The sequence below is a fragment of the Lytechinus variegatus genome, chromosome 4 (genome assembly GCF_018143015.1).
Source record: "Lytechinus variegatus isolate NC3 chromosome 4, Lvar_3.0, whole genome shotgun sequence".
NCBI classification, from domain to species: domain Eukaryota; kingdom Metazoa; phylum Echinodermata; class Echinoidea; order Temnopleuroida; family Toxopneustidae; genus Lytechinus; species Lytechinus variegatus.
Genome location: NC_054743.1, coordinates 38,092,634 through 38,377,708, shown reverse-complemented (window position 1 = coordinate 38,377,708; position 285,075 = coordinate 38,092,634). Strand labels below are relative to the sequence as shown.

At 36.3% G+C, this 285,075-nt stretch overlaps 4 protein-coding genes across 5 annotated transcripts; 1 reads left to right on the top strand and 3 right to left on the bottom strand.

Annotated features, from left to right (window-relative positions):
- The first annotated feature begins 124,475 nt into the window (after nt 1–124,475).
- LOC121414002 (transcription initiation protein SPT3 homolog) lies at nt 124,476–132,291 on the top strand. Its single transcript, XM_041607037.1, has 7 exons — nt 124,476–124,560; nt 125,603–125,789; nt 126,310–126,516; nt 126,983–127,095; nt 127,694–128,068; nt 130,984–131,097; nt 132,032–132,291. Exons 1-7 carry the CDS (start codon nt 124,549–124,551, stop codon nt 132,071–132,073), a joined length of 1,050 nt encoding a protein of 349 aa, XP_041462971.1. The 5' UTR covers nt 124,476–124,548; the 3' UTR covers nt 132,074–132,291.
- Nucleotides 132,292–136,057: 3,766 nt separating this feature from the next.
- Nucleotides 136,058–196,331, bottom strand: LOC121414001 (cilia- and flagella-associated protein 47-like). 2 transcript variants are annotated; one of them, XM_041607035.1, is made up of 52 exons: nt 196,063–196,331; nt 193,299–193,453; nt 192,470–192,677; nt 191,998–192,044; nt 188,842–189,070; nt 188,034–188,343; nt 187,231–187,511; nt 186,328–186,487; nt 184,890–185,112; nt 184,254–184,406; nt 183,150–183,253; nt 182,576–182,758; nt 181,558–181,661; nt 180,861–180,973; nt 179,947–180,080; nt 179,274–179,384; nt 178,311–178,441; nt 177,401–177,523; nt 176,282–176,491; nt 175,637–175,787; nt 174,834–175,175; nt 174,295–174,528; nt 173,430–173,628; nt 172,653–172,874; nt 170,684–170,958; nt 169,865–170,114; nt 168,035–168,265; nt 167,438–167,663; nt 165,913–166,105; nt 165,083–165,112; nt 162,430–162,527; nt 161,539–161,655; nt 160,564–160,698; nt 159,689–159,952; nt 159,168–159,441; nt 158,323–158,580; nt 157,342–157,806; nt 156,677–156,882; nt 154,102–154,245; nt 151,452–151,570; nt 149,535–149,741; nt 147,939–148,111; nt 144,679–144,904; nt 143,911–144,130; nt 143,074–143,178; nt 142,368–142,524; nt 141,709–141,967; nt 140,865–141,133; nt 140,225–140,396; nt 138,935–139,096; nt 136,837–137,005; nt 136,058–136,378 (listed from the first exon to the last, which is right to left on the bottom strand). In XM_041607035.1, exons 1-52 carry the CDS (start codon nt 196,210–196,212, stop codon nt 136,157–136,159), a joined length of 9,903 nt encoding a protein of 3,300 aa, XP_041462969.1. In that variant the 5' UTR covers nt 196,213–196,331; the 3' UTR covers nt 136,058–136,156. The 2 variants fall into 2 exon arrangements, with proteins under 2 accessions (XP_041462969.1, XP_041462970.1); XM_041607036.1 differs by lacking the exon at nt 165,083–165,112.
- A 4,857-nt stretch (nt 196,332–201,188) lies between these two features.
- LOC121414000 (translocation protein SEC63 homolog) lies at nt 201,189–240,912 on the bottom strand. Its single transcript, XM_041607034.1, has 21 exons — nt 240,752–240,912; nt 227,423–227,528; nt 225,556–225,670; nt 224,867–224,982; nt 221,828–221,889; nt 221,197–221,255; nt 220,671–220,721; nt 219,308–219,416; nt 216,837–216,931; nt 216,067–216,205; nt 213,414–213,512; nt 211,643–211,785; nt 211,121–211,173; nt 208,462–208,556; nt 207,758–207,840; nt 206,800–206,883; nt 205,862–206,074; nt 204,614–204,681; nt 203,319–203,556; nt 202,968–203,069; nt 201,189–202,520 (listed from the first exon to the last, which is right to left on the bottom strand). The coding sequence occupies exons 1-21, from the start codon at nt 240,867–240,869 to the stop codon at nt 202,383–202,385; spliced, it is 2,286 nt and encodes a 761-aa protein (XP_041462968.1). The 5' UTR covers nt 240,870–240,912; the 3' UTR covers nt 201,189–202,382.
- Nucleotides 240,913–247,129: 6,217 nt separating this feature from the next.
- On the bottom strand, nt 247,130–252,684 carry LOC121412684 (monocarboxylate transporter 13-like). The gene is made up of 4 exons (XM_041605462.1): nt 252,147–252,684; nt 249,727–249,867; nt 247,923–248,825; nt 247,130–247,567 (listed from the first exon to the last, which is right to left on the bottom strand). Exons 1-4 carry the CDS (start codon nt 252,316–252,318, stop codon nt 247,428–247,430), a joined length of 1,356 nt encoding a protein of 451 aa, XP_041461396.1. The 5' UTR covers nt 252,319–252,684; the 3' UTR covers nt 247,130–247,427.
- Between the last annotated feature and the right edge of the window lie 32,391 nt (nt 252,685–285,075).

The window sequence follows — 285,075 nt, the reverse complement described above, 5'->3', positions numbered from 1 at the left end:
AATACACGCATTTTAAATTCATATACCAACGATATTGATATTTTCCATCACGTTTATTGCAACAATATAAATCGGTATACTATATTGGGGAAGCAGAGAAGAATTTTAGGCTAATTTGCACTTGTATGAGATTTTTCCCCCATTCTCATGATGACTTTTCTACACATGGGAGTCCAATTACATTTAGAAAAATAATTTCTTCATAAAATAATGAAAGTATTAAACATCGACCGAATCCGCTCTGACATCAACGCCTCAAATTTTGTTGAATATTGGAATATAGAAACCAATACTGTCCTATATTTTTAAATTGATTTTCATATTCATGTTGTTTTACATGCTAGCATTATAAAGAATATAGTACAAAATACTTCTAAAAGATTCAAGAAAAATTATATTGATTACTTCATTTAAAGCGAATATATGTCACAGTCATTTTAAACATCACTGGACATGCTGGATAAACTAGAGTGCCTTATCGAATCCTTTCCCATGATGCAACATTCTCATCATGTAGTCTTATAAAACATACCCATATATCATTAAAATGATAAATCACATTCGTTATAGTATCGGTACCACAAACTTCGTTTTTATTTAGGTTTTATGTCAACAAATTCGTCACGTTTCAAAACTTTCATTATACATGTTATTATATAATGATGCTGAATAACCTTTGTTACATACGTATTATAAAATATGATATAATTATCATCCTACATTAATTAAGTACATAAAACGGAAATGTTAATGAAACCTTAGAAGCAGAATGATTGTAGATAAGATTCCCTGTTTATACATAACTTAAAAAAATGAACGCACGTATTCGCCACGAATATAAAAAAATTGAAGTGTGGTTCCAATTATTCATGCTAATAAGATCGAATGGGGGTTGTATTTTTTTTGTATCAAAATGCGCTTTGATTTCCATCTAAAGTGATATTTGTTTACAAATGAAATCGAATAAATTATTATATATATATATATATATATATATATATATATATAAGCTACGCCTACCATTGTTCTCTTCATCCATTTCTTTACAATATTTAAATAAAAAAGAGTTGCCAAAAAGCTGTTGTACATGTAAAGCTTTACACACACACACACACGTATATATATATTCATTTGAGCATTTCATATGAGAAAAGCTTATTTTGATTAAAGATTATATTCATTGAAACTTCCGGCGATAAGGCGCAAAGAATTGATTTTACAAAAAAAGTGATTTATTGTAAAAGAATTTCTCCGGTGACTATTTTGCTATCCATGATTTAGACGAACGGACACCATTATTTTTGAGGTGTAAGTTCCGCATTACCTAGAAAATGATGGAGATATATTTCCTCTCTACCTGATCTCACTTCCAGTATTTAAACAAAAATATCAATAGTGATTAATAGTGAGTAACGAATCGGACCAATTGTAAATTACATATAGGGTGCATACGATGCCCCTCTTTTTGAAGAGTTTTGGTCCGTTTGTTGGAAACAAAATCTTCCTAACATCCGTATCCTGGTACACATGGTGAAGTGGTGAACCACCAAAACTTCGTCCTTGGGTTCGAATCTAAAGTAATTTACCAGTGAAACAACGTTTAGGTATATGGTATCACACTTTACAAGGTTTTTATGGAAACGGATTTGGTTATATATATTATTATAGATCACATTTCCCATTTGTCATACAAGATTCATTCATTGGTTCATTAATGAACCAATAGCATGAATCGTTAATGAATACTTTTCAAAGGTCTTCATGTTACTTCGAAATCAGAAACTGTATCTGATTGGACAAATTCAAATAAGACAACGAATCGAAACCAAAGTCAGGTATACGTGCCATACAGTATTTCACTCCAACCAATATTGTTCAGTCGGAAATTTTGTATGTAGCTTATGTCAACGCTTTGTTTCAGTGCAGAGATGGCCCAAGGATTTTTTTAAAGAGGGCCAGAGGGGGGGGGGGCTTAATGTAACGAAAATATTCTTTAAATCAAATACTATCGAGTTATTATGGAGTGGCACGATCCAGACATATGTCTTCTTTTCTTTCATTTTTTCTCCCAATGTTACTTAGTTGTCATGATTCAAGTCACTGTTGAAAAGGTGGTAAATGATGTGAGATCTGTCGTGGCGTTCGTAAAAGATTGCAGGACGGTGGAAACGACTTATGTGCTTACCATTGGCTTCATTTTTTTAAAAATAAATATTCTTCATTTAAAAAAATTTGCATTCGTCGTTAGAAAATAAAAATATCATAAAATAAAAAACGTGTCGTGTGAAAGATGCCGTATGAAATCAAATATTGATGGGTGAAAAGTGCAGAAAATGCCTGGATTTAAAAAGTAGGGTCCCAAACCACACCCTCCCCGTGCGTATCCAGCATCAGATCCTACAAAGCATTTCAGGGGGCCCCAATTATTGCCTGGGGGCAATAGAGACTCTGTTACGCTTGTGCATGGACCCATACCCTTCTTTGTCATTATAAATGCTGGATACGCTAGTGCTCCCCCCCCCCCAAAAAAAAGAGGTTGTGACTATTTTTTTTGTCGTTATACAAACCACTTTTCAAGCGTGGAATGGTGCGAAAATTTAAGGATACAATCTCCGCATAAGATATCTTCCAAGGGCGACAACGGGGTATTTTGACCGGGGGGGGGGGCAAGCATGTAGTAACATGACCCTTTGACAAACTGGTCTATGCTATGTGGGGGCGTCTCATGAGTTGGGCATCAAAATAGCATGCGGAAAGAGGGACAGAAACGGACCCGGAAAAAAAGTATAGTGGTGTATCCCCTTCTGATCTTGCTTTCCATTGCATCTCCGTCTTTTCAAATTCTTGATCAGCCAATATCTAATTTATTCTACAATGGCTTCCGTTATTCATTTTGGTATTTGGAAAAAGGTGCGAAAAAATATTGTTTCAAACTACTGGATTGTATACATTATTTGATGATGATGATGTATGGACTGGCACGATATAGATTGGTTTGTAATCAAATTATTTCGTCTCTTATCAAAATCCCTTCAACCCTTCTCCATTGAAAAGTATTTTTTTCTGAAAATAACATTATTATTAAAAACGGGCATACTGAAGCTTTTCAACATGCTCTCCAAAGTTATTTTTGTGACTTATACTTTCTTAATTCCTTAGATTGAAATAGATTGCGTTCAGGGACTAATTCAAATTTAAATTGATTTTTTTTCAATCCAATAGATTAAGTATTATCATCATCATCACGGGTACACAGCAACAGAACGAAAGTTCCATGACGCTGTGGAAAGTATTAAATCTTATTCGATTGAATCTTTCAATCCATTCAATCCAATTTTGGATCGGTCCCTGATGACCACAATCTATTAGATTGACTTTCAATCAACAACATTGAGAAAGTATTCATCTCACTCTATCAAATTATTTACTGTTGATTAGGATTTTTAATCGCAGTCTTTATACCGAAGTCTTATATTTCTTACTCTGTCGCTACATTTTCTTTGTTTGAATATTCAAATAATTTCATCTTATTACCCCTTCCTTTTACTTCGGCTTCTCGATACTGCAGTAAATGTACTCTGGTCCACCGATATTGTAGCTTTGTTGCTATTTTCTTTTCCGCGATCTTGATGCTGGTGTATTCTCAGCTGCTTCTTTCCATATTCAACGATCATCAGAGAAGAAGAAAAAAAAGAGGAAAGAAAATACTAACTCCTTCATCTTACTTCACACTTTTTCTTTAACGCCTCGCAAGATTCGTCTTTTGCAATTCATGCGTGAAATTCTATTCGCGCGTTTTTTTCTTGATGCGATTATCAACGATTTGCTGTCGCGTTGCTCGCTCGTCCAGCTTTGATCGACATCTCGCCAGAGGGCATGTCAATCACGATGACGTCATCTCCCATGAGCCCCGCCCACATGTTGTATTTGGCGATGAAAACTTCCTGACTTTTTGTCGGGATCATTTACTTGATATGACAAAGACAACCTTGAAATTATATTATTCAAGTTCTGTTTCACGCTCTATATTTTTGAAACACAGTTCGAATTGAGGCATATGTTTTTTTATATTTCAATTCGATAGAACGTTCAAGATAATAATTTGAAATAGGGATTAAACTTATAAGGGGAAATCAGGTGAAAGTAATATTCGTTGATGATGATAACAATGACGCCAGCGTGAGGTAATTGAACAGCGTTTATTACACCACCAATCAACCATAATGGAACATGTACGGAACAGCCAGTGATTTCATATTATTAATACTCAAAGAAATTTCAAAGTCAATGCACTATTTAGAAGGAGAGAAAAAAAAAGGCAAAGTGAGATTACATATTCTAAGTTATATGCGATCATGTATGAATACAGAAACACTATAAAAGAAATTCAAAAGGGTGGATAGAAGTGAATTAAAGTGTTGCATCAAATGAGATGTATAGAAGAAGAAGAGAGGGAGAGAGACCGGGAGGAATGAATGAAAACAGGGAAGGGAGTCAGAAAATAGAGAGTAGGGAGATGGCGAGACAAACTAAGTGAAAGGAGAGGGAGAAAGGGAGAGGAAAGGATATGAGGGAGGGAGGGAGAGAAGGAGAAAGAGAAGAGGATGATGAAGGGGAAATAAATGGAGAGAGAGGGATAGAGAATATAGGGAGATGCACATGTTTATGGATATAAAGGGGGAAAGGGAGATGGACAAGACAATTCAGGTTAAGATTTTTTTTTACTTTTCTTCCACATCAGGAATATTAAGATTTATTGAAAGAGTAATTTGCTTTACCCCGATGCGTATAAAAAAAGAGGGCGGAAACGCTTCGCGCATCTCATATGAAATGTCTGAAGCAGGAACAACGTGCCGTGCACGTGATACTATATAGTATTCATTATTGTTTAAAATGTCAAAATGAATCCCTTAAAATTTCCTCTTTTATTTTAGATAAACTCTAATCTTCAGGCCACGAAAATAATACTTTGTATTATGACATACAACAAGCACCAAATGGTGCTTCGTATATTTGTTGGAGCGTTGTGGCCCAGTGGATTAGTCTTCGGACTTTGAAACAGAGGGTCGTGGGTTCGAATCCCAGCCATGGCGTAATTTCCTTCAGCAAGAAACTGATCCACAATGTGCTGCACTCAACCCAGGTGAGGTAAATGGGTACCGGTAGGAAGTAATTCCTTAAGAAGCTGTGTGCGCTGTGAACGCCAAGCTTAGCCGGGTAAAGGTGGATATGTGCGCAATATAAATATCCTATATTATTATTATATAGGATGTAATATGAATAATGTACAATGTGGAAGGGTCAAATAATTAAAAACGTGGAAACTGTACCATAATGACCAACCATTCACATGAACATGATGAAGATGTGTATTGATACAGGAGGACGAATTAAATCATGTAGTTTTCATAAATTTAATGCACCAATGTCTGTTAAATAATGGCTTATAATATGGCTTATAATCAACTTTGTCATCATGACATTCACCATGAAAAGATTGATTCTGATTGACTGTTAGTTTTAGTTTCTATAATAATTGTCCCTTACAAAAATTCTATATGAGGAACGGGATCGAAAGTTCCAAACCAAGTTTTGTCCGGAACAACGGTTTAATTGCCATACGATCGGCAATATACATTACATTTCTTTAAAAAAAAGTCAAATGTTTCCCTTTAAAAAGATTTTTTTTTAAGATTGGCAATTTGAAAAGGTTAATCATTTTCCCTTAAAATTACTGAATGTTCAAATGTTAACTTAGTTCAATTTTACGGGTGGGGGGCACATTTTAGTTTAAACTGCGTGCAAAAGAATCAGGACAGCAGAACAATGATATGTTTTGATTTCCATTAATAGACATTCTAATGGTGAATAGGGTTAATGGAATCTCAAGAAGCCCCAAATCGAATACCATTTATTACTGATTCGAATCAGCAAACTGAGCTTACCGACATCATGACATGTATTTTTTAAAGGTCAAGTCCACCCCAGAGAATTGTTGATTTGAATAAATATAGAAAAATCAAACTAGCAAAATGCTAAAAATGTCATCAAAATCGGATGTAAAATAAGAAAGTTATGACACTTTAAAGTTTTGCTTATTTTTCACAAAACAGTGATATGCACAATTCAAATGAGAAATTCGATGATGTCCATCACTCACTATTTCATTTGTTTTTCATGTTGTGAATTATACAATATTTTATTTTTAATGAATTTGACAAAAAGGATCAACTTGAATGAATCCTATAGTATTAAACAATGCTCATTCCACATGTTCAAGGAGGAATTAATGGTTGTTTCACTTGACAATGAGGAAAAAATAGAATATTCCCTATTTCATATATTGAAATAATCATGACGTCATCAGTCTTCTCATTTGCATGCCCACCAAGATGTACATATAACTGTTTTGTGAAATTAAGCAAAACTTTAAAATGTCATAACTTTCTTATTTTACATCAAATTTTGATGAAATTTTCAGTGTTGTGCTTGTTGGATTTTTCTCTCTTTTTTTCAAATCAACTTTTTCTTGGGGTGGACTTGTCCTTTAAATTCGTTTTCATTTTCATTCAAACTTTGCTCGCAGCAACCTCCATAGTTTGAATGATGATATGAACACACACAAACCAACTTGCAAAGCATCAAGAATACATTTTCAGTCATTAATATAATTCAAAGTAAATCCCCCAGTCAGTCTAGCCGTCTAAAACAAAGAAGAGACACACGTGATTATGATGACGTCATTCGAGAAATCATTGAATAATGACGTCATGTTACATTTTGCTCAAACTTTACATCTCCGGAGGGGCATGCACGCTATTTACTTCAGCACGTGGCCAAGGCCCTATACTAAAAATAATCACTTTGAAGGGTGAAATACGAATTTATGCATTAAATGTTTAATTTTATGTTTGTAGCTGTTGCTATTATCTGTATCACTGCAATTTTCTTTTTTTTAACTGTATCATGTGAATTATGTCCTTGAACCGAATGTCGTTAAAATTTGCTGATAAGAACGATGACGAAACTGATATTTTTTTCAGGACATAATGTAATTAAGACTTTAACGTAGGAAGTCTTTCAAAAATGGGCAAATAAAAACACGGTCTCGTGATCGATAGCTGATTCAAAGTTGCCCACTGTACAAGTATAAAGATTACCAAGCATTTATTAAGCTTGTTGCTCTTCATGGAGAATTTTGAAATAATCATCTGCCCCTACTTTTCATGCGTACAGGAATACAATAAGTACTTTGGCCTCGTTACGTGCAAGTCGAAGGGTTTGTCTCCTGTCTCTGTTTCACTATCATCATGAGAATTGAAACAAAATTGAAATAGGCCTTCTATACTATTGTTCCAGAAGAAAACGAAAATGTATCAATTGAGGGATATTATCCTTAAAGGGAAAGTCCAAAAAAATTTTTTTGCAAGAACTGCGATGATAATTCTTTTTTCAAATTATATCGTCATTCGGAATCTAGGGGAAGGTACTATTATGGGCCGTGATTCAATTTTGTTCCACTAAAAGTATATAATATTTCACCAAGTATACTCATGAATGAGAACAAACTGTTAATTTATTGTAGGATAACTATTGTAATTTTTAACAAATTGTGAAAAAGATCTTTTATCAGATATTCTGAGTGTATATATTTCACAGCTCTGAAAAAAACAATCAGCTGTGTGTTGTAAAACAAATAATGCATATCTCCTTCAAACTTAAAGAGCAAAGATTTTGATGCTGCTTACAAATTCTGTGCATTATCTGCTAAATGTACATGTTTGTTTATTTTCTCTCGGTAATGAAAGAGACGCTTTGTTGTTTTAATTATATGTTTACAACTACATGTATAATTAAAATATGTAACGAGGAGATGGATGCAAGGGTAATGTTATTTCCATGCAAGGTGGGTTGCTGACGTCAATAAACGAAAAGTCAAACGGAACTTGTGTAATATTACGCCACCAAAAAACATCGCGAACTTGACATAGCTTAAAGTCGGTGGGATCCACCGATCTGATCAATGGTGGAATTCCGGAATTACGTCACGTGACGAGTCATGTGACCTTGAACAAAATGTCACATTGTTTACATACCATAAACTTATAAGCTAATCACCAAAGGATATTGATGAACTCTTCATATTTGTCTGTAGTCGTATTTCATTTATTCATACTGAATTTTTATGATTTAAGTTATCGTGTATTTCTTTTTTAAATTAATTTCTCAGAATTTCATGGGACGTGAAAAATTACCTTAAAAGCGGGGGAACTTCGTGTATCTCTTAAAAAACAGTTTTTAGCAATGAATACATGAAATAGTCAACAGCAAAGTAAAATATAATTTGTATTAATCGTTTGTTTTGTGTCGATGCTAAAGGCCTATGTATTCATGGCAAAATCTGAAATGAATATCAAATTTTACATAATTTTTAAAAGAGAAACATCTCCATGAATATTTAATTGATGCGTATGATGTCGCCACAATGGGGATGCCATGGGGACGGATATGGGGCAGCGGTACCTTACCCCCCCCCATCTATTACCCCCTTCCATCACTTCCAATCTGTAAACGAAGCAAGGTGTCACAATTGTTTTAATGATGCATTCGTACTTCTGAACAATCGTAACTCGGTAGAAAATAAGGATACAGTTTTATTTTTACCACAATAATTTGAATTTTTAGTAGCAGCAGATTCTTGGCTGTCTATGGAATGTTACAGGTTGGTATAACTTTCCAAAAGAAATTTCAATAAAATGTGGATAAGTATTTTTGCCAGGTCACAGAACGATCCCAATATCGATTCTAAACAAAAACCTGTCCACCCAAGCTGTAAAGGTGTTGAACGTTTTCTTTTTAGGTATCTGAAACCGATCAGAATTACTCACACTGCGATAATTGACATGGGGACTTAAAAGAAGATCCCATCTAAGTCTAGGTTCTACCTGTTGTAAGTCTATCACCTGTTTAGGCGTGGTTCAACGTTTGGTCCATCTGACGTGGAACGATCCAGGACCTCACCGCATGGTGATAGTCACGCTTAGAGTATGAGCGTTCCAGCGTGAAGTATTTAGTTTGGCTTCTTTGGGGTTTCAAAAATAGTACAGGTTATTGAGTGAGTCAGAGGTTTCAGAGAATTCCTGAAGATACCCCTTTTCAAGCTTAGAATAGAGCGCAAATAAAGACAGACTGCATGCATATAGGAAAATGACCCGCGGTTTAGATAGATTCTGTCTCGTCTGAAAAATCCACATGTTTGAAATAATCTGTTTTAGAGTCTTTCTCTTTGTGAGAATGTTTATTTACTTACCTACTTACTCACTCATTCACTTACTTACTTACCTACTTAAAATTTATTGATTAACTATGCCTTGTTTTTACTTACCTTTTAATTCTCATCTTTATATCGGTGTGTCTATCATTCCATCATAATGCATTAATAATCTTTTAATCTTCCAAGAGCTTTTCCTTCAGTATTAGGTGACGACTCATTCCTTTTATCTTTACATTAACCCTTATTTCTCACTTTCTTTTTGTACTTACTTGTACTTATTTAGCTTATATTTAATTGCAATTACACAAATTCTTGTATAAATTTATTCTTGATTGTTATCTTGTATGTTTATACTTATTAAAAAATAAAATTGGTATTGTCAACACCTTGTAATTGCGTCATATTGTTTTCCTTAGGTTAATTTCATTTATATCCTTAACAAACTGTTTCACAATAAACACTTCATTACTCCCGATAAATTTCTTGTGAAACAAAGACTTCACTGACGATGATCTCAGTTGAAAGGAATGACGATCACAAGACAGAGATCGTAGAGGGAATTAGCTTTCATTCAGTGTTTGCGTCACGACATAAAATTATGCTACGCTAAAATTAATTCTTATCTCTCTCTTCAATCAATCTCCTTATACCGAAATAACAAGTATCCTCATTATATAATTACCCACTTCTCTTCGACTTCGACTCTGATGATGATGTGTGTGTATTTGTCTCTTTGTTCTGTGCTTGTTTTGTGCAGTGTCATCGTCATCATCATCTTCCACCTGTTCCAAGGTCTCAGAGAATTCAATTATTGAGATGTCTGTCATCGTGAAACGACTTCGTCTTTTAACTTGTCATTCGGTATATTTCTGTACTAATAAAGAAAATGTCTTAGGTATTTTTAATCGTTACCTTGAACAAACTAGACATACACCATTTTCTGTGTTAGAATGTCACGTGTTCGTCATGCAAAAATTGCTCCGTTAAGATATGTATCATGTTACTAAAATTATGACCGAGATGCCATAAAATCAGACAGCAGCATGAGAACAAAACAACACCAACGAACAACCTGTATTGATGTGGACGAAATCTTGAAACATAAATCATACTTCCACTGGGGGAACTTACTTTTCATTTTGATATTTTGTGTTATATCATTCGGTGGATAGTATAATTTGCACTTTTCCTTTCTCCACTTTGTTTCCCATGATCATATTCACAATTCAGCCAAGCAATTACTATACTCGGCCCTACATGTTAACACTTATCAATTAATTCATTGAAATTGAAAACTACTTCAATTAAAGTGAATTAATTAATTAAGAAAAGAATGGATATACCTGTGAGCAACAAAAAATCACAATAAAAACAATACACAAATGATTTTTAATGCTGATGCATACAAATTAATGAGATTATCGTTTCATAACTTTATATTACATACACTACTGAAACTTTCATACAAACACCCAACAAAATGAATTATAACAATTTCAAATTGATAAAATTGATAATTTTCTAAAATATAAATATGCTCTGAACATATAAAAAAAGAGTAACATGTAAAGCTGTAGCTGGAGTCATCAACTCACTGTATGAATAATTGTTTATTTATGGTAATCTGTGATTTGCTGAGACAAAAACGGAGAAAAAACAATCAACAAGAAGACCTCTCTGTTTTACTTGGTCATATTTGTTGCCAGAGTTTCCATGAAAAATATTTAGTAACTCAATATTTATTCAATTCTTACGAGGTGTGAAGCGGATCCCATTTCAAAATAATCTCTGTGTGTTCATTTCCTTATCCTTGAAGCCTTAACCAAAACGGCTAGGCGTCTATGAGACCTTATTTAAAGAAAGAAATTTCAAAGAGCTCAGATAATACCGGGTTTTGTCGGGCACAACTACACGAAATGCCACATCCATGTTGGGCGAAATAATCAGCCATGATACCAAAATGTATTAATTCTTTGGAAATTGTGCGATATTTCCAATTTCCTATACTTGCTATTTAAAACGCCCACCATACAGACTTGCTTACACCAAACAAAGACACTGTGTCGATTGGCATGATTGGCGAGAGGGCTACTGACTCGGGGGAAGGGAGGGGGGAAGTGGGGGCTTCAAACTTGCCAGATTTATGGTGGTCTAGATGACGTCATGAACTATTAAGTCTTCCTTTATATCTCAAAGGATGCATATGTCATTCATTGACATTCTGCTCTTCTCGCTCTCTTTGTGCAAGTTAATTTTATCATTTTTTCCTAAAATTTGATTGAAAATGGAATCCCTAGAGCGATTTTTGTTGGCATTTTGGATTATTTGCAGATCCCTCTGCCATCTGCAATTTCATGATAACAACTATTTTGGAGATTGGTTCTGTGACAAGTTTTTTTTTTCTTTTAAATCGTAATAAATAGGGTGTGCCCATCATGGAAAAAAGGTGTATTTTAGGCTTACTCATATGATTTCTATAAATATTAAAAGCCACCCTTCCAACTTAAAGGTATTTTCAAATAACAATGATTTCGTATACATCTCTTTAAAAATATGAATGTACCCGTAGAATATTTTAAACCTTGTTTGAGTTTATTGAAATGTATGAATAAAACATCTTTGACAAGGGCCGCAAAACCTGGCACTCCAGGAGGGGGGGGGGCTTTAGATCCCACACTTTCAAATAAATGTGTACAAAAACGTAGAAAGAAACATCTGATTGTGATTTGTTTTCTGCATGGTCAGCCCCCCCCCCCTCACCTTCGGCTCAGCCCCCTTTCAAAACCGTTCAGCGGCCTCTAATCGAAATATTAAAAAAATTGATCTTTTCATTTTGAAGATACTCAATCTTCCACTACAAGATTTTTTTTTTCAAATGGGTATATAAAATAAGGCACATTATGTTTGATGATGATATATATATATATACATAGGTGGCGGAAGCGGGGGGGGGCAGGTCCCCCCTAAATTTTTAGCTGATAACCTTTTTTTCTTTTTTTTTTTGCTTGTCAATTTTGTTTCCTGCGTCCCCCCTAAATTCTGGTGGATCCTTCTTAAAATGTTTTTTGTTCCCCCCTAAAATTTAGGTTGATGACCTTTTTTTATTTTTATTTTTTTGCTTGTCAAATTTTTTTACATGTGTCCATCACAAAATTTCAGGAAGACTCCCCCCCCCCCTATTTTTTTTGGCTTCCGCCGCCAATGTATATATATATATATATATATATATATATATATATATATTGTAGTCTCTTTTTTCACACTAATTGCTTGCATGCATACAAAGCAACATATTTGATAAGGAGATCCCAATTTCTTAATCTGTCAATACAATCAAGCAACACATGGACCTAATATGATTGTTTCGCATTATTACCATGGTTACTTCCTCGAAATCCTTCCAAATATTCCAAGAGCCACCTGCGACAGAGGAGAAAGAGGCGGAAAGGAACCGGAAATAAATAGAGACTGCAAAAGGTTTTCTTTCAAGAAATAAATATACAACAAAAAATGAGATAACCATACAGCCAAAAAAAGACAAAGGAAGCCCTATTTCCTCAAGTTTACAGTTTTATATCCAATTTAAGTCATAGATTTTCGAGATTGCGGAGAAATAGCGATTTCAATGAATCGCGCGACAAGCTATGGTGCGTACCTTTCAGAAGCCCTTTCAGAGTTTGGGAGTGTGTCTCGAATCTCCCTTAACCCCCCCCCCGCCCCTCAAAAAGATAAAAAAAATGAAATAAAATAATAATGATAATAGTAAAATTAATAAGCGAATGGTCCATAAACGTTATATACACTGTTAGACAATTTCCACTTAAAAAACAACAAAATTTCCCGCAGCAGAGTCTCGAGAACACCTTACTGCACTGTGTAATCTTACTTGCATTTGTGTAAAATTACAGAAAATTTGTATTTGGTGTATGTAACCTTACAAATTTATTGTAATACCCCCCCCCCCGTTCTTTTAAAGAGACCTATTCTGTAAAATTGTGGAAATATTGTAAAAAAAATCTCTCCTGTTATAACAATTTACAGAATATGCTTATTTCTTTCTGTAAAATCTGTTTTTGTAGCATATCAAGAAAGAAAGGAATTCAAATGAATTACCAAACATATAGGTTTAAGTAATATTTAATCGATTGCAACTCGCATCCTTTTTTCTCTCTCTCTCTCTCTCTCTCTCATCATTTCATACATCTTGTTAATATTTCATTTTGTAATTGCTGAAACGCATTAGTATTAATTTCTAGTATCTTTGAAGTTTGGTGTATAATTTGTATAATTATATTTGTTATGGATTTATTGTATAGTTTATAATCATGTTTCAAATAGTTTGTACAACTTGCTTATGGAATGTGAATGTGTATTTTGATTTGAAAGTATACAATAAAATATCCTTAAAAAAAATCTTAACCCAAGGGTGACGCTACGTGGGGAATGGGCAGAGGTTATAGGGGCAAAAACTCCCCTGTAAATTTTCAATTAGTGAAAACTGAAATCTGAAGAAAACAAAAACAAGGAGAATAACAAGAAAAAGGGGAGAAAGAACACTCCTGACCTACGTCATCCAAGAACCTTCTGAAATTACCATGGGGCAGTCCTTGTATTGACATATTTTCAGACTTGCATAATTGTTTGGGGGTTTTTAAGTGAGATTATGTACGAATTTACTCAGTTTGTATTCATTTATCAATGTATTATTTATTTATCTATTTTTTTCATTTACTTATCTAATTAATCTTTGTCCCTTCCGTCCTTTCTTTCTTTCTTTCTTTCTATAATGGCTCATTGATTACTTGATAAATGGGTGGATTGATTGATTGAGGGATCGCTGGATGGATTGACAGATCGATTGATTGAAGGATGGATGAATAATTGATTGAAAGATCAGGTGATTGATTTGTTCATTTTTTTTTAATCTATGAGGTTCACCCTTTTGTACGATGCCAAATAAACGGTTAAAACAAATATGACGTATAAGTTCAAACCTTCTTTCTGTAGTTTGTATATATTCAAAAAAAATTTCCACGCACAGAGGAACTTTCATCGTCCTTTTCCAAAGTCAATATCGACGCTTTTCCCTTTGAACGATTACGTCACAAATGAAAGTGATTAGGGGACCTCACCCGCTGTGTGTGTTTTCCGATTACTTCCGGTAAAGGCGCCGAATCTCTGGTGATATTCCACACCTCTGCTTTTGTCGTGTTATGATCTCAGTTAAAAGACGGAAGAGAGGCGGATGCTGCGTGATGAAAGGGCGTAGGATGGGGGTGGAAATGGGTGCAAAGTCTCTGGACAAAATTATAGAGTCTATTACTCACATTTCCAGTATGTTCGATGTAGGCCCTTTTTCGAGAAAAAAAAACACTTGTGAAAAAATGACTTCAGATGTTAAAGGAGGCATATAATATAGGGCACTGTGGTTCCGGTAAAATGGTAAGAAAACTAGGCTTGTTTCGAATAAATTTGAGGCTGCCATTGTGCCACCTATACATCATGCATGGTAACACAATAAGGAGAGGTGCGGTTTTTTTTAATTCAATGATTTGCATGTTATATCATAATCATTTCATGGCGGAGGGGGGGGGGGGTCCGTTGCCTTGCAAGTCGGTATGTGTTGCATGAAATAAAAATCGTCAAACAGAAACACACAAAAATAAACATTTTTGTGACCCCATCCCTCCCCCATTAATTAAATCCTAGACCAGCCTTGATTCAATGCACATGTCAACTTTTAATTAGAAGCCCCTTTTTTGTAATAAAAACATAAAAATAACAGGGACTCACTCAATAACAAAACTTTTCCAAATAAATATCTGTCCATTTTTTGTACTACTGAATATAGGTGCAAATAAGAATGTTTGAAAGAAAATACAGGGCACAGTAAAAAAAAAATGCACGTTGTTTAAGCCCGACACTCTAACAACAAGTTGTTTAAACTTTTTGTTGTAATTGTTTAACTTTTTAAACAACTTGTTTAAAAATATAATATATTGTTCACACCTCAATTTATATCGTTTGAATAAGTTTCATTTGCATGTATCATTGCAATTATTTTCGACCACTTTACATTATTCTGTTGAAAATGAAAACAGAACAAATTGAAAATTTTCAGCCCGGGCTGCGCGCTCGCATTATTTGATTTCTCAAGTACCTTCACTCTTTGTGTGTTCCATAAAGTTCTCAAAATATCCCTTTTCATGTCTGATTGTCAAAACCAATCAGCTAGCGGTGCGCTCTTGCATTTTAATTGGTGAGTAGTGTATACGTCTATACAAATAACTTAAAATCCCATTTTCCTGACGTTTTATAAAACATTTCGGCTGGCGATTTTTGCTTAAATGTTAAAAATATATTACCCAATGCATCCTATTCAAAATTACAAATGTGCTTAAAATCGGGCACTCATTTAGGTTTATTAGAATAATGAATGATATAACAATATTTTCATGAATTTTAAATAATCAAATTATCATTTTTTTTCAGAAAGGAATATCGGCAAGTTTTATCTCGCGCTTAGGAAGAGGAATGGGAAGATATATAAAGAACAAATATCGTAAGATTGTCCCGTTTCTCGGTCAAATTGATGATTATATATGAAAATATCAGCTCGCGCTTCGCGCTCGCATCATTTATTAAGTGCATTCCATATCCACTTCAGATTTTTTTACTACAGTGCTTGAAATTGTGCTTAAATGGATCTTTTTCAAATCGGATTATCAAATATTTTCAGCTTGCGCTTCGCGCTCACATGGTTGATTTTCATGATAAAATATGTATTTAGAATACACAGATTTTTAAGTCTAAATCTAAAACACGCGCACGCACGCATGTTTACTGAGATATGCTACTGGTTCTTTATTTAAGACATGCTTAAATTATCCAGTTTCGGATCAGAATATCAAAAATTTTCTGATCGCGGTACTCGCTCGCATTATAAATGTAGGAAGATACCCAATTACCCTGCTTTTTTATGCTTTACAAAGCATGAATAGTGTGTCCCGTTAAATCTCAAATTTTCCGCTCGCGCTTTGCGCTCGCATTATTTAGTTATGTACCTATCCTGTTCATGATTACAAAACGTGCTTCGAACGTCAATTTTTAGGTCGGAATGTCAAATCTTTTCAGTTCGAGATTCGCGCTCGCATTATTTGATTGGTCGTCGAATACGTCTTTTCGATCAGGCCAGAACCTATATGTTAAAGATTTCTGCTCACGCTTCGCTCTCGCAGTAATTATAGCCCTATAATTACATACGCATCTTGTTCAGGATCAAAAACATTACTCAGAATGTTCAATATTAAGAACAAAAAACATGAAATATATCAGCTCGCGCTTCTTTGCTCACACTTTTTAAAATAGGTCTTATGAAATTATGATATATTTCTGATGTTTTATAAGAATATAGGTAAAAAGTGACTGCTATAGGACTACCCCTTCAAAGAAAATAACAAAAACCATCTTTGAGCGGCCGATCGGGAATATTATGGTTGAATCTTTTTTCGCCCCCCCCCCCCCTATTGATGAAAGCTGGATCCGCTCATGTTTATCTATATTAAAAGAGGAAGGTAATTTGTAAATTTAGGTGAATTTGCATTCAGGCAAATTCCATGCATAAGCATTGTTGTTTCATTAATTGAGAAAGTTCAATTTTAATGTAATTGCTAGGTCCTGTAAATGCTGGAAACTTGGAGATTGAAACTTTCATTAACAAAAATTATATTCTATCAATTTCAAAATTATTATAACTTGAAAAAGCTGATACGTTAAAATTCCATCAGGACAATTATTGAATAAAATTATTTAATGCAAGTATCAAAGCAAGAAAATGATTGATACAGTGAGTAAAAACAATGTGTGAAATAACACAGAAGGTCAATTACTTTCACGATAGAGGATGTGAAGTGTCATGGCAAGTTCAGTTCTTGGAAAGTAGGTCATAGGTGATACATGTAAAATGTATTTGTTTTCTACATGTAAGCAAAGGTTATTTGTGTTGAAAACTCAAAATAATGCAAGGAAATATTGAAGTCCTTTGATATCGCTTTCCATGAATTTCAGATGTTCAATATATAGACAATAATAATCGAGAAATTTGAGAGGATACATAACAGTATCAAAAGGACACAAAACATTAGATAATCATATTGAGTGATTTTATTTTGAAAATTACTTGTGTATGTTGCATTGTCTATCTTTTATCTCTCTCTCTATTTTTCTTTGTCCTCAGATCTCTCATCACTCTTTATTTAATAATTCGCCTAGTTTCAGTTTTCTTCTAGAGACGCAAGAGACGTCTTCTTTTGATTTGAATTTGAGGAGATATCAAAAACTTCTCGGGAGGGGGTGGGGGAATCTCCCCTCCCTGCACCCTCCCCTATAGGGAGCGCGCATAACTTTGGCGCATAATCAGCCGCCCGTAAAATTCCAACTCTGGATCCGCGCCAGAGCATATCAATGGATTATACATTAAGAAGTAAGGAAAATGGATGTAACGTATAAAACTCGAATCCCTGCATTTATAAAATATACAGAAAGTTTATCCTTTCTTTTAGATGATTATTGTTAATTCATTTATTTTGTCATTGATGTTCATTTTCACACTCGTCATTCCAAGTGATTCACCGACACATTGTCAGTGAAACGACAAAATTCTGCATTACTCAGGATTTCATTACAAACCGCCATGTACTATGGCCCAGATATTAGCAATTTTTTATTGAACAATAATTGAAATGATATCATTGATCTCTTCAAGAATATATCGGCCTACGTATTTATAAGAAATTCTTTTTATTTTAGACTTGATAATGACGGGGAACATGCTTTGACTAGCACTTCTGCTCTCTAGAAGCAATCTATCAAAATATGAATAGATACATTTTGATATATGAAGAGTTATGTTAATGCAGGGAGTTGGGAGTTCCTGGTAAATGTATAACTGTTATCATTAGTGTTACTATTATTATTATAATCATTGTTATATTTGTTATTATCATAATTATTATTATAATTGTTATTCTTCTTCTTATTATTATTATCATTATTATTCATTATAATTATTACTCCTCTGATCAGATCCTGTACGCAGAGTATCCTTGAGTCACTTTGCTCTAACAAAAAGCACCAAGTATTTTAAAATACAACTAAGAACTATATATAACCAATGTCCGAAAGTTTTTCTTATCAGTCTGGTTGTGCTCAAGATAGCTGTCTTCTTCTTATTATTTTTTTCTACTTCTTCTTCTTCTGATTATTCTTATATTTATCATTATATTATTATTATTACTTTAAATTTATCATGCTCAATATACAGATATTTTAATGAGTAATCTCTCCCCCTATCTCTCTTTCTTTTTTAAGACAAGAAACTAAGTCCCATGTGCAACTGTAATTACATTGATGTTGTATTATAAACTTGAATTTTGCAACAAAATATTGCGATTTTTTTAAAAACAAATTTTGCCCGATGCGCCACATCTCGCCCCCTCATTTTTTTTGGTGCTCATTACGCTACTGCAAAATAAACATTTGTCCTATGTATCGTTATTCAACCAACAACGATTTTTTTAATGAATCCAAAATGGCATACAATATACAATTTCGTATATATTTACACTGTAAAAAATATTGCGTAAAGTTTTAACCACCACGAGGGTAATTATGTGTCCAACCAATTTTGGGCAGTATTTTACCCAATGCGGGAGGCATATTGCCCTTTAAGGATAAAAATAAGCAGAAATTACTTTAGAATTTTCATCACACTGGATAAATGAAAATGCCCAAAAGAAATGTCCAATGTTGGTTGGACACATAATTACCCTCATGGGGCACTTTTACCAAATATTTTTTTTAGAGTGAAGTTTATTTTTATTTTTTACATTATGATCTACTTCATGTAAGACTTTGAGACAGAAGTTTTCTAAAAAACTAGAAGACATAAATCAACTGTATACTGTAAGAAAATACTCAAATTTTCGACATCCTACACTTCGTCATTAATTTTCAGCATTATCTTGTTATCAACAAGCCAACATACACTCTTAAACTGTTGGGCAGCATCCTGTCCACAAAACAATTGGTTAAATCTTTTATCCAACTCTAGGTAGTTTTCAGCCAATACTGTTTAGTTTTCACCCGAAGCATGAATTATTTATTTATTTATTTAAAACTACCCATAATATGATAAAGTTTTAACCAATTGTCGTGTGGACATGTATGTTTCCCAACATTTTTAAGAGTGTATACATATATCTGTGAGACTTCAGATTTCAGGAGAGGAAATTGAATTTCTGATGATTTTTTACTTTGGGTAACGTTTTTATACTGTATTTTTTGGGTCACGTTTATGTGGAGTTAGTCTGCATGCAGCAACAGACAATATATATACTTCAACTCCTTCATCTAAATAGCCCGAGCCCGTTAAATAAGATCTTCAAGATCATGTTCGCGGTGAATCTAGAATACGAGTCCCCAAATGAGAGTCGAACCATCAACCACTTCATCTGGAGATATTTTTTTTTGTATGCCTCGATATTTTCGAGATTATGTGGGCGGGATCTCGTACTATCTGATGATGCGGATATATTGATATTTTCAAGTATAAATGAAACGGAAAGCTTATTTATGGGTATAAAAGCGTTTACTTAGAAAAATCTAATCAACCCTGCGTGAAGTTCAAGGGTCCCTTTTTACTATCCGGGTTTATGAATATTTTTTCTTTATTCCATTAACGCTTCACTTGCTTGGCGTGTAATGAGAGAGGCGGCAGTAAGGTATTTTGATGAGGGGGGGGGGGGGGCGCGGAGCTATAGATGATATCTATTTTCGTTAATAAAATAACAGGGGCAATATAGAGTTGCATAAACAAGATAGGATCTTCTATTATTTATATTTTCATCTTGCTTTCTCCCTATTTGAAAATAAAGACGTAGGAGGCATCACCTACCCCATGTGTAGTGATAAACTATGTGTAACTATAATTATAATGACAATATTATGTGAATTTAAGCAATCTGAAATTACGATCATATTACAATGGCAATGGAAGAATAAGAAAAACTTCGAGAAAACTTAGAAAATGGATAACTATATAGTCCTACGTGATATATGGTCGACTTGAATCATTGGTTGATGAAGATACTTTATTGGCGTAAAAATTAGCACTTGAATAAAGCATGTAAAGTATAACCATTATATACAATTATAAAAAAAGAGAATAGAGGGAAGTAGGACTGTGAAAGAAAGAGATATGGATCGACGGGTAGATCGACGGGTATATATATATATATATATATATATATATATATATATATATATATATATATACATGTACATAAATAGAAAGAAAGAGAGAAAGAAAGAAAAAAGGAAAGATAGTTAGTTAGTTAGATAGACAGATAGATATATGGTAGAGATAGATACCATATATAGATAGATACCATTGATAGATAGATGATAGATAGATAGATAGATAGAAAGATACCATAGGTAGATAAATAGATAAATAGATAGCTAGAAAGATACCATAGATAGATAGATGGATTGATAAATAGATAGATAGATAGGTAGATAGATACCATAGATAGATAGATAGATAGAGAGAAAGATTGATAAATAGATAGATAGATAGGTAGATAGATAGATACCATAGATAGATAGATAGGTAGATAGATAGGTAGATAGATAGATAGGTAGGTAGATAGATAGATAGATACCATAGATAGATAGATGATAGATAGATAGATAAAAAGATACCATAGGTAGATAATATAGATAAATAGATAGCTAGATAGATACCATAGATATATAGATAGATGGATAGATAAATAGATAGATAGAAAGATAGATAGGTAGATAGATAGATACCATAGATAGATAGATGATATATAGATAGATAGAAATATATCATAGGTAGATAAATAGATAAATAGATAGCTAGATAGATATCATAGATAGATAGATAGATACCATAGATAGATAGATCAGATATGTAGATAGATAGATAGATAGACAGACAGACAGACAGACAAACAGACAGATATATAGATAGATAGATAGATAATGGACCTAGATATGACAGAGATGGTATATGGGAAGTGTATTTGATTTAAGAAAGGGACTGGAAGTAGGCCTAATACCGAAATCTGGGAACAGGAATGATGATAATTATGAACGAGTTTCGAGATAAACTCCAGGATGTGATCCATCCAGGATAGCAAATCCTTTCCAACCTCTTCAATCGTTCCAAGAATAAAAATGGGACTTTTCATTCCAAAACTCACTCAAATTGAATAATGTTATGCTACATACGTCATGAGTGATATTCAAATATAATTAGGATGCGATTGCTGTAATAGATAGTTTCATCCATGGTCCTGGGAAGAGCGGATCTTTTTTTCTGGGGGTGTAACACTTATTGTTGAAGTTGTACATAATTATATACCATTGCTTTCCTGTTTTATGTAATTATTTTCTGTTGTATAATACGCTTGTTCTGGGCCCCTGCTGATAAGCAATTCCTAATTTTAGTATACACATTAAATAATTGTAAATATGTTTTTTTTACTCATGAAGGTGAAATAAATGAAAATGAAATGAAATATATGTGATAAACCATATAAGCAGCGCCCCCTGGAAATCAGATCGTATGCTAAACTATAGAATTTTGAACAAAAATCACCTTCATTTTTGAGCGAAAACCTTTCATTTTTGGGGGCTAAATCTTATTATATTATTTTATCATTATTATAATATATATATTTATATATATATATATATATATATATATACATACATATATAAATACAAACCAGACCAGCACTCCCTCTTCAAAAATCGATCACAGGCCCTGATTTCATTAAGAATAATAAGGTTTTGCCATTTTGATAGCAGTAGCGTAGTGAACTCAAAATTTTGAGGGGCCGAAATATGGCGCATCGGGCAAAGTTTATTAAAAGGTTGCGAGCTAATGAAGTGAGCGAGGAAAATTTCTGACATATTTATTTTAAAAATGCCATTTTGTGATAGAGTTTGATATCATATTCAGAAAATAAGATCATATTTCACCCTTCTCTCTTTCCTTTTCTTTCCCTTTCTCTTTTTTTTTCTTGGTGGTGATTTTTTTTTTGGGGGGGGAGGGGGTCAAGCGCCCCAACCCGATCCCCCATCTGTACGCCACTGTTTGATAGTAGACGTCTTAATATAATTTTGTGGAAATTTTAATGATCTTGATTAAATTCAAATATCCTTGAAATCATTGAATCAAGATAATAAATTCATGATTATTGTAGGTTATGAAACCTTCTAATCTCTTGTTAGAAAGGCCATAATAATCATAAAATAATGTTGGAAAAGAAAGAAGAGCGATCGTCTGAGAACTTTTGCGTTTTTAGATCGCCTAATAGCAGTGAATCAATAATTTAAAGGTTTTAAAGGACAAGTCTACCCCAACAAAAAGTTGATTTGAATGAAAAGAGAAAAATCCAACAAGCATGACACTGAAAATGTCATCAAAATCGGAGGTAAAATAAGAGAGTTATGACATTTTAAAGTTACGCTTAATTTGATAAAAAACAGTTATATGCACATCCTGGCTTGTATGCAAATGAGGAGACTATGAAGTCATCCACTAACTATTTATTTTGTATTTTATTATATGAAATGTGAAATATTCTAATTTTCTCCTCATTGTCAAGTGATACAACATTTAATTCCTCCCTGAACATGTGGTATTAGCATTGTTTAAAACTATATGTTTCAGTCAAGTTGGTCCTTACTGTCAACTATATAAAAAATGAAATATTGTATAATAAAAATAGTAAGTGATGGACATCATCGATTGATTCACCTAGTTGTGCATATCACTGTTTTGTGAAAATAAGCGAAACTTTAAAATGTCATAACTTTCTTATTTCACATTGGATTTTGATGAAATTTTCAGCACTATGCTATTTTGATTTTTCTCTATTGATTAAAGCCAGAATTTTCCTGGGGAGGACTTGACCTTTAAATGGGATTCAAAAGGGAATCCATGCTACTCTGCCATTTGGTGAAGACCCTGTCATAATTATTTATGAAGGCCCTATCATATCATACAAAAATAAATTTAGTGATATGAGATAGCGCTTAATAATTACTATCATGAAAAACGAGGGACTGATTGTTCAGGCCACCCCTCCCCAAAAGTGGGAATTCCGCCGGTGCTTTGTAAAGTAATAACACAAAAAGCAACCGTGACAACACAAGGCACGTGAACATAAGCAAGATCTGTGGCGTCAGAACCTACGTGGAAACCAACGCATGGATGCACTGATGAAAACAAGCTTCACGCTACCATGGAGATGATTTCCATTTCCCTCATTCTTCATTACACACGTGACCCCAACATGATCTTTATCATGTGATATGTACACAAATCACGTGATTTATACCTTTTATTGAATTGCAAGAATCTTTAGAAGTGAAAGAGGCAGATTTGTAGGGTTTATCGATGAAGAAAGCAGATTCGTAACTTCTATCAATAGGCCTTCTCTAATAATAATAATAATAATAATCATCATCATCATATTTGAAATTTATATAGCGCATAATAGCCAAAAGACTGTCTATGCGCTTTACAAAATATATTTAATAACTAATACATTAAATCTTATCTAAATAATAAAGTTTACATCTTAAAACAAAATGAAAACGAAGTGATTGTCAGTTTCACCTTTCTGGATGAAACATTGAATATCTTTTGCATACGAGGAGAAAGTTTATTTTCAATTGTTCTATAACCAATTAGTCTAATTACCAACTCATCTACTTCCATTTGGTCTACCATCAGTTCATCCACTATCCACACTGTCTCACTGCCATTTCTTACACTCACCATTTAGTCTAATAACCAGTTGGTCCAATAGCCATCTAGTCCATATACCATTTGGTCTAATTGGCGAAATGAATAGACCAACTGGTTATGAGACAAAATGGACAAAGACGAACTGGTGATTAGACGAAGTGATAATTGGACCAAATGTTGTTAGACGAAATGTTGATGGACAAAATGGCAATAAACTAAATGACGGTAGAGCATGTGATGAGTTGACGAGCTGCCAATAGACAAATTGACAATTTAACTTTGGAGAGGTGGCTGTTTTAGGCCAAGTCCATCCGAAGAGAAAGAGAATTTAAATATTCAAATGGAGAAAAATCAAACAAGCATAGGCCCAATACTTAAAAAAATAAAAATTTAAAATTACATTAAGAAATTCATAAAAATTCGAAAATCTCAAAATATCGCAAAACAATGAGGCTTATGTGATATTTTTTTAAGGATGTTTTATTATATTCTCTCAAATCAAAATACACAATCACATTCTATAAACAATTTGTACAAACTATTTGAAACATAATTATAAATTATACAATAAATCCATTACAATATAATTATACAAATTATACATATTTGATATGCAAATGAGAATCGATGATGCCACACAATATTCATTTTGTCTCAATGGCGTACCCAAGGGGGGGGGGGTCATAAGTGTTCAACACCCTTAAGTTTTTGTGATACCCAAACCCCCTCAAAAATGTTGAAGACCCCTTTTTTTGCTTGTCAAATTTGTGCTGGGTACGTAACGACCTAAAATTTATGGTGAAGACTGACCCCTTTTTTTTATTATTAACATTCATTTCAGCTTAACCCCCTTAAAAAATCCCTTGTGAGCCACTGTTATGTCTATTCATTCTTATCAAATATAAGATATTAATTTTTTGCAGTTTTGACAATTGGCCCACACCGTCAGTGGATGACGTCATCGATTCTCGTTTGCATTTTGCATTGAAGTGGAGGTGGCGTGGCCGAGTGGTCTAAGGCACCTGGCTTTACATTGAAAGTCCGGAGTTCGATCCCCGGCCGTGGCACCTATGCCCGTGAGCAAGGCGTTTAATCTACAATGCTCTTTTATCCTTATTTTTCTCATTCTGATCCACTATTCTGTAAGCTCAAAACATTGAAGGTTTCTGATTTGAATGTCATGCAAGTTGCAGTTTTTATGTTCAAATACAAAAACCACCAACTTCCCTCCTCATTTCAAAATTTATTTAATCTAAACAGTACAATTCACACATACCCTACCCGTATTTCTGGAAATTTTCACCTAACAAACCCAAAGTTATTAATAACTCATAAATCAATTAGACACCATGGCCCCGACTTATGGAACAATTTACCCGAAACTACAAAAATGTGTTCCTCACTTTATTCCTTTAAAGCCACTATGAAGCGCAACCTAATATCATTGTATTCAAATCCGCCACATTGACTATACTTGTATTTTTTTTTAATGATGAATTTTGACCCCTCCTCTTCTAATGTAATTGCACTACACTTGCACTTGCACTACACCCTCATGACCTCTTGTTAAAAAATGTGTAAGTTTTACATGTCGCTTTTTTTACCTTGAGGCCGTCGTCAACATCAAGCAGGTCGCTCATGACGACGGTCTCCTGCGTTCTAAAATTGAGTTAAATAATATTTTTCATATGCTTTTTTATATTCAGAAAGAGATTGTAATGATACGTGTGTCTAAAATGTATATATATGTAAAATCTATGTAATAATTGATTGTTGTATTATGTTGAACATGTTGAACGCAGAAATAAATTTCAAGCAAAGCAAGCAAAATCCTGCTTTCAAATAAATGGAAATGCTATATGCATTATTGGTAACTAGGTGTGCACATGTTTAAAAAGAAAAAAAATTATCATTTTTTCTCTCTTGTCATTTATTACATCTTGTTAATATTTCGTTTTGTAATTGTTTGAACACACCAGTATTAATATCCAATATCTTTGAATCTTCCCTATTTACATGTAGAATAATGATATATGGACTTTTCGAAAAATAGTAACATATTTCAAGATGTACTAACTGAATTTTGGTGAGTGAAAAAAGCTGCTAAACATCTAATAAAAAACCAGTAGTGTACATTACACAAGAGAATGAATCTTATATAGAATTGATAATTGGTTATGAAGACTTTGTTATGATTCTGAAAATCATTGTCAAATACACTATGTGATCCCACTTAACTGAGCTTTATATGGTTTATCCACGGATATCACTTTGATTTATACGAGGAAGATGCAAACTCCGAGTGCCCCCTTTTAAAATCTAATTGATTCTCATGCCACGTTGTTGTTACCATTGTTCCGAAGTTTTCAATGATAATGATGCAATGAAGGCCCATCTATATTTTACAAGAGCTTTCCAATATAAATATTTTATTTTGGTCGCGTCGTCTGCTCACATTTTATCTTTTTGAGCCGGCTGCGCATGCGCCATTTATTTGTGTGACTGACTTGAAAAGCGAGAAAGACGGGTCAAAATTATTGTACTTTGCTGTGGAAATCAAGCCAGAAAGGGAAATGACAAAGCAAAAGGTGAAATCGAAGAAATCTGATAAATCTAAAGATTCATCGACTGGAAGTAGTAGCCATGACAGTAAGGTAAGTTTCTAGGTTGCATATTTTATGAGAGGTTATTTTGGTTCATGCTTTAGTTGTAGTCCCGTGTATTCGATTGTGTGTACCGTTGACAAAAATGACTAACAAGTTACCTACTAACCTAGTGGTTTTAAAATTTACGGCTATTCGTGGCATTGAATGCATTAGTACACGAAAATGCATCAAAATTCTCGGTACATAAATTCAAGTCGTATAGGAGTTATTTTTTATTCCTTATTTTTATTTTTTTGGAGGGGCATGGCAAGTGAATATGTGTGTGTGAGTGACACATGGATATGGTATTGTTAAGGGGATATCACGATCTTGTGTTAGAGTAATTTGGATTGCTAATTCCCTGATAATATTTTCTGAAGTTTTAATTTCTTCGTCATATATAAAGGCCAAGTCCTCACAGAAAATTGTTGATTTGAATCTATAAAGAAATATCAAACAAGGTTAATGCTGAGAATTTCATCAAAATCAGATGTAAAATAAGAAAGTTGTGATATTGTAAAGCACTCATTCAATGAACAAGGTTATGATATAACCTTGTTCTCAGTTACATCCCCATGTGTGGCAAAATAAATGGTGGCAGTGTTTGGCTTAATTTCTCTTTTATATGGGACAAATGCTTGATTTTACACTGTCAGTTTTCACTACAGCTATTCATTATATAACTTGGCACTTATGTACATTCAATGCTTTAAATTATGTTTTTCTTAATTAAAAATAGAGATTGAAAAATGAAAATTTTCTTTCCATATACTTTCCACCAATAGAGGGCGTACACAAAAACATGCCCCAAATTCAAGTTTTTGAGGGATCTGAATACAAAAATTATTCCCAAGTTACTAATGAAAACTAAATTGCAACTGTATGGAAAATAGTAATTTTGGTCACAAAAGTGATATTTTAATGATTTTTCAAAGTGTGTGCTCTGTAAAGCATTGGCATACCATAGTCCTACCCACTCACACATTGTACGAGGTTAGTATGTACTAACCTCGTACAATAGACCGTGTTTGACCCTGGATTTCGAAGTAGTCGGCAAACATCGCTTCATTACTGAAGTAATATTTGCCGAAACTCCTCGCTACGCACCGGGGCTCTTGCCGGTAAGTAGCAATAGATTAAAAAAATATGAAAATAATAATAATCATTAAAAAAGAGCAAATTTCGCTTACCTCGGCCTCGAAAATGACTTCGCTTGTCTCTTCCACGGAAATACAAGGAAGCCCGTTGGTGGCGCTAATAAATTCAAAACCTTGATTCAGCTCTTCGGTAATTTTATAAATTCTTTGAATGCGCAATTCTTATGATTAATTTACTAATTATGGGCACCAATGAATGAAATACCTTCAAAAACATAATTAAAGATTATTATTGGTGATGATAACACTTATTTGCAATGAATTTAAAAAGATGACTAATAAAAAAAAATGAAAATAATATACGTGCCTGGAAAGAAACCAGCAGTACAAGCTTTAACGAACGTCAATAATAGGTATACGGTATCCCAAAGTCTATACAATGAAAAGATTGGACACTTCACGGACTTCGCGTAATGCCTTGCGTCGATTTGCGTGTAGAAGTAGTGTAGGTGCCTAGTCTTTCCCTTGTCGTGTCTTTGATATGAATATAAATCGCGCCCTCTTTAGGCGAAAATTGATATCCGCGCTGAGCAGTTTTCATCTCCGTAAAATCTTCACTAAAGATCAAGAAAATATACATGTTTTTTAAAAGAAACTTCAAGGAGAAGTCACGGAAGGATCTAAATGATTCGGTAAGTGTCATAGCAGAATGTGATATATAAAATTTTAAGTAATAATTTTATGTGGGCAAAAGCCCAGCAAAGTTTAACTGTGTCGTGTGTGTCGCGTGCATACGACTGATATTCCTTCGCACGCGAGATGCTTTGAACCCATGGGTGAGTCCTACCTGTAGATTCCCCACAGGCAGGATGGTTGCAGTGAACAAGTGTTTTAAAGTTGGGCAATTCCAAGCAAAAGTGGACATTTTCAAAAAATTTGCATGGCTCTATTTCAAATCTTAATCAAATTTTTCTCATAAAACTCATGAAATTTCATAAATACAAAAGGGGAACATAATTAGCCACATTTTTTTGTCTTACGCATCTCCTTATAGGTGAATCCAAACCATACAAGAAACTCTATACATGGGAATACATGTATTGTTTTTTTCTTAATTTTAAATTAACAGAAAACTATTGCTTGTTTCGTAATTTTTTTCTTTTGGATAATCTGAAGGTCATCATTTTGCATCATATCAAACAAAAATTTTGAAATATAAGTTTATTTTACTTTGCCAGGGAGTGGATATTTCAGATGTCACTCCGTAAATGGGTATGGGTTTATGTTTTAAGTCGAAATTAATGAAATAATACACCAATTTTTTAATGCAGCATAATAAAGCTAGAACAACATAGAATCTGATCAATAAATCAAAATTATTAGAGCAATTCAAAATTCGCAGAGATTGAGCAATATGTTTTCTCCTCAAATATGTATGTCCATTTTTGCGTCACTCCGTTACCTTAGAAAACAGGTTACAATTATCAATGGAAATAGGTCGAAAGAATCTTTTGTAACATGCGGTGTGGCTCAAGGGAGCATTCTTGGCCCATTGATGTTTATTGCCTACATGAATGACATTCCTCGTGTCATCAAGTACAGCACAATGTCGCTTTATGCTGATGACACGTGTTTGTATTTAGCATCCAAAGACCCTATTCAGTTACAAACAATGCTAAATTCTGACTTGCAGTCTATTCACAATTGGTTGTTGCATAACGAACTCTTGCTAAATGTTAAAAAGTGTAAGGTCATGTTATTAGGTACAAGACACAGACTAAAATCGTTTAGAGATGTTTTCTTTCATATAAATGGTCAACCATTGGTGGTTGTCGATGAATGCAAGTATTTAGGCATTGTGATAGATAAACATTTGTCCTGGAAAGGCCAAATAGACAATGTCAAGTCTAAATTGCTTCGAAGTTTTTTTATGCTCAGAAGAGCAAGACCGTACATTGATGAACAAACTGCCAAGATCCTTTATCAAACAATGATACACCCGCATTTCGATTACTGCAACATCATATGGATGCATCCAAGCTCCCAACTGTTAAAAAGAATATAAAAAATAATCCAGAACAGAGCCTTGCGTACTGTGTAACAAGTAGATTTCCAATATAATAGAGTTGAACTATTCAAGAGGATTAAGGTTGACTGTCTAAATGTTAAAATAAAAAAGGACTTAGTAACTCTAATTTTCAAACTTTTAAATAATCTAGCACCAGTTCTTATTTGTTCCAGACTATGTACCAAAACGAGCTCATATTCACTAAGAAATATTGAAAGAACCCTAGTTTTAGATAAACCCAACACAAATATTTTGAAATTGAGTACACTGTATAATGCATCGCATATTTTCAATGAACTTCCTCAACTGGTCCGGAATGAAGTAACTCTTTCTTGTTTTACCCGAAGCATGTCAAATTTATTTTTCCCATGACATTTTAGCTTTATCATTAAACGACACGTGTGTATATTTTTGGTGGTTGGGGGGGGGGGGGGTTGCGTGTGTGTAATTAAGTTGCGAAATATGTTATTCTAATGTCACTTTGCTTTTATTATTCACTCATGTATAAATTTGTTTTTGTTGTTTTTATATTATTGTACGTATGTTCTACGGACTTGCTGAAAAACAGCCTGACGGCTGATAGCAAGTTTTTTTTACCGTATGTAAATAAATAAACAAACAAAAAACCTCACTTGTTCACTGCTACCACCCTGCCTGTGGTGAATCTACAGGTAGGACTCACTCATTCTTTGAACAATGTTATGATATAACCTTGTTCTCTGTTACTCCTCAGTCCTCCCTGTGTGGTGAAATAAGGTTGGCAATGTTTGGCTTATTTTCTCTTTTTCTTTGGGACAAATGCTTAATTGTTTGACACTGTTAGGTTCCATTACAGCTATACATCATATAACTTGGCTCTTATTAGTAAATTTGATTCTTTGAATTAATTTTTCTTAATTAAAAATAGAGATTGAAAAACTACAATTGTAGTGCCATATTACTTTCCACCAATAGAGGGCATACACAAAAATGTGCCGAAAATTCAAGTTTTCGAGCGCTCTGGTGAATACAAAAATTACCCCCAAGTTACTAATGAAAAATAAATTAGTTTTTGTCTCACCTACATACATGTAACAGAGTGAGACTTTAGGCGCCGCGTTTCTGGTGGCGGCGGCATCAACATCAAATTTTAACCTAAGGTTAAGTTTTTGAAATGACATCATAACTTAAAAATTATATAAATAAATAATATAATAATGAGACTTGTACAGTGCCAAATCCACTCTGTAGAGTGCTCAAGGTGCATAAAGAGCTCAGAGTTAAATAGCAAAGATTTAAGAAGACTTTTGAAAGTTTCGACAGAGGTACATTTTTTATGTCTTCAGGAAGGCTATTCCACAAAGTGGGGCATGCAAAAGCAAATGATCTTTCCCCCCAAGTTTTTGAAACTTTCGGAATGACAAGTAAGCCAGAGGTGGATGAGAGCAAAGATCTGCCTGGTCTGTAGTGGACCTAGTTCATGAAACTTGGCCATAGGGTTAATCAAGTATTACTGAACATCCTGTTAGAGTTTCATGTCACATGACCAAGGTCAAAGGTCATTTAGGGTCAATGAACTTAGACCATGTTGAAATCAACATCAAAATCTTAACCTGAGGTTAAGTTTTTGAAATGTCATCATAACTTAGAAAATATATGGACCTAGTTCATTAAACTTGGACATAAGGTTAATCAAGTATCACCAAACATTCTGCATGAGTTTCACGTCACATGACCAAGGTCAAAGGTCATTTAGGGTCAATGAACTTTGGCCGATTTGGGGGTATCTGTTGAATTACAATCAAAATTTTAAAAGTTTTTGGATCTGATTCATGAAACTTGGACATAATAGTAATCAAGTATCACTGAACATCCTGTGCAAGTTTCAGGTCACATGATCAAGGTCAAAGGTCATTTAGGGTCAATGAACTTTGGCCGAATTGGGGGTATTTGTTGAATTACCATCATAACTTTAAAAGTATGTTGGTCTAGTTCATAAAACTTGGACATAAGAGTAATCAAGTATCACTGAACATCTTGTGCGAGTTATAGTAGTTTTCAAAGTCAGCACTGCTGCTATGTTGAATCGCGTGATGCAGGTGAGACGGCCAGAGGCATTCCACTTGTTTGGTTCACAAAAGCGATATTTTAATGATTTTTTAAATTGTGTGCTGTGTACATCATTGGCATACCATAGTCCTACCTGTAGATTCCCCACAGGCAGAATAGAAATGAACCCTTGAGTGGGTAGGACTATGTCTATGGTATGCCAATGCTGTAGATATCACACACTTTAACCCAAATTACTAATTTCCATACGGTTGAAATTTATTTTTCATTAGTAACTTTGGAATAATTTTTGTATACACCAGAGCGCTCAAAACTTGAATTTCGGGCACATATTTGTGTATGCTTTCTATTGGTGGAAAGTAATATGGCAAGAAAATTTTCATTATTCAATCTCTATTTTCAATTGAGAAAAAATAATTTAAAGAATCAAATTTACATAAGAGCCAAGTTATATGATGAATAGCTGTAATGAAAACTGAAAGTGTAAGAAAATCTAGCATTTGTCACATAGAAAAAGAGAAAATAAGCCAAACATTGCCAACCTTATTTCACCACACAGGGAGGACTGAGGAGTAACAGAGAGCAAGGTTGCGTTGGAAAAGGGTGACCTTGTGACCGCACCTTGGCAATTATCCGCATTACTTTCGAAATGCGTTCATAAAGTCAAAATCTGGTCCTGATGCTGCTTTTATGTGGATAATTTCTGCATCAAAATAATGCGGATAACTCTGGTCCTGCTCCGATTTTACGACCAAATTATGCGGATAATATCCGCATAATTGGGTTTATGAAAGGGGTATATTACTTTGTACATAGCTCTCCTGTGAAGAAAAATGTCTCTTTGTTCTTTACAGAGTACTTCATCGCAGGTGATGAGCCCTGCTGATTCCAACACCATGTCTCCCCCAGCTCATCCAGCTAAAGCAGCCAATAGAGTCAGCTTCATTCCAGAAATACAGAGCATGATGTAAGTTATGAAGTTTATAGTACAAGTTTCACTTTCTTAAGTTTTTTTTTTCAGCTGGTGTTTTTTTTGTGTATGTGTGTGTGTGTGTGTAATATTAAGACAATTTACAATTACATTGTGCAGAAAAAGCAAACAGACAAACTGTCCTTTATTCTGCAGTCATATTGAATACAGCCGTTTTATTTCATTCTTATAAAACCACCCATATGTAGCTGGTACAAAAAGAAAAAATGTTAAAAAGGTCGTTTACAACTCATAAGGAAAGAGAAATACCAAACTTACATGTCCTGTAAGGATGGAAGTGAGATAGTAATAATGATAATAATAATAGCGGCATATTTACCTAGGGTAGCCACTTCAGTTCCGAAAACTGTTCTCCCAGCGGGCCCTGCTATTATTACCCAGGCTTTAGCACGGCTACCTTGATTTGGCGCTCGAGCATTCGAGGAATTTCTTCCTACCGGGTACCCATTCTACTCACCTGGGTTTAGTGCAGCACAATGTGGATAAATTTCTTGCTGAAGGAAATTGCGCCATGGCTGGGATTCGAACCCACGACCCTCTGTTTCAAAGTTCGAAGACTAATCCACTGGGTCACAACGCTTCTTAGATGGTAGAAGATAGAGAGAGAAAGAGAGGGGAAAGGATGAGAAGGGGAGGGGAAAAAGAGGGGATGGGGGAGTAGGGGGATGAGGAGGAGGAGGAGGGGGAGATATACAGTATAGAGGAGAAGATGAAAATGAAATTAAATGGGAATAGAAATAGAGGACATAAGATTTAGAAGGTTTGTAGCAGTTTCATGAAGATTGCTATTAAGCTACATTATGTAGCTTCTTTTGTACAGTAACCTTTAATATGTTAAAGCAATTGTTATTTTTGATAAAAGAATCTATTTAAATGCACATCATTTTAGAAGTTAGACTCACCAGAGCAGTTCTTTTAAAGTATAAAATTTACAAATTTAGCTCTGTCAGACAGCGTGTTTTATCCCGTCTTGAAGTTGAAGTGTGATGACTGATGATCAACTATACCAGACGGTTCTTTTTCTTCTTCGTTTGTCCAGAAGGTATCCACAAAGAGCAAATCTCTTTAGTATTCATGAGTGGACTTGTGGTATGTGTGGCAAGTGGAATGTTGTCATAGTCGTGGTCAGCAAGATAGGGGTATTATGTGTCTGATCTGAGATTGTGGTGGTATGGTGTTGTAGTGTGGTTTACCTGGTATTGTATCTAATATCTTTGATATTGGTTTGTCGCTGCCTGGATCTAAATTTGTCATTTCAAGTTCAAGGGTGTTTGAGGCTTTTCTCATGTTTTCCTGCAGGTCTGTAATCTTATCTGTAAAAATAAGGAGTCCAGAGTTATCTTTAAGCTAATCATAACTTGTAGGATGTAAATTGTAGTCATTTAAAAAAAAAAAATCTTTTGCACCTCTCTCTCTTTCATTTGTACCATAACATTTACAGGTTCTCTGTAAATCATTTCTTTTTGATAAGTCACATTGTCTGTATGGCTAGCTTGAAACAGTAACACCTTTCTTAAATTGTGAGATAAGACATCATCGTCAAAAGTTAAGTCTGAATGCAGTCATTTTGTATTGTTACCACAAAGTACAAGTATCTGTACATATTTTCAATTTCTATCTGTCTGTTCCTTCTTTCTTAATGATTCTATGCCCCTTTTCTATATTATCATTGCCATTTACTCTTATACAAATTTATTGTCACTTTATTTTCTTCTGACTTTTCATGGCTTCTTGTTGAGAGGTGAATGCAGAATTTTTATTGAATGTGAAGTAGAAAACCATTAATACCTGTAGCTATGATGAGATGCTGGAGTTGTGTGAAGTACATGTATGGCGAACCAAGTCATAGTCTACTAGTAACTAGCAGAAACAAGTTGTTAAACAAGTTAGTTGTTCATGTTAATATTGATTCCAAAGGGTAGAGGCTGCACATTAGAAATACATGTAGTTTCACGATGAACTCTTTCAAGCAATTCACTCTCAGAGCTAGTGCTAGCTAGCAGTATAACCATATTTTGTACACTAGGTGGTTTCAGACCGCCTCGAAGTTCGCCAGTTCCAGGTATTCTCTGATCGGGAAATTTACCCCGATCAGAAAATACCAGGTATTTTGGTAATGTGAAAGCAAACTACGCGTAATCTCCCCGAAAGAAAATACCCGCTAAATAGTAGGTACTTGGCGAAATTACGAGAACTTTCGTGGGGATTTTTCCAAGGTCGCAGGTATTTTGGCGATGTGAAAGCAAATTACGGGAACTTTTATCCCAGCGTGTCGTTGGGCGCGGCGGCGTGGGTGGCTGCTGGGCTAGAGATTTTGAATCTCCCGCCTTGCCTGCTTATCAGACCACACTGCGCATGCTCGTATTTTCGGGAACTTATCCCGAAGGATGTGTTTCGGGGCGGTGTGAATGCAGGAATGATTAACGGGTATTTTTTAGCCTTAAAAAGTTCTCGTAATTTAGCGGGGATTCTTGTGATCGAGGTGGTTTGAAACCGCCTACTGTAATGTCCATGTTCATATATTGAGGCCTACATGTTTATGTTTTTTCGTGGGAGGGGGGGTTGTTGTTGAAAGGGATAGTGGCTAACACAGCCTTTCTGCAGTCAATTATCCCTCATCCCTTCAACTGGAGCTACCATCCATGATTGTTTCTTTTTCATTCTTCATTTTTCTTTCAATTTTTTATTAATTTTTTTGAGGGGGGGGTAAGGTTTTTATTGGAGGGAGCAGTTTGCTTTTAATAGCCCTGCTGTAATCAATTCTCCATCCTTTTAACTGAAATATCCATGATCCCTTCCTTTTTTTCATTTTCTTCTGGTCGGGGGTTGAGTAGTGCTTTTCAGGGATAGGGTAGTTCATTGATAGCCTTACTGCAGTCAACCATCCTACAATGTACATGTAGGCTACATCTCTTCAACTTCCACGATGATGATCCCTTTTATATTTCATATATTTGATTCTTTAAGGGGGCACTGGGGCTTTTGAAGGAGGGAGCACTGGAGTGGCTTACTTTATCCCCGCTCGGTCAGCCCTTCTTTTTTTTTGGGGGGGAGGGATTCGGAGCCACCATTGGCTCCTCCGGGTCCTAAAGCTCTCTCCATCCCGTAACCTTTACCCAGGCTGATCTGATCCCAAAGCTCCTTGCGGTCAGACAACAATTTACTACCTTTGCGTCTCACAAATATGCAATTCATTTTCAATAACATAGGTGCTCTGTTTGTGCGAAAGCAAACGAATGGAGATAAAGAAGAAAATACAGAACAATTCTAAGAAATCTACACTGGAGTTCGTGACATAGTCAGACCCTTGAGTCACCCTGTGTGTCGCTCGATGACAAATGGGAGGAAATATTTGTGTGCTGAGAAGTTTTCACCTTTCATTCAGAAGTGAACTTTCTATGACTTGGTAATATTTTGTGTTTTTGTTTGCTTTCAAAGTTTGTTCGCCTCTGAGGTATCTTTAATGGAGTCCTCTGATACCTTCCTCAGCAAACACTTGGCCCCATTTCATAAAGAATTTCATAGTAACAAATACCAAATTTCGATGACGAATTTATCATCAGCCGATCAAATGACATAGTTTCAGTCGCTTTCTGTGATTGTAATTTTGTTATGATAACAAGTTTTCTAAAAACAGGACCAACTGTTGCAGTTTGTAGCTATTGTTTTTTTAGACATCGCACTGCAGATTCACTGCACAACATTTACACAAAGTATGTTTGATGAGTTACTATTACAGTTTAGGGAGACTTTAGACACACTCATTTCACATGTGTTACATCTTCCTCAGAAAGCTGTAATCTTGTCTGCCAGTGATGTGATGTATCATGTGTGTGCAACAAACTTGTTTGGTTGTCATGGCAACTGTTCCATTGGTATATGAATGGAGAAACATTGAATCTAGTTGATACGTGTGCTGCTATGCTTGGGAATTAGCTTCCTGTCGATAAAGAAATCTAATAAAATCAGACCCAAATTGTAGGTGGATGATACCGAGGTTGATAGTTACACGTATTAGTAACATTAAAGTGACTTCTAAATGAGCGGTACTTTTTGCTTCAATATGAAGTCATGATAGAATAAATTCAAAATAATTTCAAATTCTAATGATTTACAATATGTTGGTCAATAAAACAATACGAATTCAAAATTTTAATATTTTTCTTATCTTAATTGAGGATGGAAAACAAAGCTTCAATTAGTTTGGTTTTCAAACCAATTTCTGTAATCATGTTTTAAATTTTTCTTTCTTTTTTATCCCTTATAGGCAACAGGCACACTTTTTTCTTAAAATTAATATGAAGCATTTATTAAACATAATATACACCTGTATACAATTTCAGGATATAACTACTTGGAAAAGACTCATCCTTTTCCCTTATCTTAGTAGTACCAGTAAAAGTCATGGCTCTTTTAGAATCTGGCTCAAAATACATTGATATTATTATTATCATTAACACATTTATGGTCAATAAAACATTTTCTAAGAATTTCACAAGTGCCATACTCAAGTCTACTTTATATTGTCTGCATAATTAACTTTTAGGATTTAGGTACAATGTATGTTTTGTATATAACCTCAAGTTTATTATCCAAATTTATATACAAAAGCATTGATGTAACTGGTCATGTGATGGGGGGGGGGTAATATTTTCTTAAAGATATATACCAGTTGTGGTAATGATCTCAAAATGAGTTCAAACAGAATCCATGAATGAAATTAGAACCAAAGTGTTCCAATGTACATGAATAGATAAAAAAACATGTGTCACTGTCAAATGGCTTTGGAAGAATTTTCCCAAAGAATGTTGATACATTGTCTCACGCTTTTCTGCGTGTAATAGTGATCATCAGATTTATCGGTTTTGAGCCAAGATTTCATGATTTCACAAAGATAAAGTTAACATTTATGTACATACCAGGTGTAGGTTTATGGTGATAATTAACCTTTATTTAAAAGACTTTCCCCATGAAATAATTGTTTGCTGCACTACTTTCTGAATAACCAGTTCCCTTTATTTGTGCCAATGGACATTCTGTATCACTTGATCTAGGGGCAATTTATAAGACTATTGTCCGTCCGTGCTATGGAAACAAATAGCTTTACGATCCCTGTTCGTAAAGGTATTTGTGACCATAGCATTTATACATGACTGTTTCAGACATTCTTTTCAGAAATCGCCCTTTGCCTGAGTGAATGTTTTAGCTTGTATATTTATGAGGGTTGAAGATTCCTACTAGTAGTTTCATGCTGACGTTCTTTTGCTCCAGTATTCAAACCAAGCAGGTTTTTATGTCTCTTCATACATATATTCAAACCATAAATGTTCTTCAGATGCCATTATGAGCTGCTTTTAAAGGGAAATGAAACCTTTGGAATAAGTAGGCTTGTGTCAAAACATAAAAATCAAAGAATAAGAATAAAGAAAGTTTGAGAAAAATCAGAAAAATAATGAGAGAGTTATGAGCATTTGAATATTGCAATCACTATTATGGAGATCCTCCCTCAAAGACCACTTTGCATCATCCCCTTGAATGATCTTTAAAGACAGGTTCATTGTAACCGTTTTCAGAACCTTCATGTATCTGTCTGTCAGACTAGAGTCTCCAAGTCAGAGACATCATTCTCACTGCATTCCTAAAACTAGTTTACTTGAAAAATAATGCGTAGTGAGAACAGTCGAAGCGGTCTTGGAAGTGATCATCCAAACCATTTCGGAAAACAACCTTCCGATGTAATTTTCAAGATCGGTTCGCCTCGGTAAACTGGTTTTAGCGCAAGTGAGGACACAACCCTTCTTCGTGAAGTGATCTTCGCACATGTTGAGCACGCTACTCCACACGACAGGTGTAGAATGCCTATGCTGTGGTTATAAATTTCGTGCGAAATGTGTCACCCTACTGAGAGCATTTCCATAGCAACAAGATCGCTTTACGTGAAGTGATTTTGAAAATCACTTTCGTGTGATCAAGTGGGAATGCTAGCAAATCGATCTTCCAAACTGGTTTCCTGAATTGGTTTCCAGTAAACTAGTTTTAGAAAGCTTTAATGAGAACGGCCTCAGAATGTACATTTTTATAACCTGATATGAAACCGCCGATGTGTATGAATGATGCAACCAGCTCAAATACCCCTTTCCCCATCCCCTAGTACCAGTTTTTAGAGCCTGACTGTCTTTCAGACCTGCTCTCTGCCGGAATGCCTACCGGTATATTATATGAAACCTGAAGAATGATGTCATCAGCTCAAAGATCACTTTCCTCATGACCTTGAATGTCCTTTGAGGACAGGTTCATTGTACATGTACCCATTTTCAGAACCTTTCTGTCTCTCAGACTCTATCCCAGTTAGAATGTACATTTCTTCAACCAGACCAACACAACACCTTCATTATATATGAGGCCACTAGCTCAAAGACCACTCATCCCCTTGATTGGTCTTTAAAGACAGGTTCATCATGCTAGTTTTTAGAACCTGACTATCTGTCAGACTCATCCCCAATCAGAATAGATGACATGACCCACATGAAATATTCATTATGAATGAGGTCACCAACTTAAAGACCACTTTCCTCATCTCCTTGAGTGGTCTTTAAACACAGGTTCATTGTACCAGTTTGTAGAACCTGGGCATCTCTCTGACTTGTTCCCAGTCAGGATGTACAACCCGACCCACACATGAAACCTTCATTATGAATTTGGTATTACGTTTTGGTTGGATGACAATCATAGTTGCCTGGAGAATAGGTAGATGGGAGGATGAGAACGTCTCAAGTGGACAGTTTCACAAAATGTCATTGTCAGTGATCTTTCACAGACAATCCCATCTCAGGCAATCGGATGCAAGTATTTCAGTAGCTTCTTAACAGTTTCCAGTGAAAACCACTGATAAGATGCTTCATGAAATGTGTATCAGTCTCAAAGGATAGTGATCAGAGAAACCCCTCCATCTTGTCTAGACTGATTTATACTAATGATTACGAGTATGAACTTGGGTCTGCATTCAATAATGTCTTCACTACACAGTGTCCCAATACGAAAGTATTATTTTTTTTTAGTACCGGTATAGTAAAACAGAAACAGCCATTGGTCTGGTCTGTTACATTTAGAAAGAAATTTATGAACCATTGGTAGAATTACACTCTTTAAATATAGGCCTAGATTTTCGTTGAAGGAATCTATATCACAATGCGAAATTACACTTGATAATCAGTTTTTTTTTCATTAGAACCAGATGATGAATGAAGCACTTCATAGCAGCACATCAAGGTCACTATCAAGGTCATGATGTAGAAACACAAGAAAAAATGAATTTCAAGTATTCTACTCTTACCTGTACAGATATGAAGGTGACAGCAATTGTCAGGTTTTTATATTGAAATACATGTATTAGAAGAATATTTTTGTCAATGTCTTTTGAACAAGCCATCTGACAAGGGATGGTTTTCTGTATTAAAGGATGCTTTAGAAGAAATCAAGATTTAGACATTTTGATTATGCCATTTTGTTTGTTGTAATGACAGTGCCAAATTGGTTGAACATGTTGAATTGCATAGTTTTTTTTATGGAAAACCTTGTACGAGTCTTTATGTGCAGTTTATACAAATGTACAAGTATGTGTTTTGTTTATTTGAGAGAGAGATGATGTCATTATTGTTGACGTCATTTTCTTCACAGGGTACTTCCCTAAACTAAAGTCTTATCGGTCAAAACAAGTTTCAATTATTAATACGTGCAGTTTTTATGTTATTTGCTCAGAAGTCATACTATGACTTCTGAGCAAATAACATAAAAAATATGTCAATTGATAAATCTATCTGCTTGTTTATACAGTCATGGCCAAAATGACTAAAAATTATTTATAATTGCTTTAACAATAAAAAATCATTAATAGGGAGATTTAGGAATTTTTAGGAATAATTTCCCATACGTGGATATGTACTTTTTTTATTATAAGAGTGATCCTTGAGGTATTCATACAGTACATGTACAGCTGTAGGATATCCCTATATATTCATTAGGCTTTGTACATGAAGGCCAACTATGCAATGCACCTGCATACAACATCATTAATATTGACAAAGTAATAAGGAATGATTTGATTAAAGTCATTTACATTCATTACTTTTTGCTAAAATTTATGGATGCCCCAGAGAGGGTTTCATAAAAAAAAAATTTGTGAAAAGTTTTCAGATCATACTCTCCTTGATTTTAATTGGATGAAAATAAATCTGTATGACTATTGACTATTACTACATGTACATATGGTTAAAGTTGGTCTGTAGGATAAAATCAAGTTTTTTTGGTAGTGTTAAAGCAAATTACTCATAATCTCCCCGAAAGAAAAATACCCGCTAAATGGAGGTAGTTGTCAAAATTATGAGAACTTTCGCGAGATGTTTTTTCCAAGGTCGCAGGTATTTTGGCAGTGTGAAAGCAAATTTTCGGGGCGATGTGAATGCAGAAAAAATAATTAACAGGTATTTCTTAGCCTGAAAAAGTTCTTGCTATTTAACAGGGATTCTTACGATCGAGGCGGTTTGAAACCACCTTTGTCATCCGGTTTTATATGAAACGCTCCCCTGTGCACACAAGTGAAAGTTGTGTTTTAGTGGTCAAGCACAACTTTTTTTGAGGCACCTTGTAGTTACCCCCTGAGCTGGTCATTCATAAGGGATGAGAAGATAGCTTATCATCTCTTAGAAGAATCATGTAATACAGCCGCCTTCTTTCATTAATCATGCATCACAGTCAGAGTCAAGCTACTCAAGAAATGAGGTGAATGACCTAATGGGCATTGACATTCACTTTCATTCAAATAGTCTAGCTTCTCAGACACTTTTGCACTGCATGTTAGAATTTGCTCATAAATGTTGCCTTTTCATTATTTTTTTTTCTATATGATAGCTTACCTGAATGGTGGAGAGTCTCCAGATTCACCCCTCTAGTAAACTGGTTTATCTGATACCAGTGTTGTCTCGGTAAATTTATTGGCTAAATCGACAGAGTGCGCAACATTCAGTGCCTGTCTGACAAGAAGCTCTCTGGGCCTTACTACTTGGTTCAATGAATCAGAGATTATACACTCCTAAAAAGAAAAGAAATAAAGAAAAGTAAAACTGGCAATAAATAATTTCTTTGTAAAGATTAAGAATCACAGTAATTGAAATATGTTACTGCATAAATAACTAATATGTGAAACAAGAACAACAAATCTTATGTTTGATGTCATTAAAGATGACTTGATATTGCCATTTAAGAAATGAAGATTTTATTGTAAGATTGGTTTGAATATACAGGTATGTACAAGTCATTATTTAGATGTGTTGTGTGTGCGGTTTCATATAATTACTATTTAAAGTAATACAAATATTGGCTTGAATGAGGCTAACGTCATGCTACGAGTAGACAGTGGCTATGCAGTATGCAGCAGTCAACGTACTACGGGATTAAATTTCATGTTCATCTTTTTATAGTTATACCCGATCAATTGTGTTAAAATGTAGATGATCACAATGTGATTGTGGTTTGTGCTCGTTTTCAGAAATCCGCCAGTGTTTGTTTTACTCATTTTGTTTTCAGCTGTTGTCCATGTGCAATTTCCCTGTCGGAAATGAGAATATTTGGAGTACATTTCTAAGGTTTCTTACCGAATTACAAATAATTGATGAAACAATATAGTCTGTTCACTCTTTTGGACTTCTCAGAATAATACCAGTACATCATTGTTTGTACAGTATTTATGTACATTGTATTATTGTAGTGTTGTTAATTGAAGAAGTAGAGTGCTGTCTCTTTTATACCCATCTATGGTGTATTTGGAATTATTAAATATGTAATTAGGTTTATGATATAATTGACGTCTATATGATATTATTGAAGAAATTTTGTTTAATCAGGGCCTATTTTATCTCTTTTAATGCAGACAATTGATGACAAATTGTTTTGTGGTGATTTTAAAGAAATACCAGAAAATCAAATCAATGATCATAATTGAGTTATTTGTCATTTTTAGGTCAAATAAATGGAATGAAAAATAGATCTATGCCCAAGTTCGAGTATAAGACGACAAATCAATACCTTGATCTAGTTTTCCATTTGTTTCTCTTAAAAATATGAGTTTCCCCCAGTGATCAGTGATTGTAGAATTCTGATGCTTCTTTTTTATCACCACAGAATGATTTTTAATCAATTATTTGTATTCTACTGTATATGATATCAGTGTTGCACTACATGCAGCCAGGTTCTTGAATGGACTGTGCTTGTACATTGTCATTTTCTCTGCCCTTTTCTATGCCATTTTGTAAGTAATGTTTTCCTTTATTTTACATTAGGGCATATTTATCTTCTTGTTTTGTTTTAATTACTAATAACTGATGACAAATTGTTTTGTGGTGATTTAAATGAAATACCAGAAAATCAAATCAGTGATCATAATTGAGTGATTTGTTATTTTTAGGTCAAATAAATGGAATTAAAAATAGATCTATGCCCAAGTTCGAGTAAAAGAAGGCAAATTGATGCCTCGATCTAGTATTCCATTTGTTTCTCTTAAAAATATGAGTTGATCCCAGTGATCAGTGATTGTAGAATTCTGATGATTCTTTTTTTATCACCACAAATTGATTTTTAATCAGTTATCTGTATTTTATTTTGCATACATGATATCAAACTTAGGTAGTTAGGTAGCCCTACTGGGCTACCAAGTGTGGGCTTTTACAGAATATTGGTGGCCTGACTTCCATTTTTTGTTGCCCTGGGCCACCGGCCTCTGCGAATGTCGAGCCCTGGCTATAGTCTAGGTTGAGGCTCCAGCTTTATCTATGCTGAGCAGTGATCTGTCTGATAGAGCAGAACTACAGTGAGTGCTAAACAACCACCGCCTACCCTCTTGCTGTGCTTTATAGTACATGTAGTTGTTCTCTCCACAACGACCATTTGTAGTGTTGCCGCATCAGACCTATCGCTTACTGTATGTTTGGTAAAACAGCATCAGATTCTTGAAAGCAAATACACATAAATTGCAGCTCTTTAGAAATGTAAAAAAGACCTGGCAAAGGTACGTACGTACACCGACCAGTTGGTGGTGTATCTGATGAAAAAAAGGAACATTGCGTGGTTAGGATACGACAAGAGCGGATGCTGTTCCATCCGAGACGAAGGCTGCATGAGGATATTCTTCTGCAGGGGAACATTTCTTGATGGACTTGTCAGATATGAGGAACTATTCTCAGCAAAGCAACATCTCAACATCAAGGAAAATCGTCAGGTTTGACAACATGGTGGACAATGAAATGCTAATGTAACACTCTCCTAGATTAACTGTTTAACGAATTGGACTGCAGGTATAGCTCCAATGATTCAGCAGCTGTAACAGTATATTCTTTGCCGAGAAGCCTACTCCAATTGAGGATTGAGACAGACCGTGGCCCATTAACAGACGAGCATTGGATATCTCTGCCCTTGATGTTAGTGATCAAAGTAGATACATGTATGTGCATTCTAGAATTTACATTGTATAAATGCATTGTTAAAGCCTGTGTATAGCTTTGGTGAAGGGTCAATAATGTGATTGATAATCGAATATCATCTAATATGACAGTCTTACTGAAGCGTAGAGACCGTTAGATATTTTTCCAACTGCACTTCTCTGAGAAAATTTCAAATATTCAAATCTTGGATATATAGCACCCTCTCTCGGCGATGCTTGTTTTAAATTTAAAAAATGGGCATTCAAGCACTTATCTTATAAATTTAGTGATTAGATATCCAAAAGTTACAGACAAAGAACATATCTTGAAAGTTTCAGCCCATTCCATGATTTGGAATAGGATTTAATTGAAAGACAAAAACACACAGATATTTTGCTTTGATCGGGTGACCCGATCAAGTTAAATTTCCATGTAAAATCGCAAAATTTATCCTGTAAAACACATTTTCATTTCATATCCTCCACATCATAACTGTTATAGGGCATATTCATTCATATTAGCTAGCAATGAATTGGAATAGTGATAGGTGCATTTTGGTGGATTTACCAAAACTATACACAAGCTTTAAAATGGAAGATCAATGATAAACAATGGGTTAAAAAAAGAAGATGAAAGAGAAACAATTGATATGAGAAAAAAAATATAAAGAAAAAAGGAAAGGAGAAAAAAAAGAAGAAAAGACAAAAAATGAAAAAAAAGTGAGAGGAAAAAAACAAAGAAATTGAAGAAAAGAGAAAAGAAAGAGGAGAAAAAATAAAGAAAAGAAAAGAGAAAAAACAAAAAAAAAAAGGAAAAAAAGAAAAAAGGAGAAAAAAAGAAAAAAAAAGAAGAGAAGAGAAGAAAAATCCCATTGAGTTACTTAAATGTCTTCAGTATCTGAATTATATCATGTACTCTATTGAGACACCTGTGAAATGTACATGTATATTAAACCTGTATCAATGTTAATTTGTGAAAATATATCTTTGTTTAATCACTAGGCTGATACTGTACATTATTTTGCTTTACAAGTTTTATGTGACTTGTATGCATTTGTCATACTGAAGGTACTGTATGAACTATCCATTTTTGCTTTTTATCTGTTAATTTTATTGTACATTTTACAGTGTGTACACATGGCAAGTATCTAATATGGACCATATATTGCTCCATCATGTGTCTTACTTTGATTCACATTGGACCATTTGAAAATATTCCATATAACTGACTCTTTACGCTTTCTTTGTACATGTGCTCAATTACAAAGTTCAACCAAAAAGGGCCCTCTGGTAGAGCAGTTTCCTAACTGAAGTGGCTACCCTGGGTAAATAAAACGTTATTATTATTATTATTATTATAAACCATGTGTATGTTCTATGAATTTGTATAATTATTTTTCTGTTGGAAAGTGATGAATATGAAAGTTTGAAGTAAAAGTACATTGTCCTGTACAAGACTACAAGTTACACATATCAGGTGGAATTCAAATTCTGAATATGGATGCTACGTACAGTATTATATTTAGCAGGGAATTTAAGTTGGTCTGTCTTTCCCCAAGATAATGAAAATGTTACAAGTCCCACAACAAGTTGTCTAAGTCTTGTTGGCTAGGCTGTAGGAATATATTTGACTTTGCCATTATCAGTTCCAATATAATTGATATTTACCTATTTTATTGTATTTATGAATGTACTTTTAAATTACTTGTACTCCCTTCTGGAACACGTCTGGACTGTATATGTAATTATATCAAGAGTGAAATATGAAGTTATGAGAGATTTGTTTTCATTTTCATATTGTAACTAATTCAGTACAATGAATAAACAACTTCCTTTGTAAGTCCTTGTGGGGGGTAATATCAATGACATATTTGGCACCATAGTTAAGATGAATAGATGTTCCGTGAGAAGTATATGCCTTGAAGGGAAACAATCATAATTCAATTGTTGTTTGGGGAGAAAGAGAGTCCATTCTTACCAAATTAGCACCACTCTCCTTGTCTCTATTTCTCTGTACATTCAACAATGTAATGACAGTTTCTAAGAAGTGAATATTAGTGGCATTGGAATGCTACTAATGCAATTGTTGATTTTCATGTCAAAAGCCCCTTATTTCCTTTTACTCTAAATATCCTTTGGGAACGTGCCGCCGCCCGATCAAAATGATCTTTTGCCGAAGATTACTGATTGAATTGGTGTAGACAGGTCCTTCCTCCCAGTAAACTTCCTCACAATCGAATGTGAAGATAATCGCACAGATTCTCAGAACGTTGGACTGTGGTTTAGAAGAATCAATACTTGAATAGGGGTAGGATTTACACCGGGGTGGTATAAAGAGTCCCCTAAATAGCAACTTATTGACACAATGTGTGTAAAGCCGGGGTTAGGGAGGTTAATGGTTCGGAACTTAAGGTCAAGAACCTGTAGATGATGAGTTACCTCATCTGTAAATCTTTAGGGAAGATCAAGAGTGTTTTTTCACTACTTCTTGAGAATAACAGTTATATGCTCTAGTGCTTCACTTTCTCGAGCACCCATGTGTAAAAATGGCATTTGTGTGTTTTTACCTGTCACTAACAGGTGTGTGCAAATTTTATACCAATATTGGTTGCTAGGTCAGGCAAACTAAATTGTGTACAAAGTGATGATCAGCTCCATGGTGATGATAGTGTAGATTGTCATACGTGTAGTTATGCTTAATTTAATTTTCAACTTCAGTGTGATGTCCAAGTTTTCATGTTGCTCAATGCACTTTATTGTAGATATATAGTTACAATATGCAGGCTTGTATGTACCTATGTAATGATTAATTTCTTTGTTCCACCCCCACGAAAAAACTAAATGCATTTTGTGAAATTACATGAATATATTGATAGTGGGTTTTTTAAAAAGATTTTCCCTGACATGACTTTCACAACCTGTCGATTGTACCATGTAGACTCACTGTTGGGTGAGCATGTGTCGTCAAGCGTCCTTGTCCGACATATTGTACATTTTATCCAATGATAATGTTTTATGCTAGGTAACATGGTAATGGGGACTGTGTAGGCTGTGCTCTACTTCTTTAATCCTTGAAATGATTCAGATTCAGAACTAACTATTCATGCAATGAAAAGAAATGAGGAAGAATGGTATGGAATGCCATGGTCAAGGACACTTGCTATGGAATGCCATTTACTTTTCACAGTTTAATGGATCATAAATCTTGACATTCTTTTGTATTGATCTGTCCAAAAGGGGGTTAATGAATTAGCCCATTTAAACACACAAGGAGAAAAAAGAAAATTGATTGAAATTCTTTAAATGCAGAGCATAGCATTCGTTGTCCTTGATTCATGTATGGAATGTTGCCCAAACCTTGGTTGTTCAGAGAATTCTCTTATCTTTTTATTGTGAAGCATTCCACCATCGAGTGAGATTTTTGAAAATCAGAATAAATAGACAGTGTGAAAACTTTACAGTTTCAATCCCATTAAACATTAATTTTCTTGTCCAGGCCCAATAAGATTTGTGCATTTTAAAGAAAAAAATGTATTTTAAAATTTGATGAATCATGAAAGCAATATTGCATGACATTGTACTGTATTCGTAAATTGCCAATTGGTCTATTGCCAACTCGTCAACTCACCACGTGGTCTACCTTCATTTAGTCTAATGCCATTATGTCCATCAACATTTTGTCTAACAACCATTTGGTCCAATAAACTATTTGGTCCAACCGTCACTTTGATTAATCACCAGTTGGTCTATGACCGTTTCGTCTCATTACCAGTTGGTGTATTATCCTTTCCATTTTATTAATTTCGCCCAATTAACACTTAGACCAATTATACCAATTGGTATATATGGACTATTAAATGGCTATTGGACCAACTGGTTATTAGATGAAATGGTGAGTGGACGAAATTGCAATTAGACCATTTGGATAGTGGACAAACCGATGGTAGACCAAATGATAGTAGACTGACGTGTTGGTAATTGGACAAATTGACATTAGACCAACTGAAAAAACCTCTTTATTTAATAGTGTTCTAGTACCTAGGAATCATTGAGGCTTATTTTCAATAGTCACAGCAAAATTTGCTTTCGGCTAGAAAGAAAAAGTTATCCGGTTGGCTCATACCCCTTTCATAAACCCCATTAAAATGAATTAGGCGGCTAATAGCAGCATAATTTGGTCGTAAAATTGGAGGAGGACAAGAGTTATCCGCATTACTCTGATGCTGCTATTATCCGCATAATAGCAGCATCGGGACAAGATTTTGAGTTTATGAACGCATTTCCAAATTATGCGGATAATTGCCATGGTGCGGTCACAAGGTCACCCTTTTCCAACACAACTGCATCGGAGGGGGTGTGTCCAGTTGTCATGGCGATTATCCCCCTTTTTCAGGACGGGCGCTCGTAAAAATAATGCGGCTTATTTTCGGAGTTTATGAACGCAATTTTTATTGAATTATCCGCATTACTCTTAGGCGGCTAATTGGAGGATAGGTTTATGAAAAGGGTATCAGCAACCTTTGCTGGTCAAACTTCTGCTTTTAAGTTAATTTTGAATGATTTTTTTGTATGGTTGATATTTTGTTCATTTTTTGCTTTGCTAAAAGTAATGCAGCAAACTTCTTTTTTCTTGTTCTATAGAGACTTACGAACACATAATTCTGAACTTTGAAATGACTCTGTCTCTAAAGTTCATTTTGTGGATGCAAAAAAATAAACTAGTAGTATTTTGAAATAATATGTGAGTAATGACTGCTAAGTGGTTGCTTGCTTTACATCCTTGCGATCACCATTCCCCTTGCTAAAACACCAACCCTTGAAGAGCTACAAACAACCACTCCCAATTGGATTAACAGAAGTGATTATCAGTGGAACAAGGGGATTAAAACGGTCACCCAAAGGACAGACTGGATGTAGGATTAACAAATGTGATTAGCAGCATAACTGTGAAGTATAACTGTCCCCCAGAGTTCGGTTCTTCCAGGCACAATGGGTCATCTGTCCTACATTAGTAGGTGCATGAAGACACATGTAGAGAGCTCAGGTGAGTCATCAAGCTATTTTGGAGCTACTTTGATGTCTCAAATAAAAGGAATTTCTTTGTGTTAATAGGACAGGTGACAGGGTAATAGATCCATGTGTCACCTTTGATGTTGTACTTTCTGGCCTTTTTTTGTTTTCTCTTAAGTTTTAAATAATCAGAATTTTTTCTATTTCTACATGTATGATCATGCAGATGTGCCTCTGCATTGCATCCACCTGAATACAGCTTCCTGGTGTATTTGACTTTTGAATAACCTTTTCCAACGTATATGTTTGCCTGGTGTTTCTTCTTGATCTTCTGTATGGTTTTTTTTATGCCAGAGGGTCCTTGTGGTATACAAGTTGATAAAATTGTTGAAATTAATAATTTTCCCTGTCCTTGTGTACAGGTAGTTACAAGATCCACCGAACAAGTTGCTTGCACCACTCCAGTACTATCTCTGCATATTCTCAGGTACTAATAATAAATCAAGGTGGGCATTTAAGTGGTCACAGCATTCAACATAGAATATCTTCCTGAAAGTACCCATGTACACTTTGGATTGAAAGTGGCAATTGTCGATTCATGTCTTGCCAAATGACATTAGCGCAATGGGAGATTGAACCCCAGACCTGATTGTTCATTGTCTGGGAACCAATCCACAGGACCTCTATATTTGTTTGTCTCTGAGCGTGACTTTAGCCCTTGGCCTAAACGCTTATACCTGATGAAGATGCATGCAGGATGACCTATTTAATGTTCCTTCACACCTCCCAATTAATTCTATTGTTTAAACAAATCTTCGTCAAGGTCAAGAACCTGTAGATGATAAGTTACCTCATCTTTTAAAACCTGTATCGTCCAATGTCTTATTTTGATTTATGTCACCCTTTTTATTTTTTTTCCACTTATTTTTTTATTTCATCTTTGTTTTGTGATTTTACTGCTTTTGAACTGTTTCAAATCATTTCCAATTACCTGTAAATATTGTGATTATGTGTGATTTTGAATACCAATAAAAAAAAAAACTCTTTCGAGATGATCAAGAGTGTTTTTTCACAAGTTCTTAAAAATAATAGTTAAATGCTGGAGTGCTTCACTTTCTCGAGCACCCGTTTGCAAAAATGGCATTTGTGTGCTTTTACCTGTCACAAGCAGGTGTGTACAAATTTTACACGAATATTGGTTGCTTGGTCACCAAATTAGTATAGTGTGTGTGTATTAATATGTACACAGTGAAGATTGTCATTCATGTTGTCATGCCTACTTGAATTTTTCAACTTGAGTGTCATGTCCAAGTTATCATGTTGCTCAATGCACTTTATGGTACATATATAATTATACTTGCTTTTATAGCGCTTAATACTTTGTTAGAAGTCTCTAAGCGCTCTGCAGTACAGTATATGCAGCATAATTACCCTGGCTTTAGCAGTGCGGCTGTTCTGCGCGCTGCGTTTCAAGGAATAAATTCCTGCCAGGTACCCATTTACCTCACCTGGGTTGATTGCAGCACATATATATGTATATAGTTACAATATGTAGGCTTGTATGTACCTAGAAATACTAAGTTATGTGTAGATGCATGCAGGATGACCTATTTAATGTCACATCACACCTCCCAATTAATTCTATTGTTTAAACAAATCTTGATCAAGAAAAAAAGTCCTCTGTAGATGAGTCACAATTGTCTTTTGAAGCAAGAAAGGCCTCCAAGGTAATAGAAAAATCACACTTTTATCAGGAAAACAAATATTTTCTCTTTATCGTCATTCCTAAACATAGTTTTGTCCCCTTTTGTGCATTCTGCAATTTTTTCTTTTTTTTAGAGGTTTGCTGTCCCAGCGGTTAAGTTCAACAAACTTTTCCACAGAACTGCAAAAAGTATGTGACTTCTGTTTGTTGCAATGGAGAACTGACCAATCAAAAGTCTGTATGGTGTTAATGGGTGAATTATTAGTCTTTCTTATTCAGGTGTTGATTCATCTGCAAATCTGTAAAGCCAGGGCCCCGTCTTACAAAGAGTTACGATTGATCCAATCAGTTAACTCTATGGAAATCCACCAGTGTCAGATTTTTTTCTACAGGAAGTTTGCAAAATGTCCTTTGTAAACAAAGGAGATCACACCAAATTGTCAAGAAATCACTGAATATATGGATATACATACATATCTAGATTAAAAAAAAATTAGCATGCATTTTATATGATGACTTTGCTGGCTTTCCATAGTTGTGATTGATTGGATCAATCGCAACTCTTTGTTAGACGGGCCCAGGAATGTCTTTATGTGAATAAGAAATTATGAAACCATGGAAGTATGATATATGTAGTAGCATAAAACACAGAATGGAGGGAGCCCAGAACTAAGTCTAAAACGTTTGAATATCATCAAAAGGAGTGCCTGTAGTTCTGTCATTGTGAGATGACGTGAAATGGTCTCAAAATAATATGAAACAAAGCAGATATTCTACAGGCATTACCTACCCCATACAATGAAATGAACCAGTCTTGGAAATATTGGTAATTACTTTACATGGTTATGTCTTTCAGTAGCTATATGAGTTTTCCAATATCTGCTGAAGGAAAACTTTTTTTTTAGTATTCTTCTTCATGGTCATAAACTTTACCAGAATTTAAGTAGCTCCATGATTTAATCTTGCTTCAATGCTTCTTTAGCTTGTAAATTATCAAAATGTCTGTTTTCCCAGACTACAACTACATTGTCTGAATAATCCAACGTCAAAGTAAGCAAATAGTTCTGGAAGTGAATTTCCTGTGGATGGGTTCCATATTAGGTGGTTTCAGACCGCCTCGAAGTTCGCCAGTTCCAGGTATTCTCTGATCGGGAAATTTACCCCGATCAGAAAATACCAGGTATTTTGGTAATGTGAAAGCAAACTACGCGTAATATCCCCGAAAGAAAATACCCGCTAAATAGTAGGTACTTGGCGAAATTACGAGAACTTTCGTGGGGATTTTTCCAAGGTCGCAGGTATTTTGGCGATGTGAAAGCAAATTACGGGAACTTTTTGCCCAGCGTGTCGTTGGGCGCGGCGGCGTGGGTGGCTGCTGGGCTAGTGATTTTGAATCTCGCGCCTTATCTGCTTATCAGACCATACTGCGCATGCTCGTAACTTCGGGAACTTATCCCGAAGGATGTGTTTCGGGGCGGTGTGAATGCAGGAATAATTAACGGGTATTTTGTACCCTTAAAAAGTTCTCGTAATTTAACGGGGATTCTTGTGATCGAGGCGGTTTGAAACCGCCTATTCACAAGAATTCTGAGAATTTCTTGTCAGAGGAGACCCCTCAGTGGTTATAAAGATATATTATAGTCATGTTCACATGACAACCATGTCAGATTAAGTTTAAGTTGTGGTTTGAACTCCAAACAAAAGTGGGTTTGTAACAGAATTGATTTTACTGACTTTTAAGCACATATCATTCTAGGGGGGGGGGGGGGGGATGGTTTGAGTAAAAGTTTATGTAATGTGTGATCCCAATGCATATATCTTTGAATGTGTAATCATTGATAAAATGGGGGTCTTCTCAATTTTACTTGTGTGTTTATCACTGATAATTAGTAGACAATTTTTTTTTCAAAATAGCTTTTTATTCTCTTGGAAACTGACATAATGATGTAGAGTATTTATATTGCGCACATATCCACCTTGTTAAGGTGCTCAAGGCGCTCCTATATTACCCGGCTAAGCTAGGCGTTCATAGCGCACACAGCTTTTTAAGGAATTACTTCCTACCGGTACCCATTTACCTCACCTGGGTTGAGTGCAGCACAGTGTGGATCAGTTTCTTGCTGAAGGAAATTATGCCATGGCTGGGATTCGAACCCACGACTCTCTGTTTCAAAGTCCGAAGACTAATCCACTGGGCCACAACGCTCCACTTGGACATGTTGCACAATCCTGTGTGAACTTCACTTATGTTCATTGAGTAATATCTTGGCACCAGAGTTGCGACAGGAGTGGGTAGATGATAAAAATTTAATCGCTTATTTATTGTGTTGGTGTGGTGACAATAAAAGTGTGAAGTGCCCTATATGAGCTAATCATATGATGTTTATGTGAAGAATTGATCCTTTTATGAAAACCACAAAGTGCATTGTCAAAATATTGTTCATGATGGGAAGGGGTTTGGAAAAAAGCTTGCAAAAGTTTAATGAACAAGTTTGCTTTCTAGAGATGCAAGAAATACAAAAATCAAGTGGAGATTTGAGTAGTCTTTATCACGAGTGTGCGGGCTTAATGCAGGCGGAGGGGGGGGGGGGGTTGGAATTGTTAACATGGAACCAGAAATCTATCTGACTGTTCAGGCTTAGGGGGTGTTGGAAGAAAATTGTGCAAAAATTGCCCATTTCTGATGCCAATTTACATTTGTCAATTCAAACAATAACCAATAGATATTTGTGGTAGGAAGCAGATCAGCCATATAACGCAAATTTTAAATTAATTGAAAGACTTATAATTGATGTTTTTTCCCCCAAATTGATTTGTGATTGCAAGTTTCTTTGAACACTTCATTCGTCAAAGGTCAAGATTAAATTCTTTTAGAGACGAACAAAAGTGCCATTCATGTAGCTTCACATTAAAACCTAATGGAGTTTGATCTATTCCAGACAAGTTCATGTGGTTATATACACTCTGTGACCCCCCACATGATGCAAAGGACACATGTGAACACATTGAAAATATATCAGCACGTGACAGTTGGATGGAATGATGTATTAATGTTAAGCAAACATTCATTATGACCTTGATGAAGAGAGCAGACATTAATGTTCAGGATGGATGGTGAAAGATGGACAGTGCCACACTGACATGCAGGGAGGCAGAGCTACCAAGTCTCACGCATTGTGCGTGAGACTCACGCATTCAGGGTCCGTCTCACGATCTCACGCATGGCACCCATTTTTCTCACGCATCGGGACCCGACAGAAAAAAAAGAGAAAAAGTAGCATTATTCGCCAGATTATACGACTGGCCGACCGCCTTTGCGTCTAGCCCGGCATGCGAGACGAATCGAGAGTGCAGTCAGCGCACAGCTAGTACGTGATACGATGAATCGCGTGCGTGCATTGCATGGTTTTGAAGCCCATATCTCATGCGTGCGCGCAATGTGCGCTCGCTTTTTCGCAACGTACGAGTGTAAGTACTGGCCGCGCGCGCACAGAGACGTCGAGTCGTGAAAATCTCACGCATAACATTTTTTTAAACTTGGCATCTCTGGGGAGGGGTGGGGGGCAAGATGAAAAACTGTAGATGGGGGGGGGAAAGCAAACTGAATGACAGGTGTGTATACTTGAATGTATTTTATTACTTTGGCTGTTGCACAGTGTTTGGACAGTTGAATGATTTTCTAAGAACCATGCTTTGTTAACTGCAATAGCAACATTTATCTTGTTGCTGGTTCTGAGATGTTTTAATGGTCTTAAAGAGGTAATATTTCAAAGGCACATTTGTAGAAGAAGCACAGCTCAGACAGAGCAGAGTAGGTCCATGGACAGAGTAACTCTTCAGTTGCCCAATCCCCCCTTGCACTGTAGAGTCTGTCATTTGAGGATTGGTTGATTCAGTCATCTGGATCAAATTTTCCGGAGATGGACCTACTTGGCGCTTCATTTGGAAATAATTTTACATTTTGTTTTGTGGGAGCTAATCTAGTACGTTCTTTACACTACGCCTTGACTATCCTTAATCCAAGACTATCTATATCGCTTTATTTAAACTTCTAACTAGCTGGATTCTTTTGGGCTGAGCATGAGAATATTGAGGATCTATAGCCCTGCTATTTTGCAGGGCCAGCTCATATAACTATTGGCAGGGCTAGACTTGCAAAAATAAGTCGAGGGCCGTCAGGATTTACAGGAAGTTTGTGGAGGACTGTCCATGCAGTTCTATCAGTTGTTGGGCTAATGAGACGTCTGTGAGCTCTTTAAATAGTACAGGACTGGTTGAAAATACCAATATGAATGAAGTCCCTAGTTCGCACTTTATGCTGTTTTTATATAACCAAGGCAAAATAGGATGATGAGCGGTAAAGTAAACTGATAACCGGAATTGGTTAACCATCGGATAAGAGTTACAAGCCTAACCAATCACGCTGGCTGATGTTAAATGCTACATTGACTGCTACTTCAGCCAGGCAAACAAGAATATCAGTATCAATCACTAACACATGAGTTGCACTTGCGGCTTTCAAGCAAGTGAATTGGGATAAAAATAGAGAAGTGGCTGGCCCGCTGGGGTACCTGGGACCTGGACTGAATGTTGCACATGGTGGGTGCATTGGATGTGAAGAACCTCGAAATGTTATTAACCTGGTATGTCGATCCCCCCTTTCATGATTTTATTTCTCATCGTCATCCAGGGTAAACTTGAACCTCTGAAGACTGTTCATGGTTCTCAGAGAAATTATTTTAACATAGGGCTGATTAGGGGGGGGAGGGGATTGAATGGGGGAGGGGCTTCAATGGGTGAAGGGGAGGGGAGGTGGGAAGGTGTTGCCCACTGCTTTCTGTGATTTTTCAAGAAGGAAAAAGGGGAAATAAGGAAGAAAAAAAAGAATAGAAAACACGAAGAAGAGAGGTCTATGCTGTTTCATTCTTAATTACTCCTGTCTTTTGTTGTTATTCATGTCTACTGAAATTGTCTGTTACATCTACATAAATGTAACTAATTACCATTCCCAATTCCATGCAGAAGCTTAGAATTCAATCCATATCTAAGAAGCCTGTTCACAGAATATACTTTTGGCATGAATCTTGATTATATGATTTTCTTATTATATATACGGTCATTTTTCTGTTAAACCTGCATACTATTACAATTCCCCTTCACACTTTCAAAATTCAACTGACTTTCCACTCTTTTTCAAATTTGATAAAGAAATTGCTGGTTTTATTCAATTTGCATACTATCTTGTTTTCAATTTGAAACCCATTGTTTGTCTTGTGTTACAATGAAGGTTTGTAATCTAAGTTTGACTTATTATTTCATGTTTACGTTGCTGTTTATTTCTCTTTAGACACCAGCCAATGTGGAGAACTTCTGGACAGAATTTTCAATTTGTTTATGTGACCCCCAGGCATTGTCTGGTTCTCAATTCTATGCTATTTTCTGATTTTCTTCTATTGTCTTTGTCATGTTTTTTTAATCATCTTCATTGGAGGTGAGATAGATAAATAATAAATGCATTTTAAAGTGAAATATTAAACCGAACAATGAAACAACATTGCTCTTTGTTCAAGTAAATATTCAAAAGAAACCTGATTCTCAGAAAGACTCAAATAGAGGTTGAAAAAAACATGTTTGAATGTGACATCACATGAATAAGTCTGTTTGGGAGTATTTATCACAATAATTTCTTGAGTCTCTAAGAAAACAAGGTGGAATTGCAAACCCTCTCCTCCATAAAAAGCAGAGGGATATCGTTCTTTTTTATTATTGTTCTTACTCTGTGAGTTTTTAATTGAAGTAAAAAATTAGCTGCCTTTCAGTATACTATTGAACTATGACTCGTGTATAAGAGAGAGCAGGAGAGAGAAAAAAATGAGGCACGCTTTATGTAAATATGTATATTTATAAAACAAATTATTATTGAATGAATGTGGGTAGCCCAATAGTCAATTCATGCAACCTTGTTAGTTTCTGTCATCATGTATCATATCTTTATGAGTAGAACAATAAACAAAAACAAACATTTTTAGTTTATTTTTATGGTTTTCGTACACCTCTCTGTCTCCAGTGAGTCAGATATGGAGTCCCCCAAATTCCAACACCAGAACTCATATTCCAAATACGGCCCTGTTTGCACCCAAGATACTGTAGCATGCACTACTACATTGTGACTCACTCCCAAAACCCTTCAGTGTAAACAGGTCTGAAGGTCGTTGAACCTCAGAGGCATCTATTTGTCTGGTGTTATTGTTGTACATGTAACTGTAATCTACTATTGAAGCAACTGTGTGGTCACGCCCCTTTCTCAGTACATTGTCCCATTCAAATCCTGTTTTGACGAACATTGCACTGGTTGTTTGATACACTATCTTGTTTTGGTACAAGCAATCGCACGCACGCTATCTCTTCAATGAATAGGGCGGGAGGCAGTGGCTTAGCCGAGGATGGATGAGACATTTGCCCCCCCTCCATTCCCCATCCACACCCCCTGAGAATGTTGGAAGTTAAGGACTGGAGCTGACCTGTTCTTTAAATGCCAACACCATCCCAATACAAGTTGATTTAAAAAAAAAAGAAGAGCAAATTCAGACAATCCCAGCGCTGAAAATTTCATCAAAATGGGATTTAAAAGAAAACAAAAGTTGAGGCATTTCCAATTTTTTTTAATTTCCATGGTTATACAAACATCCAGGTCAGTATGCGGATGAGGGAATGTATGATGTCATGGACTCACTGTTTCTGAGTTCTAGATTTTATTATATAGAATATTTACATTTTAAATGTTATTAATTTGAAGATCCCGATCAAATCATGATTGCAGTCAAAATTTGATTAAATGATCTACATTTTCCATGAGAAATTAAATAATTCGTACAATGAATTACAAAAGAAACAATGGTTTTGGATAGTGAACATGTTCACTCTTCATTGGCAATCTCATTTGCATAAATTGCCTTTACCATGCAATAACTTTGCTATTTATCAAATTCCAATGCAATTTACCATGTTTGGCTTGTTTGAGTTTTCTTTGTTCAATAAACTTTTTGTGCACATAGTTTGACTTGACCTTCGAAAAAAGGTTATAGTACTCTGCCTTTTTCATTCCCTGTATTATGAAATCCTGGCTATTTCATTGGATATACAGTATGTTCTGAACATAGAGGCCATCTTTAGCAGGGAAAATACATATTTGTGCAAAAAAAGTTCAATACCATGGTATCAGAAAGCTGAAGATCATAATTATGGCTTGTTTCTCAGACATATGAAACTTTCAGAACAAATAACTGAAACATTTATCATTTTGAAGCTGAGTCATGATTATGTTAGAATACCTTTGTCTTGTTTTCATAGTGACTAGATAAATGATTGTGATAAATACATCCAAACAGACTTATTTATGTGATGTCACATTCAAACATGTTTTTTTCAACCTCTATTTGAGTCTTTCTAAGAATCGGGTTTCCTTTGAATATTTAGTTATTGATTAAGAGAATCTGAATGTTTCATGATTAGTTGGGAATTCGGTAGTCTGCTATGCAGACTCTGAATGGTTTGAGGTGCACAGCAAAAACTGTGGTGTTAACCAGTGTACATAGAGGACCACACCAGTTATTTTACACCAGTGTTAAATTGGTGGTGTTAGTTTTACACCTATAGGTGTTATTACAACACCTTTTGTTGTTACATTTACACTCTTTGGTCATTGGTGTTATGTTTAATCTCTAGGGTGTAATTTTAACACCTCAGGGTGTGGTCCTCTATTAACACCAATCGGTGTCAGTTTTAACACCGTAGTTTTTACGATGTGGGATCACGTGCTGCTAGTTAGAGAAGTGAGCCATTTCAGAATCTGCAGCCACAATACACCTAGTCTGCAATGCAGACTCCTCGAATCGGCTGTGACGCACCTACTGCAGATGTGGGTCTACACTTGTAGACTAGTTGGGGATTCCGAATCAGCTGTTACTGATTGTTAGTTCTTGGATGACATTGTAGAAGAACTATACATGTACAATGGTCTTGAACGATACCAAATCATCTAATTTTACTGAATCCAATTTTACTTAAGTATATAAATATTAAGGTAGGGATAAAATCTTGATGACTGGTGAGTCTGGACAATAATGAAATACGAGAGAGAAAGAAACAAGAGATTGAAAGAGAGAGATAGAGAAAGAAGGGGAGACAAAATGTAAGAGAGGCGGAGAGAGAAAGAGAAGGGGGGGGGGTGAGAGAGACAGGAATTGGTTAATGAAATGGATGACAATGATGGAGGGGAAGGGTCAAATAAACGGAACTGAAAAAAAAAATAAAATGGAAGATAACAAATGAAAAAAACCCTCCCAAATTAGCGTGGAGCAAAATAGATAGTTGACCTATTAATTGAGGTCATGTTGTGTTCTAAATTGTTAATAAGGCCAAACCCTCGATTGTATCAAAAGCATCAAAAACAGGTGAAAACATCCTCTTTGTTATCACTAACTACCTGGAAAGATTAACAGAATCAATCACTTGATTGCGACGCTTCAAGTACGTGATTGATGATAATTGTCCATTGAATTCTAGTTTCTTTGTGAATTGTTTACAAAGTTCCTCTTTGGCTTAACAGTAATATATTTGTATCTTTTTAAAGGATTACTCCCAGTGAAATAAAATTTGTTGTCTTGTTTTCTTGTTTGAGATAGAGTAATTCTGTTGCCACCACAGTATTTTTCAGACCAATGAACTTTGTAATAGCATTGAGAAAAAGCATGCCCTTGAAACTTGAAAAATGCTCACAGGAGAAATGTCGGATTACATCCAATTGAATGTGATAAATCCACCCTTCATTTCAATCAGTTTCCTCATTGTTTGGTGCAGTAAAATCAATACATTGGCTTGGTCAAGGTCATGGAGTTTGTGAAAAGTGGTCTCCGCAGTCTGTGGTTGGTTCTGAAAACCAAAAGGATGCTCTCTTCATTCAAGTTCATTTCAAATAAAATCCATCAAATAAATTTTCACGAGAAAAATTTTCGACCATCAGTCCGTCTAGACAAACCTGTTTTCTCTATTGAATATCACCAGAGAACTGCATGAATGTCTGATATTTAGAGTAATCCTGAATTATTGATATGAATAGAATCTCATTTTGAATAAAAATCCATATTTTATATCGAACATAACACTTATGCTTATTCAAGTGCAAAATTTAGTAGGATCCTGGGTGGTTTTGTCCTGTATGTAACTTGATGCAAATGTACTTTGTGATTTAAAAAAAAAAAGAGTTCAAATATCATGTTTATGAGTGAGGTTTCCCAGTGATAGTCACTAAAAAGTTACCAATAGTGTGCATTGTTCTTTAATAATGGCAATTTTACAATGCATAATGAATATAATAAGAATAGGCATCAATGAAATGATTGACAATTATAAACAATTGAATTGATGACTAAGCTTAGAAAATTTTAGAGTATGTATACTACTGCATGTATAATATGAAGGTTATTAAAGTCATTTTTATAATTAATATTTCCTGAAACCCTGGCTCTCGTAACACAAAGGTGAGAGATTAATGGAACGCTTACGATTGATTGTACATTGTAGTCAATAGAATTAATCATAGAAAGTGTTCTACGATCATCGCTAAGAAGATTTGTGTTCTGGGCTCTGTAACACAAAGGTTTGCGATGGATTGCAAATATGAAAAGAACCGCACTGATTGGTCCCTGGTCAGTATTTCAAACCTAATGCGCGTATAACATTGATATTGATTGGTCAGTTCATTATAGCGATGATTGAATTTCTTTGTGTTACGGAGCCCTGGTCTTGAAACCTAAAGAATCTTCCTGGGAATCTTGAATGCTTGGCAGGGGATGATTTTTTATAAAAAAACAAAACACTTCTGATTTCTTGTATTAACATATTAAAGAAAAAGGAAAATGGGGATGTAATGAATATTCATGATAACGTTCATGTAACTGTTTTCACAAAATATTGCTAAACTTTACGATCTAATAACTTCGTTATTTCCTATCCGATTGTGATCAAATTTTCAGCATTTTGCTCTGAAATTTACTCTATTTAGAGATATAAATATCTTCAGCTCGGAGTATTCCTTTAAAATGTGTAGCATACTGAAGACTTCATTAGACAATCATCATTAATTTTGTAACATATAAATTCATTGTGCAAAGTTTGTTTTAAGTATTGATTTAAATTTTTAGAAACAAAACAATTTACTGAACCTGTATACAAAGCACTTGTATTTTTATTTTCTGAAGTGCTTAAGTGGCTGGTTTTGATAACCTTTTTGAAATCCTAACAAAGGTATTAAATACCTAATGTTAACTGGAGTATGTAGTTATAAAGTAATTAAGGCAATGACCTTGTAAGTGCCATTATGCATGTGCTTCATCTCTTAGACTTGACTGGTGTAACGTTGAAAGAAAACCTTACACAATATATGTTTCAAATGCTAAATACAAATTGTTTGTCAAATTATATTTCGTGAAAGATAGATATTTGACCAATTTGGGTGCATGAGATAAATGATATATCTATTAGATATTGTATGGCAGGGGCCGCGGAACGGTTTTCAAAGGGGGGGGGGGGGCTGACCATGCAAAAAATCACAATCCTTTGGTAATTTTACGTTTTTTGTACACAGTTTTGGAAAAAAGTGGGGTGGGTGGGTATGAAGCCCCCCAGCCCCCCCCCCCCCCGCTTCCGTGGCCCCTGTATGGTAAGGAATACGATAGTAATAATTATGAAACATTTGTAAAGCGCTGATTATCGGGTGTCGTATGTTTCAATGACGTACTATAGGCTACTGTATACTACCCCGGGTTTTACTCCAGCTACTGTTTAAAGGTGCTTGATGCATTCAAGGACCAAATCCTGTCAGGTACTGATTCACCTCACCAGGGTTGAGTGCAACATGAAGTAGATAACATTCTTGCTGGAGGGATACACACCAGGATCCCGTAACACAAAGCTTAGCAATGATCGTAAAACTCTTTTCTATGATCGATTACATCGACTACAATGTACAATCAATTGTGCAAATCAAGCGTACGATCAATCGCTAACCTTTGTTTCAGGACCCAGGGGGCCGTTGCATAAAGCTGTTCGTACGTCAAGAGCGACTTTAAGAACGACTGGTGAACATTTCTTACGCGCTTAACCATCGCCAGTGAATATACCATTTTCCAGAAGAAAGGATCACCAGTCGTTCTTAAAAGGCGGTTTCAAACCGCCTTGATCACAAGAATCCCCGTTAAATTACGAGAACTTTTTAAGGCTAAAAAATACCCGTTAATTATTCCTGCATTCACACCGCCCCGAAACACATCCTTCGGGATAAGTTCCCGAAGTTACGAGCATGCGTAGTATGGTCTGATAAGCAAGCAAGGCGCGAGATTCAAAATCACTAGCCCAGCAGCCACCCACGCCGCCACGCCCAACGACACGCTGGGCTAAAAGTTCCCGTAATTTGCTTTCACATCGCCAAAATACCTGCGACCTTGGAAAAATCCCCACGAAAGTTCTCGTAATTTCGCCAAGTACCTACTATTTAGCGGGTATTTTCTTTCGGGGAAATTACGCGTAGTTTGCTTTCACATTACCAAAATACCTGGTATTTTCTGATCGGGGTAAATTTCCCGATCAGAGAATACCTGGAACTGGCGAACTTCGAGGCGGTCTGAAACCACCTAATGTTGATCTTTACTTACGAACAGCTTTATGAAACACCCACCAGGTCTGAGATTCAAACTCGAGACCCTCTGTTTCAAAGTCCAGAGACACCACCAGACCACAATGCTCCATATATCTTGAAAAGCTTGAATTGTTCAACCTGGGGGTAGAGATATTATATTCACAAGGAAATAATTGCACCCCAAGAATTTAATTTTTGAAATCTAACACTTGTGTATAAAAACCACAACTTTCTATTTCAGATCATGATATGGTTATTTGTTTATTTGGTAGCACTTATTGAGACTAATTGATTCCCGATTATTTTTTTTCACATCAGAGTAACAAAAATAATAACTTGACAAAGGACAACTTTAATTAGAAGCTTGATATTCACAAGAAGTAGCATTTTCAATTTCCTGATATTTGATTTTGAAGTAAGAAATATGATTTGTCCCACCACAAGCTTTCATTTTGTGCATCAATATATTAGTCTTTGAAAATAATCTCAAGAACATTTCTGATTTCTCTGAGGATTCAATGAAAGTTTGATGCTTTATTTAATGATTGTCTGACCTCTCACTCTTAATACAAACATGGACGTTCAAAACTCTTGTTTAAGGAATAAAAGAAAAGCATGGCCCGTATATACAGAAAGCAGGTTTATGTGTTTTGATAATGTTCAGTGTTATATTTAGCCAGTGGAGCCACTGCAGTGCCAAAAACTGTAGGCCTGCTCCCAGTGTTAACATGATAATGTTAATATTGTTACCCCGGCATTAGCTCGGCTGTGAGGATGCTCAAGCATTCTCTTCCTACCAGGGGATGTCTCACAAAGATTTTGGTATGACTTATATCACACTTAAATGCTGACACGAACTAGTATCTGAAATACAACGCGCAATCTAATTGATCAATACGCAGTAGTGCGCGTCCTCTTTGCATGATCTGACCAATGCAGTTATGCTTTATATAATGCACTATAACGCAACTAGGCATGTAAGTGCGACTCTAAGTCATACTTAAATATTTGTGAAACACCCCCCTGGTACCCATTCACTACACATGGGTGGAGAGTGGCAAATGCAGATAAACACCTTGCCACTGCATGTGAGCGCTGCAGTGGGATTGAACCTTGGACCTTGTGGTTCATACTTTGGAGACTTATCCACTCAGCCACAACACCTTTGATGTTAATTTGTCTAATACCCCATCCTCATCAAGATGAGGTGTTTCATGAAGCAAATAGTCACTGATTTGCACTTATTAATTTGTTCTGAGCCAATCAGATGCAAGGATTCGCAGTAGCTTGTAACTATAAGTTGTCAGTGAAAATTACTATTTGTTACATGAAATGTGCTCCAAGGAGTTTGGCCCAATGCATGCCATTGGCTAGATCTCCGGCAACCTAGAACCTCTGAATGTCCTGAATATTTGGGCCACCCATAACTCCCAGAGAATTCCCCTGCATCAGTAGGTGAACGTAGAATGTAGGGTAAACTGCCAATTCGTCCACTGCCAACTCGTCCACTCACCACGTAGTCTACCTTCATTTAGTCTACTCTAATGCCATTCCGTCCAACATTTTGTCTAACAACCATTTGGTCCAATAATAATTTATTTGGCCCAATCATCACTTTTTCTAATCACCATTTTGTCTAGATTACCATTTCTTCTAATAACCGGTTGGTCTAATACCCATATTCTTTTCATTCATTTTGCACAATTAACACTTTAGTTTAATTAGACCAAATGGTATATGGACTGAATGGCTATAGGACCAACTGGTTATTAGACGGAATGGCATTAGACTAAATGAAGGTAGATCTTGTGGTGAGTGGACGAATTGATGGTAGACCAAATGATAGTAGACGAGTTGGCATTTGGACGAATTGGCATCAGACGAATGGGAAATGTAGGACATTGACGTTGTGCTGGCAAATTCTCTGCTTTTGTATTAAGGATGAGGGAAGGTATTGTTTTATGCACATGTAGGGAAGCTATCATTCTTGCGTGAATACATTCCAAATTATTAAACTCACTGGTAATTCTTATTAATTTTTTTTTGGGGGGAGCTATTTTGCCAATTACAGGGCCTATTTTTTTACCTGTTAACACTTTTAAAAACTTTTTATTATAAACTTTTATTTCAAGGGATGATTTGCCCTTAGCCTGCATGTATTTCTTTCACTAGGTGGTTTCAAACCGCCTCGATCACAAGAATCCCCGTAAAATTACGAGAACTTTTTAAGGCTAAAAAATACCAATTAATTATTCCTGCATTCACACCGCCCCGAAACACATCCTTCGGGATAAGTTCCCGAAGTTACGAGCATGCGCAGTGTGGTCTGATAAGCAGGCAAGGCGGGAGATTCAAAATCACTAGCCCAGCAGCCACCCACGCCGCCGCGCCCAACGACATGCTGGGAGAAAAGTTCCCGTAATTTGCTTTAACATTTCCAAAATACCTGCGACCTTGGAAAAATCCCCACGAAAGTTCTCGTAATTTCGCCAAGTACCTACTATTTAGTGGGTATTTTCTTTCGGGGAGATTACGCGTAGTTTGCTTTCACATTACCAAAATACCTGGTATTTTCTGATCGGGGTAAATTTCCCGATCAGAGAATACCTGGAACTGGCGAACTTCGAGGCAGTCTGAAACCACCTACTGAGAAGAGTATATTTTTTGCTATATGATGTTGTAGTCCTTTAAACTTGAGTGTACACTGGGGATGTTCAACAGAGCAGAATCTGAAGATAATGGAGCATTCAAGTTCATTGACTCGTCGGACAAATTTGAGCTTCAATAATCATTTATCATTGTCCTTTGTAAATGAATAAATTTAGTCAGTGATTATGAGGTCTGTTATTGGAACTCTCATCCATCAATGCTATATGAAACTAGGTTGATCTTTCATCAAAACCTTCTCTCCCTCTTCGCTAATGGAACCTCCAGCCCGGCTTTACAAAGCGCGTCTTTTAACGCCTACTCCTACAGATAATTCGTTTCTGGATTCCTCAAAGAAGCGGAGTGTACCAATTGTTTTGGGGTATATTAGATTATTATTTTTTGTGATAATTGGTGTATTGTTTTATTGCAATTCTTTGAATAAATTGTTATGAAACTTATTAATACAGATTTGGAAACATTTGCGAATGGCAGGACTTGCCGCATTGCAAGTCACCTCTACTTGCATTGAGTCAATAATCTACAAACAACATTGAAAGTAAAACTCAATCTTATAGACCAACAAATATACATTTTGACAAAATCGTTATGAGACAAGATTCATATTGTCCTTCTACTGTTTTTCCCCCATATCATTTTTTCTTAGTTGAGTTTTATTCGCTCATAGGCCAAAACACTTAATATCATACCAGGTTGGCTGCTCGTTTATATCATTTTATTTTGATCATTTTTATTTCAGAAGTTTGGAATTTCAATTATTACTGCCAGATTTGAATTATATCATTTATCATGAAATGTTAGTTTTCAAAAATATTTTCAGTCAGGGGTAGTGTTCAATGTTGTCAATGAATTGGCCTGATGCAGCGGTTTTAAACTATAGCCGCAATCTTGCAAAGCGTCATTGCGATCAGCTAATCAGATACCAAGATTTTTAAAATAGAAATATCATTGAATTACACCTTTAGAACATTGCAAACGTGACCTACTGTAACTGGGCCAAAGGGTTATGTGGAAGTCATGGGCTTGAGAGATTTAGATACCCGCATACATGTTTATATTTACTGGAATGAGTAATGTTATAAACAGAAAACTTCCAAGTGCACAAAATCTCTAGATTTGTCAGCGTTATCAGATTTGTGGAAACTTGTACTGCTGAACATGAGATAATTAAATCACACAGGACCTAAAATGTAATTAATTTTCCTTCGCAGCCAGGGTGTCATCTCGAAGGAAGGAGGGGGCAGGGGCAACCGCCCCCTTGTGATATTTTGTAGTACCAGTAGTGGAAAAGGAGAAAAAATGAAGAAAAAAGAATATAAAAAGAGAGGTTGTGTAACTATCCATGTAATACCTTCTTATATGGTATTACATTACCATATTATGTCATATCATATCATATCGTGTGGGTGCATCTTGGTCTAGTAGTTCTGACTCTCACCTGTCAAACAGAGGGTCGTGGGTTTGAATCCTAGCCATGGCGTGTTTTCCTTCTGCATGAAATTTATCCACACTGAGCTTAACTCGATCCAGGTGAAGTAAACGGGTACCGGTAGGAAGTAATTTCTCAGAAAGCTGTGCGCACCAGAATCGTTACTCTACCTTATCCGGGGTGATATTGGAGCGCCTTGAGCACCTAGCAAGATGGATATGTGCGCTATATAAATCCTATGTTTATATTCAGCTGAAAAAAAAAAATGACATTTTGATTTCCTCTTGCCCATTCATGTACTTGTTTGCCATCTGACACTTTAAACATAGCAAAATATTTGGATGTTAGAGACTTAGAAAATGATTATTTTGTAAGATACACAAATATTATAATTGCTTTTTGCCAAAGATACTTTTGCCTCTTTTTGCTGATGATACATTGCGGAATGTGAGTTAGGAGGTCTTAAGATCCTTTCACTTTTCTATTGGTTCACAATTCATGTGTCTTCACTTTGTTGAATTTTCTAAATTTTCAATATCTTGCTTTGAATATTTTTCTGCACATCTGATAGTTTATCCAAGGCATTTGAAAAAAAACTAGACTGATATTTTAAAAACCCCAGCTAACTGATATTTTGGTTAAAAACATAGATGTCGTTTGATGAGAAAAATGTGAAAATCCGAGGGAGGTGTGGTAAGTATGAATATGTCTTACCGCATGAAGGAAACAAACGTCTGTGAAGTGTGTCTGTCTGTGGTTATGATGAATATGATTCCTACCCTATTCAAAAGAAACAATGTGGCTGTTCTCACTACGTTCCTAAAACTAGTCTTGGAAGCGATCTTCCAAACCAGTTTGGAAAACCACCTCGCGATGTAGTTTTCAAGATCGCTTTGCCTCGTTAAACTGGTTTTAGCGTAAGTGAGGACACAACCGTTCTTCGGGAAGCGATCTTCGCACATTTTGAGCGCGCTACTCCACACAACAGGTGTAGAATGCCTATGCTGCGGTTTATTTCGCGCGAAACGTCTCAACCCACTGAGAGCGTTTCCATAGCAACAAGAGCGCTTTACGTGAAGTGATTTTGAAAACCACTTTCGTGTGATCAAGTGAGAACGCTAGCAAAGCGATCTTCTAAAGTGGTTTCCTGAACTAAAACTAGTTTAGAAAGCGTAATGAGAACGGCCTCAATGTCAACTGTGCATGGGAGAGAGTCCACAAGTGTGCATAGGAATGCCTGTGTAAAATGTCCTAGTATAAATGTGATGTAATAATGACCATTAATCAAGGAGTAGAAAAAGTTGAATTAAAGGAGAATGAAACCATTGGAACAAGATAGCTTGTGTGAAAACAGAAAAATCAAAGAAACAGATCAACGAAAGTTTGAGAAAAATCGAACAAATAATGAGAAAGTTATGAGCATTTGAATATTGCGATCACTATTGCTATGGAGATAGCAAATTGGCAATGCGACAAAGATGTGTGATGTCACTTGTGAACAACTCTCCCCATTACTTTAGTATATATTTCACTTAAATTGCCTCATTTATCACATCTATCCATAAATCATACTGTTCTTTCTACATGAGGGCATGTACCGGTAATACATATTTTTTAAGAATACATCATGGAGAAAGAGTTTGTATCATCATAAGAAAAAGTAAAAAGAGACATTTTTAGGGTATTTTATAGTCCACCAAAGGGAAAGTTGTTCATCAGTGACATCACACATCCTTGTCGCATTGCCAATGTGAGGATCTCCATAGCATTAGTGATTGCAATATTCAAATGCTCATAACTTTCTCACTATTTGTCTGATTTTTCTCAAACTTTCTTTATTCTCATTCTTTGATTTTTCTGTTTCTACACAAGCCTATTTGTTCCAAAGGTTTCATTCACTCTAAATTCCAAGGATTTAATTTAAGATAAATACATATCTATTTATATATAAATACATATCTATTTATATATAAATACATATCTATTTATACATATCTATTCATATATTGGGTTCTACTCCTCGTAGAACCCAACTGTAAGCTTTAAATACACAATATATATTTATCTATTTGTACTCAATTGCGTATTACTTTTAAGACGGTCAGAGAGTGGATTGGGCACCTGGTAGCCAGGGAAACTCTTTAAAACCACATAGCTCTTCTAAGTTTTGCTTCGGTCCTTTGATACTTTTTCTCTCCTAGCAACTATTAAGTTTTTTTTTTCTTTTCCTCGTCTGCCAGGTGCTCTATCCCCTCACTATGTCCGTATGTTTACCATTGTAATGAATTACATGTATTCATATTTACAGCTGCAGATACCCTTACAAAGGACCCGTCTACTATTCCACTGGCATACGATCAATTCTGTCAAAATATTTTACGTCATGCTTTAACGACGCAATAATGAACAGCAATATAATAGACGGGTCTTCTTTCCTTCTTTCTTTCTTTTATGTCTTGTTTTGTCCTCCTTGTCTTGTCTAGTAACCTGTGTGCCCCTGTTCTTTGTAACGTTCTCTGTTTTCGTCCTTGTCCAGTTTCTGTAACTTTCTCCGAGCTCAGCTCTATTTTTTCTATAATTATTTGTAGCTATCAATGATTACACATAAATTATTTGTTAAGGGCCTATCCACAACAAGCTTTTGCTTTACTTTAGGTCCATCCACTTAGAATCTGCTTTTGTATTGTAATTATGCATACTATTTCGGAATGAGTTGTATGTTTTTCTTTGTATTTTGATTGATTTGTGGAAAATAAATGAAATGAAATATTGGCTCTGAATAGTGACCAGCCGAATATTAGATTAAGATTCAAACCATTAGGATTAAAAAAAGCTAAACGATTTGAATTTAAATCATTTGAGATTTTGAATTTTATCCTAAAGATTAAAAATAAATCCAAAATTTGGCTGTTCACCATTCACAGTTGATTTGAATTTATTTCAAATCCTTGGAATTAGAGTGTATCATCTAACCATCCAATCAATCACAAATTTAGTGGCAATGGTATCTTTTTCTTTCAGTCATTAAAATTCAAATTTGAGATGGTTTAGCATATAGCGCTCTCTCTCTCTACAATGTTTTCATTTTTCTGTGAAATAGGTTATTTTGAGCACTTATCCTAATTTGTTTTAGTGCTTGAATATCGAAAAGCTTCAGACCAAGCTAATTCCATGATTAGGTACAGGTTTTATATATCAAACAGGATGGAATAAAAATGTTCACAAAGTTTTTATTTTGATTGGTCACCTGATCAAAATATAATTTCATGAAAATATTGCAAAATGTATCCTGTAAGACACATTTTCATTACATATCAGTCACATGCAATCAGTTTCAGGGCATGCCAATTCATATAATCTAGTAATTACAGTAATTGAGATAGTGATAATATGCACCTTAGGGGGATTTAACAATACTTAAGATGGTAAAGCTTTTTACAACACAACAATAGCTAAAATAAGTAAATAATGTAACACACACCAGGATATTGAATGCAGCACTATCATAATCACTGTAATTATCCTCATCATCATAATCATAATCATCATCAACATCACCATTTATTTGCCAGAATATTTTTCAAAAGTTGATAGCTAACCCGTTCTGTGACTGGCAATTTGCGGAAATACATTCGTTTTGCTTGCACATAAATGATGTGCATTATCCCCCTCTTGCTTTACGCAAACTCATCTCTTGTACAAGCTATCTTTTGGCAGAAAAAAAGTTCTGTTTGTGCAACGATGTTCTGCATTATTTTTTTCTATTTGTTGTCTGCGTACTCGGCTCACCTATGAGTCGCGTTTCGCTGAAACAAGTGGTTTTGCATGCGCAGCAATGTTCCGCATTATTTTCCCATTCATTATCCGCACAGTCATCTCACCCATATTACTGAAATAAGTGGTTTCGTATGTGCAGCAATGTACAGCATTATTTTTGTCCGCATACTCATCTCAACTTGCAGTATGACTCGCGTTTCGCTTGAAAAAGTGGTTTCGCAAGTGCAGCGATATTCGGTATTATTTTCCCATTCATTATCCGCAAACACCTGTAAAAGGAAGCAAGGCACATTTCTGTAATAGAACTACTTCATCGTTGGTCACGACGGGATCCATGTGAAAATAATAAATCAAAAGCAAAAAAAGATGACCATGTAGTTATGTCCTGTTCTTGATATGTGTGCATATTAATGTGTGTGTAGAATTTACCACAAGTATCCTTGTGGCAGACCTAATCCTGTTTCTCTCGTGTGTGAACACATCTGGAGGACCTGGATCGTGGTGTGTGCCTGGTTTAGGGTGCGTTCAGTTGATCTTCTTAAGCTGGAATTACAAATTAGAACTTATATATACACATGAAAGATAGTCAGTGCAGGTCAGCTTTCAAGCAAAGTTTTTTTCCCATCGAAAGCTGTAGCCAAACCCCAAACTGAACCAAAGCTCGAAAAAAAATTGCCGAACCCTGCCGAACCAAACCCGAACGTGCTGCCTGACTTGTAGCATTACCTTAAAGCCCACCCACTGCAGCTTGCCCAAGGAAGTATAGCACTAGTCTGCAGGCAGAGACCCCGATTGGCACTTTGATCAACAAGTGTGCCTCCATGCATAGACTAGCACATATACAACGTGCTGTTCCAATACAGGAGAGCCTTCAGTACACAAGGCATGAGTAGGCTCTACATTCAGACCCTTAACTTGAGTGAAGGGTTTGCCCAGCAGACTAGTATAGCACAACTGTACCCCTTTCCTGAAATTCACCCTCAAATACATGCAGTCAGTACTCTGTATTGGAGGCAGCTCTGGCATACAGATTTTTTTCGACCTAGAAAAATAAGAAAGGAAAGAAAAGGAAAGAGAGAAAGGTGACATATTACGTTTTTTATATGTCAAAATCTATCACAATATTAGATTTTTGTGATTAAAATGTTGAAACATTTGCTTGCTCACAACTTTTTATAACTTTTGCCTGATACATCATATCATCTTTAGTCATTACGCTACTGCTTGCAATGAAAAATTGTGTTCATGGATTCAGAAATAGTCCACCAATTTTTTTTTATTTACTCATGCTCATAATTTGAAAATGAGGTGGAGTTTGGATTGAAATCCACCGAAGAATAAGATATAACTAAAATATTTTTTGCATTCAGTCAACTTTAAATGTATCTTATACATAAAGTATGCACTGTGGAATCACCTTTCAAAATGCACCTTTTCTTTATTTCATGTTCGCATTTTGGATGGTTATTTTTATGAATGTTGAAAATTGCTAAACGCAGCTGTGCTTTATAATACCCTTTTCATAAACCCATCCTCCAATTAGCCGCCTAAGAGTAATGCGGATAATTCAATAAAAATTGCGTTCACAAACTCCGAAAATAAGCCGCATTATTTTTACGAGCGCCCATCCTGAAAAAGGCGGATAATCGTCATGACAACTGGACACGCCCCCTCCGATGCGGTTGTGTTGGAAAAGGGTGGCCTTGTGACCGCACCATGGCAATTATCCGCATTATTTGGAAATGCGTTCATAAACTCAAAACCTTGTCCCGATGCTGCTATTATGCGGATAATAGCAGCATCAAAATAATGCGGATAACTCTGGTCCTCCTCCAATTTTACGACCAAATTATGCTGCTATTAGCCGCATGATTGGGTTTATGAAAGGGGTATAAGTATTGGAAAACCATGTTAAAAAAGTCCTGATTGAACGTTACTTTGAACATACCTTTAACTTTGTAGTGGGGAAGGGTCCAGTCCTAAAACCAGAACCTGAACTGGCCTTACTTTCAATTGATAGTAAGATTTAAAAAAAAAATCTTTCCCTCGTTCACATTTTTAGTTTGAAAATTAAATTGAAACAATTCCTAATAGGATATGAAATCTGTGGATATTACCTTTCTTGGAAGCCTATATGTTTCATAATGAGTCTTGGTTTTCATTTTCATTAGCAGAATGTGATTTATTTTCCTTACTCTGTAGAAGAGTTAATCAAGTCCTTTATGACACTCCTGTTGCAGTGAGATGAGAGATCAGTCCTTTTTGAGTGAGCTATGCGTCTTTGAGAATGGATTTCACCTCTTTCTTGAGTCAAAGGCCCGAATACTCAAAGGTGGTTTTGAAAACCCACTGTTGAGTCCATGGTTTATGCAGATTTCCTGTATAAATTACGCTTAATTCAGTGCGTATCCGGCGCGTAGATAGAAAATGGCCAATTCCGATGCGCGCCTTTGTCACAGTGCGCCAAATTGACGCCTGTTACTATGGTTAGATACGCTACTTTACTAATGAGTCAAATGTTTGAAGAGTGGACTCATGAATAAAAACAGTGGACTCATTAATAAAAAATAGCGTATCTAACCATGGTAACAGGCGTCAATTTGACGCACTGTTTTTTAATGTTTCAACTTACCCCACGTTCTAACTAACCCCGATCTCCCCTACAGTTCTACTATCTCAATTTATTATTAAAGAAAATATCATCCCTACCTTTGATCATTTGCAGAATTTGAGTCATATTCTTTACGACATACAGCTATGTGTCTTTCAAAGAAGTTATCAAGGTTGTAGCAGTTGAATGGAAGCATTGGTAGAAAATTAAAAAAGCTGCCTGAAACTAGACAAATTTCCTCTTCAAATACAAATGCAAGTACAAAGTTATCAACCTGGGGGGAGTTTCACAAAGCGTGTACTACGAGTCTCACTTAAATGCCTAGATAGGTGCGGTACAAAAGGCATGACCTCATTGGTCGGATTATTTGAAGAGGATGCGCACTACTGCATATTGGTCAATAAGCTTGCATGTTGCATATTATGTTTGTTACGCATCTGCATTTAAGTGCAATTCTTAGTCATACCGGTACTTAAATGTAAACCTTTGTGAAACACCCCCTTAGGATGAACTTTTCTGTGTGTAAAAATGAATATAAAAAACTCGCTAATTCTGCATTCTTCACAATTAAAAAAAGTGGCATATAAAAAATCAAACAGAAAGATTTAAATGTAAATACATCTCTATTTTTCAAATTACTTTTATTTATTGAAGCTTTTATAAACATGTAAAGCTTTAGATCCAAATCAGATCAAATAATTTCTAGATCGGAGCAATGTTATAGTCATTACTTGAAAGTACCTGGATTGAATACCACCGAAACTGTGTTAGAATAACTCACGCCTTTGTGGTGGAGCAACTGGAGTCTTTGTGGCAGACCTGCTTTGTGGTGTACCATTAATTGGTTATTGACCCAGATAACCCATTAACACCTTGATTATTACCAATTAAAAATTGGTTCGTTTTAAAAGAAAATGCATCTTTCATGAGGCATTCTTGAAAAGTCATGAAGTCAATTTTTTTGTTGAGGCCGCAAATGACCTGTAAATGATCAGATAATATGAACGGAAGAAGTGGTCAGTGGCAGGGGGGGGGAGGCAAGGAGGCATTTGCCCTTTTTAGCCATTTTCAGCAGGTGCCAAAACTGCAAACGTACCCCCCAAAAATGAGGTAAAGGCATGGTCACACCGCCCGAGCGTTGTTGGAGCGGTAGGGAGAGGGGGTCGAATTTCGTTCACAAAATTGGGGAAAAAATAAAAAAAAATTGAAAACAAAATAAAAACAATAGAAATCGAAAATGGTGAACGGGAGCGAGTGGTAATGATTTTTTTCTCTCCGCTCCACGACCGCTCCAACAACGCTCGGGCGGTGTGACCATGCCTTTAAGGAGTAACAAGAAAGATAGAATAAATCCTTGAAAGTTTTTCCAACAAACGATCAAAGAAGCTTGCATATTCAAGAGGGGAAGAGTTTCTTTTGAACTTATCATGTGTATTAGGTGATTTTTACACAACAATTATTTCATGAGAAAATCCTTTAAATAAAGGTTAATTGTCAAATATCATGCATATAGATCTTGTACATTAGTGTCACCTTATCTTTGTAAAATCATGAAATCTTAGCTCAAAATCGATAGATCTGATGATCACTTACACAGAAATGCAAATATATGTGGGACAGTGTTTTAAGAAATACCCAACATTTGATGGAATTCGGTGCTTATTTTGCTCATTTCTCAGCAATTATGCATTTTTTTCATTTTCATGCAAACACTTTGGTGGTAATTTTAAATGGATTCTGTTCGAACTCATTTCGAGATCGTTACCACAACTGGTATTTATCTTTAACATTTGTGTTATTTCATGTAACTTCACTTCAGTAATAAGACAGACAGAAAGCAAGCAAGCTGGGTATTGGCAATGTGAAGAGGGCTTCAGTGTACTTCATACTCCTCGGTGACCCCTCCTAAAGAAAAAAAAAGGCCTTGCTTAGTCAATCCAGTCCTTAAGAAGTATTGTTCAAAATGAAAGTAATTTTTTCATGGAAGAGTGTCTCAATGTGTTCTATATATGCTAACTTTGGCACAAAGAACCCAATATGATGACTAATAAATAACTGTTTTTGTCCTCGAATGGTCTGATGAGTTGATCCAATATTAGTTGATGACCTTGAATTCGATCTTTTTGTGTATTTATTCATTCAGTGATTGCAATGTCAATGTTGTGCTTATGGAGAATTCTGTCAAGACTGTAAAAACCACAGTACTATTTCCCATTTGTCGCAGATTAGCAACTGCTCGAAATAGGACAGTTGAATATTCTAGAAGTTAATGGCCTTTGTACTTTTGGTACAAGTGCTGGCTAAGTACAAAGTCATGGTATTTCTAACAATTTGTTTTAATAAGTTTGATCTATCTATAATAGGCCTCTATATATGTACAGTACATTCAAATTTTGAGGGGCAGTGTCTCGTAGATCATTGTACTTTATCCCCCCCCCCAAATTTTTTTTTTTAGTGCAGAAAGTGACCGAGTCAAAATTGACATTTTTATCTAACCTATTGCCATATGACGCAAGGGTCTTTTGAAAATGTGTAGTATACTGGAAATAGACTGTGGTCAGTAGATTAAAAATGTTATTGATTCTTCCTTTATAGGTTTCATATTTGACATTAAAGAGAAATTCCAGTAGTTGCAGTAAACACTGATTTCATGAGAAAGTCTGTAAAACAAGGCTTAATTGTCAGTATATCATCGAGGATCTAGATCTGGTACAGTTACATTAACTGAACTTTGTGAAATCTTGAAATCTATGCTGAAAAATGTTCACACCGAAGATCCCCAACATAGAAAATCGCACGTGGGACAATGTATAATTATTGCTTAAAGCGTCAGGCCCGACGCCCTACCCTTATTTGCTGATTTCTCAGCAATTACACAATTTCTTCCAGAATCCTTTGGCACATGCGTTTTATTTATACAAACAGACACTTTGGTGGTCATTTCATTGGATTCTGTACGAACTCATTTTGATATCGTTACCAAAACTAGCATTTACCTTTAAAAAAGACAAAATTAGCCATATATTCAAGAATTTTTAAAAGAAAATCTCGAAGTTGAATGGTATTAATTTTTTAACAAATTGCAACTTGGGTATTCTTTTTTTTAGGGGGGGGGGGGCTTCGTTTGGACTGACTCTAGCCCAAATCGTGCATACATGTAGCATGTTCGAGTCCTCATTTCCATGTATACTTTACAGAATATTTTTGTCAACAGGTGATAAATATAGAGGGACACTTGTTAAGTAAAACAAAAGTTCTAAACCCTCCCACATGTATCACTCTGTCATGTGAATGAGTGAACATGAATCACATCATTTTACAAGGCGTTTATATTGACATATCTGTGACAGGATTGTCATCGTACACTCCCACTCACATCATTCTATTCAATGCCACTCTCAGCTTCTGGGCCCTGTTGTACAAAGAGTTGCATCCGATCCAATCAATCGCAACTATGGAAAGCCAGCAAAGTCAACATATAGAATGCATGTTTATTCAAAAAAAATTCTAGTTATGAAATGTATATCCATAAATTCATTGATTTCTTGACAATTTGGTATTCTGCTTTGTTTACAAAGGACATTTTGCAAATTTCCTGTAGAAAAAATTGTGACACTGATGGATTTTCATAGTGTTATGATTGATTGGATCAATTGTAACTCTTTGTAAGACTGGGCCCAGGTCTTTTTCTTGAAAATATTTCTTGACAAAGTGTTTAATGACAAATGGCTTCTGCCATGAGAGATTGCGTTCATCTCCTGCAGCTTTTTCTTTCTTTGACATTGGCTATAATGGAAGATATATACCTTCAAGGAAAGAAGAATTTGAGAATGTTTATCAAAACTGACACATCACTTTGCTGCAGTACATGTTTTCAATGGGAAACATGTATTTTCAATACAAAATTATGTCCTAGCATTATAATTATTATTTCCATACCATGAATGCAAAACAGACAAAAAAAAAATTACCCCTCCAAACCAATAGATAACGTGGCACTTTTGCCAGGTATAAAAATAATCTGACTTTTACTTTTCTGTTTTTTTATTTCACCAACTTGTTTGACCTCAGACCAACTGATTCCAGCGTCTGATGGCTGCCCACAACATTATTTTACTGGAATCCTGTCATTTCAGATAAAACCAGTTAATAGTAGCATAAGCTGGAGCTCACCCTTGAATTATGATAGGGAAGACAAAAGTCTCTTTGTTTATTGTTTCATAACACAATTCAGTTTTTTTTTCACAGATCTGTAAATTATGTTTGATACTGCATTACAGTCCATGAACATTGAAATTTATGCATTATCTAATGAGCCTGAAATATCTGCCTGTGATACTTTCCTTCATTTTTACCATTTTAAGTGTTGTCAGCATTCTGGCATTTCATGCAAATAAAGCAAATCTTGACTGCCTTTTAAAAGGGGTCACAAATGTTTTTTCAAAATGAGAGTATTATCCTTGGCAAGATAGTTCGTCATTGGCCACCGAGGGTTTGGAGATAATCAGCATACGTCATCATGGACAAGCTACAAAGCAATTACAGATCCCTCTATCTTAAGGTATGATGTAATGTCTCTCAAACATTTGTGCCCCTTCCTGATCTTAATTCCCCCTCCTCATCAACTAGCCCTCGTGAATTCATGACGGTGCGATGCGTGAATCATAGCTTGAAGACGGGGGGGCAGCGTATCACAACACGGCCATATATACTTTAGGGATAGATGCCGGCCAAGTCTCGCCCACAGGTGTTTTGGTTGTTGACCAACGAACAGCAGGGTTTACACTGTGTGTCAATGTGGTGTCTATTTCTCACTTCATATGAGGTGCATTGACACCTTCTTGAAAAGGAAAAAAAACTTGGTAATGATATTTCATCAGTGTGATGAAGGCAAAATACTTTTTAATATAGCCATGAAAAAAAATCCTTACAAATCGATAGGTATTTTTCAAAGATTCCTCCAAGATTGCAGCGATGTTCGCAGTGTCAAAAGAGTGTCAAAAGAAAGTTTGAGAACTAAAAATATGAATTTGTGTATTACTCAATTTTCTAGTGGCTGATCAAGTTTTAATATGCATTTCATTTCAATTCTATTCAGTGTTACCTGACATTTCTCAAAAATGTATCATATATATATTTTTTTTACAGATTGATTAAAATGACAAATGGGTTGGTATTATATAAAAGATAAAGAGAGAGATGGAGGAAGGGGAATACATTGAATTGACAAAGCTTTTAGCATGTCAAAGTTAATCCCCAAATTGACCATGCTTCGAAAATAAAATAAAAACATAACGACACAAAAATTACATAGCAAAGTGACATAGTCACAATAAAACTAAACACACCGATTAACCTAGAAAGCAATTGGATCAAGATGAAACTGTTCAAAATAAAATAAAATGTATGATTTAATATAATTTGCTGAGTGAATGGAATAGTTGAGCTTTCTTTGTGAACTTCAACTTTGTCGAGTGATCAGTTTACATGATGATCTTTCAGAAAAATTTGGAGAGTACACATGAGTGTGCGACTACTGAATACAACCATGTGATAGTTTGTGTGATGATCACATTTTATGATCATTTCATCATGTTCCATAGGACATGTTGAATCGAAGCCAATGACGTACTTCATCTTCAAGCGGGCGTAGATGAAAGAGGTCTGGAAATGCCTTCTTCCTCTCTGTAAGAAACTTTAGCGGGGCATCCAACGACCTTCTTCTTGAGGCTGTACTTGTATATTAGACTCTCATTTGAAACCTAATAACCTGCTAATTCTAGCCCAAGGACAATCGTCCATCAGCGCGAGCTCAGCGAGAAAGAGGGATAGGCATTGATGTACAATGACATCATACGCTATATATAGACTCGTCGAAGCAAGGAAATCCCCCTTTACTGGACGAGAGGTTGTTATGCAAGCTTTTTTGCAAGATAATGGAGTAGGAATGCAAAATAAGTAAATGTCACAGCGAGAAAATCAATCAAGTGCTTCCTTTGAAAGGAAATTAATGACAGTTGTTTCAAGCTGTATAATGGCATCAAACATCGACATTAATCTCCTTTCCGATTTGTCTTTTGAATAAGAAATAAAGGAGTTTTAGAAGGTAATCTTGTAAAGCCAAGTGGAGAATATTTGGTACTAATACTCTGTTAAAGCCCCAGAGTGATATTTTTATCAGAAAGTTTGCATAATCGTTGTTGTCATTATGCATTATTTTTATGCAATTTAATAGAAAAGTAAAAGATGATTATTACAAATAAAATAGAGGCACATCGCTGATATTGGGGAAATTCAGTTCGATATCTTGAAACTCAAGTACACATAATCATCTAATAATGCAAATTTTTGGGGTATATTTTACTGAGAAAACTGTTCCAGTCCGATTTATTTTGATTCTTTTGATACAATGAATAAAGTATATATTCCATTTGTATTGAAATAATTGCATGCTATAATGCATAGAATATAGCCAGTGCTAAGTACTGTTATTTTGGAGGGGTTTTCCAGTCAACCAAGAAGTGGATGTTCAAAAATATTTGATTGACAATCATACAGGATTCCCAGCCCATCAGGGAAATCAGTGAAAATTATTTTACCTTTTTCCATTCAGAGAAAAATCAGGGAATTTGATAGGAAATACCTCAAATCAGGGAAAAATGCCTAAAATTAGGAAAAAATTTCAAAAGAATTTGATCGGCCCAAAAGTCGAAAGCACAGTAGTCAGTCAGACTCTGTTATATTTTGTTGCATATCAAAACAAGGTCCATTGAATGGCTGGTTATGATGTTTTTTTTCGTGTTAATTGATCAGTTTTACATTATTGATTTTACACGGAAAATAGATCTAATTTCACTGCAACAACCTAGAAAACATGTGAAACTGGGAAGGGGCTTAGGTAATTATCAGGGAAGTTTTAAACTTCATCAGGGGAAAATTAGGGAAAAATCATGGAATTTTGATTTCTTGAAAAGCTGGGAACCCTGATATAAGATTAAAGGAGAAATTACATTTAGGAGGCACAATAGCTCAGTTGAAAGAGCAGGGTTTTTGTATTCCGATGACCTGGGCACGATTGCCACTTGATACGCTCGTGCCCTTTGGTAAGGCATTATTACCAGGTCCTTCGGGAGTGGAAATTGAGCTGTCGGTCCTCTGGCTGTTTTACACAAGCGTTCATGCATGCTTTAGCAATTAGGTAAAAAATCACCACCATTTATCATTTATGCTAATTAAATGATAATTGAATAGTCAGCTATAGGATACACCATGGATTAAAATAGTAGCACTTTAAAAGTATTGCTTTTGAAAACTCACTTGCAAGCACGTTCGACATGTGTTTTCATGTTACACTGTTCTTTACAAATCATAGGTAAAGTCAACAAAACTAAATTTTTTTTTACCATATTTGTATTCGATATAACAGGAGAAAACAAAATATTTCTTTTATTTTCTGAATTCAGCAAGTTCCTTGCCTCATCTTTAATGATTTCCAGCATATTTCACCAAGGGATAGAGATATCTTACAAATTTTCCTTTCTCAATTCTTTCCCCAGAGATCCTTTTTTATCGTAGGTTTTCCCAATGGATTCAAAATCTAATGTAAATATGTTTCTTTTCCTTATAATGTTTCCAATGATATAAACCACAAGTTGCTCAAGGGGAGATTGTTTCTGAAATCATGTTGATATGTGAGCCAAGGAAGAGATAAGAGCGAGAACAAGATGTTGTATCAGAGGAATGCAGCTAGGGCTGCAGTAGGTGTAACAGCTGACACGGAAAGTGCAGAAAAAATTGCAATCCCATCATACACTTGCTACAATCACCTGCTACATACCCACGTTGCTCCCAAGCAATTAACCCTCAGGGTCCCGGGATAGTGAAGGACCGGTGGCGGGCAGGATGCTAGGGTTAATTTGACGGCGTAGGGATGATGCCTGTGGGAGGTTGCCGGTAATGATGGCAACATGAGCGTGTCGGATTCGACCGTTCCCGCTTTGTGACAAACATAATCCTCATCGCACATATGTTGCACCAAATGAGCTCGTCTCTGATTCTTTTTCTTTTCTTTTTCAAAATTTGCTCCATGCTAGGGGTCCAAGTCTGCTTGAAACCTCAGGCAGACTTCCTGTAGATTAAAGGATTTCTTCAAACCTCTTTTTTTAAACCTTTCAAATGTCCCAGAAACAGTGGTTGAATTGAATGTTAGCTTACTTTTAACTAATCCATTGGTATTAACTTGGAATTTTGTGTAATTTTTATATTTCTGTTGATTGATTGATTGCAAGGTATCATCAAAACTCCACAGATGTTTAGAAGGGTCATCAAATTCAGGACACAGATTGAGAATGCTGTATCAAGGTATCTCTATACCAATTTGGCTTATGTGGTGACTCTGTGGTAAAAAAGTGAATTGCGATTGTCATTTCATATCAGGTCTTGCACTATAGAGGACACCATATAGACCGTTCTTAAATGGATAAGTGAGAATGACGTAGAAAGGGGGTTGCGTACGTAGTAGCTTGGATTTGGACCCCAAAAACAAATCGAGAATTAAGGAAGAAAATGAATTGAAAAGTCTGATATGAAAAGAAATTTGTTTATTAGCAGTCATATTTTTACAGACACATGAGCGAAAGTGGTAAATTAGCACAGAGAGAGAGAGAGATTGGAGTAGAGAGAAAGGGAGGTGGAGATAGAGACGAGACAGAGAGAAACAGATGATTATAAAATTCAAAGAGACAATTAGACAAGAAACAGCCTGCGCACAGATTTCATTGTGGTGACAACAACATAGAGATGGCAGCATTGCACCTCAGTTCACTTGCTATTGGTCTGTACTCTTTTTCCCCTCAACATCTTCAATCAAAGAAAGATTTCTCAAAGACATCACATGACTTGTCAGTTTTATATTCATCCATCTGTAGGCTCCAGCGTTTCAGTTCCATGCCCAAGAAGACGGGACGGACGGACGCTTTTAGTCCGACAACCTTCAGACGTCCGAAGTCGTCACCTCCGTTGCTCATTATGAGTTCAGGTCTATGTCATGGGTTTATTGCAGGGCGGGTTGATTGGGCTTGACATGGGTAATCCTGGTGCGTTTTTGTAGCTCTGAATGCGAGGTGTCATCTCAGGTTAGCGTCTGGGAGGGATGATCAGGTGATGGTTAGTCTCGAGGCCTTGTTCATATCGTAAACTGATTACGGTGATGGTGGTGATTTTTTACCTGATTGCTAAGCAACCAGAGGACCGATGGCTTAAGTTCCTCTCCGAGGGACCTGGCAATGAGGATTAATGCGTTACCAAAGGGCACTAGCGCACCAAGAGGGAATCGAACCCGGGTCACCGAAATACGAATCCTGCGTTCTACCGACTGAGCTATCGCGCCTCCCTATAGGAATACCCACAGTATAATTAGAATTCAACAAACTATTGAGTTCAATTCAGTGCCATTCCATGCAAGTCAAGTCAATGTCATTTTTAGAAACATTGAACATTTACACGTACAACACATAGATTATAAATGCATTTCAAATTCATGTGAAATAGCGTAGTAGATAGGTTAACAGGTGGTGGGCGTCGGGATATCAGGAGCCACAGAATGGAAGCTTGTGGGTTGAAACATACACTTAGTTTGAGTGCAATTCACATCTTTATCCGATACTAAAGACCACTCACTACCTGTTACTTTCAACCACTAACAATAATTTGATTTGAATATATAAATAGAAACCAGTATAACACAGAAGTTTCATCAAAACCAAGCGTAAAATAAGAAAGTTTTGCATATTTCACAAAACTATGCATAACAGGGGGATTTGCAATTAAGAAGGTTGATGACACCGTATACACTCATTGATTCTTTTGTAATTTTTTTTACTTTATATTATAATTTATAATTGATAATTAATTTTAATAATTTATGTAATTTATTTATATTATGGAATATTTCATTTTCTCCCCTCCTGGATGTATTGAATACTCTTAGCACTTTACCAAAAATATGATCAAAGATTATGATTCAAGATATTCCTTTGTGGTATTTCTTTGTGATATATATTTTTTGATTGGTGTGAAGGGGGCCTGAGGATACCTCATTTGGAAGTGATGGTTGCTAGTTTACCTGCCCAATCTACGTTCATTCTGCGTCATAATAGGCAACCCCTCAATCAACCTATTTATACCTGGATAGCAGGAGGGTTTTTGACCCATATTCCAAACAAAAAATGGTGACCTTTAATTGCTCTGCTATTTTTCTATAATGAAGATATTTACTTTAGATTTTCAATAATTATAATTGATATAGCTTCCATCACACACTCACACACACACACACCAAGTACAAACATTGATTTTGTCCCTCTTGATATATTTCTTAAATTTTTTCAGGAGGAGGGAGGGAATTGAACATCTAAAAACAACATGTAGTAAAACCATGGTTCTAGAAAATTTGTTAAAATACAATTTGAATCTCAATCATTCTAGGGTATATTACTGTTGCTCATTTCCAGTCCTGGGCACATCTTACAAAGAGTTGCGAGTGATTTGATCAACCTCAACTATGGAAAGCCAGCAATGCTCACATCTAGAATGCATGTTGATTCAAAATGTTGTCGTGGTATGATTTATGTATTCATAAAGTCATTGTTTTCTTGACATTTTGGTGTGTTCCCCTTTGATTGCAAGGGACATTGTGCAGATTTCCTGCCGAAAAAATTGTGACACTGATGGATTTCCGTAGAGTTACAATTGATTGGATCAATCGCTACTATGGAAAGCCAGCACCATCAACATCTAAAATGCATGTTCAAAATATTTTGTAGAGATGCTGTATATTCACCACTCATCCTTTTCTTGAAAAGTGTGCTTCTCTTTGTTTACAAGGACATGGTGCAAGTTTCCTGTATAATAAATTATGACATTGATGGATTTCCATCCAGTTGATGTTGACCGGATCAATCTTAAATATTTCTAAGATGGGGCCTGTGCCCCATCTTACAAGGAGTTGCGATTGATCCAATCAACCCAACTATGGAAAGCCAGCAATGTTTCGTGTTTGTTCAGCATGATGTCCATTCATAAATTTAGTTTTGTTGAAAATTTGGTGTGCTTATCTTTATTTACAAAGGTGCAAAATGTGCAAATTTCTTGAAGAAAAAATGATGACATAGATGGATTTCTATATACTTGAGGTTGATTGGGTCAATCATAACACTTTGTAAGACGTGCTTTCCAAGATGACATTCATTTCTATGTACTTCCTTCATATATCAACTTGTAGTGGTTTGACTTGGAAAGGAGATAATAACTTTAACAACTTTGTTTTTGTGGACAATAATGTATGTGTTTGTGTTTTTATTTGTGATTCATGTTTGTTATTCTAACTCATGTAGGGACCCTGTTACATAAAACTTAGTGATTGATCATGGGGCTGGTTCTTACGTTAGATTGCATTGATTATTGTGTATGATCAATCATAAACAGCTGCCCCACGATCAAATGCTAAGTTTTGTGTTGCGGGGCCCAAATCAAGTAGAAGCACACTAAGAGATTCTGATGTGAGAACAGGTGATCTTAAAAGTGCATCATTTTCAGATAATAGTGACGCAACATTACTAATTTCAGATCTCTTTAGGGAAGGGGTGTCCTTGACATTATTTCTTGACCTTGGTTGGCGTTTGTGTTTTAAAAGGGAGCTTCCGTTGTGAAAAAGATGAAAACAATTATTTTGAGAATGGGGTATAAATAGTCAGAGAACTTGGTCTTAAAGTCAATGTGACACTGTTCTCATTACGCTTTCTAAAACTAGTTTACTTAAAACAGGTTCAGGAAACTAGTTCGGAAGATTGCTTTGCTAGCATTCCCATTTGATTACACGAAAGTGGTTTTCAAAATCACTTCACATAAAGCGATCTTGTTGCTATGGAAACGGTCTCAGTGGGGTGACACATTTCGTGTGAAATTCGAAACCGCAGCATAGGCATTCTGCACCTGCCGTGTGGAGTAGCGCGCTCAAAATGTGTGAAGATTGCTTCTCGAAGAACGGTTGTGTCCTTACTTGTGCTAAAACTGGTTTAACGAGGCAAAGTGATCTTTAAAACTACATCGCGAGGTGGTTTTATGAACCGGTTTGAAAGATCGCTTCAACCGTTCACTTTAAACGTTTAACTAGTTTCCACTAAACTAGTTTTAGGAAGGTAGTGAGAACGTAGTCTTTGTGAAAGCAGTGATGAAATGAATGCTTTCATAACTTTGAAGATTTTGTCAAGATATCTTTGTGCAGCAAGAGACATTGTGTTCATCAGAGATACAATCAATATTTGCAACTGATTGTAAATGATTGTATGCCTAGGTGATTTGCTTTATACCTTTAATTGCAATCGATTATAATATGATATCTTTTCTGGTAAACGAATGTGTTCTCATTGAAGTTATAAATTTTAAAGTAATGGAGAATGAAAACTTCTGAACAAGACAGCTTGTGTGAAAACAGAAAAATCAAAGAAACGGATCAACGAAAGTTTGAGAAAGTCAGACAAATAATGAGAAAGTTATGAGCATTTGAATATTGCCATCACTAATGCTATGGAGGTCCTCACATTGGCAATGCGACAAAGATGTGTAATGTCACTTGTGAACAACTCTCCCCATTACTTTAGTATATATTTCACTTAAACTTCCTCTTTTATCACATCTATCAGTAGATCATGTGTTCTTTCTATAGGAGGGCACGTAATACAGATTTTTAAAGAATACATCCGGGATAAAGAGTTTGTATCACCATAAGAAAAAGCAAAAAGATAATTTTTTGGGGTATTTTATTGTCCATCAAAGGAAAAGTTGTTCACATGTGACATCACACATGACATGACATCCTTGTTGCATTGCCAGTGGGAGGATCTCCATGGCATTAGTAATTGCAATATTCAAATGCTCATAACTTTCTCATTATTTGTCCAAATTTTTCTCAAACTTTCTTTGTTCTTATTCTTTGATTTTTCTGTGTTTACACAGCCTACTTGTTCCAAAGGGTTCATTCTCCTTTAAGTATACATAGACAGGAACTCGCAACAACATATTTACAAGACGATTACTTTAAAAAAATCTTGAAGTCTGTTAATACAGAATGAATAAATCCAACTTTCAAAACTGCTCCACATTGTCCACAAAGCCAACAAATAAATATGATTTTTTTTTTGAATAGCGAACTTGAAAATTTGATTTGCACCATTTTGCTATTACATATAATAAAGAAGAAAACAGAAACCTCCTGGGGCTATAAGAGGAGATAAAGCGACTATAACCTAGTCCGAATTACAAAGGCCATTTATCATGTCCCATATTGCCGTATGAGTCAGTCAAAAAACTTCACAAAGAAGTTGGCCGACTGTGCTCTGAAATTAGACACAGAAAATTACATCTCCATTCTCCTCCAACCCTCATCTCCATCCATCATACAAAACGTGTTTCAATGAGAGGGGGTTTACTATTCTGTGGAATTAATGTAGTGAATAATTTGATTTCCTGTGATCTCTTTTTGATGAAAGCAAAGATTGACCAAGATCAGGTGCACTAATAATCCCTCGTATTCTAAACGCTTTAACCCAGTCACTCAGGTGTGCCAATATGTGAATATGCAGCCTTTCTTCCGTAGATTTATTATAAATCTTTTCTTGTTGAGTTGTTAGTACAGGCATGATGGATCTATTGAAGCCATAAAACTAGATAATCGTAGGTATTTATCAGTAGTTTTGATTTTCTTTATTGACAAAATATTGTCCATGTTATTGTCCATGTTATTGTAAGACTACTTGAATGGATGAGACTAATGGCAGGAGGCGCTATAGCTCAGTCGGCAGAGCAGGGATTTCGGATTCCGGTGACCTGGGTTCGAATCCTACTTGGGTTGTTGCGCTAGTGCCCTTTGGTAAGGCATTTATCCTCATTACCAGGTCCATTGGAGAGGACCTTAAGCTGTCGGTCTTCTGGTTGCTTGCTTACAAGCATTCATTCTTTCTTAGCAATCAGGTAAAAAATCAACACCAAATTTGAAACACCAAACACAAAATAATTTGGTATCCAGTATGGTAGAGTCGACATGGATCAACCTTGTGAGGAATTTTGGCGAGATTTTGCTGCTAGTCTTTTCAGTAGTTATCTGCCCCATGCCTGAGCCTGGACTGGGCTGGGTCCATGTCTGGTACTCAAACTTTTGAACAATTAATGGATTTGAGCAAAATAATTTGGAAGAATAGTTCCTACCTATTTGATAACTTTTGAATGCAAATAAAATTGATGCGTCAAGTCATGCATGGATGAGTACACATTATAGTCAAATTGGTATTATTTTCAAAAGTTACAGAAGTTATTTTAAGATCTTGTTTTATTATTCTCTTTTTCTTATGAATGTCCAGTTATTAAAGTGGTTGTTAATCAATAATTGATAATCAATTTATTGTGTCTTCCAAAGTTCAGTATAAAGTGGTATACACAATTTTAGGTGAACTTCTAATGTACAGCCTTGAAAAGTTGGGAATAGCTCAATATTTCTATAGAAATAGTGACAAGAGAATGTCTTACCAAAAAATACTATCAGTAATATATGTAAACAATTGTAGATAATTTTGATATCATGGTTGAGTGAAAACACTATGAAAAAAATTGCCAAAAATGATAGAATTGATTTTGGATATGATATGAAAAACGTTTTGTGTCAATTAAAAAAAATAGATGAATGAAATTTAGCATTAAATGTGTGCTGAGTTCAACAAAGTCCTATTTATTTTTCTGTACAGAAATTATGCAGTAAGTGAAGAAACATTGTGAAGTCATTTGCCCAATACTCCTTCATTGACAACCTTTTTGAATTAGGGCGAAGTTTGTGTTAGTATGATATTTAGTTTTTTTAAGAGACAAGTTTTTCTCTCTATAGCTCAGTAAAAGATGGAAATAAAAGTCTTGTGAAATAGAGGAAGTGCACTGAACTTCAATTTTGATGGAAATGTAGAGAAATCTTGCATGCAAGTCCGTCGAAGCCCACTTTACTCCACAATATTACATTACATATGGACACAGTCTAATAAATAATTTATCTGTTTTATCAACACCTGCCGATGTAGGCAATGTTTGTTTTCCTTGCTTTTTTCTGTCACTTCGAGGGAGGCAATTGCTTGAAATCGGCTTGAAATTTAGACAGAGATTGTGAGTTTTGTGGTTTGGCGCGTTGGAAAAACAGTGAGAAAGTGTTATGGCGTGAGAGCCCTTGTGGAGATGGGGAAGAGGACGAGAATAGACGCTCGCTTGAGAGGGTTTTCTGGAATGACATGGATTTGATGTTGGAAGAGTGCATCATGGAGATAATGTGGGAATAGAAGGGACAATGGCAACCCTCAATTGAAGTGATTATCTTCAAGTTCAGGAGTGTTCTTATGGAGTAATTAACTCCTTGGCCATTCTACTCTGCCAAGCATTTGAAGCATTTAACTTAAGCTCATGGACTTTGAATCTGAACTGATAGGTGATGGTTGTGTTCTAGACGATTGCACCAATTGTATGCTGTAATGTCAGTTATCATTGTTTTCACCTTTAGCATCATCAATATCATCATTATCACCATCATCAGCAGCACCATCCTCCTCCTTCTCATCATCATCAGCATCATCATCACCAGCATCATCATCACCAGCATCATCATCACCAACACCACCACCACCACCACCACCATCATCATCATCATCATCATCACCAGTATTAACATCATCATTATCATAATTAATCATCTCTATCAGAATCAGTATCGTGACTATCGTCATCATCAGCATTAACGTCATCATTATCATCATTATTCATTACTATCAGAATCAGTATTGTTATCATGATCATCATCATTGTCATCCTTATGTTCACCATTCCTTCATTATCATCTCAACTAATAATAAGTTTTACTGTGATTGCATTTTGTCTGATGTGTATAGCATGATTTAAGAAGTTCTGGGGTCTAACTTTTGTGGTTTTTCATGTTTTCATTTCGAAAATGATTTAGAACTCTTTTTTTCTCATAGCGCTTTTCATGCAGTAGATCTATATAGAATTCTTGGAAAGTAACCGATCCCTATGGAAGTTTTTGCAGAGGGGAATGAAATAAACCCATTTGAGTAAACATCAATCGCTGAATTCCCTGCTTCAATGGCACTCCTATTTTCAATACATGCCACATGGTATAACAAATCATCTTGACCAAAAAAAGAATATTAAGAAAGGATACCAGGATCATAAGTACATGAAATGTATAAAGTAGTCTGTTGTCTTGCAATCGTTGAGTGAAATATCCGACTACAAGTTTATCCTGATATTGATTTTAGCATGTATTTGAGCTGGTTGTACCCGTAAAGCTTGTGTAAGGGTTAAATCTGCCCACTAACCATAGATCTGCAAAGTTGAAAATGTTTAACTTGAGAGTATTAAATCCATCTGTTTTTATAATGTGAGGAAAAAACTAATATTTTGAACTTTCAGTGTTCCAAAATAATTGCTTGGCAAATTAGAGCAAAACAAAAATTTCACCATTGGAGTGTGTTTTTACTGCCATCCTCACATCACATTCTTATGTTATATTATACAAATAATGAATGTTTATGAGTGCAATGGACCAAATACTTCATGAGGGGAAAGATGAAATGATCCATATGCCTTGTTGAATGGATCATTCATTTCATCTTTCACCGAAAGAAGTATTCTGTCCATTGCACGAATGAAAAGAAATTCATTATTTGATATATAGGACACCCAGAAATAGATTCTTTTTCAAATGAAATTTGTGAATTTCGATGCAAAATATGCTCATGCGGTGCGAGCTTGGTCTGTTGATTATCGCGTAATGTGCGCTGCAAACACAAGCGGTGCCTGCAGTCTGGGTGCGCGCGTGCAATGGACAAATCATATGGATCCAAAATTGCATGGTTGATGATGCCATTGTAAATGGGCTGAATAATCGATATCGACCAACCAATCAAATGACAAGGATCTATCTAGGTCTCATATATATATACATGTATATAGCAGTCACGATGGATAGTATTGTTAGTCAGCAGTGTTGATGAAGTAAGTCAACATAGATCTGAATTAACAACAGTGAATTATCCTTATTTAGATGTGAGTTTGGAAAATTAAAGATGTTTTGGTATGAGCTTCACATTTGCACATAAGTTTATAAATCAAAGATGTTTTTCATCAGCATTACTTGCGTAGTCATTAAAATCATATGGAAAGAGATCTGGGGCCCGTTTCATAAAGGACTTGCGACTGTTGTAACTTTCCCATAATGGCAACTACCAGGGCTCAGCAGCCAATCAGAATCAAGGTTGTCATGGTAGTTGCCACAATGGCAAAGTTATAACAGTTGCAAGTCCTTTATGAAACAGGCCCCTGGTATACTTTTTCCCCAAACTAGTTCCTGTCACATAAAACTTATAAGTTGTTTTTGTCTTTCTCTGCCCACAATCATCGCATTGATTATTTTGGATTGAAGATTGACTTGACCTTCTGAAGATTTTTGCCGGGTCCGGTGCAATACACCGGATGAACACCCTACACTTTGAGTAACGGTGTATTGGTTTTAACATGAATAGGTTGTGACTCTCCTATACACAGGATCAATGTGAAAGCATTGATTTTGATTGGCTATTGAGCACTGTTACCATGGTAATTACCAATAATAGCAAAGAAATTCTAATGGTATTATTTGTATTGAACAGGGTTCTGATCTGTGTGGGAGGCATATGGAATATGGATGTTCAGTCCTTGCACTTTTCCTTTGTGCTGTGAAACTCAAAAGAGTTTTACCTGTTTCCAAACGATGCCCAAATGAGAAGACATTATACAGAATAAACCGTCATTAACTGGGTATGTCAACACGTGTCGTTCTCGCTTGTTGCATTGTTTGGCATCCAGAGCGGAACATTCAGCTACGATTTGGAGCCATTGATGCTTGAAATTGGTTGGCCGTGCCGTGAGACGAAGTGAACGAGGAGCAGAGAAGGGTACCATTGCAGGTAGAAATAAAGTAAGAAAGAAAGAGAGAGAGAAAGAAAGAAAGATAGTAGAAAGAAAGACAGAAAGAAAGAAAGAAAGGAAGAGAGAGAGAGAGAGAGAGAGAAAGAAAGAAAAAAGGAAGGAATGAAGTAAGGAAGTAAGAAAGAAAGAAAGAAAGAAAGAAAGAGAAGGAAAGAAGGAAAGAAAGAAAAAAAGAATGAAAGAAAGAAAGAGAGTTTGGATGGAGTGGAAAGGGATTGATGAAGGAGGAATTACCTGGAGAGGTCTTACAATGGAAGAAATAAGGGATGAAACCATGAACGAAAAATGGAAAGGTATTCTAAAACATGGTGTAGAAGAAAAATTGAGTGAATGAATAGTGGGATGGAGGCTTATCACAATTTTTTTGTGGAATGTTTAAGAAAGTTAGAATGATGTGGAAGAAAAGGAGAGAGAGAGGGAGGGACGGAAGGGACAGGAGGGCGGGGGGGGGGGGGGAGAAAGGGGGATGGGGGTAGTAAAAGAAAGAAATGAGAAAAGAAGGTGCAGTGGCAGAGAAGATATTCAGAAGGAAAGATGTGAAGAAGAAAGAATTAAACAGAGTGAGTAAAAAGGAAAAAATGAATGAGGTTTTCTGAAGCTATGTTTACCATGGTAACATAGAAGATAAAGTAAACTAAATATTTAGATTATAAATCTAAAGTCTGACCTTGCACAATCAATAGAAGGGGGTTTATGAACATAAACTTGATAAAGAAACCTCTGAATTTCTATTTATATTCTTACAAAAACAGAAAAGGAATTTACATACAAATAAAAAAACTTAAAATTGGGTTTAGCTCAGAAACGAACTTTCTTATTTAAGTTAAAGGGGAAGTTCACCCTGAAGAAAACTTTGTTGTAAAAATAGCAGAAAAAATAGTAAAAAATATTGGTGAAGGTTTGAGGAAAATCCGTTAAAGAGTAAGAAAGTTATTAGAGTTCAAAGTTTTGGATTTGTGACGTCATAAACGAGCAGCTGCCCCATGTGTTATGTAATATAAAATGCATGAATTTCAAATTTTTTATGGTTCCTGATAACTTAATTTCGTTTTCTATTCATGATCGGGTGTGAAATGATTTGTCTATTGATATACAAAAGGTACAGTGAAAACCATTCTCAATTTTCTGAGAAAATGACATCTCATCGATTTTTTACCATTCGCTATGTAGGAATGCTGCTCGCATATGACGTCACAAATCAAATAATTGAAATTCTAATAACTTTTTCATTATTTGATGAATTTATCTCAAACCTTCCCAATATCTTTTATTATTTTTTCTGCTATTTTTACAATAAACTTTTTCTCAGGGTGAACTTCCCCTTTAAAAGTACCTTTCACAGTATATTCTTTTGGTGATATGATAAAGATAATAATATGCAACATTTTTTTTTTATTAAGTATTTTTTTCCTAAGCACTGCATATTATTACCCTGGTTTTGGCATAGCTGCCGAAAAGGAACTTAGCGTTTTAATGTTTCTACTGCTTTAATACTCATTTGCTATTACAAATATTTATCTTTCACACTGACTAATTACCAGGTATTTTTCATGATGTTAAAGGTGAGAAAGTACCCACTGACAGTTTTGGTAATGATTTGCCCTTTTCTGTTGATTAATACAGTGATTTGCATATATACTTTGGTGTTTTCTGCTACCTAAGCTTATTATGTATCCTGCTAAATCTTTGTTATGCCTTTTCACACTCATAGAATTCATTGTGTTTATTGTTTTAGCAGCCAAGTGACCAACCAGCACAGTAAAGCAGTGGTGTGCAGAATAGACAAAATTCACGGTTTTGTAACCATTTGGTATTTTAAGGGTGTTTTATACCCCTTTGAGAAATCTAAATAGGAATAAAAAAAATGATTGAATGCTACCATTGTTTGTAAGGCTTTGAAAGTGAGTGAGGTTGAAATTAAAAAACTGCCCTCGATTCTAATCAACGGCACGAATGAGAAATAAAAACAAATTCCATTCTGAGTTTATCTGGGCAATACAGAAAAAGCTAAAAGCAAAAAAAAAAAACCCACAACAATAAAACAATAAGCAAAAAACAAACAGTGACTGAAAATGACTGAAAGAATCTACATTGCACAATTTCCCATTCAGTTCCAGTAGTCTCAAAATTTAGGCCAGAGTGGCATGCGCTGGAAGCAAAAGGTTTGCTCCTTTATTTCATCCTTTTGATTAAAATTACAAGGTTCCCATTTCATTAAAAAAATTATTATAATAACAAATGCTCAATTTCCTTAACAAGTTTACCATCCACCAATCAGATTAAAGCATTTCAGTAGCTTATTTGTTGTTGTTATAAGCAAGTTTTATGAAACAGGACCCCTGTATAGCGCTTCATCTCCATTCGGCCTGTCATTTTTGAAAGTGTAAAAGATTTGTTTTTAAGTGTGCCTTTGTCCTGCTTGGTTTGAGAGCCGGTTCCAGCGTGCCTCAATGATTTGATGGATGATAGTCCGCTCATCCAGGGATGACAGTGGTTGCTACGGTAACAACATGTTCTCCAGTGCATGCGATAGATGAGGGATGGAGAGATGGATTGATGGATGGATAGAACGGAGGTATATGGGATAAAGAAAGATAAAGTCCTGACAGGATCAAGTGGGATATTGAGAGAAAGGAGTACCTTTATGCACTGATTTCGAAATAAGAATTTTAATGAGGTGAAAATGGTGAAATGCTGAAGGGGGGGGGTGGTTAACAGGTAGAAAAAGAAGTCCCAAATTCGCAAATACCCCCATAGCTATTCATCTCTATTAATTTGAGCAGTTTAATGGGTGCCATGTCTGTACATCTCTACAGATATTTCAAACATAGATTATTATTTTGAATTCTGATAAAGTAAGTGATATATGCGCTCTATAAGGAAGTGTAATTGTTATTATTTGTCAATTATTGATAAAGTTTTCCATAAGTATGCAACAAATGGAGTGTTAAATGTCAGCGATAAGAGAAAGATCGCAAAAAAAAAATTTGAGTGAGATTGTCATGTGCGGAGATCTTCAGAAGATGTAGACTCATTGTGAATTCTTAATGCACTTTAAAAACAACTTTAGATTGTCTTCCAATTGAATATTCATAGATGATTAGTTGAATATGGGATATAATTTCATAAAAATACTTTGTTTCCCATCCCTCCACTGATTTTACATACTCTATTCCAGGCTTTAATTGCCATCTTACATGATCATCTCAACCAAACATGACTATTTCACTGATTTTCATAATGTTATATTATTATGATAATTACACTCTTAGGAGCTACATGTACAGGGTGCTACATAACTTTTTAGAAGCACCTGCCCGGTTGGGCAAGTAAATTTTTTGAATAGTTGGAATATACTTGCCCAAAAATCTATTTTAAATGCCTGGGAAAAAATTCTTGAAAAAAGTTTTACCTCTTAAAAAGAAACTTGCAGTTTTATTAACGAATGACCCTTTTCTCTCTTTTGACATGAACTGATATACCTTGTTATTGCATTTCTTCTTCTTCCAAAGTGATTTCATCTTGCCTGTCATCATGTCCATGACCAAAATTAGGGTCTTAACATATCGACCCTTATTTTGGTCATTCTACATGTTCTACTGTAGGATTTTTGCTTGCCTAATTCGGGCAAGTACTTTTGGTCTTTACTTCAAAACACTTGCCCGACTCTAAATTTTACTTGCCCCAGGCAATCGGGCAAGTGCTTATGTAGCTCCCTGATGTATGTCTAATAATTGAGTGATGTAAGCAGAAGATTTAATGTTTTCTTATTGATGTTATATCATGGTAAACACTTTTTCCGAAACTCACTTAAAGACAAAAATAGGAATTTATGTTTCAGAATGTTTCTGGCCATAGAAAACAATGTGAATAATGACATGATTGTTCAAATTTTTAAACAAAATTTAAAGTACATGTAAGTGGCTTTTCTGTACTATTGCAAACTTAATTAGTTCTGGGGCTTGTTTCATAAAGGGTTACAGCTGTTGTAACTTTGCCATTATGGCAACTACCATGGAAACCTCCATTCTGATTGGCTGCTGAGCCCTGTTACCATGGTAACTGCCCTTATGACAAAGTTACAACAATTGCAAGTCCTTCATGAAAAGGGCCCCTGGTGAAAGATACACCATATTTTGTTTCCTAGGAGCATTCCATGAAACAAATGTGGGGTGAATTTCACCATCTATTGTTATAAGTTTCTAGAAATCCATGCTTCTGATTGGCTGAAAACAAATTGTAAAAATCACTAATAACATTCCTCGTAGAATAATTCCTTTATGACTGATTGTAATTGTGTGTCCAACCAACATTGGGCATTTCTTTTGGGCAATTTTATTTTTCCAGTGTGATGAAAACTTTGCCCATTCTATCGTAATTGCTGCTTATTTTTGTGTAAATTTGTAATTTTGTTGATTCAATAAAACATATAAAAAAAAAAACTTGCTGCTTATTTTTAAACCTTACTGGACAATATGCTTCCTGCATTGGGTAAAATGCTGCCCAAAATGATTGGACAGATAATTTCCCTCATGGTGGTAAAGATTTTACCCAATATTTTTTACAGTGATTAGTGGCATCTTCAGAAAATAGTAGGACAGTATTCGATAGTAGGGAAGATGAGTAGTCTCAAGGCACTGTACAGTAGATAATGATTTATTTTTACACTCAATCCACCCTTTCTTTAGGGAGGTGAATTTCTGATCATAGCGGAAGAAAGCAATTCTCGTATGAGAGTCGAGCCTCCGGAGCACAAACAACCGTTCCCTCGTCATCTTTCACGTCATCTCTGGCGATAACAATCTCCTCAGCCCACACCTGGCATCGCCACCAAAGCCCCTCCGCCTGGGCAACCTGCCCAATCTCGTCTGGCCACAAGCAAACAATTTGACGAAAGTAAAGGCTATTATGTTACAGTTGGCCGGACGTTGCGAACTTAACTGACCCTCCGAGTGCATAGGATCCTGTCTAGCGGTGCGGCAATCGACGACGGCGCAAGCGCTGGCTCCCTGCTAATGACCATTAACGACGTGCTTCCGGAATTTTGTTTCAGATAGATTATGTGCTTTGTTGGCTTTGTTCAGTGGCAGGAATCCTCTACCCTTCCTCTGTTAAGTCCATGGGTTTGTATAACGCTCTCGGAGTCGGCAGAGGGAAAGTGGGGAGGGTTGTCTGAAAATGAATCCTTGGCAGTTTAATTTCATTAACAAAGTATTACATCAGAGATTAAGTCATTGGAAAGAAAGCTTATGCAATATTAGTATCAATTATTCTGGTGTGTATCTTTTTTTTGTTCTTATACTCTCAAAAGTACTTTTTGACATTATGTTTTTACTCTTAACATTTTATCAGATTTTAGGAAAATGTATTTAATCTGAAAAACTAAATATACATACTTCAAAATTAATTTGCCCAATCAACAAAATCATTTGCAGTGAGAATATTGGTTACTTTTATCATAATTTCAGTGTCACTCGATTTTCTACTAAATTTACACTAAAAAATTATCTCAAGTTCCATCTTTCTTCAAAGTTTTGATAATATGAAATTTAAAATGCCTCAGAAAGGAAAAAAACACACAGAAACATACAGGCAGAGAGCAGTTTTCTGTAGTGAGGCCTCAAACAACAAAAAGTGTATCGTAAATGCCATATGTGAAAGAGGGCATTATTTTCCATGAGTGAATACATGCACCCATGGGTATGTGTTCACACTGAAAACATTATAAGCCGCTCTGTGACCAAGTTATGGTCACTCATTGCACCTGTATTGCCCCATTTAGACCCATTGCCAGCGACTGCGTAGCAAGCTAGTGTGAATGGGGTGAGAGGTGTCTGGAGAGCAATTAGGAGGCTAACCACCACACTTCAAGTATGAATCTAGGAGCTTCACGTTTAAAAGCTGATGCTACTGGTGAAAGGGAGAGAGGAGAGGACTGTACTGGCAGGAGTTGAATTTTGGTGAATTCATGCTTTCCATTTTAAAGGGGATGTTCACCCTGGTGATTAATGTGATTTCATTAAATACTGATAAAATTGAGAAAAAAATATTGGTGAATTTCTGATGAAAATCTATTAAAGAATAAGAGATTTATGAATTTTTAAAGATTTTACGTCATATTATGAAAGCAGCTCATCAAGTTATCATACTGGCCCCTAATATAAATTTCACAGATTTTGCATTTGTCCTGGAACATGATGAATATAAATCATTCCTGTAAAGAAAGGGGTATGAAATGTTGTGTCTGATGACATATCCCATGCACAAATGAAACAACTATCAATTTTTTTAAATAGAAAATGGCATTTTGGGGAAATTATATCACACAACATGACATGGGCAAGCTGCTCATCTATGACATCACAATTCCATTGAAGAATAAAAGAGTCATGAATTAAAAAGATCATAAATCTATTAATGGACCTACTTGATCTATTATTCTTTGATGGATTTTCATCAAACTTTCACCAATATTTGTCTCTAGTTTGTTCTGCTTTAACTAAAACCAATTTATCACCATAGTGAATTTCCCCCGTTAAGAAAATGAATAGGCTTTGGATACATGTTTAGTTTAGAACATGATTGCATTATGAAAATTCTCAGAATTTTGATGAGTACACTAATCTGCAGATATTTTTGCTCAGGGATTTTACAAGGTTATCCAATCTTGATGATATCTCCAGAATTATGCTTGCTTGAATTTTCTCCCTTTATTCGAATCAAATTTTTGTTGCAGTTGACTTCCCCTTTAATAGTCCAAATCTAATTGATCTCAATTACTTTCTTCAATTACAATTACCAATTACTTTTGTCAATTACAATTTCAATTACTTTCTATAAAGGTCATAAATGAAATTAATTTGTATTCTGTATATCTGTACGTACTACCACCTCTTATTCCAACATAATTCTACATGTAGGCTACAGAGAAACTGACAAGACGAAGGTTTATGTTTAATAAACTACAGTGTAATAAAGAGCACAGATTCTGCCTACATGTAGTACAATCTTTGATGCTGAAGCAGTTAACATGAAAAGGTCATGAAATTAAATCATAAAATCAAGTAAGTTTATTGGAAAGTAATTAAATGTAATTAAAAGTAATTGAAGTCAATTACATTTTTTTCAATTGCAATTAATTTCCCTTTCAAAATTTCAATTACAATCACAATTAAGATTACTCAAAAAATGTAATTAATTACGGAATAGATATAGTTATCTTGTAATTGAGCCCAACCCTGTCCTAGATCAACTGGTATGTTTTTGAGCAGAAGTGATATCGCTCAAATTAATCTTTGCTGACCTTTATTTGTGACAGATCAAGACTTTTCTAGTCAAGTGTTTGCTGTTTAATCTGCATTAAAATAACAATAATTATAGTATTTAAAAATCTTTTCAAGCTTGAATTTAGATGAAGAAACTTACAAATCCAACATCCGGATAATATTGATTTAAGTGGTATGGGCAGAAAATTCTTTGTGGACACATCACCACCCCTGTTATCTAGATGAAAGGAGGGGCAACACACTCGTTTGAAGTAGTCTTGTAACTTTGCCAAGAATCTTCTAACCATGATGGAGTCTTCAAGAATACTGATGATTAAGGATGACTTCCATTTTCATGTTTCTCTCAATGAGATGTGAAGTTTGATATCATTAATCATTAACTTCACATGGAAATAATTTCAGTCTCGTTCCCCTCAGGACTTGAGCCTCTGGCTGCTACAAAGGTATGGTGTCTTAGAGTTGACAGCTGGATAAAGAAGAAAAACATGGGTTTCGTTTTATCGCCCTCACGATGTTAGTGGAAATGTTAGATTAGTGCCACAACGCTAATTGCTTTTCTCCGTGATTAGGATGTAATTTTATTGGATGTACAAAGTGGAATGAGAGCCTTGTGAATCTGATATTGATCAGAAATGCTCTTTCTTGGTCTGAAAGGACTCGCAGGAAATATCAATTTTCTAACAGTTTGAAAGAATCTGCCGAAGGATGCATTCCAATGAATGCAATATGTCAGTTATCACTTTAGTCACATGTTTGCCATGTTTTGTGTCAGAATCAATAAAGTTGCTTCAATTTTTAAACTTCACTGGGCTTCAATAGATATGATTTTTGTTGTTGGTATTTACATGGCAAAGAATAAAAATGATACAAGTTGTAGTGGTGTATTTCAAAGCCAGTAAATTCTTGATGTTCTTCATTTTGGGGTATGCTGGAAATGAATCATTGGCATCCCAAGCATCATCGTCATCAACATCATCATCATCATCATCATCATCATCATCAACATCAATGTGATCCTCCTCATTATCATCAACATCATTATTCATCATCATCAAGTCGTCATCATCATTGTCATCATCGTCGTGATCATTATTATTATCATTATCAAAGTCATCAACATCATCTTTATGATTATCATCATCATCATCATCATCATCATCAACATCATTGTGATCCTCCTCCTCATTATCATCAACATCATTATTCATCATCATCATTGCCATCATCGTAACCATTATCAACATTAACAATATCATCACCATAACCACCAGAGCCACCACCACCACCACCACTATCACCATCACAACCACCACCATGGTCATCAATGCTATCACCCCAACCAATATCACAGTGCCACTTTCTTGGTGCCCAGATCATATTATACCCCTTTCATATTGCGCTTTTCACCGGCGAAGTTCGCCAGCAAAGGGGAAAGTGTCCAGTATGAAAGGTACACAGGAGAACTCCACCGGTGAAGTTCGCCGGCGAAAAATGAAGAGGGCAGTATGAAAAGGGTATTAGGCATCTTCCGTAAATACACAATAAAATATTTAAAAAATAGCAACCATTCTCATTTGTTGTACATTTATTACAAATCTTATGTTCTCTGTCTTTCACAATTGTAAATCAATACAAAGTCTGTCTTTTTAGGGGGAAGTTTAATTCACAACTGAGTGATGGTGATGGTAGTGGGGGGGGGGAGTGGCAACCCTCTCCCCCTTCCCCCTCTCATATCCATATCGTCATCTCATAATTCCAATAATTCCACAAAAATGCAACATCATCCTCTCGCAAATCCTCTCTTTATATTTGATAGCTAGTGGATAGAGAGCTTTGTGGAAATTGACAGAAATTTGGTTGGACTTCCATATTGGAAGGATTTAGTGGGTCATTATGTGCACTTTATTTCTTCCATTCCTTGGCTCCTGTCCATGATTGTTAAAGGGGAAGTTCACCCTGACAAAAGTTTATTGTAAAAATAGCAAAAAAAATAATAAAAAATATTGCCGAAGGTTTGAGAAAATTTCATCAAATAATTAAAAAGTTATTAGAATTTCAATTATTTGATTTGTGACGTCATATGCGAGAAGCATTCCTAAATAGCAAATGGTAAAATATCAATGAAATGTCATTTTCACAGAAAATTGAAAATGGTTTTCACTGTACCTTTTGTATATCAATAGACAAATCATTTTACACCCGATCATGAATAGGAAACAAAATTAAGTCAACAGGAACCATACAAAATTTGAAATTCATGCATTTTATATTACATAACACATAAGGCAGTTGCTTGTTTATGACGTCACAAATCCAAAACTTTGAACTCTAATAACTTTCTTAATCTTTAACGGATTTCCCGCGAACCTTCACCAATATTTTTTATTATTTTTTCTGCTATTTTTACAACAAAGTTTTCTTCAGGGTGAACTTCTCCTTTAATAAAGAGTCCAGCTATGTTGACATAGTTTTGTAATATGTGTCAGTTTGTGGAATCATTACCCCTTTCTCGTAAATTGATGCACTTTTAATGTTTATATATCAATCAGACCGTGAAATACAGCAACAGACTTGCTGTCAGAACTTGAGATAGGTGGCAGAGTATGGTGAAATTAATTTCCCAGTGAACAGACAAAGTATGATTTGTGAAATTGCCTCAGACTCAGAGACTGATGGAAATAGACTTAACTTATAATTCTGTTCATTCCGGAATCTTATTCATTGGGATTTTAGGACATTAAAAAGATATTAGATGATTAATTCTTGAGCATACATGTAGGTCCCTATTAATTTTTGTCGATATGTTTGGAGCTTTCCAGTGTTAAACTGCCTTACTATAGACTTTTGATAAAGTAAATGTTAAGCGCTATCTAAGCAAGTATGATAATAATTATTATTAAACTGTAGCATGTTTTGTTTTTCTTTGATCTACATTTTTTGTCATTTATGCAGCTTGTAAGAGATAGTCCAGAATCATATTGAGATAACTAATAAACATTCTGCAATTTGATGTTTGCTTAATTGTTGCTTTCATACCCAGTCTATGTCACTCACTGATCAAGAAAATGGTGCCCCTAAATTAAGCGGTTTATGTACAATGTTAAAATGTTATTTGAAATTTTAAGCATGTTTAAGCCTGTCACTTTAAAAACTAATATTTAGAGTTTTGAACATATTTAAAGTTTTAAACATATATTGTTTAAAGTTTTAAAAATCTAAAAAAAATATAGAAAATTGTTTAAAAGTTTAAACAACTTGTCATAGTAATGGGTTTAAACAAGGTGCTTGAAATTGAAAACAGTGTTTTTACTCTGTGTATTTGTTTGGAATTAGAAATTCCAGCTGTTTCTTTACAATGTTTGTTTTGATTTTTGTGAGAAATTTTGTTGTGTTCAAGTTTTATAACAGGATGTTACATGATGGGGACCTTGTATTAATCAAATTGGAAATAATTCATTATAGTTCACGCAATGACTGACTGTAATTAATCACCAATCAAAACAGTCTCAAATGTGATATAAGTCAACCCGCACCAGCAAAGCCAGACACAGGTTGTGGCTTTTATTTGATTAGATTTTCTATCATATTCCCTTCTTGATTTTCAAGTCATATATATAGTAGATTATTACAAATGATTTTCATTTACCCTAAATTCTATCCATGAAATCGGAAGTTGCATTATTTATTTTAGATATAATTTTATTAAAAGTTGAATAAAAGATAAATGAATGAAAATTGAAGTTAAGAAATCTTGACATTTAAAAGTGGATTATGTTCCATATCCTATGTCAAAGGTTGAAAATATATGATTTGATGAAAGGGTCTTAAAAGGAATATTACCCCTAACCTTTAAAGGTCATCTTTCTTTCCCCTTTTTTTTAAATAGAAAATATGGTTAGGAACAACATGTGCCATTTGAATTAATCATTTTTAATTGTATTCAAAGATGTCTTGTCATGAAATAGTAGAGATTTATGAAAGATATGGTGCTTTTGTCCGAAATAAAAAAAGTGATTTTGGCCACTGGATCATACAGAGTGATGTATGCCAGTTGGATATGAACACATTTCATCACATTTTCCGTGACAGTTTGAGAAATTCTGTAAAGGTCAAGTTTGCAGACGACATTTTCATCAGTTTTCTGAATGGAAGATAGTTTGTAGCGGTCCCTCTTCAGGGTCTGTCTTTCTCTCTCTCATTCTTACCGTATTCTTTGTATAATCTCTCTCACACTCTCTTTCACTGCTCAGTACATGTTTTTCACAACCCCAATGCAGATGTACAATCTGTAGTTTATGCGCAAAACGCAGATCTGCCAACTGTCTTGACTTTATCAGGATTGTCCTGATTTTTTAACTTTGAAATGACAAAAAATTAGGATATCCTTATTTCTAAAATTCTATGTGAAGAAAACAATGGAAAAATTGCCACAGACCAATTTATGCCTCCCCAGTCCTTAATATGGTTTCATGACATTTTCTCTGGCGACAATTGCTCCTCTGTAAATTCCATGCAATTATCACATGACCACCTTCAACCCTGGGTTCAACACTATACCCTACCCTAAACCCAACCTATAACCCTATTGCAACCCTAACCATAACCCTACATCTTAGACATAATTAATCCTGGAGCAATTGTCGCAGGAGCAAATGTCGGTCACCCTCAAGACATCTTGAAAAGCCCAGTCATTTTACATGTTGGGTTAAAGTTGTTATTAAACATCTAGGAACTTCAGGGGGCACTGCCCCTGGTCACCACCGGGGACTTAGCCAGCTCCGTGGACCCCTGGCCATTTGTTCAGATCTTGCATTTTTTAATGTTGGCAGGTCTAAAAATGGAGAAGTTACCATAGTAGCAGCAGGCCTTGGCCAACTCTCTGTCTGTCCATGGAGATGCACGTATGTAATACCCAGACAGCCCGCATTTAGGCGCACAGTTTGTAATGGGAGTTGTTTCTGCTGGGGACATTCATATCTTTTTTATCTGTTACTAAATGCTTTGTAGCTTCATTGAGTGAAAATGTGCTCTTTTCTTTCTTGGTCGTTCTAGGGATGTATAGCTCTTTAACTATGCTACTAAAAATGCTCTGTATCCCCAATGAGTGAAAAAAATGCTATTTTCTTTCATGGTTTCAGAGAAACTTCAGATAAATTCTCATGGATTGTGTTTTTTAGATTTGATACTCATTGGTACATGGCCAGAGGGAAGAAGAGGGTCAAGGGATGGATCTTTGAATCTTTGAATTCTTTTTCAATTTCTGTTATTGCCCATGGAACATGTCCTGGGAGAATCATTCTATTGTACCTAAGGTATGTACATGGAACCAAGCAGTGGAACCAAGGATTGGCTTCATGGTTCAAGCAACTAGTGCAAGCAACCAACATGCTTTATTCTTTGGAAGTGGGTACACTGGAGCTGAATCAAATTTTCAAAAATATTTCATCAAAATATTTGAAATGATTTGGGTCTGGCATCCCTCTACATACAGTGATGCAGACAGTGATGAAGAATTTTGTATGGACATAAAAGATGGTGTGAACACATGTCAGGAAGTTTAAGTTCCCATTGTGAATGTTTTCTTGTTTTTCAATTTACCCAAGAAGCTGAACGCTTGACATTCTCCCCATGAACCAAATCCATTGCTTCCCCTTTGTGGTCGAGCACCCTATTAGCACTTGGCAGCTCGGCCGTTACACCCATCAAGCCCCCCCTCCAAACTCTATGACACACATTAGATTTAATTTAACAATTTCGTGAGGAATAACTTTAATCTGATTTTCAGATCGTCCTAGATTGTATCCTGCCGTCCCGTTACACGTTGCATCTGGTCAAGGAATGAGAGAGGTGTTCCTGGTGGACCTACATTTTTTGTGGTCGCTCGGTCTGTCATCGTCGCTGGTACGGGCTACAATGACTACATGATTGTTGGTGTCATATCTACTGTTCCTTCTGCTCGTCATGTTGAATTCCTCCCCCACCCATTTCCATTTCTTCCTTCCTCTCATTATAACTCATTATTTAATGTATTTTGAAGTATCACCTGCTCGATAAATGTGTTGGCCTCTGTACATGCTGTACCTCAGCTAATTGCACCATTTTGCCTTTCACAGATATCATAATACGATATATACATTTAGGACTTAAAGGACAAGTCCACCCCAACAAAAACTTGATTTGAATAAAAAGAGAAAAATTCAACAAGCATAACACTGAAAATTTCATCAAAATCGGATGTAAAATAAGAAAGTTATGGCATTTTAAAATTTCGCTTCATTTCACAAAACAGTTATATGCACACCTCGGTCGGTATGCAAATGAGGAACTGATGACATCACTCACTCACTATTTCTTTTGTATTTTATTATATGAAATATGAAATATTTTTATTTTCTCGTCATTGTCATGTGAAATGAAGTTTCATTCCTCCCTGAACACGTGGAATTCCATTATTTTAACATTTTGTGCTTCAGGCAAGGAGGTCCTAATCGTCAAATTCGTAAAAATTGAAATATTGTATAATTCAAACAATAAAAAACAAAAGAAATAGTGAGTGAGTGACATCATTGACTCTCTCATTTGGATGTAACTGGCTCATTCATATAACTATTTTGTTAAAAATAAGCAAAACTTTGAAATGTCATAACTTTCTTATTTTACATCCGATTTTGATGAAATTTTCAGCATTGTGCTTGTCTGATTTTTCTCTATTGATTCAAATCAACATTTTTCTGAGGTGGACTTGACCTTTAATTATTGACTCATATGGATAATTGTACTAGGTCCTCTTTCAGAAAGATTTGTTTTAATAATTACGCAGAATTTCTATAACAAGTTTACTATTGTGGGCACATCATGGTCTAGTGATTCTGACTTCTCGCCTTTCAAACAGCGGGTCGTGGGTTCGAATCCTAGCCATGGCGTGTTTCCCTTCAGCAAGAAATTAATCCACACTCTGCTGCACTCGACCCAGGTGAGGTAAATGGGTACCGGCAGGAAGTAATTCCTCAAAAAGCTGTGCGCACCAGAATCGGTAGACTATATCCGGGGTAATATATGAGTGCCTTGAGCACCTAGCAAGGTGGATACGTGCACTTTACAAATCCTATATTATTTATTTATTATTTTAAGCCAATTAAATGAATGATTTCAGTCGCTCGAAACTGTTATAGCTATTTTGATATTTAAACAAGTATTATGAAATGGATTTACATAGTCGGAACATATTTAGCAAATTGGCACAGAATGGTATGTCCATAGAATTTGTCCCGGGGGGGGGGCACTCAAATTGTGATGGGGGTGTGCCTCACGAAACCCTGAAATGGGGGTCTAAGGAATTGAGCACAAGGGTAACATATGGGGTCTTGCACACCAAAAACTGTGGTGTTAACCGGTGTACATAGAGGACCACACAAGTTATTTTACACCGGTGTTAAATTGGTGGTGTTAGTTTTACACCTATAGGTGTTATTACAACACCTTTGGTTGTTACATTTACACTATTTGGTGTTATGTTCAATCTCTAGGGTGTAATTTTAACACCTCAGGGTGTGGTCCTCTATTAACACCAATTGGTGTTAGTTTTAACACCACAGTTTTCACAGTGTGGGAACTAAATATGTATCAGGCGGTGTGACAGGATCATGGTACAATAGTTACGGTGCATGCTAGCGCCATGGATGTATAATGTGGGCACTAGCGGTGCATGGAGCTGCTAGGGGTGGGAGTTTGAAGCCGTACCTGCATCTCTTGCATGTGGTGCTCGTGCTGGACAATTTTGGCAGGGCTAGGACACTGAGAGATTTGGTAATAGGGGTTTTGCGAGGGGGTGGCTTCTGAATGGAACTTTTGTCATTTAGAGTGTCGAGAGAACTGAAAATTGGGTCTGAAAAAGGGGTCAACAAACCGGCACATCCCCGTACCACCAATATATGTGAGTGCCCTCCCTCCCCCCGAGAGGATGTCCAAGGGATGGTGTGTTCTCTCTCAATTAAAATTTCAAGCACATTGTTTAAGCCCGTCCCTCTATCAACTATTGTTTAAACTTTTTAAACAACTGTTTGCAGTTTTTAAACAAGTTCAAAAAGATTTTTTAACAAGTTGTTTAAAAAGTTTAAACAATTAGGAACTTGATAACTTGTGAGAGTGACAGGCGTAAACACGGTTCTATCTGTTTTTTTACTGTCAGTGTAGAGCATCTCTCTGATGAGTAATACCTTGGTCACATTTGTTCTACGGTGGCCGTACGGCGAGTCATAATACCATGGTCACATTTGCTCTACGGCGGCCGTACGGCGAGTCGAAATCAGCCGTTTTATTCATTTTTATTCAAACCACCTATATTTAGCTGGTACAAAAATGTTAAAACGGCTGTTTTTGACTCGCCGTACGGCCGCCGTAGAACAAATGTGACCATGGTATTAACAGTCGTTTTTATTCAAACCACCTATATGTAGCTGTACAAAAAAATGTTAAAACCTTTTAAGTGAAATAGGACATCCAGTAATAATGGAATAATTTGCTACATACGAAGTTCACATTTCACAAAAAAAGAATATTCAATATTTTGTGGGAGCTTGGCAGGATTTGAGAGTCTCATTGGATGTGTCGATGATTTCTTCATTAAAGAGCATGCTTTTGGCAACCTCCAAACGTACGTCTATCATTTTGGCCAGTTTGTGAACTTTGTTGGCTGCACTTTGAGGATGGGCGAAAAGGATCATGTTAGTATTTGTTTCGGATTAGCAAGGAACTGTCATTGCTGAGGAACTGTCATTTTTGACGTCCAATACCAGACTGATAGATTCGATGGCTCTCCAGTCGAACGCCCTGGCTGCATTGTTTTTCTGTAGGGATTAGATCAGTAATAAGCACATGACTGAATGACGCGGATACATATGAAAAAAAACAATAGACTCATTCACACCTGCCTGACTATGATAAATATTTGTAATTTTCAATAACCTCTTCATGCATGCACGCATGCAGGAATTATTCTGCTTTTTCACACCGGCTGAAACCAGATAAAATTGTATTATATATTCTTTTGTAAAAACTATGTATTTTTGAAGCAAAGTTGAAAAGTAGATAATTCGCCCCTCATAAATCCTATTACTATCATCATTATTGTTGGCATTACTATTGTTATTATACATGTATATGGCATATTAATCATAATTAATACATGACAGATTTAATACTTGAGTACAGAAATAAAAGCAAACAAACAAAGTTCTCATAGTTTGTGGGCAAGTAACTATTGCAGATATTATCGCCTCCATTGAAAAAATTTAGATGATTGTAGGGCTATAGATTTGTCTTTTCTTGCTCCCTGATGCCTATGTGTAATGTTTTTGTTGTTGGCTTTCATAATTGATGCCTTTAATTTCAGATAAATCCATGCAAAGTTGTTTTGATATTAATGTTTAAAATACCTATTTACTATAATATCTAGGAATTTTAATTTGGAAATATATCAGGTAGTAACATGTAGCTTTCATACTGACAAAAATGTGAGGTTTTTATCTTTGTTGGGCTAGTGTGAACTCTCCCGATGTGAGAGATGGAGCACATATGTTAGTCTGTGATGCCAAGTTTCTTTCTGTTGTCTCATTTCATGTTTTTCGATGCTTCTTCAGATCAACAAATCCACAGGTGTTATGGAGACTCCTTGTGCATTATAGCTTCCAACAGATGGAAAATAAAAACATTTCCAAGAAATTCTATCAAGGGAGTTTGCAAAAGTTTGCTTGGATAACAACATGCAAAATGGAAGCTACTTAAGTCTGTCGTTGGCTTAAGAAGTTGGAGGGGGTGGGGGGGGGGGAGGGCCAAGGGTTGGCTAAACCCTCTTCAGTTTCAGACTACATTTTATTGGCATATAGTAGAGTACTATATGGCCCTGTTAAAAATCATGGTTTGCCATATTATTGCAGTGCTATAGGTGTCCAGTTGTGGTGCTGAGAGATGTCGTCTGAAACCAAACCGGGTTTAGGAGAAATATTGCCATAATTGTCAATAATCATGAGCTGTGTGATATCCTGGCTATTTGTGTCTAAGCAAGCCCGGCAGAATGGTGTTGGGGTAAGAAAGACAGAAACACACACTCAAAAAGAGATAGTATGGGGATAGTCTGGGGTCAGAAAAGTTCTGTAGGACGGTGGATTTGCTCCTGCGATGATTGCTTCGGTCGTACTATTTTTTCTACGGCATAGGGTTAGAGTTAGGATCGTAATAGAATTTTCGGTTCAGAATACTGTAAAGACAAGGATTAGGGTTCATTTAGTTTAGGAGGTTAGTTTTTATTTTTAGATTAAAGTGCAGATTTTCCGTCAGATCAATTGTCGCCGGAGCAAGTGTCATGGAACTGAATAGATATTCTGAAAAGTTTTTTTTAAATGAAGGGAAGGCAGTAAACTTAACATTACCATTTAACAGGACAGACTGAGAAAGGCACTCTGTTGTTAGAATGAAGCATCTATTTCTTGTTGGAACTAATAAGACGTAACTAAGTGATCTGTCATTGAAAGGAAACCAAGAGGTTAATTTTCTCTTCCCTCTCCACTTATCTCTCCTTCAACGAATGTCATCAAACTCTCATTCAGTCGCTAACGGCCATGACAACAACTCTCATTCATCCTCTAATGAGCTTAAAAGTAGGGAAGAAAAACTAATTTGTCACTACTGTGCATGATGTATGTAATTAAGTAATTTGTATACTACGTCCATAAAGATTTCAATCATGGTTCTGGCTCGAACAGCGAAGAAAAATAATTTGTCACCTTGTTATTATTTGTAATGTATTATCATTCGGGTTAAAGTTTAAAGCAGGGGCCATGGAAAGGTTTTTGAAAGTTGGGGAGGGGGGCTGACCATGCAAAAAAAATAATAATCGGATGGTCATTTTTACTTTTTTGTACACGGTTTTGGAAAAAAAGCAGCCGCCCCCCTCCCCCGAAGGGGGGGGGGGCACTCAGTATATAATGTATAGTGGGTTTGTGCCGCGGAGGGGACCCCCATTTGTACACTCAAATTTCTGTTCCAAGGCATAGCATTTTTGTCTTATTGAGAAGAAGAACAAAAAAAGCTGTTCCAAGGCATAGCACTTTCTTCTTATCGAGAAAAAAAGAAGAAAGAAATCTGCTCCAAAGCATGGCATATTTTTTGAGGACCCTCCTTTTTACAATAAGCCCGCTCCAAGGCCCCCGTTTTTTGTCTCGCCCACGGCACACGCCCACCATATTTTTGGTCGAGAAAAACTAATTTGTCATTACTGTGCATGATGTATGTAATTAAGTAATTTGTATACTACGTCCATAAAGATTTCAATCATGGTTCTGGCTCGAACAGCGAAGAAAAACCAATTTGTCACCTTGTTATTATTTGTAATGTATTATCATTCGGGTTAAAGTTTAAAGCAGGGGCCATGGAAAGGTTTTTGAAAGTTGGGGAGGGGGGCTGACCATGCAAAAAAAATAATAATCGGATGGTCATTTTTACTTTTTTGTACACGGTTTTGGAAAAAAAGTGCAGGGGGTTGAAGCCCCTGCAGCTGCCCCTCTCCCCCCACGGGGGGGGGGGGGGGGGGGTGGTGGGCACACAGTATATAATGTATAGTGGGTTTGTGCCGCGGAGGGGACCCCCATTTGTACACTCAAATTTCTGTTCCAAGGCATAGCATTTTTGTCTTATTGAGAAGAAGAACAAAAAAAGCTGTTCCAAGGCATAGCACTTTCTTCTTATCGAGAAAAAAAGAAGAAAGAAATCTGCTCCAAAGCATGGCATATTTTTTGAGGACCCTCCTTTTTACAATAAGCCCGCTCCAAGGCCCCCGTTTTTTGTCTCGCCCGCGGCACACCCCCACCATATTTTTGGTCGAGTGCCCCCCCCCCCCGCTTCTGCGGCCCCAGTAGAGCACCCATATAGATTTCAGCCAAAGTTTTGGCTTGTATAGTTCATGACATTGGAACAACATTTGAAGTAATTTTTTTTACATAATTCCAAAATGAAAACAATTTCTGATCTGGGCTCCGTAACACAAAGGTTTGCGATGGATTGCAAATATGAAAGAAGCGCACTGATTAGTCCCTGGTCAGCATTTTAAACCAAATGCGCGTGTAACATTGATATTGATTGGTCAGTTCATTTAGCGATTGATCGCTAATCTTTGTGTTATGGAGCCCTGGGCTCCGTAACACAAAGGTTAGCGATTAATCGCTAAATGAAATGGCCTATCAAGATCATCCTTGCATGCACATTTTGCTTAGTAGACTGACTAGAAACCAATCAGAATTGTTCTTTCAAATAAGCGGTCAATTGCTAATCTTTGTGTTACAGAGCCTTGAATTTATTCAAATCATTTAAATTGAGACTAGAGTGAATGAAAATATTCTGTATATTCTTATTACTTCCATTATTCTAGTTAGCACCCATTACATGATGCATCGAAATAAACTAGTCAATATTTGAATTTCAGAAAGAGTTTAATTTGATTGGTTAATCAAATCGTAGTTGAAATGAATGCATTGATCTAAATTTCACATCTTTTTGAGATTTTAACTTGATTGGAAGCAACCACGCAGATAATGGGAGTTGAATTTCCCAATCTCACCAATTACTTTCTCATATTGGATGTGGTTGAATCGAATTCAAAATAAATGCATGAATATGAGATTAAAACACAGAACAGGTGAACTTGGTACAGAGAGAGACATGGAGAGTGGGAGAGAGAGAGAGAGAGGGGGGGGGGGCACTGGATATATAAAGATATCATAATAATGTTTATCATTTTAGGTTATTCCCTTATATTAATTTTCTCTTTTTTACCTTATCTAATTTTTTGTTTATTTAATTTTATATTATTGTTTGATTCATTTTTGTATTTATTATTATCATTACTATTATTGATGTGAACTTTTTGGGGGGGGGGCATTTTTGGGTCTTTGACTTAGACCACCATTCATACAGTAATTAGAAGAAGATTGCAGCATTTACGTCACACTTCACACTTTAAAAAGTCCCCTGATCGAAAGTAGAAAGCACTGACTTTGTTCTCTGCCTAGTTGAAGAAAAGAAAAGTAAAAAAAAAATGTTGAATTCATTTCCCAAACATTGATAAGAAACAACCTGTTATAATTGAGCATTTCCATTGATATTATTTCATACTTTTTGCCTTTCCATCAATTATGTTGTATTGATTTTCATAGCCCCGAGGGGCTTAATAACCATCTCTCTTTACCTGAATTTTTATAATGTCTCGTTAATTACTGACCACTTCCTGGCCATAACAATTAACAAGTACTATTGAGTTACACTATTTTCACTGCTTGGGGAGTATGTATAATAGAATATTCATTAATTTCGATTTTACTCTTCCAACTTCTTTGTTGAAATACAATCAATTTCATTGTATTTTTTAATTAATTTTTATTGCATGAGTAAAGCCACATTTATCATTATCCCAAGACAAGGTTTAAAGGTAGCCAAATATCATATTTTCAACTGCAGTCATCGGTAAAAACATAACCTCTCAGGATGGGAAAGCAAAAAACTTGCAATGGCCAAAAGTTTGATAGGTGAAGCTCCATTTTGTTCAAGATAAAGAACTGCCTTGGATTCTATACCAGGCCTCGAAATAATCGACGGCCATGGCCGTCGATGCCCCCATTACTGGCCGTCATGCCCTTCTTCTTTTTGCTAAAAGTTACGGCCACTAAAAATGTGCCCTTTTTTATATGGCCATGGTGCCCTTTTTCTCATAAATGTGCCCTTTTTCTGATATATAATGTGCCCCTTTTGAAAGTCTGCACTTTTTTTTCTGAGCGAGGAAAACTTTTCTCCGATCTCAAAAAGTATTCAATACCTTAGCTTTACCAGCGACGTCCAGTGCATGTATGCAGTCTAGTCCGAAGCCGCGCCGAACGATGAGCTAGCTATACACAGCTGGCCGGCCGGCCGGCCGGCCGCTAGCGCGCTTTACATATGCTATGTAAGCTGCAGCATAAGAATGGACGAGCGCGAGCTCCGTATGTGTACTACACAAATGTCGCGCGCGCTGTACTGTCCTGGCGAGCGCGCGCGATGCGTAAGTACAGTACTTTGAATGGGAGTGTTTCATAAAGCTGTTCGTCAGTTACGAACAACTTACGAACGACCAGTGATACTTTCTTGGGTGCTAATCAGATTCACATTTAATTACATGTAGCTCAAGAAGGTATCACCAGTCGTGCGTAAAGTCGTTTGTAACTTACGAACAGCTTTATGAAACACCCCCCCTCCCTCCGATATATCCGTACAAGTACATGTTTAGAATGAATCTGATGTATAACATCGACTATGGAAAGCCCCCCCACGCAGCGAAACTTTAACACCTACAAATAATTTATTACATGCCCCTTAAAAAGTGGCCTTGGTGCCCCTCTGTATGGCCTTGGTGCCCTCTGCTGCCTGGCCTCAGTGAAAAAGTGCCCCTCAAAAAAGTGGCCTTGCCCCCCCAAAAAATCCTATTTCGAGGCCTGCTATACTATGTTTAAAAGAAATAGAAATGCGATGGTATTTATGATAATTGAAACCATCAGACTTGTTGAAAACAATAGTTCAGTGATGATTAAAACTGAATCTATTTCTTGACAGAATCACACATGTATGCGATTTATTTCATTAATTCTTTCATAGCCATTTAATTGAAGAGGAGTCGTTGGTTTTGTGTCGTGTTGTGCATGGGTGTCTTTTTAGATGCCTCCCAGGGTGTTTTTGCACAGCTGTAGTTTTTCATTAAAGTAAGATGGTTCACTTTCAGAATAATCTTAATAAAAGTGTTTCAGTCAAAATGGAAGTATAAAATGGGCATCATCTGAAAGGGAGAGTTAAAACAAAATAAATAAATCAAAAAGAAAAATAAACACAAAACATTGTGGGAATAAAATACCAAAGCCATTGTTCCTAATTGGATCATGCTTATGGGTAAACCATATCAACATTTACTTGGATTAAAAGAAACATTTGTAGTTTTAGTCTGTCACTGTCAAATTTATTTAGTTGTAATCAGCCTTAAATCAGTTTTAAATTAATTTCACCTTTAAAGTCATCATAATTTTGTGGACCAATAAATCTCCAATGACATGTTCAGGTTATTGATTTAATAATGTTTGTTTACTTGACAATCTCCATCCTTCTTAACCTTTAAACTTCTATCATAGCAGGAAGCAGTTCACAGTCCCACTAATTCATTTAACTGTCTTGGCTTTCTTGGAATGGGATGTGGAACCCAGGCATAAACAGTGCAACAGTCATAGCAAAAAAACATGATCTATTTTGATCAAATTTAATTTCAGCTCATGGCAGGGGAGGCGAGTCTTTTGTTGTAGTAGGTCCATGTTTAAACATGATCATGAAAGCTTCACCGATAGATGATTTGTTAAAATGTCTGGTAAATGGGCCTTCTTTAATTACAAGTCTTTCCAAAAATTGTTTAGATGAAACCTTGAGGAGTTCTCAGAAGGAGACTTGTGTCTTTGAACAAGTGCCAAAGACATTTTAAAGCACAGAGATATGGAATAACAGAGCACAAGTGACAGCTCACTTCTAACTTCTGCACACCCCTAAAGACTTAAAGGGATGATTTAACTTTGTTTAGAGTAGAATTTTCAGAGTATCTACATTTTCAGATTCTATTTCCAGCAATAAAATATGTTTTTTAAAATTTCAGTATTATAGAAATGTTCCCATAAAAAATATAGAAATTTAAGGCCTGCTCTGATGGACTTAGAGGTATTGGATATTTTCTGGCAAGGGCACATTGGACCTATAGACAACAATACCAGTCTCCTTTTGGTAAATTCCTGGCCTCCGATCAATGGGTCTTTTAAAACTCTTCCTTTTGCCAGAAATAAAATAAAATATTATGAAACAAATGATTCCTGAAAGTTTTTCACAAATTGGAAGTAATTTTTTTATTCTGCTGCAGTTATACTGTTAATGTATTGTCCTGTGGTGCTTGATAAAAGTATAGGAAGCGTGTTGTCCTTGTCGAATGTCGCACAATATAATGAATTAATCAGTGCTTTATGGAAATTAATTTACAGTTTAAATCATTTCTTATCAGTACATTCAATGATGCAATTTAGGGGGGGTGGTGGAAAGAGGGAGAGAGAGAGAAAAAAGATAAATGAACAGAATATTTCCAGGTCACGTCTCGGCAGTCACAGGTAGGTGTGGTTTTGTCATGCTTATTGATCACTGCTATTCTCTAAATTGGCCACGCATGGATTGTTGTGGCTGTTGATGATTCTATGTTTGCAAACTAGGCGTCTAGTTGAGCTGCTCTTCCTATTCTGAAGGTTCTCCATGGTCTAGTAGCTGTCAAGGTGAACCAGAAACAATCGGAAATGATTAAAATCTTTTACCTCTGAAGAGATAATATCTGGGCCCTGTTCCATAAAAGATGTGATCGATTGTACCATTAAGCATAACTTATTCTGAGATAAAACCATGCCCCCCAAACGTTAGTCGATTTCAAATACTGATTGTGTCTTTTATATCTGTGGTACATTGAATCGGAATGAAGTGTTATACCAATAGTATTATAGTGCAGTGGCCTTGGAACTGTTTGGTACTTAATTCAAAACTAGCTATAGACATCATTGTCATTATACTTTCTAAAACTCGTTAACTGGTAACTGGTTCAGGAAACCAGTTTGGAAGATCACGTTGCTTGCGTTCCCATTTGATCACCAGAAAGTGGTTTTCAAACCTACTTCACATAAATTGGTCTTGTTGCCTATGGGATTGTTGCGCTCTCAGTGGGTGACATGTTCCGTGCGAAGTTCGAAACCGCAGCTTAGACATTCTACACACAGTGTGTGGAGTAGCGCGCTGAAAATGTACGAAGATTTCTTCCAGGAGAACGGTTTTATCCTCACTTATTACGCTAAAACATTTTTTAATGAGGCAAAGCGATCTTGAAAACTACATTGCGAGGTGGTTTTTCATACTGGTTTGGAAGATCGCTTCCAAGACTGCTTCAAACGCTCTCATTCCACTTTAAACTAGTTCCACTAAACTAGTTTCTAGTATTCTAGTTTTATGGTGGTAATGAGAACGGTGTGTTAGTCTATGCTCAAAACTTGATATAGGAGGTATTTTTCGGATTGATCAGATTCATTCTGATTCATCATCATCATCATTATCGGCAGCAGAAGCATCATCAACAGTATCATCACCATCATTACCACTACCACCATCATCAGTGACGTCATCGTCGTCGTCATCATCATCACCACTAACACCACCATCATTGACACCATCACCATCACCATCATCATCATCATCATCATCAGTGTCATCATCATCATCATCACCACCACCACCATCATCATCATCATCATCATCATCACCATCATCATCATTGTCATCATCACTACTGACATCATCAACATCATCAGCAGCAGCAGGAGTATCATCATCACCATCATCACCACTACTACCATCATTATCGACATCGACATTATCATCATCTTCATCATCATCTTCATCATCATCATCATCACCATCATAATCATTGTTACCACTGCCATAACCACCACTACCACCACCATCACCATCATTATCATCATCAAATCATCATCATCATCATCATCACCATCACCACCATCATTACTATTGGCGATTTGTCGTCGTCTTAACCACCCTTGGTTTGATTTTTTTCATATTGTAGTGAAAATATAAATACTGTATCTCATCTTGTATGTTCTCGCAACTCTTGTACCTTTGAACAAATTATGGGAATCAAAGGTGTCCACTATTTGCTGTTCATTGAATTCTTTCCTACAATATACCATGCATGACTCAATAATAATGGTCTATAGCTTTGAATAAAAGAATAGACAGTTATATTTGTTTTGTCAGTGTATTCAAACAATAATCATTTTGTGTTTTGACGCACTTGATCATAACAATTAAACACAGATAATCATTGTGTCCAATAACTGTGTCAAATATTAACCAACGTCATTACTTTGACCTTGCTATATCAGTTAATGGGGATATGAGAAAAAAGTATCATTTTCTAATTTTCCAAGCTATGTACTAATTAAAACAGTCTGTTTTTGTAATTGTATATCCTAAAAAGATAACAAAGTCATGTGACTTTTTGTTTGTTTATTCCTCAAAATGATATGTTCTTAATTTAAGACCATTACGGAAGTCTCGTAAGAATGAAAGAATGATTAATTTGTGTGAAGATTGATATAGTATATGTCCTGGTTGCTTGACATTGAACTTTGATCACTCATTTGTGTAGGTAAGGAGTGCATGAAAGATAATACCACTTTTCCTATATGAGCTAACACCAAATCTAGTACATGTTGAATGATTATCTTGAGGATGTAAAAGGTCATTGCCATTATTTTGGTCACTCAACTATAAATACAAGCACATTCTCATTGTTTTACAACAACCAATCATATGTTTAGAATGATAATTTTAACTTTTATTCTATGTTCTGCAGTTCTGCTTATATTTTATTATCTCCCTCCCTTTCCCTTCCCGGCCGGCCTCTCCCCCTCCCTCTGTTGATGTTGAAGAGATACTGGGATAGAAGGCAAAACCATCGCCAACTTTGTCTGAAAGTTCTTATCTTTTTTCACAACAATATCAATAAAAATTTGAATGCTAAATATCCAGTCACAATTGGTCGAGGATTACCATAATTCAATTTCTCCTGTACTTACTGATTGGGGATGAAACTCATGCCCCTGTTACATAGGAAAGCCATGGTGAAGAAGAGAAGGGTTGCCTCTTCAGCACTTAAGGTGGTTTCAAACCGCCTCGATCACAAGAATCCCCGTTAAATTACGAGAACTTTTTAAGGCTAAAAAATACCCGTTAATTATTCCTGCATTCACACCGCCCCGAAACACATCCTTCGGGATAAGTTCCCGAAGTTACGAGCATGCGCAGTGTGGTCTGATAAGCAGGCAAGGCAGGAGATTCAAAATCACTAGCCCAGCAGCCACCCACGCCGCCGCGCCCAACGACACGCTGGGATAACAGTTCCCGTAATTTGCTTTCACATCGCCAAAATACCTGCGACCTTGGAAAAATCCCCACGAAAGTTCTCGTAATTTCGCCAAGTACCTACTATTTAGCGAGTATTTTCTTTCGGGGATATTACGCGTAGTTTGCTTTCACATTACCAAAATACCTGGTATTTTCTGATCGGGGTAAATTTCCCGATCAGAGAATACCTGGAACTGGCGAACTTCGAGGCGGTCTGAAACCACCTTTAGTCAATTCATCCATGTTACAGGAAATTTGTGGGTGGTCTATTCAGCCTAATAAATACTATCTATTCATAGTGATTTGATATCTGTAAATAAAGCAATAAAGTCATTATAGGATTATCTTCAGGTCACATATCGACTCATCCTCATCAATGTTTTATTTTTTTTTAAGTACAGAAAGATGCGTGTCTTGTACCTTGTTAGTTTTGTTTGAGTAGCTCTTTGAACCATACAATAAATGTAAATATCCTGCAGAAGAATAGGGCCATGCAAATTTATGAATTGCAGGTAGGAAGAGAGAACAGGAAAGGGAGAAAGAGAGTGAGGGATAGAAAGAGGAAACAATACATATCTAGTTCCTGGAAAATGCCTCATCTCAGTTTGTTGACCTCATATAAATGCTCCTCATGTAGGTCTACATTATCATGGGTCTTGGCTCATCAAAACAACGATATCCCCTCAAAAAAAGGTGAATAAAAATAGAGATCAATTGGTCAGTGAACCTAAACCACCAACCGTTGATAAGGTCTGAGGCTTATTTCAGGTAATGTCAGCAGAAAAATGAAAGAATTCAAGATGAAGAAAAATCATTTTGAGTCAATGTTGATTAATGATGACTGGCAGACTGGAGGAAGGCACGGATGAGAGTGGGATTGTAAGTTATGTGTGGTCATACCAAACTTTGCTCTGTACTGGGGCGGGTTGCTTGAAGGTTTAAAGCAGCATTCCAGTATTCACAGTGAGGCCTAAATTTGAGAGAAATCCTTTGAAAATCATACTGAATGTCATATTTTGATAAATTCCGACATGAGGTTTAAGCAAAGTACACAATGTGATACAATAATGAGTTCTTGAAGAAGCAGTGAAATGATTGTAAAATTTTGTATAGATGCATGGTCATCTGATTGAACATTCAACCATTGCATTGCAGATAGTACTTGTTGGATTGCAGATAGTACTAGTGCAAATAGTACTGGTTATCATGCGCAACATTGGAAGAAGTATGAATTGCACATACAAAAAATAATACTGAAATCATGTGATGGGCTTATCCATACAAAGTTAACGAGGTCATTTCATTGGACCCTCGATCTTCAATAGGATTCCAAGCGTGCCAAGTCTCACGCTTTTGGGCGTGAGATTCCCGCCTTTAATAGGGACTCCTGCTCAGGATCCGCCAACATCCCCTTCTCACGCCTGCATCACCGCCAATCCCTAGCAAAAAGCTGGGAAAACATTGCTATGTATAAAACATTGCTCTGTATGGTGGAGCGTGGTGGCCCAGTGAACTAGTCTCCGGACTTTGAAACAGAGGGTCGTGGGTTCGAATCCCAGCCATGGCGTAATTGCCTTCGACAAGAAATTTATCCATATTGTTCTGCACTCGACCCAGGTGAGGTAAATGGGTACCCGGTAGGAAGAAATTCCTTGAATGCTCATGTGCCCGATCAAGGTGAAGCGGGGGTAATGATAATAGCAGGGCCCGCTGGGAGAACAGTTTTCGGAACTGAAATGGCTACCCTGGGTATTATTATTATCATCCCCATATACATTTACAGATCCTGTGATCTCAAGCCGAGTCACAGAAAATCTTACGCATAGCTGGTCTTTGACCTTGGCATCTCTGGGATTCCGCTAGATCCGCTGCAGCAAACGGATTCTAGCTTTAAGAGAAGAAACTTTGGGGGGATACCTTTGGGAAGCATAGCTGTCAAAACCACACGGACTATCAAACTATGGAGTGAAGGAAACAGAATACCTTCAAGTGTGATATCGGAGATGGGTGGAATAGGGTCAATACTTACTCCATGCTCCTTGATGAAATGCTTGTTATGCTCATAATTCATTAGCTTTCTGGGAAATTTACATTTGATTGCAGCTTCTGAAAGTATGGCACAAAAGGGAGAGTTCAATTCTGTTTCTCTTTTCAATGCTAACTGGTAGCTTTCTTTCAGGGCAAATTGGTATAACATGAAGTGACTGATGAAAGTTTCCGCCTAATTAATGCACTGCTAAAAGTAATGTGGGCCATCCAATGAACTTTCAATCGGCAATGTTTTTTGCTTGTTTCTGGATTGGATTGTTGCTCAGAGATCAAATGATTAGGCCTATAAACAAATTGTCTCTCAAGACTGAGAATCTCTAGTTTGAATTGCCATATGGAATTTGAATGGATTATAACTGTTGTGGTCTAAGTGGTTTGGCCACTTGCTTGCCACGCAATCAAAGGGTGGTGGGTTCAAATCTCAGCCACGGCATTAGTTTCCCTTAGAAAGGATATCACCTGACCTAGGTGAGGTAAAAAGGTACCTGCGGAAGGTATTCCTGAAAAAGCTGTAAGCACGGAGAATTATAGCCTGTAGCTTTGCCATACCTAAAGCTAGGTGGATATACTGTATGATAATAATGATATGCAACATTACTATAGCGCATACAATGTTTCTAAGGGCTGCATACGATTGTCCTGGCTTTAGCATGACTACTCTGATTAGATACTCAAGCATTCAAGATATTCCTTCTTTCCGGGTATCCGTTTACTAGTCCTGGGTGGAGAGTGGCAAATTTAGGTAAATGCCTTGGCAAAGGACGCGAGTGCTGCAATGGGATTTGAACCCAAAATATTTTGGTTAAAAATGCAGAGACTTATCCACCGAGCCACAACACCTCTAGATATAAATACCCTTGAAAAGTGCATTTTCTATGTTGTCCCAGCTTGAATCTCAAATCCTTGTTCATGTTGTAAACATTCCGTTCAAAGTGTTGAGTGGAAAAGTGAGGTAATGATTTCCTCGAAACAGACGCCTCGCCAGAAAGTCCCTGGAAGCATTATTACTTCTCATTAATTGAATGTCATAATGACTACCTGCGCCAAGAAATGTGAATTTATTAAGTTAGAGAGATCTAGAGCAATAAACTCTAAGTAAGGGGTCAGGGAAACTATCCCAATGTCAATAAATCAACAACTATTGAGGAAGATATGTACAAGAAATAGCAGATAGCTCTCTGAATATGTATGTGTACATTTTGTACGTTATATATCTAAATGGGTACTCTATACTGTGTAATTTTTAAAAGAAATTTCAATCAGTTTTATTTTGAGGGGGAACCTATGTCACCTGAAAACTCTTGATTTTGCCTAATACTAGTATTCATTTTCCATATCAAATTATTATGTTTGATAACTTTATATAATCTACCTATTGGATACTAAAATGATACACGTATGTATATGTTTTCCCAAAGGATGTCTATTGAACATGCCTGTGCTTGTTATATCTTTACATTTGCCAATCTGCCCTAATGGAAGATGTTGTTTTGACTTTGCTGTTGCCGTTGCTGCTGTTGTTTGTTGTTGTGGTGGTTGTTGCGGTTGTTGTTATTGTTGTTGTGTTTGTGTGTTGTTAGTCCCTTTACAATCACTGAGTGAAGAGGAAAGTCCGGGGAAAAAAGTCAAATGCATTCCAAAATGAGCTTAAACTGGCCCAACTCCAGACCTCAGCGTATACCTAGTAATCCCCTCTCATGATCATTTAATCTCCAATAGAGTACCGACAACCCTGGTCATTCGGTAAACTTGATTAAAGTCATTACCAAGAAGTGCACATTATTAGTTACATACTGTATACCCCAAAACACTTGTCTATGCCAATCCAATACATTACATGTCATCCTCAATTTCCTTATTTAAGCCTGTATTGTTGGAAGGTTTCACATTCCTTCTATTTGATTCTAATTCAAGGATGTAACCAAAAAGAACATCATAAGTTTCAGTATTTTTGTTTCAACATAGGAAATATGACTGGAGGAATCCATGTACGGTATTTCTTGTTATATTGCCATGTAGAATACATGTGTGTCTCGGTAGAGGACCTGGGGGCCGTTTCATAAAGCTGTTCGTAAGATAAGAGCGACTTTAAGAACGACTGGTGAACCTTTCTTACGTGCTTAACCATCGCCAATGTATATACCATTTTAAGACTTTAAGAATGACTGGTGATCCTTTCTTGTGGTAAATGGTATATACATGAGTGAAGGTTACGCGCGTAAGAAAGGTTCACCAGTCGTTCACCAGTTGCTCTTATCTTATGAAACGGCCCCCAGGCCCCTGTCTTACAAAGAGTTGCTATTGATCTGATCAACCACAACTATGGAAAGCCAGCAACATCAACATCTAAAATGCGTGTTTGCTTGAAATATTTTTCAGTACATTCATAAATTCATTGATTTCTTGCAAATTCAATTCAGTGTGATAATCTTTGCTTGAAAATGAAATCTTGTGAATTTCTTGTGGAAAAAAATATGGCATTGATGGATTTCCATGCAGTTGTTGTCGATCGGATCAATCATAACTCTTTGTAAGACTGAGTCCAGGGGCCCTTCTTACAAAGAGTTGCAATTGATCCAATCAATCACAACTATGGAAAGCCAGCAAAGTCAACATATGAAAAGCATGTTTGTTAAAATGAAATTCCCTGATGGATTTCCATAGAGTTACGATTGATTGGATCAATCGTAACTCATTGTAAGACTGTGCCCAGATTATTCTTTCCTTTCATGGCATTATATCATGAGTAGAAAACATTCAATCACAATATTCAGGTTTACAAAAATGATAATGAGATGCACTACTTGATCCAAAGTTGAAGATTAAAAGAAAAAAATAACAGTTGATATTAACTTTTCGAATGCTACCTCTTGTGATCATATTTTCATTTGAAGAAATTATGCCACAAACATTGTTTGTTCTTTAATATCAGCATACTGGGGATTATTTTGTGGTTCAAATTGGCCATCATTTTGACAAATTCTTAATCGGGGATTAACTCTATAATGGAATATAATCCAATATAATACTGACAAATATGTAATTGGGCCTACCTGTTGATCTGAAGGCTATTTGATGTCCTAGAGAGGATGAAAGATTAGAAGAAACTAATTATGCAGTATTTATTGCATTATGGGAATTAAAACTTTGGATGACAATTAGATAAAAGGGGGGAGGTGAGGTTGTAATTGTTCCATTACATTTGCTCAATTGCTCTGCTGTGAATTCCACACACTAATGGAATTGCCAACTTCAACCCTGAAGTTAGCACTATACGCTATCTTAAACCTAACCCCAAACCTACAAATAATAAAACCTTATTGAAACATTTATCCCTTACCCTATATCTTAGACGAAATACAGTCTGGAGCAATCGTCAAAGGAGCAAATGTGTCACTGGTAATTTGCTCCATGTTTTTTAAAGACTGCTATGCATAAAGTCTTATGTATAGCATATTTTTTTTACATAGGGCTGTGCATTACTTAGTTGAGCTTTTCTCTTAGGATCGAAAATGCTATTATTATTATGCTATTATTCCCTGCAGTATTGACTTCAAAAATTTGCACCCTAATACTTCTAAAAGGAAAGAAGCATTTCCAATAAAAATTACCTATCCTGTGAATAAACCATTTATTCCTATTAATTTAAAGGCTGTAATGATTTTATTAGCTTGATCCAGTTGAGAGTATTTGGAAATGAAGTCTGGGACATGCTGTCATTTAATATTCTTTGATCTGAGAAATGGAGGACGGGGTGAACTGTGAAAGAGAAGGATGATTTCAAATCATAGAGGTGGATAAATCCAGATATATAGATTTGGCCATAAGATGGCAGCATTCCATTTATTCAGGCAGAGCTAGAGTTTGAACATTTCACAGATTTTTTGTTCAATCCGTTTCATTCAGTAGATAATTTATTCCTTTTTAAAATATGAAAACCCTGCACTCACTGTACCAACTGCAGGTATTGTCTGGCAGCTTTGGTGTTGACAAAGATGGCAGTATTTAACATGACAATATAATACTCCAGAACACTCATTTTCAAACACATATATGTAGTCTTTAAGCATGAAAACTTTAACACCTACATGTAGGCCCTGTTTATAATTACCATTATATTAACATTCTCATCCAATGGTAATTACCATAGTACCAGGGGGCTGTTTCATAAAGCTGCTTGTAAGTTAAGAGCGACTTTAAGAACGACTGGTGATCTTTTCTAATGCGCTTAACCATCGCCAATGAACATTTTGGTATATACTATATACCACAAGAAATGATCACCAGTCTTTCGTAAAGTTGTTCTTAATTTGTTAACGGCTTTATGAAACACCCACCCACCAGCTCTTACATAACAGCCAGTCAAAATGACAAATCCATGTAAGTTATCCTTGGATTGTCTTTTTTATGTAATATATTGTAACTATTTACACTTGTATTGTTATTATCTATGTATGTATTCGATTGTACTGATGTTGTATTTTTTTTACTCAATATGTGGAAAATCAATTGAATTGAATTGCAAAATAACTGTAAAAGTGATTTATGCAACATGGCCCTCATCATGTATACATGGATTATCATCATTGGAACTTAAGACAAATGTAATGACATGGGAGTAGTGTATGTACAATTTAATTTTGATCATATTTTTTTCTATTCTCTTTGATCAGGTTTGCATTGGGGGACTGCAAGAAGCCTGTATATGAGTCTGCATCACTGATTGAAGATATTGTGCACCATCAGATGACTATACTGGTAAGTAGTGTGAAACAACCATCAGGTATTACTGACATATCACCAGAAATAATGACTATGCATGCACATGAGTTTATTATACAATGTTCAAAACTTGTATTGAGACAAAGCTCAAAACAATCGCACAAAGCTGTGCTAGAATGACTTTACTGGTGCTATGATTCATACATGAGGTATTACTGACATATCACCAGCAAATGCAATTTTCTGTTGGAAATGTGAACATTTGTTATTTGGAAGTAAAGACATTGAATTGATTTGAAATAAAATTTAATTGATGGAATTGGCAATTGCATGATAAAAAAAGAGAATGAGCACATAGCCCAAATATTCAAATTATAAATTGAAAGATTAAGGAATGCTTTCATATCAAAAAGGAAGAAAAAATGTTACATATCATAGCACCCCTGTCATCTATTGTGCTGAAATGGCTTTAGAATGACTTTATGATAATAGAGCAAATGTTCCAGCCACAGCACAGAAAATTTCATCAAAATCGGATGTAAAATAAGAAAGTTATGACATTTTAAAGTTTTGCTTAATTTCACAAAATAGTTATATGTACATGCAAATGAGGGAACTGATGACATCACTCACTCACTACTAGTATTTCTGTTATATTTATTATATGAAATATGAAACATTCTAATTTCTCCTCAGTCCTGTGCAGCAAAGTTTATTTCACCCTGAACATGTGGAATTACAATTGTTTAACATTTTATGGTTCAGTCAAGTTGATCTGTATTGTCAAATTTGTGATAATTAAAATATTGTATATTCAAACAATAAAAAACAAAAGAAATAGTGAGTGAGGGATATCATTGATTCTCTCATTTGCATATGACAAAATTCTGCATATAACTATTTTGTGTAAAATAGGAGAAACTTTTAAGTGTTATAATTTATTTTACATCTGATTTTGATGAAATTTTCAGCATTATGCTTGTCTCATTTTCTATAATGATTCAAACCAACATAACACTTTTCTGAGGTGGACTTGACCTTTAACAAAAATTTGGTGATGATGCTATTATTTTTCCAGCTACAGAGGGCAGCAGACGTCTGTATGCTGAGAGGAGCGAGGTTTATCAGCATTGAAGATTTCATATTTCTCATGAGGAATGATCATGATAAACTGAAAAGACTGTTTCAATTCTTGAGTTTCAAAGATATGGGAATGAAACTAACACGACAAATCAGTATGGATGATGAAGAGGATATCACAGATGGTAAGAGTCATCAGAGTATGGGAAAAAAAATCAAAGGGACAGAAAGACAGATACCTGGATAGATAGATAGGTAGGTAGATAGATTGATAGAAAATTGATAGATATATAAAAATTGATAGATGGATGGATAGATATATAGATAGATAGATTGAGAGATAGATAGGTAGGTAAGTAGACAGACAGTTAGATAGATTGATTAATTGATTGATTGATGGATGGATTGATGGATGGATAGATGGAAAGATAGATATATAGATAGATAGATGGATGGATAGATAGATTGGAGACAGTGAGGGAGCTTTCCTTGAGAACACCACCAAAATGATACAATAAAAAATGGGATAAATTAAAAAAGATTAGCAGACAGAAAAATGTAGTTTTTTGAAGAAATCAAGAATAGTTACTTTTAACTTTATACTTTGTAGAATACTAATAGATAACAAAGTAGGCATGATGATGCTTTATGTTGCTTTCATATTTGAAATGACTAACCACATGCCATATCGATTTCACTCTTCAGAGCTGAAGGCCACACAGGCCAAGAGAAGAAAGTTATGCCAGGACTTCCTGTCCAGTATCGACCACACGGGGGAGCTGTCCAGTTTATTAGAATCCGATGAGGTAGATCCCATCAAGCTGGAGAGACAGGATAGGGCTGACCAGAAGGCCCGCGGAATGGATTTGAATTCTTACAAGGAATACACAGAGGCGAGGAGAATGAACTTCAGTAAGATAAGCAATATTGCCGTTCATGTTCTCTTTGAGTATTAAAGGCATAAGTTAATATTATAGACTGTAATGTATAAAAAAACAACAAAGGAGAGATGAAATGTGTTCATGGATGACTTTCTATCAACCTGAAAACTCTGAAACCAACAAACAAAAATCAAAAGAAATGCTTGTGATACGTTATGATTGAAGATTTTGTGTAATTTCTCTTGTGTCGATAATAATAGAACACATAAGTGATGAAATTAAGATGGTGTTTCCTGTCACTTTGTATTCCACTTTTTTGAAGCACTAAGTAATGATTTTCGGATGTGATTTTTTTTTCTGGGCTTCATTTTTGTAACATACCACAGACACAGTGACAAGTGGGACCTCGCAGCTCAGATTAAAAAAAATCAAATAAATGTTATCCAATGACTTTAATTGTCAATTATGTTGTTCTCTTGTTCCTTTGTTTCATACAGTCAGGAAATCAAGCAAGTTCAAGGAGTGGTTGGACATTGGTAACCTAGAACCTAAACCTAATGCCTTTGCCATGGAGATAGTAGGATTCCTTGCTCATGAAACAGTAGCGCAGGTATGTCTCATTGAAATTGTTGAGATAGTTCATATGCTTTTCTGCCATTAGTTTAATGGTAACTTGGCTGATCATGAACTTTAAGGGTTCTTAAAATCATTATTTTTTGATGAGATACATGTCTCAGCTAATGGACTGGATATTCTACTACTGATTCCAAGCTTTGTATTTTAAAGTTAATTTTGCAAATGAATGAATATAGACTTTTGAACTACATTTTTTCTTTGAAATTAACATATGGCATGTATACATACTACTAGGGCTTTCATTTAGACATTTATATTTTGAAAGAAATTTTCATATTACTCTTTTGAACTGCCTTTATTCTCTGAAATTGGTTCTTTATGTGCATGAAAGTCACAGGTTATTGTTTCTTGCAGCATTTAGCAAGTATTGTATCATGGTCATCTTAAACCTCTGACTGTTGGAATTTCATTTGTCATTTAGACCACTTGGTTCTAGAAGGAAAATTGTGTATCTTAAATCTCCTGACTCTCCTGTCACTGGTTACAGCGAATTGAAAATTGTATTTTGGAAGACTTTTTGTGACTTGTATTGTAGTAATTGCATGTTTTCTTGCATTTAATTGAATTTTCAGATCGTGGATCTCTCCCTGCTGGTCCAGCGTGACATGCTTGCGTCCCCCTGCGACCCCATCTCGAAATCCATGAGCCCGATATGCTTCAGCAACCTCTCCCCCTTAACGACCCATCCCCACCATGCCAAGCTCAAAGCAGCCAATACCCCGCCCTCGACACCTTCACAATCCCCTGTCCCTTCGTCCCCCAAATCCCCCACGGACAAAATGGTATCGCCCTTCCTCTCATCCACCAATGGCAACGGGAATGGAGGCAACCTGAGTGCGTCTAATAACAGCAACAACTCGGATAGTTCATCGCAGTCACAGGGGGACTCCAAGGCCCCTCTCACGCCAGGAGGGACTTCGAAAGCAAAGTCAAAGAAAAAGAAAAAGGTAAATGATCAAGTTATTTGAATTTCAAATCCTTTTCATTTCTGAATGAGAAATTATACAAAATCCTTACATAGTTTACATTCGAGTAAACTGAACTGAATTGACAAAACATAAGATTATTTCGTTTCTTAGACAATACATGTTACTCACAAAACTCATTTGAAATATAGATCTGGTTATAACCAGAAATAAGGTCATCTTCCTTGTGTTTATAATAGAAAAAAAAACACACAAAACATGTTTTCAAAGTCAAATAATGGATAAGGTGTATGATGACCTTTGAGGTCAATGAAATTTTGTAACACTGCTACCTATATTGAATCGTATAGCTTTAATTAATTTTAACCCTCATTTTCAATAATAAGATGGGTTTTTTTTTTAAATTTTTTTTTTAAATTTCTCCCCCTGAGTTCAGGCTAAAAATTTTATCAAAATGAGATTTTACATGAATAGGCAAATGTTATTTATTTCTCTTTCAAATTATGATGACGTCATCAATCAATTGCTCTAATGCCCAGTGTGACACTTTTAATACAATTTTCAGCAAATTATCTTTTGTAGGGTTAGAACCCCTAAAGTACACTAAGGAATTTGGTTATGGTGCTTATGATTTTATCCCCCAAATAATTAGCCTAAATGAAAATCGAGTCGAAAACGCAGCCCCACTAGCATTACCAATTCATGCTGGCGAAAAACGGCCAGCATAAATAGATAATAACAAGACCAGTATACAGTGAAAAGGTTAGAGGTTAGGCATGTTGTATGGTCTTATGTTGTACATGGCTGTATGATGATGACAATGTCATGATGTTGGTTACATGTATCACTGTATACTGGCCTTGTGCGCTCGACTGCTCACACCTTAGACCTATGATGAAGCTACCCTTATGTACCTGTCAAGAGTTAAGGTGGTTTGTCCAAGGTTAGTAAAAGTTGATCACGTCTTGGGAATCCTCATCAGGCCATGAATATTTATTAGCTATTTGAAATATGGTCCAGTTATTTCTCAGGCTTTCATGCATATTCAGAAAGTCAGTTTGATCACAGATGAATTGAATACCCCGTAACTAGGTCCCCAGAAAGAATAATTCATGAATTGGAATAGCTCTAACTTGTAAGTTATTCTTTTTGTGTGAACTTGGTACATACATCACAGTGGTTGTATAATGATATTGACTTCTTTATTCTGGGTATTCAGTTTGTCACTACATTCATCTGTAGAATTCCCCGTAACTAGGTCCCCAGAATCCATGAATTGGAATAGCTCTGTTAGTCTTTGTGTGTGAAATTGTTACATCACAATGGTTGATACGCTGTAGTCGTATAATTATGTTGACTTCTTTATTCTGGGTTTCAGTACAGTCCAAACCTGCACAGTGACATGACAGTGATATTGAAAGGGAATAAGCCAGTTCGTAGTTCCTTTCTGCGCATGATCAGAAGAAGGTCATTTGTACTAAAGTGACATGGTGCTTTAAAATCTAATGAGATAAGCACCAACTTTGATGTCTTGATTATTCATATATTCTTTTGAATTGTCGTTTTCATTTACATCCACAAAAACAACAATGCTTCCACGAACGACTGGTATTTCACAGTTTGTCAAGTACATTGTGCAACATGCTAAGATATGCATTCAAAGTAGGATTGCAACAAATACCTTCATTAAGTGTTCATTGGTGTGCTATTCTATTCAATTTCTTCATCCTGCTATGTAAGGCAAGCTTACATAATATCTTGCTTTGAAATCTGCCTATCATGATGAAAGAAATGAAAGGTCATTGCCCATGAAGTAATTACAAACTGGTCTATAGTCTTTACACTGGACACAAACACTGCCACATTACAGGGACTGAAGCGAGGTTGCCTTCAGTGCGAATTCTCGAACCTGCAATAAACTACCCCGGGATAGTTTGTTTTGCTTCGCTAATCGCCGGGCAAGCAATGGCAGCCCCACGACTGTTGCGGTGTTCCTTCAATGTGAAGGCACATCGCTACAATACCGGGGATAAACCACTTGTGATATGTTTACTATGATGTGGAGGTGTCATGATCTAGTGGTTATGACTCTAGTCTTTCAATCTGAAGGACGTGGGTTCGACTCCCCGCCCTCAGGTATTTCCGGTGTACCAGAGTCGGGTCACTCATGGTATCGAAAGCCCACACGTGTTTTGTTACAGAGATAATGAAAATTACTCGCTGCAGTGTGAATGGGTACATGAAATTTATCCGGGGACTGTCACGGAATAACTTTTCTACTGTGAATGCATTCATAGTGGGTTTATAGCGGTGTCGCCGTCCCGCCACAGCACCAAGATAAATTTGAAAACCAGTGTGAAGAGGGTAATAAAGACAATGTAACTTGATTAAAACAGATATCTACATTATGTTTGTTCCCTACATAGAAGCAAGAAATCCATATACATTGGAGGCACTAGGGTGGGTGGTGTTATCGTCACTATGAAATCTGTATGATGCTTAAACTGATAGGGACGTACATGTATTTCATGAAATGTTGAACATAAAATGTAACCAAGGGTTAAGCATGTTTTAAGATTTGGTAAAGTGTCAATGACATGAATATACTCAAGTATTTTCTAAAAAAGGTGCAGGGGGCATTGGATATTTTTCAAATATTACCGGTATAATTTGAAAGGTATCTTGTGCTCTCCTTCAGTGATGATTTACTTTTAGTACATGTTTTACATACTTCTCCTGTCCCTTCTCAGTTATGCTTATGCCATACTCCCCGGTGGCGAATCCAGGATTTGTAATTTTTCATGTTCAATGGGTAATTCTCAAAATATAGAGGGCGCCCCTCATGTGCCACCACCTGGATCTGTCATTGGTTCCTCTATCATTACAAGAAATCACAATATTTTTTATTTTTTTTTTGAATTTTTTTTCTTAAACAGGACCGTGGTTCATCCTTAGCAGCGTTGAGTCAGTATCTTGCTATCCAACCCCATCACATAATTGAAGCTATGAGGAGATATTCAGACGTCATCCAACCAATGGCTTACTTTTCGGTAAGTCTAGACTCAGAATATAATCGTACAAAGACCCTGCCACCATGTTAACCTAATTTCTTGATTAAATTTAATTTAAAAAAGAAGGAATCTTTGATTTCTTGATATGATTTTAACAAGAATATTATTTTGGTATTGAACAGGGATCTTAACAAATTCTGAATAAAATAACCCCCAACCTATGTTCTGGTGTAAGAATCTTTGAATCCTGAACAAAAGTAAAATTGGTATACATGTATACTGTTCCTTTATGGTGCATCCCACAGAAAAAGAAACCCGTTTTCAGAGATTAATGATAATGTTTTTACTGTAAATTTGACACTTGTGGTGAGAGTATAATCTCAATTTTAATTAGAAATCAACAGCTCGGCAAATCGTTCACGCATGGTAGATTACAAACAATAAATATGCGCAGAATCTTATACCACTCCTTTTAGAAATCTTGAGAGTATCTTAACAGACGATACAAAGAAACGAAATGCTAATGATCCAATCATCAAATAATAATAAAGAACATCGTATCAGGAACCGATCTTGTCCAATTTTTTGTGCGCAACCTGGCTTTGACACTAAGATATCAAACTTGTCTTGCTGTTTATTGCGTGAAGTGTGCAAATCATATTAGGTATCAAAATATAGAGGAATAGCTGTAAGAAAGTCATGGGAACTCTAATTTCCTTTTTTTTCTGGGGCGCACTGTATATATTGTTTGATGCTATGCATTTTTATTTGACGACACAACGAAACATCAAAATCACAGCTTTTAAGCTAATTTTTATATTTTCTAATTTCAAAAGTGGATAAATATTTGCAACTTTGAAAATAAAAGGTGATCAATTAGGGCTTTTTATAGAAATCATTTACTGTGGAATCTACCAAGTCCGATTTTATCAAACTGACTAAAATTTAATGGCTTTATTTTTTTTTACGACAGAAATATGTGACGCGGATGAAACCGAAGTTACTGGTCTTGTAATGGCTTGATGAGACATCTCTTATGCATTGATTACTGCCATCATTCCTCATGTACTTAGCGATTTATGGATCAAGATATGCAATGGGTGATTTCAACTTCGTTGTTCAGTGTGAAAAGGCTGCTGAACCATGCTCCAACACCGAGCTGGGTTCAGAGGAACGATACCGATCAGGCTATTGATAGCCTTTGATGTCACGTCTCTGTGCCTGAACTTTACGCGAGAACTCCTTGACAAAGAAAATTAAAATTGGGGCGAAATTACAGTAAAATCTCATCGTACAGAATGCAAAGGCTAAAATAACTTCAAGGATCCGAAAGAGTAAACATTATTGTCCATTAGATTGTTTAAGATGCATTGATTTGCAGTAACTAAAAATCTAATTTTACTTGGATGATTCATCCTGTTCGTGAGCTTCAAATCACCAATACCAACACCGGACTTGAAATAATGATTTTCCCAATCTATGGGGGCTGGTGTTGGTGAATGGGGAAATCACACGTAGATCGTCATCGCCTGCTCATGTACTTGAAATCACCCATTGTATTTCTACTGGTTGGAAGATCAAGAAGAAACTGATACCACTTACAAGGAAGATGAGAGTTCGACAAAAGGAGAACAGTTTTATTTTTTCCCCTTACATTATCACAACAGAATAATGTTAAATTATGATCAGGGTTCGGGGCAGCAGCGAGGTGATTACTTCCTTGTGATGCTTTCAAGTAGTGTGAAAAAGAAAAAAAAAGGGGGGAAAAGAGAACCCTTATCATTTAATTGAAAAAAAAGAAAAGATGCCTCACCTTTGGGTCATCCCCCCGATTGAGATATCCTTGCACCGTCCCCCCTGATCAAAATTGAAATGATACTGGTTTCCATATATGCCTACTCAAACAAGATGCACTCTTTTTACGAAAACCTTGAATGAAATGCATTCCTCTTTACTTATGCAATTTATGTTATTTCATCAGGCTAGAATATTAGAACAACAATCATTTTGTTGCTTTTAAGAATATTATGAATAAAATATTCATCTTGAGACAACTTATGTTTTTGTCATTTACTTAAATACAAGTAAAGGTTTTCCAACAAAAAGAAGACGGTCTTTCATTCTTATTTTCTGATATGCGAGTAAAAGGACAATTATTTGATTATGCATGTTAAAAAGAACTTTTTATTTATAGTTTATGCATATTAGGGAGTGTGCACAAACTGTTATATGCTTTTCACATTGCATTTCCTTAACCACATACTATCTTTTTATGGATTCACACTGTCTTTCTTAACCCCATACTATCTGCTTAGCCGCGTTATGGACTATCCCACAGCTCATGAATATTTATGATTTTACCATACAGAGCGTGATCAACATGCAATTTCAACTTCTGTGATTGGCTTTTGCTTAGCCTGGTTTCGATTCACACTGCATCTTTTAGCACCGCAATATGCCGGCTAACCCTGCTTTTTGTTGGACCAGATAGTACCGTACTATCCCACTTTGCTAAAACGTAGTGTGAAAACAAAGTGGGCTAAGCTTAACCCCGGGAAATTGGTGGGGCTAAGACCCCCCTTAGCTCCACCAATTTAGGACAAAAAGTGCAGTGTGAAAAGCATATTATATATCTTTAATGTAGACCAAGTATGGCAGTGAATAAATTGAAAGTAATAACCTTGGTATATTAAACACGTATTATGCCACTTATGTACTGTAACATTTGAAAAAGAAAATAAACTTGATGATGAAGTATTTGATTGTGTGGGAATGAGAATATCATTTTGTGTTCATCTCTCATGGTCTGCAAAAGACAACAGTATACACCCAAACTGATATTTCATTTGAAAATGTAGCTGCACTATTGGATGTTTTAGCATCTATCTTAATATAAAACGGAATTCCTCCTTCCTACAATTTGAGAAGGGTATGTTGAAAGTGCTGCATCATAAAAACTCACTTTTCTAGAAAAGAAAAACTTATTGCCACCTCTTGCAAAGCTTGAATTTGGAAAATGCCCATCTGTTTTTTGTTAGACATGGGCAGATATATTGCATGCATTGTTTGTTTACTTTTTACAATGTGATTTATTGTTTTTGTTTCTTCTGCCTCATTTTAAAAAATGTTGGTCCATTTCTGTGTATACACACTCACCTATCAAAGATGGCAAAATAGTGAGTAAATTTGGGTATATATTGTGGTAAAGTGATTGTTGAAAGAGCAACTATAACAACTGTATTAGTTGTTTTTAATGTTTGTGCAAATTTTAGGCTGAAAAAAAAATTGCCTCACAACAATCATAAAGTGAATTTCAAATTGTTTACATGATCAGCTAAAGAGTAAGAAATTATTGACATTTTATGTTTTACATAATTACAGGAAACATGCATTGAAGTCACCTCCAATTATTTTATGAGAAAGTTTTGTTGGTACATTAATGTAAAGTTATCTTTGTGAAATCTTAGCTCAAAACTGATAATTAACACAGAAAAAGCATTTGTGGGAAAATTAATTCCTAGGTTATTTGCTTTATCGGTTGCTGTTGAATTTAGTTTGAAATTGTTACAACTTGCATTTATTTTATTTTTTAATCATCCAGATTATGTGTTGTAATCATATTATTGAAATCAAGATGATTACTGGGCTTATCGTTCATGACTAATAATTGCAATTTACAGTCGAGTATTTGATCCTGGTTGGCTTTTGAGAATTCATTTTACAAGTTTGTGCATTTTATATATTGTCTTATATCAATGATAATTGACCTTTATTATTTGTGCCCTTCTAAGACTCAGATCAAATTCTTGAAAGTTATTTTGTCTTTGCCTGACAATGTTTTTAGTATAAATTTCAATCTCATTTCATTAAGTCATATATTGTAATTGGTATTGTGTTTCTGTATGATGCGCTCTGATTAATATTGTATGCCGTCAACAGTTGTTTGATTTTCATTCCCTATTGCTGATTTCCATTATGCTTGCCACTTTCATATATTTTTGTTAGTTTAAGTTTACACAGATTAAACAGTAAAAAATTTTGGTAAGATTCTTTATTTCCAAATTAGCTCTTGACACTTACAATGAAGACGAAAATGTACAGGTAATCTTTTGTAATAAAACTATTTACATTATTTTAATATGTTGTTATGTTCCTTTATTCTAGGTGAATTTTATGTGCTTGAAATTAATCACAGCATTCTTGTATATACATGAAAACCATAACTGAATAACATAAACACAGGTATTAGCATGTTGTAGTACCAGAATAATTAAATGAATTAAATACTGAAGGAATTATTATATCGAAGGTGGTTCACAAGACTTAGAAGAAATTGAAATTCATGGTGATTGGTTGGAATACTTGGAAATTGTCGGACGGAATGTTGCAATACGGTAGTACCAGAATGGACGGATGAATAACAGCATCATAAAGGTAGTATATAGAAGTCTGGAGGTACCCTAAGATCTTAATATCTCATGAAATCTCTCTATATATTACTAAAATATGAACAATTTCAATAATTTTAGACCTATTCTACAATAAATAATGGACATATCAAAGAATTTCTAGGGACTCCGCAACAAAAATTTCATCAAATTTACTGCAGTAAAAATCTGTACATATGTAAAAGTGCAAACGTAAATGCCTACTGTGGTCTTCACTTCTAACCAGAAGCTAATATGTTGTGTCTCCCCTCCACTCTTGCTTTTCATGGCAACACATTCCTTGATCTGGGTTTCATAAATACTTGTTATAGGTACAATTTCATTATCAGCCAATGAAAGTGAATGACTTCAGTAGCTTTGAACTGCACAACAGGTTTTATGAAACAGGCCATGATCTTTTTAGAAATGTTACAGCTCCTTCAAGTTGTGCCCATGAAATCGTTGCAGATAATGAAAGCGAGTTAAATTCCATTTGTTGCTCTCAAGTAATGGAGCTCTTTTGATAGGTGATGACATCACTGTCTTGGTTAGGCTAAGATCTTGGGTTGGTGTCCATTCAACATACTATTTGTTTTCAGGAGTACGTACTGGAGCTCCTTTGATGCCTGTAGTCAGGCTAAGGTTATCTGGGATCTATGTTCATCTGAGAGTTAAATACCATTTGTTGTTTTCATGAGTACCGGAGCTCCTTTGATGGGTGAAGACACTGCCGTTGTGGTCAGGCTGAGGTTGTCAAGGATGAAGTTCTTGGGTTTGTTTCGTCTGATGGGACTAGGGTGGGGTCCTTGGATAGGTTTCTGGGACTGTCCTGTGGGCGGGGTGTACTCCGGTGTAACCCCCTTCAGTTGGTACGTCCATTGCATGTCGGCAGTCTGTGAGGAGAATTACCAATGTATAAAGAATTTAGTACGGTCAAACTTTCTGTAGCAGAAAGATTGAAGGTTGGTCTCTCTTAATTTTTACATTGAGTGTATCCGTAAAGACCACTTGCTTTTCTTGTCACAGTTAATCTGTATGATTCTTCCAAGAGAAGATAAGTCAGTCCCAGGCTGCATAAACGATTTTCCATTAAAAAAAGAACCGTAAAGTACTACTTTTGAATAGCGCATACCCTATCCATTCAAATTCCTAACATACAGCAAAGGCTATGATATTACATGCATATTCTATCAATAGCTTGCTGCTAAACGGATAGGAAAATTATGAGTAAATCATTTAGACGATAATGGATCACTAGTCAAAGTCATGCACAGCTTCATAAAAGGCGACCATGGGTAGAGAGTGTCAAAAGCATAATGAAGACACACATGCAGTAGAAAGTACTTCTTACCTGTACAACGAGCTTGGCATGATAAGTCTTTCCATAGAGCTTGGGTGTGAATCCTACGGTAATAAGAGTTCCTGGTGTACCTAGAGGTTTGAGTTCCCCCGTCTGGGGGCTCACTGAGAACTCAACATCACTCTCAGCTACAAAGTAAGACTGGAAGCCTATAGGATGCCTGCAAGAAAATGGTAATCAAAATGTATTGTATTATGGGGAGCTGTATGCCAAACTCAAGATGGGGATTCTTAAAGGTCAAGTCCACCTCAGAAAAATGTTGATTTAAATCAATAGAGAAAAATCAGACAAGCACAATGCTGAAAATTTCATCAAAATCGGATGTAAAATAAGAAAGTTATGACATGTCAAAGTTTCGCTTATTTTCAACAAAATAGTTATATGAACGAGCCGGTTACATCCAAATGAGAGAGTCGATGATGTCACTCACTATTTCTTTTGTTTTTTTTATTGTTTGAATTATACAATATTTCAATTTTTACGAATTTGATGATTAGGACCTCATTGCCTGAAGCACAAAATGTTAAAATAATGGAATTCCACGTGTTCAGGGAGGAATGAAACTTCATTTCACATGACAATGACGAGAAAATAAAAATATTTCATATAATAAAATACAAAAGAAATAGTGAGTGATGTCATCAACTCTCTCATTTGGATGCAACTGGCTCGTTCATACAACTATTTTGTTGAAAATAAGCGAAACTTTAAAATGCCATAACTTTCTTATTTTACATCCGATTTTGATGAAATTTTCAGTGTTATGCTTGTTGAATTTTTCTCTTTTTATTCAAATCAAGTTTTGTTGGGGTGGACTTGTCCTTTTAAAAGATTGGAAGTAAATGTTAAAAAGATATAAAAATACACTGTCTCAGCTCTAAAAACTAGCACATCAATGATGTGGAGCTCATCCGGCATCTCGTAACACAATTTTAATTTCAACCCAGTTGACACTGTAGTGAATTATATTGGTGACATAAATTGAGAATTTAGAATTGAAATTGAAGAAATTACATAGAAGCATTTTTTGTGATCTATTAGATTAAATTAGATAATAATCTAGTCAAAGTTTCTTAACTCTGTGTAGAACCTTGGTGGACCTAATGTAGTAACCAAAATCAACAAATAAATAATTTTTGTAAATTTTGAAAATATATGAATAAATAGCAGATTCAATGAGTTTCAAAATTGTATCACCACCTCGAGCTATCATATAAAGCAAACAAAATTGAAATTGATCAACAAATGAAGAAAAATATTTTTTGTGATTCATGAATAAATTTTGCTTAAATCAGAATAATTTTCCAGACAAAATTTCAACATTTTGTGTACAAGTTTGGTGAACCTCATAAAGTTCTACAAGATGGAAGAAAAAAAATCAAAATCGGTCAACAAATAAAGAAGCAGTTTATGTGAATTTTAAAAAATATGTATAAATTAGCATAAAAATTGTTCTGGTCAAAATGTCAAAATTCTGTGTAGAAGTGTGGTGAACCTCGTGAAGCTCTACCAGATGGAAGCAAAAAAAAATCAAAATCGGTCAACAAATAAAGAAGAAGTAGCATTTTTTGTGAAATTTGAAAAATGCGCATAAAGTAGCATATTCAATGAATTTCAATATTCTGTGTAGAAATTTTGAATGCCCCACCTAGTGCTATCATATGAAGCAAACAGAATTGAATTCGGACTTGAAATGGCGAAGTAGTAGCATTTTGAAATAGTGGACGGACGCCACGCCACGGCAAAAGCTCATCTTGCCCTTTGGACCGGATGAGGGGAGTTATTGAAAGCTTTCAACAAATGGAAATTTTAATTAGTATGCTATTAAAAAAAAAGCAATATTTTCACTCACGGAAGTGAAAATGTGATGTCAACTGTATATTTCATACTAATCTTATCAGGATATACAGTACTGAAGAAACATTTAACTTTTAGGAAGATTTCACACCATGTTCTTTTTAATCTTTACCTGAATAATGTCAGGTGAATTTATGGAAGATAATTACAGGAGCTATTATAGCTGTTCAGGAGCACAAAGTTTCAACCTGTGTAAGACTGACGAGTCTTTACAGAACCACCAATAACTTACCTAGCTTGGCTGGTAAGCCTAAACCCAACCATGGCTTGTTTGTTGAGTCCTACTGATTCTATGGTGATGAGATCATCAACGGTTGGCTCAGTGGAGATGAAACCAAGAGGGAAACGCCATACTCCTCCAGTGGTTGCCTTGATACACAACTGAACATCATGTCTGTATAGAGGGAGAAAGGTAGAGAGTGGAGAAAGGTAGAGAGTGGAGATTACAAATATGTAATTGGACCATGGTTTATGCATATTTCATCTATTATCATGCTTCAAGTGAGCCCCTTTTGTCAAAAGCAAGCATTATTATAAGTAGAATCGAAATGGTTTATTGAACAAAGAAATTATTCGTGGTCTAAAGGCTGAATTATAGATTTTCAGACATAAAAGCAAATACACAAATATACATAAAAATTACAACATAATGAAAAATGAATCCAAAATACGTGAAAAAAAAATCACATGCCCGAGGTAAATGATACATACGTTATTGTGAAATCAATCATTCTGTAACCATTTATTCATTATCATAATCTAAGATGCTAGTAATTATGTACAATAACCTGCATAGGTCATGGTTTTGTACCATGATACGATTGAAACCTGTTGAAAATACGGGCCTGTCTTTACATACTACCAGATAGAAAAACAAAATGGTTGAGGAATACAGTAGAGCCTGCATAAGATGATTTCCATAATAATCAAGCATTTTTCAGACCAGGGATTTGTTTCGCAAAGAGATAAATGTGACTTTAAAAATTGCAGTTATGTGCAGTATAAGGTGCAGTATAAGGTGCTTCATTGCATTGTTCAAATCATGCTAAGAGGATGCGTGCCTCTTTGTATTAATCAGTAAGATTGCGTATTAGATGTCGTGTGCACATCTGCATTTAAGCTCAAATCTTAAGACACATTTAACTCTTCGTCAAACACCCCCCCCCCCCAAACATACAAGTTCTAAGTGTTGTCTTACAGATTTGACGTTAATGTTTAATCAAAATTTCTTATGATTATGATAGACATTTTCCAAGGGTTATTTCATACAAGGTGGGTCAACCACATAAAAACACTGCAATTTATGTCCCTTTTTGTTAAATTAACAATGGAGAATTTAGTGTGTTTACTTTAATGGTACAACCTACTAGTAATTTAATGAATTAACAATTAAAAATTCTATATGGTTATATGAATATGATGAATTATGAAGAAAAAAACACACATAAAGCTTGGCTGAGTAACTTGTATTACAATTCAAGAAGTTTTTTACAAGGTTGGAAATAAGGCAAAAGAAGATTACCTCATGATCTTGAATGGTGCAAAGATGACGTTGAATATGAGTGTCATGTTGCCTGAAAGCTTCTCTCTCTGTTTGCGTATGAGCTGAAGAGAGACAGCGTTCTCTAGCTGTACCTTGGCCTCGTCGTTGGGGTAGAGAAGCTCATAATTGAACTCACTGGCTAGGGTGTTACCTAAAAAAAAAAAGAGACAAATCAAGAGTTATGGAATATGATTCTCTTATACTGAACCATCATACCTAGTCAAAATCAATAAAGAGCAAAAATATAGAAATTCCAACTGGACTGGGCATGCATCCATTTGAAATGAACAAAAAATTATAGTTCAAAGAAATGAAATAATCATGCAGTAAGTGCTCTTGCAAAGAGGTAAAAAAAATCAGATCAATTTGAGGATATTTACATTAATTATTAAACCCTATCACTCCTATTTCATTATTTTCTAATCTAGCTGAGAAATGTCAGATTGCAAATCATTCTTAAAATGAATTGGAATAACAGTAATATATAATTAGATACAAAATCACAGCAATATATCATTGAATATGAATAATGATATCTGATACAAACTTGATAGAAAACTTATAACAGAGCAAAATAAATACAAGGATAGGCCTTTAATAGCAGAAAAGATTTTTGTACCTTCTCCAGCCACCACACCATCTTCCTCTATCGTCCGATTCTGATCCTTGGGAGTGACCGCTCTAGTCTTGACCATCTGATGGCTACTGGCCGAGCTAGGTACGGCACCGGTCAGCGAGACCTCCAACCTCTCCTCTATCCTACTCCTAGCCTGGCAGCTGATCACTGCACCACGGTCAACCTTGGGTTGGGATTCTGGGATCCCGTTGATGGGGTAGAGCCAGCGGATGTCGCGAAGACCGCCGCTCTTCTCACGCCTGTCATGGTCCCTAGAAGGAAAAGAGAATAAGAATTTAGGTGATTAAGTATTTGTTCAAGGAGACATACACACATATCCCTGCCAATCTCCACAAGATTACTGATGAAATAAAACTGCAAACAGACAGACAACCCAGGGTGAGTGATTCCAATCAAGTTTGGAGTTGGTGTTGGAAGTTTGTTTACGTCAGCTCCAACAAGAGTTATAAACGTCAGCTCCAACAAGAGTTAATAAGTTTATTCTATCAATTCAACCTCCCCTACCCCCTCCCCCAAAAAACCATGACAACAACAATCTCCTAGAATGGAATGCTTTCTAAAGCTGTTAAAGATATTTAGAAGACAAATTGCCTTCAGCTTGCCTCCTGGCCGATGGATGACCAGGGTAAATTCATGCTCTGGTTTTCATTTATTTATCCTTTCTTAAAAAGTATTAACTACAAACAACAATATATTGCTTACAATTTCTAAAAATTTCAAACATCAATTACACCTTCCCAACAAAATCATGGCAAAAACAATATTCTGGAACGGAATGCTTTCCTAAAACAGAGTATATTTAAAGACATAATGCGTTCATGCTTACCTCCTGGCTGATGGATGGTCCGGGTCCTTCATGGGCAAGTAATCCCAGTGCTCTCCATTCTCTCTCTTGATAGAAACAATACACAGTGCTTCATGGAGGTTCATACGATCAGGGGCAAAGGTGATGGGGATATCCAGAGTGGCCTTCGGTCCTACAGGGATACTGGCAGTTCGCTTCAGGAGCAGGCAGAAGGCCGATTCGGTCTTGATTCGGTTTCGGTCAAGACGGCCTTGAGCGGACTCGGCAAGTTCTGTGTTGTCTGTATGGCGATGGTAACAGTGGACAAGGGATTATAGGTCCTCATAGTCAAATGTTTATATGACTGTTTTTAATCGCTTGAGGACTCGTGAAGCAAATATCTAAGGATATTGTTTAATGCTAATGTTAAACATACAATAGAAAACTACATGTAGGTATGCATGACACCACTGATGGTGAAAAAAGCTTTAGATTCCCCCCTCTAATTAAACTTTTGAATGAGAGTACAGAAATAGCAATTTCACAACATCTTTCTTGTCATTTGCATTAACAAGATACTTACAAACTGAAGAGATATACAAAATTAAACAACATGATACAGACAAGATAATCCATAGTGTCAATATTACATGTAGCTAAAGGAAACAAGTTGAAAATGAGAACATTACAGAGGTACTCACCAGAAAGGACAATATCAACCAGGATATTTTCTGAAGTGGGATTCCTGAACGGGATGATGAGAGAAGTGTTTGATCCCAATGTAGCACTCACACTGACTGGATCCAAGGGTGTCGGGGTTAGACCTGTACCAGATGCTATGAACACCCAATCACCAAGCTGAATGGAGAAGGTAATGCAAAAATATTGTTGCAGAGTTTGCGAAATCAAAATGCAAATATAGTGCAGAAACTTGTCTTAGAGAGTTGCGTTACAGGAGACAGGTCTACTGTGCAAACCCTTCACTGAAGTTAAGGGTCTGAATGTGCAGCCTATTTTCGCTCAGGATTGAAACATGTGCTAGTCTTTGCGTGGAGACACACTTGTTGATCAAAGTTTCAATCAGGGTCTGTGCCTGCTGACTAGGTGACCTCTGCCTTATTTAAATCTCTTCGGACCATATAAACCTGTTCGTCTTTAAGGCTAAATTTGACTTAGAACATGTAATAAAGATATGTTTTGCATATTTAGTTCTAAAATAGTGTTTTGACTTTGGCGAAAATTATGTAAAGTCTACCATAGATTCAAATCAGAACATAGAAAATGAAGCATCACTAATAACTGAATAAAAAGAACAGATATCCCAAATATAACAGATATCCACCTACTTCCACCTAGGTACAAGGATAAAAAGAATAGCAAATGCAGTTGAATGAATGGTGTAGATACCTGTTCACATTTGAAGGTTATCTTTGCAGTGTGCGTAGACTGACCAAGGGCTGAAGGCATGAATTGAAGAGGGACTTCTTCCGTAGAGTGAGGAGCCAAGACAATCTGAATAAACAAACAAGTTTTTAAAAGGAGTTCACAAACACAGTCAGCAAATTCATGGGCTGAAAATGACTAAACATTGAGACAGCTTGACTCCAAAATACCTTTTATACAGTATATATTTGAATTGTTCGCATTTTCTAACATAATTTCAAGAATATGACGCAAGTAATCATATTTTCTCTCTCGTTCCCAAATCCTTACATTGCCTGTGCAATGTTGCTGATGTAATATCATTGAAGCTGGTTTGTTCTGAAGGTGACCCATGAAATCATATCACTGCTCTACTCCTGTTGAAGTTATTATACCATCAAAGACAGTTTATGCTGATGGATACCCAGTTTCCTAAGTCCAGTAGCCTTCTTCATAGATAACTTAATGATTACTGTAACTTTGCTATTATGGTAACAGGGCTCAGCACCCAAGCGCAAGCAAGGTTTCTGTGGTACATGTAGGTACCATAATAACAAAGTTACCATAATAGTTAGTACTTATCAAATGGGGCCCTGGTGGTTGTTTCACACAACTGTTCTTAGTTATGAGTGACTTCATGACTGACTGGCGACTCTTTCTCATGGTAATGACATCCACCAAGTTTCCATCAGTGTTGATTTAGTTCCTAATAAATGGTCACCAGTCTTCCGTAAAGTTGCTCGTAACTTCAAACAGCTTTTGTGTAACACCCATTGGGAGTAAAGGAGGTGGATAAAGTTGAGAAGAAGGTTAAGAACTCACTTTTCTTTCCTGGTCGACCTCTAGGGTGAAGTTCTCCTGGTTGGAGCAGCTAGGAGTCAGCTCCAAGGTCTCTTCGGTCGGGTTACTCAACGGGATGAACTGACGATTCCATTTACCAAGCTCACACTCCATGTGTGGGAGGGTAGTGGGTGCTGGAGTCTCTGCTGTCAGGTTCAGTGAGTACCAGAATTCACCGATGGTTGCGTTCTGGAAGATCAGGCTGCAGGGGTCAAAGGCAGTAGAAGACACTTAGTATCCTATGCAACATCAACCAACAATGCTGTCTAATGAATGCATTGTGTCTATTTGATTAATGAGACTGCTAGGGTCTGAGCTGTCAGGTTCAGTGAGTACCAGACCTCAGTACTGGTGGTATTCTAAAACATCGGGCTGCTGTAGAAGACATTTGCAATTATCATTCAACAATGCCATCTAATCACTGTACCTTATCATTTTATAGATTAAACCTTCCTCAAATCACTCCTAAAGTGAGATGCACTATATAGATTTTTGATAAGAAATTTTTCAATACTCTAGCAGAAAATGCATTTTCCCTGAAATATTTACTAAAACTGAACAATCTAATGAAGATATTCTCCAGAGCTTTTATCTTGATTTGAAGACAAAAATGAGATATTCTCTCTTTGATAGCCCGACTAACATTCATTACATAATAAATGCAGATTACAATTAGCAGAACAGTCATGTGTCTAGATTTGAAGTAATGAACTTCTAGTTTCAACAATGAACTAAAAGCTTGCCACTCACCTTCCGGTTGTTTGACCGATGATTGCTGGAGCAAAGACTAGCTGGTAGTACTTCTTCTGAGCAGGCTTCAAGGTCACCGTGGGGTCACCACGAAGCCCCTCCCCCTCGATGGATACATCTAAGGTAAGTTCATCCTTGGTTGGGTTGAAGATCTCAACCTCCATCAGTGAAGCGGACTGAGCAGCGCAGGTGATTCCGATGATGCGCTCCGGTGGTGGGGGTGTGGCTGTATAACCATAAATATCAATGAAATATAAATGATCCAAGCAATTATACATATCATTAATTCTTTATATATTCAGTTATAACATATCATCTGTGTTCATCTGAACCGTCTATCAGTCAATTCTGGTCAAAAATTTGATTTTGAGATTTTTGCAGAAAATGAAAGTACAAATCTTATTCTATACATAAATATCAAATTTCTAGACAGCAATTTATTTTGGTTTCTGAGATATGTGGGGATCTTGCTGGTGTTCTAGCATTTTAAGAAATCAATTCCTGTCAGGTGCCCTTTCAGCTGGGTCAAGCCAGTCAAATGTAGATCAATGCCTTGTAAAAAGGGCATTAGTGAAGTAGCAGGATTTATACCCTGTATAGTCCAGAGAAATCTTTGACTACAACACCTCCATGCATGTATCACATGACCAGTGGTAATCATAATCAAATGATTGGCTGAAATATATCATCTTCCATTTACTTTAGCTAACAGGAAAATTTGCTAATTATTATGATTGGCAATAATGACTTGTTCTATTGACCAACCTTGGTTTTCAGATGAGAATGGTTTATCAAGTAACAAGGATCCACAAGATACACTATACAGTGCGTATCAAAAAAAAGTTTACATTTAGAAAAAAATCCTGTAAAATTATATATGTGTAATATCCTGAAGATTTTTCCACATTTTAACATTGGTACCGATCCATTTAAGCAAATGACGATATAACTATTGAAAAATATTTCCGCTTGAGTGAGCATCTTAATCATGAAGAACATGAGGAATTTAGCTAGTAAAATTAATTTGATGATATATTTTACCTTTTTCAACTGGTTTCCTTGCCAAAAACACTTCGTATAGTGCATTGCGCCCCACCCCACTCCCCCACACACCAAGGCTATCGTGACGATATTTGCTCTACACTGAGCTGTGATTTACATGAAATGGCCTAGGCTTCACTTTCATTTTGTTAATCATTTTCAAGCTTGGGAAAAGTGTGAAGAAACAAGTATTGAATGAAAAATGAACTGTAAACCCACTTTAAATGATACAAACTTAGTGAAAAAAAACCTAACCCTATTCAGTTATGTCCTCAGATCCAGCTGGCACAAAAATGGTATAGGTTGTGCTTACTAAGTGTTGAAATTTCAATTTGGGTGGCAAAAATTGTTACACAGAGATGCTAACTGATAGCTCAAAAAAATCCTGAAAACCCAGGCCGGGGGTCCAGGGGACCGCCCAGGGCCCCTGGCGGGGTCAAGGGCGAAGCCCGAAGCCCCCTGAAGCTGGAACGTTTTCTTATTCTTTAGAGGGCTGAAATCATTAATCTACAGTAGTACATAACAAATAATTAATGACATAATAAACTTCATATCATAGGCAAGAAAGGTGCTCAAAAAAAAAATCATGTAACCCGTACTCATTACGGTACGGGTTAACCTGCTGCGGGTTAATATGCTGCGGCCAATGGGTGCGACTCGGGACGGGTGTATGTAGCAGCGGGGTGCCCTTTTTCACTCACTGTACTCATCAACAAGACAATCCTATACTATTGAAAATCCATAAATCACAATTTCTATCAAAATGATGGATAGTTCACACATATGAATTGATGAATACGCACCAGAGAACACATATTTCATGGTAGCAAATAGGTTTTCAGCTGAAATCCCGCGGCAGACAGCCAATCACTCACGCAGCAGCAGGCAATTGCAGCCACACCGGGCCGTGCTTCGAGCGGTTCTACCGGGCGATCGCCCGATCGCCCGACTGGGATAGCGCTGACACCCGTATCCCTGCAGGGTATAGGGCGGCGTTTGCAACTGCTACAATGTATTGCTCGTGCGTACCGTGCAAGTACAGTATAACAGCTAAACTTCATGCTGCGCACAACGCTAATAATTTTCCGTCTGCGCAAATTGGCCATCCAAAATTGAAATTGCGCTCTCCGTAGCGAACTCCGTGACAAGATTTGGAGGGGAAATTTTTACGGATTTCACTTTGACAATCGATTTTTTTTTTCCGGAATATTTTTCAGCAAAGGAAAAAATCCGGAATTCCGGAAAAATCCGGAAAATTAGCAACTCTGGTTACAGAATGCTTGAATGTATCCGTTTAATTTCAATTGACTAATGGTGCAAGGGAAATGGATGAGAAATTTTTCGCAGGGTAAGTTTGATTTCGCCCTTTCCCCTTTACAAAGAGTGAAAATGAGCATTTCTGCGCAAAAAGATTTCTGCGAGTTTTACAAAAATGGACAGTGCTCACTTAAGTGTAACATTCTGTCAAAACTTTTACTTGCATTAGACAGATGAGATCCAAACCCAAGATTATATGTGAAAAAATTACCCACACGTTGTATATTTTTTAATTCCCAGGGCTTTTTCAAAGTGTAAACTTTTTTTTGATACGCACTGTATTATGAAACATATACTCCACATAATTTTGCTTGGACATTAGGATAATTACACTCATTACCTTAGAAATAGTCCAAAAGTGTAATTACTGTTCTAAAGGTACCTTGGCGTGTAATACTTACTGATGCCCTAGATGATGTATATCATTGTATATTGTACAACGCCTATTTAGCGTATTTCACACAAGCAAATGGGAGGCTGAATGTGCAACATTCGTACCATTACACATGAACCATCCAAAATGTACCGTTGCACGGCTTAAGAAGGTGAAGTGCTCAGTAAAAAAAATGCAGGTGAATTAAGCGTACACTCTACTGGCTATTTGTGCACTGCTGCTGTAGATAGTACTGCAAGGATTTGCTTTTTGCTTTCCTTTCCCTCATTTTCATAGAATAATGTAGGAAGAAATTGATCATTGTTCATATTTTTGCCAACTTCTGATGCATTGTACACCACAAATTGTGAATAGGCATGAGTGTGATAGTACAAGATATCTCATTTGGTAAAAGAAAAAAAGAGACACTCTAGCCCCGTTGAATAGGTCATCTATCTTTCACCTCAAGCAACATCTTGTACCATCACACTTTTAGCTATTTGCTATTTTTATACTATCATTCACTGACCTTTGACAGCCAATGAGAACCAGACGCGGTAACCAGACGTCTCATCCCGTATCTTGCTACCCCCGGTATTCTGTGAGGATGATGCTATGCTGCTGATAGATGATTTGCCGCTGTAAGGTCGTAGGTCACGCTCGGCTTGATCAGAGCTGATATCACTATCATCAGGTTCATCCCTGTAGCACAGATTAAAAGATTTTTTTTTAGTACAATGAATATTATTTCTTGGAATCAATATTCTACGCAAATAAATTAAATGGAGTATATTTGGTCAATGCTCAAATTTCTAAATGAATAGGGTTTTTGCAGGGATGTGGCAGTTTTACTACCTTACTGCATAATGCGAATATCCTGATTTAGTCCTCCTTTCATTGGACAAAAAAATATACATATTTGAATATTATCATTTATAATTATTTTCTATTAGGCCCGTTTTGAAAGTCCATTTTTTATGCACGTGTACACGGCATGTTTTTTGGTCGTGTACACGTTGTAAACACTGTGAGAGCGAGTTATGTTTTCAGTGTCGACACGGACCTGCATCAACATGTCAATGTAACATAAACAGGGGTCTAGATATATAGCCTAAGTCACGGTTTTAAAGCTTACATGAGAAGTTAGAAGCATCAATCCACAAAATTGGTGCAATTAAAAAATTTACTCAGCTTAGCAATGCATTAAATTGATAAAGAATGCAAAAAGAAAATCAGTGCAGGGCCGTACTATATGTAGCTAGCGCCGACGTTGTACCGTACATGCATGCACAGATCGCTGCAGAATTAAGTGTAACTTCAGTTATTTTGATTTTCATTAAGTTATCGATTGATTTTCATTAAGTGTGATTGAACAGCGCTTTCGAGCTTTGGAGACCGGAGCAGACCCATTTCGTGGAACAAAAACTTGAGTCTACAGAATGTGGATTAAACCGGTGATTTTGGAAGTAAACTCACTCTAGGTTAATTGAAATATATTGACATATTAGTGATTAAAACATGTACAGTGTCTGAGAACTGAGATTTCACGTGAGGCTGTGAGCTTGTTCACTGACTTTACAGTCCCATGCAAGCTTTATGCAGATGCTACCGTGTACACGGTGATGGAATTTAGTACACGTGCACTGACTTGACTGTGCGTGTACATGTACATGGAGGGATGAGGTATTTGGCAAACAGTTTGAACATTCTAATTGTTAATTAGGATTATATATCAATAATTTTTGTTTTATGATTTACACGGAGCAAGATGGAACTAGACCCCCCAAAAAGCCTAGAATCAAATATAAGACAGTCAAAAATGGCGAAGAGTTTACCAGGAAGGCAACAGATGGAGTTAAATGGAGGGATGTTGCAATTAGCTCCTAACCAGTAGAAGACACTCAGATAGAACTAAAATTTCAATAGACCCTGACATTCATCTGCAAATCTGCACAGATACTCAAGCAAAGAAAGAGATAACATGAATAATTCATGTAAGTATTCTAGAAAGCATCTACTCAGTATGTATTCTAACTAACATCCCAAATAAAACACACATGAATCAGAAATCAGAATAATACATTACATCTTCTTTTCTCAATAAATAACCATTCTCCTTTCTTACCTCAAATTCTGAGTGCTCCCAGCAATAAAGGAGAGGATGCCTTCAAATTTGCCTCGTTTCCATGGTGATACGGTGATGGTATACTCCTCCTCCTTACTCGGCAGTACAACGATGGTTGGAGCACCGGTGACGATAGGAAGGTCTGACACCACACGATACATCATCTTCCTCCCGGTCACATTGGGGACACGGATCAGACGCTTTATTCTGTAATAGGTAAATTTTATCAAAATAGCCTATGTTAGGCTGTGGTTGTAAGGTACAGCAGTAATATTTATAATTATAAATTCTGCCAATACCAACCATTGACAAAAACTAATAATCTATTTAAACGTGCAAATGTATAAAAATGATGGAAATGCAAGAATGTAAATATGGCCTATATCGACATACATGTATAAAGTTGAATCTTTGACTCAAATCTAATTAGCATAAATTACTTTTGAGTTGAAAACGCAGCCCACTAGCAATCACCTATTTATGCCAGCCGAAAAAAGGCTGACATAAATAGATAATAAACAAGGCCAGAATGCAGCATAAAGGTTAGCTGTGGGTTATGGTATGTTGTAGAGTCTTGTGTTGTGCATGTTTATTGATATGTTGATGTGATCACATCATCATGTATGACATGATCATGTATGACATCATCATCACATGACTAGTCACATGTTCTGTTATATGTGTCACTGCACCCTGGCCTTGCTTGCTCACTGCCTCCAATCAACAGACAAGCAAGGCCTTTCTTATATACTCCAGCAAAAGACAAGCATCTTTTTGACAGTTAGTGAAGAAACCACCACGCCATGGTTCTAACTTCCAAAATCTCATGCATAAACATGATGTATGACAATAGAATTTAGTGCTATCAACCAATAGGCAGAGAGGAGGGATCTTTTATCATGCATTCATAAATACAAATCAGAAATTCATTCCATCAAACTAGACTTGAATTCATAATGACCAGTTCACAAAAGGTATTCTAACATAAACCTTCAATGACTACAATGCAACATATGTGAATCGCTTTCAGGAATTTGTCTTACAATGGTGGGACACTAAACCTCGATGAAAACCCGATTCATTATTGTTGCTAGGTCAGACAATGACATAATAGCTAGATAATTTCACATGCCATGCATACCTTTGAGATCAAGATGAATGCATGACTCATGGCTGTTGCTAGGTCTGGCCAGGTTGTTACTAGGTTTGGTGATTCATTACCACATGTCATTGCCATACTTAGACAATCAGTTCCCCACTTAATATGCAGAAAATGTGTCTTTATTCCAAGACTATTGAGTGCCAATGAAGTCTCATGAGGATGAGATAGTTTGCAGATATACACTGCAGTTCAATCCCCAACATTTGCAATGGATCTACCAACCACCTGTACAGTGATGATGATGGTGGTGGTGGTGATGATGATGATTTTGATGATGATGGTAGTGACAAAGAGGATGGTGATTATGAAAATGGAAACAATAATGATGATAATGATAATAGCAATGAAGATGATCATGATCATGGTAACAATGATGATAGTGATGAAGATGATGATAAGAGTGATGGTGGTGCTGGTGATGATGGTGATGATGATGGTGATGATGATGATAGTGATGAAGATTATGATAGTGTTGAAGATTATGATAGTGTTGAAGATGACAGTAATGATGGTGATGATGATGGTAGCAATGATGATAGTGATGAAGATGATGATAATAGTGCTGGTGATGATGGTGATAATGATGATGATCATAGTGAAGATGATGATAGTGTTGAAGATGACAATAATGATGATGGTAGCAATGAATACAACAACAATGATGACAATGATGGTAGCAATGATGAGGATAACAATGATGATGATGATGACAGTGATGAAGATGGTGATGATGAAGATGACAATGATAAACTTACTTTTGTCTAGCTTCACATTCCACCTCTACATGATCCAGAGCTAGAGGTTTTTGCCCTTCTCCTTGGAGACTGAAGTGATGTTCTGTACCATCATCAGTATTCAGCATCATCATCTTACCCTAAAAATCACAGACAAACATAGAGAAAAGGAAACAAAACCATTCACTCATGATGTACATAACTGACTGCAAATGTCCTTGAGTCACCTGGGGGAAGTTTCATGAAAGGACTTGTCGGACGTTTTACCCGACAAGTCCCATTTTATCCGACAGTTACCATAGGAACAGTGCCTCTCAGCCAATCAAAATTATGGAAAGATGTCAGATCTGACAACTTGTCAGATGAAAATATTGATGAAACGCACCCCTGGGGCCTGTTGCAGAAAACTTGCAATAAAAAACAACTCTAAAAATTATGCGCAACTTGATTTTCAACCAATCAACAGCGCGTTTTTGGGACTTGCGATTGATTATTCGACTTGCGTTTAAACACAACTCTTTCTGCAACGGACCCCTGAACTATTATTATCTTAAGCATTTATCATAAATCTATTTCTATTAAATAGGACATAGTATCTTGGAATGATACTCAAAAAAGATCAAAAGTTTGGACACTGAATCAGTTGTACAAGAAATGTGTCACAATGATTACTCATCATTATTTATATGAAATATACCAACTATCTATAATAGTTACATCAGTTCTTGTTGTCCAATGCCCTTAATTATTGTTTTTTTTATTGAACTTATCATTGATACACACAGTGCAATCATATGTGACTAGCACAGAATTTTTAAAATTTTGGAGGTATTTGATCAATGGGCCCTACATGTATTTGAAATGCATTTTGTTATCAGAGTAGAGTTTTTGTTGGAGAAGTATATCTTTCGAATACATTTCTTCAATACTAGGTAATCTATAGGAATCCATACGTCAAACATATATCCATACATTCTAGTTCATGTGTGTGACTATATGTGATTAAGAAGTGAACAAATATAAACCTACATGCATATAAATAACAATGGAAAATATGTCTACATCAAACAACAACAATGACAATATCCATGCAGAATATCCCTGTGATGACATTGGTGGAACAGCATTGTGGGTAATCTACAAAGTTCTGAAGATTAAAGTTTCCCTCTAAACTCATTCAATATTACATTATTATGAATGATTCAAACAATTACAGATCATGCATGCACAAATGCAAAATGTGACATAACAACATAAATGTGATGTGTGAACAAAAGTGGTAATGGAAGGTGACACTCTGTAATGCAGAATCATTGCTCTCTAAAAAGTGTTCTCATGTACATAAGAGTAAGATCTGTATGCATGCTATGGAAACCAGGGGAGCGTTTCATGAAAGGACTAGTCGGACATTTTATCCGACAAGTCCCATTTTATCTGACAGTTACTATAGTAACAGTGCCTCTCAGCCAATCAGTATCAAGGAAAGATGTCAGATCTGACAACTTGTCTGACAAAAATGTTGATGAAACAGTCTCCGGGGCAGTGTTAATTTTCACAATATCACCAATCTTTTGATAATAATTCAGAAATGATTAACAAAATTGACAGATGACAAGATGCAAGTGCATTTATTACTAACATTACTACCATCTACATTCTAGCATGCCACGTTACAGTGATAATATAATCTTACTCTGTATATGACCGAAGCCAGAAATTTGACTCTGCCACCTCTTTTCTAAAAGTACATTATTAGCATAAGAATGTTTCAATTACAATGATATTTGAGGAAAAGAGGGATAAATAACACAGTTCAGTGATTTTTACCTACCTTGAAACCTCAATAAAACCATACAATAAATGTTGATAGTTTGTTCAGCACAATAAATATGCATTTTCGTAATATATACTTATCTAGTGGAGCAAGTTGTGAAGCACTTTGTAATCACCAAATGCTCAATGGATGGATTAATATTTACAAATAACAAAATATTTTTGATGAGGCAGGCCAATGAGTCATTTAATCAAATACATAAATATCATTCATACATGAATGTTCAAATATTTGCTTTTCTCTCTTTTGTATTAATGGATTCCGTTCTACAGATATACTATTTCTGCAATTTATTGGGCCAGCAATCTAAGCTCTAAGTCTCTTAGTAGCCTTCAGGACTTAAACAAAAAATGGTGAAAAACACTGTAAAACAAACTGCGCGAAATATTGTTAATTGCAAATTTCATTTTTATGAACAATGGGGGCGTCGTGGTTAAGACTCTCATCTTTTAATCAGAGAGACGTGGGTTAGAATCCCAGCCATGGTGTGTTTTCCTTCAGCAAGAAATTTACCCACACTATGCTGCACTCGACCCAGGTGAGGTGAATGGGTACCCGGTAGGATTTATTCTTTGAATGCTTTAGCGCCTGAAAGGTGGCTCAGCTACAGCTGGGGTAATAATATGGCACCAAGTATCAAGCGCAGTAGAGTCTATGCTATTATAGTAGCTGTGCTATATAAATGAACCATATCATGATTATTATCATTAACAGTAATATCCCATGATTTTGTTTTCTTCCAGAAAGGAATAAAAATAAACAAAATACCCACAAATTCCAGTTGAAAGATATTAAAATGATCAAAAATGATATAAAAAATGGAAGAGAATGTCTCACCGTTATGAAGGACTCAAATGTCGGCCTAAACATGAGTGGATAGTAGGTGATCTGCATAGCTTTAGCCAGTAGGAACGGAGGTCCATGGAACCCTACACCGTCAATACTGATCTTTAGAGGCCAGTCGACACTCGTTTGATTTACCTGGTAAAGGAAAAAATATATCATTAGAAAATTATCTGAATTAAACGATATAGAGCCTACAGTTTAAACTGAGCTGCCGACCTTTAGGAGTACAAAGTAGTAAGCCAGAAGCTCAACAGTCATAATTTTGACATAAAAGTCATAATTTCATATGCGCCATGTGGTATTATAATTTTTTCTAAGAGGTCATATAAAGAATGGTTTCCTTAAAAAGAAATGAATCATCTTTCTTTTAAGGTTCAGATTCAGAATCACCTCTGGTACTCTCTCTTTTGTGTAAGTATTTAAGCATATGATGATAACACTCAAAGTGATGTAGACAAAGATACATGATCATGCTAATAATGAGAATGATTATTGGCCACCTTGAGATGAGTTCACCACTGCCCAATGTATTACTATATAGTATTACATGTTAACATATTTTTTTGCCCTCAAAAGAGTAATAATTAGGGTCAAAAGCATAATGGCATAATTTGACTGAAAATCATAATTATGACTTTTTCTTAATAATTTGCAGCTCTGAAGTTACATCTATCTGATTCCATTATCATGGAAACAAGACTAATAAAACAAAATCTGCAGACTGTATGATTAAAATGTTTTATAAAACGGGTTCAAGGATGTAGCCAATGGTGAGCGCGTATTCAAGTCACGTGTTCATGCTTTAATTATGCGCAACCTTCCAGTCGTGCATTTTTCGTGCAGCACTGTGCATTTTTTGTGCAGCACTATGCAATTTTTGTGCAGCATTAGTTCCAATAGCACGTAAAAACTGATACGCGTTCAGATCAGTAAAAGAGGCTGGCTAGGATTTTGATGCGCTTACTTAGGCACGCATAGTAGATACGCCTGTGATGTCATAATTGATAGTCTTGTGATCTCTTCGTCTGTGCGATCGTACACAAGTTGGAGGGATTTGAACAAGATTTCCATGAAAAATTCTTTTTGCCGACCCGTTTTATAAAACAATTAATGCACATTTTAAGATTTGTGATGTTAGTGACGATGCGAGCAACTCTCGGGCATTCACAATATTATGCAAAAGCACTCGGCGCAAGCGCCTCTTGCTTTCGCATAATTGTAAATACCCTCGAGTGTGCTATAACACACTCATAAATGTGCATTAATTGTATAATATTACATGTACATTTATGACAGATACATCGTCTTTTCCACAACATTTTCTCTTTGACAAACTCAGTAAAATATACATTCAAAATGGTACACATGTACGAGTTCACCTTGATGATGACAATTGTTCGATGGTATGTATTTGATGATGATGATGGGTGTGGAGCCCATAAGAAACGAAATTGGGACGATCTGATTTTGAATAGGAGTGTTTTGTCTCAATAGCATACTGAGGGAGTTTGTTGTGTGATCGACTACCCTCCGACTGAATTTTTTCCCCCTTTATACCAGTCATATACGGTATATGAAATTTTCTATATTTTCTCCTTTTCTTTATTAAATATAGATTTAATACAGGGGGGGGGGGAAAGAACATTTAAATGGGCATCACTTGTTGTTTTTTCTATCTACAGTATGCAAACAAGTCATTCAATATAGAATCATACCATCTCTCATTAAGAGTAACTACCTTTCAACAATGTCATGGGTGGATGCTAAGTAATCCAAGATGTTGACAATGAAACCAAAGAGAGTAAGGAATATGATGTAGTCATAAGCAGATTCAGGAGGAGAAACTTTAAAGGGGAAGTTCACCCTGAAAAAAAGTTTGTTGTGAAATTAGCAGAAAAAATATTGAAAAATACTGGTGAAAATTTGAGGAAAATCCATTAATGATTAAGGGAGTTATTAGAATTTTAAGTTTTGGATTTGTGACATCATTAATGTGCAGCTGCCCCATATGTAACGTAATATAAAGCGCATGAATTTTAATTTCAATGGTTCGTGATGAATTATTTTTGTTTTATTTTTAGGAACGGGTGTGAAATAATAGCAGTGCCTTTTTAAAGCGCCATGAGCACCGAAAGGTGGACCTGTGCGCTATATATATAAGTAGCCACCATTATTATTATTTATTAAATGATCTGTCTATTGATACACTGAATGTCACAGTAAAAACCATTTTCAATTTTCTGAGAAAACGACATTTCATTGACTTTTTTACCATTCGATATGTATGAAAGCTGCTCGTATTAGACATCACAAATCAAATAATTAAATTTCTAATAACTTTTTAATTCTTTGATGGATTTCTCTCAAACCTTCTGCAATAATTTTCTACTATTTTACAATAAACGTTTTGTCAGGGTGAACTTCCCCTTCAAAAAGTGGATGCCTCCAAAGACAAACCAATTAATTATCAGAATATTATTAAGACACTTTTGGCTTTGATAAAAGAAAGAAAATGAAAATGAAAATGTAATCGAAAAAAATAATGAATTTGTTTTCTGAAAATTACCACTGGGATGTTTTGCGACACAGACTGATGAACTGGTGCAGTAAATTCGATCTGAGCAACAGTCCCTTCAGGGTTGACGGTACATTCTATCTGGTATACCCTGATATCATTAGGGGATCTTAGTACCACACGGCAGGGGTAATGACCAGCACCCTTGGGTGCAAACCGGATTGGTAGGGGTACAACGCCATCATCTATGATCACACCTACAAGATGAAATGGATATTTGGTTTTAGCAACTTTGTTGAGAAGTCAATTAACCAATTCATAATTATTGGTTTACAGAGATCACAATCAGGATACTGAACGGTGGACCTGCATGCTATATAAATAGCCATTATTATTCTGTTTTATTGGTTAAGACAAAAAACATAAAAGCATTGAGTGCAGTAAAATACATTATGTAAACATTGGCAACAATATCAGAACTGAAAATTGAACACTGGAACTAGGAAATATTTCTAGGAAAGTTTAGTGACTGCAAACAATCTAATATGAAAAGAAAGAAGGCTTAGCTACCGAAGTACGATTTAGATGAAGTAATCACACTTATATATTCAAAGATGAAAAAATTTCTACCAATTCTAGCAAAACACTAGAATTTTCAAAATAAATCAAGGAGAGAAAACCTATTAAAAGACACAGCAAAAGTATTGCTTTCTCACCTGAATTACCGACAAGTCCAGCAGGTGAACGTTCAACCCTGTGACCATTCTTGACAATATCCTCCGCTGATTTGGGTTTCTTTGAGAGTGGGGACGGCACAAAGAAATGATGTTGAACTTCAAAGAACTTGGAGTTGACTTCCACGGTAAAGCGAGTGCCTTCAGCATCTTTCTTCTCTTGCTTTGTATTGAAGGAGACAGTTGATTGGTTGGCATTGATCACATGATCATCAGAGAGTCCCAAGGCTGCAATGGCAGCGGTGACAGAGCCACAGGCTAATGTGTGAGTCATCTGACGCCGGCGGATCTCGGTGTCCGTCATGCGCTGCTGGGCTGCGATGACCAGCGCCCTCTCTCGGGCCGAGTTGGTGATAGGCACCATGAGTTCCTCATTGAGGATAGAGTTACTATCGCAACGCCAGTAGATGATACGATCGTCACCTCCGTACAGACCTCTGCCGCTTCCTGTAAGGACAAGATCAAAAGGAACATTCCAATCAGCAGACGTCTAGTAGAAAACCTCTTCAAGAAAATTACACAATCAATCGTGTTTCAGTTGACAACCTGTTGTAAAGACCACAAGTTTGGTGTCCCTTGAATTGTTCATCCTATCAAAACAGTAATTACAGGAAACTGTCCATAAAGACAAGCACTTCATAGAGACTGATTTTTTGTCTTCCATGAGTGGTCTTAAGGTTTCATTGTATAAGATCATGTAGCACATATCTGACAAAACAATCACTTTTAATAAGGTATTTCAAATTTGAAAATCCTTCAACACTTATGCCTCCTCCCCACCCTATGTAAAACATTTGTATCTAATATCATTCAGTTGCTGTACTACAATGGGAACAAGAATGGTGTATACAGACTGAATTCATATACCACAAGAACTGGCATTCAGGTAAGCGGACATACTTAAAATTTACAGTATATGCCTTGAAAGGAAACCTTGCTTAATAGTGTATTCATTAGACTCACCTGCTGCTGCGGCACTACTGATCCTGACACTGTGTTTGGTAGGCACGAAGGGGAGATGCGAGGGGAGAGGCAATGTAGCAGTAGCCTCCATCGAGTAGAGGAACTCTCCCACGGACTCACTGATGAACAGCACAGAGCACTGACGCTTCCCGGTGTAGAATGGTAAGAAGTCAACGGTTACGATGCCGGGTCCGTTGCCGTCGAGCTTGATGGTTTGGTCAGGGCAGAAGAAGGACCCAAGGGTGTCGCTGGTGTCCTCTGTAAAAGATGAAGTAAATCAAATTAATAGGTTTTAAATTTCGTACCCGCTCCACCAAACCAAAAGAATGTACAGAGATTTCAGCTCATGTCATACCCTATGAAGCTTGGATGTCAAAGACAAAAGAGCAATGACAAAAACCTTAGGTCTTATTCGGAGCTCAGGCTGCAGTTGAACAGTTTTTGCTAAGGGTAGCCAAATTTGGCGCTAATGTACAAGTACATGATCATTTAATCAACATACTTGGTACTTAAATTACTCAAAACTAAGTGGAATTGAAACTACAATAGAATTCTTCCCTCTGAAGGTTTGAGAAATAATTCCAAAGTAAAGAAACAAACAGTGTAAAACAAAATTTGATTCAGGACTTGGCTAGGCTCCACCCAGAGTTCAGAACATGGGCCCCATTGTCGTGACTTTTAAAATCAGTGCAGTGGAAGAATCACAGCAACACTGCTTCATACGCCTGAAGAATACCAAGAATAATGAAAAAATATCAGAGATATGCAAAGCAATATGAAGGGAATCGCTACTTGGGACATTTGTTTGACTGAAGGGCTAGTAAATCAATTTCTTGGTTGCTTACGTTCGAACATATCCCGGTCGATGCTATGCTCTTCAACCTTGGGTGGTGTCGGTGTCCTCTCCTTCTTCTGACCATGGTCAGTCTTGGACCTGACTTTCTTGACGGTGCCTTTGGAGTTCTTCAAGAGGCCCTTCTGCTTGGAGTCGCTGCCAGGGAAGGGTGTCTTGGCCTCCACCAGGACGATGCGGAACTCACCTGCCTCATTGAAAGGGTTGACTATAGCAACATCGACCTTCTGTAGCTCAAAGCACGGAGACTCACACTTAATGGTGGCCTTGAAAAGCAAGTAAACATGAAAAAAAAGTGGATAATCATAACAAAGTACAAAATAAACAATCAGAATTTGCAGTGTTCGAATGAAGCTAAAGCACTACAATCAAAGATATCCAGTAAAAGAATAATTATACTTAGTTATATATTTATTGATAGCCTGGCAGTGCTCCAAAGTAACACAAAACCATAACACTGGCCTAAGCAGAGCAGTTATAAAGTCACAAGAAACAGAAGGCTAAAAATCTTACCGTTGGTGTGATATTATCAATAGTAGTCCTGAGATTGAAGACTAGGGTGGTCCCACAGGCAGCACCGACTCGCCTACCAACCAGGACCAGGACAGCTTCGGCAGGACGCAGGAATCGACTGGTGAAGATCACAGGTAGATCCTGCTTGCCTTTAGGTTGTATCTGGACCTGACTACCTCGGGGGAGGTTGAAGTCCCTGGCATCACGGCCAGCAACCATGGCATGGTAGGTCAGAGGCTTGCTGCTGGGATTCGTCAGTCGTACCTGAGATAAGGTAGAGAACGTGATCAAGGGACCATTTCATCAACATTTATTGTCAGATCTGACATCTTTTCTTGATTCTGAATGGCTGAGAGGCACTATTACTATGGTAACTGTCAGATAAAATGGGGCTTGTTGGATAAAATGTACGACAAGTCCTTTCATGAAACACTCCCCGGTTTGTCACAGACCAACATTTTCATTTTTTTTAAGAGGCATATATGTATTGTGTGACAAAGGAATATTGATATTCCTAGGGTTTACATGATAGGTATTGCCAATCATTCTGAGGAATGACTTAGTTTGGTTAAAAGGTTGTCTATTACTTCATGCCAATGAACAAAAAGTTCAATGTCACTGACAGGCGAGATTAACATTAGATGTATTATTTACTTGATCTATTTTTGAAATTTTAATTTAAATAAATTAGCTTTGGCTGGCTATACAAAGACCCTAAAACCCTCAGACAAATAAAACATTCTCATAATTTTGGACCATATCACATTGGATCTACAGTTTGCACCAGTTTGCTACCAGTGCAATAAAATACAATACATGAAAGATTGAGAGTTCATGATCCAATGACCTTTGATCTTGTTACAGCTATTACCCACCTGTCTTGTAACCGATGAATGTAAAGAGGTGGTGAATTCCACAGCAGTCTTGGGCATGTATTGAGGTAATCTCTGATATAGATGCTGGCAGAGAAGCATCAGTGAGATTGGGTTAGGATCAGTGATATCGATGGCCTGTGAGTAAGACAGAAAAAATTGGTACAATATTAATGATAAATCTCCTGTTTATTACAATAAAGATACTTTTAAAATAATTTAAAAACAATGTTCAAAATCCAAACTGATAATCACTTGTTACTAATATATGCATCAGTTATAAATTAAGTTCCTTTTGGCAAAAGATATAATTTATGCATGTTAAGATTATTTAAAGTTAAGATTGATTTAAATATAATATTGATTTAATTGACTGATCGACTTTGCTGCAATCTTTTTTACGATATGTTGTGTTTATGCCTAGACATGAAGTATCAGTTGTGTTTATTAAAAAAATGCATTATATTATCATTAATTTTATTATAGATAGATAGATAAATGGTTTTATTAAAAAAACAATTCATGGTAGCCCAAAGGCTAAATTTACATTGTTTTACATTGTAAAGATCTTGTTACATGTACATGCAAGATAAGATATATACAAAGACCATTTTGAACAACATGAAAATTTCAAAGTAAACTATCAATATACAAAAATCATAAAAATACAAACATACATAAGCCTCCAAACCAATTAAGTTAGAATAATAAAAGATAACTCATAAATATATAATGCAAATTAAAATCAGAATTAAAATTTTTATAATTTTTATTGTATAGATTTCCAAATTTGAAATTTCAATTACAACCTTGGCTGAACAACGAGTGATATATTTTGTGACACCCTTTATTTTTAAGATGAAAACCTAAAATTCAGATTCTTCTTACTCAAGTAGAGAAACCACAAGTATATCAGATCAAGAAAAGGCAACAATGCACATATAACATATAATACATAATTCAGCTTCATAATCTCACCTGAATGTCATAATCTAGACCAATGAACCTGAAGGCAGTGACGACCTTGAGAGCATTATGAAGACACTGTTCTGCTGTTGAAGGATGGGTGTACATTCCTTGAAGATGGGTCTTAATCTGGAGATGAAAGACAGGACAAGAATGTCAAATGGAGTCTCATATAAAGATAAATCTAATATTAAGTGTCATATAAATTCAGCATTGAAAGAGATAAGTTTGACTAGGGATATGAAGAAAAAAGAAACGTTCTGTACTATATAATCTACCTTTTTCTACATTGAATTGATTTGAATTTATTACCAAATCTCAATCACTGTCAAGGACATTTGTGTGAACAGTACATCACATGTGGAAACAATATAATAATATTGGCAATTGGAGCACACATCAAACTGCCAACATACTTCACTTCATGGCCTGATCAAGAAATGATAACTAAAGAGCATTACAACTTTTCATATGAACTAGCATAATAAATCATGTCAGGATTGTCCCACATGTAGGGGTTCAAATGGACATATTCTATGGAACTGCCCATATGCTTTTACAAAAATCACGGTATGAGTACGTTATTCAAATTAAAATTGGAATTCAAAGAATATGGAGAATTATGAATACAGCAAATTGGCTATCAAAGAAAATTCCTGAAGTTTTTCTTCATGGAGTGAAGAATGTGCTAAAATCAAATGAAGGAAAGTCAGGATCCAATAACCAAGAAAGATATATATTCATCACTGATGTATTGAGCATAGTTTAAAGTGCAGTTGTCTAACAATTATACATGTACATGTATCTGTACAACACTTTAAGAGATAGTATTTCAAATCAAGCATGACTTGCATACATTTGGGTTAGAAGTTACAAAAGCCTTTGATCAAGCGTTATGCATACCAGGAATGGAACATGCGCAGCAAGGACTGCAGCTAAGACTAGGCCATCCAGGAGATCATAATCAAAGTTGACTACCCAGCGAGACGGGGGCACTCCACCTGAAAACAAACATACATAAATCAATAAGAATTTGACACCAGAAAAGCAGTAACACTTTATATCCAAATATGATCAGTTGTTCTTGAAAAACCCTGATGCATCTTTTTGTTCAATATCAGAACAGGAAGACTGACTGAATTTGAAGTCCTAGGTAAGAAGTCTGTAAGCTATATGCCTTATAAACAACCGGATTCTTACTTTTATCAATACCACTTAAATGTTGGCATGTTTAAAGTAGCATTGTGAGTCAACATCGGCTAGTCTTGAAAGTAAAATTATTAATAAATGGCTGGTAACTTTAAAAAATTAATACGTAATGTGAATGATCAAAGAAGATTTTATACTTTTCTTCTCATTTAATTTAAATGCATGCTGTATGCTTTTACAACTTGGTCGATTTTTAAAGAAATTGAACTTGTTGTGTTCTCTAAGAAAGGAGACTGAAGAATAAAAAGCATGTTTTTTCACTGTGTATTGCAACAATTTATCTTTGATTGCACATTCAAGGCTCAATGTCCCTTTTTCAATGCACTAACTCGCCTATTCTGTGCTAGTATGAAATATACAAAGGCACTCTCTTTTGTTAAAAGTAACTTGCTGCTAATTAATACAAAGAATACTTGAAATCGCAATAAAAATTTATTTTCAAACCTAAGAATATAAAAATGCAGGCACATTTTAAAGCTTGTTAGCATAATTTAATTTGAAGGCTTTCATGCTAATTAAAAAAAAAGTGCATTTCTTTTTTGAATAAACACATAAATGTGATGTGGGGGGGGGGCAGACATTGGATTTGAATGATTATTTTGTTCTTTTGTCATGTAAATGAACACTTTATAAAAAATTAAATCATGCATGTGCACTCTGATATTCAAAGACTTAAATAATAAATGGAGGCATTATATCAATTAATTCTAATCATTCTCTTTTTGTTGTATGACCAACATATCATAAATCATGCAATAGAGTATATAAGGCCCTCACATGCCAGCAGTTTCTGTCCTCTACAATATATGGAATACACCTTAATCATGATTAAGTCAAGACTACCTGAGATGATGAAGAATATTGAAGAATTCAACAATTAGTAGTATCAGATTGAATATCAGACTATCTCTCTCTTTTCTTCTTTTACTACAACATTCTCTGTTCTTTTGCAATCACTAGTTAAATCATGTCAGTATATCTAAAAGAACACAACTATATACTGGTAATTTCTTTCTAATATGAAGAAATAGCAAACCATCACCGCATTGAATACCAGTATACCCATAGATTCTAGTTAACAGTATTAATACTAATCTAAAGAAATGAAAGTAAGAATGAAATAACTTTAACTATATTTAAGCAGATGTACAATAATAAAACTGAAATCTTCCATATTTCCTTGGTTTGATTACTATATGAGTAACACGTTAAAGCCCATTAGACATGAATGAATCCATTTATAACACCTAATAAAATTTACCACAAATTAGGTTAAGTTTCACCATTACCATATCATAGGCTACATGAAAAAAAATCTTTTGTCGCCAAAAGTGTACTTCATAAAAGCAGGAAAATAATAATAATGATAATGAAATAATTTGTATTGGTCGTGTAGGAGTAATAACATTAAATGATAATAAAATTCTCTATGCACGACTACAGGACTTCGGGTTATGGTCGCCCCAGTGTTAGTCAGTACTTTCGGATGGAGTTAGGAGAGGTACCTTTACAAAAAAATCACATCCACGATTTTATTGCACGAGGGATAGCACATTGGCTGAGCTATCAAGAATTCTCATATTAATTCATCTATGCAAAAGATGGAGGAATGGGCAGAAAAGGCGCTGTGGAATATTCCTGTGCTTAAAGAGACAGCAAAAAATGCTAAACATATCGCAGACTTTCGTTAATGTACCACAGGGAGCTATCACACATTAGCAAGCCTATGTCAATGTACATTTGGCAAGCCACTTCACATTCAATCCCATTCTTTGATATCACAGATGGCCGTATGTTAACAATACAAAATTGATATCAAGAAAATGATTCTTGGTCACAAGAATATAATTTCTTGATCAGGGAATAATTTTTCTTTACAAATTTGAATAGCATATTTTGGTCATAAGAGAAAAGCTCTCAACTAAGCAATGTACAGTCCTATGTAAAAATATCCTATACAATTGACTTTATGCATAGCAGACTTTCAAAAATGTGGAGCAAATTGTGATGCGATACCAGGAAAACTATTCCATTGATATATATAAAATTGAATTTTTGATATAAGGATAGAATTTGATGAAAAAACAAGAACAAAGACAGCTTGCTATATGTACTTTGGTATATATGCTTGCTTAAATGTCAAGGGTGACAGCCCTATTGGGGAGAGGATCCAAGTTATATGCCAAGCCAACCATACCCTTGGGGAACAAAAAAAAATAAGGGGGGGTGAGAACAGAGGATTATGCGGATATTTAAATAGATTGAGGATTCAAAGCTCAGGTTGGGTGACTGGGTTACTCAGAAAACAAAGAAGTATATCTTTTTAATTTCTGAATCATGCAAATACCTGGAGGAGGATTGTATAACGTCAGAAAAGCTAAAAATGGTTTATAGAATCAATGAAAGAAAATATAAGAACAAACATCATTAAAGAGAAGTAATTGTTACGGTAGAGTACTAATACTAGACTCTTTCCGTACTTCATACGTCAGAAAGGCTGTAATGGTTTATAGAATAAATGAGAGAAAATATAAGATCAAACGTCATTATGAGAAGAAAATGTCATGCAAATAGTCTTTGAGTATGTAAGATTCATGCTGATGAAATTTTAGTGGAAAACATAAAAAGATAATTTTACTAATCTTCAGAGAAAAAGATCTTGAAAGTTTTCTTCAATTTCCTTTTTAATTATACAATTGTATTAAAGAGATTTAAAAATAGTAATGTCTTATTGATATTTTACAAGAGAGACGTATGCAATTTTTTAAAGCATATTATGGACGTAAATCCATAATGTCCTAATATTCAATTGGGGGATGAAACAATAGTTCACCCCCCTGAACAAGAGGTTCACCGCTTGGATTAACGCCAGTAAAAGCAGTGTAACAACAAACCTAATGCTTGGGCGATCCCATTTACAGGTTTTTCAAAACCTTTGAGCAAATAGCCTTGCATCAACATGCATGCATCCATGGATTTTACCTTGCAATAATGATAATTAGAAATCAATCATCTTGTACATGAACAAAAAATTATTACCATGTATGTGAAATTGAATATGAAACATTTTCTATTTGCTGATAATAGTAAAATATTTCAAATATTCAGCTAGCAAAGTAGAAATTATGAGTTAATAATTGTAGGTTCCTTGTCAGAAATCCTAACCAACACTCTTACCTTTATCACAGTTGTTCCATATCTTTTGTCTCTGATGTTCATAATGATGGTTGAGCCAGGAGAGAAGGATACGCTCTCCTACAGAGTAAATGTTACTACACAGGGGATCGTGGTTGATAGAAGGAAGGCTCACGTGACCAGGGCAGGGAAGGGTGCGGAACTGACGAGGTGTGATCCTTGCCAGCACCAAAACCTGGAAGAAAGATTTGGACGAACTTCCATCAGTAGAGGTACTCACGATCAGTTTGATTTAAAAATAAAAATTCAAATAAAAAAACTACATACATAAATTATTTATTAAGTATTAACCCTACGATAAATCCCCTGCGCGAAATTTTTTGACTGATTCGCTCGCTGACTTTTTACTTTTAAGTCTCGCGCAACTTTTGAGACCAAAATTGTGACCCCCGGTACGCGGTTCCGAAATTACGCAACATTTTGTAAGTGCATGCAGACCCAAAATTACTCAAAAACATGAATTTGTGTACAAATCCAATGCAAATAGTGTTTTTAGCCAAAACTCATAAATGTATCATTATTTTTCCTTTTACTGCTTAAAATCAATTAATTTTATCTTTTTTATGATCAAAATAAAGTCCCCGACAATTTCCATTGAAAAAACAATAAAAACAAAAAGTCGAAAAACAAGGAAATACATAAGAAAATAAAATAAGATGTTTGAAATTTTTTTGAATAAATTTGATCAGATGCCTATCTAGAGTATGTGAAACAAAAATTAGCATTTCAGGGGCATTATTTTATTAATTAGAGCAAACTTATGATTTTATGCATAAATTAGCATAACTAATAAAACATGATATTTTTGCAGAATTCGATGTTATAGTCTTGTAGATAATGCCATGGGTAAGGCATGTGCCAATTTTCGTCGCAATTGCGCGATCGATGGCCGTCTTCTTAGGTGTCAAAATAGCCCAGTCTATTTAGGGTTAAAGATATTTAAAATGGAAGATTTTCAAAGATTACCAATCTGAAGATCACAATGGACAGAGCTGGATTTATGATATCAGTATGAGCAGATAAGAAACAAAAGATATAGGACTTAATATGTTTTCACACCTTAATGACTGTAAGTAGTTTTTTATCTGTATGCTGAAAACTTGTTTTTAATTTGTCTGGTTTGAGCACTGACAATATCCAAGCTTTATCAGCCAACATTCACTGAGTTGCCAAAGCACCTGTGCTTGTCATCTGATCAGAACAACCAATTTCACTGACACTTTCAACAAACTTTGATGACGACAACCTTTATGAGAGAATTCTCTCATGCTCCATGCTTAAAGCCTATGGAAACACCTCCCTAAATCTCCATAACTTCATATTTAACCTATCACCTACTGGAAGCTGACGGTCTATGAAGTACAACACCTATGGGATCACAGAATTCAGTGGTCAAAGGTTAACCCATTGCCTACTGGAAACCAGATGGTCCCTGAGGTACAATGGCCATGGGAATTACAGAATTCAGTAGTCAATGGGTTAATCTCTGTCATATTAATCTTCATACCTTGATAGTCTGCAGGAGAAGATCCGTCCAAGCTCTCTTGGAGACCGACTCAAAGAGGGGTTCATCCAGTGGCTCTTCTTCTATGGTGATGGCTACAGTAGATTTGCCTTCCTGCATGGCTTTCTTCTTCTCCCTGACCTGTTCTTGAAGCTTCATCCATCGTTGGTAATCCTGGGGCTCAAACAGGTACTCTGGTTTGATCCCGGCCACACCGGCTCCTTGACTCCTGAGTCATCAAGAGAGAGTTCGAGATAAAGATTATGGCAATTCCATAAAATAATCATCAGTTTTGTACATCCGACCTCCACTTTGCTCCATCCTTACTTCCGTTCATGAACTACGTAAATCATGACAACTTGAAAACATCAAAAATTTTCACAGGAACTAGAAAACAAAGACACATGCAAAATACAAGGCCTTGAAGGCCATCAGAAACTTGATTGATGGTCAAAACAATCAACCGACCATTACACCATAGACAGTGTATAACAGTCATACCTTTTGTCTAGGATAACAGTACAAGATCATAACCACAATATCTATAATCGTAATTCAGAACTAAGAAAACTATGCCATTACATGAAAGTGTGAGCATACCTGAGGAATGTCAGTAGGGTAGAATGCTGCCAGTGAAGCTGAAGAACCCTCTCCGTAGGGTCTGCTGGTAAGGCCTGGTTGATAGGGATACCAGGAACCAACCGTCCACTCAGATGTGCCATCAGGTCATAGATGGTCTTGGTGTAGCTTCTCTTCTGGTTGTTGGAGGCTGGTGAGCTCTGGCTTGACTTGTCCCTGGCTGCTTCCGCTGCCGACCCCTTGGACACACCACTACAAATTCACAGCAAAGAAACAATAGATGTAAATATTATGAATCTGAACAGACAAGGGGGGGGGTGTTTTTTACGCAGAGTTCATGCTTAAAACACCAACGCGCACACACTTCATTTAATGCCTAGTCTGGTTGATTCATGAGCGGTAGTGGGCATCCCCTGCAAATGATCTGACCAATTCAGTGATGCATTATATACTGTACAAAACTAAAATTCAAGAGCAATTCTCAGTAACACTAAAATCCTTGTGGAGCACCCCCTAGTACATTATCACTGTTGAGATAACTATCTTTCAATCATTCCCCAAGGTTGACAATTATTTCTTAGAATATTTTTTACAAACAACTGCCAAATGTCTTCATTGATGCAGAGGTTTGAGCCCTGGTCATGTTTTTGGATGGTGACGTTAAAGTCGGTCCCAGAATTAAGTAATCATATCTGATTGATACATGTCTGAAAAAAAACTCAAACACACACACTTCATCAAAAACACTGTAATTCACACCCTAGGACATTAACCTCAATGGTGATCCAATTTTGATTAATAATCCATACATATACCAATCATTACATGATAAAAGCAAACTGCCTTCTGTTATCAAGACAAAAGCATGTGCTGCATGACGTACATACACTTACAAGTACCACATAATAAATTTCCCGACTCACACTAATTCAAAATACACATATAAACCTGTTCATGTTTCAACTACAAACCACTAGCTTACAACATATTTGAGTTTAAATTCTTAATAAAATGACATTCAATGTAAATCAAACATTTTGAAGGAAACTGAACATCTAAGAGTGTCAGCAATATGATTTTTGAAAGCCTCAACTGGCTTAAAGCACCATGTAAACTGCTAGCTTACAACATATTTGAGTTTAAATTCTTAATAGAATGACATTCAGTGTATTGAAATCAAACATTTTGAAGGAAACTGAACATTTAAGTTTTTCAGAAAAGCTCAATTTGATTACAAATTTTAGTATCAAATTAACGTAACTGACATTTTAATATAAGCATCACAGCATTACTTACAGATTGCATAATCTCCTGCAAACAACACAATGACTTATTTTCTCTTACACTGCAGTTTTGACTCACGTTCGACAGGACAATACACGCACATCACATTTGACCATTTTTAAGCAATACAGAACATGACATCCTTACTTTACCTTCCAAATTTCTTCTTGTCCTTAGAATCTGCTTTCCGAAAATTTCTTGAGAGCAACAATTGCAACAGAAGCATAGTTTGTAAATATTGCTTGTAAGTTTGTAATTATGTACATGCAATAATGTATGCTTGTAAGAATTGCAAGCAAGCATAGGTTTCTCCCTCATAAGATCTTGGTCTACGAAGCATAACATCCCAAGCATTTCTAATCAAATCTGGCTCTTTTACCACACTAAACAAATTACTATCGGCAGAATTAGTTGTCTGGGTTACATGTTTTCTGCGGGAGTCATTTCTCTAGGGGTGCAAATGAAGAATGAAAAAAATCAAACATAGCCATAAATTACAAAGAGAGTTGGCTTAAAGACATGGACAATTCTAGTTTTGACAATGTCTACCCATCCTGAAAGTCATACCTTCTGAGTCCTTCTGGCATGGACACTGGGAAAGGTCCCCCTGACCAACCATGGAGTGTGATCCAACGCTGTACCGCCATCAGAACCTCCGAATGGAAGATACCCTCCTCGGAATCCTCGTTGGGGAACGCTGCAGAGCCAAGAGAGCGGGAGGCTAGGCCCATACGCGAGTCGTCATACACTGGAGCCGAGCTACTGTAGTTGACCCTGTTGACGGCGCCATCTCGAGGCGTGCTGCGGTAAGTGGACTCTGTAAACAACACATAGAGATATGCTTTTTTTTAATTCATAACCATGAGGGCTATATTTCAGTTTAATAGAGCAATGTGGCATGTATGCTTCAATTTTGTCTATTTAGTAAAATAGGGCTCAAAGAAAGATGGAAATAATCTAACATTTAATAAGGCAAATTATTAGTTTTTTTGAAGGGAGGTGTCAAAGTAAGATCTTCAGCAGTTGCAATGCATAATAGACATGGCAGTGTTTCACAAAGGTTTAAGTCTGACTAGGCATGCTTAAGTGCCATGATATCTAACATGTAAAACGCATCACTGATTGTGCAGTAGCATGCCCCCTCTGAGCATGATATGTACAATGTGTCGATGTAAAACAGGCAAATCGCAATCTACGTGCGGTTTTTAGTCAGACTTAAGTATTTGTAAAACACCCCTATAGACACAAGAACTGACTGAAATACAAGAATGAGGATGACCATGAAGATGAACAGCTTTTGTATAACATTACATATCTTTCAAAAAGATTCAGAGGCATTGGATCCCACACATCATTCACACAAATGCAGACCAACTTCAGCTTTACCTGTCACGCTGTCAGTCTCTTCGTAAGTCGACGTGGTGGCGCCAAACCTTGAGCTCGTACTGGTACTGGTGTGTGTCGACGGTCTACTGGGCGACTCTACAGGCATGATCATGGCTTCACCCATTTGATTGAGAGAATCCCTGGAGGCGGTCTTGTGGGCCCGAAGACTGTGACCCTGCTCGGTGACAATCTGGAAGTCTGTCCGGTGCTTGGCAACGAACGGGTAGGCCACCAGGAGGCAGTTGTCCGCCGTGGCTGTCACAGGAATGGAGAATCTAGGAGACAGAGACAAGGGTTGAATGTTAACGAAAGGGAACTGGAAGCTCTGGGTTTCTAGATGCTCTCTGGTGCAATCTGACCCTTATTTTGGGACATTTCACATGTTTTGAAATGAACATTAATCCCTCTTTTTTAACATTAAAAATATCAAATTTGCATTTTCACATGTAAATAAAAAATGAGGGGACAAAAGAAGTACCTGTTCAACAACAATAAGGATGAATTATCACTATCGGCTATAGGCAGGTTATGTTCCACTATAAATCCAGTAAAGAAAAGCTCAGCGCTGGTCCCTTGCTTGGTGAAATAAAGACAACAGGGTACTAGTGGAGCTCGAAGATCTTGTCATCGCAATGTCCGTAGGCCTATCCCGTTTGCTCCCAAACGAAAGTGCTTCTGAATTATCATCACGACCTCCCTGCTAAACTGAAATGTCCACGCTGCAAATTGCGCAAAATGCATGGTAAATTCCTCTTTCCGACTTCCGAACACACAGGTACTGGAGACTGTATTCAGTCTTATACTTCTGAGACCATTTCTTGGTCTTTTGTTGATTTTCCGCCATTTCGTGTCAATATCAACCCATCAATACGCCGAAATCACACACCGATATTCCACCGCACGACTCGAAAAATCCAGTGGCCGCGAGCGCACACGCCTCGCAAAGCTAGCCGGGCCTACCGGCCTGGTGCACAGTGGATTCCTGTCGGGCATATCACATGCACCAGCTTTTCGCTGCTCCTTATTTGTCTACTTTTCACACAGAATTTAGTAGCAGCGAACGTAATGGAGTTACTACATGCTAAAGTTAGCAGACGATACATGTCCTTCCAATCCAATTTGATCAATGCAAAAAAATCGTAATTTCGGGAGGATAAGGATGGTAATCGTAAGGGCGGGAGTTGGGATGAATTTTCGGGAGCCTCCCGATGAAATCGGGAGGGTTGGCATCTCTGATATTAATGACCTTGATTGCTAACCCCCTCCCAACAAAAAGAGTCTATGTTGATGCGCATGAGCTGAAGAGGGATGACAGGCATGTTTTAAGAATGGTTTTTGAGTTTGATGAAGGTGGCTTAAGAAGGAAGGAATGGAGGAAAGGAGACACGAAGAAGCAAGTGGAGAGTGTGAGATGAATTTGGCCACTGCTGTTTAATGGGGACAAAATCAGATTGCTGCTGCTGCTATTTCTACAACTACTGAACCTTCCTGCTCAATTCATGGAATTCATGGACTGACAAGAGAACAAACAGGTCAATACTTGAAGAAATAATACCATGCTACTCCCTGGAGGCTACCGTTGTTAAACAGAGATTAAGATATTTTAGACACATTATCAGATCAAAAGGTATGGAACAGGACATCATGCTTGGGAAAATACAAGGCAGAAGGAGAAGAGGACGACAGAGGAAAAGATGACTGGAAGAAATTACTAAAGAAACTGGAAAATCTTTGAGAGAACTGAGCATGCTTTCACAGGATAAAACTGCATGGAGGATGTTTGTCCAAGGGTTCACCAGGGGCACATAACACAAAGCTTAGCAATGATTGTAGAATATTTTTCTACGATTTATTCCATAGACTGCTATGTACAATCAATTATAAAGATCAAGCGTAAGATCAATCGTTAAGCTTTGTGTTACGGGCCCCAGGAGTTGAGATTGACTCGATGGCACTTGACATCACCTACCTGCTACCAACAGAGTCCACAAACTTGATAGGCATGGTGAAGGACACTGGCTTGGGTGAACAGAAGGTCACCTTGCACTTGAGGACATAGGGTTCTTTATGACCTTCATCAGCACTACAAGGTTGAATGGTTTGACCGTCTGGGAAGGTCACGCTCAAGACGGAGACCTTGCTGCCGTCATCTACTTCGACCTCAGGCAGTTCCACATCGATGACAGTCTCTCTGTAACATGGATGAAAAGAATTGAATTTGAATTGAATAAGTTTTTATTTGCACTTTGCAGCCACAAAGCTGACATTTGTACTATGTACAATGGTAAAATTTCAAACAAATGCAGTGTAAAGATATATTTACATACAGAGCTTTAATTTTAAATAACACTTTAGAGATGACTTGGTCTTAAAAAATATCTATTACTCATAATGGGTGATTGACATTTGCACAATATGCACAAAACCATTTCTAAACACAAGATAACAATAACTTTAGATTTTTATGTTTTTTAGATACCTGGGATCTCTGTGAAAGTTACAAGATTTTCTGTACAATTACTTGTATATCACAATCCTTGCAGTTTGATTCCTTGGCTTAGCTAACAACATTATATCTCATCAAGCCTGTTTTCAATACAATCAAGTAGAAATTCCACCCATTTAAAGAAATTACCTTGCAGTTACTAATGGACGCTTGGTGCATGAAGCAATACAAAAAATAAACCCTTGAACTTCTGCAGGACTACAACTCAAATAATGTTAAGTCTAAGAAAGGCAGACTTACTTTCTAAATCCAGCCGCCCTGATGGTAAAGTCTGCAGACACCTTGGTGGAGAGTGGTACAGGGGTCAGCACGATGGCCAAGGGGTCAAAGGTCAGCTGAGGTGATTTGAGAATACCATGTAGATTGATGTACTGGTAAGGTCTGTCCGTGGCTCCATCCAAGATGATAGGGATCTTGGCCTGGAACTCACCAGGTTCCTCTGCAGGGGGACAACAAAAACATCATTGAAATCTCAATTGGTTTTAACTGGTCACAACTGGTTCCAGTTGGTATCCTAATGATGTTTTTTTTAATGTTAGCTCACCAACCCAATTGTTGCCATTGTATTAGAGTTTACATTGGATGCTATAGAAATTTCAGAGCCTGTTTTTACTAGTTTTTTTAAAGGCTTTACGGGGCATTTTAGGGGCACTTTCACTCCGAGACCCTGCATTTCATTTCCTGTAGCTTACAAAGATAAATTGTAAATCCCTGCAACATCTAAAAAAAAATTATCAATGGTGATTTCAAAGACCAATTTAATATCTTGTAATTTTATAAATTTGCATTACTTGTCCCCTTCTCCTTCCTGTAACTTCTTCTGTCCTATTATACATAACTTATATTATTCTTTACCTTGTTTAATATCATTTTGTATACACCTGTATGATCTATGTAATGTAAATGCCAAGTTCTCTTTACAATGAACGTCATGATTTCATACAAGCCAAGGGCTTTATGGCCTTACCACATCTCGAATGAATGTGCTCATACTATGTTATAGTATATTTTCTTTTTTTTTTAAGTTTGGAAATAAATGAATCATTGAATAAAATTTGTGAGATTACAGTATTTGATTTCAGAAATACAAAAGTGACCATCGTACCTGGGCAGAACATACACCCCATGGTATAAACCTCTCCGGGGTCCAGACCCTCCTTGACCTCCTGACGACCTTTCTCAAAGGTCAGGAAGGGTACTCCATTGGATCGGACGAAGCGGAAGATGCCCTCTTCCATGGCCTTGCCGCATGACCTGAGGTCAAGCGACCAATCGAGTCTCTTAGCGCTGTTGTTGACCAACATGATGGACTGGCCTTGTTGGACAGTTCCTGATAGACCTGTGATATTAGAGATAGGATGAGAGGGTGGGTACTAAATTATCAGATTTCAAAGCCTTGATTTCTGATTTCTCACAATCATTATACCACATGAAAACAAAAGAAAATTTTCATTATAATAATAATCATGATATTATTAATAACAACATACTTTGTTCAGAGTCAACAAGTTCAAGAAGCCCTAATGGTAACATTAACCCATTGCCTACTGGAACCGTTTGGTCCCTGTACGAAGCCTAGATAGTCTCAGGACTTAGCATCCAACTGGTTAAAGATCGCAAGTGTGGGAATAACATTTAACATACCCATTTCCAGGTAACCTGAAGGTAGCGTAAAGGACAGCTCTGTGGTCGACACCTGCAGAGGCTGCCTCAGGGCTGTGGCTATGATCCTTCTCTTGGGCGTGGACACCGCCACTATCACCGGACGTGGTGCGATGATGTGCTGGATGCTCTTGGAGGAAGGGGCCGGGGTGGGTGGGAAGGGGGTGCCATCGGGGGTCGGAGCCTCTGTCTGGTTGATGCTGACTGGCATGACAAAGTCATAGGAGGCCACCTCGGTGGGTTTGAACCGGAGCTCGCAGTCGATTTTCTGTTCGCCGCCGACGGTGACCTTGAATACACCTGGGTTCATAGTGTCTTCAGATTCTGCAGAGGAGAAAAGAGAATAAAAATGACAACAAGAATGGAGATTTGGTCTACATGAAATATGTATAACCACCCCAAAATTTCAACAATAGGTTGTACATACAAAACAAAACCAGTAATATATATGATTTTTACTCAAGTACTTTTGGCACCTTAAAGTCAAATCTTTTAGGAGGAATACTTTGATTGTAAGAACTAAGCGTCTTTTATAGCAGCATAATAATCAGATAATCTAAATCAAGTAAATCCATATTTGGATAGCATTTGAGGAGATATATCACTAATGGCAGAATTATATCTTAGGTCAAAAGTAATAATATATCTGTGAAGTGCTATGAGACATTGTTCCAATATGTTGAGTGCCAGATGAAAGTGGAATATTATTATCACCATAACATTTCCAGATATTTTTTTATTTTTAATAAATTGATAACAGTCTTTTGGTTTAGAGAATGTTGTACCTTCCATGACGTCGGCATCGAATCTGAGCGAGAAATCCCTGAAGCGAGACAGGTCAAAGACTACCTTGGCTCTGGTTCTCACTCGATTCACAATCTTAAAGGGAACAGTCAAACTAGATCCACAGTATACTCCTCCAAGCTGGAAAGATGGCTGTGAGAGAAAGTCATTAAACTTAAATACGTAAATTTGTTAATTATAATAATAATAAAAACGTTTATAAATCATATCTCGTGATATATGCAAATTATCGGAAATGAAAATGATACATACGAACAGCACAAACTCGCTGAGATTAATAGCAAGTCAAAAATATTTGGCAAACTCCGCACAAAATTTATGAATGGATGCTTATTTCAACTCACTAGTTGGGCTTATACAATTCCATGCGCTATACAAGTAACATTCATCATTATTATAGTACATGTCTTAATCTGCCATATGAAGACTTGTAAAAGCAGGTAGTCTTGGTGACATATTAGAGAAACATCTTAATTTCTTAGCAAAATTCACATTCTCTATTGAGGTACATGTATGTATTGAAACAAACAAGGACAGGGCTTTTTTACTAATCTAGATTTTTTTTGGGAAGAAATGGAATGCTGACAACTGTCACAGTTACAACAAAAGTAGAAGAAAACGCTTACCATGTCAATATCAACAAGAGGAGGTTCGACGGTCCCACCCATCCTAAGGTCGATGGTCTTCCATCCCCTGATAGCAACCTCTAGTCTGGTATCAAACTTCATCACAGCGCTGGGCGTGAGGTGAATCTTGAGCTCGGTTGTCCCACCCACAGGTACCACGCCCTGGATGGGGGATACGTTCAGGCCTGGGACCGGGTTGGGGTCTACAACCTGATGGGAGAAGTGTGCCAAATGAATTGTATACAGGTGAGTTTGAAATATACAAGGCCAATGGCTGTCTTTACTTTATAAGCAAGTATCTAAAGTAATTCAACAGTTAAAGGGGAAGTTCACCCTGAAGAATTCTTTGTGATAAAAATAGCAGAAAAAATAGTAAAAAATATTGGTGAAGGTTTGAGGAAAATCTGTTAAAGAGTAAGAAAGTTATTAGAGTTCAAAGTTTTGGATTTGTGACGTCATAAACGAGCAGCTGCCCCATGTGTTATGTAATATAAAATGCATGAATTTCAAATTGTGTATGGTTCCTGATGACTTAATTTTGTTTTCTATTCATGATCGGGTGTGAAATGATTTATCTATTGATATACAAAAGGTACAGTGAAAACCATTTTCAATTTTCTGACAAAATGACATTTCATTGATTTTTTTACCATTCGCCATGTAGGAATGCTGCTCGCATATGACGTCACAAATCAAATAATTGAAATTCTAATAAATTTTTAATTATTTGATGAATTTTTCTCAAACCTTCAGCAATATTTTTTTTTATTTTTTTTGCTATTTTTACAATAAACTTTCTGTCAGGGTGAACTTCCCCTTTAATATGTACTGATTTCATTATGACTTTTTGTCAAGAGGTAGCAGATGAATATTATTTGAAGCCATACTACCATTAGTCTTCACAAGGAATTTAATACCATTTGGGTGTTTGTACCGTTGTACATCGCATAGAGTGGAAAGAGTATCATGACAAACAAATATGTGATGGGCTGTACATTCCACACATTGCCTCGCATAATAAAGTGATTATCTCATTGTCCTTGGCCACAAAATTGCCAGAAGATGAGGTGAAAATATTCACTGATTGTTAGCAAAGTTATCTGGTGTAGTGGTACTGACCTGAAAGTATGCATGGTTGATGCTGCTGTTGTGTAGTACAGCTGTCCTAGTCGTAGTAAGATGAAGGGGAACTTGACCGAACAATACTCTCCTCTCCATAAACATCACTTGAGTCACTCCAAGCTAAATGTATCACCAATGAAAATGAAACATTTTATCATATACATGTAAAGTATACAACTTTACTGAAATTAGAAAATGCAAGGTTTACACAACACTCTCCTCTCCAAAAACACCACTTGGGTCACTTCAAGATTAAAACATTTAACTCTTTGCACACTGAATTAATTTTGGGGGAATATTGACAATTGTTTTCATGTTATTTTCAAGATTTTCATATTGCACCAATTATACAAATAATTATTAGATGTTGTCCAAGAACTTTTGCCATTTATTAGCTTCTCTAATATGAAGTCAGTGGAGAAAGCTAATTATTACGATTGTTGAATTTAATTGTACGAATGTGCCAAATTGCAACATCAGCGTGCAAAGGGTTAAATCACATACAATATAAAAATAGTCTGAAAATTAGAAAATACAAGGATTATGAAATTTAATGATTGTTTTATAATAAGGTCAATGACTGATGTGTAGGTTATAGGTTTGAAAGTGAGAGGTTTTGCATCTATAATGAGTATTCTTATGTTTATTATTCAATGACATATCAACAGCTTTTCTTTCAGGTATCCAGTCTTCAAGGGGTTGGCATTTACTTTTATACAGCAAAATCAATGCATAAGTTTTAATGTTCTGTTTGTAGTGATTCAAGTAAGCATCTCTTCAGTGCATCTTCATACTTTATATAATTTTGCTGAAGATGAATAGGAGCGATTATTTAAAATATAAGGAAACAAAAGTGCAATTCTTCATGAATAAACGGATGTATTTGTGAAATGAAAGTCAGACTTACATCAGCTAGACAGCTGAGTTTCTTGGTTTCTCCACCGTGAACCTGTAGTGCAAAGACCCCTTCTTCTGGGGCATGGTAGGATGGATGAAAGACTACCTCACATTCAAGATCCTTGAACGCTTCTACGGTACCTACAAAAGAAACAATCATTACCACAAGATATTTAGAACTGATTTATCAATTCCATGATCCACCAAAGGATATGTAAATCTCCATTTATTTGATTTCAGCAATAAGAAAAAACTCATGAACAAGCATTCATGCTTTCTTACCAAATCTGGTGAAATAACCACCATCAAAAACAATTTCCAGTTACATAATTGTAGCTGGTCTAATAGAAAAAAATTTGGAACTCTCAGGTACATCCGTGTTGAAAGTCAGGTTTTTTACAAGTCCATGTATTCAGAAGAATTTGTGTTTTCTTGCCAATTAGGTATTGTCCACCAAGATGGGACAATTTTCAATTACATACATGTATAGCTGATCTTATACAGAATGCTGTCTCTTCCTTGGAGAGGACCTTTGTCTTTTGGTAACCTGGGGGGTGTTTCACAAAGATTTAAGTATGAATTAGAGTCGCGCTTAAAATGTCCAGTTCCGTGCGGTATAAAAGGCATCACCGCATTGGTCCGATAATGCAAAGAGGATGCGCACTCCTTAGTATTGATCAGTAAGATTGCACGTTGCATGTCATGTATGTGTTGGCATTTAAGCACAATTCTATGTCATACTTAAATCTTGGGAAACACCCCCCAAGTTGCTTACTTACTTAGCAATCATGGAATATAATCAACACCTGGGGCCCGTTGCAGAAAGAGTTGTAATTAATCGCAACTCTAAAAATCATGCGCAACTTGATTTTTAACCAATCAACAATGCACATTTGTGACTGATTTTTTGACTTGCGTTTAAACGCAACTCTTTCTGCATTGGACTCCAGGAAAATAATCATCAATTCCGTACCTGTAGCTGGTCTGATAGAGAATGCTGTCCCTCTCTCCCCAAGGATAGGTTGCCATGTAAACTCAGCAGGGTAATTCCTCTTGTTCTCTAGACGGATTACATCTCGCAAACCTGAGAGAAGAGTACACATACGCAAGTAAGGACAACTAAATACTTTCACAAGTCTTGGTTTATTCAGACACATAAATCTTATCTTTATATCACTTCAAATTCAAGTGGATTTACTGCATTACTTGCAATTTATATGCCTTTTCCCAATAGGACAACTATTGAGCCATTATCAACTTCAAACTTAGCTAATGTATGGGTAAGTGAGTGAAAATGATTGATTAGATTTTCGGGACACGTTACTTCAGAATAGCTGTCAATTGTTAATGCCTTCATCCACAAGGGTGTTGTCAGAGGCACTATGTTCTGTGGTCGTCTGTAACGTTTACGGTCTCATGATAACTATTTAGCCATTGGACAGATCAACTTCACACTTGGCTCATGTATGAGTGAGTGAGAATGATATATTAGATATTTCTGGATACATCGTGAAAGGTCCCAGAGGTCAGACTTTGTCTCATTGTCTATTCTCCTGCACCCTCTGTCAGTCTAACTTCTCCTTCTTTGCTCCCCCAACCCCTGCTCTCCACCTCCTACTATCCCAAGTAACCACTGATTGCTCTACCTGCTTCAGCTGGCATTCCTGGTGTAGGTGTTAGTTTCAGCACGTCCGTGGATAGAGCTAACGCAACAGGTACTACATCCGCATACACAGTCACATGTTCGCGATGGTGGCCATTGATAGTGTACTTCACGTTCCTATACAAAAACAAATTGTCATAATTGCATCAAGCTATTGACGTTTCACGAGCATTTATTTTATTATGATATAAGAAAGTAAAAACAAACTGAAGTAATCATGTAGCATAGAGATTGAGAAGTAGAGAGCAGGCAAGCAAGAATCTTACATCCGAGTTTAAGATGTATCTGTACAGTACTTAGAGAAACTGATTAATGGATTACTACAATATCTGAACAATCTGTAATCAGATGAAAACTTACATTATATAAAATCTTTAACACAAGTAAAAAACTGCAGCCAACCGATTATATAACTATTTTACTCATGAAATTTTGCAAGTTCATCAAGACATAAATTAATGCTACTCTTTCTAACAAGTTAAAATCAGAATTACATGTAGTTACAATCTGTATGTTTCATCCTGAACATGAGACATGAATGCTCATCATGAGAGGCCTAATATATATCACAGGTCAACAACTTTTTTCGAGAGATAGCACACACTGTGATGAGAATTCAACGAATGAAAAATATTTCATTGAACAATGAATCTCAAGCATGGAGAAGAATGACGATCTATATTAGAACTACCCGGTAAGATCCCATGAAAACTGTCATGTTTAAATGAGGTTTGTTTGTAATCACTTTGAAAGGGAATCACTGATTAATGCACGGTGTTGAGTACACGGTGTCAACTAACCTCTCAGGATTTACACAAGGGAGTGATGTTGTCACAATAAGAGCACAACTTGCGCGCATGAATTATGAAACGCATCAATCGGAAGTAGATACTTTACCTTGTAAACTTTCCTTTGTTGTTTGACTCAAAGATGAGAGGAAGTTCTGCCTTACAGTTTGGCGGTACCACCTGAGAGAGAGGGCTAGTCTGTCTCAGCTCACGACAGTCAATCTAAAAAAAAAAAAAAGCAACAACAGATCAATGCTTTGATATACAAATAAAAGAAAACCCACAGACAAATACTTTTACAGACATGCACATTTTATGAGACAAGTATCTATAAGCTTCTAAATGGATGGATAAAGACATCGATATGCAGCTCCAAAAATAATTCTCACATGTAGATTACAGCAAGAGACAAGGCTAAGAGTTCTAAAAAACTTTTTGAAGAAATTCTCTCCAATAGACTTGCACACATGACCAAGGCAAGGCTGCGGCGGGGAAAATGTAGCCGGGGCTGCCCTTGCCGCAAAAAATAGTAAATTAAAGGTAGTTGAGGTTCAAAGATAAAATGGTGAGAAAAAATGAAGGAGTAGAAAACTGATTCTACTTAGTGATATGAAATATTACACCATAAATGAAGGAAATTCATGAATCCAGTCATAAAATAAAGTAAATCTATTTGACATAATCTAAATTTGTAGGGAAGTCAATAAGTCATCCCTTTCTGGGATAAGAAAAAAGAAAATGGCTTTCTATCACTTGCAGACATTAACTAAAAGATGTGAATTAAATGTCAAACATATTAAACTTACCTCCACAACTACATGAACAAACTGATCCAGATTATTGACAATATTCATCTGTTTAACACTGGTGGATTTCAGGCATACTTCTTTGAAATCAATGGTCGGTGGTCCTGATGTAATACAAATGAAAAAAAAAGGCATCTTGAATTATAAATGCAAGTACATTTGTAAGAACTAATTTAATGACTGTTATTGATAATTAAATAATCAACTCTTTAATTAGTTCATTTACATTACTAAATCTGAATTTAAAATATCTGTCATTTATCTACCTTTATTAATAGGTATATATGAAAAACATTTACATTTATTAGATTCTAAACTATCTCTGCAATTCTTGCTATTGACAACAACTGCAAAAAGTTTCTCAATGTAGCCAACACTGTTTACTCGCAACTTCTGGTAGCTTGAACCTAAGAATAGTAAGCAGAAAGAGGGATAACACAAGTAGCATGATTTCTCATCATGATGTATGAAAAAATTGATAACGGGGTACAAAATGGGATGCGACTGGACTAGCACTAGCAATGGTAAACGTAGACCTGGACCCTGTCTTACAAAGAGTTATGATTGATCCAATCATTCATAACTCTTTGGAAATCCATCGGTGTCATAATTTTTTCTACAGGAAATGTGCACAATGTCTTTTGAAAAAAAGAGAAGCATACTGAATTGACAACAAAACAGTGAATGTATGAATATACATCATTTCTAGAAAATATTTTGAACAAAGATTTATTTCAGATGTTGACGTTGCTGGCTTCCATAGTTGCGGTTGATCGGATCAATCGCAATTCTTTGCAACACGGGCCCAAGAAGTTGTTGGGTTACACATCACCGAACGAGAAGTAGCATTTCTAGTTCAGTGCACAAAGTGAATGGCAAATTTATGCCATAAACTACATCCGGGAGATTTTGGTTATTGTCAAAAGCCAGAAATATAAAATGGTATGAACAAAATCGATGACTGTACGAAACAGTAATTTAGTGCCTGATTAAATAATGTAACAAAGACACAACTCACCAATGACTACTTGGTATAGTTGTTGCGGAGATAAGATCTTCTTGCAGTCAGATTTCTCCTGTGATGTCATAGGTACAGCATTGAGCCCACCTGTACTAGGTTGTTTGACAGATGTAGTCTCTCTCTCACTCAGTTTCTTAGAGCTCAGCATGTCATAAGGTCCATTCTCTTCAAAAGGTGCAGCTAGGGAATAAAAGCAAAAGATGGTCCTTGTTAGATTTTGTGAGAAATTAAAAGATTTCTAGTACAATATGACAATTACAAAAAAACAACAACATAACTTGGAAGAACGTTTTGCCTGAAACCTGCATAAAGCAAATAAAAAGACAACTTTAACAACAAAATGGAATTCTGACAATTCAATGCATAACAAAAAAATGAAATAATTATTTTGTTACTTTCTTTGACTTGGATCTGAAAAGCCTAAAAAATATATGAAAAAAATTCCTGCACTATACCTTAACTTCTCAATTATATCTAATTGATGCAAGAACAAAGTTTTGTTGATTTTTTTTTATAAATCCAATAATGTAAAGACAAATATAATAAGCAAAAGGGATATATGCAAACTTACGTTTTGGTTTCTCATTGACTTCATCAGCATTGAGTTTAGGAGGGCGGAGACCAGAAGCAGGCTTTATACCGATCTCAGTCTTGTTGTTCAGTTCTTTGAATTCTCTGTGGGGAAAACAAACAAGATTATTATCAGAGCTACAATCAACAGAAGACACATTTCTGCAATTTTCAAATATCCGTTTTCATAAAATAACACTGTAAAATACTGCACCAGTACTCCTGTAAAAAACTACACTCTATCCATTCCTACTCAACATTGGTATAAGTCCTAATGACGTATGATGTCTATATTCAAACACCAAACATATGATGAAGCTCTAGAAAATGTTTCACTGAACTATTCTGAATTCTGATTCTGAATAAAAACCTGACGCAACTGAAAAGCCTGCAGATTTATCATAGATATGATTCAAGTGTTAAATTTGCAACAAACATTTATACTTCAGGGAGCTGAATCAATCTCAAAGAAAATGAATTGTTTCTCACTAGAAGTAATATGTTAATACTTCAACTTTCTATTTGCATCTGCAATCTGCCTCTTCATTTGTAAATATCATTCTATTATTTCTATGGATTTTTTTTACTGTATTTTTTCATTACTGTTTGCCCTATCTTATATGATGCTACATTAGGTGTGTACATGGCAAGATTTGATGAACGTGATCTCTTTTCTCTTTCTTTTCTCCTTCTAGTTTATCCTCCCTTTTGTATCCTCTCTTTTTCATTCTCTCCATTTGCATCCTTACACATTCATGACTTACATTTTCATTCATCTAGTTTCCTTCTTTCTTTTCACTCACCTACCACTACATTCTTCTCTTTCTTTACTGACACATTTTTTCACATAGTTTACATAATAGGTTTGTGTATCATTTAGAAAATGTTATGATACTTTGTATAAAAACTTATGTACCTTGCATATTTGTCAAATTGATCACAATTTGGCCTTTGGCTACTATGATTTTTTTTCAATAAAACTTTCTATCTATCCATCCATCCATTCATCTATCTATCTATCTATCTATCATCTTATATATTGCAAGACATGAAAAATAAACCAAACTAAAACTGAAACAACTGCACTGTAACATAATGAGCTTACTTTGCTTTTAGTTTGTTGACTCTCTTCTCTCTGTTCTCTTTCAAGTAATCATTGTACTTGTTCTTGTGAGCCATGACGTCCGCTAGCTCCTCTTCATCGTAGGCATAGTCGGGATCCACATAAGTGTGTCTGTCTGTCTTAGTAAAGATGGTCCTGGACAGTGTTACACAAAAGGTTTAAGACATTGGTTGGTTACCATTACACAAATCTTGTAAAAAAAAAATCTTGAACTTTGATGTGTGTTGTATTTCACATAGTTCACATGGATAAACAGGACCCAACTAGAAGATATAGGACTAATTCATGCAGGCACTTTAAAAGTGTCTAGGATTGATAAATCATGATTCAACTTTTGCTGCCAGGGAGATTAATGGTAATGTTCATTATGTAGTATATGGAATAAAATTCAGATGTGTTTGAGATCACCTGTACTTTCTGTTCCTCTTCAGTTTTTTAAAGCATGAAATTAAGATTTTTCATGAACAACTGTTTCAGGGCTTAATTTTTAAACAGAACCACAAACACAGGTAATGACGGGAGCCTTATGACTCAGACTTAGTTAAAGTCAAATCAAATGAAAAATCAAACAAGAATACACATTACACTATGTAACTTTCAAAAGTCGGGTTTGCTCACTTGTACTGTTCCCTCCTGTAACTCGGCCGCACACTCCTGGCCCTGTCGTTGGGATAGGCTACGAGGGCCTCGCTGTCTCTCACATGACCAGCAGACTTGGTAGCATGAAGACCTTTAGTTCTTGTGGATCCTAACATGGCCGCCCTTGGGTCGTAGGCCTCTGCCTCGTTCACTTTCACATCAATGAACTGACCGACTTCTCCTACCACAAGTGGAGTGATTCCTGGAAAGTAAGTTTCAGTAAGATTAGTTTATTTCAGAAAGCCCTTGAATAATATGTGCATTAAAGTTCAATTCAATAAACTGAATATTTCTTCTATAAAACTCTTAACAAACATAGTCAAGTTTAAGTGATATACAAGAAGTGTTGCAAATAAATTTGATGTCTGAATAATAGCAGATAAATTCATAATTATCAATACAATTGAAAGTCACCTCAATGAGCAAATTTGTCATCTGCTTGTCTATCTAATGTTGAGAGAAAACATTTCATTACTCTGCCCCTTTATTTTGTTAAATTGAAATATACTATAGTAAAATAAATGAGTTATTACACTTTTATTACTACATTTTGCAATGTAAAAAAAAATAAAAATAAAATGAAAAACTCCACTCTTTCACTACATTTGTATTCAGCAAAATAAAGGAGCTGGGAAATGATTTCTTTTTTCGTCCAACATTAGATAAGCAGATGACAAATTTGCTCATCAAGGTGACTTTCAAAATGTAATTTACATGCCCATGGAATGTACAACACAGGAAATACCTTTCATGACATATACTCAACAAATATTTCAAAAACAAAAGCCTTGAGTGAAACATACAAAAGACACACCCGCGGATCATTCTTCAGTTGAAATTAACTACCTAAGAATGTTATATGCAGGGTGCTTGTTGATTACATCATGTTAATTTCATTAAGACAAGATTCCACCTGTCAATCATATTCACTCTAATTAGAAGGTCAGATTCCATGAGGTCAAAACCTAGACTGCGCACTGGTAATTACTACAATGAAATGTGATGCAAACTGAAGAGCCTATCAAAAGAACTTATCGAAACTCATCACTTAATACATGGACACACAATCTTGCATCAATAACTTTACTGCTTTCAAAGGAAGTTATGATAGAAGTTTTGAAAAAATTACTACTAAAAAAAAACATCACAAGCTTTATCATTTTCAATATTTGATTTAATAAATTTAAAAGAAATATGATAAAGTTCATGAAATAAACAGTAAATGAATGAAGTAATCATTTTTTCCCTAGAAATAACTCTCTTTCTTATCTTAATGCTAGAGAAGTGATTTTTAATACGTTCCTTCAGCAAGGTTTCTTTTTCTGTTTCTTTTTGTTGATATTTATGATCAATCAGTCTGTAGTTTGTCATTCATTCATTTATTACTTTTCATATTAGCACATAATACTCAACATACCTGGATTGAATTTTGGTTCTTTCTTCTTGAATACAGCATTGCACGTTCCTTTGAGAGATACATGTAGATTGTGAATGGAGGCCTGGATGGTATTACTGGGTTGGATCCATCCATTTTCACCTTCGCTTTCATCAGCCAGTGATCCCAATACATCAATCATCTGAAATGATTGGGCATGAAGTGATGGTGATTAACAGCATTTTAAATTGGAGCCATGTATTTGGTTAATACTACTACTTCTACTAATAATAGGCATTTATATAGCACTATCTAAAAATTTTCTATTCGGAGGCGCATTGTTATTATTATTACCCCAGCTTTAGCTTGAGCTGCCTCTCAGCGCTCATGCATTCAAGGAATTAATCCTGCCGGATACCCATTCACCTCACCTGGGTCGAGTGCAGCATGATGTGGATAAATTTCTTGCTGAAGGAAATTACGCCATGGCTGGGATTCGAACCCACGACCCTCTGTTTCAAAGTCAGAAGACTTATTCACTGGGTCACAATGCTCCACCAAAGATAAAGACTAAAAAGAAGTTAGAATTCAATTTTCTGCTGGAAAATGGATTGTTGGGATTCATCAATGCACATGTTGTAACACAACTTCTATTGCAAAATTAACCAACAGAGTAAAGCAAAATTTGCTTATTTTCATTTTGTTGTATACTTTAATAATTTAAGCTTTGCAAAGGGGAAAAATGTGACTACATGAGTATGAAAACACATGGTTGGTACAGACTTGTTTGTATAAGTTAGCACGTGTCTTATTCCATTTTAGACAACCTTTACAACCACAGTATTATAATGCAATGATAATAAAAAAAACACATTTTAAGAAGTGACAAGTATAAAGGAAAAGATAGATACAGAAAGGTGTACATTACTGTAATTGATAGCATACCTGTTGTTTTTTGAAGGAGCCATACTGGTTTGGTTTGAATGAGAAGATGATATCCTGCGCCTCTCCTGGTTTGAGCTTGCCAAAGGAAGGAACGACAGAGAACTGCGCCACCGGCTGGAAGACGAACGAGACCGGTAGGATGGTAGACTCATTGCTCAGACTGCATAGTGTATCAATGTGCTCTCCTTGGGAACATTCCCCAAAGTCAAGATGGGTCTGAGGAGACAGACTAAGCAGGACTGGTAGTGCTGTGCCTGTGATGGCGACTTCCAATGTGGTTACTACGTAAGGGCCAAACAGATACAAATGAAACATGGTATTAAGGTAGCCATGGAAAGACAACAAGGCAGAAGAAGATATTACAAGCACTTGTTTTCACCTAAAGCAGTTGATGAGCATAAGTAATTTGTAAAGCAAGCAATGAGCTGCAACAATTTGTCAAAAAAAGAAGAAGTTGATATTGAAGTACAAGACATGTATCTTTTCTTTGAGTAAAATACTGCTATTGTAACTTGAAAATCTTTTTACAACTTTAAAAAAAAAAAATAAATCATTAAATGCATCGTCATGATAAAACTACATGAAGATACATTAGCAAAGATCTTTTCCAGTTAATGCAAGGTTTAGTAGCCCTATGATTTTGCGTAACATTCTCAAAGCAAATAGATTTAATTCTGACTCCTGACTATTTTCATATCTTTTACTCAATACTTGACCTAAAATTTCTGAAATATGACTTGTAATGATGATATTGTAAGCATATATAAAAAGAAACACATACAAATTTGAATACAAAACAATACCTTCATTCTCTCTGCAGTTATCGCTCTTCTCGCCATCACCAAAGCCGCTACTGCTTCCGACGACCGTGATGTTCATGTAGAGGGCAAAGTCCTGCCTTGGTGGTGGGCTAGACGTTCCCTTCCAACCTTGGCTTGACGAGTCATATCGGGGGCTGAAGCGAAAGTAGAGAGGGCACTTCTCGTAAGGTCTTAGCTGCCCCTGGTTGGGTAGGGTCTTGACCAGTGTACTGACTGGGCAGGTATTGGCCTTGACCTTGTCCAAACCTTTGGTGGCCAGGGTGGCCACAGTGGTCTTGGTGAGGTCAGTCCCCTGTGAATACAATGCAGAATAAATGACAAAGTAACTAATGGTACTGCTATATTCCATGCTTTCAACATTTTCTTCAAATTTCAAGGGTTTTCCATTAAGATTCTTCATAAGATTAACAAATATGACGCATCATTTGCATGATGTACTAAAGTTGTAGAGTGACTTACAGACAAAATTATAGAGAAAGATTTCCAAATGCATCAACTTGTCCCTCTATACCTACCAACTGCAAACACAGCAACATTGACATACAACCATTGAAATTACAAGAATCTGTTTGTAATTCACAAAAAACTATTCATACTGCTATCTGAGCTCCAAGATATATCTACTTTTCTTATTTCATTACACAAAGAGGCACAGTAATGAACAAGAGAAGGAAAACAAACAAAGCAAATGAAATACATGTAAAGAATCAATGACCCAATAAAAATGGCATTATAGTGGAAAAAACGAAAAATATAATACAAAATATTTCATTAAAAATGTTCAACTTACAGCTTCAGTACCCAAAGCATCTTCCTGCAGAACTGTCACAAAGTTGATAGGATCAGGACCATTGTTGTAGAGATAGGCCAGTCTCGTCTTATCCGTGCCATAGTAAGTGGATCCAAAGGGCACACATTGGATGTTATCACCAGACCGGGGGTCTATCAGCTCAAGGCATCTATCCACAACATTGGCTTTCAGTTTGAGGGTTGTAGCATCTTGAGCTTCGAGGGTCACACTGAAGAGAAGATGGAATGGGATTCAAGGAATTGTGACTTTTGAAGAAATTATACAGATGACATATGACTACGATGGACTCAGTCTTAAGGCTCTTAAGGCCACCGCACACCTTACGACCCGACCGGTCGCCGACTGGCTTGCGACTGGGTGAGGGGAGATGAATCGCAAGGCAGTCATAAGCCTCGACACCGCACACATTGCGATCTGATCTGCGACTCACGCATGCGCTTTTGCTTTTTAGTAAGCCTGAGTCGAATCGATTTTAAAATCGGTGTTCGATCGATGTCATCGAACACCGGTGCAGATTTTGCAAAATCGGTGCATCGAAAAAAAAAAAAAAAAATACGTCGGCCGGCCGATTCGTTTGGTTTACACAATCAATCATCAAAATATCAGTAATGTCCAACTTTACTACTACTTACTTGATTTCTATTGCCCCCAAAATGAAACCGAATGAGTAATTATGATGCTATTCACCATTAATTTGAAGTTTATTTCGATCATAGTTCGAGTCTTACTCGTCTGCTCGTGCCGAGATAATTTATGCACGATGAATTCATGAATGGAAGTCATGGCCATCGATCGTGCATGCGCAGTACTGTTCTTTAATCAAACCAGAAAATGGCCGGAAATTGACGCGATCAACGTAAAATAAATCTTGCTTTCATGAACAATATTAAAATCATGACCATAGAACATTATTTAATCGTAATATTTAACAATAATTTGCATATGATAATCATTAATATGAATTTAGAGCTTGATGTGAAACGTTTGTATTTCGTTTCAATTTTCAATGGCGGACATCTCATGACGATCGACTTGACTTGAGCTAGTGCACTTGTCTAAAAAAATAATCATCACGTCAGGATTGATTCTCGAACATTGTCTACATGCAAAAACTCTGTTCAAGTTCGTAATATCACCATATAATAACATTTTACATGACAAAACAGAGAAAATTGCGTTTGATATTTTTCCCCATCAATTTGAAGCTAGTTTGTGCCCAACTTTGGGCTCTGATTTCATGAATGGGAAAATATGTCATACGTCATCAAACACGCATGCGCATTGTGCTTATTTTCTCGGAGCTTGGTACTGGTGGGGACGTCCAGAGATGGAATAACAATAGAAATAATCCCAGTATTATTTCTTCCATATGAACATAACATACTTTGCTGACATCGTCAATATTCTTAGTATGACCATAAAATCTTGTTAAATCGTAATAATTTAGATGAATTTAGGGCTCGATTCGAAACATTCGTATTTATTTTGATCGCATGCTCATAATTGCGTCTAAAAAACTGGATTGTCATTATCAGGATTAATTCTCGAACATCGTCATAACTCATATTCCACAATCTTTCCTCACAATCGTTATATCAGCATTGAATAGCAATTCAAATGACCATCCAGAGAAAATTACGTATTTATTCCCATAAATTTATTTGGAGCTCATTTATTTGGATCCAACTACACAATCTCAGGCAAGTTACAGCGCTCTCCGTTGATTGCACTTGTTTGCTGGCGCTGACGCCAAGCACGCCTGTCGTTTCGGGAGAGTGAGTGTACGGAGCTGCGGACGGGGCTGGTGAATGGACTGCGAATGCTAGTCGACCGAAAATCATTCGGATCGACTCTGCGTGATTCATGTCTTTATTATTGTTTCATTTTGAACTTATATGTTGTCATCTGCAAATATCATTGTTGAAGATATTTTGGGAAGAATTCTGCTTTGGTCCCCGGCCTTTTTTGTGTGTTTTGTGATCATGGAAAATACAAACGGACTTTGCTCTGTCATCTGCTTGTGCAACGCTCACCCGGCCAACGCCAGCGCATACCGTCAGTGCGTAGTGCATATGCAAAGCGCATCGCATCGACGCAAAAACAAAAGACTAAATTTTCCCCGCCTTCAATATTCGATGCATCGATGTTCGATCGAATTAGAGCTGTCGAACACCGGTTTTCAAAATAATCGATATGACTCAGGCTTAATTTTTAGCATAGCATCTGAGAAATTGCGCTTACTACTGCATATGCGCGTTGTTTATCATAAAACGCGTTACGCAACTCTGCTGTCTGATTGGCTGGAGGTTGGATTGAGCTTGCGATCCAGTCATAAGGATTCGACATGTCAAATCCTTCCGATTTTCCTTGCGACTTAGTCTCTGACCGGTCTGCGATGCTCAAGCTGACAAGAGCTGTGACGTCACATCTCCCCTCACCCAGTCGCAAGCCAGTCGGCGACCGGTCGGGTCGTAAGGTGTGCGGTGGCCTTTAGACTAGCTAACCAGGCAAATTGTACATCAATTTAGAGGATACAATGAAAACAAAATTAGTAATTTGGCAACTGAATAAAATGAGGTGACCTTTCTCTATAAACTTCAGAATGCAAGAGTTGTTGGTCATACTTCTCTAAAAAGTTAATCGAACATTATATCAACATATAGATTGTGTTTCAGTGTACCTTATCAAAGTTGGAGGCCAACCTATTCCCAATTGAATCATGCAAAGTGTCTTTTCATCGCTAATCTCCATAATTCTACGACAAGATAATGGGGCTGTGGAAAAGCTGCATGATTTTTTTTTATAGCGTGATTCCTGCAAAACACATTTGAAATGCATCTTTCCTTTGGACCCACTGTTTTGTTGTGATGATGATGATGCACAGCATTTGTATAGCACCATATATCTGTCAGACGTTCAAAGGTGCATTGGAGGAGCCAGCCAATCTGGGTCGCCAAGAAGGGCGCGCACACAGAACTGTGACCCGCAGGTCTCTCCTCCCGATAACTGGTTGGGGAATGCAGGTGAACCACTGCACCAGGGTTTCCACCTACTCTTATTCGAATAGTGCAGAGGAAATTCATAAAATTTAATTATCTAAGTCATAGAACTAGAAGTATCAAAGGAAATACTTACTCTGCTTCTTCATTCAATTTCCCACTCTTCTTGGAAACAAATTCAATCTGAAAAGAACAATTTTGAAAATAAATGAAATATCATTGATGACTTTCACTGCTATAGCGCAATGCAGATTAAAACATTGAAATAAAAAGATGAAGATGATAATCATATTTTTACATGTTCTAATCTTTCACAATGTCATAACTGTTATACTGAACAGTTGTAATAACCACTTTTCCCTTCATTATTATTCCGAGTAAGATAAATACAGCTAATGTGCTACTGATTTAAATAAAACAATGACTTCACATAGCAATACTCTCTAATTTAAGCAAAGTGTAAGAAATATACATAGAATAATTGAACAAAACATACAAGTTATGGAGAACATCTAATGTAACCCCTTGTACCTAATTGAACCGGAACAAATTTGTCAGTGAAAATCATCCAAACTTGCTTCATGAAATTTTATCAAATTTTAACTTACCTTAATTGTCTGAACAGACTTGGGTTTGACGATGCCTTGCAATGGAAATATTGTGAACGGTTCACTGCCAGAGTATTTGATCTTGAACATGCCAGACAAAGAGCCATGGTTGTAGAGAGATATCTCCTTGCTTAATACCTTGCTGTTGCGAACCACAGTGCCAAAGTCAACTGGGCTCTCAAGTTCTAGCACCGGTTGGGGTGCATATCTGAAAATTAGATTGAAGACAGTGAATTCTGAGACAGGACACTGAAGAATGCGTATTCAATATCTACATCAAAGTACATGAACTGAAGTTGGCAGCTTTCCATTTGTGCATTTTATAAAGGCTGACACTGAAAGACTAAAAAAAAAAGGACATTTATAAAAGAGCAATCTAATCAGTTATATCAAGGGGATAACAAACAGCCTGACATAAATTTGAGGCATTTGGCATAAAAAAAACCAAATAATCTTCAAAGTGAAAGACATGTGTACACATATTCACACAGAATACAGTAAAATGAGAAAAGTCATTTACACAGTACAATTAAACTGAAGCTTTTCTTGCATCTATGCACATGTAGCTAGGGTTAATACAATGTATGCTTTATAACCAAATCTCAGCTCAGTTTGAAAGCTCTATGAGATGACACTGGGAGGAGTGGAGGGGAAGCTTCTTTTCTTTAAAAAGAGATGATTTTATCCACCAATATATATATTTTTAAATAGTCCTTGGAAACATAGAACATAATAGACCACATGTGGATTAATCCATCAATACATTTTACAAGAATTTCTCCTTATCAGAAATCATTATCAGAAAGATGTCGAGTCTGTTTGTACTTACGCTGACAGAGGGACTTCAATCACATCTTCATCTACCAAGAGAATCAGCCTATCTTGGTAATCTCCTACTTCATTTGATCGGTATTCAACCGAGGCTGTGACTTCTAACCCTGGTGCTACCGGTTTACCAGGGTTACTCACTATCAATTTGAAATTCTGAAAGTTAATAAACAGAACACAACAAATAGCAAAAAATAAACAAATACAAATATTAATTCATTTCAATCAATGCTGATAGTCCTCAGAAACCAAATCCATAAAATAGCATTGAAAAGGGTTAGGCCTACATTTCAGTCTAAAGGTATCAATGTTTTCTCCCCCCTGATAAATTGCTGAAATTTTAACTTCAATTGCTTTTTTGGTTTTGGATACTGTATTGTTTTTTTGTGGGGTTATATAAAATGAAGAATCCAAGGACTCTAAATTGCACTATGAACACATGTAATTGCCTCTGTACAACCCAAACAAGGTTGCTTTTTACAATATCATTATCAAAATAAATAAGTTGGCCTGGTTCAAATGGGAGAAAAATATTGAAGTTCAGGCACAATACATGGAGAGATATTCATTGAAAAATCAAAGTCAAAATGGTAGACAAATATTGAATTTCAGTCATGTTATGCAACATGCCAACAACCTACTATGGTGGAGTGACCTTAATTCGCATGTTACCTAATTTTGTGCACTGTCAAATATCTCTTTATCTAATTAATATCTTTAAAAAAATGATATCACCAACAGAAAAAGCGACCCAAAATTACTTAGTCTGGTAATTTTCTTGAATGTAAGGGTCTCAAATTGTGAGAATATTGACAAAACATCAGAGAATCAACATAAAGACAAGCAAGACTCAAGTTAGTCATGACATGATCAGTCTGACTTCACTTTTAATTTAAAGGCAAAGCCAAGCCCAAACTTCAGACTGATCATGGTGGAGTGACCTTAATTTGCACGTTACCTAATTTTGTGCACGGTCAAATATCTCTTTATCTAATTAATATCTTTAAAAAAATGATATCACCAACAGAAAAAGCGACCCAAAATTACTCAGTATGTTAATTTTCTTGAATGTAAGGGTCTCAAATTGTGAGAATATTGGCAAAACATCAGAGAATCAACATAAAGACAAGTCAAGACTCAAGTTAGTCATGACATGATCAGTCTGACTTCACTTTTAATTTAAAGGCAAAGCCAAGCCCAAACTTCAGACTGATCATGTCATGACTAAACTAAGTCTTGACTTGTCTTTGACTTTATGTATGGCAGTGAGTCCAAACTTCGCGGACGGTCATTATCTAAAAAACTAGCCAATATCCTTAAAATCTGACATCAGCGTGAAAAGCGACCTAAAATTACCCTTTGGTGAAAGTTTCTTTAGGATGAGTTCAGTATTCATGAAAATATTGGCAAAAGATCGGCAAATTTGTCACCGCTAGCGCCCGTTTTTAAGAAATCAACAAGCATCACGATATCACCATTTTGCAAGCAGAAATCATCAAAAATGTGAGTTAAATGTGGTAGGATGGGGGGTCGGGTGTCCGGACACTTTATCTTTTTGAAGCCTTCTTTTTTGTCTGTGGATTACACTAAAAATAAGAATCCATTACTTGTAATCATTATCTATTTTTTTGTTTATAATATTTCCCAGCATTTTGTACTAAAAATTGATGAAACTTCGCTTGTAAATTTTTCCAAATGACATTCTAAAATTGATTGTCCGGACACACAACAGAGCTACCAAGTCTCACGCATTGTGCGTGAGACTCACGCATTCAGGGTCCGTCTCACGATCTCACGCATGGCACCCATTTTTCTCACGCATCGGGACCCGACAGAAATAAAAGAGAAAAAGTAGCATTATTCGCCAGATTATACGACTGGCCGACCGCCTTCGCGTCTAGCCCGACACGCCAGACGAATCAAAAGTGCAGTCAGCGCACAGCGCTACGTGATACGATGAATAGCGTGCGTGCATCGCATGGTTTTGAAGCCCATATCTCATGCGCGCGCACCTTTTCGCAACGTACGAGTGTAAGTACTGGCCGCGCGCGCACAGAGACGTCGAGTCATGAAAATCTCACGCATTACATTTTTTTTAACTTGGCATCTCTGACACAACCCGTCCGGATACACAACAACTGGGTATACTAACCGATTCTATAGCATTTTGCCATCAATCTGATATAAATATTTCACTTTTTGAGCTTGAGTTTTTGTTTATATCTCCACAAAAGCTTTGGTGCGCGAAGTTAGGTCACACTTTTTCCGAACGGTTTCCAGCACAGCCCGCATTCGCTGATCAGAATAGAATTTTGAGATCGCGATACCGGCGAAACCCCTTGAACTACTTTACATTTTCGTCCATGATTTTATAGTTTACAATCTTGCCGTCAATGTGGTAACTATTTCTTGAATTGGTTTTGTATTCATTATGAATATTTTGTGAAAAAAAATTAAGCCTGATGAATATTTTTGAAAAGTGCGCGAAGTTTGGACACCCCGTCATAGATTTTCTTGAAAATTTTTATTGAGTCTAGAATCCTGGCCTGGCCTAGATTAGATCTATATAGATCTAGATCAATGCTCATATGAAATGGAATATTGAATAAATGCATGTTTAATTCTAAGACCAATTTTGGGTGGGAGACAGGATTCTTGGCTTCACATCTGGCTCGGCTCAATCAATCCGAGCCGAGACCCTCGCCCGTCATCTCGTCACTGCCATCAGCTCATCGTACGTTTCTACGCCTACGGCGCTGGCTTACATTTGTGCTGGGTCCGTGGAACTTGATCTGTCTGCTGCATTTGCTGATATTTTGAACAGTCACAGTCTGGCAATGCACGGTGTTTGCTTCTGCATCCAAAAATTCAACAACTGGAGGTATGATCCTCACACCAGCTATATCTCCATCCATTTTCAACCTTTCCTCATATAAATAATTGTTTTTTGGAATGTATTTACAGCTTTGTTTTACTCCTTTTTCTTCGTCCCGTACGCTGCCATTTTCGTTGCTACCAATCGTAACCAAGTAAATTCACACAGCCGTTGTCATTATTTATTTATTATCAAATATGAAAGAAACCAAAATTAATAATGACAATACAAAAAGTTAATTACACGGTGCTTTAATTATTTATAATTTTTGTTTTTTAAACGTTTAGAATGCTAAATTATTCAAATAAACGTAATAAAATCTACTTTATCAAAAACAAATTATAATAAACGACTTGACAATAGGCGAGATATGAAAGCACGTACGCCGCACCGTACGTACGTAAATAAGTGATTGAAACACCCGTGGATCCCCCTGTCACATGCTAGCTCTTGGTCAATGTTTGTCCTTTTTCTTCTCTTGCAGTTTTTTTTAACATTTGAACTTGTATGGAACTGTTTTTTCAAACATGATAATTTTTTCTCTGATGAAAATTTTTAACAGAATAGGCCTATTGAAAATAATAAAAAAATGTTGGTGAAAGTTTGAGGAAAATATCAATAACATAAAATGGTTTTGGGACTGTACCTTTAGTATAAAAGTATCGACAAACAAATAATTTCTTGCGCTCCTGAAAAAAAGTAGTCACCACTGTGACTGATGCATGATGAACATTAATTGAAATTAGGGTCTTAATTATAAGGGCCAGCTGCTCGTAAATGACGTCACAAATAAAAAAAAAATCGAAATTCCAATTACTTTCTTGCATGATCTTTGATAGATTTTCCTCAAACTTTCACCAATATCTTTTATTTTTCTTGTGCCTTAATTTATTTATTTTTTTCGTAAGGGTTTATTCACCCTTCAACTACATTCCTCTCTCTTTTTTTTTTTGGGGGGGGGAGAAGCATCACATACTTAGCCTTTTTTCATCAAATTCCCATTCTTGCTCTCACCACCACCATCAGCAGCATCAGCCATCCCCATCATCACCACCACCACATTATTACCATCATCCTCACCACCATTGCCATCGTCATCACCACCATCGCCATCACCACCACCATCATTCTTATTACTAACATCCCCATCTTCATCATCACCACCACCATTTTTCATCTTCATCATCATCATCATCATCATCATCATCATCATCATCATCATCATCATCTTCATCATCACAATCATCATCATCACCACCACCATCACCATCAGTTTATCATTATCACTGTTCTACCACTTCCTCCATCATCCTCATCCATGCCTCATGTTTTATAACAAATAATAACAGACACTGAAGTGAAGTGGATCGATGCATTCATGACATTTAATCAGTCAGATAGACAAAGAGAAATAGAGTAGGCAGTCCACAAATATATCTTAATCATCATGATAATAAAGCAATACCAAATGACAGGTACAAGTAAATGCCATCAGAAAAATCATGAAAATAGGAGGGGGATGAATTGCAATGGTGCAAATTTATCAAAGGACAAGTCCACCCCAACAAAAACTTGATTTTAATAAAAAGAGAAAAATTCAACAAGCATAACACTGAAAATTTCATCAAAATCGGATGTAAAATAAGAAAGTTATGGAATTTTAAAGTTTCGCTTATTGTCAACAAAATAGTTATATGAACGAGCCAGTTACATCCAAATGAGAGAGTTGATGACATCACTCACTCACTATTTCTTTTGTATTTTATGATATGAAATATGAAATATTTTTATTTTCTCATCATTGTCATGTGAAATGAAGTTTCATTCCTCCCTGAACACGTGGCATTCCATTATTTCAGCATTGTGCTTGTATGATTTTTCTTTATTGATTCAAATCAACATTTTTCTGAGGTGGACTTGACCTTTAACAAGTTATAGTCTGGAGGTACATCTGCATGTGTGCATTACTTTACTGTACATCTCATAGTACCGAGGGAAAAAGTTTATGATTATTTTGAATGCATACTTCTAGTGTGATTACACTTAAGTAATCATACAGAGGTTAGTTGATATTGCATACATTTAGTAAAAAAAAAAACTTAATACAGCCATATGAAATTCTTCTCTTATCCCCCTGTTTTAAATGAAACGAGAAAACATAACAAAAGCATACTCGCCCAAACAAGACTCAACAAGATAAAATTAGAACAAGCAATAAATATGAATTTTGAAGTGATACTTCTACATTTTACTTTTTGAAATTTTTGGAAGTCATACAAATGCACAATGACTAGAACTCATAAAACTAAATAAACAAAATATAATATTACCATTGAATATCATACCTTTGCTAATCCAAAACTAGAGATCTGTATTAAAGACAAATTAAATGATTTCTGTAAAACAATAAATATAAGTGCATGTTTGTATAATCTACCATTTTTCTTTAAGGAATTATTTCAATGTCTATTCACAGTTCAATCAATGTAATCATAGTAACTTTAAAAAGATACACGATGATTCAAAATCACCTATTCAATAATGATAGCATTGAATCAAAGTGATCATGAAACATCCGAAAAAAAATATAAATGTAAATGTTCACAATGACCATGCTGTCATTTTATGATCTATTCCATAAGATGCAAGAGGAGATATATGGAGAGACAACAACACAAAGGAAAATAACATCTGCAATATATTGTAGTGACTGAACACAAAATAGTGACATTTGTGATACACGCAGTGAATAATTCTTCATGGGCCCAGTTATAAGAAGCTTACTAATTGATCTATGGGAAATTTTATGCTTGATTGCATTGATCATTGTGTATAATCGACTGTACAAATCAACAATACAATCAAAGGCTAAGTTTTGTGATACAGCCCCTGCTGGTGCAACGAAACGTGCCTTCAGACACAGAAAAAATATGAAAACACAAATACTGCTTGAACAGAGATATAAATTTTCTGAAATAAACAAGAGAATGTACTATGTACAATGTCAATACAGTGTATATATCATCTTAAAAGTAGAGTGCTAGATACTTGTAGAACTGGGCCTGTTTTACATACTTAATAAACAACAGTCACAACTGCACTTCTTCTTTTTGTAGGCCTTACTTGGATACTATGAATAATTTGTACATGTCTACAGCATTCCATATCAAAAAGACAATTACTAAATTTGGTTTGCATATTTATTGAACAGATTTGGTGCTTGGAGGATATTGATACCGATTTTTATTATGGACATGGCAGGGAAAACTTCTTATGCTCTGGACCCTGTCTTACAAAGAGTTATGATAGATCTGATCAACCACAACTATGGAAAGCCAGCAACATCAATATCTAAAACACATGCTTATTCAAAATATTTTCTAGATGTGATGCAAAATCATACATTCATTGTTTTCTTGAAAATTCAGTGTGCTTCTTTTTGTTTACAAAGGGTAACATGTAAATTTCCTGGAGAGAAACTATTACATTGTTGGATTTCCATAAAGCTTAAGATGATCTGATCACTTGTAACTCTTTGTAAGGCGGGCACTAATGTCTGTTCCCTTTAATACATGAATCATAATTCTTATAAAACAATATCTTGTTTCGCAGTTCAGGGGAGCGTTTCATCAATATTTTCTTCTGACAAGTTGTCAGATCTAATATCTTTCCATGAGTTTGATTGGCTGAGAGGCACTGTTCCTATGGTAACTGTTGGATAAAATGGGACTTGTCGGATAAAACGTCCGACAAGTCCTTTCATGAAACGCCCCCCAGGTTGAAACCGTGCGAATGTGAATATAATTTTATCAACTAGAAAGTTCTCGCTTCATCAAGTGAAGTAGATTTCATCAATTAATTATCTAGTATTTCACTTCAAGCTTGTTGTGCATGTAGTCCCTTAAAATATAATTCACGTCTAGTTCCCAAACAAGACTTGAAACCCCCTTACAAGCCTACTACCATGTCTCTGAAAAAAAATCACAGGCCCAACTCTATAAGCACTATGAACTTAGAAATCTTTAGAGTAGGAAGATCCCACGTAATATAAACAGGATAAAAAGATTTGATTTCACAAAAAACACACAAAAATACAGGAACAGAAAAACCTCCCTCATAAATAATGCACTTTCATTCAGATGCACCTACACATACATGTATATGGAAATTTATTGAATCAGGCAAAAAAATAGCGAGTATGAGAATCTCTACCGAACAAAATAATGTTAATCCCCCTGATTGAGAGATAAGGATAAAAATCCCTTAACTTTACCTACAAAATCTTTAGCTTAATATATTACAACTATTTTTCAGGAATTGGACTTTTAGGAGTAGAAATATTTTGGAAGCAACATTGCATGCATAATTCTCATAAATGAGTTACCATTCTATTGATACTATCAATAAATTAATTTAGCGTAAAGACATGGTAACAATAATTTAAATTCTTAATTACTGAAAAACAAAAATGAACAGAGTTCCGTAACAAAGTGATATAATCCATTGAAATATTGAAATACAAGAAAATAACAAAGGAAACAAAAAACTGAGTGACACTAATCTAGTGCAATCATGAGACCAACAATTATAAAGAATGAAGAAGGTGCTCCATCTAAATCATCAATTAAACAAGGTATTAGCAACTCCATTTCTGTATTATGAAAAATTAATTTGAATCAAGCTTTAACTTATTGAAACTTTTAAAGAAAGCTCAATGAAATGCACATAAATAGATTTTCTTTTAATTTACCTTTTCACTCTTCATTTTCCACATTATGTTAAAGAAAATAGTGAAAAAATAATCAATTTCAAGAGATCCTTGGCTGAAGTTTATGGGGCAATAAAACGTATTATGAATAATAAGAATGTGTATGGTTGTTCATCTTTCATAAATATTTGATAGAGAATCTACTCACTGTGAATCGCAAGCACATATGACTTGAAATAAATGCTATCTTATCTGGGGGGAGACAGAGAGGTGAGAATGTTATTTATAACAATTTTTGGCCAAAATCAGGCATTTTAATTCTTGTTTAGCTGGAATCAAAAGTTCAAACAAATTAATTCATTATAGCTTTTAATACCAATATGTAATTTGACATCCTTTGACCGACAATAAACAATCTCTCCAGTGTGGACATAGTAAAACTGATGCATTAGCCCCAATCTTCAGCAAACATGTAACAGTGGAATCTTTACTTTACAAATTTGAATAGCATTTTTGGTCATAGGAGAAAAGCTCTCAACTAAGTAATGTACAGTCCTATGTAAAAATATGTTATACAAAAAACTTTATGCATAACAGTATTTCAAAAATGTAGAGCAAATTGCGATGCGATACCAGGAAAATTATTCCCTGTGCTTATACATCATCATTAGTTTGGAGTGCATTCATCAGGGAGAACATGAGGTAACATCTTCGGGGCCAATTTCATAAAAGACTTACCATTATGGTAATCACCATGGCAACAGGGCTCAGCAGCCAACCAACATCAAAGCTTCCATCATGGTTTTCACAACGGCAAGGTGGACATGATCAAAGCCTTCATGAAGTAATAAATTATTTTTAGTTCGGAGAGAATTCAAATCAGGAAGAATGATAGATGGTATTTTTGAGACCAATTTCATAAAGACTTACCATTGCGGTTATCACCATGGTAACAGGGCTCAGCTGCCGATCAAAATCATGGCTTCCTGGGAAGTTACCATTATAGCAAGGTTACCATGGTTCCATTGTAAAACAGCCTCATGGCTGAATAGGGATACTACCATGAATTAATAAATGTATCAAATCCACTCAAAACCATAATGTACATCTTTATGAAACAGTTCTCGGAATGATATTACACTATCTTTATATCAGAGAGAATCCAAATCAGTCAGGTCGCTTCTTGGAGGCCAATTTCATAAAAATACTTATCATTATGGTAAATACAATGGTAAGAAAGCTAGGCATCAATCAAACTCAAGATTTCCTGGTAGTTACCAAAATGACTATGTTACCACGGCTCCATTGTAAAAACAGTCTTGCAGCTACATAGAGCTACTACCATGAATAAATAAATCTAAACACATCCGTAATGGTCTTCTTTATGAAAATGACCCCAAGAGTGATAAGAAACCTTTCGTTTGGAGAGGATAACAATCGGGAAGAATGCATTGTGGCACCTCAGGACTGATCATAAAAACCATATTGAGAGTTCCTTGAATCTATTCGTCATCGCTTTCTTCATCGTCCGTGGTGTAATCAGAGACGGCACTGTCCTCCGCTTCGTCCTCCTTCTCATCATCAGAGATATCCCATTGAGGATGGTGTTCTTCAATCTTCTTAGCTTCCTTCACATCGACCTGATGGAAAAAGAGGCAGAGGGAATTTTTTTTTTAAATATAAAATTCTAATAGTGGTAATTCTACAGAATCAAACAAAATGACCAATAATAGATAGTAAGAGAAAATGGTTTCTTTAAATATAAAATTCTAGTTGTAGGGATTTTAAGAGAATCCAAGAAAATGACTACCACATATTTGTTTGTGTAAATTACATTATTAACAGCAATGATATATGACCACCAATGATAATAATTATCGTAAAAATATTGTCCAATACATCTGCTTGGGATTCAAATTTACAAAAAATAAACAAAGTATTGTCAAAAGGCAGGCAATTCCTTCAAATTAGCAGTGACCATGGCTAATAGTTGCTGAAAACTTCTAACACTGGTGATCCAGGTAATTAGCTAACATAAATTACAAAATTCAGTTATCAAAGGGTTAATCCACTGTTAATTGGCCTACCTTGATTGATTTGATGAAATCTAGGTCCAAATAGGAGTCAGAACGAACACACAGAGAGAACTGGTAGTTACCCTTGGACGGGGCACGGAATTGCAGTTGAACCTATCGATGCAAGACAGACGCAAATCAAGGGGGATGTAAGTGATTAGACAACTCACACAGAAAAGCTTACAATTTTCAATATTTAATACTTGACCGATTTTATGCTACATGCAACAGACTAACAAACCAATAGGAAAACTGGTCAATAAATTCTCTGCCGAACTTTGTTCAGGCAAGACAAAGAGAAGAAAAGAGACAGGAAAATGCAAAAAAAAAAAAAAATGCACAGAACACGAGATATATCTTTACCTCTTTCTTGTCTTTGAGATCATAGACCATTGCGGGTGATGTAATGAGCTTGTGTGATTTTCTATCGGCTATATACACCCACCACCACTCGTGCTTCACCTCTGGGAAATAAGGCGAATGAACCTCATGAGATTCTTTAGTGATGCCTTCTAAGACCTTCTCTTTCCTCGTCAACGTTGATTGGAGTTCATCCCACTCCTCCTCATCTTCCCCTGCATCCTCCATTCCATCTTCATCACTGAAAAAAAAAGTCAAAAATAATATGAAAAATAAAAATAGAAATATAACAACAATCGTACTTGTATATATTTATATACATGTAGGGCTTACCACCCACTTTATCATTAGTCTCTATTACGCTCTACAACAATAAAGAAATTACCCTGGCTTTAGAACTCATGTGTAATAGGCTTCTGCAATAACATCTTGCCAGGTCCCCCTTTTTCATCACCTGGGTTGAGTGCAGCACAATGTGAATAATATGGATGATTTTTTGAGCATGATTTAAAAAAACAACATCAAAGTCAAGTTAAAACATACATATGGTAGCTTTAATTTTACTCTTTAAAATCTCTGAAACCAACACAAAATTGAAATAAAATTGGCAGGCAAAATATATTCATTCGACCCAACCCCTTCTCAATTTTTAAATTTGATATTGCTGATTGACAAAAATGAATGAATTTGATTGATAATCCTACTGAACTTCCTTTTTCCAAATTGGAAAGATATATCACAACTTTGGAACAATTTTTTACTGGCGGAAGAATTAGGGCCGTTTTACTCCCTCAAGTGATGAATTTGACCCGTCAGGTGTAGTCTTCATAAATGCTGATTTATTTTTTAAATGAACCAGTCGAGGTACCCTTTTCTGGTCATATATGGAATGCCAGACATTTATCCTATCCAATGGTAGAAAACGTTCAACCCTCAAATTTCCTCCATATTTTTTATGAATTCTTTTTAAGTGCCACTTTAACATAAGAGCCTATGGGAAATGAATTAGGCCTGTGGTGCATATAATTTGTGTATTTATTTATTTATTGACTTTTGATTTTATTGAGAAGGATGGCAATCTATAAAACAGCCAATTACACTATACCAATGTGGAATTGCACATTAACCTATATCTTGTCAAGAAAAAAGAAAAGCATATCAAAATGCATTTCATAAAGTGTCATGTCAGCAATCATCACTTATAAATGTTGAAAGCTAACGAAATCCCTGATTGGCTGAGAGCAAATTTGTGACTGATATCATGGACAACATTGAGGGCTTCCCATGGTTTCACTTACCTCGCTGAGTTTTGGCTAATCTCCTCATCACTATCAACACCACTCCCATTCTCATCATCCTGGTCAACCTAAACAACAATGTAAGATGAGAAACAGAAGCATGTAAAACATCCTTATGCAATGCCACACGACAATATGAAATACTGAAACTGGCCTGCCTGTGTTGCATATGAAATATCCACAGCAGTTTTAATGTGACACAATATCATATATGACATACTGAAACTGGCCTGCCTGTGTTGCATATGAAATATCCACAGCAGTTTTAATGTGACACAATATCATATATGACATACTGAAACTGGCCTGCCTGTGTTGCATATGAAATATCCTCAGCAGTTTTAATGTGACACAAAATCATGTATGACATACTGATAATGGCTTGCCTGTGTTGCATATGAAATATCCTAAGCAGTTTTAATGTGACACAATATCGTATATGACATACTGAAACTGGCTTGCCTGTGCTGCATATGAAATATCCTCAGCAGTTTTAATGTGACACGATATCATACATGACATACTGAAACTGGCTTTCCTATGTTGCATATGAAACATCCTCAGCAGTTTTAATGTGACACAATATCATACATGACATACTGAAACTGGCTTGCCTATGTTGCATATGAAATATCCTAAGCAGTTTTAATGTGACACAATATCATATATGGCATAGTGAAACTGGCTTGCCTGTGCTGCATATGAAATATCCTCAGCAGTTTTAATGTGACACGATATCATATACATGTATGGCATACTGAAACTGGCTTGCCTGTGCTCCATATGAAATATCCTCATCAGTTTTAATGTGACACAATATCATATATATCATAGTGAAACTGGCTTGCCTGTGCTGCATATGAAATATCCTCAGCAGTTTTAATGTGACACGATATCATATACATGTATGGCATACTGAAACTGGCTTGCCTGTGCTCCATATGAAATATCCTCAGCAGTTTTAATGTGACACGATATCATATACATATACATGTATGGCATAGAGTTAAGATTGTAACAGAGTTTTTGGTTCAGAATAATGTAAAGATATGGATTAGGGTTTGTTTAGCTTTGGAGGCTACATGTAGGTTTTAAGTTCAGCTAAAAGTGATTATCCGTCAGAGCAACTGTCGCCAGAGGAAATTTCTTTTCCATTAACTTCTAAACAAACCATGAACAGTGTACATTATATATGATTAGCTCAAACCAGATGAAAAAAAACAATAATAAAGGAACCAGTATACTCACAGGTATGACTTCTAGATTATCATCATTAGTGCTGGTTTTAGATGGGGTGCTGTTAGCTGTAAGAGTGGCAGGCTTTGTGGCAGGTTTCTTTTGTTGTTGAGGTTGTTGCTTCTTGGGTTTTGGTTTGTTACCACCTCCACCCCCTTTCCCTTTCTTCTTTTTCTGCTGCTTCTCCCATACCTTTGGCTTGTTTTTGTTAACTGATGGAGAATCCTACATAAAGAATCAATTGATTAATTATCAACGATAATTACCATACATGACAGATAGAAGCAAATGTTCAGTGTAAATCAACAGGTTACTAAAAGGCAGATGATGCTAAATTTATATTGAATACAGGGATATATTGAATACACCCTACATTAATTGACAGGTTGATGGTACACATCTTGATGAACTTTGAGAAAGGGCAGCATTGAATGTTCTACAGATAAATGACACTACCGAAATGCCATTTTTGATCATTATCATCATCATCATCGTCGTCATGATCGCCACCATCATCACGATCATCATCATAATAAACATTGTCATCACCACCAACACATTACAACACCATCACAATCACCTTCAGCCTTTTCATCACCCTCCTCCTCCTCAGCACATCATGATTACAATCATCATCATCATAATCATCATCCCCACCACCATCATCATCATCATCATCATCACCATCATCATCATCATCACCACCACCATCCCAATCATCACAATAGTCTTACAAATTTTTTGTACATATAACTAGCATGAGTACCATAATAAAACAAGCGATAACACATTATTACATTATTATTCTCCCTCACATATCTGCTCAGAAAAAACAAACAAGCAAAAAACAAACAATCAAACAAGAAAGCATTTCTACAGCCCACATGTACAGTTGCATACAGTAAATGGAGACGCTGGAGAACTGCGATTCTTTCTCAGAATCCACTCACCTTTTCCTCTGTTTTTAAATCTTCCGTGTCACCTCCTGCTTCTAACGCGAGGTTACTACTGCCTATATCACCATCTGATTGTAACTGTAGAAGAAATTATAGAAAATATCGTCTTGAAATGATATTCAAATAAAGGATGGGGTGCAGGTGATCAGTATCTAAATCTACAGGGGTAGGGATGCTTCATACAGAATATAAGTCTAAAGTTAGAATGAAAGTGATCTATTCAGAGTCATGAAGAGTAATAGTAATAGATGGGATGTATAGGCCCGAATTCACAAAGATGGTTTTGAAAACCCACGGTTGAGTCCATGGTTTATGCAGATTTCCTGTATAAATTACGCTTGATTTACCGTGTATCGGGCGCTTGTAGAAAACATGTCCAATTTCGATGCGCGCTTTTGTCACAATGCGCCAAATTGATGCCTGTTACCATGGTTAGATATGCGATTTTATTCATGAGTCCACCGTTTGAAGAGTGGACTCATGAATAAAACAGTGGACTCAATAATAAAATAGTGTATCTAACCATGGTAACAGGCATCAATTTGGCGCACTGTGACAAAAGCGATCATCGGAATTTGACATTTTTTATACACGCGCCAGATACGCGCTAAATTAAGCGTAATTTATACAGGAAATCTGCATAAACCATGGACTCAACCGTGGGTTTTCAAAACCACCTTTGTGAATTTGGGCCAAAATGTGCCAGAGATCCACTCTGCAGAGTGCCAGAAGTACAACGAAAGAAGGAAGAGAGGAAAGGAGGTATACATATGCAATCATAAATTAAAGAACCTGACGAGTAATTGACAACATGAGTACGAAGTAATTAATTCAAAGGGCAAAGAGAATAAAGTAATCAAGTAAATCTTTACAATGTTTTCAATATTCAAACATGGAAAATTATGACTAATATGACCATCACTGTTCTAATTATCACAATATTGGTACTTACTGTAAACGTATCTCTTCTGAGTGTCACTGTAGCAGTAACAAAGGCTCCCGCTGTTATTGTTGCCTTGTCATCATCATCAACAACTGTGAATGACCAAATATATGTCGAATATTTCATAAAATGTCAAATTTCACAAAGAGGTTATCATGCTACAAAACTATGATTACACTCAAACATGATGGTGAAGGCAAAAGATGGATGACCTCAAAATGAAATAGGTCTGTATGAATTTAAAAAGAAACTATATACACCGATAATTACCTGTCTAATTATCTGATCAATCCCTTCTTCCTTGCATTCTGCGCCACAATTAAAACCAAAATAACATTTTGCTAGTCCATCATTTCACATGGCAAAAAGGCATAGACCTGGTTACACAGGCTACAAATATTCCCCTGGACAACCAACTGGAGTTCCATTTGGAGCACTTAAGAATGCAATGCATTGATCAACATATTGGGAGTTGTTGAGATAGGGGCTACAGCAAATGAGACATAACACTCATCTTGTCATTTTATGGAAATCCACTGAAATATCACTCATAAGTGATATAAAATTTCTCGTATTGGGAGCTACATAATTTGAGAATATACATGTATTCAGTCACTTTTATCCCATCTTCCTTTTGTGTTCATAACTACATGTAGATGGACTTTAGTACAGTGACAAGATTTGTAAATGCAGGTAATTAAATCCTTTTGTACCTTCTAATTTGAGGTCTGCCTCTATGAGTGGTAGACTAGCACAGACATTGAGTACATCTTGGTACTGCCTTTCATCCAGGTGACGAAGAATATACCTGCGAAATATGATAAGATCGGAACAGAAATGGGACGAAGGGTTTGAACTCGTCTCATATTGAACATTAAATGCTGTGATCACCCAAACGACGTGCCCTGAAAGGAGCTCATTTCATCATTCAGGACGACTTAACTAAAGCAAATAAAAAACTTCCGAACACTGTAATGAAAAAAAAAGGGAGGTGGACACAGCATGGTCCCGTCATGGCAGGGTAATAGCGAAAATCAAAGCTACCTACAGAAAGGAATAAACTAAACGATACATTGCCTTGCCTTTTGTGAACTCAACTTTGTTGTGGCCCCATCCAACTGACTTTCTCTTCTGCATATATATTTCCTGATATCTCACAGAAAAGTCTTAATATCAAAAATTAAGACATACTCTTATAGTTATTATTAATTCTTTTGTTTGCTTGTAGTTACCTATATTTGTTGTAATTTTTCCCAATCTTAAGTTCTCCCATTATTCTATAGTTTACATTCATGTCAGCTTTTTCATATGCCCCCATGATGATCAGGATATGCATATTTTATATCCAACTTATATGGTTCAAATAGCACCAGATGAGTTTCTGTCTGCAAGGGGATTGAAAATATTTCATTTAAATTGCCTGTCTATGTTGAAAAACTTTGATGAAGTCAAAATCTACAACCTTAAACATGGGACTCAATATTGCCACTTTAAGTGAAAGGCATCTTAATACAGATAAAAATGATGCTGAAGTCCAAATCCCTGGCTATGATGTTCTGAGATCAGATGGCAAAAGATTTGGGGTGGCGTTGTTATATTAGGTATTACTTTAATCATACATAGACGATCTGATGGAAAACTCCTGCCTTGAGGTTATTGTAATAGATTTGCAATTAGCCAATGAGAAGTCTTTAATGATAGTGTGTTGGTATTGCCCACTTAACTCTAATGCAAAATCGGTTGCAGCATTTGAAAATGTCATGAGCAATATCAACAATTTACAAGTGGAATGCCTCTGGCCGTCTCACCTGCATCACGCGGTTCAATATAGCAGCAGTGCTGACTTTGAATACTACTCGAACTCGCACAAGATGTTCAGTGATACATGGTTACTCTTATGTCCACTTTTTATGAACTAGACCAATAAACTTACAGAGATATGATGGTTATTCAACAAAAAACCCCAACATGGCCAAAGTTCATTGACCTTACATGACCTTTGACCTTGATCATGTGACCTGAAACTCGCACAGAATGTTCAGTGATACTTGATTACTCTTATGTACAAGTTTCATGAATCAGATCCATAAACTTTCAAAGTTTTGATGGTAATTCAACTGATACACCCAATTCGGCCAAAGTTCATTGACCCTAAATGACCTTTGACCTTAATCATGAGACCTGAAACTTGCACAAAATATTCAGTGATGCTTGATTACTATTATGTCCAAGTTTCATGAATCAGATCCATAAACTTTCAAAGTTATGATGGGAATTCAACAGATATCCCCAATTCGGCCAAAGTTCATTGACCCTAAATGACCTTTGACCTTGGTCATGTGACGTGAAACTCATGCAGGATGTTCAGTGATACTTGATTAACCTTATGTCCAAGTTTCATGAACTAGGTCCATATATTTTCTAAGTTATGATGACATTTCAAAAACTTAACCTCAGGTTAAGATTTCGATGTTGATTCCTCCAACATGGTCTAAGTTCATTGACCCTAAATGACCTTTGACCTTGGTCATGTGGCATGAAACTTTAATAGGATGTTCAGTAATACTTGATTAACCTTATGGCCAAGTTTCATGAACTAGGTCCATATATTTTTTAAGTTATGATGTCATTTCAAAAACTTAACCTCAGGTTAAGATTTGATGTTGACGCCGCCGCCGCCGTCGCCGTGCTGCACTTAACCCAGGTGAGGTAAATGGGTACCGGTAGGAAGCAATTCCTAAAAAAGCTGTGTGCGCTATGAACGCCTAGCTAAGCCGGGTAATATAGGAGCGCCTTGAGCACATAACAAGGTGGACATGTGCGCAATATAAATACCCTACATTATTATTATTTGTACTGAGTGGTACACGGGCAGTGTTGAGTAAAATTGTTGTAACCTACATAGCAAATGCTTGTCATTTCCCTGAAAGCAAAGCCTCATTAATCTACTAGTACTTTAGAAAGGAAATGATGTGTAACAATTAAATGATTGTGGTACATATTTTTCATCTAGCAAAAAAAATGCAAAATAAGCATTAAAAGGAGGAAACAAAACACTTTACAGACCTCTGTTGATATATACCAATGAAGATTACATCCACAAAATAGCAGTAACATTTGCAGCTTTTTCTGCCTAGATCTGGAGTATATTAACATGGTTGTGTGGTGGTATTGTCATATGTAATTGAGGACAGAGTAGAGAAAACGTTAAGTTTTAGTGCACATTCTTATGGAATGCAAGGACTTACTTTATGAATTACAAATGTAACGCATTGAAATTAGTTAATATTTATTCAATTTCTCCCTATTCTAATCGATTTTCCCCTTCCTCTATTTTTGAGGAGGGGGTGGGGATGATTGAAGGAAACTCACCTTTTGTCACTGTCTTTAAGCTTGATGAACTGTGATATACTCTTAACATTTCTCTGAAATTGAAACAAAATATGATTTCAGCAAGTTTAATATATAATGAATGAAATGATAATTCCATTCATTCATTCTTCTCACACCATTTAATTTTGGCACCTTTCATTCTTTGAATCGAAAAATAAAACATCAAAACCTCTTCCGACTCTCCCAAACTCTCAAGAAATTCCATATCTGAGGGTCTATTATTCAACTGCATGCGATTCAGAAATTGTTTCATATAATCAAGAGTAATTTTACACACCAATGGAATATGACAAATCAACTTCAAAATAACTTTTCTTATTAAAAGGTTAAATACAGAAAATACGACTTAATTCACCATTTATACTACAAACACGTATTGTTAGTGCCAGAAAGAAATATTTTAGGCCATAATTTGAATAATATTACAAAACTAGGCCCACTTTTTTAAAGCATAATACATGTACATTTTGGCACTCCATATTTCTTTTTGTGAAACCTTACCCTTTTTGACTGGCACAGTCTCAATGTCTCTTCTGTGAAGTGTGGAAGCTGCATGAGTGGACTCTTATCCCATGTAGACTGGACAATCATTGGACTCAGTTTCATTATATGTTCTATCGTTTCAAGACGTGGCTCTTTCGAAGCTAAAACAAAAGTAAGAAATAAATGAATTAGAATATATTCGTTTTAACCAGCGTGATTATTCTTGTATCAACTAGGTCTGTTTTAATGTTATCCCATGTAGACTGAACAATCATCGGACTCAGCTTCATTATGCTTTATTGTTAAAGCCTCGGCTCTTTAGAAGCTAAAACAACAATACCAAAGAATAAACAGTATTTACTTGTTGTAACCAATGCCAGTATTCTTTTATTAAATTTGTCGGTAACAATGTTATGTCATGTAGACTGGACAATCATTGGACTCGGCTTCATTAGGTCTTCTATCATTTCAAAGCCTAGGCTCTTTGAAAGCTACAAAAACAAAAACTAAATGAATGAAAACATATTTTGTGTAACCAGTGCCACTACGCTTTTATTAAGTGTGTCTGTTACAATGTCATCCCATGTAGATTGTACAATCAACAGACACAGTTGTCTTCTGAATGAAATGTATGTGGACAATGATCCTGTTTAGGCTTTGCTATTTGTGATTGATCACATACCTTCATGTCACAAAGCACATGAATCATGCTCTCCATGGTTAGATCACATGGGCCCCTTTACACAAAATGTAGCGATTAATTGTAGGGATGATACCCCCCAGGTAATAATTGATCAATAAGTGCAATCATATCAGATGCATAATCACTTGATAAGTTTTGTGTGATAGGATCCTTGGCTTTGTGAAAATACACCTTGATTTCAAATAAGCACCAAATGCATTCCTATGGAATGCTATATGAAAGCTAATTTAGGATGGATAGAAGTATGGGAAAATAACCTCAATACAGGGGTCCGTTGCAGAAAGGGTTGCGTTTATAAAACGCATGCCAAAAATCAATCGCAAGTCCCAAATGCGCGCTGTTGATTGAAAATCAAGTTACGCATGATTTTTAGAGTTGTGATCAATTGCAACTCTTTCTGCAATGGGTCCCGGATCTCCCCTGGTGTGTGTTTCATAAAGCTGTTTGTAAGTTACAAGTGACTTTACAAACGACTGGTGATCCTTTCTTGAGGTGAACCATCCACACTAAATTGGTGTGGATATACATGTAGCTCCTAAAAAAAGAACCACCAGCAATTCCTAAAGTCACTCGTAACTTAAAAACAGCTTTGTGAAACACCCTCCAGATCTCACTGAATAAGTGCACAATGGTAGCAAAGAAACTTGCATTAAAGATAAATTCCAGTTCTGGTAACGATCTCAAAATGACTTTTTACAGAATCTAATATAATGACCACCCAAGTGTCTGTTTGTATGAATAAAAAATATGTGCCAAATGATTCGGGAAGAAATTGTGTAATTGCTGAGAAATAAGCAAAATAATCGCGGATTCGGTCACTTCCGTCGGGTCTTTATTCCAGCAATAATACACTGTCCCACGTGCGCCTATCTGTGTTGGTGATCTTCAGTGTGAACATTTTTCAGCGTAGATTTCAAGATTTCACAAAGTTCACAACTGTACCAGATCTAGATCCTCGATATACTGACAATTAAACCTGGTTTTGCAGACTTTCTCATGAAATCAGTGTTTACTGCAACTACTGGCATTTATCTTTAATGATAGTTTCATGAAAAACAACCTCAAACGACAGTATTTAGAACTTACGATTTCCTTTGTTTATCTTGTGCCAGAAAATAAGCTGTGCTGCTGTGTTGACCATCTCTTGGATAAGCTGAGGGCATTTCTTCACGACAAAAAGACGATCTAAACACAAATGGAGAAATTAACAACAATCATATGAAGGTAAACTGTGTATAATAGTGATGAAAAAAAGAATTGGCTTTCATTACTCTTGATATATTTAGTTACTCATTGTAAAAAAATAAAATACAAGAAAGGAGAGTTCCCTGTGGTTTCTAGGGTAATATTTCAAGGTCATTTGATTACAAACAAACATTCAATGGAAAATCTACAAGAGGTTTAGCAAGAAAGGTATTGTGAGGTCAATAATAGTTAACCAATGTAAGCAATTTCTCCATACAGAAAAAAGGATACTTTCTTATTATATGTCTAATTAGCTAAAATCAATCCATGCTACATCTACAAGCAGGTAACCAAAGACAAAATATACAAGGGTGAGTGGTCACAAAAAAAAAGATCTGAAAAAAGCTGAAGTGTGTTGAAAAAGCCTGAAATAGAAAGAGCTCCCATAGTTTTTGTACAGAGAAAAAGCCAAAAATAAGCTGAAAAAAAAGCCGAAATCAGCTAAAACTCTGAACTCTCACAACCTGTATGTAATTAAATAAGAATGTTTCTCTTATTTGATAGAGATCGCAATGTAACACCACTACTCTTATCAAAACAGTGTCCACTTCAACTAGACCTCTCCTCCGTAGCCAATGTAGCATTGTTAAAGGTCAAGTCCACCTCAGAAAAATGTTGATTTGAATCAATAGAGAAAAATCAGGCAAGTACAATGCTGAAGATTTCATCAAAATCGGATGTAAAATAAGAAAGTTATGACATTTCAGAGTTTCACTTATTTACAGAGATGCCAACTTTTGGAAATCAGAATTAGGGAGGATTTGCAACCGCCACCAAATTATGTGCGCATAGCGCACATCTTGAGCGCGGAGCGCTCGACCCTTGCGGCCGGGGTCCGCCTTAGGGCCCTGGAAGCTCTGGGTTTCTAGATGCTCTCTGGTGCAATCTGACCCTTCTTTTGGGGCATTTCACATGTTTTCAAATAAACATTGTTCCCACTTTTTTAACATAAAATTAAAAAATATCAAATATACATTTTTACATGTAAAAAAAATGAGGGGACACCGGACCAAAGAAGTACATGTACCTGTTCAACAATAATAATAAGGAGGAATTATCACTATCGGCTATAGGCAGGTTATGTTCCACTATAAATCCAGTAAAGAAAAGCTCAGCACTGGTCCCTTGCTTGGTGAAATAAAGACAACAGGAACAGGGTACTAGTGGAGCTCGAAGATCTTGTCTTAGCTTCGCAATGTCCGTAGGCCTATGCCGTTTGCTCCCGAACGTTAAGTGCTTCCGAATTATCATCACGACCTCCGTGCTAAACTGAAATGTCCACGCTGCAAATTGCGCAAAATGCATGGTAAATTCCTCTTTCCGACTTCCGAACACACAGGTACTGGAGACTGTATTCAGTCTTATACTTCTGAGACCATTTCTTGGTCTTCTTTTGTTGATTTTCCGCCATTTTGTGTCAATATCAACCCATCAATACGCCGAAATCACACACCGATATTCCACCGCACGACTCGACAAATCCAGAGGCCGCGAGCGCACACACCTCGCGAAGCTAGCCGGGCCTACCGGCCTGGTGCACAGTGGATTTCCGTTGCTCCTTATTTGTCTACCTGTCACACAGAATTTAGTAGCAGCGAACGTAATGGAGTTACTACATGCTAAAGTTAGCAGACGATACATGTCCTTCCAATCCAATTTGATCAATGCCAAAAAATCGTAATTTCGGGAGGATAAGGATGGTAATCGTAAGGGCGGGAGTTGGGATGAATTTTCGGGAGCCTCCCGATGAAATCGGGAGGGTTGGCATCTCTGTATTTTTAACAAAATAGTTATATGAAAGAGCCAGTTACATCCAAATGAGAGAGTTGATGATGTCACTCACTATTTCTTTTGTTTTTATTGTTTGAATTATACAATGTTTCAATTTTTACGAATTTGACGATTAGGACCTCCTTGCCTGAATCACAAAATGTTAAAATAATGGAATTCCACGTGTTCAGGGAGGAATGAAACTTCATTTCACATGACAATGATGAGAAAATCAAAATATTTCATATTTCAAACAATAAAAAACAAAAGAAATAGTGAGTGAATTACATCGTCGACTCTCTCATTTGGATGTAGCTGGGTCGTTCATATAACTGTTTTTGTGAAATGAAGCGAAACTTTGAAATGTCATAACTTTCTTATTTTACATCCGATTTTGATGAAATTTTCAGTGTTATGCTTGTTGAATTTTTCTCCTTTTATTCAAATCAAGTTTTTGTTGGGGTGGACTTGTCCTTTAAGTACAGCTGGCAGGAATTTGCCATTACAGTTCACTGTGGAAATTTGTTTTCCATGATCATTCAAAAATACTCATTCTGCCTTTACAAAGGAAGCCTGAATGAACCCAAAGATACTTACCTACATCCAGAGTTAGGGGGTAGATCGATAAAAGCAGCGAAATACAGAAGGTACATTTACAATAAGTGTTTTATATTGCTCATTCTGCCTTCACAAAAGAAGCCTGAATGCAGCCAAAGATACTCACCTACATCCAGAGTTTTAGGGGGTAGATCCGATCTAGCAAGGTGAGCGTATATCAATGTCCTGACCTTGACACTGTAAGGAAAACAGAATGGACGCTCCTTGTTCTTCAGACCGATATCGTTGGAAAACTCCCTCACAAGCTGAATAGAAAATTTAGACAAAAAGAACACTTTCTAGATTACATGAAGGCTATAAGAAATACAAAATAAATTTTGTTCCATGTGATCAAACTTTGGGAAACATCTAATCCGTGCAGAGAAAAAACGTCTGAACATCATCATGACCATTATAAGAATAAATGTTTTCCTATTTTGCCATCCATTAGACCATAGGGGGGAACCGTCCCCAAAAGTTGTTGGAATTTCAAATTTTACAACTTTACATCCATGAAATGCCCATCAATATTCGATATTTCCTTAAAGTTGTTTTGATTTAGTTGGAAACTATCAAGAAAATTAATGATTTGTCCTTCTTTCTTAAATCTGGCATATTACATTCGGTTTAACATTCAATCTACCTGTATGATAGTCTACATGTGGGACTACAATTTTGAACATACTGTATCAGATGAAACCTCAAATAACCAATGTTGCCAATTTGAGGAATATAAGCTGATCAAAAAGGGCATTAATTCATTGTCCCCCAATGATACACAGGTTCCTTTCTCCAATTTTAGCAAAATATATAAAAGCAATAAGGGAGCATCAAAGTGAATCAAACTAAAAAAAAAAAAAATCTCTGGAGAAAGTGAGATTGGCACATATTACTCACCGGAGGGAGCTCTTCGTTATCGCTTGGTCTGTTGACGACCTGACTATTATGACTCTTCTCAAACTCAAATGATCCCGAAAGAATCATCAAGGCACCTGTAATAAGAAAGTCAACACCAAAACACTTGTTATCTTTAATACCAATTATGTATACATTTGGGTATATTCACTTCAACAAGCCACCTCATTACCTTATCATTGCATGCTCTTTTTCCATTCATATTTTGAACAAGTGGAATGCCTCTGGCCGTCTCACCTGCATCACGCGGTTCAATATAGCAGCAGTGCTGACTTTGCATACTACTCTAACTCGCACAAGATGTTCAGTGATACATGGTTACTCTTATGTCCTCTTTTTATGAACTAGACCAATAAACTTACAGAGATATGATGGTTATTCAACAAAAAAACCCCAACATGGCCAAAATTCATTGACCTTACATGACCTTTGACCTTGATCATGTGACCTGAAACTGGAACAGGATGTTCAGTGATACTTGATTACTCTTATGTACAAGTTTCATGAATCAGATCCATAAACTTTCAAAGTTATGATGGTAATTCAACAGATACACCCAATTCGGCTAAAGTTCATTGACCTTTGACCTTGGACATGTGACCTGAAACATGCACAGGATGTTCAGTGATACTTGATTACTCTAATGTCCAAGTTTAACGAACTAGACCAATAAACTTTCAAAGTTATGATGGTAATTCAACAGATACCCCCGATTCGGCCAAAGTTCATTGACCCTAAATGACCTTTGACCTTAATCATGAGACCTGAAACTTGCACAAAATTTTCAGTGATGCTTGATTACTATAATGTCCAAGTTTCATGAATCAGATCCATAAACTTTCAAAGTTATGATGGGAATTCAACAGATATCCCCAATTCGGCCAAAGTTCATTGACCCTAAATGACCTTTGACCTTGATCATGTGACCTGAAACTTGCACAAAATGTTCAGTGATGCTTGATTACTATTATGTCCAAGTTTCATGAATCAGATCCATAAACTTTCAAAGTTATGATGGGAATTCAACAGATATCCCCAATTCGTCCAAAGTTCATTGACCCTAAATGACCTTTGACCTTGGTCATGTGACGTGAAACTCATGCAGGATGTTCATTGATACTTGATTAACCTTATGTCCAAGTTTCATGAACTAGGTCCATATATTTTCTAAGTTATGATGACATTTCAAAAACTTAACCTCAGGTTAAGATTTCGATGTTGATTCCTCCAACATGGTCTAAGTTCATTGACCCTAAATGACCTTTGACCTTGGTCATGTGACATGAAACTCTAATAGGATGTTCAGTAATACTTGATTAACCTTACGGCCAAGTTTTATTAACTAGGTCCATATACTTTCTAAGTTATGATGTCATTTCAAAAACTTAACCTCAGGTTAAGATTTGATGTTGACGCCGCCGCCGCCGTCGCCGTCGGAAAAGCGGCGCCTATAGTCTCACTTTGCTTCGCAGGTGAGACAAAAACTCTATTATTGTTATAACTTTTTGCCAACTCCAATTTAATTATGACTTTGTATGTAGGTTTATCAACATTTTATGAATTGGAAATAAATTATGAATTGAATTTGCATTGCATTCCTTTCAAGACATTCTCCATGCATGTATGAAATACAATGGGAAAGAGTCACCGAGTATTATCATCTAAAAGTGGCATTTTCAATGTCTAAGAAATTGTGAACTGTATGGATTGTTTGAGAACAGCAAGGCCAACCATATATTGCACTTCAAGTTATCAGTGATAAAGCTAAACAATGAGTAAGTATTTTAAAACTACATATTGCAAAAGTGGAGAGTGGCATGTGTAGATAAATGCCTTGCTAATGTATGTGAGCGGTATGGTGAGATTTGAACCCCTGACCTTGTGATTCAGAGTCTGGAGACTTATCCACTGAGCAGCAACACCTCTTGTGTAATTGATCATATATTTTTATGTTACAGGGCCAAGCACCATGTTACAGCACCATCCGTAAACAACTTTAAATCAATATTAAAAACACATCTATTTAATTAATAACGAGCATTTAAGGAGTCCTAAAAATTGTAGAATATATACTTTAGTAAATAGTTTCTGCACTCAATGACTCCAACTCTGAACTCGGGTTTAAATCAAATCCTGGTTTAAAGTTGTGCTTTAACTATGGATAGCCAATTGGGCACAAAACTTGAACAGTAAACATTCCATTTGTTAACTCATTTGACACCTAAGTTGTTCATAAATGTCTGGGAATGATAACAAGTATTTTTCTTCATTATGAAAACAAAGGAATTAAAATAGTAAACAAAAGAAATACATGTATACAATATAAACAGAATGTCTAAATTTTGGCTCCCCATAATGTTAGCAGAGTTAGACCGTGGTCTAGGTTAAACCTGACTTCAGAATATGGGCCTATAAATTTATATATGATGATTATTAGTATTATTACTACTCACGTTTGAGGTTCATACAGGGGGTCTTGTAAAGAAAGTGCATGAATAGCTGTGTGGTGTCTATGAGGATCTCGACTGCAGTATATCGGATGGATCGGTACCACCATGTACCCTGGTAAGAAAAACAAGCAATCATAATTTTATAATAAAGTAAGCATTCTTAAAATTCTTACTGGTACATTAATTTGTATTAATACAGATGTAACCATCCATCTCAAAACGCGTAAAAATTGCCCCAAAAAGACCTTTTTTTAAGGAGTTAAATAAGCATATCCAAAGTCTCAAAATGATATATAACTTGATATACATGAACAGCATGTCAAATTTGATTAACAATTACCGACAAATTGTATTTGATTTAATGAAGAATAATTTCACTATTTTTCAGTGAGAGCTTCAAAGAATAATGAGAAAATATGATTTGAACTTTGGGTTGAATTAAGCATGGAACATGCACTGTGCAAATTGGGTTATATTTCCAGGAGTAAAAAAAAAAATAAATAAAGTGCTGTCAAAGTAACCCTGTTCATAGCTGGTGTTTGGTTTAACTTTGTAAATTCAAATTATGACAAAATAACTCTTACAGTAAATTTTCATTTCTTTTCTTCAATTTTTGGAATCCATATTACTATTTTAGCTAAGGACAGAATGTCTGGCCTACTGAATTAAAGTTCTTTTTGTGGAGGATGGTTACATATAACTGATTCCATCAACCTAGACACTTTTCAGCCAACTTGGAATTTGATTTCCTCTACCTTATGAGAAAAATATATCCCCACATCCAATTGTTTTCTTTTTCATTTTGCAGTACAGCCCAAAAAGTTTTTTTCCCTATTTCAGAGAGATGGAGTGTAAAGTGTACTGGAGAATGCCTGATAAAAGCAAATTCAAAGTTGTTGCTAGTGTAGATAATCACCAACATAAAGGGAGCTGGGCCTTGTGCACGTGAGGGAAAACCAGCAATGTTGTTGCTTTATTGGTGATATTCAAAGTCATATCTAGTTCTTAGACATTATACCAAAAATGATTTGTGCACATTGATATTCATGTTTAATGGGGGGGGGGGGATAGGTAAAAAATCTACTTGAAATTGCTCTTCAAATGTGGTATCACAACATGAAACCTTCTTCCATCAATAATGGTTAGGGCTATTGATCAGTTTTATTGGGACTTACATTTGTAAATCAAATCAAGGCCATCGAAGGCCATGGCTGTAGATGTGCTTTAGATTGGCCTTGGAGGATTGCCGAGGCCTTCTTTTATCCATTTATGTTGAAATATACAATGAACCCTTTTTAAAGGAGATCTTGCCCTAAAACATTCAAATTTAAGGCTTGTTATAGAAAAATACATATTATATACTCACCACAGCAATAGGCAAGAAGACCATGAAGGCTAATCCATATGCAGCTAACACCTAGAGATCAAAGGCAAAAATGTAAAGATAATTATTCTAAAGGCTGAAAAACCCAACTTCCTACCCACAATTTCATACAATAGAAGTGTAAAAAGAGCATATGAACATTACCTCTGAAATTTTCGCAACAATGCACATGGAATATGTCTTGATACTACATGTTGTGATGACTCTATGTTGGAATTGGAGAAGGAAACAATCAGTTTAAAAATTTCAAACTGCAATTCATTTCTGATGTCACTGGATTACCTAATGATACCTTATCGAAATTGCTTGTCCTTAATACGACTCAATAATTTTGATATGGATTTTATTAAAAAAATATCTGAAATTGAAGGACAAATGATATATCTAGAATCAATAAAGGAAAATGTTTCATACCATGATTATCCACCATTTCTGCTTCTCCTTGCCTAACAATTATCCTAATATTTACAAATTGTTATGCATTCAATATCTGTACGTCTCGACTTACCCATACTGAGTTATTCTGATCCACAATCCATGCTGGCAATGCAATACCAAACGTTGTGGCTGAATAAAAGATTAAAATAGACTAATTAAATAGGTACAATCAAACCCAAGATAACCCTAACCACACAAGAGCTTTTTTGGGGGTGTTAGCAGGCCAGGGGGGTGGGGGTTGAATCAATCCCCCTTGAAATATTGGCAGCTGATTGTGCCAGCACCAAGAAAATTGGCATGATAGTAGGATGCAATGCAACTTACAAGGCTGTATGGATAATATTTCAGAATATTAGATTTTATTTTATTTGATTTAATATGCTTATTCATGCAATAGTGTAATTTCTATATTATCTGTAATGATATCCCCACCTTCATGATATATCATAACATATTATCATCTCTATTTCACATCCATGTATAATTTCATCGTTTTAACTTCTGTGTATCACTTTGTATATTACCAGTGCTCATAATATATTGTGCATGTTTGTTCTAGCTATCTGGATACACCAATTTTTCAGAAGTTCTTTCTGGACAGCATTTTTCATGGTTAGGTCAATGTTTCTAACTACTGGGAATCCTTGCATGCTGAGAGCAAAATTCTTCATGAAATGCTCCCCCGATGTCTCCTGAATTACCTTGTCTACCATCTGGGCTGCCATACTCTTCCCAGTTTCTTCTTGATTCTTCATCCGTTAAACTGCATGAAACACAATCACATTTACAGCAAAATTAAAAAAAGTTTGTTAACCTACATAAATCACAAATCAGATTTGCATGTAATTTTTTTTTAAAAGTACCAGGAACCAGGCCAATAATTCAATGGGGCTGATTATTATGTATTCATGAAGTCACATGTCAGGCCCCCATTGGCCGATTCTCACCAAATTTGGGTTGTGGGGTTTTTCATCATGCTCTACCAAAATATGGTATAAAAAGGCTGAAAAAAGAGAGAAATGCAAACAGTGAAAATTGATGACATCACACTACGGTACTCTATTGAATATTGATATTTAATATGAAGATTACCTACATGTAGATACAAGATGTTTAATTGATGTGTGCCTACATTACATGTATATAATCATCATTGTCATAATCATCATCATCATCATCAACATCATCACTAAGCCTGAGTCGAATCGATTTTAAAATCGGTGTTCGATCGATGTCATCGAACACCGGTGCAGATTTTGCAAAATCGGTGCATCGAAAAAAAAAAAAAAAAAATACGTCGGCCGGCCGATTCGTTTGGTTTACACAATCAATCATCAAAATATCAGTAATGTCCAACTTTACTACTGCTTACTTGATTTCTATTGCCCCCAAAATGAAACCGAATGAGTAATTATGATGCTATTCACCATTAATTTGAAGTTTATTTCGATCATAGTTCGAGTCTGAGTCTTACTCGTCTGCTCGTGCCGAGATAATTTATGCACGATGAATTCATGAATGGAAGTCATGGCCATCGATCGTGCATGCGCAGTACTGTTTTTTAATCAAACCAGAAAATGGCCGGAAATTGACGCGATCAACGTAAAATAAATCTTGCTTTCATGAACAATATTAAAATCATGACCATAGAACATTATTTAATCGTAATATTTAACAATAATTTGCATATGATAATCATTAATATGAATTTAGAGCTTGATGTGAAACGTTTGTATTTCGTTTCAATTTTCAATGGCGGACATCTCATGACGATCGACTTGACTTCTTGAGTCGAGCTAGTGCAGCGCACTTGTCTAAAAAAAATAATCATCACGTCAGGATTGATTCTCGAACATTGTGTACATGCAAAAACTCTGTTCAAGTTCGTAATATCACCATATAATAACATTTTACATGACAAAACAGAGAAAATTGCGTTTGATATTTTTTCCCATCAATTTGAAGCTAGTTTGTGCCCAACTTTGGGCTCTGATTTCATGAATGGGAAAATATGTCATACGTCATCAAACACGCATGCGCATTGTGCTTATTTTCTCGGAGCTTGGAGGAGACGTCCAGAGATAAAATAGAAATAATCCCAGTATTATTTCTTCCATATGAACATAACATACTTTGCTGACATCGTCAATTTTCTTAGTATGACCATAAAATCTTGTTAAATCGTAATAATTTAGATGAATTTAGGGCTCGATTCGTAACATTCGTATTTATTTTGATCGCATGCTCAATTGCGTCTAAAAAACTGGATTGTCATTATCAGGATTAATTCTCGAACATCGTCATAACTCATATTCCACAATCTTTCCTCACAATCGTTATATCAGCATTGAATAGCAATTCAAATGACCATCCAGAGAAAATTACGTATTTATTCCCATAAATTTATTTGGAGCTCATTTTGGATCCAACTACACAATCTCAGGCAAGTTACAGCGCTCTCCGTTGAATGCAATTGTTTGCTGGCGCTGACGTCAAGCACGCCTGTCGTTTCGGGAGAGTGAGTGTACGGAGCTGAGGACGGGGCTGGTGAATGGACTGCGAATGCTAGTCGACCGAAAATCATTCGGATCGACTCTGCGTGATTCATGTCTTTATTATTGTTTCATTTTAAACTTATATGTTATCATCTGCAAATATCATTGTTGAAGATATTTTGGGAAGAATTCTGCTTTGGTCCCCGGCCTTTTTTGTGTGTTTTGTGATCATGGAAAATACAAACGAACTTTGCTCTGTCATCTGCTTGTGCATCGCTCACCCGGCCAACGCCAGCGCATACCGTCAGTGCGTAGTGCATATGCAAAGCGCATCGCATCGACGCAAAAATAAAAGACTAAATTTTCCCCGCCTTCAATATTCGATGCATCGATGTTCGATCGAATTAGAGCTGTCGAACACCGGTTCTCAAAATAATCGATATGACTCAGGCTTAATCATCACCATCATCATTATCATCATCATAATCATCATCACCATCATATGACATTCTTATTGACACCGTCATCATCATCATAATCATGATCTCACATCATCTCACATCATCATCATCGTCACCGTCACATCATCATAATCATCATCATCATTCTCCTTACTATCACCATAACCACCACAAGCCATCAAATAAAACTTTGTCTATATACATGTTTAAAAGAGTGATAATGGCTATAATTCTCAAAGGGCAAATCTCAAAAGGTAGGCCAACTAATACCCCTTTCATAAACCCAATTATGCGGATATTATCCGCATAATTTGGTAAAATCGGAGCAGGACAAGATTTATCCGCATTATTTTGATGCTGCAATCATCCACATAATAGCAGCATCGGGACCAGATTTTGACTTTATGAAGGCATCTCCAAAGTAATGTGGATAATTGTCATGGTGCGGTCACAAGGTCATCCTTTTCCAACGCAACCCCAACGGAGGGGGCGTGTGCAGTTGTCATGACAATTATCCGCCTTTTTCAGGTCGGGTGCTTGTAAAAAAGTGTGGATTATTTTAGGAGTTTGTGAATGCAATTTTTATTGAATTATCCGCATTACTCTTAGGTGGATAATTGGAGGATGGGTTTCTGAAAGGGGTATTACATGTAGCTACCAAAGATACCGGAATTGGGGCATTGGATTGACTGCTTACAAATTTGCGATAAACTTTTGCACTCGATATTGATAGTAAGCTGTAATGAACCAGGACCCAGATGTGGGTAAAGTCCAATTGACTTACGCAGCATGAGCTTTAGCAATCTTCATGAACATGGAAGCATCACCGCCCTCTTTGTCAGGATGGTGTAACTTGCTGAGTTTACGGTACTGACGCTTGATCTCCGCCTCTGATGCTCCCTAAATCAATTGAAACAAGAGGGAGAAATGTGTGTTTTTAATCTATGTCCTTTTTAAAAGGCCACTGATTAGATTTCTAGTAACTAAGACAAAGCAAATTAGTAAGATACCATTTTGCAAGTATTAAGTTTTGAATACAAAAAATATTCAAAATAATCCATCATTCATTATATTGTTGAAAATGTTCCAAACTAACCTAAGTATCCTACTAGGGCTGATCTTAACTGAATTTTTATTCATTTCTAACCTCTAACTAACTAATTTCTAACTAAAACTAGAGAAAAATAATTAAAATAAAAAAGAGCTAATAATCTGGTGATGTCACACCAGCATGTGATTAAGGTCAGTTAAACATTTCATTTCTTAATAATAGGGACAGTGATTTTTCATTTACTTGTAAATCAAACTGGAGAATCATTTTTTATTCTTAACTTTTCCTTGATAAATTAGAAAAAAAAAATAAAATTAAAAACAAAACAAAAGTTTCATTTTCATAATTGTCATTCCTATACATGTATACACTGTACGATTGCATAAAAATAATTGCATTGGAATTCATCCACATCAACTCACCCTGTCTACTTGTAAAATTTCAAATGGATCATATTCAATATGGTCCCTTTCAACCTGGGAGGCTTTCAATGCTAATAGAATAAAGATGACCCATGCCACAAACAAAAATAGCCACCTGATAAAAAGAGAGAGGAAAAAGACAATCTTGAGTGCAATGTCTGTAAGTATACTTATTAAAAACATATTTGATTTGATTTACATGTACATTTATTTCCACATTCCAATAAAATCATATACAAGAGAAATCTTTTTTTTTTCTTTAGGATAACATAAGTTAATGATATAATTAATAACATATACATATATAAAATACAATCTAATCAAAATATACTTATACCTAATTAATTTCTTTTTTTTAATTGTTACAAAAAATAGCAGAAAAAAATCATACATATATACATATATCAACATAGTACATTTTGAAATGTGGGAGACCTTCATCTTAAACTGGGAGCTTGAAATTGATGAAGGTCTCAAAAGGAAAGGGGAAGGAAAATCAGACAAACAGTGCAATATTGTAAAGCTATTGGAACGAAAACAGCGATAGTTGGATGTATGGATGGATGGATGTGGTGATTTTTTTACCTGATTGCTAAGAAAGCATGAATGCTTGTAAGCAAGCAACCAGAGGACCAATGGCTTAAAGTCCCTTCCGAAGGACCTAGTACTGAGGATTAATGCCTTACCAAAGGGCACTAGCGCACCTAGTGGGAATCGAACCTGGGTCACCAGAATACGAATCCCCCGCTCTACCGACTGAGCTATCGCGCCTCCTATAGTTTACTCTTATTTCCTTTTCTTTCTAGATTCAATAAGCACAAAGAACATTTTATGAACATACACATGTATGGAACATGTATCATAATAAAGACAAGCTAAGATATTATTGTTCCATTACATGTATATTAATTCACTTTCTCTTCCAACTTTGATGTGCCAGTTTCTTTTGAGGGAGCCTAACATATTTACACAGAGCTTCATAATTCATTCATAATCAAAACTAAAGTATAAAAAATCAGTATAAAACACTGTCTTTCATAAGCAAATGATTGGAAAAGATAAACATAGGATTGAACATGAAAATTCAGATACAGAAAGTTCTGTAATTGTGGAAGATAAAAATACCAGCAAGTAAATATGTTCACATTTGAAAGAGATGAAAATTCAATCTGATCAGAGGATAAATACATTTGTAAGATACATGGACTCTAATAAAAAAAAAAATCTGCAGCCATTATTGTTAAAGGTGAAGTCCACCCCTGGAAATTGTTAATTTGAATAGAGGAAAATCAATCAAGCATAACACCAGAAATATCATCAAAATCAGATGTGGAATAAAAAAGTTATATTTTTAATTTTCACTTATTTTTAACAATATATATGCAATCAGTGACAAGCAGAGAGTAGATTATGTCCCTCACTGTCTCTTTTTTTTATTGTTTAAATTATACAATCTTTCAATATTTACTGATTTGACAAAGGTGACCAACTTGACATACCCATAAACTGTTAAAATAATGGTAATTCCACATGTTCTGGGAGGAATAAATGTTTATTTCATTGACAATGAGAAAATGAAAATTTCTCATATTTCACATAATAAAATACAAAAGTAATAGTGAGCAGTTAATGTCATCAGTCAGCTCATTTGCATACCAACCAGTATGCGCATATAACTGTTTAATGTGAAATTAAGCTAAACTTTAAAATGTCATAACTTTCTTATTTTACAACCGATTTTGATGAAATTTTCAGTGTTATGCTTCTTGGATTTTTCACCTTTTATTCAAATCAACTTTGTGCCGAGGTGGACTTTTCCTTTAAGAGTATTCATAAACAGCATGAATGGAAGGTGAGTGATTAATACCTGACAAAGTTTTTGACAGTGCTTGACGTGGTAGGGGCCTTGATCTGGGCCCTTTTAGATTCACACGGGTCACAGTGACACGCTTTCCGGACTTTCTCTGGGTCATCTATGGTGAGTAAGAAGAAAAACACAATAAATGAAAATATTTCATTTTTGTAGTTTTTTTTTAAACTTTCATTTCATACAAATATCTCAATTTCATCTGCTCGACTATTTCTCTCCTCTAGAACTTTGACAAAGTTTTGTCCACAAATAGTGCTGTAGCTCGGATCACCTTCCGAACTTAATCCCGCCGGGTTGAGCTGGTTCGGTTCGGAAAATATGAACCGGGCTTCATTGCCAAGCTCTCTCAACCCGGAAAATTAACCCGAATGCTATACAACTTGTTTCCGTCATCGTGATTAAACTAAAAAGCCATCTATTCACCTGCAACGCCTTTCAAATTTAGAGGCAGACTCAAGCCAAGCCTTACCGCTCATTCATAACTTTAAATAGGTCGTCCGGTCCGTCCATGCATGACGATTGGCCCTTGTACTTCTATTGCCCTTTTTACACAGGATTTTCTTAACCCCGGACTATCGCTAACCCCGTACTATCCTTAACCCCGTACTATTTTTTTTCCTTTTCACACATGCCAAATTGTTATTGCTAACCCCGGATAAGGAATGCTTGCTTTTTACACACGAAACTCGCTAACCCCGGACTAGTGGTTTTTGTAGATCATTCGTAGTACAAGTGCTTCACTCGCAATTTCCTTAACCCCGTACTATTTAAGCTTAGCCCACTTTCGTTTTACACATGCGATCTTAACCCCGTACTATTGCTCTTAGCACCGCAATTGGTGGGATAACCCTGCTTTTTTGCAGGGCCAAATAATCCCGTACTATAGGTGGGGTTAGCCCACTTTGCAAAAACGCTGTGTAAAACGAAAGTGGGCTAAGCTTAACCCCGTACTATAGGTGGGGCTAAATTGCCATTTAGCCCCACCAATAGTACGGGGTTAAGGAAATTTTAGCCTGTCTAAAAAGGGTATATGTAGCTGTGTTTTCTTCAGCCCGAGATAATCCAGCGAAAATCAATCTTTGCGAGCCACGTGCCCCTGCACTGCCCGCCCTGCGTCTATTCTGTGTACATGTGTGGCTGTGCGGCTGCACTGTAAAATGTGTGTGTATTGTGTGTCCATAATATACTAGTAGTGCCCAGTGCATGTTGAATGTGTGTATATGGAATCATGTGATTAATCACCTGGTCAGGAATGGTTTCAAGCACTTGCTTGATCGAGGGCCCCGATTGTCATGTTGACATTAATCTTCTTGGTTTTGTGAGCTACATGTAACTGTCATCGGAGCTGGCCATAAAGAAGTCCGAATGAGAATTATGTTTCCTTCGAGATGATTGTGATGACAAACAAATGATTTTTTTGTGCAAGGGTGAAATATACTAATCTGTTCGCCCCCCCCCTTGTGTGTGTGTTTTTTAAGGGGGAGGGGAGTGGACTGGACGAGTTCTGGTTAGTGTCGTGATGATTGCCAATTTTTATCTATTTTTGTATTTATCTATTTATTCATTCATTTATTTATTTATTCATCACTTGTGGGATGGAACACCCTATCAGCACATGCTGTTTTTCGTAGGGGGCCAATATTAAGGCTTATAAAGTTATAGTTTATTTCACGAATAACTTGGCTTCCATTTCAAAAGAAACCAAATAAATGTAGTCCAAAACATTCAGCACATGAAAATGTCATCCAACTTTTATTTGATTTTGTCGGTGATAACATGATGTAGCAATACACACTTATTTGTTTTTCTTTTGAATTTTGACAATCTTCCTTTCACAAATTCGTCTTTTACTGTTCGCTTTCACTTACGCAATTTTTCAATCGTCTGAATTAGGCCGGGTGGCCGACCGCTGTCTCGAAGTGACAAAGACCGAGAGAGAGAGAAAGAAAAAACATGACAGCATCGTGAGATATCTTTATTTTGACCGAGAAAGGTAGTGAGAGTAGGTGAAAGCTTGTTTGGGGTGAGAGACAGGGAGAGAGAGGGGGGAGGAGCATGGAAGAGATATGGGAAGGTAAAACAAAAGGGGGAGACGGATAAAATTTATTTATCCATGGCGGCAAAGTTAAGTGCCTTACAAAGAGTTCTTTGATAATTAGTCTGATTCGATGTTCAAATATATTGAGTGGTGGGGGTCATGAAAGACACAGCGACAGAAAGTCTGTTTTCCACTTCATCTATGCAATCATTTATCTTGGGGGTAGTTGTTTTTTCTTGTTTTTCTGATTTATTTGTATGGGGGGGCATTCAGGAAGTTCGCAAGGAAATTAATATTTTATCAAGAAAATATTTTTTTCTGATAATGAAGTCTGTTGTCTTTTATAATCACATGACGAAGAACAGTCTGTCTTCACTCTTCACCCTATAAGTGAGAACAGTCTGTCATTGTATCAGGCTGTCCGAGAGAGAAAAACCTGTTGTGACCAAATAATCTATCAAGTTTCATTGTCTATTGAATCGTGAATCTAATCTTGCAATTATAATTAATTACTTTTAACAATTTGCCAAAATAAAGCTTCGATTGTCAACTGACACTGTCGTGTTTCTCTGACAAGGGGGTTGGGTCTCTCGCTGCTCTCCGTTGCCGATTGTAGCCATCAAGATATATAAGTTAGAATTTCGATCAAACAACATCACTTTCTTCCAAATTTTGAAACTTTCGCTCACTTCATTCTGATTTTTTTAAAAGTTACTGTCAAATTGTCCACCATGGCCGAAACTTCTCAACGGAAAAATAAATCCGATGTTTGGAACCATTTTACGTTGGATCCAAATGATGGGTCGTTCGCCCTTTGTAATCATTGTGGGGTTCGAAGGGCTAGGGGTAAAAATTCTCGAAATAGAGGGACAACTGCTCTCATTAGGCATCTCAAACAATGCATGGCAATGCCAAGGAGTGGTGATGCAAGAGTAGAACGGGATCCTCCAAGTAATAATTCATCTAGAGTACAAGCTTCGGGCTCATCAAGAAAGCAACAATTGACTCTTCAAGAGACTGTTGCCCGGCGGAACAATTATAGCAATGATAGTGACAGAGCTAAAAACATACACCGCGCTATCGGAAAAATGATAGCCATTGACATGAGACCATACTCTGTCATCGACAGCGATGGATTCAGAGAACTTATCAAAGTTATGGATGGCAGGTATAGCATCCCATCGAGATGGTTCTTTTCCGAAAAAGTGATACCTGAGATATATTCAGAAGTGAAAGACGCTATAAAGATCGATCTCTCGAAAGCTCTTCCCGGGATTAGCTTCACAACCGACATGTGGAGGTCTCACCAGAACATAGAGTACATGGTGGTGACATTTCATTGGACAACTCTGAAGGATGAAATGGTAAGTAATATATATCTATTATGCTTTCAGCTAATTTTCCTCGTTTTCGTTTATTTTTTATATTCCACCATTACTTTATATAGACCTATACAATTAGCCTTGTTTAAATCAAATACCTTTCAATTATGCTCGCCTGCAAAAAGGGGAAAATGTCTGCCTTGCTATATATGTACATCAAATAAATAACATTCAAACATGCACGTTTTTATGTGACGTAAAACAAAAATCCAGGTTTCTTATTAAGTAGGCCTATTTAATAATAAATTTTCTGTCATAACTTATCATTACTCCCATTCATAAATAAAAACTATTTATCATCATTTTCAATAGTGAATTCTATTCGCATTTAATGGTGTCTAATTTTGCTGCCCGTTCAATATTATTATTTACGTATTAATAATTTGATTATCTTTAATTTTCTTTCAGTTCCAGAGAAGACAAGCTCTTGTTAGCTTGGAGGAATTCGCAGAGAAGGCAACATCAAAGCACATTCGAGATCGCTTGACAGCTATCGCCAATGAGTGGGTACCCGCCAACAATCAGCTACTATTCGGCTCAAGCGACAACGGAGCAAACATCCGCCGAGCCCTCATCGACTGTACGAAAGAGAACATGATACGGGGATGGGTACCGTGCATCGCCCACTGTCTCAACCTTGTGATGAAGGGAGGCATCGACACCCAACGTGCTGTAGGAGATACGATTTCGGCGTTGCGAACGTTGGTGTCGAAAGTCAACAATTCTCAGCCTGTCAAGCGGCGATTCGACGAGTTGCTAGGCATCCACTACCCAAATACCAAGCACGTCAAATTGACAAGAGATGTGGAAACTAGATGGAACTCCACCTTGACGATGTTGGAGAACATCACCTCACAGCGGGATGCGGTCGAAGCACTGGCCAATGATAGGGTGATGACTCCGTTTGCAGATTTTTCAAGACCACGGGCATTCCAGCACTGGTCTGACGCTCTTGACATCATTTCAAGGGTTGTTGCCGCCCTCAAGCCAGCAGAGGAGGCAATAAAATTAGCGTCACAAGACGATTGTAGCGTTTCATCATTTCTACCCATGGTTAAAGGGCTGGCGAAGCAGCTACAGCTTCTGCAGGATGCTGGGGAGGTAACAGGGGTCATAAGCATGGTTGAAACGTTCCAGAATCTATGGGAGAAACGGATGAGATGGATGATGTCTCCCAAGCCAACATCCCGTATTGACTACTTAGAGGAAGAGACGATCATCGCTACTTTCCATGCCGCTACCGTTTTGGATCCCAGGTAGGACACTTGATCAATAATTATTTAGAACTTTAAAAAAATGGATTTTCATTTCATGCTTGAAATGCATCAATGGTCCGCTCAGTTTGATGATTTTAAGGGGAGCTTTCATTTTCTTCAACTTCAAGATGTTTAGACGTGAAAATAAAGAAAGGGGGATCACATCAACTTTATGAATATTTAATTAAGTGGAATAAAATAAATGCCAGTGTTTCTCATTATTTGTTTCATTTTAGGTTTAGACTCACAGGCCATCATGAGTTTAAAATTTTTAATTGTCTCTCCATGAAAATTACATATCACTTCTCTTTATTTTTATGCATTAGGTACAAGATGAAGTTCGCTCCAAGGGATGAAATCTTCCGGAACAAAATCAAGGAGGCCATCTCGACATCAGTTGTTGGACTCTCTGACAATGAGAAGAATCTTGACGATGTCGTCGAACTTTCCGATCCAGATACCCCTGAACAAGCCACCCAGTTGCCTTCACACTCGGATCGTCCAAGCTTCATGTCAGCAATGGAGGCTGCCATGATGGAATCATCTCCATCTACCTCTGAAAATGAAGATGAGACCCCTGCTCAAAGTGACATCAAAAAGTCAATTGCCCACGAATTGGAAGTATATCTCCAGCAGCCAGTTGCAAAACTCGACAGCAACGTTTTGGAGTATTGGAGCAGTCGCAGACAAACCTTCCCCAACTTAGCGCCAGTTGCTGCTGCCTACCACGCTTGCCCACCATCCAGTGTCACTGCAGAACGGATGTTTAGTGTCGCAGGTGACATCGTAACAAAAAAAAGGTGTTCGTTAACTCCACACAACCTGCAGCGACTCGCCATGATAAAGGTAAACAAGAACTATATTGAATAATGCGACTATAATCTCAACTCGCAACTTCGGACAATATAACTTGGAACCGTATTCTTCATGGTACATGTACATTACAGATGTCATAATGATTTAATTCTTGACATCGAACATGATTCATATTTATAATCCCAGTAACTTATTAACTTAAAGGGGAAAAAATATCACACTCGCGAGGTAGCTAATGATTTTGAGGAATTAATTGATGTGTCCTTTACTATCTTAAATATTGCCAAACATAGCTAAATGTGTATTCATTATCATGTTTTTGTTTTAAGAAAGTTAAAATCTCACCGCTGTCATTCATGCTTTTATTTTTGAGACCATATCGGATGCGATATACCGCCTGTATATTATGTTAAATGAGTACTATTTAGATTAGAAAACCACAGGGGCCGCGAAACGGGGGAAGGCAGCGCACTTTTATTTCCAAACCGTGTACAAAAACGTAAAAATGACCATCTGATTTTGATGTTTTTGCATGGTCACCCCCTCCACTTCAAAAACCGTTCCGCTGCCCCTGAACAAGTTTCAGATTATCATTCATGCAAACTGATACTAAAATAGTGATTTAAAAACTTTTTATACTTATAGTTATAGTGATTGATTTTTTTTGTTCTTATTGGAGCATGTAAATCGGACTAAATCCCCAATCATTTTGAATAAAAAGACGTGAAAAAAAAAAACCATACATCGAATTATTGAATTTGGCAACGACGATCATTGCATTATGGGAGCCATCACATTAGTTATTCATACATGTAATATCCTGAAAATAAATATCTCCTATTATCATAGCTAAGTTTCGTGTAATCCGGAATTGAAGCAGAATGATTGTGATTTGATAAATTTACCATTATTACGCAACAAACAACACAATTTGTTTACATTTGTAATTTTTTTTTTCGTTGATTTTTTTTACCTTTCGTTATTAATCATTTGTGGCATGCTATTAAAATGCAAATTCAGAAGAAAAAATCAATATAATAGACGAATTTTCAGAATATGAGTTTAATGAAGTGCCCCCAGTACGTTTGTGTGTATGCGTGGGACGTATTACAAGTTGGTGTGCGATTTTGAAATTGAAAGAGGTGGTTAAAATTGCTATAGGGATAGCTTCGAATGAATAAAAAAAAGGGAGAGAGTGAACTTGGTATAATTCTGAGTCTGAGAATGACAGGTTCTAATATAGAGGGGATGGGAAGAATCCTGACTGAGGCTAATTGTAAAAAGGCATACAAAGCAAGGAAATCAAATACCTCCTTTTTAAAAACAAGTGAGGTCTCTTTCCCTTTATTCAATGATCCAATCATCCCACAGATGTCTCTTTCATCAAAATAAACATTCTCATTCACTATCGATTTTTTTGGTTTCGATGTTGTGCCCGGAAGTAACTAAAATCCCCCCACCCCCTCCCCTGCGTTACATTTACGGCTTCTGTTTATTTAAAGTGTGACGGAGTGAAGAAAGCAATGGATATTGAAATCAAGAATTTGAGAGAGAGAGCGAGATGTGAGGGTAAGAGGGGATAAAAATTCATTATCATGCAAAGTTTTAAAATTTGTACAAGAATGTTTTGAAAGAAACTGAAGAAAAAGAAGACCAGGCAAGATTTCAAAAGATATGAATGTTATTCCATCTCATTTTATTTTGATATCGTGGAGAATATTGCAACAAAATGAACAAATAAATATTACCTATACAAAAGAAATAGGAATACATGTTGAACATTAATGGGATTCTTTCTTTCTCCAGAGCGAAAGATGAAAAGTATACAATATATCCCGATGCTCTTCCTCGTCTTATTTTTTTTTCCAAACTATATTTCAATAATTTTGTGATTGGTTTAGTTCATTGACTTAATTCACGATGAAAAATCCCCTTTCCAATTTTCTGATCACTAATAGCTATTAATAAAGTATTGAAGTACCCCAAAAGCCAAAACCCATTTCTAATCAACTTTGGCTTCATTCCACTGGAATTTCCATCGCCCTTGTTTATAATTTATTGACAAAAACAATGTCTGGAGAGTATCTGGAATTAGGTCACCGCGAAGAATAATTTCGACAGCCGGGTATTATAAACAATGTGGTTTCGGCTTTCACACATTCCAAGCATGTTGGCCTTTCATTCAAGACCATGTGCTTACGGCCAGAGAGTGACTCCTGTAATTGACAGATGAATGAACCAATCACAGCTCGCAAAGACTAAAGTTAACCTTTATTGGGTGTGTTGGTGCGATCACGGATGGGAGTGGTCGTATTTCTACTGGCCTAGCGCTCAGCCAATGGCTGATGAACGGAGATGCTACGTACACATACGTAGGTCCATGGTTGGACCATCATAGCGAGGGCCAGGGCGGGAGCGCAGGTGCGCAGCGGATGAGGAAAAAAGTCGAATACGGTGTTGACAGTATAGTAGAGAGTTTGATGATAGATTAATTATCAAGACAGAGTATTGGCACGTGGCGTATAAACAAAAGATAAGATTTTCGGGCGTGTGTTTTCTTTTGAGGACAAGGTCAGAGGGGTGATGTCAGCCACAGTAGTTACTGTCAAAAAGGTCAAAACATAACATTTTTTGCACAACGCACATCAAATTAAACTGGTCCGGGTTACCGAACCGAACCGAGACGGACTTTGATTCTTATAAAATTTCCGAGCCGATTTCGGGCCGAGTTGAAGGCTCCGAGCTACAGCACTGTCTATAAAACAAGGTCAACCTATTACGACGAGGTCCATGTATAAGTTTAAGCACAGCGCACACTTGTGGAATTGTAAGATCGTGATACCTACCAAACCCTCTCACCTCGATCACAATCTTAGTTTTCGTGTTGAGCAATATGGGTCAAGTTCCGAATCTTGCTGCTTCTTTGACTTTTTCTTTGGTCATTACGATTTTTAGAATCTAAAAGAATAAGTTAGGCAGATCTGAAAAAAGTAAATTAATGTGACTGTGTAAGAAGCGCTTATTTCATGTATTTTGGATGCCCAGCCATGTCATGACTAGCAAAGTCAACTCGGGTCCAGAATTCATCTTTGATTAGAAGATGATTTTCAGTTTCTCACACTCACACTAGTGCGAAGTTAACCTCGCACTATGAACATGATTACACAATGGATTTTGAGAACTTGGTACACATCGCTTCATAACAGAAGTAATGTTAGCCGAAACTCAGTAGGATCTACTCACCAAGAACCTTCCAGACAAGTAGCTATATTTAGTATTTAGTCTAAAAATTTTACAAATAACAAATAATAATTTAACTATGAAAATCAGAAAAATAGAGAATTGAATACCACGGTCTTGTCAGAGGAGCTTCCAGAGCCTCTGATGGTAGCGCTAATAAAGTTCACAATCTCAATTCAGCTTGTCGGTCGGTAGTTTTATAAGTTTGTATAAATTCATTTTATGCAGAATTATTTTTACTATTCAATAAAATATGGGCACCAATAAATGCAATACCTTCAAAATCATACTTGTAGATTAGCACTGCCGATGATAGCACTACTTCATCTCATCATCATCATCTGCTATAATCTTCAAAGGGCTCTGTAGCCTATCTCGAAGATGAAATTAGACTTGGATGCACGTTATGAGGAGTGAGGTATATTTTCAAGGTGATTTTGCAGGAGCTTTTGGAAGCTGTCAAGTGCAAATGCATTTACTATTTGAAGAGGGAGTTCATTCCATTCAGGGACAGATCGTTGGGCTAAGGCATATTTGTCAATATTAGATAGCCAAGACAGATAGCCAAGCGCGATTGGTCCATAGCGCGTCACGTGATATGATCGAAATCAATGTATTTTCCCAGCCGGTCCACCTTCGATGAATATATTGACCAACCGGTCCATGAATATATTTTTCTACGTGTATGGCGCCCTCTTGTGGATTAGATGTTACCATGCATTATCGGCCTGCCTTGGGTCCTGGACCTGGACTGGACTCGAACTTAGAGTTAGATCTAGGGCTAGGCCTAAACAAAGTTGATTTGATTATAAAAGGGTCACTGCGCTAGACTAAAGTTACTAGATCAAGATCTAACATTAGATCTATACCAGTTCAATCAATCACTGTGAATATCATAAACAACAGACTGCACATATATATCGTTAGGCCTAACTTTATCTTCATTATTAGAGGCTATCTAATATAACAGATATTGACTGATGGGATGAGTAAACAAAAATTCTTTGGACCGCCTAAGGGATTAATATTTTCCCTCGTGATCATATTTTCCCTCAGCGCTGTGCGCTTCGGGAAAATACAACTCCGGCGGTCCAAAGAATGTTTATATTACACACCGCATCAGTCAATATCTGTATAATATTGCCTCTTGGACGATATGTCTGAAAGCACTTGTTGTGATTTCTCCTGGTGACAGTGGTGCTTAAAGAAAACAATTTGTCTTGGGGTATTGCAGCAAGGTTATTCACTATCCGGTACACCATGCCGAGTCTGCTTACAGTGCGTCATGAATACACAATAGACCACTTCAGCTTGGTTGAGAACGCTGGTTACGCTGCTAGTTCTTCGGTTATCAGCTAGAACTTAGCGAGCCACTTGCCTTTGGATTCTTTCCAAATTCTGTGTATCCATGACTAGTAGAGTGAGGATACCAAACACTGCAGCGGTACTCTAAGTGAGGGCGTAAAAAGACTTCTTCTTCTTGTGTTACGCCTGACAAACCTATCTGTTGGGTTACTTTCTTGCAGATCAGTGAGGTATGTGTTGACCATTTGAAGTCGTTGGATAGAGTAATTCCAAGATATTTCCCACTCTTGCAGAATTAAAAAGCAGTGGACATGTATATGCACTCTCTTCCAGTCCTTCGGAAGAACTCCAGATTTCAATAAGTTTAAGATGTAGGTGAGAACAGTACTTACTTCCGATATTCAGAGCTGAAAGAGGTCTGGTAATAAGTAAATAATTTCCATTTATAATAATTTTTTTATTCTATTTTTTCATGACATTAATATTCAACATTTGTACTACGAAAATAAACATGATTTTTATTTGATTCAATGATTGTATTTTGTTTTGGTCCAATGATGCTCAAGTGTCTGATATTTTGGCACTTAACTCTATAATCAACCTTCAAATTATTATCTGTTAAATAATATTTTTTCAGAACAAAGTCGCGCACAGCTGAGCGAAGATGTCTGATGTTAAGAGCCAAAAGAGGTCTGTTTTGTAAGTGAATGATTTCTAATTCTATATCAAAATTAATGATAGTAATATAATAATCAAAATCAGCATTTGCACAGCAGAAATAAGTTGTTTTCTCAACAATCAAGCAATTATCCTGAGATTTAACAGCAATCCTGTATTTTAGGGGTCTAAATTATTTCAGGTTGCTAACTTCAGTTCAGGCAACAGCTTCACGACCGCTGTTAACGCCACGGTAGTTCAGTAATGCGTACGTACGTGCCAGTATGGCAGGCCGTTAATGCCATTATTATAGGACTTTATTTAGGCATTATTATTTCTTCATTCTATAACCCCCCCGCGCCATGACAAGTAACGCTGATTACCGTTGGTTTGATATACCATTATACTCTTCATTCTTCACCCATAAGTGCTCAGATATACCCCCTATTATGCTCCAAATAATAAAACCCCCTAGAACCAAGGCGTGCTGCATGGCATTATTGCATACCCCCAACCCCCCGGCCCGGCCATGACTAGTCCCGGGTCACGTGACACCCCGACGGCTTTAGGTATACCGTTATTCTATACCACCCCCCTGGCCCCTGTATATCGCATGATAGTTACCCCATTGGTAAATATAGGCACTTGAGATGAAAATTAGGAAAGACTGTTCCAGCATCTTTGATAGACTCACAATGAGGCCCAATATCTACGATTCACAAAACTGTTTGAATTTTCAAATTCCGATATCTAGAAGTCGAGTTATTGTCATCTTTGTGATGAAAAAACAGGGCTTTTTGTGGACAAAAGAAGATTGCAAAATCTTATTATTTTCTTTGTTTTGGGCATGGCACATTTATAACACATAGCTTATGGGGAATTGTACAATCTTTTAATATATCTTAAAGTACTCAGATTGATTTGACATATTGGCATATGTCTTTGGTTCAAGGGCAACTACCCCTGGACAATTACCCCCCCCCCCCGGACAACTATACTGTAAACCTATGCCTATTTCGGGGGTAATTGCCCTGTGGTAGGTTTGTGCACAGGGTAAACATGACTTGATATTGATTCTCTTTGCTTGAACATTAGAAATTAAGTTTTCAATGAATATAATTTGTCATCAAAGAAGAGAATTAAAATAATAATCTTAGGATTTCTTGAAAAAAATAAAAACAGATTGATTTCAATTGTCTATTATCTCATTATTGTTATTGTGGTCTCAATAAAATTGTTGATATTATTATTGTCTCATCATCGTTTCATTATTGTCCAAATTTTTATTATGATTATTATTATTATCATAATAATAATTATTTTTGCTTCATTAATATTATTTTCTAAATAATTATTACAATAACAATTACTATCATTATAGTAATAATTGTTATAATTATTTCATAATTATTATTGAAATGATAATTATTATTGTCTCAAAAATTATAAAGCCTTTAATTATAATTATGAAAATTACCCTGCCCGATCGTCAAGTCAGATTCGCAAAAGCCTCACGACACTCAAATTTGAAGCTCATATTCGGAGTCTCTCTATAGACCAAATTCGATTAAAATTTCACAAAATGTTCTTAAATATATAAATTTATTAATGACCAAAGTTATCAAGAGATCTGATGATTATAAGAAGGAAATTTCAAGCAAAGAAAAATAAATACCTCGATATTAGGTCCTTCCCTCGCAAGAAGGTAAGTGTAACTCTGTGTTATAGTATTTCCGACGTTTACCGAAGACGTTCGAAGCAACTGCAAGAACTTTTGACCAATCAAAATCATGGAAATAAAGGAAGAAAATGACTCTGTCTTTTCGGCCAAAATCCGAATGCAACTCCAGCACTCGGCCGAAGTGCCGAGCGGAGCGAACTGTGTGTGTTAGACATACGCCTGCCATTCACTGCAATGCAAAAATCGACATCTAGCGCTTTGTCCGTGCGATCGCGCGCCCGACTGAAGTGCCTAGTAAATACAACTTTACATCTAGGCGTGTAGCTGTATAGTCCTATACTATAGTATAATAATGGCATTAACGGCCCGCCACACCCGTACGTACGCACTACTGAACTACCGTTAACAACGGTCTTGGAGCTGTTGCGAATAGCCTGAAGTTAGCAACCTAAAATAATTTAGACCCCTAAAATACAGGATTGCCGATTTAACGTTAGGATGCGATTTAAAATTAAATCATCCAAAATTGATTGTGGACGTGTCGTGGTGCACAACTTCCTTTATTTTGCCCCTGCGTCCGAATTTTTGCAAAAAACTTATCCTGTGTGCAGCGAATGTATTGACTCCTTTGACTTTCTAAAGACTCGATGAGCACGGCACATCACATCACAACTGCAGTGCAGACAGTCATCATCACAACACAGCTCACTCAGCCGGCTGCCACAGCCACTCTCTCGTTTAGTTCCTCCGATGTTCGGAGATCGGCCCGGGGTCCGGGGACGATATGCTAGCGCTCAGATTCACGATTATGATGATAACGTGTCTTTTGACGTGGGAATGAAAGGCCACCGCCATACGGCAATCGGTAGATTCATCACACTCACAGTCGCTTTCTCTATAACTCAGTTATATGTGCAAGGCAGAATTCAAATTAACAGATTACATACTCACCCTTTTTGTGCTTAGAAGGCCATAAGTAATACGTCAATGGAAAAAGGACCAGTGCATAGAAAGAAACCAGAAAATAAAGGGAAGTTCCTCCCGACTCGTCGTACTCAAACTTGGCCATCTTGATCTTCTCTAAATTGATAACGCCATCTACGAAGGAAAATAAGAAAGGAGCCGAAAACCCGTGCCGTATTTTTCGAGGGTTTAGTCAGGATCGAGGAATTAAGAGAATCTGAGAAGAATAAGTAGAAAAGGGAGAAGTAATCTGTCGCGTAGCTACAAGGGGGGGGCCGCCCCCCCCAAAAAAAAAGGGGGAGAGAAAGAAAGAAAAAAGGGAAAGATAGAAGAAAAAAAGGAGAGGAAAATAAGAAGAGGAAGACGAGTGAATAAAATAAGGTGAGGGGAAGAGCTTTCAAACAAGATCTTCCATGGCACTATATACAATTAACAAATTGATTTTTTTTCAAGTGCTCTGTAAAATGTTAGTTTTATAGTCTAAATATCAACATTTTCAGCTCACGCTGCACGCCGGGTCGGCATTATTTGATTTACCAAGTTTCTTCTTGTATTCCATAAAGTTCTCAAAATATGAGTCCATTTCAGATGTGATTGTCAAAACCAACGCCTATCAGCTCGTGCTGCGCGCTCGAAATTTGATTGGTGAGTTATGTATATTCAATAACAAGCTCCCTAAAATCCCATTTCATTACAGTTTATTAGAAAAATCAGCTCGCGATTTGCGTTTGCATTAATGTTAAAATGTATTAATTCATGCGTCCTATTTATAACTATAAAATGCTTAAAATGTCTAGTTTTCAAGCCTCAATGAACAACAAATTTCACGCTCTCATCATAGTGAGCATATTAGATTAAAAAAAGAAAATTACATTTTCATGAATAGTCCTAATAACTAAATCGAACCTTGTTTAGAATGGAGTACGGTTTCATCTCGCGCTTAGGACGAATAAATAGGACGACAGTCATCATTTTTATATATTTTCATGATGACAAAGCGTCCTTGTCCCGGTACTAGGTCAAAGTGATATTAAAAAATATCAGCTAGCGCTTCGCGCTCGCATCCGTAGTAAGTGTGATCCACATCCACTTTACAGTTTTCCTAAACAGTGCTTGAAATAGTCCTTAAATTTACCCTTTTTCAGATCGGAATAAAATTCTTTTTCAGCTCGTGCATGAGTACTATGAAAAAATGAAGAATGTTCAGATTCTAGGTCTAAATCTATAACAGGCGCACGCATGTTTATTGATCTAGGCAGCTTGTTCTTAATCTAAAAATTTTCTGCTTGCGCTTCACGTTTGCATTATTAATGTAGGAAGACATCCAATTACCCATCCTTTACATCATTTACAAAACAGAATAGAGTGTCCCGTTTTAGGTATAAAATCTAAATTTTCTTCCGATCGCGCTTCGCGCTCGCATTAATTGTTACATACCTATCCCTTTCATGATTACGAAAAGTGCTTTGAATTACGATTTTTTTTAGGTCGAAATGTCAAAAAAAGTTCAGCTCGCGCTTCGCGCTCACATAATTTAATTGTTAAAACATACATCATATTTTTCATGGGTAACTGCAAACTGTCCTCAACTGGTCCCTCGTCGATCAGGCCGAAACGCTTTATAAAAATTTTTGCTCGCGCTTGGCATTCGCAGTAATTATCTAGTTACATACGGATCTTGTTCAGGATCACAAACGGTGCCCAGAATGTTATTTTCAGGACAAAATGCATGTAAGTTAAACAAAATAAGGCCACGCTTCGAACTTTTTTAAAAGGGCTTACATGAAATTATTTCATATATTTGTCGTTTTATGAAAAAAAAATTAAAGCTAAAAAGTGAATGTAGGACTATTTCTTCAAACAATGAAAAATCAACATTATGAGCAGCCGATCGGCTCCACCTACTATTGGCGAAATTGGATCTGTCCCTGTGACACATACAGGAAAATTGCCCCCCCCCCATTAAAAAGCAAGGACCCCCAGGAAAAAATCCCAGCTACGCCACCATGGCCACTGGAAGTAGGAGCAGAGGAAAAGGATTAGAAGAAAAAGAAGAAGGAGGAGGATGAGGAGGAGGGGGAGGGGGAGAAGAAGCCAATTTTTTTTTATCATTTATCAGTGTATCGGCGTTATTATTGTTCATTTTTCTCGGTTGTTTGATACAAATCAAAATTTATTCTCACGCTCTTCTTTATTAATACATTTCCCAAGATACAGATGTTCTTATCAACATAAAATTCGTTTATAGGTCCAAAAGTGTGGCATCAGGGGTGATGGAAGGTATTTTAGTTTTTTTTTTTGGGGGGGGGGGGGCAAAGCCCCCCAAAAGACACTTTATGCCAAAAAGGGCATGTTGGTGCATATGGATATTTTCACCATGAGATTATCACCTGTGTGAAAAAGTTGTCAGGTTTGTAGTAATTAAGTTCAGAAAAGTTTTTTAAAAGTGATTTAAGATTAATAAGATATTTATATTTAGGTATTATTTCATTTGAAAGGGAGGGTAGCGAGCGAGCGGTTCGGAAAAAAAAATCAAATCTGATGTTGTAAAACCCGCCTTTTGGTCATTATAATGGACTAATTACTATTAAAAGGGCATCCTTATAATCATGCGAGATGTTGCGAGCGCGAATCACGAGCTAAAACTTTTGGAAATTTTATGCAATAAGACGTGAGAACTAAAAAGTAAACATTCCTAGCAGTTTTTTAGTTGTTGTTGTTTTATTTCCGTAAGCTTAAAAATATATAATTCTATAACTTCTGTAAATATAAAAATATGGCACAGTATATACAAGCAAGACAAAATTACGACTGGTAGCGCATATTCAGCTGCAACTTTAATTGTTGCTCCTGGTCTTCCATGGAGCCAGTGCAATGTAAGACAATCTGACAAATCATAAAATGAAATAAAATCCACTGATAATGGTATAACGAATTACAGAACAAAACTAGAATAAAACAACGTAAAACATATATGAAAAGAAAAGAAATATTCTGGCATGTCTGGGGTCAAGTTATGTAATACTTCATAAGTGAAGAGCAGAAGATTTATTTTTGCCTGTCAAATAGAGTTTGCTAGTAAAGGCGGCTGTGAATTTGGTTCGTAGAAGTATGAGAGTATGGGATAACATTGGTTATTATCCGTACGCGTCTAGCCCCATTTTGGATTTTCTGCAGTTTTGATAAACATTTTTTGCTGGTAGCCCGCCAAATTACATCTCTATAATCAAACGGGGGTAATAAGATAGATCTATAGATCAATTTAAGTTCAGACATGTTCACATACTGTCTTAATCTACTTACCGTTTTACTAATCTTGCTTCAAATCTTTTCGATGTGAACATCCCATCGTAATTTATCATTTACATGAATACCAATATATCATTTAAAGTTATTTTCTTATAGATTTATTGATTTATTTCATTTCTTTTCTTTCCATTTTTCACATAAAACTAAAGAATACATAAATACAAAAACATAAACACAGTTACAAACAAAAATGAACAAAAGTAATGACCTTATATTTGCAAAAATAGGGTAAGGTAATTATATGAATAAAATAAGATACTTATATCATCATTTTATAAAACTAAACATTCTTAAAAGTATGAGTATTCGTGTGTATGTTATTTACTTGAGATTGCTGCTGATCTTTAAATTGAGTATTCAAAAGACAATGCTTTTCAAGCATGTTGCCTGTTCCAAGTAACATGCATACAGTTTTGTCGTAATTGATCTTTAAATTGTTATTATTCATCCATGTTACCAGGCCTTTAAAGGACATTTTCCAAAACTTCTGGATTTTTATGCGAATAATGAATGACCGTGTCATCTGCATAAAGATGAATCTTGCACTTGCATCTAAAGCAAAATTTACATGTATGCCTTGAAATGGTGAACAACAGCGGTCCCAGTAAAGAACCTTGTGGTACACTTTTCGTAATCGCCTTTTCTTCAGAGAGTACATTATTCTATTATTGATACAAGTTCTAATTTTCCTGTTGGATAAATAGTTTGTAAACCATTGTAATTCTTTACCCTGTAAACATGAAAGAAAAGATATGAATCTAACTAAAGAATTAACGCGAGGGCAAAGCACGAGCTGAAAATTTTGATATGCTGATCTGAAAAGGAACATTTAAAAAAAAACTTCATTCAATTGCTCATGAATAGGATATACGTGCTACATATCTCACCAATCGATGATGCGAGCGCGAAGCGCGAGCTGAAAATTTGTGATATTCTAACCAGTAAACTGGACATTCTAGGCAACAAAGAGCAAATGATGTGAAATTATCACAATTACAATTAGCCGAAATCCGTAAATATCAAGAAAGTGAGTCGAACAAAATTATCAAAATAGAGGGCCGAAATGGTAATCATATAAGTGATTGAGGTACAATAAAGAGCAATGCTTATGGGTCATGAGTAGATAATGCTCGATGCTTCTTTAAATGAAATTTGAATGATGCACCGGGGGGGGGGGCACTTCCATTGCGAGTGGATACCATGCGTGACCATGCATGGGGTCTCGAAAAGCACCCTAAACAAATATTTTTCATGTTCTGAAAAGGCACCCCCAAGTACTGGCGTGTGAGCATACCCTTAACAAGTATTGGAAACAACATGATGTCTTTGGTCAGCGATGTTTTTTGGAGAATAAAACCTTTAGAGCAAGAGAGCTTGTGTGAAAACAGAAAAATCAAAGAAACAGATCAACGAAAGTTTGAGAAAAATCGGACAATGAGAAAGTTATGAGCATTTGAGTATTGCTAATCACTAATGATATGGAGATCTGACATCACGTTGGCAATGCGACAAAGATGTGTGATGTCACTTGTGAACAACTCTCCCCACTACTTTAGTTTATATTTCACTTAAATTACCTCTTTTATCACATCTATCAGTAGATCATTGTGTTCTTTCTACATAGGAAGGCATGTAATACAGATTTTTAAAGAATACATTATGGATAAAAGAGACATTTTGGGGGGGTATTTTATAGTCCATCAGAGGTAAAGTTGTTCACATGTGACATCACACATCGTCGCATTGCCAATGAGAGGATCTCCATAGCATTAGTGATTGCAATATTTAAATGCTCACAACTTTCTCATTGTTTGTCCGATTTTTCTAAAACTTTCGTTGATCTGTTTCTTTGATTTTTCTGTTTCAACGCAAGTCTACTTATGCCAAAGGTTTCATTCCCCTTTAATTGTTTTGTCACGGACAGACGGACTTCGGTCGTCGGTTTTACCTTAACCTACATCACTGGGTACCTTTACCTTTCTCTACATCAATTTTTGTACGGCCCCACCTCCCGCAAATCGGACTCTAAACGTGTAGAGTTGACTGTGATTGGGGCAAGCATTTTTAGTCTTTTTTATACCCTCGCAAATTTGACCGTAGAGACGTAGCTTTTTGACACCCTTATTACGTTACGTACATAACGTGCCCTATCTTGAAACAGACATCCTTTTTACGTGCTTTTTGGTCACGCATAGTATCCACTCGTCGATGCAAGTGGACCCCGGGACGATGCAATGCCAATTTAAGATATTACTTCAGTTGGTAGGTTGTTATAAGAAGGGCTGTCATATCATAATGCATTTTTTACGGTATTCTGTACGACATTAGGGAGAACTAGGTCGCCCCTTGCTAATTCCCTGGAGTTGATTTGGTGAAATTCACCGAGTAGAAAGAAATTGCCAAATTAATCCGCAGAAAATTGTGAATACATTTATACATGGAGACACATCTGAAATATTTAACAAGTTGATTAAAAATGGTAACCATTCTAACTCCGTAAACACTTCTTGAAAAGTAGTGTACGTACATGTTTCAATTGAGAATAAGTCTCGCCGCCAATGTAAAATTGACAACGACAACATTGACAACAAAATGAAGGTCGTTTTGCTTTTTATGAATTTTATTTACCAATTTGTGGCAAATAATTTTTGTTCGTTCTTTGTCATGAAGGGTATTGAACAATACATTTGCTATGGTCTTGAATCCGTCGTGCGACGTGGAGCGAAGATTCCGTTTTGCCGCCGGTCCGCCGCCGGTGTAATTGGAATTACGGTATGCCTTTCCACTGTGATGATTCGCGCTACGATTGAAACTGTGGTGGTCTGAAGTGTGAGGTAATCATAGTGACCAGGCCCAGGGCCCCGTCTTACAAAGAGTTACGATTGATCCAATCAACCGTATAACTCTATGGAAATCCATCAGTGTCAGAATTTTTGCTACAGGAAATTTGCAAAATGTCCTTTGTAAACAAGAGAAGCACAGTGAATTTTCAAGAAAACAATGAATGCATGAATATACATCATAGCTAGAAAATATTTTGAACAAGCATACATAGATGTTGACGTTGCTGGCCGTCCATAGTTGCGATTGATCGGATCAATCGCAACTCTTTGTAAGACGGGCCCCAGATCTCATCAGATCTTGAGGTCAGTCGTGGCAATCTTTTTTTATTGTAGAACAAAAAAAGGACGGCTCAATATCTGTCGCGATCAGCTACGAAAGGCCTATCGTAACAAATCGCAAAACAGTGGGAACGAAACATTCCAAACATTCGCATGAACGCCGTTCCATATCTAGTGTGAATGCCAGTCAACGAACCACTTGAAATGCATTTATGTTAAGTTTTTAGCTCTACTCATGTCATATTAGATGATCGAAGATGAACAAGTTTTTCATGAAGTAGGCTCAGGAAAAGGACTATGACGGAGAAAATATCAACGCATCCAAGGAAAAGAAAAGCTGTGTCCATGGAACCCGTTAGGTCTAATATGCGTCCTGTAAATAGAAATAAAGAACGTAGAATGTGAGGAGATGATTCACTGTTAAAAAACATAATTAAAGCACAACTTACTTCTTATTATTTTCACTTGCACTTTGATTTTTTTAAAGACCAGTTTCAATTTCCACAAGTTTAAGAATAAATACTTTCAAACAATGCAATTTGAATATTTGATTTGGACAAGACCACGCAAGACGAAATTTACAATTCTATTATCCCGTAAAATCCATTTCTGATCGGCTGAAAATGTTGATAAGATCTGGAAAAACACTCCCTAAAAATAAATAAAGAGACACGGGAGTGATAGTTTGTGTCTTCTTTAAATGAGTTGATCTGCTTGCAGAGACCTACCTGCCACCCATCCTCCTATTACTTCACCAAGTCCCGTAAAGATTAAGACGAACGGTAAAACTGTGGAGGATAGAGATTGGGGAACCGCGTCTATCACATTGGTATTCTTGACAACTGTCTTTGCTCCCAAAGCCAAGCCACTGATCGCAGCAAAGACGCATAACGTCGAGAAACGAGTTGCTATCTGATTCAAACAAAGTGGCAAGGCACCAATGGTACCGAATAGAAGAAACAATGTCCTTGAAGGAAACAGATCTTTGTTTAGGAAGTTAAAGAGTCCTGGCATCAACCGCCCTGCAATGTTTCCTATACCAGCTGCTATAGAAAGCAATACAGCTACGGCTTCCGGAAGACCTTTCGCTTCTGCATTGGAAATGACGAACACAGTCCAGCCGATATAGGAGACCCCATGAAGACATGCTGCAAGAAATGCGTATATGATTAAAGGATGTTCACTGAAGACATGTAGACCCACTCTTTTACAAGCAGCTCTTAGCAGTGTCAAGGAACCATGGAAACATCGGACTGCAGCTGAATCGCGATGTGAGGCATTTTGTTTAACCGTGTCAACATTTTCCAGAACCCTTAGACTTTCCGAGGGAGATGCCAGATTGTACGACTCGCCATGATTCAGCAAGGATTCTTGAGGATCACATTCTTGTTCAGATGATGTTTTACGAAGCCATGTCCCGCATACGACTAGGTGAAGGTTAACTGCTCCAAGGATGAGCAGAGCACCTCGCCAGTCGTAGGCATCCAACAGTTTCTGCGTCAGCAGAGGAAGAATCATCATTCCCATCCCGGCACCCATTGATGCGATTGAATAAGGTAACATATATTCATCCTTGAAGGCATACACCAATTCCAACATGGTGGGGATGAGAGTCATCGATAATCCAAGCCCTGAATGAAATAAGAAGAAAAGGGAAGAAAGGTCAATAGGGAGTTTTCGATTTGCACGTCGACTAGTGGACTGCGACGAAAGTACGTCATAATAGTCTGTTTTGTGCTGATGGTATACAAAGTCAGTCGAGCACATGATTGGAAGACACTGAGCATGTGCAAGCCATTCCTGACAAGTCAAATATATGATGACGACCGTTGATTTCGCTCAGATAACGCTCGTTCGAAATGTAGTAAGCGAGCAATAAAGTCCTTGCCATATTGATTGAAGCCACGTGGTGATTTACTCCAGCGGTTCTGTATACCGTAAACACAAATAAGACTATTATAACGCACTTTCATTGCAGTCCACTAGTCGACGTGCAAATCGAAAACTCGCTTAAAATGCGTTAGCACGCCAAATGGCAATATCGACTTTTTTCATTAAAACGGCATGAGGAAGTTTTGAACCACGACGCAGAACAAATTCAATAACAAAGAAAATGTATTAAAAATGCAAATCAAATCACAATGAAGAGCTTGTGGGCCTTTGTCGAAATTATGTGAACCGGAACAAGAGATTTTTTTTCTAAGCTTCGGTGCTAACGAAAAAGTGTTATATGTCGTTGGCCCAGAGTCCAGAACGACAAAGACTTCTTGGTTTGATTTTGTCAGACATAAAGTGCATTTGACAATACATTGACAATACATTGTTCTTAAAAGCGTCCTGCGTCGCAAGCAATGCGGAAATCCCCTACAAATATAAACTTGTAAATGAAATCAGTGGAACGCGTTAGTTTACATATATATTTATATACATGGTGTGTGTGTGCGAGGTTGTGTGTATGTGTATGGTGATTTAGCACTGATAGTGCTAGTGCTTTGATTCTAACATAAAAAAATATAGGATTGCATTTCTCACCTGAGAAAATAAGACATATTGCAAAAATTGTATCTTTGCTGACTTGAGAACATGCCACGAGTCCTAAAGATCCGAGAAATCCACCTATCATAGCCACGGAACGAGGGGAGTAGTGATGAAGAAGCACTTTGACAATGACACCTGAGGTAAGGCAAAATAATATGAAGATATTGAAAGCAAATCAATGATGCGAAAACTTATTTCAGATAGGTCTCACTCAGTATTTTACGAGGACTGTGTTATACCACTTTCAGTAACTTGATCGCTGGTCCAGACTAGGCCCAGGCTAAGTCTTAAAATTTGGAGTTTATGAATGACGCGGGCTAAAATAGCCAGGGCCCCACCTAGGAACGATTTTCATTGGAGGTGCTGACATGGAATGAAATCTCTCCTCAAAGGTGGGGAGTGGCGCAATGGAGTTTTCCATGGTTCTTTTATATACACAACCACACCCACACATGCAAGGGCACCTCCCCCACACACAAATTTCATGTAATTTGTCCTGAAAATTGAACATTTTGAGCAATGTTTGTGATCCTAAACAACATGCGTATGTAACAAATAATTACTACGAACGCGATCAGAATTTTTTAATGTACTATCTGGCGGATTAATTGAAAAGGGACCTGTTAAAGGGCCTAATGACTGTTTACGGGATCCATGAAGACGATCCATATTTCAATAATTAAATAATGCGAGCGCGAAGCGCGAGCTGAAAATATTTGACATTCTGACCTACAGTGGCGTAGACAGGTCCTTAGACCTGGGGGGATGATCCCTAGATGGGTCATACACAGGGCATCCAGTAATAAACAAACTTCCTTGCACATTTTTCATGGCAGTAATCTTTTGTTTGATTAATGACAATGAGTAAAGATGATCATAAGAGAAATGTCATTTGTCGCATGTCTAGTTATCATCTTGGTCATGACAGTCCTGCTAAACATGATCTAGAATAACTAGTATTCCTTATTTTACTAGTATAGTAGTATACTCTTTTAAAAGTAGCGATATTGTTAATGATCAAACGAATGAATCAACAACTAAAGGAATAAACAAATAAACAGCCAAATAACTAAAAAAATATCAATTACAATTATAGTAATAGGGGTAAAATAAAAAAAGCTCAACATTATATTTCTTATCCACGTGCAGATATGCGGACACTAAAATGATAAGCACACTCTGTTTAAAATTACCATGATTACAAAGGCTTGATTAAATTAAGTATGGAAATGAAATAAACCTCACCGGGTTGTCGGAAGTAAACTGTATAGATAGTAACTTGTTATAATTTCGATTCATTTCTTATTATGTACCTTGTTATGATGATTATGATAAAAAAATAGGTAAGGAAATGTAACAGTTTATAACCTCCAAACCTAGAAGACTGCGCACGTATAGAAATCACTGGTATAAGTAATTCCAAAATACATTGCGCCAAAAATATTGAGTGAATAAAACATCGGATATCACTGAGGCCATCCAAAATTTGCACTTTCATTCCAAAATCATTCATTTACTAATTCGCTCCTTAGAGACTGAAAATTTTCACCTTTCCTTTGCAAAGTAGGGGTTGAGGACATGGCCAGCAGGAAAAAGGTCAGTGTATGTGTATAGGTAATTTCTTATTAATTCGTTTGAACAGTGTTAATGTGTTATGAAAGCAATTGCTCTGAAAGGGAGTGATTAAGCGACACTTTCTTAAATCTGTAATGAAATATTTTGAACTTATCTCCTTTGCAAGTACATAATTATTATAAGGAAATGTACTTGGTGAAACTCTGAATAACGATCCTTAAATGTATATGACGACGCAAGACAGTTGTTATTACTTAAAACTTGCAAGTTGTAAATGCATATAAGATGATTGACTCTGAATAAAAGTCCAATTTTGATCATGTTTGTCATTGCTGTACGTTATGATTATTACTGCTATTATTATTGATTGATTTTAACTAGCATTCATTACTTTATTACTGTATAGTTTTGCTTCTTCCCCCACAGAAACCGGGGGGGGGGGGGATGATTGTACACACCATCCCCCCCGCTATCTACGCCCCTGCTGACCTAAAAACTGGACATTCTAAGCAATTCTTGTAATCATGAACAGAAAACAATCAACAACAAAAAATAATAATGAGGAACACCATCGACCCTTTCATTTGAATTTCACTGAGTTGTGCATTTAACTGTTTTATGAAAAATAAGTGAAACTTTAACTTTCTTATTTTACATCCGATTTTGATAAAAATTGTCAGCGTTAATTTGCTTTTTTTTAATTGTTCTCTATTGATTAAAATCAAAATTTGTCTAGGTTGGACTTGACCTTTCAATAATTTTCGGCAATTTTATGCTTGCAAAAATCTACTTGGTACCACCGAGGTTGACTGAGCCTTTTCATCGCTTTCAAAACTTACCTGACATCATAGGAATGGCGTGGTACATGCCAACGAACATCCCAATTCGTCCGGTAGTCGATTCAAGGTCTCTCACGATATGAACAAGAAGAACAGCAAAAGACTTAATTGTCCCCAACTCGAGAAACTGAACCAACCAATTTCCAACTAAGATAAGGACCTTGTTAGCCATGTTAGTCCTTGCATCACAATTTTTTTTTTCAGTCCGAAATTTGATTTTTCTCCCATGTAGTTACTCACATTGCAGTTAAAGTTGTGATGATCTGCAGGTGCGTATTTAGCATCAGATTCTCCACAGCATTTCATGGGCCAAATATTGTCTGGGCTTAATACCGACCTATTATGCTTGTGCATGGCCCCATACATTTCTTTGTCATATTTGATGTTTGAAACGTTATCTAGCATATTTTCGCAAATAATTCAAAAGCCAGTATCACACCTCACAGCACGACATATACAATACAGTATTGGTATTTCATCGTTCTTCGCAATGTCTGTATCACAGTCCTTTACAAATGAGCAAAAAGAAAATTATGAAAGAAAAATACGTACTGTACATTAATGACAATTAAACAAGCACGGCGCAGGTTTTTGTGATGGAGCGGAGGTTGGTTGTTTGATGGAATGACAATAAATAAAATCTCTACTCACCGACTTTATGCGTGTAAAGGAATCCGACAGACAATCCCCCAAAACAATAATTCCTCCAGTTATTACACAATCCCAATATTTATAAAATTGCCAAAGATATCAATCACAAAACTAACTTAGCTAGCACAAGCGTTATTTTGGATCTTCCTCTTAGTAAAAATGACAGATAAAATGGTAGTACCGGGGGGGGGGGGTACTTCCATTGACGAGTGGATACCATGCGCGACCATGGGGTCTCGAAAAGCACCCTAAACACGTATTTTCCATATTTTTAAAATGCATTACCCCTTAACAAGTTTTGGCGTGTGAAACCATATCCTTAACAAGAATATGAAGCAAAACGATAGTCTTGGCAAGTATTTGAACACCTAAAACGGTTACACTTCGTAATTCCGAAGCTTCGTAATTCCGAAGGTTCTTTATTCCGAAGGTTCGTAATTCCGAAACACGTAAATTGCCTATACCTCGATGTTCGTTAATCCGAAAACGAAAAAGGGTTCGTTAATCCGAACATTTGTGGCGTTATTCCGACGGTTCGTTATTCCGAAGGTTCGATAATCCGAAAACGAAATAAGGTTCGTTAATCCGAAAACGAAATAAGGTTCGTTGTTCCGAAGGTTCGATAATCCGAAAACGAAATAAGGTTCGTTGTTCCGAAGGTTCGTTAATCCGAAAACGAAATAAGGTTCGTTGTTCCGAAGGTTCGTTAATCCGAAAACGAAATAAGGTTCGTTGTTCCGAAGGTTCGTTAATCCGAAAACGAAATAAGGTTCGTTTTTCCGAAGGTTCGTTAATCCGAAAAATGAAAACCGGGAAAGCAGAGGCAAGGGGGATGGGGCGGGGGACACTGTTGCCGTTCAATTGTTATGAGGATGGGAAGGCAAGGGCGGCCGAACGAATTTTCGTTTGGGGGGTAAAGCCAAAAAATGAAACTCATACGTCAAAATGGACACTTTGGTGATATTTTCCCCTTAAGATTATCATCTGCTTGAAGTCATTGTGTGTTTGATAGTGATTAAGTAGAGGAAAACTTTTTTGAAGTGATTTCTTATAATGGCAAAACGTATATTTAGGCTTTATTTTTCGGGAGAGAGTGTAATGAGCGAGCGGCTTGGTAAAACAAATTCAAAGGTGAAGTTTTAAAACGTTTTTGGCGTCAATTATTCTTAAAATGGCATAATTGCGAGGTGTTGCGAGCGTGAATCATAAGCTAAAACTTTAGGGTATTTCAATAAAAAATGAAAATAAGTTTTTAAAAATCCGAGCAGATTTCTGCTGTCATTAAAAAGATGTGCATCTAACTAAAAAATTAACACGAGCGCAAAACGCAGCTTAAACATACTGACCAGAAAAGGAACCTGTTAAAGAAAGCATTTAGTGACTTCTTTAGGATGCATATTTCACCAATCGAATGAGAGTGCGAAGCGCAAGCTGAAAATTTGCAATATTCCAGCCTGAAAACTTAACTTGTATACTTTAAAAAGAGTATTTTATTTCGAAAAAAACACGAAAAACGGCATATTTATTTTTGAAAAAGGAACTTTCCCATTTTGGAAAATATTCATTTCCCTGTTTTTTATTTCATTTTGGGGGTGCAAGTGCCCCCTGCCTCCCTCCCGGCGGATCCAACTTTCGTCAAATGGGGGGGGCAATATTTTTTTCAGCCACATTTTCCTCGATCGGCAGCTTAAAGTTGATTTTTGTTTGTTTCTTTGAAAGGGTAGTCCTAACAGTCAATAATTAGCTTTATACTTATAAAATAAAGTAAATATGTAATAGCATGATAAACCCTTTTTAAATAATGCGAGCGTGAGCTATATATTTTTTTAATATGATGGGCAATATGTTTGTGATCTTCAAAACGAAATGCCTATGTAACTAACTTCAGATAATAACTGCGAGCAAGATCGCAAACAGAAATTTTGAATATATAAGCTCTGACCTGATCTAAAGGGGACATTTAAAGAACTTTTTGCAGTTAGCCATGAAGAAGATGCGTGTTTCAACCAGTGGCGGCGGAATATATTTTCCCTGGGGGGGGGGGGGCGGGGCGCGCGTTTCCGTTTTACACCCTGGCGAAGGCATTTTCCGGAAAAGTAGCCAAAAAGCGACTAGTGAAGAGTCTACGTCTTCGTTTGTTTACATTATCAGCTGGGCGCGCGATCCAAAGTCCGCACCGAAGTTATCCGCAGAACATACCGTACTTGCAAATGCAACTGAGCTTATACTTTCCAGGTTCAATACGAATGTTTGCCTTGATCATTTGCCTTGCCAATTTGCTGATGTCTGTCTTTCTCTCTATCTGTCTATATATCTATCTCTCAAATTCTATCTCTATCTATCTATGTAACTGCAGTATCTATCTATCTAATAATCTTCTCTGTCTCTCTCATTCTTTATCTAACATCTATTCTCTATCTCTATCTATCCATCCATCTGTCTGTCTTTCTCTATTTCTCTCTCTCTACCTACCTATGTAACTACAGTATCTATCTGTTAATTTGTCGCTCTTCTCTCTCATTCTTGATCTATCTGACATCTATCTATCTCTCAAATTCTCTATCTATCTCTCTATCCATCCATCTATCTACCCATCTGTCTGTCTTTCTCTATTTTAACTAGAGTATCTATCTGTTAATTTGTTAATAATCTTCTCTGTCTCTCTCTCATTCTTTAATTATCTATTTAATATCTCTCTCTCTCTATCTATCTATCTATGTATCTATCTGTTGATTTGTCTATCTTCTCTGTCTCTCTCATTCTTTGTCTTTCTATCTATCTAACATCTATCTATCTGTCTCTCAAATTCTCTATCTCTCTCCTTCTCTAGCATCTGTCTGTCTTTTTTCTCTCTTTCTCTTTGTCCGTCCATATTTCTATCTACAACATCTCTCTCTCTCTCTATCCTTCTCTCTCTCTCTCTTTCTCTCTCGATCTCCCTCTATATATCGACCTCTCTGTCTCTCCCCCTCTCTCTGTTTATCTATCTATCCATCCATCTCCCCCTCTTTCTCTCTCTTTCTATCTATCCACCTCTCTCTCTCTCCCTCTCTATTTCTATCTATCTATCTATCTATCTATCTGTCTGTCTATCTTGTCTCTATCTATTTATCAGTCTTCTATATCTATCTTTCGGCAGCTATAAGTGTATCAATCCATCAAACTTCAATTTGTCTTTCCATTATAAGTATCTGTTTATTTTGATTTTGTCTGCCATTCTATTCATTTAGTTAATAATTTATTTTTAGAAAAAAAAACTATCATAAACAACGCGACTGCAAAAGCATGTTCGGATTTCACTCCTGACTGCCGCTCTCTCTGTACATGAAGTGCCGAGGAACTCTGTGCTCTGATCAGTAACTGTGCAAATTGCATGCGGTGTGGTGGACTCGCCTGTGTCGCACGCTGCATGCAACCAGCGATGTGTGTAGACTCTTCACTAGTCGCTTTTTGGCTACTTTTCCGGAAAATGCCTTCGCCAGGGTGTAAAACGGAAACGCGCGGGCGGGGCAAAGCCAAAAAAGGGGCCAATAGGGGCAATTTGGTGCAAACGTATATTTTCACCATGAGATTATCATCTGTGTAAAGAGGTTGTGTGTTTTGTAGTAATTGAATTGAGCAAAAAAAATTAAGTGATCACTGATTGATAAATTATATATTTACGTTTCATTTCTGCGAGCGTAGCGAGCAAGCGGTTTGGGGGGGAAAGAAATCAAATCTGAAGATGTAAAATTCGCCTTTTTGGTCAATTACTGTTAAAAGGGCATCCTTGTGAGATGTTGCGAGTGAATCACGTGCTCAAACTTTTGGAAATTTCATGTAGGCCTAGAATGATAATATTGATATAGATATTATTTACCCAGGGAAGCCACTTCAGTTCTGAAAACTGTTGAAAAACTGTTGAAAACTGTCTTGTTACATGGAATGTCTACTAGTTTGAGCTTGCGATTCGCGCTTTCAACATCTCACAAGGATCATTATTATAGTATTATTTTTATTACCAGCAGAAGCTGTTATTAAAAATGACATCCCCTCCAATACAAATCCTATTATCTAGAGGTTACTCGCACGCGACCAACACACTTGATCCCCTGCATCTTTAACCATTTGCTTATAGGCAGCAGTTGCTCAGATAAATCGAAATTAGCCTATGCTTGATCAGGGCGCCTATTCTTAATGAAATACATGCTTTTGGCCACAACACATGCATGTACCATCGATCGTCATTGCATAATATCGTGTAATCTTGTAATGACAACACCGTTTTTGTTACCAAAATGAATAATTTTTCATTTTCGGAAATACGAACTTTATTTGATTTTCGGATTAACGAACCTTATTTCGTTTTCGGATTAACGAACCTTCGGAATTACGAACCTTATTTCGCTTTCGGATTAACGAACCTTATTTCGTTTTCGGATTAACGAACCTTATTTCGTTTTCGGATTGACGAACCTTCGGAATTACGAACCTCATTTTGTTTTCGGATTAACGAACCTTCGGAAATACGAACCTTATTTCGTTTTCGGATTAACGAACCTTCGGAATTACGAACCTTATTTCGTTTTCGGATTGACGAACCTTCGGAATTACGAACCTTATTTCGTTTTCGGATTGACGAACCTTCGGAATTACGAACCTTCGGAATTACAAATGTATGCGCCTAAAACAAGTACAGCGATATTTTAATTGTTATATGTCATGGACTTCGGTCGTCGATTTTACCTTCACCTATATACATAATTGGGTTAAGTACGGCACCACCTCCCAAACCTCTCGCAAATCGGACTCTAAAGACGTAGAGTTGACTGTTGTGGCAAAAAGTACATCTTTTAATAAAACATTTTTGTCTTGTATACCCTCGCAAATTTGACTCTTAGTTTGAGCGTGTGGGTAATTTTATTAGCTACCCTCTGAGTAAATGTTATGGACGTATTTTACGTCATGCTTCAGTGAGCACCGTCAAAAGGCAAAAAATGTCACTTTTCAAAAGTCACAAGCCTAATATCATGACTTTGATTCCATTTTATTGAAACTGATTCCACATTCTCATTATGAAAAATAGTCAGAAGGCTTGCAAAATGTACTTTCTAAAAGACGATACAACTTTTTTGGCTAAATTTCACGGTCGAATAAACACGAGTCCAAATTTGCTATAATTGGATTTTTACACATTTTTATCAATAAAAATTATAAAATATAGTTACAGTTATTTTTGGAAAGAGTATGTTTAACTATATTCATCGTTTCACGGTTCATTTATTGAAAACAAAAAATACGATTTTCAAATATCATAGGCAAGTATTGTTACATTTTCGTAACTGAAACTGATATTTTATCAATTTTTTCGTTATGTTCATGACCAATTAAATTGTTTCAATGATTCAAAGGCGTTTAATTAAACATTCACGCTTGAACGAACATATGGAATGTGATTAGCTCTTTTTTACGTTATTGGAAAAAAATGCCATTTGTAACTATTGATATCTGTCACAAACCTGCTTGCATGGTTCATTTGATTTGATTTTTGTGAAAATCCCGATGTTTAATGCATCAGTGAACACACAATATCAAAAAATTATGCAAATGAGAAGAAAGTTCAAGTCCTTGGCCTCACTCTGTGCCGTATCGCATTGTTATTTTGGTGTGTGCGCCTTTTGGATAGTGTTACTCTGAAGCCATGTGCGAAGTTTCATGAAATAACTGTTGGTTAAAGTAACAAAAACTGCCCATGAAAAAAAAACCCATTTCATATTTGTTAAATGTTGACTTCGTCTCTCATAGACTTGTGTACATTATGGGTGCATATGTTTAAGAGTAAGTAACCCCTTATTCAATATGGTGGACCTTTTTTAAGGCTGTCTTTCGCAATGTCATTTGGCAGTAATGTTTATCAGCCTATGGGCAGAATTCTGTGCAAAAATTAAATCGAATTGTGTATTTATGGATGAGTGAGCACGTATCAAAGTGGGAAAATGGGTATTTTCAATGTCACAGACGCATTTTAAAGGGTAATGAGGTGAAAATTGGGGGCAAATTCGGTTTCAAATGTGACTTTAATTGCTGTTGTTTTTATCATCCATCATTTCTATCACAACACACTTTCCGGACATTTAACATTTTCATGGTTGAGCGAGCACATTCGAAAACTTATAATGAATACTCTTTATATTGCATAAATGTATTCTTTCGAAACAATTTCTCTTGATCAGTTTTATTTATGGACAAATCAGTAGTGGATCCAGAATTTTAAAATGGGGGAGGGGCCTATAATCGGGGGAGCCACCAACATTTTAAAATTTTAAATGACCTAACAAGTTGTAGAGGATATACTACCCAAAACCCTATGATGAACGTCACAATACAGGACCGTGGAACGGTTATCAAAATGTGGGGAGGGGCTGAGCCAAAAGTGGGGGGGGGGGCTGACCATGCACAAAATCACAAACCTACGGTCAAATTTACATTTTTGTACATGCTTTTGGAAAAAAGTGGGACCCCAGCACCCCCGCCCCCCCCCCCCCCGCTTCGGCGGCCCCTGCAATATTGTGCTCACTCAACCATGAACATACGATATCAAGATTGTGTGTGGAGTGGCTAAATGATGGATAGTAAGACAGCATCAACACCATGAAATTCACCTAAAAACAACTTTTGCCCAACTTAGTACTTGCACAATCTAAAAAACGACTCTTGTGAATTTCAAAAATAGTAATTTTTAATTCAATCTTTTTTTTTATTTTTATGTATTTATTGGTATAAAATCAATCACAAATCAATCAAAATATTTACAAGTGATCCATAATTGGAAACAATCATAATACATGTACATAATTATACAAAGGGGGGGGGGGGGGTGGTTGTGGCAGAATAAAAGAAGCATTACAAAATAAATATTGTTCAGGCATGAAGGACATCAAGACATACAGTAAAAGTTATAATCAAGGGTAGGGGATAAACATACAAGTACATGCTACATTTTACTATGATCGAAAGATGGTCCTATAAAATTACAAGGGGGTTCAAATCTCAAAACGCTATTTCTTAAAATGAGTATACAGTTTGTGATTCTTCTTTGATATTTTTTTTTAATTCAATCTTTAATTACTCATGCATGACTCAACCGATCAATCTCATTTTCCCCCAATTAAGAGTTGCTTAATGAGTTTAAAAAATCACCAACGAAATATCATATCTCACACTGATTCCGTTCAAAAGTTACAGCAATTTGATTCAGGGGGGACTTACTTTTTTGTTGTGTATAGATACCTTTTTTCTCATTATTTTAGTGTTTTTGACACCCTTATGTTAGTACGTAACGTGCCCTTTCATGAAGAAACATAATTTTTACGTGTTTCTTTTTGGTCGCGCATGGTATCCACTGTAGTCAATGCAAGTGCCCCCCCCCCTCCGGGATAGTACAGAAAAGCTTAAATTTCCTCCAGGTGATGTGTATGACGCGAGCGCGAGAGGCGAGCTGAAAATTTTTGATATTTCAACTCGTAACTTTTAAGTATGTAAACACGTTTCTATGTAACGAAAAAATTCTGACTCAGCATCTGCAGTCGAAAAATTTTGTTTCTCAATAAACATCATGCTAGCGCGAAGCGCAAGCTGAGAAATTTGTGATACTTTGACGTGAAAACAAAACATTTTTACACGTTTTTATATAAAGAACAAACCCGGATACTGCATCTGTAATTGAACAAGCTGTGTATCTTAATGAACATAATGCGAGAGCTTGTTAAACGAGAGCTGACACTGACCCGAAAAGGAAACTTTCAAGCACTGTCCAAAATGAAGAAAATATTTGGAGAGGTTATGGATATTAGCTTACTTAATGTTTATGGTGCGAGCTCGAAGCGCGAGCTGAATTTTGTCGTTGTTGATGTTTTGACCTTGAGCCGGAACATTCTAATCACTGTCGGAACTCATGGACCTAGGAAGCGGGGGTGTTGAAGCACCCCCAAGATATTCCCAGGGGGTGCTGCTTGTATTATTTTCCATAGGCAGCATCCCCTGGAATTCCGATTGGTGTGTCACGAAGGAGAAATGTATGGAAAATGATCAACATCTTGTGTTGAAACCATTTTTGGCTTATCGAATTTCTTAGCAGCAAAAAGAAGGAAAAAGAGAGGAGAAAATAAGAGGATGAAGAAGAGTAAATAATATAAGGTGAGGGGACGACTTGGAAAATGAATTTAAAAACCTTTCATGTCACTATATACATACATACACACATATACAGTATATATATATATATATAGTTTTTACTAGCGCTTCGCGTTCGCATTGCACGTTTGATGAGATAGGGCTACATGATATTCTTCCTCATATGGAGCTTAAAATATCAAGTTTTGAAGTCAATATAAAAATCACATTTCAGCTCCGACATCGAGCTTTCATTCATTTGTTTGATTTATAAATTGATTAATGTCCGTTTTATTGTTGGTCTCAGTATCAACATTTTCTGCTCGCGCTACGCGCTCGCGTTATCTGATTTTTCTTGTACCTATCCGTGTAGTACATAAAGTTCTCAAAATTTCCCTTTTCAGGTTTGATTGTCAAAAGCTGTTAGCCAGCGCCTCAATAATTTCCTTTATAACAATAAGCAATTCTATAACATGATAACAAACTACTTAAAGGTCAAGTCCACCTCAGAAAAATGTTGATTTGAATCAATAGAGAAAATTCAGACAAGCACAATGCTGAAAATTTCATCAAAATCGGATGTAAAATAAGAAAGTTATGACATTCCAAAGTTTCGCTTATTTTCAACAAAATAGTTATATGAACGAGCCAGTTACATCCAAATGAGAGAGTCGATGATGTCACTCACTCACTCACTATTTCTTTTGTTTTTTATTGTTTGAATTATACAATATTTCAATTTTTACGAATTTGACGATTAGGACCTCCTTGCCTGAAGCACATTATGTTAAAATAATGGAATTCCACGTGTTCAGGGAGGAATGAAACTTCATTTCACATGACAATGACGAGAAAATAACAATATTTCATATAATAAAATAGAAAAGAAATAGTGAGTGATGTCATCAACTCTCTCATTTGGATGTAACTGGCTCGTTCATATAACTATTTTGTTGAAAATAAGCGAAACTTTAAAATGCCATAACTTTCTTATTTTACATCCGATTTCGATGAAATTTTCAGTGTTGTCCTTGTTGAATTTTTCTCTTTTTATTCAAATCAAGTTTTTGTTGGGGTGGACTTGTCCTTTAAAATCCCCTTTTCATAACATCGCAACTTTCGCTCTCATAAATTTGTTAAAAATATATTAACCCATGCGTCCTATTCATAATTACAAAAGTACTTAAAATATCCAGTTTCAGGAATTAATCAACAAATGTCGGGCTGTCATCAGTGGCGTAGCTAGGATTTTTTTCCTGGGGGGGGGGGGCACTGGGGGGTCCTTGCTTTTTCATGGTGGGGGGGGGGCACCGGCCATTTTTTCCGATGTGTGTGTATGTGTCACAAGGGCGGATCCGACTTTCGCCAATAGGGGACGGGGCCCGAAATTATCTTCACCTATATTTTCCCCTATCAGTCACTTGTTAGTTTTATTCCTAATAAAACAACATAAACATGAAATACTCTCATTAGCCTTATAAAAAAAAGTGCGAGCGCGAGCGATTTTTTTTTCTTTCAAGTACTTTGTCCCGAAAATGTAATATTCTGGGCAATGTTATGTGTGATCATGAACAAGATTCATATTTTACTAGATGGTAACTGCGAACGCCAAGCACGAGCAGAAATTTGTATTAACTGTTCTAGCATTATCTAAAAGGGACCTGTTAAGGACTGATTACAGTTACCCACGAAGACGGTATGTATTTTAATAATGCGAGCGCGAAGCGCGAGCAAATTTTTTTACATTCCGACTTAAAAATGGTCATTCTAAGCACTTTTTGTATTAATAAATCGCATAGGTATGTAACTAAACAATTGATGCGAGCGCGAAGCGCGAGAGGAAGAAAATGTGATATTTTAGACCTAAAAGCAGGACATTCTATTCATATTTTTGTAAATCATTAATATAATATAGCTAATTGGGTATCATTAATAATGCGATCGTGAAGCGTGAGCAGACAATTATTAATATTCTGATGTGAAACTTGATAATTTAAGTACATTTTGAATAAACAACATGCAGGCTATCGCGCATTCTGAATACAATTGTTTAATGGAACATTAAGGAATACACGAAGACAATATGAACTTTGCAAATCAAACAATGTGACAACGCAGCGCGAGCTTAAAATGCTGATATGTAGACAATAGAACGGACATTTTACAGAGCATAAGAGCATTAAATTTGTAAATGAAAACAATAATGAAAGCTCGATATCCAAGCTAAAATATGTTTTGTATATTGACTTCAGAACTTGCTCCATATCAGCCTATTGAGCAAGATATGAATCTCATCGAACAGGCAATTCTGGCGCAAAGTGCAAGCAAAAATTTTAAATAGTAACATGAAATATTTTTTTTTTGCAAGTCTTCCCCTCACATTATTTCATTCACTCGTCTTCTTCCTCTTCTTTTTTTTCTTCTTTCTTTCTTTTTCTTTTCCTTTTTTCTTTTCTTCTTTCTCCCTTTTTCTTTCTCTGCCAATTTTTTTCTGGGGAGGGGCCGGGGGGGGGGGGGGGGGGCAAGTGCCCCCGGCCCCCCGTAGCTACGAAACTGGCTGTCATTAGGCTTATTAGATTAATGAATACAAAAATAACATTTTCATGTATTCCTAATAATTAAATTGTCCTTTTTTCAGAATGGAATATCTCGCGCTTATTAAGAGAAATAGAAGAAAGTCATCACTTTTATATGATGACAAAATGACCATAGAATGTCCAGGTCCTAGGTCAAAATAAAATTAATTAAAAAGATATCAGCTTGCGCTTCGCGCTCACATTCTTTATCAAGAGCTATCCATAATATTTACTTTACAATTTTTGTATTAGTGCTTTAATAAATTGACCCTTTTTGAGATAGGAATATAAAATATTACCAGCTCGCGCTTCGCGATCACAATATTGATTTTCATGATAAAAGATATATTTAGAATGCCCAGATACTAGGTATAAATTTCAAACCCAAGCATGCATGTTTTTTGAGATACACAGCTTGTTCTTTATTTTAAACATGCTTAAATTATCCAGATTCAGACTAACATTTTCTGCTCGCGATTTGCGCTCACATTATTGATTTAGGGTACCCAATTACCCATTCATTTTATGATTTACAAATCATGTATAGAGTGACCCGTTTTCAGGTCTAAATCTCCTTTTTTTTCCGCTCACGCTGGCATTGTTTAGTTATATGCCTATTTTGCCCATTATTAAAAAATATGCTTAGAATTTCCATTTTTAGGTTGGAATGTCAAAAAAAAGTTCAGCTCGCGCTTCGCGTTCTCCTTATTTGATTATGGTATATGTATCGCTTTATGGCCAACCACAGTTTCCAACAGGTCCCTTTTCGATCATTTATATACGCATTTTTTTCAGATACAGGAAATTAATTTTTTTAATGGCCGCCAAAGGCCCCTTATATTTTGTACACAATATAAAAGGAGACAAATAATTATGACAACATTTGAATTTACTTGACTATAAAATGCCAATAATGGTAATATATTAACGTAACAATGTCTGGCAACAGATTTCTAACGAGACATACAATTTCATTTGTCATGTCGGTATTTTGAAGTTAAAAATGGTCACCATAGGCCTAAGCTGTATTATGTACCATCCCAATGGAGAAACTAAAGAGAAGAGTAAGAACCATAAAATGCATGTAATTGTGATTCAGGAGTAAAATATTTTCTGTAAACAAGCTTTATAGCGAAACGCAATCATTCCTTTTGTCATGCGTGAGATAAATGCTGTATTGTGAAATTCAAAATTGCCCCTATAGGCCCTAACAGTATTATCTAAAATTCAAATGGAGACAGAGAGATTTGTAAGAATGTGAATTTGCTTGTCTATGAAATCCATATAATTCTGTTGTATGCATGAGAAAAATTTTATTTGGAAACATGATTTTATGAAATACGTCACTTCTGCCACGTAGGAGATAAATGCGGAATTTTAAAAATTCAAAATGGCCACTACAAGCCCTTACTAAATTATGTAAATGCGTATAGGGTAACTAATTTTCACAAGAGAACCATAAAAATAATGTAACTGTGATGTATGAGTAAATATTGTCTTAAATATGATTTGTAACTAAAAACATCACATATCGGTCATAAAGGTGATTAATGCTGTACTTTGAAATCCAAAATGGCTGCCATATTTAAAATGGAACATGAATGATATATTTCACTGAAATGTATGTTTTTAGACAGTATTCCACTTACCTATCACAAATAAATGCATGTTAGAGCTCACTCTTGTGTATTTTCTTTTGCCCTCTTTAATTGTACACGATACTATTAGTGCCTGTGGAGGCCACTTTGAGTATCAAAATACGGCATTTATCATATACATGGCATATTAAATATCATATTTTGTGTACAATTATTTTTAGTCATCATTTCACTTGTATATCTTAATAAAATGCATTTTAGTGCTCTCTTTTGTGATTTCCACTCATTCACATTGTACATAATACTGTTAAGGCGTTAAGTGGCCATTTTTAATATCAATCATTTATCACATACATGACATTCAAAATAATACATTTTGTTAGAAATCGTGTTTTCATACATTTATTTACTCATAAATCACAAGTAATTGCATTTTTTACACACTATGGTGAAAATTAGTTTCCCCATTTATATTTTGCACACTTTGGTGAAAATTAGTTTGGTGAGAATTAGTTTCCCCATTTATATTGTACCCAATAGGCCTAGAGTATACAAGGCGGCCATTTTGAATATCAAGAAAGTAAACATTTTGTAAAAAAAATCATTTTGTCAAAGAGTATTTAACTCCTGCAAAACAATAACACGTATTTCATATCCAATGTGCGGCCATTTTGAATATCAAGAAAGTAAACATTTTGTAAAAAAAAATCATTTTGTCAGAGTATTTAACTCCTGCAAAACAATAACACGTATTTCATATCCAATGTGCGGGCAGTTCGTGATTTCCATTGGCAGTTGGCATATTTTGGCGACCATATTGTATTTTGCCAATTTATGGAATATACTCAGGGTTACACGAGTGTAATCAGCGCCCTCGAATCGACACGAAACCATTAAAAATATAGTATATATGGAAAAAAACAAGGTAAAAAACACACAATCTGCCCTTGAAACTGTTAAAAAATAAATTTGTATTAAGAGGAAGGAAATCTAAACCTATAGGCGAATAATAGAAGAGTGAAAAGCAAATTCTGTTTGCATATTTCACCTATGTTGTTGATTCCTTCTAGAAATATTCCACTTTTCTATGAAACAAAGTACAACCTCCCGATGCACACATGTCTGTGCATAATTTGTATATAATGTATATAATAATCATGGATTGCACTATAATCCCTTTGAAATGTCCGTGTTTAGTGATTACATATTTGAAATATTACTAAGTATTACACATATATACATTAAATTAGTACGTATACTAAATATTGAGATGTTTACAGGTCAAGTCCACCCCTTTCTGGGGTTGACTTGACTCAACAGAGAGAAATCCAACAAGCATATTACTGAAAACTTCATCAAAATCGGATGAAAAATAAGAAAGTTATGCCATTTTAAAGTTTCGCTTATATTTCACAAAACAGTTATATGCACAACTCAATGATATACAAATGAGAGAGTCAATGATGTCCATCACTCACTATTTTTTAATTGTACAATATTTCAATTTTTACAGATTTGACAATAATGTCCAATTTGACTAAACCACAAAATGTTTAAAGAATGGTAATTTTCACAATTAAGGGAGGAATAAATCTTTATTTCACATGACATTGAGGAGAATATTAAGATATTTCATGTTCCATATTATACACATAGTGCACGCTAAGGAGTTAAATATACCATAATATGAGTGGAAAATGAAGAAAAAAAAATTATGAAACAAATTTCAGAGCAAATAAGTTCAGAAAGAAATGGTTTCATTTCAGAAACTTTTTCGAACAAGCTGGCAATCTGTCACATTAACACAATTATTACCAGTGTTTATTTCTTTGTTATATGTATCAGACCTCTTTTTTTCTTGCCAAATTTACTTTGGCTGTGACAACGTGATTGTACAATAAGTCAATTTGACTACATGTCTATGTATTATTATCATGAATTATGTCTATACCATGTTTATTTATTGTTTGTCGGAAAATTGTAAATGTTTATGCAATGTTACTATGCTTTTTTGAAAATAAAGAACCCTGTAAAAGGGGAAAAAATGAAAGAAAAATTAAATGTCCATATATTTGAAATTCAAACGCACAAGAGAAATTCGAAATTTATATATACGAATGATATTGTCCCTAAATGACTTTGACCTTAGTCATGTGACTTGAAATTTACACAGGATGTTCAGAGATACTTGATTACTCTTATGTCAAAGTTTTATGAACTAGCTTCATAAAGATTAAAAGTTATGATGGAAATTCAGTAAATACCGCACATGCCCAAAGTTCATTGACCCTTAATGACGTTTGACCTTAGTCATGTGACCTGAAACTCGGTAGGGATGTTTAGTGATACTTCATTACTCTTATGTGTAAGTTTCATGAACTAGGTCCATATCCTTTCTAAGTTGCAATGACATTTCAAAAACTTAACCTTAGGCTAAGATTTTGATGCTGATTATCCCATTATGGTCTAAGTTCATTAACCCTAAATGACCTTTGACCTTTGTCATGTGACCTGAAAATTAGGCAGGATCTTTAGTAATACTCGATTGCACTTATGTCGAAGTTTCAGGAACTAGGTCTATATACTTCCTAAGTTATGGTGTCATTAAAAAAACACAACTTAACTTTAGGTTAAGATTTGATGTTGACGACGCCGCCGTCGGAAAAGCGGCACATTACGGACTCGCTCTGCTATGCACGCGAGACAAAAACTATGAACAATAGGCAAACATTAAGAATTGAATAATTACATAAGAGAATGTTAACATAATATAATTGCGTGTGGCTAATTCTATTCAGAGCATTCAGAGGTCCAACATGTGAGGTCGTCGATGTAAACAGTAGGAAAGATGTGGCCCCAAAATTGACCATTCGGTTACGTCACATGAATCTATAATGTCAGAAAAATAGTTTACAAAAGAAACATAGTGCATTCCGTCATACAAATATCTTTTGAACCACTGAAGAGGTGAAGCTCTTATTCCATAATTATGAAGACTGACGATATTAAAATACACGTGGTGTCCAATCTTTGCTTAAGTCGAATAAAGCCCCAATTGTTATTGTCCTATAAAGAAAATAAGATCATTGCGGAGTTGGATATCAGTCGATGATTATAACTTTTGCAATCTTCAATTTGAAAAGTAGAATACCAGTTGAGTTAGACGACTTGAATATAACACGTAATAAAGTATACTTCAACAACACATTTGTAAGTTTATTTATATCTGAAAGACTTTCTGTACATATTGTAGTGTTCTATCATCCAAGCCTTTCAATTTCATTATAAGGTGATTCGTTATTGGTAATTGCGAAAATAAAAAAGCTACAATTATTATAGGTGACCAATAAAGCAATTTGATTGATTGGTAATTAAAGAACACCATACGAAGCAACCGAGTAAGTGCGTTGGACACTCTTAAGAATAACACCTTTTAAAACCATGGATTATTATTGCCATTGACAATAAAATGAATGATTATTGTTCTCGTCGGCCTGAAATCTTTATTGTTCGACATTACACAGCGTGAGATGGGTGTCTTTGTAAGAATAAAATTTTATTTCCCTTCGTTTTTTCCCCACATTATCTATTGGATGATAATCACTTGGAAATATGAACACCATATTTCTCGTTCCCGTTTATATGCCCTTATAGTAAGGTAGAGTTTTCTATCTATATAAGTTATAACTGCATTTGGATTGCGCGCAACGATTTTGCCTGATAAGTCAATTTTACGCAAATAGGAGCCAAACAAAGAAATGAAAAATATTTGTCAAGAACTTCACAGTTTTCCCCAAGGGTAAACAAAACTACACCACCGCACACTGAAGTATTTACTTTTCATGGAGAATTTAATGAGAAAGGAATATTAATAATAATAATAATGAAACACAATAATTATGTTATTGAATCTTTCTCAATTTCACACGATCCAAGATATAGATTTAGATTAAGATTTTATTTGTTTCCGATTAACAAAGTGAACAAAGTACAATCGAAGAAGCAATACATATTCAAAATAACACAGACAATCCAATGATATTTCATAACAAATATTGAAGACAAATCAAACAGAAACAAAAGTGAAGTGCGATTATTATGGCTATAAAAAGAATGTGGAACTGAACGGAAGGACTTGCCATGAAAAGAAAAGCTTGTATAAAAGGCAAGTCACTTAACCAGTTTCAATACATGATCAACAAAATTATACAATAATGGAGACGAACGGGAGACTGAGCTTAAAACAAGAATGTACAAAATATCATAGTAAAGCGGGTTTGCAACTACAAAATAAAAGAAAATAATTTAAATAATAATTACAATTATAACAACAACAATGATAATAATAAATAAAAAAAGTATAAAAAGGTAATTATAACATTGTAATAAGGAGAAAAATGAGGCAGAGGGAGAGAAGGGTGATGCAAGTAAAGCTGAAAGTGAAAAGAGGAACTTGGCAGTTGCACTGGTCATTAGGCATTGTAGTATCATTATTTAAAACATGTAATATTTGACGAATTTATGGATAGTTTGAAGGAGAATGAAACCTTTGAAACAAGAAAGCTTGTGTGAAAACAGAAAAATCAACGAAACAGATCAACAAAAGTTTGAGAAAAATTGGACATAACAAAAGTTATGAGCATTTGAATATTGTGATCACTAATGCTATGGAGATCCTCAAATTGGCAATGTGACAAAGATGAGTGATGTCACTTGTGAACAACTCTCCCCATTACTTTAGTATACATTTCACTCAAATTGCCTCTTTTATCACATCTAAAGTAGATCATGTGTTCTTTTAGAGGAGGGCATGTAATACAGATTTTTAAAGATTACACCATGGATAAAGTGTTTGTATCGCAATAAGAAAAAGCAAAAAGAGGCATTTTGAGTTTATTTTATAGTCCATCAAAGGGAAAGTTGTTCACATGTGACATCAAACATCCTTATCGCATTGCCAATGAGTGGATCTCCATAGCATTAGTGATTGCAATATTGAAATGCTCATAACTTTCTCATTATTCGTCAGATTTTTCTCAAACTTTCTTTGTTTTATTCTTTGATTTATTCTTTGATTTTTCTGTTTCGACACAAGCCTACTTGTTCAAAAAGTCTCATTCCCCTTTAATGTTAAATCTAACTACTTTTAGTTTTGATTATGTGTTAGCTTGATTTTTTTTTTTTTTTGGGGGGGGGCTGCTACCCATGGCCAAAAGTATTGACAAATTTTGAAAACATTAATATTTGGAGATTCTTCGAAGCCGTTGGGCAGGGATTTCCAATACACTGGTCCAAAAAAGACAAAAGAGTGTTTTGGGGGCAATACGGGTTGGGGTAGGTGATAACAGTTGCGTTGTCACGTTGGGTAATCATGCCTAGAGGAGTTCTTACAGAACATATTTGAAAAAAAAAATTGTACTGAGTTTACACACAAATTGGGCAAGTTGGAAAAAAGAAAACCATTCACTTTAAGAATATTTGAAAAATAGGTTATCTGTGTGCGACCTGAATTGAGTTTGAAAAATAATATGATCTCAAGGGCCTTCTACTCCAACAGCAGCAATTGCGTTTTGATTGCACAACCCCATGCCAAAATATCATAATTAATGTAAGGTAATATTGATGTGTGATTTAGTGTAAGGAAAGTGTGAGATGGAAGAAAATATTTGAGTTTGTTGATAATTCTGGTCTCAGAAACGTTTTCAAGAACAGTGTTATCGAAAATGAGATTATCTGGCAAGTTAGGTATTTTGTTACTAAAAAACATAAAATTCATCGTTTGCAGGTTAAGGGATACTTTATTAGCCTTAAAGGAATCGTTTAACTTTGTGAGCAGCTGATTAAAAAAAATTCTCAAATTGAGACGAAACATGTGTATGAGGGCCTGTATTTGTCCTCAAAAACCCTGAAACTGACCACAATATAGGATGAAAAACTCTAATTTAGATACAAGTAGCAATTTATTAGCTTGATTTTGAGAACCGTCTAGTAGATGGGTTCCAGCTTATGACCAGTTTTCTCCAATTCAAAAAGTCCGTTGGCTATGTTGACTGCCTTCTGCTGTGTGTATTTCCTATGCACACAATGTTATTAGCTGCACTGTACATTCAGTGTATACCTTGTACACACTGTATGTAGGTCATGCTGTGTTCTAGAGTTAATGTGTTGTGTTGCACAAATTCGCTCTATACACATAGTCATTGAAACCAACTCCCAATTATTTTAAAACTTTGGTTTACATCTCCAAGGTTTTAAAATTGATCCTGTAGATATAATACTTTGAAACTTTTGGGATGGTATTTTTTACACTATAAGCCTTATGTTTAGCCCATTTTCATGAACCAAAATGAGAATTTTTTAAATCAGAACAAAGTGAAAAAAAGTTGAAAATAATATGCTATAAAAAGATAAAGAAATATCAGACAAACAAAACACTAAAAAATTAATCAAAATCGGACAAGGATTAACAATGTTTTGGCATTTTAAAGATTTGCATTATTCCGGTGAAACAGTTCCAGGCATGTCTTCATGAATATTCAATGAGCATATTGATGATATCATATCCCCACTTGTTCTTTTGTATTTTATTATATGAAATTAGGTTTATTCAAATATTTTCTACCAAGAACTGAAAAAAAATGGATTGACAACTAATTTAATGCCTTAGATATTCATTGCTGTAACTTATTTCATTATAAAGGAGAATATAATAGCTTATCCATTTCATTGAAATGCGTTGATTTCAAGACTATTACATATCTATAATTTGGTGTATGATATGCGGATAACTTGTTTCACAAATTGGTTATTGATGGCAAATTTAAGTTTTGTTACAAACGGAGGAGATATGTCATATATTTATTTTCATGAATGAAGCCAACTGGCCGGTTCTTCCGGCGTGTACAAGCATATTTCTCGCAGGGGCCGGGTTCGCCTTGTAAAAATTGTTCTTGTTGAGAGGAAGCATGGGGTCTGCTAAGTCGACCATTGCCTTTCAAAAGTTATCAACTACTATAGGGAGTGAGGAGGGGATTCTGATGGTCCTGCTCCTTTGCATCGTTCTTGTGTTTCCATCAGAGTACAACCCTGTGGGAGTGTACTCTCATACATGAAAAGTAAACGTGCGCGGTCGCAGGAATACAAAGTTCTGAAATGCGGTGATGATCTTAAGGGAGTGTAGCCCTAGTTTATCGCCGAATGAGACGTCTCTGATACGTCTAAGACACTCTAGTCGCGGGGACATCTCCAACATAATCACTTGGATTTCAACTATTTCGAGACCTGTACTGTTTGCGACTTTAAGTTTAGTTGCAAAGACGTCTTTGCGACTTATGCGACATACCCCCACCCCCCCAAAAAAATATCGGTTCTGAAGATTTGCAAGAAAATCAAACATGTTTGTTTCTTTGAAGACATCGTTTAGGATAGTTTTTTTCCAGTCTTCGCGATGTCTCCGCTACGTTTCCGAGACCACCCCTTAGTAGTATAAAAGTCGCTGAGATTGATTACATCCTCGACCTTTGAGACGTCTCCGCGATGTCTTTGCGAAATATCAGAGACGTCGCGGAGACCCACATGAAACCAGAAAGCCAATGGGACGTAATTGAGACGTCTACTTGGTATTTGGCCTACGTCTCTTAGAGGTAAGCCCCTATCTATGATGTCTCAGAGTCGAGGTGACAAGGAGACGTCTTCAAAATAAAAGTTTCTTCGGTCTAACCAAAGAGACGTCTCTAGAAAAGCACTTCGCTCGACTGTCGCGGGGATGTTACTGCAAATCTCCAAGCAGTCGCTGCGATGTCTCGGATACATGTCTTAGCTTGATGCAACGGATTGCAGTATCAGAGATGTCGCAGTGGTTACCTGTAGACTGGTTCCAACGACTTTTAGGCAAAGAACGAAAAAAAACTCTTATGTTGGAGACGGCGCGTCACTTTACTTTTTGAGACATTGCGGAGATGTGCCTTTTGCGTGTTTGGTGATATAGGGACTTTTCTGTAAGTCAGTATACATGACGACATGTAGGGCTACATCCCTTACCGCTTACGGCAAGCAAAACTGGGAAATTGACAATTGCCGACCGGCTCCCTTAGACTTAATGCTAAGATTCCATCTCTTACCTGAGAAAATGAGACAGACTGCAAAGTAAATATCTTTATTGACTTGGGAACTTGCCATGAGTCCTAACGATGCTGTAATTCCACCAATAACAGCCAAGGAACGAGCGGAATAGCGACGGAGAAGCACTTTGGCAATAACACCTGTGTGCAATTAAGAATAGGATATCTTCAATCTTATACGGAAAATTAGAGCTATAATTCTGATAGAGAAGGTTTATAAAGTTTTATGGATGGTTGGAAGACAGTTTAGGATCATAACACTGTCTGTTGATCGTCATTATGAGGTCATGCCCCGTGAGTGAATTTTCTTTTGTTCTGAAATCCCCTTGCACTTCAAATTCAGCTAAGATATTCGTTTTATAATCAATATTGGATTGCTTATTGCTTAGATTTATTTCAATTTTATTCAATTTACACGTTACAAGTACTTATAGAATTTTGATACATAAACCTGTACACTAATTTTTGTATTTTTTTAATTATCATTCCCCAGAAGGTGGAGGGTCAAGTTCCCGGGAATTAAAGACCAAGGTTCGTCAAAAGAGTATAGAACTTAGATATTGTATGTACATGTATATATATATATATATATATATATATATATATATATATATATATATATATATATATTGTAAGAAATGGATGAAGAGAACAATGGTAGGCGTAGCTTAAATCAAGGTTCCCCAGAGCTATCTACCCTTTGGAAAAATTGGTGATGCCGAAAAAATGTCTCTGCCGGGAATCGAACCCGGGCCCCCAGCTTTGAACGCCGGTGCCTTAACCACTAGACCACAGAGACGGTTAGTAGCTAGGGCGAGCCCGATCCGATTGACCGTCAGATAGACAGATTTTCGACACTATACCAATTATATATTCCTTTGTCGGGTGAAGGTGAGTTTTGAACAATGACAAGCCGCCATGCCTCAGCTGGATCAAAGCTATTGCTTCGATACAGTACACATATGGGAGAAGAAATACAAATGTGTAAAGTTATACATGTACAACAGCTTTTGGCAACTCTTTTTTATTTAAATATTGTAAGAAATGGATGAAGAGAACAATGGTAGGCGTAGCTTAAATCAAGGTTCCCCAGAGCTATCTACCCTTTGGAAAAATTGGTGATGCCGAAAAAATGTCTCTGCCGGGAATCGAACCCGGGCCCCCAGCTTTGAACGCCGGTGCCTTAACCACTAGACCACAGAGACGGTTAGTAGCTAGGGCGAGCCCGATCCTTTACACACACACATATATATATATATATACATATATATATATATATATATATATATATATATATATATACCAGGTAATCGGGCCATTCACATCGCCGTGTGACTATGGAAACACCGTTTTAATTTAAACAACAACTATAAAGACCATACGTGTATATTTATGGAGACCATACGTGTATATGGTTAACTGGCAGATAAATTGAAATGGTATCAGGTAATGTAAAGCGAGCACTCAACTTTTTTTTTTTTTATAAAGCTTTTAATAAAAAACACACCAATATTAGTCACTTGTAAGCGGCATAATAAACGGGTTCAATGTTAAATCTATTTTTGTCGATTGCTGATTTTTATGGGCCATCTATATTTGGAAAATGTCACAATTGTGACCAAGGACTGTCATTCTTTGAATGACACCCAGGCCACGGCACCCATGGGCAAAATTTGGGATATCTCTCAATTTCATTTTGTGTTTATTCGATAAAATGTGTCCCGAAATTTATTCCTATAAACTGAACAAAGTGACAATTCGGGTATCTATGTCACTTGCACTATAATTACTTTATGGTGTTTTAATGTACAATAAATGTCTTTAGAATTCGTTCATATTTTTCATATTTTCATCAAAATCATTCCACAATACTTCACAACATATCTAAGTTGTTCCCTCTTCTACAAATTCTCTCCAATCACTTTATTTCATTTAGGGAATTCAATGTATGTTTACAATTCTTGAACAATAAATGAGACAAATGGGAACAGCATTGTTAAATACAAATGTACAAATTAATTACAATTCATTAGGATTAATTCATCTTGCATGCTGATACAAGGATAGATTTCACCTTCACCTGACAATTACACAAGGATAGATTTATCTTTTTTTTAAAGCTACACGAGGATTATTTTTGAATAAAAGTACCTTAAAGGTTATTCGAGAAAATGAAGAATAAAACTCCCGGATAAAACTTCGTCTGATTCCGAACTTAATGAACTGGGCCGCACATTACATTACAGTACTTCAACAGATTTCAAAGACAACAGCATATATATGCGATTACTATTAATAATAATGGTGGCTACTTATATAGCGCACATGTCCACCTTTCGGTGCTCATGGCGCTTTAAAAAGGCACTGCTATTATTATTACCCCGGCTAAGCTAGGCAACCGATTAAGGCGCACACAGCTTTTTAAGGAATTACTTCCTGTCGGTACCCATTCACATCACCTGGGTCGAGTGCAGCAGACAGTGGATGAATTTCTTGCTGAAGGAAATTACGCCATGGCTGGGATTCGAACCCACGACCCTCTGTTTCAAAGTCCGGAGACTAATCCACTGGGCCACAACGCTCCACACTCCACTATTAAGGTTTTTATTAAAGAATAATCGGACTCTAAATTTATTCAGTATTACCTGACATCATAGTGACGGCATGGTGCATGCCAACGAACATCCCAACACGTCCCGTTGTGGATTCAAGATCTCTGGCGATATGATTGAGCAGGACAGAAAAGGATTTCAATGTCCCCACCTCAAGAAAATGAACCAACCAATTACCAATAAGGATAAAGACTTTGTTGGTCATATTTCTTCTCACTTTGTCCCCTTGAATTGGCATCACCTTCTTCGTTCTCCTTTTTTTTCCCTCCAGGGAATCACTATACACTCAACATACAATTATTACAAAAATCGTTTGACTGTGTATAACGAGAGCGCGGCGGTGGAGAACCACAAGTTCAAGAATCCCAACGTTTCTTAGTTCAATGATCCAACGGTCCAAAGAAGAACTAAGTCACATTTGTCATCGTTCACGAACAAAAACACACAAAAAATGAATATATACAGTGCGTTCCCAAAAAAGTATACACTTTTGAAATGGCTGCCAAATAAAAAATGTAGCGCTTTGGGGGAAAAGGCTTATAGATATGGAAAGCCAATAAAGTCAACTTTCAAATGACACCAACAAGTTGGAAAACTACGCATGCATGAGCGAGCACTGCCCTCTGAAACAAAGGGTATGAAAATTAGGGTGGGCCGGAAGTAGCCTTCCAATTTCTTTCAGGTTTTTTTTTTGTTTGGTACTTGCAAAGTTGAAGGTTATTTGGTGAATTACTATCAGTTGTGATCAGTCTGTTGTTTGTGAAAATTAAATGCGTTATTAAATTGAAATTTAATGTATGAGTGATCATGAATTGCAATTTTTAGTGCAACATTTTGTCTTTATCATGTGGATTTTAACAATGTGTTCATGAGAGTCAGAAGAGGGGGTAATATGACTTAGGGAGGTGAAGTACATTGATGGGATAAAGGTCAACAGAACATTTAGCAACCCCTCTCTCTATCTCACCCCCCCGCGGTTAGTCCTTTGGAAATTGCAAAGCTAAGGGTGTTAAGCTAAATAAATGAGTGAGATAAGTTTAGGTTTCTTAGGTAAATTTCACGAGTTACTAAATTGAAATTTAATGCATAAGTGAACAGGAATTATAATTTAAGTGTAGCATATTCATCTTGTGGACCTCAGAAGTGTGTTCGTGAGAGTCATAGTAATTTGATCGTACATGTTACAAGCAAGAGGGCGAGATATGCTAAGACTTGGTTAAAAGGGCATTCCTCTACTTTTTCTCCTTTTACAAATTAAAAGCCATATGTACCCTCCCCTCTCCGCCTCCATTTACCAGTCCCCCCCTCTCAATCTCTCTCTGTCTCACTTCCTGGATTGTAGCCTATTCAAAACTTAACTGCCAAGTGACCGGTGGCTGATGGTCAGTTTTTTTTTTATTGAATCATTACCAAGAAATTTAACGATTATGATGATTAATGCAATAATTTATTGAAAAAAACTGAATGTTTGATTGATCACATTGCACATTGAATGAGTTGATTTACTAATAAATTGTTGATTAAATGATTGATAGGAAAAAGTTGATGCCCCAATTCACAATCTATCATTAAATCAACATTCTGCTCTGGACTTCACGCGTACATCACAATAGCCATCAGTTCTCAACAGGAGGGGAGGGCGGGAAAGAGGGAGGGGCGGGGGCTCAATGTTCTGTTGACCCTTATTCCATCAACCTGCTCCTCCCTCTTAAGTCCTATCTCACCCCCTATTCTCTCGACTCCCATGAACACATTGCTGAGATCCACATGATAAAGTTGAAATGCTGCCCAAACAGAGATCCAAATGATAAAGTTGAAATGCTGCCCAAAAAGTGTAATTTGTGTTCACTCATGCATTAAAGTTCAATTAAATGATTTATAAAATTTGCTTAAGCATCCAAAACTGGTCACGGTTGATCATTAGTTTATCACTTAACAACTGACATAAATGGGAATGCTAATTCCAGCCCACCCTAATTTTCATACCCTTTGTTTCAGTGGGCAGTGCTCGCTCAAGCATGAATAGCTTTCCAACTTGTTGCTGTCATTTGAAAGTTGACTTTATTGGCTTTCCATATATGTAAGTCTTTTTCCCCAAAGTGCTACATTTTTTATTTGTCAGCCATATCAAAAGTGTATAGTTTTTATTGGGACGCAATGTATAGAAAATATTAATAGACTCACTGTACACCATAGGCGTTAAGGCTCACTGCACAGCAACTATTTGCCAACCTTGGGAGAGGCAACCTTTCCCCTAAATTTGCTGGTATGGCACTTCTATGATTTTGGATTCCTGCAGTGGCACGATTCGATTGTGGAAATTCGTGGCAATGCGGGGCACGTCGTGCAAGTGTCAGCTTGGCTCCCGCAGGGAGGCTCCCGCACTGTTTACGACTTGTTCACGCATAGTTCACGACAAGTTTACGAAAAGTTCACAAATAGTTTACGAATGCGTGCCCGTCAGTGTGCACATTCACACGAATTGGCAAGACGAGTTCACGCATAATTTGCGCATAGTTTACGCACTTCCCGCATTGGCAAGACTTTTTTGCGCAATTCGGACGGTGTCGTGCTGAACTATTCGTGAACAATACGTGAGCTGTTCGTGAACTATTCGTGACAGTCGTGGCATGGCGCGCACTGCCACGCACTGGCACGCACCCTCCCGCATCGTCCCGACGAGTTCATGAACAGTTTGCGCATATAGTTCACGACCCGGTCGCTAAATTTTGTCGTGACCAACATTTTGAACATTTCAAAATTCTCGTCCAGACATGGCACGCAGTCACGACGTGTCACGACGTGTTTACGCACACTTCACGCCAGTTCACGACTAGTTTGCGCACTTGCTCGACTTGAGTCATGCCAATGCGTGACACAAATTCGTGCAAGTGTCAGGCTCGTGCTATGGTCCCGACATGTTCACGTCATATTCACGAAAGGTTTACCATAGGCACGACATGTTTATGTAGTATTTCCGAATAGTTCATGCACTGTCACATCATTTCATCATCATTCATATTTGGGTATAAAATCGGACTAGATGCTGATTTGTGAATTCGGGAACATTTCTAAGCCTTGCGGGAATTATGCGTAAACTATTCGTGAGCTAGTCGTGAACAAGTCGTGAATAGTCGTAGGCTAGTCGTGCGCTAGTGATGACATGCTGCTCGTGTCATAAGAAATAAAGTAAAGAGAGGGTTACTCTGTAATTTTTAAAAGAATTATGCAAATTTTATATTCTCGCAGGAGACTGTTTTTACAAAAGATCTTGAATATATTGTCAGAAGATACTGTAACTGTAAAATTTTGCATTCATTTGGAAGCAATCATAACAGAGGGTTTCGACTTTATTGAAAATAAAACCCAAATCACTGTTGATTTGCTCATGGTAGGTGCATGATTCGCTTTACTCTTCAGACGATTGAAGGATTTTGATAATCGATACTATGACAAATGACAAATAATTCTTGTAAATTGCTCCTACCGACAAGATTAAGAATATCTTTTCTTGACGTTGGGGTAATATTTTATTAGATGATGGTGAATGTAAACCTTGTGGTTCAAATGGTTTAATCACAGGAGCTGAATTTTAACCCATTGCTTACTTAAACAGGGTGATTCATGTATAGCCTATGGGAATCACAATATCCAGTAGTCAACAGGTTAACTGTGCTAACGACCCAAGTGTAGACGTGATAGGTAACAAAACAATTTATTAGAAGCCAAAGAGCTGTATGCAATTTGCTTAAAAGTTCAAGATGGTTAATGTATGGAGAAAAAGGAAATTAAAAAACAATACACTTATAGAAGTAGGGCCTCATCGAGGGGAGATTTTTTTTTTACTCGTTTAAGAGGGGTTTCACTTGCCTCATTTTGCGTCATTTGAATGCTTTATTGCAATACCAAATTGTAATGACGCTAGAAACATCTTCTGTTCACATGGCTCATGAGGATTCGGGAACTCTGTGGCTTTACGTTTCGCACCGATAAGAAAAGGTGTGGCTTCTTTTTGGTACCCCATCAATCGCTCGTGCATCGCTATGTATTTAAATTCCTGTTACACTTTCAGTCATTCACCTTTACTTGTTTACAAATTCTCCAATGTCATTTTACCATTCTCATTATACTTTCTAGAGCTTGGTTACTGGAATCCGGTTCAGGAAAGCAGTTTTGAAGATCGCTTTGCAAGCGTTCCCATGCACCTTATCGCCAGAAAGTGGTTTCTAATTCCACTTCACTTAAAGCGGTCTTGAAGCTACGGTAACGCGTTCAGTGGGGTGACAAGTTTCGCGCGAAATTTCGAAACTGCAATGTTTACATTCCACACGCAGTGTGTGGAGTACCGCGCTCAAAATTCTTCCTGGAGAACGGTTGGGTCCTCAATCATCACGCTAAAACCAATTCAACGAGGCAAAGTGATCTTGAAATCTACCTCGCGAGGCGGTTTTTTCCTCTCTGAACCGGTTTGGAAGATCAATCGCTTCCAAGACCGCTTCGAGTGTTCTCATTACACGTTAAACAAGTTTTCACTGATCTGCTGATATGAACTGGTTTAAGGAAGGTAATAAGAACGGGGTCTGAAAATTTCACCCTTCTCCCCGATTACCATTTAACACTTAAAACACTGACCATGAAGACCAACCCTCAGTGACATCATCTAACTTCAAGGAACAAAAGTTCTAAGAACTAGGACTCATACTATCAATTACCACAGTCACTCGTCACCCTTTATACCATCCTTCAAATTCATATCCATTTCGCTTAATTGCTACCCCGTTTCATTCAGTTTGAGTCGGCTTCCATCTGAAATGTGTAGGCCTACACGTTGTATGGTAAATTGAACTCATCTATGAAATGTCCAACTAGTTGTGATGCAGGCTTGGTTAACCTAAAGTGGAGAGACAATGTCGAAGTTATCATGAAAAATTTGGTATTGGTCAACTGGAACATGATGGCAAACATGATCAACGAAGTCCTTGAAAGGACTTACAGCTTTTGAACCCCGGATCTATGACCTTAATATTACTTCACAGACATCGACAATCCATAATGTGCTCTTCGAATTTAGCTTCTTCTTGTTTCCAGTTTGGATAGCAAATAAACTTTTATTCACGTCGATATAAAAGATTGTCCGTTATCAATTTTTCATGACTCTAGATCTGAGATTGATTCAGCTGTTTAAGTTGATGATTGCAAATTGTTTAAATATTTGCTTAACTTTTGATCACCAAGTTCTAAGTAAATCTTGTTTGGACACGTTGTACCGTAAGTATTCCGTATACTGTACATACTACAGCTCATGTACTTGTTAATAAAAAATATCTTAACCCAACAATATTATGTAAACATCTAACAACTATATAGGTGAATTAACGGTACCAACATTTAATCATTTCCATCTCTCTGTACATAGTCACACGACATGGCATTTCATGATTGTTAACATCACATTTTGCCAAGTTTAAAAAAATACATTTTGATACAACTAATTCAGTATCTATTTCACTTTAAACCCGATCTTGTTGATATATAGATACATAACTTAAGTCAACATAATACCATAAACCTACTAGGCAAACAAATCAAGAGTATAAGCGAATAATACAGGAGCGAATGAACTACACCGATGATGTATTATGATTGTTTAATAATATTAGCCAATGAAATCAGGAAGACAATATAATAGTTAACGTACCAAAACTGGTGTCAACGTAAAAATGATCTTTTAGAGGATATATTTTTCCAGCTGATGTTTCAAACTCACATCTTACAATAAGTATAAAATATGCACTCCTTTATCATCGTTGTATTATAGTTTATGATAATAATAAGTCGCATATTCATGTCTTTACATGTCTATTCTTAATATATCCTATATCATGTATATTTCATTTACTCTATCATCAGATGGACAAAAGAGGAAAATCACATGGTCGTTCTATTTTCAAATATTTCTACAAATCTGAGGTCTACGATAAAATGGAACATAGATTAATAGCAAAGAATATGAGGAATTTTATACAAATTGTTGCAGTTTTACCAATTAAGCTCATCGATTTTTTTGCAAATGAGTTGTTTAATTAAAATTGCAGAAAAATACTTTCCATTTGATCTAACAGGTTCTACGATTAGGCCATATTCGATTTGTTGTAGGTCTATGATTCGGGTGGGGGGGGGGGGGGGGTCTGATGTCCCACAATCTAGAAGATAAAGATAAAGAAGATTGTGGGGTATCGTGGTCCAGCGGTTAAGACTCTCGCCCTAGAATCTAAAGGACGTCGGTTCGATTCCAAGCCATCGCGTGTTTTCCTTCAACAAGAAATTTACCCACATTATGCTGCACTCAACCCAAGTGAGGTAAATGGGTACCGACAGGAAGTAACCCCTAAAAAGCTGTGCGCACCGAAATCGGTAGACTGGCTAAGCCGTGTGTGCGATATATAGGAGCGCCTTCAGCACCTAGCAAGGATACGTGCTCTATACAAATCCTATTTTATCTTTTTTTAATTTATTTTTTTTATATATAAACATCATTTTCCCTGAGCTTCTTCAATATATTATCACCAAATACTACAATCAACTGTGAAGATTTTGTTTCGTAATATTGTGTGACAATACTTTTCTAAAATACGAAATATTACTTGCAAAGTTCTTGAAATCACCATATTGCCCAGACAAAGTACCCTTCGGATGGACACTTGGCAGGTTGAGTCATCTAACATATCGGACTTGGACAAATGTAATAATGAAAATAATTTCAAATGAAAATTATACAGTTATCTTCATGACCATGGCACATTCTGTAATGGTTCCCATGTTCATAGTAGGCCAAGTCCAACGGGGCTGTATATGTAGACATCCCCTTCAGCGTTCTCATGGATTACAATGCGATTCGATTTCAACCAAACAAAGGTTGGGCGGGTCACTGCAGCCTTATGGAAACTCAGAATCCTCTCTGCGGACAATTCTAAAGTTGGTTCGACATATTTGAAGGTATCCACAGCATGGTCATCGCGGCATTGATCTCTGTACAGGACAAGAGTGGTATCATCGGCCTTGTTGACGGAGATGCCTCGTACATCCCTGCCATTGAAGTCTGGCGGGTGAAGGTGTTGTACGGTTTTGACTGTAGCTTCTGATAGACTGAAGATACAGATGTCCTTACCATGCTTACCTTCAGAACTGCACTTTGTCATGATTGCGATACGCCCATCTTTCATGGCATGCATATCGTGGATTTCCAAAGGTCCAGCTCCATGTTCAGGGCAGGGATCAGCTATTCTCTCAATAACCCTGGTAAGGCTCCAATCTCTTGGATCAATTCGATAGATAGTAGATGACTGATACTCTGCTCCAATGAGCATGTCTTCGGTGTCCAAGGTCAACACAGTTAGGACGATAGATTTCGTAGCATTTGGCAATTGGATGGTTTTGATGATTTCCCATTCAAATTGCCTGAAGTTTTTTATGACAACGACTTTGCCATCAGTGGTGCCACATGCAACAATCTCATCTCTTTCTAGCTGGGCCAGAGGAACACAACGGAATATGTCCAGATCTGCATGAGACGTTGTATCTCTTGTCGTGCTAACCACTCTAGCAGTTTCTCTATTTTTAATGTTAGTGGTAAAAATAGGCCTATTATTACGATTTCGACCTTCCTTCAGAACCACAGTGTGGTCATCTTTTGATCCGATCAGGAAATGATCTTTTCCTGTTCGTATTGTGTCGGACAGTTTCCACGTTACTTCTGCTGCAGCTGCCATTGTTCATTACTTAAACGAATAATGATAAGTGTCTCTATTTCTACATGTTTCAAATGGTAACCTTTTCATTTTCATGTTTTAGTACCCGTAGTAAATGTATGGCAGTTCGTTTTCTGCCTTCATGCATATTTTAATAAAAAATATCATGTTAAGACTTGTATAATGAAGAGAGAACATGTCTGATGCATTGTATTTATGAGAGACAATGGATGAACTTTGGAATATGATTTCGAGTTATCAATGTCCGAGAAGAACAAACTGAGTCAAACAGAGAAAGGGGTCAAGATGTTCTGAAATGTGTGTGTGTGTGTGGGGGGGGGGGGCATCAGCAAGGGAACGAATAGACCGAGCCAACAAAGCGAATGAGGGGTAGGGGAAATGGGCATCCCCTGGTAGCTCCCACTACATGAAACCATTTTTAAATTTCTTGCTTGAAATATTGCAATATAGTTTATATTTTCCATGTTTGTCGACTTCCAAACGCTTCTTTTGTTCTTGCGAGAAGCAGAACAGCTAGGAAGATAAACTTTAGATCTTTGAGAAATAGGGGTGGGGGCATATTCCCGTCTATCACCTGTTGGCTCTTTTCATTTAAATGTTATACAAAGGAAAAATGGGGAAAGAGTGATTGGAGAAATGAGGGGAAAAGTGCACACACACGATCACACACAGTTGTGCACCCACTCACATGCGCACATCCCCATACACCAGAGAAGAGTGAAACTGGGAGAAGGATGGAAATAGCGCAGATATTATTTGGTATACTCCACTACGCTTAACACTTCGTATCTTATCATTACACTGGCTGTAACCGAGTCAGGCACTCAAGCCTTAGAGGATTTTTCCCTACCGGAACCGGGTACCCGTTCACTTCACCTGGGTTGAGTGCAGCACAATGTTGGTAAATTTCTTCCTGAAGGAAAACACTTAAGCCATGGTTGAGAATCGAACCCACGTCCCATGCACGGTCCCTCAGATTGAAAGACGAGAGTCTTAACGGCTACACCACATTGATGAATATGAAAGAGAGAGAGAGAGAGGGGGGGGGGGTAGGGGAGAGGGGGATTGGCCAAAAAGGTAAAGGGGTTAAGGGGAATGAAAATTTTAAATGCGACGGGAAAAAATCTTTATTTTCTTGTTCATATACTGGAAATCAATGTTTTGTTTTGAAGGTAAGAAAATTTCTATGATTAGAATCGTGGACTATGTTATCATATTATTTTGAAGATCTCTCATTTTCCGAAAATACTATTTTAGTGTCATATGAAGTTTCTTTACTTACAAACTCTTTCCCGTACAGAATCACATACTGTATTATTCATTTGGGAGCCATTTAAAAAAAAAGTAACATTTTATTTTGAGACGCACAGTTTGAACTGCACATCGAACCCGCAACCTACCAGTCATTAGTATGCGGTGATTCTAATCTAGTCTCCATGAACATCGGAATGC

Coding starts and splice junctions, on each gene's coding strand:
- LOC121414002 (XM_041607037.1), top strand. Junction 128,069..130,983: donor AGTCAAAGAAAAAGAAAAAG/GTAAATGATCAA, acceptor TTTCTTAAACAG/GACCGTGGTTCATCCTTAGC. Junction 131,098..132,031: donor AACCAATGGCTTACTTTTCG/GTAAGTCTAGAC, acceptor TTTTTACGACAG/AAATATGTGACGCGGATGAA.
- LOC121414001 (XM_041607035.1), bottom strand. CDS start 196,212: ATGGATGGAGATATAGCTGGTGTGAGGATCATACCTCCAGTTGTTGAA. Junction 187,512..188,033: donor TAACTGCAGAGAGAATGAAG/GTATTGTTTTGT, acceptor GCCCTTACGTAG/TAACCACATTGGAAGTCGCC. Junction 174,529..174,833: donor TTCAGGTTACCTGGAAATGG/GTATGTTAAATG, acceptor CTAATATCACAG/GTCTATCAGGAACTGTCCAA.
- LOC121414000 (XM_041607034.1), bottom strand. CDS start 240,869: ATGGCCAAGTTTGAGTACGACGAGTCGGGAGGAACTTCCCTTTATTTT. Junction 216,206..216,836: donor ATAACGAAGAGCTCCCTCCG/GTGAGTAATATG, acceptor TTTTCTATTCAG/CTTGTGAGGGAGTTTTCCAA. Junction 206,075..206,799: donor ATTTAAAAACAGAGGAAAAG/GTGAGTGGATTC, acceptor TTCTTTATGTAG/GATTCTCCATCAGTTAACAA.
- LOC121412684 (XM_041605462.1), bottom strand. CDS start 252,318: ATGGCTAACAAGGTCCTTATCTTAGTTGGAAATTGGTTGGTTCAGTTT. Junction 249,868..252,146: donor CGCCATTCCTATGATGTCAG/GTAAGTTTTGAA, acceptor GCCTTACCTCAG/GTGTCATTGTCAAAGTGCTT. Junction 247,568..247,922: donor AATAGGAGGATGGGTGGCAG/GTAGGTCTCTGC, acceptor TTCTATTTACAG/GACGCATATTAGACCTAACG.